General features: G+C 41.7%; 24 protein-coding genes and 1 long non-coding RNA gene across 31 annotated transcripts in view; 9 read left to right on the top strand and 16 right to left on the bottom strand.

Moving 5' to 3' along the window:
- cfap74 (cilia and flagella associated protein 74) overlaps positions 1–40,986 on the top strand; it is a gene marked incomplete at its 3' end in the record, with an annotated part of 58,817 nt that extends 17,831 nt beyond the window's left edge. The window contains exons 13-37 of the mRNA XM_080443915.1: positions 552–618; positions 1,151–1,240; positions 1,513–1,698; positions 1,865–1,988; positions 5,189–5,283; positions 7,211–7,333; positions 7,456–7,577; positions 12,943–13,071; positions 18,912–18,999; positions 22,273–22,446; positions 23,536–23,669; positions 23,810–24,086; positions 25,281–25,424; positions 25,799–25,962; positions 34,427–34,555; positions 35,970–36,079; positions 36,191–36,246; positions 37,012–37,131; positions 37,450–37,611; positions 38,302–38,434; positions 38,997–39,151; positions 39,293–39,425; positions 40,045–40,178; positions 40,422–40,556; positions 40,861–40,986. Of these exons, the coding sequence (XP_080300041.1) occupies positions 552–618; positions 1,151–1,240; positions 1,513–1,698; positions 1,865–1,988; positions 5,189–5,283; positions 7,211–7,333; positions 7,456–7,577; positions 12,943–13,071; positions 18,912–18,999; positions 22,273–22,446; positions 23,536–23,669; positions 23,810–24,086; positions 25,281–25,424; positions 25,799–25,962; positions 34,427–34,555; positions 35,970–36,079; positions 36,191–36,246; positions 37,012–37,131; positions 37,450–37,611; positions 38,302–38,434; positions 38,997–39,151; positions 39,293–39,425; positions 40,045–40,178; positions 40,422–40,556; positions 40,861–40,986 (3,310 nt within the window). The remainder of the gene's footprint in view (positions 1–551; positions 619–1,150; positions 1,241–1,512; positions 1,699–1,864; positions 1,989–5,188; positions 5,284–7,210; positions 7,334–7,455; positions 7,578–12,942; positions 13,072–18,911; positions 19,000–22,272; positions 22,447–23,535; positions 23,670–23,809; positions 24,087–25,280; positions 25,425–25,798; positions 25,963–34,426; positions 34,556–35,969; positions 36,080–36,190; positions 36,247–37,011; positions 37,132–37,449; positions 37,612–38,301; positions 38,435–38,996; positions 39,152–39,292; positions 39,426–40,044; positions 40,179–40,421; positions 40,557–40,860) is intronic.
- Positions 40,987–43,895: 2,909 nt separating this feature from the next.
- LOC308096494 (uncharacterized protein) lies at positions 43,896–49,630 on the bottom strand (the record flags this gene model as incomplete). The annotated part of the gene is made up of 5 exons (XM_080443914.1): positions 43,896–45,165; positions 45,343–45,469; positions 45,621–45,820; positions 47,392–47,724; positions 49,295–49,630. 5 exons carry the CDS (start codon positions 49,628–49,630, stop codon positions 44,743–44,745), a joined length of 1,419 nt encoding a protein of 472 aa, XP_080300040.1. The 3' UTR covers positions 43,896–44,742.
- Positions 49,631–54,894: 5,264 nt separating this feature from the next.
- On the bottom strand, positions 54,895–56,373 carry LOC308096493 (UTP--glucose-1-phosphate uridylyltransferase-like; the record flags this gene model as incomplete). The annotated part of the gene is made up of 1 exon (XM_080443913.1): positions 54,895–56,373. One exon carries the CDS (start codon positions 56,371–56,373, stop codon positions 54,895–54,897), a length of 1,479 nt encoding a protein of 492 aa, XP_080300039.1.
- A 1,711-nt stretch (positions 56,374–58,084) lies between these two features.
- Positions 58,085–59,704, top strand: ugt5e1 (UDP glucuronosyltransferase 5 family, polypeptide E1; the record flags this gene model as incomplete). The annotated part of the gene is made up of 1 exon (XM_080443912.1): positions 58,085–59,704. One exon carries the CDS (start codon positions 58,085–58,087, stop codon positions 59,702–59,704), a length of 1,620 nt encoding a protein of 539 aa, XP_080300038.1.
- Positions 59,705–59,806: 102 nt separating this feature from the next.
- Positions 59,807–70,548, bottom strand: dedd (death effector domain containing). Its single transcript, XM_080445680.1, has 5 exons — positions 70,379–70,548; positions 68,093–68,748; positions 65,312–65,416; positions 65,084–65,218; positions 59,807–64,622 (listed from the first exon to the last, which is right to left on the bottom strand). Exons 2-5 carry the CDS (start codon positions 68,670–68,672, stop codon positions 64,216–64,218), a joined length of 1,227 nt encoding a protein of 408 aa, XP_080301806.1. The 5' UTR covers positions 68,673–68,748; positions 70,379–70,548; the 3' UTR covers positions 59,807–64,215.
- Positions 70,549–73,586: 3,038 nt separating this feature from the next.
- LOC308097563 (phospholipase A and acyltransferase 2-like) lies at positions 73,587–76,378 on the bottom strand. The gene is made up of 4 exons (XM_080445403.1): positions 76,289–76,378; positions 75,607–75,727; positions 74,573–74,871; positions 73,587–74,043 (listed from the first exon to the last, which is right to left on the bottom strand). The coding sequence occupies exons 1-4, from the start codon at positions 76,304–76,306 to the stop codon at positions 73,945–73,947; spliced, it is 537 nt and encodes a 178-aa protein (XP_080301529.1). The 5' UTR covers positions 76,307–76,378; the 3' UTR covers positions 73,587–73,944.
- Positions 76,379–77,355: 977 nt separating this feature from the next.
- bgna (biglycan a) lies at positions 77,356–84,527 on the bottom strand. The gene is made up of 8 exons (XM_080445399.1): positions 84,323–84,527; positions 81,726–82,014; positions 80,382–80,494; positions 79,548–79,761; positions 79,171–79,281; positions 78,631–78,724; positions 78,193–78,331; positions 77,356–77,981 (listed from the first exon to the last, which is right to left on the bottom strand). The coding sequence occupies exons 2-8, from the start codon at positions 81,979–81,981 to the stop codon at positions 77,781–77,783; spliced, it is 1,128 nt and encodes a 375-aa protein (XP_080301525.1). The 5' UTR covers positions 81,982–82,014; positions 84,323–84,527; the 3' UTR covers positions 77,356–77,780.
- Positions 84,528–88,998: 4,471 nt separating this feature from the next.
- Positions 88,999–101,934, bottom strand: LOC308097554 (extracellular matrix protein 2). 2 transcript variants are annotated; one of them, XM_080445390.1, is made up of 10 exons: positions 101,630–101,934; positions 101,121–101,237; positions 98,243–98,391; positions 97,402–97,882; positions 96,276–96,391; positions 94,181–94,316; positions 93,594–93,751; positions 92,819–92,958; positions 91,634–91,960; positions 88,999–89,183 (listed from the first exon to the last, which is right to left on the bottom strand). In XM_080445390.1, the coding sequence occupies exons 1-10, from the start codon at positions 101,775–101,777 to the stop codon at positions 89,003–89,005; spliced, it is 1,953 nt and encodes a 650-aa protein (XP_080301516.1). In that variant the 5' UTR covers positions 101,778–101,934; the 3' UTR covers positions 88,999–89,002. The 2 variants fall into 2 exon arrangements, with proteins under 2 accessions (XP_080301516.1, XP_080301517.1); XM_080445391.1 differs by lacking the exon at positions 101,121–101,237.
- Positions 101,935–106,034: 4,100 nt separating this feature from the next.
- Positions 106,035–111,009, top strand: LOC308097564 (troponin C, slow skeletal and cardiac muscles-like). The gene is made up of 6 exons (XM_080445404.1): positions 106,035–106,131; positions 108,019–108,049; positions 108,263–108,409; positions 109,287–109,401; positions 109,673–109,809; positions 110,375–111,009. The coding sequence occupies exons 1-6, from the start codon at positions 106,108–106,110 to the stop codon at positions 110,404–110,406; spliced, it is 486 nt and encodes a 161-aa protein (XP_080301530.1). The 5' UTR covers positions 106,035–106,107; the 3' UTR covers positions 110,407–111,009.
- Positions 111,010–119,045: 8,036 nt separating this feature from the next.
- Positions 119,046–123,011, bottom strand: LOC308096491 (kelch domain-containing protein 3-like; the record flags this gene model as incomplete). The annotated part of the gene is made up of 3 exons (XM_080443911.1): positions 119,046–119,053; positions 120,439–120,519; positions 122,138–123,011. 3 exons carry the CDS (start codon positions 123,009–123,011, stop codon positions 119,046–119,048), a joined length of 963 nt encoding a protein of 320 aa, XP_080300037.1.
- A 1,385-nt stretch (positions 123,012–124,396) lies between these two features.
- tpk2 (thiamin pyrophosphokinase 2) lies at positions 124,397–128,064 on the top strand. Its single transcript, XM_080445400.1, has 8 exons — positions 124,397–124,634; positions 125,505–125,746; positions 125,892–125,955; positions 126,396–126,526; positions 126,870–126,988; positions 127,175–127,307; positions 127,685–127,781; positions 127,877–128,064. The coding sequence occupies exons 1-8, from the start codon at positions 124,565–124,567 to the stop codon at positions 127,921–127,923; spliced, it is 903 nt and encodes a 300-aa protein (XP_080301526.1). The 5' UTR covers positions 124,397–124,564; the 3' UTR covers positions 127,924–128,064.
- Positions 128,065–128,406: 342 nt separating this feature from the next.
- rhoaa (ras homolog gene family, member Aa) lies at positions 128,407–135,543 on the bottom strand. Its single transcript, XM_080445401.1, has 5 exons — positions 135,483–135,543; positions 133,332–133,487; positions 130,896–131,016; positions 130,654–130,784; positions 128,407–129,630 (listed from the first exon to the last, which is right to left on the bottom strand). Exons 2-5 carry the CDS (start codon positions 133,485–133,487, stop codon positions 129,457–129,459), a joined length of 582 nt encoding a protein of 193 aa, XP_080301527.1. The 5' UTR covers positions 135,483–135,543; the 3' UTR covers positions 128,407–129,456.
- Positions 135,544–141,759: 6,216 nt separating this feature from the next.
- LOC308096490 (cationic amino acid transporter 3-like) lies at positions 141,760–143,646 on the bottom strand (the record flags this gene model as incomplete). The annotated part of the gene is made up of 1 exon (XM_080443910.1): positions 141,760–143,646. One exon carries the CDS (start codon positions 143,644–143,646, stop codon positions 141,760–141,762), a length of 1,887 nt encoding a protein of 628 aa, XP_080300036.1.
- Positions 143,647–146,712: 3,066 nt separating this feature from the next.
- Positions 146,713–148,874, bottom strand: LOC308097566. The gene is made up of 2 exons (XR_013934226.1): positions 148,377–148,874; positions 146,713–148,036 (listed from the first exon to the last, which is right to left on the bottom strand). It is a non-coding gene; the product is annotated as an uncharacterized lncRNA (long non-coding RNA).
- Positions 148,875–150,471: 1,597 nt separating this feature from the next.
- On the bottom strand, positions 150,472–154,286 carry ndufb11 (NADH:ubiquinone oxidoreductase subunit B11). The gene is made up of 3 exons (XM_080445402.1): positions 153,978–154,286; positions 152,756–152,886; positions 150,472–150,675 (listed from the first exon to the last, which is right to left on the bottom strand). Exons 1-3 carry the CDS (start codon positions 154,269–154,271, stop codon positions 150,546–150,548), a joined length of 555 nt encoding a protein of 184 aa, XP_080301528.1. The 5' UTR covers positions 154,272–154,286; the 3' UTR covers positions 150,472–150,545.
- A 4,483-nt stretch (positions 154,287–158,769) lies between these two features.
- On the top strand, positions 158,770–163,085 carry LOC308096489 (spastin-like; the record flags this gene model as incomplete). The annotated part of the gene is made up of 2 exons (XM_080443909.1): positions 158,770–159,810; positions 163,074–163,085. 2 exons carry the CDS (start codon positions 158,770–158,772, stop codon positions 163,083–163,085), a joined length of 1,053 nt encoding a protein of 350 aa, XP_080300035.1.
- Positions 161,785–173,024, bottom strand: tbc1d25 (TBC1 domain family, member 25). 2 transcript variants are annotated; one of them, XM_080445388.1, is made up of 7 exons: positions 172,833–173,024; positions 171,501–171,610; positions 170,256–170,410; positions 169,966–170,162; positions 169,190–169,378; positions 167,151–167,426; positions 161,785–166,338 (listed from the first exon to the last, which is right to left on the bottom strand). In XM_080445388.1, exons 1-7 carry the CDS (start codon positions 172,875–172,877, stop codon positions 164,611–164,613), a joined length of 2,700 nt encoding a protein of 899 aa, XP_080301514.1. In that variant the 5' UTR covers positions 172,878–173,024; the 3' UTR covers positions 161,785–164,610. The 2 variants fall into 2 exon arrangements, with proteins under 2 accessions (XP_080301514.1, XP_080301515.1); XM_080445389.1 differs by having other exon boundaries at positions 170,035–170,162.
- Positions 173,025–175,278: 2,254 nt separating this feature from the next.
- On the bottom strand, positions 175,279–187,641 carry nt5dc2 (5'-nucleotidase domain containing 2). 2 transcript variants are annotated; one of them, XM_080445394.1, is made up of 15 exons: positions 187,309–187,641; positions 185,488–185,502; positions 185,318–185,376; positions 185,154–185,228; positions 184,943–184,998; positions 184,655–184,748; positions 182,908–183,036; positions 181,860–181,920; positions 181,329–181,431; positions 180,962–181,063; positions 180,394–180,475; positions 179,631–179,717; positions 178,668–178,808; positions 178,345–178,409; positions 175,279–177,305 (listed from the first exon to the last, which is right to left on the bottom strand). In XM_080445394.1, exons 1-15 carry the CDS (start codon positions 187,580–187,582, stop codon positions 177,044–177,046), a joined length of 1,605 nt encoding a protein of 534 aa, XP_080301520.1. In that variant the 5' UTR covers positions 187,583–187,641; the 3' UTR covers positions 175,279–177,043. The 2 variants fall into 2 exon arrangements, with proteins under 2 accessions (XP_080301520.1, XP_080301519.1); XM_080445393.1 differs by having other exon boundaries at positions 185,318–185,502.
- A 2,456-nt stretch (positions 187,642–190,097) lies between these two features.
- On the bottom strand, positions 190,098–207,128 carry ccdc22 (CCC complex scaffolding subunit CCDC22). The gene is made up of 16 exons (XM_080445392.1): positions 206,696–207,128; positions 205,787–205,964; positions 200,279–200,411; positions 197,824–197,930; positions 196,906–196,990; positions 196,415–196,584; positions 195,775–195,981; positions 194,307–194,498; positions 193,717–193,836; positions 193,411–193,527; positions 193,018–193,119; positions 192,597–192,704; positions 192,121–192,216; positions 191,801–191,860; positions 191,624–191,698; positions 190,098–191,451 (listed from the first exon to the last, which is right to left on the bottom strand). The coding sequence occupies exons 1-16, from the start codon at positions 206,743–206,745 to the stop codon at positions 191,338–191,340; spliced, it is 1,914 nt and encodes a 637-aa protein (XP_080301518.1). The 5' UTR covers positions 206,746–207,128; the 3' UTR covers positions 190,098–191,337.
- Positions 207,129–213,602: 6,474 nt separating this feature from the next.
- On the top strand, positions 213,603–237,680 carry slc38a5b (solute carrier family 38 member 5b). 3 transcript variants are annotated; one of them, XM_080445396.1, is made up of 17 exons: positions 213,603–213,698; positions 213,794–213,981; positions 218,803–218,993; positions 219,353–219,422; positions 220,274–220,389; positions 222,376–222,449; positions 223,228–223,320; positions 226,638–226,719; positions 228,105–228,187; positions 230,416–230,474; positions 230,697–230,813; positions 231,107–231,186; positions 231,364–231,464; positions 231,989–232,113; positions 233,060–233,204; positions 234,701–234,804; positions 235,707–237,680. In XM_080445396.1, exons 3-17 carry the CDS (start codon positions 218,932–218,934, stop codon positions 235,809–235,811), a joined length of 1,416 nt encoding a protein of 471 aa, XP_080301522.1. In that variant the 5' UTR covers positions 213,603–213,698; positions 213,794–213,981; positions 218,803–218,931; the 3' UTR covers positions 235,812–237,680. The 3 variants fall into 3 exon arrangements, with proteins under 3 accessions (XP_080301522.1, XP_080301523.1, XP_080301521.1); XM_080445397.1 differs by having other exon boundaries at positions 213,674–213,981; XM_080445395.1 differs by lacking the exons at positions 213,603–213,698; positions 213,794–213,981 and adding an exon at positions 216,110–216,254.
- Positions 237,681–238,868: 1,188 nt separating this feature from the next.
- On the bottom strand, positions 238,869–239,705 carry LOC308097807 (inositol monophosphatase 1-like; the record flags this gene model as incomplete). Its single annotated transcript, XM_080445875.1, has 1 exon — positions 238,869–239,705. One exon carries the CDS (start codon positions 239,703–239,705, stop codon positions 238,869–238,871), a length of 837 nt encoding a protein of 278 aa, XP_080302001.1.
- A 2,116-nt stretch (positions 239,706–241,821) lies between these two features.
- Positions 241,822–251,892, top strand: wasb (WASP actin nucleation promoting factor b). The gene is made up of 12 exons (XM_080444305.1): positions 241,822–242,039; positions 243,803–243,943; positions 244,310–244,396; positions 245,771–245,867; positions 246,146–246,166; positions 246,306–246,341; positions 247,073–247,274; positions 247,731–247,773; positions 248,139–248,292; positions 248,783–249,228; positions 250,614–250,716; positions 251,269–251,892. Exons 1-12 carry the CDS (start codon positions 241,935–241,937, stop codon positions 251,319–251,321), a joined length of 1,488 nt encoding a protein of 495 aa, XP_080300431.1. The 5' UTR covers positions 241,822–241,934; the 3' UTR covers positions 251,322–251,892.
- Positions 251,893–253,734: 1,842 nt separating this feature from the next.
- On the top strand, positions 253,735–262,803 carry tpx2 (TPX2 microtubule nucleation factor). 2 transcript variants are annotated; one of them, XM_080444668.1, is made up of 17 exons: positions 253,735–253,824; positions 254,138–254,294; positions 255,428–255,544; positions 255,857–256,007; positions 256,384–256,440; positions 256,972–257,100; positions 257,184–257,293; positions 257,378–257,529; positions 257,662–257,833; positions 258,098–258,236; positions 258,372–258,591; positions 258,945–259,037; positions 259,222–259,395; positions 260,177–260,320; positions 260,521–260,632; positions 261,448–261,632; positions 262,238–262,803. In XM_080444668.1, exons 2-17 carry the CDS (start codon positions 254,186–254,188, stop codon positions 262,346–262,348), a joined length of 2,175 nt encoding a protein of 724 aa, XP_080300794.1. In that variant the 5' UTR covers positions 253,735–253,824; positions 254,138–254,185; the 3' UTR covers positions 262,349–262,803. The 2 variants fall into 2 exon arrangements, with proteins under 2 accessions (XP_080300794.1, XP_080300793.1); XM_080444667.1 differs by having other exon boundaries at positions 256,960–257,100.
- Positions 262,804–264,857: 2,054 nt separating this feature from the next.
- On the top strand, positions 264,858–275,860 carry mylk2 (myosin light chain kinase 2; the record flags this gene model as incomplete). The annotated part of the gene is made up of 14 exons (XM_080443908.1): positions 264,858–265,119; positions 267,153–267,295; positions 268,656–268,850; positions 269,258–269,472; positions 270,158–270,360; positions 270,817–270,922; positions 271,441–271,534; positions 271,813–271,922; positions 272,344–272,485; positions 272,889–272,959; positions 273,332–273,460; positions 274,141–274,293; positions 275,323–275,455; positions 275,756–275,860. 14 exons carry the CDS (start codon positions 264,858–264,860, stop codon positions 275,834–275,836), a joined length of 2,037 nt encoding a protein of 678 aa, XP_080300034.1. The 3' UTR covers positions 275,837–275,860.
- Positions 275,861–278,132: 2,272 nt separating this feature from the next.
- On the bottom strand, positions 278,133–286,249 carry LOC308097769 (zinc finger protein PLAGL2-like). Its single transcript, XM_080445792.1, has 2 exons — positions 286,112–286,249; positions 278,133–283,561 (listed from the first exon to the last, which is right to left on the bottom strand). The coding sequence occupies exon 2, from the start codon at positions 283,045–283,047 to the stop codon at positions 281,731–281,733; it is 1,317 nt and encodes a 438-aa protein (XP_080301918.1). The 5' UTR covers positions 283,048–283,561; positions 286,112–286,249; the 3' UTR covers positions 278,133–281,730.
- Positions 286,250–286,526: the final 277 nt, after the last annotated feature.

The following is a 286,526-nucleotide window of genomic DNA, read 5'->3' as shown; positions in this document are numbered from 1 at the left end:
TTTACGTAGGCTTTACGTAGACTTCGTCCAGGAGGTGTTCACGTGCATGCTGTCTCGCGAATGTAGTTTTAGCACACACGTAACGAGAACCTACGACGATGGTATCTCCTGAAGCCAGTTTAGATGGCACGTTGGGCACACACAGCTGCTACTAACGAAGATAGGGCGTGGCGGGGTTGCTACTGCGCAGGTGCGTGGAGGCTCTTACGCAGCTTCTAGGCTACGCAGGAGCTCAAATTCGTTTGGGAAACCTGGCCATTGTTCTCCATTGTCTTGCCTGTTATAGTTGTGGTGTGTATTAAGCATCCACTGAGGTTAGAATGATTTTTAAAACTATATATTTATAGTGCTTGATGTGAACGCCCAAATTGAGCATCAGGTTGACCATTCACCCGGTTTGTCCTAGTTGTGCTGGAGAATCTCTCTTTGTTCCATGTTGCATACAGCACATGTGAATGTGTTGTAACTTGTGTGTGTTGCTTGGAACTGATTGTGTTTTCTTCATTATTCATCATTATTTGTTTTCTCAATTTCTCTCCTTTGCATTTCAGCTTTGAGCCCCCTGGCTCTGTGCCGGCTGGAATGTCCTGCGACATGCACGCAGTTTTCCAGCCCACGGTTTGTCACACCAACCATTTCTTTTTTAGATGCTGTTTACTGGATCTTCTCATGTCTGCTACTTTTGAAAAAAATTACAACATTTTCGAAAATCTTCGCCTACAGTACATGCCCAAAATAGGGACAAAGTGGTTAACAGATTTCTGCAGGTGGAAATGAAGGAAGCTGTCTTGCTAACCCAACACAGTGACCATTTTGCTCTTTTACCATAATTAACACAACATTTTAGCCTCGCTAGCGGCAGCATTTTGGAGAGTGGCACATATGCGCTGACCTCATTTACATGACAGGTATTAGCAAACTGGGTTAAGCACAAGAAACAGCTGCATGCACTATTCTTTTTTGCACCAAATAATGTGTGCCTTACTTTCTTAGTAGATCCAGGCCAATATACAGTACCATGTCCATTATCTAAACAAATACCAGCATCATTTGATCCATACCGATTCAAAACATTTTGATAGTAAATTCCACGTCAGCGTAACACATCAACCCTTAACTATCCCATTGTTCCATCATTTGATCCCCACAGATCAATGCAGATCTGGAGGGAGAGGTCCACTTTGTGTCAGCCACCGGCCCCTTCTCTGTGGCCATCAGATGCACTACAAAGAAATGTGATGTGAGTATTGATGCAGCTTTGATTAGGGAGTGCAGCAGAGAGGAATAACTTCAGCTGAAGAGAGGCTGCCGGACTCAGCAGCATCTGTGAAGCCTACAGTAATTCATAGCACAGAACTGTGTATTTCACAACACAACACTGGGAACACTTTGACCCACTTCGATCGTGTTCCTGTGTGCTGTTAAACCCATTTCATTGAAACAGTGACGTACATACAATGCATAAATACTTTCCTAAACTGCCCACTACTACCCCCCCCGCCTCCCCCCCAGCTGGAGATTGATAACCACCTCATAGACTTTGGGATGCACGTGGTCGGCCAGACTATTTCACGGACCATCACCTTGACCAACAGGGGAGCCCTGGGTACTCTGTTCAGCCTGGACTCCTCTGCACGTCTCGGGGGAGAAAGTAGCGGGGCAGAGGCTCCGACCCAGTCGTCTATCAGCATAAAGCAGGTCAGTGAGGCTGAGGCTCTGTCCCAGTTGTCTATCAGCAGCAGCAGGTCAGTGAGCAGGTCCTACAGAACAGGTTGTTCTGTAGGACCCGAGGGCAGTTGTTAGAACAAAAATGCAAAAAATGCAGTATCAGTGTATTTGAATACCATATGTGTTGGACTTACAGGAGACGTGTAGTCAAAACCTGTCATCTGACAACCAGCAGAGCCCTTCATCCAAAAGCGCCAGAGAACTGCATTCAAAACAAAACAGTCAGGAACTCTCCATGGCCTCCATTCAGGAGCAGTCAGGTATAGCACGCACGCATGCATGCATGCACTCTCTCTCACACACACACACACACACACACACACACACACACACACACACACACACACACACACACACACACACACACACACACACACACACACACACACACACACACACACTCACACACACAGGTTCACTACTGCTGGTGTTAGTGGAGGCATCTCTCTTCTTGTTCATTGTAATGAGATTTATTTTTTTATTTTGGCAGCATCTGCTTTGCTTGTAATTTAGATGTAAAATTTATCCATGCAGTCAGAGTGAAATTAATTGCTATTTCCTTTCCGGTTGCTCGCTCACAGAGCATAGAAGCAACAGATAAAGATGATCGACAATATTTGAACTTGTGTCATGCGTGGATGGGTAACTACAATCCAAGCTTAACAGCATTTTAATGCCTGAAAGTCGTGTGGCATTTCACTCACCAAAAATGACTTATTTCCAAGAATTGAAAAGTGTGGAGATGGCATCCTGTTAATTAGACAGACTTCATCAGTCCACTCAGCACTTTCCACTGATGCCTAGATAAGTATTTTTGCCTCCGCTCTGTTGTTTTTGGGCCCTGTAGCAATGACTGTGCTCCACTGTCTTGTTCTTTGTCTGTAGAGGGTTCATCGTTTACTACTTGGCGTCACTGAAATTAAATTAGTCATACTGTACTACTGTACAATATAATGTTGGAAGGAATAGCTCTGCTACACATACTGTATACAGTAGCAACAGTTAAACACCACGCAAATCACACTGTACTGGCTCCAAAGCTGAACTGACAAGTGTTGTGGTCAAGAACCGACTGTAGAAAGAGAATAGAAACATGTAATATACAGTAGGTAATTTGTTCAACAAATACACTCCATTGTAATGCAACACACAGTGCAAACATTCAACCAACAATCAACTTCATTTTATTTATCACATCACAAGTTTACAAAAGTAAATTCGGTGAAATAATTATTTGTACAAGCTACACAAATTGCAGTTACTATACATAATTCTAAGAATAGAGGGGGGGGGGAACATATCAAAAGAAACCTTATTAAATATGACAAAGTGTGTACTAAAATTTTTTTTTATAACAAAGTGTGTACTCAAAAAACTAAAAGCATGAGTACCTCAGTCTCTTGGACAAGTATGACATCACATAGCAGCAGATATCAAATATGTATGAAATGTGTGGGAATGGTTGTATTCACAGTTATATACTGTATACAGAAAGTGATAGTGCCAGTGTAATGGGAGCGTGTAAGACTGACATGGTGACAGGGCTCAGCGCCTGTTCAACAGCCTGCATGACAGCCTGGCTGTGGAAATTTCAACCTTAGTCTATTTGTTCAGCATTTGATACTTAGGTATCGCCTTGCCTGCCTGACAGTAGCAGCGTGAACAGATTGTGGCTGGGCTGGTGATTGTCGTTGATGATCCGCTTAGCCTTGGCTACACGCCGTTTGGCATATATGTCCTGGAGGGAGGGAAGCTCACCTCCGACGGTGTGCTGGGCTGTCTGCGACTCTGCGCCGCTCTTGTAGAGCGCTCTGCGGTGGAGGGTGGTATAGTTTCCATACCAGCCGGCGATGCAGCTTGTCAGGATGCTCTTGATGGTGCTGCTCTCAGGAGCTCATGGCGAATGTCTTCAGTACAGACATTGTTCAGCCTTAAGGCCCTTACACACCGGGGGCGAATTTTTCATGCGAATAATACGTTTTTTTTAAAAACCTTATAAAGTCAATGCAAGCTTACATGGAGCGAAAAAGCGAAGCGAAAAAGCGTCTTTTAATTATTCGGAACAAGTCCGAATTTTGCGTATATTCGCATATTCGCCGGTGTGTAATGACCTTAATTCACCCCATGCCTGGCGTGTGTGGCAAATGGGCTCCTCAGAGATGTGTAGAACCAAGGAAGCTGAAGTCACTGACTCTCCACTGCAATCTTAGTGTTTTGTCTATTATTTGCGAGTCCACTTGCACTCACGTTCCACTAGTGGTCCCCGGCCCATAGGTTGGGAATCGCTGGTTTATGGTAGGGATAATCAGCCGTGTTGAGAAAAGTTCAAGTTGATAGTTATTATTTTCTTGGAGCGGGTGGTTTTACACTCAATGCCGATGATACTTTCTGCTTTGAAGACAGTATCCTGCAGATTTTTACCTGTGCACTGTGCAGTGATCCAGGCTTCTGTTCCAGACTGCAATTAACCCATTCAATCCGGGAACTCATATGTGTCATTTTAGATTTGTAGCTATAACCATTATTTTATACTTTGGGCTATTAAAAAATAGCAGATCTACAAGCTCGTACCGTGGCACGAGTGCCGCGCTACAAGCTTGTAGAGCTGCAATTTGTGAAAATGTGTGCAAATCTTTGAATATATTTTTGATTTTTAAAGCGAACATTTTAAATAAAATCTTTGCTTCTGGGGATTCTACAAATGTCTTCTAAATATTTTTTTTTTTTTTACCGTATGTTGCTATAATATAAGTGGTTCTCAAACTTTTTCATGTCAAGGACCACGCAAAATGATGTTAAAATTGTATATATATACATTCAAAGATTAGCACAAGTTTTCACGATTTTTTCCAAAAATAGCAGATCTACAACTCTTGAGCTTGTATATCTGCTATTTTTGAATAGCCAAAGGAATCTAAAATGACACAGATGTGTTCCCGGATTGAATCGGTTAAGGATGGAGGTGTACTGGTGGATCAGCCAGTTACCACCATGTAATTAAAATGCCCTCAGTTGGATTCCTGGCTCTGCACCCATATTGCATCTGATTCCTCGTCCATTCCCTGCCTTTCCTGTCAGAATAAAACAATGCTCTATGCACAATACGTATTTATGAACATGATGAAAGTGTTGTTACCTAGTAATACATACTGTAGTGTCCCTATTCTGTGGTGAATATTTGACAAAAATTGCACGTCTGCAAGCTCTCAATGCATGTTGACGAGCCGATGTGAGCTTGTACATTGTCTATTACATTTAGTGTAGCGTAGCCTGGAATATAGCCCTGGGGAGGGGGACTCCTGTCAACAAACTATAGGGTTTTACAGTAAGTGGTTAATCAGAAGCAAAGCCTCTATTGAACTCACAATGACACACCACTGTTGTGTGTGTGTGTGTGTGTGTGTGTGTGTGTGTGTGTGTGTGTGTGTGTGCGTGTGCGTGTGTGCGTGTGTGCGCCTAGCTGTGACTGAGGCTCCGGATCCAGAAGCACCTGCTGATGTTTCCATAGAGCAGATGGAAGCTGTGTCAGACACCAGTGACATCACCATAGGACAGGTACACCGAGCGAATCAGTCAACTTGTCAACTAACTGGGGCTCACCGTCCCATTTGCTTTTATTTATTTCTTTGCAGTCTTCCTGTTAATCTTCTTTTACTGACAAGTTACTACTGTATGTGTGAACTGTGCACAAATCACAATCTGGATGGCATCGTCCCTGCAGTGCTTTGAGGGCATGTGTGGTGATAGTCTACACATCATCTGCTTTGGCTATGGAATGGAAATAGCTTCTTTATAAATCCTTTATCTATAAGTACAAAGATATTCACAAGAGCAATGTAACTATAAAAGAGATTCACTGAAATAAATATTTATTTACATGCTACAATGTACACATTGTGCAGACCGTTCACACTGCGTTCGTTTATGGACAGTTTTGTTCTGTGATGATTTAACGGTGTCGAGGGGAGTGTGATTTTATAACCACACTTAAAAATAATTATACATTTAATCAAAAACCAATCAAAGATTTAAACGTGTTGCAATGGAATGCGTAGTGACCTTGTAGATCTGGTATTTTTGCAGAATGTTCACCTTTTATGCCATGCTATAATAGGGATGCAAGCGTTCATATGGTTAAGTATATTAGCCTACTTAAAGGAAATTGACAACATTGTCATATTTAGAGTAGCACACAAGTATTTGTCTACAAATAGAGATACTGTATATACAATGCAACATGTTTTGTATGTTGCATTGTACCTATACACAGTGAAATCCTCAGTGTTCATTTATCCATTTGTAACTGAGAGTGTACAAATTGTGTGTACACTCATCAGAGTTAAATGAACACTGAGGATTTGACTCTGTACTGAGAGGGAACAATGTAGGACTAAACGTTCCAATTTCCTTAGAACAGAGAAACAAACATTAGCGGCATGTCTAGAATGTGCTGTTCTCTTTCTGCAGCACACATGTCTCACACTAGTTCTGCTCTGGTTTGATCACTTATGTCATGTCTGCCCGACGGCCCGTGTGAGGTTCTGGAGACGTTCTGGGCTCATTACGCCTCTGTGGAGGGTAATGGTGCGTCACCTCTCCCTCTGCGATTCCTGTGTGTGTGTGTGTGTGTGTGTGTGTGTGCGTGCGTGCTGGCGCACTGATGGCTCCTATGTCGATTGTCATTTTGACTGATTCTTTCATGAAGGCTGGCCTGTTAAACGGTGGATTACCAGACGAGTCTTAATGGCCCTGAAATATGTAGTGTGCATGAAAAGACATCTTATGTTGATCGTTGATATTTTCCACCTCATTCCTGTGTAGTGCAGGAGATGTACAACTATTGCTTATAGGTTGCTTAGAATTTTAAGTGTCATTGGGCCTATCACTGGCCTGGTGTCACATCCCAAAACGTTTGAAATATTAATGAAAACGAACGCATTCTCACTCCCAATTCGTCATGTTTCGACGCTTGCTCAGGTATTTTTGTATCTGATGCTGATGCAGAGGAGGCCCTTTCATGTACCATGTTGACGATGACGGATCATAACCGATTCCCACCCCAATCGCATGCCGCTAGGTTGGCAGAAGCAGGCTTCGCACCGAGTGAGGCTTTTGCCTTACTTGGGCGCACCTCATGGGGCTTTCGCCTCACTCGGTGCACCTCATGGGGCTCAAGCCCGCTTCTGATGGTGTGCCTGCCTTCTTTTCAAAGTGTTTTAATTGTCTTTTTAACTTGTTTTAAATTAATTCCATCATCAGTCACATGACAGCACAGACTACCCTGCACATTGGACCTGACCAAGCGTCTATACAGTAGGTGACGAGTTGGGAGTGAGAATGTGTTGCGAATGCAGCTTCCAAGCTTCCAATATAAAACAGATGATATTTTAACTAGTTTAGTAGTAGTAAATATATTTTAAAAAGTGAAATATTTGAATTTACATAGTAACTTCACTGTTGCTGTGTTTCATTGGATACACAGGTGCGAGAGGGGAACATTGGACCCTTTGACAGTGTTAAGCTAGAGGTTGTGTTCACACCGACTATTCCAGGGGAGGCCAAGCTGGACTTCCACATCAACTTCTCTGACCCGACCAGTAAACCAGTAAGATTTCATGAATGCCCCACACCAAGCCCATCATAGACGCTGGATATGGCTTCAGTAACATCATAATATCAGTACCATTTTCATTTGAAATCTCAGTCACGTGAGTCTTCCATTCACAGATACCTATCAGGTTGAGAGGCCTGGCTCTCAGTGTGCCTGTATGGGTGGTTAAGCCCTGCATCGACCTGAAGATCTGCATGTATGACCGACTCTACCAAGACAGCATCATGGTGCAAAGCAGGTGAGTCCCATGATAGCCAGAGAATAGCAATACTGTTGGCCCGAACGGTTGGCGTAACTGTCTGGGCACCTAGGCTGGTAATCCAACCTGACAGTGTGTCGCGGGGTCGACACAGGATCCCGATGACCTTTTCTGCGTGTCACCCCGCCATCTCTCTCCCCATTTCCTGTCAGTCTACTGTTCCTATCAATACAGGCAGAAAAAGAAACAAAAAAAATAGCAACACTGCTTTATTTGCAGAGTACAGCAAAATGAACACCCACTCTCCCCAAAATAAAAAAATAATAATTGTTGATTAATGTCTTTTTGAAGCTTGCCCATGACAATCCTGGTAGTTTCTCCAAAACATTTAGTTTTACTGGTCTTCGATGCTGGTCTGCGACTAGGGTGCCATGTCATTAGACTGACGGCCCAAAGTACCAATGGTCTGACGTTGCGCATTATAACCAACCCTATCCTAACTCTAACCCTATCCTCACCCTAACCTAAAACAATTCTGACTTCTGGGACGTCGGAAAATAATGGGCTGCCCCCTCGACAAGCACTAACTGAAAACAGGCCTGACACAGGGCACGCAGCTCAGACAAGGTGGGACGTCACACACCGAATGCCAATATGAGCCTCACTAAATGAATGAGAAAGTATGCAGTTAGGGAGTGAAACAAAACAAGCCCTCCCCCGTAACCAAACACCACCATGCATTCTGTCAGTGACTGGCTTGGTCATGGTGTGTTTTGTGTGCTTACTCTTGGATGACAAAATTCTGGAAGATGAAACATTTGCATAATTCATAGGATATATGGAATAATGAGGCCAAAGACCACACCATGGGACATGTGGACAGGGACTTTGGGGACTTCTGTTCATGGCCGCTAAGCAGCTCTGATTACCAGATAGTGTGTTGGCTTTTAACCTTTAGAAATAATTATGCCAGTATGTAACATTACAAAGCCCGACAAAGCATTTATATTAAATACAAATGTCAGTTTCCTGTTAATTTTACTATTTGAAGATCCCGATCTGTGGATCCAGTCCATATCTTCGTCCTAATTCAAATAGTAATGTTATTAAGATTAAGATTAAATATGTTATTATCCTATTGCGTAATCAGGGTTGTTAGTGAAGTGTACAGGTCAAACCATCATCTGTGTTTTTTCAAACATGGAATATAAGCTACGGTATCTAACAATTGAAACGAGTCAACTAAAGTCAATTTAGAATAAATGGGGCTTGAGGTGGCTGCACAACAGAGAATTGGAATTGGATGGATAGTATACTGTCCATTCTTTTTGCCATGCTTGGCAATATAATTGAGATGCTAGTTGGCATCGAGGAATGGACTGCTGACAGTGACACACTGTACCAAACCCATCTGCTAAACGTGACACTGACCCTCCCTCACGTGCTGCCAAAAAGAAGACACTTTCACAGAAAAACAGCTCATGGAAATTGCTTCAATGTGACAGAGACGGCTTACTCCTGAGCGATAAAGAGCAGCATATTGAAACGTATTCTGTCAAATGTGTAATGTATATAAATAAAAAAAGAGATGTACAGTAGGCTATTAGGTGGCAACTAAATTCCGGAATGTAGGAGGGTCACAGGGTACCAACCGGTAAGCCAGGTCCACAGAACCCTGCAATCCTCTTTGCGTCATACGGGATTGGACAAAAGCAAATCCTTTTTGATTATGAATGTGATACATTATGATGCACACGGGGGGTTAAGAACGCACTGTGCTTCATCGTCCAGTGAGCCTTTGTGTCACGTCACAGAGGGGGGAGGGGGGATTTGTGACAGCCGCCATCTGGTGCACCAGCACACCAGTGCATTTGACAATGTGACTATGACAGTGTCAGTGTGTGAACGGCAGCTTATTTTAGACACCAAAAACTAGCAGCGCTCGCATTGGCGAACTACACTAATGTGTCATTCCGCTGTCAGGGGATTCAAAAGTATAGAAGCCGCCATCAACACCCAGCCATTCACGTCTGCTTGTGAGCCTTAAATATAAGCTAAGTGGGCCGATTCATTGTACTTTATTCCAACACCGTTCTCAAAGTTGCAGGGGTTGCAGTGGCCCAGGAGGAAGAACGGCCGTCATGGAATTGGAACATTTCTGGTTCAATCCCCGGCCCCACTGAACCCTTATAAGTGCTCCCGATGAGCACGTCGGTCCCTTGCATGTTTTTTTTCCTCTGCCGCCAGTGAGTGAAGGGGTGAATATAATGGATAAAGGTGCTATATAAATGCCATTATAGATGTACCATTTATTCCCTCGCCGTTGTCAAAGTTTATAAACCTCCTCAACTGGCAATTGCTGGAAATTGAGCATTCCCGTGAACACTGACGCCATGCCAACAAAATCAACCCGCATCTTCCCTCGCACACAACCTCCTGTCCTGAATATCCCCCGCCGTAGCATGAACTCAGCCCTGAGGAACAAGGCTGAGTTCACGAAGGCCTTGGTTTCAAATAAGCTCTTGCTTTTGCCAACTGCGAAGAAAATGTGCGCATTTCCCTAATTGACTGTTGAAGTTTATTGTATTGTAAAAACTATAGTAAATTGAGTGCTTGGCTTCCCATGCAAACTTGAAATACACACAAACTAAGGAAAGTGAAGCCTGATTTATACTTTGTCTTACATCGGTGTCGTGCACCGAAAATAGCCGATCTACAAGGTCACAACGCATCATGATGCATCGTGAGCTTGTAGATCTGCTATTTTCTGCATGCGACACAGTCGAATGACGTCTTTCGATTGGTTCAGTGTTGCAATCTGAAGCCGTTTCTCAGCTGTGGCATGATTTCACCAACTTTTTGCACTAAATCATAATGGTGATTATATTAACGATAATGAGTGTCAGCATACTGTATACCTGGGCAAAGATCTCTGTGTGAACCGTTAATTACAATGGCCTTTTATTATAACCCAACCAGTGTGTAGCACAGTATAAAACTCATAAAATCTTTATATGCTTTGCATGATCGCCGCTTGAAGAAGAAAAAAACAAAAAAGATGAGATCAGCAGAGCGACCCCTCTAATTAGCATGTCTAATTCTTAATGGGTTTATGAATATTCCTCGGAGAGCTGTTTGAAGGTTAATGTTTGGCCAAAATATAGATAGTGATTTAACGCCCCCCACCTCCCCGATTGTCCCTGAGAAGTCCTTGCCATGGGGAACTGAAACCATCTGGTTGACCCTGCTATTCAAAGTGGGTCACTTCATTTAAGTGGTGAATTGAGAAACAAAGGGACCTCACGCTTTTTCGCACTGTCAGACAATTTGGCTGACGGCAACGGCTCGCTCATCATTCACCTTTGTAGTCACCAGTGACCCAGAGAAATACACAGCAAGATCCCGAGAGTTCGATTAACACTCTGGATTTTACTGTTTGGGATCTAGCACACACAATTTTGTTTTCTTTTCGTGTGTGTGTGTGTGTGTGCGTGTGCATGCATACGTCTGCCAATTCCCAAGGTGAAGTGCCATTTATATCACCTGCTCTAACTGAGGCTTCTCGCTAAAGGCTGAAACCATCTGTTGGAACTCCCAGAAACTGGGTCACCTACATGATGAGAACCTGGTGTGAGAGGCAATTCGTGCGAGGCAATTCATGTTCGTGTCACTCATACGCAAAATCAGCAGACTCTGTCCCTGATGAACGTCTAACTGTAAGAGGGGAGTGAGATGGTGCGGTGGGGGGTCCCTAGATTAAGACCTTTGGGTTACCGCAACTTGCTGATTTCTCTTGCCAGAGCATATAATTAACACACACACCTGATTGCTACCGTTGTCTTGTCACGGCACCTTTGCCGCCAGGGGACTGTCGTGCTGTTTTTGTCAAAACCCCTGGTAATTTTTCAAATGATGGATTACAGCACTGCGTTAAGGGCTGTCACACTCTCACCAGAATGATAAAACTATAACATTTGGCCTCACTATAATGATAAGGAAGGAAGTAAGCATCCACATCCGATGAACGATAATTCATAATGTTCATGTTGAACGTGATTTGTTGAACATGAGGGCTGTCAATTCTGATGGATGTTGATTGGCTGTGAGTGTTTCTATCATTCATCAAATCACTCTGAAAGTGATCCCAACGATATTGTTCGCCACGGTTGTCTTAACACATTCACTGCCAGGGGTTTTCTAAAACGGGCTGTAGCTTCTGCCAGCATTTTTAAGCCTTCTGACTAATCTTTCAAGAACCACAGAATATTTATCTCCAGTATGATCGATCCCCTGATGGTTGCTAATCACGTAGGGTTTCACTGTGCTTCCGTGAAAAAAGAAATGTCATCGCGACCTCCCGTTTGCTTGTTATAAGCCATTGAAAATAGCATGTTTCGCCAAAAATACATAAAACACAGGAGCCGAGATACAGAATATTTCCCAAATACTTTTACCAGGAAGTGAATGGAGCAGTAAATCTTTGGATTTTTTTTTAATGACGGAGATCTCCGCCAATGGCGGTGAACGGGTGGATTTGAAATGACGGAGATCTCCGTCAGTGGCGACTACACAGTCTCTTGTGAGTTGGCACGGAGCTAATGAAACCCCACATTCTATACAAGGGCTATTATGGCACAGAGCTGTAGAATACAACTCTTGTAGACGTATTTATGATTCTGACGTTTTCAATCTACGAGAGTTGTAGGGTTCACCCCCCATGGACACAGGGACTTTCAGCACTATACCCCGTAGACACTCAAAACATGTACAAATTGAAAATAAAGGTGCTTACCCCCACGCCCCAAATGTTAACTCTCGCTACGGGGTAGTAGTTTAATGTAATAATCCATATCTTTCAATAAAGAAGTGTTTTAACGCAATTTTTTCACCCTTGTTTACTTCCTGTTTACATTGAGTGTAATTCCGTGTTTCACCAGATGGGCGCGTCACTACCGCCCATTGGGAACTTCCGACAGAATCGGCCACAGACGGCGGCATTAAAACACTTCTTTATTGAAAGATATGGATTATTACATTAAACTACTACCCCGTAGCGAGAGTTAACATTTGGGGCGTGGGGGTAAGCACCTTTATTTTCAATTTGTACATGTTTGGAGTGACTACGGGGTATAGTGCTGAAAGTCCCTGTGTCCATGGGGGGTGAACCCTACAACTCTCGTAGATTGAAAACGTCAGAATCATAAATACGTCTACGAGAGTTGTGTTCTACAGCTAGCACAGAGCTATTGAAACCACGTGTTCTGTATGACAGGGATAGCACAGGGCCGATGAAACCACGCGTTCTGTACGACAGGGCTAACGTGGCACAGAGCTAATGAAACCACACATTTATAATACGACAACGTGGCACAGAGTTAATGTAACCACGTGTTCTGTATGACAGGGCTAACGTGGCACTGACGCTGACATTTGACGTGTGTCCAGAAATGCGGAAACACATGGAGATCCTGCCGAAGACAGGCTTCATCCAGGCCAAATCCAGCTTCAACGCTCAACTCAAGTTCCTGCCCAGGTAAGGAAAAGGACACACACACACACACACACACACACACACACACACACACACACACACACACACACACACACACACACACACACACACACACACACACACACACACACACACACACACACACACACACACACACACACAGAGGACATAATGATAATGGAATCACCGGAGCATATAATCTCATTTTACACCGTAAGCTTGTTATGATTCTATAAACCTTTTATAAAAGTACAAAATGTTGCTCTCTAAAGGGGGCTGATTGCACATATCGCGTGAGCCTTAGCAGTCTGCCAGCATTTAGAGTAGGGATGGCACAATATGAAAATTGTGGGATGATATGATAACCAATAATCAATACAAATATCTGCTGGGGAAAAAAGGAGAAAAAAAATGATTATTTGTGACTACTGTCAACCTCAGTGTCTGGATGATGAGAATGAGCACACATTATTTTTATTATTATACAAGTCATTTGAAACTTTATCCAAAAAAGGAGATGACCGACATTATAGTTGACTGACGTCATAGACTGGCCACATGACATCCGAGGTCCCCATGGAAGACGCGCCCGTATTATTAGGAGTGTCTTATTATTGGACAATGAGGATAGCAATGTTTTGACACAGGAATCAAATGCTATCAATTTGGATTACCTGTGATTTTTTTTGTATTGGCCGATAAGTGATAGGGCAAACTTTGGCAATCATCAGATGATACAAACACTAAGCCAAAATATCGGTACCATCTCTAATACAGTATATTGGGGAGATGTTCTTTTTTCTCTTTTTGTAAATAATAATAATAATGAATTGCATTTATATGGCGCTTTTCTAAGTACTCAAACTTACTCAAAGCGCTTTACAATGGTTCATTCATTCATACAGGGGGGGGGCATTGGGAGGTGGAGCGGCGAACATTCGACGCCAGCGTCCCCACTTTTCCCACATTCACACACCAATGGTGGCAAGCTAGCGCCAACCGAATCATTGGAGGCAATGTAGGGTTCAGTGTCTTGCCCAAGGACACTTCGACATGTGGACAGGAGGAGTTGGGATTCGAACCGCCGACCCACGGATCAATGGACGACCTGCTCTACCTCCTGAGCCACAAAAAAGGCCTCAAAGCTCTTTGCAACGGTATCAAATTAGTAGTAGTATAGAATTGAACTCGACAGCCATTTGCAAAACACAGCCTACCGAATCCCTACCCCAGTAGCCCGGCGCGGTGTGAAGGCTTAGTTTAATGGTGCCTAATGACTTTAAAGGACGCGGTCATTCTTCCTACGAGGATGCATGCATGCTCTATTTTTAGATGGCGAGGCAGTTCTGAAGCGGGATTTGAATGCCGAGGGAACGGACGCAAAATATCGGTACCATCTCTAATACAGTATATTGGGGAGATGTTCTTTTTTCTCTTTTTGTAAAGGCCTCAAAGCTCTTTGCAACGGTATCAAATTAGTAGTAGTATAGAATTGAACTCGACAGCCATTTGCAAAACACAGCCTACAGAATCCCTACCCCAGTAGCCCGGCGCGGTGTGAAGGCTTAGTTTAATGGTGCCTAATGACTTTAAAGGACGCGGTCATTCTTCCTACGAGGATGCATGCATGCTCTATTTTTAGATGGCGAGGCAGTTTTGAAGCGGGATTTGAATGCCGAGGGAATGGACGCAGGACCTGCAGGGCAACAATGAGAGGCGGGAGATATTGTACTGTATGTGTAAAAAAAAAGTGTGTGGGCGTTTGTTTCTGAGTACAGCAGATGGGCGTATCATAGAAATTTGTGGACAATACACCGTAAAATCATCAGTGTTAATTTATCTGTAACTCCGAGAGTTACCAACAGATAACCACATTTTACAAAATTTGTTCACACTCGGGGTAAAAAAAAGGGTACTGTAGCTCAATTAAGAGTTTTGTTATTTTCTTTTACAGTGCATGACAAAAGTTAACAGCCAGCGTTCAGCCTTAATAATCTGCCTGAGTGAATCAGCGGGGGTTTTAAGGGGAGGATTAGAACAGAACATTACCATTGCTGTTGCTGCTGCTGAGATGGTGCAGCGTGCTGCCTCCAAGCCTTCCTCGTCTCACACACTTACTGTTTTTCTCCATCTCTCCTGCCACTGTACTCTCTCTCGTCTCTCACTTATTTTTTTGCCCTCTCACCTTCGTGTTATCTGCTCCATTTTGGTTTTTAGTTTTTTTTTTCTCTCCATTTCTACTTCAGTTTCCACACATCAACCGACTCTCTACTACTCTGCAAACCCTCTGTGCAGATCCCTTTTTCATTTACTGTCTTTACCACGCATCTCGAACGCCCCATCATCCCGCCACCCGACCATTTGCTTATGGAGTGTATGTTGGCCCTGGCATCGTGTGCTTACATAACCTGGGACACAAAGCCCAGTTTCCACGACTGTTCTTTAAAACACTCTAAGCTCCCCCAAAGAGCATCCTCTGCTCAGGAAATCCATTCTGCAATGAATGAGGTGTGGAAAAATACAAGATGAGTATCAGCATGATGTAAGTATTCACACAAAGCAACACGCGCACATCAGCACAGTGACATGGTGCTGTGTTCCTTGAGGTACTATCTTCTTGTCACAGTGATGGATCTTTGTGTTTCTGTCCGTTACGTTTTCAGAGGGTATTCTTTTCCCCTGTTTTGTGTTCGGGCTGTTGTGGTATGTCATTCAAACTGCCAGTGCCAGCTCTTCCTTGGCAAAGTAAGTCGAGAAACTAGGAAATGGATTCCAGAATCCTCTGTACCATCATCACTGTGCTCTCACTCTCTCGCCCTCATCTCATTTCACAGTCACATACTGTACATTAAATCTGGCTCCCAAAATGACTCATAGCCTCTGTTATGGCAGGTGCTCATTTCCTGCCTCCACTTCCCCCAGGCTTAAAGAAGCACGTGTCTCAGTCCCTACTGTAACTCACATGGAGGGACCACCATTGCCCACAACATTTACCGTTTATTTTATGTCTTTATGCCCGCCCTTCTCCAATTTACACACAGGATGTAGGAACTATCGGTATACTTTTGTATACTGTGTATGAGAATGCTACGCCCACCAAAGTCCTTATGGTGGTGCCGGCCAACGGCAGAATAAACTAAATAGTGGTCTTCAAGAGACAAGAAGGTGGCCGCACACACTTGTAGCCAAAGTGCCAATATTCTATTATAGGACGCAGAGTAAACAAACCACTATACTTTTGTATACCCATGGTATTGTCCTGTCTGCTTTGTAATCCATATTAGGTGGTTCACTCTCAGGGTAAATGGCTCTTTTCACATTATCAGGGCCAGTGGTTCATACCAGGATCTCCTCTTTGACCATACAGACATACATACATGACCCTATTCAACCTAAGCCAATAAGTAGGTGAAGCAAAATATCCCATGTCGTGACAGTTCACTATAATATTAAAGGCCAGAGCAACGTCGGGTTTATTTGCCAGGGAATTGGATCCTTCCAGCTAACGAACGGTTTTAGGTGTAATCTGTGGAAACGCGGTCCTGCCAGTCATCTCTGGCTGGTAAAAGGGAGATTACATGGGTGATTTACCACAGATTCACTACAGATTACATTGAACAACACTTCCGGTATTCTGACTATGAAGTACACAGCTGAAATGACTATTGGCAAATGTAATGTAAGTTAAACTTTCACTGAATTGTGAGCAAACTATAAACAGTTTTTCCCGAATTTGTTTTGTTAGTGTTGTTGTTCGGTTATTTGTGGTGGTTATTTTTTTCTTTCTTTCTTTCTTTCTTTTTCTTTACCCACTCATTTCCTATGATGAGAAATCCTTAAGCCTCTTAATCCGTTTTGTAATCCTTTTCATAATGACTGTTTTAATGTGCATGTGAAAGCCAAGCAGGGGTCCAGCACTGAAGTGGAAAAGATCTTTACAATATACAATTGCACCTTTTATCACGTTAAAGAAAAACACAAGCAGGTGGTTTTGTAAACTCAAGTGGGCGGTTTGTGCTAAAAAAGTTCACTTCCCGAACATTGTTCTCATTCTCTGTTTAAGATGGTTTCATCTCCTTCCGTAAGGTGATCTTCACATTACTGCTTCTCGGACTTACTTAAGATTTTGGATTTTGCCCTTTCCTACTCAGTTAAATGAAGCACCACCTAAAGCCTGATTTATACTTTAGTTTAAGGCGTAATGTGTCATTCTGGGTCTTCCACACAATATAATACATGCTAATCCTTTTGAGATGTTGCGCTACGCATTTTCAACAACTGTGTTCCGCTGCTTTTTTAAAGTAATCTCAGAATTGTCATTCAAAAATACTTTTGGATGAGACTGTGGATAATCTGGCCACAGAGAAGAAGAGTGCAGCACAAGGCAATCTTTGCAGGGTGCCAGCAGACTTGAAACCTCATCCATCTGCAGATTTCTCCCCGGCATATGGGCCTGGTGACGTCTCACCAGGCTTTTCCACTCTGCCATGCCAAGCTAATTCAAGAGTGACTCTCCAGCAGCGATTCTATTAGCAGGCAAAAACAAGAGTGCTTCTTTAAATACACCCTGTGCGCGCATTGGTCAAGCTAGTCCACAACATGGGGGGATCACCTCCACTGCATTGTGTAAAATGCAGATATTGAATTTCATAAATGCATTTGATGTGACCTTTTCACACTTTTAACGTTTAATCGTTTAACGATTAGTCGCCTTACAACAGAAGTGCTGGTTGACATCTCCGTCTGTGCAGCGATGGGGGGGGGGGGGGGGGGGGGGGGTTCTTGGAATCTGACAAAGATTTGCTGTGAGGAAGCCTCAGTCCTAGAGCTTTATTGTCATTTTGAAAGAAAAAACAACAATCCTGTGATGCGGAAAACCCTCTTTACTTGCCTTGAAACCCCTCTTTAAGTGCCAACCACTGACATTCACATCATTAGCTCTTGTGCCTTCAAGCAGCATTAACGGTGTATGAGAAAGAGAAGAAAAGTTGATAGGAGAAAGAGCGAGGAAAAGCAAGAAATGGAAAAGAGGGAAAAGTCAAACTGTGAGGGAGGGGTGTGTTGAGGGAGGAAGGGAAAAGGATAGAGAGAGAGTGAGAGGAGTGGGCTTGATCTGAGCTCAGTTTCCACTCTGAGCTTGAGCTGACATCTGACCACAGTTTTTTTTTATTCATGCTAATCAAGTCTTAGTTTGTGTGAAAATATCCATAAATATATCTGTCCTCACGAGAGCAGTTCTCCACACGATGAGTATTGACGGGCTACTGTTTTACATAAGCTCGTGCTTGACTGCTGGGCCTCTTTGAATTGTAGGCTACTTACGTCTCTCGTCGCCATGGCTACAGCCTACAGGAGTGCGGAGGCACACTCTTCTTTAGCTCTCACTTGCCTTCCCTGGCGATCCGATCCCACAGCCGTGGGTTAAAATGAAATAATGGGTGTTTGGATTTCTACGTCTTTATCTCTCTCTCTCTGAGTAGCTTGACAGTTGCTTGTGTCTTTTATCTGTGAAATGTGATTTATTGAAACAATTGGCAGGTCTCAGAACCACCCTCCTCACCTTCCCAGGGTGAGCTGAACTTGCCCACAGAATCTAAATAACTCTGAGGCAGCTACTACACTCTAACTACACTCTTATTATACTTAGTTGTGCTCTGGTGTCGCACACTGAAAATAGATCTACAAGCTCACAACTTGAGCTTGTATTGATCTGTTATTTTCGGTGCACCACATGGCACGTCACCAAGTATAAATGAAGTCATTATTAAGTGTGTAGAAAGAATACAAAGATGAACTGATACACCTCTGATGTGAAACGACTAGTTTGTATTCTAATGCCCAACTTTCTGGTTCCTTTGTAGATGCTCCTTGACTGAGGACGCGAAGGTGCTTTTTGACGTAGATACGGGGGTCTTGGAGGTCCCAGTGACTGTGCACGTAGCAGACCAGGTTTGTATTGGACTGACTGCCATATATGTTTTTTCCCAGTCTTATCTGGTGATATAGCAGCTTGTGTCCTACTTTGTCCCTATCAGAAGCCTAGGCACTGAAGGTTGTAACCTATTTTACTTGTGACAAGCTAAAATTATCTCTAAACCCCCGAAGGCCCAGTTATTCCATGGACGCTAATGAGCCAAGCATAAAGGTTATGAGGCATTGTTCCGCTGAAAATGTCTCCAGAATCTATTACACATATTACACATAACATATTCTTGTTAGATAGTAATAACGTTACCCTCCCAAACACGCATCATGTCGTTTGTGATTTAGTCACATAATATATAGCTGTAGCTATAGATTAGACGTGGAACTCATGAGGAGACTTTTCTTGTCTCTGGTGATTACATCTCAACGAACATGAAGTCACATAGCCCCAGCCCACAATCCAGCCTGTATATTTCAGCCTGTATAGACAGCGGCTCAAGTGAGAGATAAAGTGGTTGCATCCGGGACTGAATTCCTTCACACTCATCAGCTGCAGGCTTGGTTTAAATACAGGAGCCAGCTGCCTGGACCTCGGTGCAGTATGTATGCCAGTCCTCTTTTCCAGTTCTGGCTGGCAGTCACGCTCACTATGCCAAGCCATCTCCTCTCCCCTCAACCACCCCCCCCCCCCCTCCCCTCCCCTCCCACCCCCCCCTCTCTGTAGCTCCACCAGGGCAGTGGAGAGGAGGAGGATTTGGAGGAGGTAAGGGCTCTGACCACGTGCCAAATACTGGACCAGGATGCTCCTGTGGTGCCCTAAAGCTGTTGCCCCCCCAGCCCCCAGGCCCTGAGCTCCTGGCATGTGACCATGCCCGCTCACACACGGTCACACACGCCCACAAACACGCTTGACTAAAGCCATAATTTATGCTCCGCCACACGACGGTGTCGCATGCAGAAAGTAGCGGACCTGCAAGCCCACAATGCATCGTATCTGCGATGCGTTGTGAGCTTGTAGGTCAGCTATTTTCAACGCGCGACACCGTCGTGCAACTTAAGTATGAATCGGGCCTAAAAGTGAGCGGCTCTCTGCATGTATCCTTGACTCTCACAAACGCTGTCGTATGGCCGCCAGACCCCACGCCGGCCAGGAAAACAGTGCTGCAGAGAGCGGGACAGATAAACAAGGTCATGTGCTGCTAGACGCGGCTCAAGAGGATGTTATCGGAACAGGAACAGGATGGAATGCTACTTCATCTAAAGATAACTTTGTTTTCCACAGTGAAGTGCATAAAACGGAATGCATACTGTACTATTATCTCATAAAACGTAACTTTCAACCTGGCCTCCCTATTTTGGGCATTTTGGGCACTATACACGAAACATTTCAAAACTTCCCAGAAAATACCAGACCTATAAGCTCACAATGCATACTATCACGATGCGTTGTGTAGATTGGCTATTTTCGCACAACACCATTGCACGATAAAGCTTAAGGACCGTACGAGTGTTTTTTGCATGTTTTAGCCTGATGACTACAAACATACGAAGTGTGTAAGAAAAGTAACAGAACTGTGGCAGCCACGCTCATGACTCACTGCTAATTGAGTAACCACTGATGTCACTGTGTTGCGCAACATCTCACCACTATTCTGCTATAATATTGTTCACTTCTCTCACTCTGTGCTTCTGTTCCAGGCTGTTGTGTAATTACACTGCTGTTACCCTGCGTCACGCAACTGGAGGTGGCACAAACATGGAGCAAAGAATCTGGTTAATTTGGATTAGAGTTAGGGTTTGGGCTACGGTTACCCTAACCCTAACCCTTCCAGTACGACTGTCTCTCCACAGAGCCCGCCTGCTGCACCAAACCTGGTCATGGAGGCGATTGAGGACCTGCTGGTAGAAGTGCTGGTTGACTGCACTTGACACCCTGAGGAACAAACTCATGATAGACCACTCCCTTCTGGTCAAAGAATGCGGTCAGCATGACCTTGATCCTTGATTTGGACATGTGCGTCTTGTTGTCTGGGTGAAGTTGTGGTCTTCCACTGCAGGCTCTGTCTCTTGGTTTCCGTGTCGTAATGGAAGTGTTAGGGTTAGGGTTAACCCTAGCTCTAACCCAACTTAACCATGAATTTCAAATTGATTCTTTGCTCCATGTTTGTGCCACCCCCAGTTGCGTGACGAAGGGTAACAGCAGTGGAATTATACAACAGCCTGGAACAGAAGCACAGAGTGAGAGAAGTGACCAATATTACAGCAGAATAGTGGTGAGATGCTGCGCAACACAGTGACATAAGTGGTTACTCAATTAGAATTGAGTCATGAGCGTGGCTGCCACAGTCCTGTTACTTTTCTTACACACCTCGTAGATTCTGTTCATGTGTTAGCAATGTGCACGTTACTTAATTTGTACATAACTTGTACCATATGACTGTGCCATAAAGTGTACTGTGTTGGATTACCTATGTCAAGCATGTTTGAGGTTCCTGGAATTTGCTTTTCATGAAGAAAATGTCATCATTTCATCTAAAACAAAACTGTAGTTCAGTTTGCTTTTGAAAATGTACAATGTACAGTATGTGATTTGTAGTCAGTGGTTACACATGCAAAGCCACAAATAATCGTAAATCGTAAAATGTCTACTTAATTACAGCCGGTATGATTATTTGTATTATCTTGGTGTTTTGAATTGTTGTGTTGTGTGTGGAAACCTCATGTACAAAACTTACTTTTCAGGATTCAAATTCAAAAACATATAGCAGTTGAAAAAAACATAAAAAGTAAAAGATATGGAGATAAGAGTTTCTGCCCAACAAACGATAATTAAGATTTCTTCAAGAGAATGCAATAACTTTAAATTCCTATATCTGATTCCAGAACGACAGTATTGTTTATCAAATAACAGAACAAGCCATCTTTTTTTGTTGTTTCATGGACAGGCTGGTATGAACCTTTTTTGTGTGATTATGTGGGAGGAAAATCGACAAAATGAAGGTCAAATAGGAGTATTGTCACAAAGCTAGCCAAAGTCCATTTTTCGATTTTGACACAGCATGCATCGCATCTAGCAAGCATGCTGTTCACAGTTAAATCCTCACTGTTGATAATTCAGTGTGTAGCTCTGAGTGTACAAATGTAACCAAAATGACCCACAGGTCAATTTGGTTCCATTTGTATCCTCTCAGGGTTAGATATAGCACAGAGGATTTAATAACTAAATGCATGAAATGTATTCTAGTCCTTGAGGTGAGAAAGACATGAAGGTGTGTTTTCATCTCTATGATCCTATAGGTGCGGCCTGTTGTGTTTACAGTCCACGCAGTCATCACCTCCTCTGACCTCCAGTTTGACCGTACCGAGGTGGATTTTGGATGCTGCTCCATTTACCAGTCAGTCCGCACGAGCGTCCGTATCACAAACCTCTCCCTGCTACCTCAAGATTTTGGCTTCTTGGGGATTCCAGAGGTATTGAATGTGTTTAAGGAAAGTACACAGTAAAACCATCTGTGTTCATTTAACTCTGACAGTGTACAAACATTTTGTACACACTCTGAGTACTAAATGGATTAATGAACACTGAGGATTGTATTGTGTAACTGGATGGATAACAAAAAGCTGGATATTAGAGGTACAAATTCAACGGGGGTACCGCAATATCATTTTGTCGGCCAGTGTGTGTCATAGGTTAAGTTCAGTAAGCAAAATTTGCATCCATAATGCTGAAATGAAATTCAAATGGATGTTTCCTGATACTTAAACATATGGTCTGTGCAACCATGACGCCCACACACTCCATATTTGATCATTTCTTCAGCAGTGCTCTGAAACAGTGGTTCTCAAATGGAGGTACATGTACCCCTAGGGGTACACAAAGGTACTACAGTAAATCTGAATCTGAATTAACTTTATCACAGGTTTACAGGTGTAAATAAGTGGATGAAATTCGTTTTTGTGCAAGCTCCATGTTTTCAGGAAGAGAAAAAGAAGAGGTAGGGACAGGGAAAGCAAGGAGAATCGAACACTAAATAGAATGTCAGGGATAGGCAAAAATCTAAGGAAATGGAAGGATTTATTTCACTGTTATGTTTAATGATAAAACATCGCCAAACTTTGTGTGAACCTGCTGATCTGTAATGTGTTAATTGAAATCAAATCTAAATCTTTACTAGCACAACTGTTATTGAATAGAAATCAACCTTGCAGTTTTCTAAGCAAAATGACGCAGTCGGAGTCGGTTAATGTGGGTATTTGGATTCAGATATCAGGGAAAGGGTGTACTGGAAGCCAGAAACATTTAGGAATCACTGCTCTGAAAGCAACCCATCGGGCATCTGACAAAATACATTCCTTCTCATGGGGCACTTTTGGCAGTGAGACAATCCCATCTTTATTGCACTTCACCCATGCTCTTCTCCTCTGAGACGGACCATTTCATTCGCTGCTTTGCACCTTAATAGCCTTGTCTCAACCTGTACTCTAATCTGTCCCTGTTGAGATCTTCTATTTATAACCAGCCAACAGAATGAGGTGTTTTGTTGTTGTCCCACACTCTAGTTTATTGAGGTTCAGCCCAACGATGGCTTTGGCACTCTGCTTCCACAAGAGACCGTAGAGATGGATCTGATTTTCAGTGCCAGGAAGGCTGAGGACTACCGCTTTCAGCTCAACTGCAAATCTGGAATTAACAGGTAATCTTATGTCCGCCTCCCTTTGGTGAGATAAGTGGAGGACATTAACACTTTATTGATTACAGACAAGCATATAACCTGCAGGTAAATTTGCAACATTATGCTTTCGCCTACAAATCTAACTGTGTCTGTGTCACCAGAGATTTCCCCATATCGTGCAGAGGAATGGGCTTGAATCCACCGCTGGCACTGTCCCATTCCCTGGTTGAGTTCAGAGCCACAGCGCTGGGTGACCGCTCCACTGCTGTTCTCTATGTGATCAACTCCACCACCGGACACGGCGACTTGGGCCAGATGCTGCCTCGGGTAGACAGAGAGGCCTTCGCTTCCGTAGGGACCAGGTTGTTCGCCTTCTCCCTGCCTGAGGGTTCTCCGATCACCATCTCTCCTTCTTCCGGACACGTGCTGCCAGGAGAGGTACTGGAACAGCTGTCATTATGACTGATCCCTGTGGGGATCAGTCATCCCCACAAAAATGGGGACCAGGTTTTGCCCACACTGTAAAATACTGGATCCTTAAGGGTCCATTTCAGAGAAGACAATAGCAACAACTGTTGCTAACCAATTAATTTGAGTAATTTAAATTTAGTTATTAATTAATAACTTGATTTACATCATGGTTTCATCATAATTTACATCATGGAAGACATAAATAATCTCTGCATCTTGACTGTACTTCCCCCTCTAGTGTGACACAACAGAGTCTAGTCTCACTACCAATGATGCAGCAGTGATTGTGATTACAGTTTCCATTTTGATATGCATAAATACTATTGATACTATGAGTAATCATTGATAGTTCCATTACATCATTACATTAACATTAAAACTGACATGTGTGTAATCTGCATTCACATGGATTACATGGAGTTTACACAGAGTCAGGTTTCTTTTCTCAAAGAAGAAGGTGTTGATGACATCTTCACATCAGACAACCAAAAAAAAGAGTTTGAATATTCTGTCATATGTTGGGGTGTTCATTAGTTATTAACGTGTTCATTAGTTATTAACATGATCACAAATCTGGAAATCCAAAAAAAGCGTATCAAATCAATTTAAATGAATCTGTATTAATGATCACGCAATACATACACTGATTATGACATTATTCTAACATGATATGCAGTTGGATTATAGCTTAAATTGAATTAAGATTAGATCATTACTGTCCATGTTAAATTTAGCCAGTAATAAAAACCATCCATTACAGCTGATCTAAGAGCAGCAGCGTAGTGTGGTGATGCTCTCTGCTGGACACCTGATAAAAGTGAACCATAGTCTACTGATGCTTGGGCTTACTATTCAGATCAGCCCATATGTCAAGGCAAGCCCTATGTTTAGCCCTATGCTGTATTCATTTACTTTTTGTGCCCAAGGCACAGCAATGGGGAAATCAAAATCTTAAGTCGTTGTTTGTAGATCGGGTATTTTCACAATATTTGAAAAGTCCTGCAGTTTCCTTCTTCTTTTTTTTTACTGTCATTCCAAAAATATAGATGCCAGGTTGAAAGAACAATATCCTCAATATCAGGTTATAAATGGTTGGCCATATTATTATAGTGTCCTGTTCTCTGAAAGTGTTATGTGATCCACATTTGTCCCCCTGTGCAGAGATGTCTTGTCCAGGTGACTTTTAGACCCACACTGTCAGAGAGCCAGATCAGAGACGAGGCGGCGCGTCTCCTTTGTCAGTCGCTCCGTCAGCAGGAGTTGGAGATGACCCGCACCGAGTCAGGAGTAGCCGCTGAACAGGAGGTATGGGGCAGTACAATGATACATTGTGGCCAAAGCCTAGCTGCAGCCTCTGCCTCAGAAGTTTGATCCTCTTTTCATCGGTGAAGCATCTAACTACTTAAGGCCTGTATACTTCGGCGTATGATGAATAGCAAAATAGCCAATCTACAAGCTCTCACTTGTGACATTGTAGATCTACAATTTTCGCCAGTATTGAAAAAAATAAAAGAAAAAGAAAATAGGGACACCAGGGTTAATGTAGTTAACCCGAAAGCCTAATGTATTCCTCCTCATACAACCTTGTTGCTCGGCGAAAGAGAACTGATCATTATATTCAACTGTCATATTTGTAGTGAATATGACCTATTAAAGTTTGTTTGTTTGTGTGTTGTCAGATTAAACAAGAACTCCTAGGGGAGGCCAGTAAAGGAAAGAAGGTGCATGTGTCACGGCCACAACCCAAACAGGCTGTGAACCCAAAGAACAGCAAGGATTCTATCAGCAGCCCCAAGACTGACACGCCTTTCAAATTCCCCACTCCTGCTGACATACAGCCTGGGTAAGATGCTGTTTCTGTAGCAGTTTTTACCTTTACCTTTTAAAAAAAAGTGTGTAGATTTTTTTTACCTTTTATTTAGACAGGAAGTCAGATAAAAAAAATCTAGGTTTAGGGAAGAAATATGAAGAAATGAAAAATCTACGAAAGTTGGCGCTTCGATACCAGGCAGGAACAATTTGGATGGGGAATTAAATGAGCAACATCACTCTTTCCCTCAATACTCACCTTTGGTGTGCACTTGAGCAAGACGCTCAGTAGCCAACAATATAAGACTAAGTATTAGTGATGAGCGGGCCGACCCGTAACCCGCGTGTCAAACCCGCGGCGCGGGTGGTCGAGTCAGGATTTCAGAGGCAATTATGCGGGCTGCGGGTGAGCGGGTCAGCCGCTCTCACACGCAAAAAAACAACAACAACATGCTTGTTTATTTAGCCCATGACAATGTTGTGCTACTGTAGACATTTAAAGCGACTTTGGGTACTTAAAAGAGCGCTATATAAATCTGAGCTATTATGATGATGATTATCTTTTTTTTCCCACCGCGGGTCGCGGGGCGGGTTGAGCCATAGATTTATATATGGGTTCGCAGGGCGGGTTGAGGCGGGTTGGGTTCCGTGGCAGGGCGGGGCGGGGCGGGTCATGAAAAAACCCGACCCGCACATCACTACTAAGTATAGTTGTACTGGGCAGCTCCCAGTTGTGAATGTGTAACTGTGTGTGAAGCTGGACAAAGATCATTTGTGCACTGGAAACCTAACCCTGGATAAGTAAAGGATAAAAATAATAAACAAATAATTTAATTTAATTTAATAGTAGCTAAAAGGCACCATAGATGAAAGCTATGCTAAAAAACTATATCTTAAGACTTCTTTTGAAAATGTCAGTATTTAGAATCCCGTAGGCTAGGACTGAAATAGGCTACAATACTGAATCAAGTGGAGGACGACATTAATCTCCTTGAGAGATACGAGAGTATCTACTGTACATAGCATAGACGGTAAAAGATAATATGGACGAAGGGACTGGGTGATGGGTGACTTACACCCATTGCTTTTATATTGGTTTGCTGTTTATGGTGTCCTAGTTTCTTTGAAGCACTAAATTGTTCTTGCACTTGTAAGTCGCTCATGGAAAGATTGTCCACTAAATGCCTAGATTGTAAATAACTAAAAGCTTCCTCTCCATGCCTTCTAGTTCTAGCCTTTGACCGGCACCAGAAGATCCAAGGAAACTAGTAGACACGTACTATATATCTAAGAAGCATATCAGATAGAATTGGCCTGTATCACTGCCGTTTATTGATTGAAAAATTCTGCTTCTTAGGTGTAATGTAATACCAAATTCTGCCGTCAAATTACATAATTATCTAATTTCATCTAGGAAAATGAACGCAGGGAAAATAAATTGCTTGAGACAAGCTTATAATGCAATCATTCTCATTCTTCTAGGAGGAATAGTTCAGAAGTTCACATCGCGTATCAGCTTTGTTTATGGTTATGTCTGAGTCAGAGTGACGTGGCCGTGGTCCTGCCTATATATGGGCGTATCGGGTTTGTTTATGGTTATGTCTGAGTCAGAGTGACGTGGCCATGTTCCACCCGCTGGGGCCCTCCCATTAGCCAATTTTAATATAGATTAGCATGGCTATTTATAACTAAACATTGGTTAATAAATATTTCAATGCCAAAATATCCAAAAGGATTTACATGAGTGCACTGTATTATCATTATCGTTATCTTAGAGCAATATTGCTTTCCTCAGCCTCCCTAAAAGCATTTCCGTGTTGAGAAGTAGAACTAGGCTAAAGTCAATTAGTTTCTTGGTAGAAGTTGATGGTGAGGAGATATGAACCATCGTGCACTTTGCTCCCGATGCTAAAGTGAATTCATCAATATTTCCATTTCTTTGGATTTGCACTGATTATGCAATGCATAGTATTTTCTCCTGGGCATTGCCAAGTAGAGCAACTTTGCATGTAATATTTAACACACACACACACACACACTTTATATCGTCACTGTAGGGCAAAAACCTTACATCTCCATGTTTCATCTTTTTATGTTTTTTTCCAGAAATGAATACCCTATTTTATACTTTGTCGTATGACAGTGTCGCGCAAAGCTGCGATAATAGCTGATCTGCAAGCTCACAACACATTGAACCACAGTGCATTGTTAGATCTACTGTATATTTGCTATTTTTTGTAAATTTCTGAAAATGTTCAAAAATTCTCACCTATAATCGCATGCCCAAAATAGGACACCGGGTTGAAAGTGGTTAAGTCTGTATGTGTTCACTTTTATAGCCAACCTAGTTTTCTGCTTTGTGCAGAGTTAAACAACGGTTACTAAGCCCAAATGAAAGGGCAGAGAGAGGAGTGAGTCTAAGGCATTACTCGTACCAAATGTCTTTTAAGGTGATTTATTTTACTAATAACACATACAATACATTTAGGTAAATAGGTAATAAAACCTGGTAAGAGAGAAAACAAGCACAGAACATTCACAGTATTAAGATATGACTTCATCCCATTATGAACACATCAAACATACAATCATTTACAATGCTTTACTTACTATTGACTTTCCACTCTCTTCCAGATGATCAATGGGTCACTCAAGAACCCATATTCGAGGGACAACCCATGGCCAGTTACTTATTGAATCTGAAGTCTGTTCCTAGACAGGCTCCTTTATAAACTTCTCACACAGTGCCCTCCTTCAGGGAGGTTCAAGCAACCGGAAGTTCTGTTTACCCACAAAGCCTTGCGATTGCCTGCTGCTTCCTGTCACAGCAAAGCAGACTGGCACCTTTGCTATCTGTCCAGTCAACCATTTGGCTTTGTTCTCACACAAAGCTTTTGTCTCTTATCTAGGGCCCTACCCCCGCCTAAGAATGGTAGGTTCCTTTGAGCAGCAGGGTGTCGTCTCGGTGCAGACACTCTACTGCTGCCTATTCTGTCACACTAGGCCCAACTTACATAGAACATTTTGGTATATCCTAAAGAATGATAAAAGCACATTACTATGAACAATAATAATTCACTTTTCTCTAGCCCTATGGCTTGGATAATTGAACACCTGCCACCTGAGATAACTGAACCATGTTCAGTTCTCTCACAACCAACCTCTACTAACACCTTTCTCGGTGAGCTTCTTTGGCTTCTTAACTTTCTCAATTTGTAATTTCAAACTTTTTTAATAATCCAAATTGATTTTGGAAACCTTTCCTCCTCCCACTGTTTCCCTAGTAAGTCAATGTCCTATTTAGGGCATGTTGCCATGGCAATTGACATAGTAACTTGGTTAAAGGGTTTAAAAGATTTTAAAATGGCTGATCTACAATCTTACCTTTAAGAAACTTCACTCTGCATTTAAACTTCTAGCCCACATCCCAAAATGCTTTTTATACAATCAACAAATTAGCAATTCAAAAAGGCCTGATTACTCAGATCATGAGTTAACATCAGTTAAGAATAATTTTGTTGCATGGAAGAACCTTCCAAATTATTGTTGCATTTTGACTTAGTGGCATATTGTCGGCAGTAAATTAATACATTTCATTATGCAAGTTATTTCTTCTGGTAATATCGTAAACACTACAAATGATACATTCATTTACACAATATCTCTCGAAATTCCTAAGTAAACAGTCGCTCAAATAAGACATTTCGATTTTTTTTAGACACCACGTTGGCATCTTTTTCGCTTATTGTCCGCACTGCGTACCACTGTCCACAGCTAATAACTGGATAGACCTGTTAGTCAAGCCTATTGCAAAGGCCTAAACCCTTGTCTAGCCAGTCACAGCTGCCATGCCGCTTTCTCATGGACCTTTCCATCTGCACTGCTCCCTTACTCTGAGGGTGGCAGTGCAAATGTCAGTTCGTTCGCCAGCGTCACTTTGCTGGCACCACCAGCCACCAGTGGAACTGCTTTTTTAGCAACATCCAACTGGGGGCTCTTCTCGGCCGCTGCCAAGAAAGAGCGTGGGGCTTTGCTCCACCTGGTGGCCCTCTTCCCCTCCTTCGAGGGTGGAGAAGGGATTGTTAGTGTATCTTTAATCTTCACCTTTTTTCTTCTAGTTATTCCAGCCCCACCAGGACGAAGCATTCTCTTTGCCTGGATCCTGGCGGTAAGAACTGAAATGACCTGACGTAGCACTCCGCCCCTCTCTTTACGAGCGGGCGCACGGATGCCAGTATTTACCCACTCAGACTTCTTTCTGAGGGGTTCTGGGGGAGCTGGTTTGGCGCCCAGTCCCCGTTTTCGGACAGACCCGACTGGTCTGCCTTCGGCGGCTCCCTTCTTGAACGCCACCGGTCCGCTGGTAGCTGGTCCCCTGCCACCTTTCTTAGACGGGCGCTTGGAGCAAACGCCACCCTTGACAGGCCTGACTGGTCTGCTTTGGGCCATCTGCCTGCCACCTTTCGTAGACGGGCGCTTGGAGCGAAAGCCACCCTTGCCAGGCGACTCGGATCCCTTCTTCTCCGTGTTGAGTGGGCTGGCGGCGACGTCCGTCGCAGCAGCGGCGTCTACTGACGCCCTCGCCGGCTTCTCTCCTGGTTCAGCGACCTCCAGTGACTGGCTCCCCTCTGCGTCGAGTGGATTGGTGAAGACTTTCACCGCCGTGGCGACGTCCATTGAAGCTGCCTCCCTGGCGGTCTGCTCATCTGCGACGTTGGCTCCCTCTGGTCGATCCCCCTCGGCTTCCTCCGCAGGCGTCTCGTCCCCAGGTCCAGCTCCATCGATCACCAGTGGCACCTTTGCAGCTGCTCTCACGATCGCAGCGTGGAATGGGGTCTCCCCTGCAGCTTCTCTCGCTTCTCTCGCGATCTCCAGTGGCACCTCCCCCGCCGCCGATGGCTCCTCTCCGCCGGCCGTCACGACCTCCTCGGCGCCTTCCCTGCGTGTCGTGATGAGGAGATATCCCTCCGCCGCGTTGTCCATCGAAGCTGCTCTCTCGATCTCCAGTGACTGGTTCTCCGCAGTTACTTCCTCAGGATTGACCTCCTTCTCCGCGTGGTCCCTCGGAGCAGCGTGGAAAGGGGTCTCTGCCTCCCTCGGAGCGTGGAAAGGGGTCCCTGCCTCCCTCGGAGCAGCGTGGAAAGGGGTCTCTGCGTTGTCCCTTGTAGTAATGATGCCATCTGGTTTCACTCTGAGGACTGCTGGCCCAGCTGATCCATCTGTAGGTGTGACATTCCTACCCCCCTCTGCAGCGTGGTCTGCTTCCTGCTTTATGACCGAATCTGCTGCCTTATCTGTGGAGATAGTCATTTGCCCTTCCCCCACAGCAGGGGAATGTGGATCACCCACTCCGGGCTGTGTGAAGCGGCACCCAGATTCATCCTGGGGTGCCCTCTCTGTCTCAACCCAGACCCCCACTCCAGTCTGTGTGAAGCGGGACCCATACTCATCCTGGAGTGTCCTCTCTGCCTCAACCCAGACCAGCCGACAGGTCTCCCTTATCTTGCTAATCTCAGATTTGTCGGCACGACGGGCACTTCGCTCAGAATCAAAAGTAATCTGGGTAATTTCAATTGCTTCTACTTGGAGCCAACTGTACGCGTGACCTATCTCTCCTGTCGGTAGATCCCGAAAGATATTGGATATAGACTGTGCTTTTTCCATAAAGACTGTCAGAGCTGCCTTACACTTTGGGAGCTCCTTTGAGCCATATTCATCAGGAGCTCGCCCCTTGCTCAGAAAGTCTGCCTCTACTGCTCTTACCTCAAATTCTGACTGTGCTGCTCTCAACCTTACCCTCAAATCAGCTAAATCTGCCATTTCCCCTGTTTGGGTATAAGGTCTCTTAGTTACTCTTAATTCAATGGGCTGTGACAGCAATCGTATTTTTAGCAATTAGTAGTATTGTTCAGCCTTTAGCTATATAACAACAATAATTAATTAACACTGTCTTTAACCTGTAATAGCACCCACCCTATTAGCATTCTATGCAAGAAGCCTTTTAATGGTCTACTTACATTAGTTAATTTTGTTAATTAATACTGGATAGGATATATTTTGCTCTACCAAAGTACATTCTAGTATTTAACCCACAATGATTACCATTGATCCCCTGTTCTTGTACACTAATCATCTAGTTACTCACAGTATCAGTCTATCATAAAGTCTGGTTAAACATTGAATTACTGGTAGCCAATTCCCCACCCCCTCCCAGTGGCTGTTAGCTTAGCACTATGCTAGACAATGGAAAAGTTAGCTGGTAGCAACCCCCACCCCCTCTGGTACGCTAATCAAACTCTTAGCGGTAGCCTGGCTACAAAACCTGTGGTTAGCTTCTAGCTTCTCCCTCAGCTCCTTATCCTTAGCTCAGACAATAGAATCTGTTAGCACGCAGCATCCTCAAATCTACAGTCTTTTCTCCACAGTTTTCGCAAACTGTAGGGCTTTGTTCATAGCACCTGGTTGAGTCTCTCCCCGGTAGGCTTCTCGTAGGCCTGTACAGTATTCAATGCCTCGGTCCTTGCGTCACGCTGTAGGCCGCCGGCTCTGTGTCCTCTTCGCCTCCAAGGAGGTTCGACCCTTCTCCAGGCTGTGTTAGTTGAGACTCTTTGTCCCTACACCGACACCTTTGGTGCTGATAAAACCTATATTAAACCTGTCCCATAACCAGGCTAATAAGTATTTTATTTTGTTACGACTCACTTCTCATCTTAAAGAGACAGTGCGTCTTTACTCCTAAGGCTATAGGAGATTTTTATGCTATGTTATCTCACTAGATAGCACACATTAAATCCAGCCTCTAATGGTTTTCACCATCAGACTATTGGCAGGATCATACAATTATGTGATCCGCTTACAGGACTGACCTAATACCTTTCTAGAATCACATAGGCTCCAAGGGTTCATAATTGTTTAATTACTCTGTAACACTCAATTACTATGTAATTTTACTTTAATTACTGCGTAACACTTAAACTCGAAAGAAATCTAGTAGTTTAATGACTAGGTAATTAATACTTAAACTCTGAAGGCCTTATTAAAAACCAGCATAGTTTAATAAATGCGTAATTAAACGCTTTAAACTCAGTAAAGCCTCCCACAGAGGCATTAATAGTTTAATAACTCTGTAATAAGCGGAGTTCAAACACAGTGTCATTCGCTTATTAACTCTAAGATGCCCCCCACGAGGACACTACAGCCTTATTACCGTGTAACAAGCAGAGTTCCAATTACTAAACTCAGATAAGTTTCCCTGAGACTATCAATAGTTTATTACTGTGTTATACCACGTATAACACGGTTAATCAATTTAAACTCATAGATGTCTCTCTTAAGAGACACTACAGTTTAATCACTTAAACTCTAGCTAATCTCCTCCGGAGATTACGATAGTTTAATTACTGCGTAATTTAACGCTTAAACCCTAAAGAAATCCCCTCCGGGGATTACAATAGTTTTATTACTGTTCCCTGAGACTATCAATAGTTTTATTACTGTTCACTTTTATAGCCAACCTAGTTTTCTGCTTTGTGCAGAGTTAAACAACGGTTACTAAGCCCAAATGAAAGGGCAGAGAGAGGAGTGAGTCTAAGGCATTACTCGTACCAAATGTCTTTTAAGGTGATTTATTTTACTAATAACACATACAATACATTTAGGTAAATAGGTAATAAAACCTGGTAAGAGAGAAAACAAGCACAGAACATTCACAGTATTAAGATATGACTTCATCCCATTATGAACACATCAAACATACAATCATTTACAATGCTTTACTTACTATTGACTTTCCACTCTCTTCCAGATGATCAATGGGTCACTCAAGAACCCATATTCGAGGGACAACCCATGGCCAGTTACTTATTGAATCTGAAGTCTGTTCCTAGACAGGCTCCTTTATAAACTTCTCACACAGTGCCCTCCTTCAGGGAGGTTCAAGCAACCGGAAGTTCTGTTTACCCACAAAGCCTTGCGATTGCCTGCTGCTTCCTGTCACAGCAAAGCAGACTGGCACCTTTGCTATCTGTCCAGTCAACCATTTGGCTTTGTTCTCACACAAAGCTTTTGTCTCTTATCTAGGGCCCTACCCCCGCCTAAGAATGGTAGGTTCCTTTGAGCAGCAGGGTGTCGTCTCGGTGCAGACACTCTACTGCTGCCTATTCTGTCACACTAGGCCCAACTTACATAGAACATTTTGGTATATCCTAAAGAATGATAAAAGCACATTACTATGAACAATAATAATTCACTTTTCTCTAGCCCTATGGCTTGGATAATTGAACAGTATGTGGGTTATTTAAATATTTAACCAATGAAAAAAAAAGAAGTATATTGCAGATACTGTATATAGAGTGAGAGTGCACACAGTAAAAATCATTCATGTTATCTAACTCTGTGTGTACACATGTAACCAAATAAACCCGTAATGACACTGAGAATTTGACTGTGTAGAGTGCATTTGTTGATTTGTTTTGTTGTGTTAACCCCTCCGCTTCTAGGTCAGAGGGCTATGAACTGGGCCGAGCCTCTGTGCTTCACTCGTTTGCATCCTGCTACAGCAGTCACACCGTACCCTGCTTTGTGTCAGACCCTCCAGCCAACCACCCGCAAGCTGAGCCAACATGGAGGTTGGTATCTCGTCAGCTTCCACACATCTCCTGTGCTCTAATCCCCCATAACATCAGATTCACACAGTCACGAGTCACCCTCTGAAATATGTTTGAAGAAACCGATCGCAATCACAAAGACAAACAATGTGTTTTAACGGTGAATTCACACCAGCAGCTGCGAGAGAATGTCTGTAGTGTGAACAATCGTCAAATACAATAAATTGTCTGTGTCCGGGGTATGAGTGCCAACCTCCTAAGTAAGTGAGTTATGCTCTAGCGAGAGCTCTGTGTTCCGAACAGATCAAAGCCAGCAGCTGTGCCCAGGTGGGGAGCTCAGAGGTAGTACAGTACAGTGCTAATGCTTGTCTCTGGCAGATTGTTTGTAAAGGATTTATGCATTTTAGGCATGAAATGGACCATGCATGTAGTTGCTCAATTTTTATGCATTTCACACATACGTATGATAACTCTATTAACAATATTCGCTACTTCCATACAGTAGTCAGTTTCTGTGGTGTTAAATGCATACACCTTCAGAGCACAGAACACTTCTGATTGGCTTGCCACTCTGTCTCGCCACACAGCGACAGCATCGAAGTTTGACACTTTGCTATTTGATGGCTCCACCCTCTGGTGCGGTGGGGAGAGCATCTGTCTCATCTCCATAGTAGACAATGTACTGAACCTTTCTCAGAACGCGTTAGCAAAAGTCCGCTGCTGGTGTGAATTCAGCGTAACCCTGGCGTCCCAATTAAAAAGAAATTTGAAAAACCTTCAAAATAATTTAAAAATGTTTTGTGGTTAACACTGCCTGTCACTGATTGATAGCGTAAGAAGGACATACATGTAAAAAAAATAAAAATAATAATGAACAAAGTCTTATCCCAGTACCAAGGTCAGTATCATAGTCAGTATCATGTCAGTATCATGGACAGTACCATGGTCAGTATCATGTGTATCATGTCAGTATAATAGTATCAGTGTCATGGTCAGTATTATGTCCGTATCATGTATCATGTATCATGAGCACTGTGAGATATGTTGTATCAATATAGTTTTGGTACATTAATCTCACTCTGTTTTCATCAGTACCCTACTTAATTTATACTCTTGTCATATGACAAAATATAAATCATAATCAAAACACTGTTGTGTAGAGTAACAGAGACATGGAATAAATAACAAGCAATATTGCGGAAAGCTAACACAGAGAACACTGACACTGCAAACTGGAATATGCTCACATATACACTGAACTATAAGGACAGGGATTATGCAAATACACTGTTATGACAAGACACAGGTGAACACAATCGCAATTCATGGGGAAATTGAAAGTGAGACAAGGGTGACATCTGGTGGCCAAAAAGTGGTATCTCTCACTACTGCTGTTTCATTGCTTGACATCCATGTATTTGTGTTGTTGTTTCAGTCCACTGAATACACTGTACCTGGAGCTGCGTTGTGCTGCCATACAACCCCACATAGTGGTGATATCAAATAATGGACAGTCCACTGTAAACTTCAATCAAGTAGCAGTGGGTCAGTCATTTAAAGTCTATTTCATCATATGACATGTGTTACGGTGTTCAAAAGTACACAATTTTCTCTGTGTGTACTCTTTGCATTTTTTTAATACATTTATTTTCTTAGGACAGAAAGTGATCAAGAAGTTTACAGTTAAGAATATTTCCAAGGAATGTTTGGATGTATCCTTTTTTCAGGTAAATCCTGCCCAGAGTAGAGCCTGTCACTGAAGTAGCTATTACTGACTAAAGGGGGAAAAACGGTGCCGTACAAGGGTCCGATTTGGGGAAATTCATGCCCCTGATTTCTTATACTTTCACTTTTACAGCTCATGGGGATACATTTTATCCCTGCCTCTGGTCAGACTAAATGAATACATGCATTTCATTTTGGGATATGTAGCTACAACAGCCCACTCGACGTTATGGCCAATAACTCTTGAACCGTAGCTCGTACAATACATTTCTTTCCCCTGGATTCCTTTGGTTCTCACTCTCCATATAGGTCACGGACACTTTTTCCACCATTTTGTAACAAAAGAATTGCGCAACTAGCCGATCAGATCAGTTTAGCTATTTGTTGTGTGAGAAGTATACTGTTGTAGGGCTTAAAGGGATACTTCACTTTCGGGCCGGGGACACATTTAAAAAAAATATTAAAAATAAATGAAAAAAGTTATGGAAAATTCATGGCCCCCTCACGACACGCAGTGTCCTACTAATGTGTGAGGGGGCCATGAATTTTCCATAACTTTTTTCATTTATTTTTAATATTTTTTTTAAATGTGTCCCCGGCCCGAAAGTGAAGTATCCCTTTAAGTGGTTAAGAAAATGCCCCATCCCACTTTGTGTTGTTGTTTTTCAAATCGAACCATGGTTACTGCATTAGTTGTAATGATTTAGTTTTCATCTATGTATGCTTTTCCTTGACCACTGACCTTTGCCCAGCTGAGGTCATCAGTGCTGGACCTGAGTGGTCCATTCTCGCTGCTCAACTCTCTTAGACGTTTTGGTCCTGGAGAGGTTCATACCCTATTATTGGCCTTCACTCCCAACCAGGGCAAGAAGGTGAGATGGAATGAGATTCATTCATTCATTATACACACAACACAAAAACACACTATATGGCCCGTTTGATTGGCGGCGGTAGATGAGTGGGTTGAGGCACAGTCTGGTGATCAGAAGGTCACCGGTTCGACCCACGGCTCACCCATCTGCGTGTTTAAGTGTCCCTGAGCAAGACACTTAATCCGTAACAGCTCCCTACCGAGCACTCTTCAAAAGCCAACTGAGCAAGCCAAGCCTGTTGGGTGAATGTTGGGTGAATGCAGAAAAGTGATTTCCCCTCTCTCCCCATTTGTGATTCCCATGCCTCCTCTCTCCCAGTATCGTGAGACTCTGGCCGTACACGTTCACTGTCCCAGGACGACGCTGGATGTGACTCTGTGTGGGGAGGGGGTGCAGTCTAACGTTACCTGCTCCCCTGCTGGAGACCTCCTTGACTTGGGCTACGTGTTGGAGCAGGAGAGTATCTCGCGTGCTCTCAAGGTCAGTCTGTGACTATTTTGGGCACATTGTTGTAGACGAAGATTCTCAAAAGTAGCTTAGGCCTATATGCTTAATTTATATTCATCTTATGCCGGTGTTGCGTGGCGAAAATAACAGATCTACAAGCTGACAATGCATTGCGCAGTGATGTGCTGTGAGCCTGTAGATCTATTGGCTGGGGTGACATAACAGCAGAATAAGTAAATGTTACTTCACTGATTATGGACTGCTTATAGTTATAGCCTAATAGAATTAGGCTGGCTTTATACAGTGAAATTACTTTCACGCCAATGTACTTGAAACCAAGTTGTACTAGCGTTGCATAGTGTAAAGCCACACACTTTCAGCCACAACAGTTGTAAATACAGCATCTCAACTTTGTGAAATTTGTTTCAATTTAGGCATTTAAGCATTTAGCAGATGCTCTTATCCAGAGCAACTTTAGAAAGTGCAAGATCAGAGTAAATGGCATGAACCCTAGTCATCCAACAACAGAGTAAGTGGACAAATAGAAAATAATGCCAAGAAAGTGATCCAAGCCTCCAAAGTAATTAGGATAGCAAATAAGCATCAAGATTGTAGCTTGTAGATCTGCTATTTTCGGTGCATGACACCAGCATGCAACCAAGTATGACTCAAACCTTAGTGGCAGGTATCCAATATCCATCCTGTTCTCTCCTTCTCGTCCAGCTGCAGAACAGCTCGTGTGTGGCAGTGGGTTTCAGAGTACTGCTGGCCAGCCTGGCTGCGTCCAGGCCTCAGAGTGGAGCTGACTGCTCGCCATTACTGCTCAGCAGTTACCCACACACACAGACCACTGTGGGTAAGGCCTGACCTCAACAAGGCGCTTAAGTAGCGCACCAGAAATAGCCTATCTACAAGCACAAATGTCACGGCGTGTTGTGAGCTTATAGATCGGCTGTTTTTGGTGCGTAACACCGGTGTGCAACTTAAGTTCCTTACACTCCAGGGCCGTTGTCTTTGTGTGACTAATGCGCACAGAAATATCGTTATTTTGTCATGAATACATCCACACAGAACGCAAATATTAAATGAGCGATAAAGCAATGCAAATGTTTATTTGGAACCAGGTTGATTTTCACCGCGAATAAATGCATCAACCTGTATGGATCATCAACTATAATAGTTTGATGTGACATTTTTGCTGATGCATTTTTAGATTGTTGTTATTATTATTACCCTTATTATTACATTTATTATTATTATTATTATTATTATTATTGTTATTATTCATAATTGTGTACCCGTCCCTTAAGTATACATTGTGTATATTCTCAGAGTTAAATTGACACCAGACACCAGGGGGATTGTCACCATGTCAAGTTTGTTCATGAGGGTTATTGTTCCATGTTGACCTGTACCAGGAACCCAGAACCACAGTGGGCTCAGTGTGTTCAGTGTGAGTCCCATGAAAGGCTCCGTAGCTCCAGGAAAGAGCCAGGAAATCATTGTCACCTTCCAGCCTGACCACCCATCTATCCACTACTCTGACAGACTCACCGTGGAGCTCAGCAACAAGGTCACTTGAACACATACATTAAGCACTTTCACTATTTTGGGCACGTCATTATAGGCACACATTGTTCAAAGTCCACAATGTGTTGTTTGTGTGCCAATACACACAGAGCCAGACTGACCCTCAGCCATTCTCCTCCTACAGAGTACAGTGTGTGTGATGGATCTGAAGGGTGCTGCCTGCTCCCACACCATGTATGTGTGTGGAGGAGACCCGCTGGCAGTGAACATTGAATCTCTGCTGCCCCTAATAGGAGACAGAAGGACTGAGTTCACAGGTAGTCACTGCTGGCAACTCCCAACCTTCTCTTTCTCTTGCTCGCTTTCTCTACCTTTTCTGTCTTTCTGTGGCTTGGTAGATGGTCTGCACAAATAGATTTTCTCTCTTTTTATTTGTGTTTTCATTCATAGTCCATGCTCAGATTCATCACGACTTACGACGATTTAACGGGAAGTGATAAAAGAGTACAATGTTCATTGTGGCGATGTGCATTGAATTGTGAGATCAGCTGGAACTGAGATCTGAAGTGGGAATGTGGGAAACAGAATATCTATTATATCTATATATCTATTAACATCCAATATTATTCTACTGTATTACAGAAGAAGCTAGTACCCTATCCTAAACCTACTTCTCTATCTGGGAAAATCTTTCATTTTATTATCACATCATAGCTTTGATATCTTTTGAGCATTCAATATTTCCAGCTGAAATACAATGCTGTGACGTGTTGAGCTTGTAGATTGGCTATTTTCGGAATGTGACACAATGGACATCCAAGCAATCAGGCGTTACATTGAGAACACTGATGCATTCGAGCCGCTTTCTTTCTTTAAAATCACAAGTGTGGTGGCAGTAACTGCATCTTTCTCTCCTCTCCATGTGTGGTGTGCTAGACTCGGAGAGGTCAGAGAAGCCCATCGTACCTGTGCTCCTGACCCTGAGGGGGGTTTACAGTGACGGGTCCATGAGACCCGCTGTCAGAGAACTGGAGGTGGGCTGCATCCGCTCCACACATCCTGTTAAAAAGGTACAGTAAAGGATCAACAGATACAAAACAATCCAGTTATTTTGAGTAGACAGTTCACTCCTGAGTCAGGCAGAACTAATGTCGGTCGGGCTGAAACCATTCATACAAAGCTCATAATGCCTTTTAAAGATGTGTTTTCAACTCGATACCGCTGTGCAACATTTAACCATTTGTTTTAGTTGAACAGTTATCACACGAATGTCAGTAGTCTACTTTAGTTGATGGCCATGTCTGTTGCCGTAGAATGGAGAGTTTCTTTGGGACAACTTGTTGAACTTGCAGCAGCAAGGCTTCACCGTGGAGCCCAGCAGAGGCACCGTGGAGCCCGGCCAAAGACGTACCATCACTGTCACATGGACGCCCCGTTGTGGCCATAAGGTAGGGAGTAAATCATTGTAAATTAGATACTTTTCAAACCTCCATAGTATGTCTGAAGTGAGAGAGCACTGCTTAGTAAATTCTAAACAGTAGGAAAATAGCATACTGTGTAGTATGTAGTACGTTAGTGTGTGGTTTCGGACGCAACCAATGCATGTGGGATATTTATAACCACAGAGTCCACTGTTGAAAACTACAAAATGACCTGAAGTTAGTATGCATCTCACATACTATTTAGTAGCTACTACACCATGTACAAATTGACAGATTGTGTGTGTGCACGTGTGTGTGTGTGTATTTTCAGCCCAATGAGGTGGCCCAGGTATGTGCACCTCTCACTCTGAGGGGGGATGAGACCGAGGTTTTCAACGTCACCTTGCTGGCTCTGCCCTGCATGGCTCCTACAGAACACCAGTCAGTGAAGGACTAACACAAATAGATTACATACAAAATTATGTGATTTTGTACTTATTTGTTACATTTGTATTCTGATTCTTACCATGTATAGGTAGCTACACAATGAGAACTTCATTATGTCATGTGAGACTGTCATTAAATTAAATTGTTTGGCTGGCTCGTCTTGTTTCTTGTTTAACATTGTTCATGTTTAACATTGTTCATCTAAGACTCAAAATTGTGTTTGCTGAAGTAGTTCCAATTTTCAATACTTTTACTCCACTACATCTCAGAGGCAAATATTGTACTTTTATGCCACTACAATTATTTGAAAACTTTAGTTACTAGTTACATTGCAGATTTTGATTACAAAACATACATTAACCACTTCAGCCTTATTTTCAGAAGATTTTATATATTTGAAAACATTTTCATGCCAATATATTTGTGCTTTTACTCCAGTAAATGTTGAGTAGGCTACAGGACTTTTACCTGAGTATTTCTACATTGTGGTATTGATACTAAAATGTGAGTACAAGTAGCCTATACATGATTTTGTACGAGCCAAACACACTATTAAACCATTCTACTGCTATGGTCTTTTACAACTGTGCACACAAGTGTCCGGGGGCCTATTACACGAAAGGAGAATTAAATAAGCCTGGATTTAAGTCAAATCCAGGTTTGACAAAGTCTGGTCCGTACAGCCTGGTTTATTCCGTTCCATGAACGCCAAGCCAGGCTGAAAAGGAGCGACTTTGTCGAGCTAGACCTTTTCAAGCCAGGCTGTGTCGAGCCAGGATGATAAAGCCAGGCTTCACGTCGTACATGTATATAAAAGACCATGAAAGTCGATAGCAGAATCCTTGAACTTGACCAATCATGGAGCCCAAAACCAGAGCAGCGTTCTTCTGTGGCTGAACAGCAGCACTGCAGCAGCTCATGGAACAGTGGTGTTCCCAGGAATTACATTTAGGGCAGGCCAGATTCGGGGGGGTACTCGGGGAAAAATCTCGGGGGAATGCCATTCTGGGGTGGGGTATGGGTTTGGGGGGGGAGGGTTGTTTTTTGTCTTTTTGTTTTCTATTGTCTTTTTTCTTGTCTTGCTGTATAAAATGTAAAATGGATGGATGTACATTGTACTCTGTCAATAAACAAATCTTTAAAAAAAAAAATCTCAGGGGAAACAAGTTAACAACAACAATACACACACTGACTACAAAACTGAAAAACGTTAATAAAAACAATATGCAAGTATAATCAATCAATTCTTCAGCGGTGGTCTCTTCATGTTGTAGTTTAGTAATGAATGGCTCAAGCTGCTCTCAGAGCCCCTTTTATGCCAGGTGAGTACAGGTGATGACCCAGACCCCCACCCCTGGCACTCCTGGTACCCCATGAAGACAAAGGCATACATTTGCATCACTATATAGGCGAGGGTCGCTCTGCTGAATGGATACGGTGGTGATTAGCTGCCTGCCCGCTCGAACATTTTTAATTCAAATCTTTGCTTCTGGGGGTCCCTGTTACAAAACATTTTCAGATGGCGGTCCGCGGCCAAATGTATATAAATTTAGGGGTTCTTGGCATGAAAAAGGTTGAAAACCACTGTTCTAAATGGCAGTGGTTCACAAACTTTTTAGCTCAAGAGTCCCAGGCTCCCGGGGAGACATCAAATTTCTCTTTTGGGTCTGACTCAAGACCCAAAAGAGAAGCCTGAGTCTTGACTCAAGACTCTTTTGGGTCTTGAGTCTTGGGAATCAAGACCCAAAAGAGAAATTTGATGTCTCCCCGGGAGCCGGGACCCAAGCCTCAAGACTCTTGAGCTAAAAATAAATTTGTCGTCTCCCCGGAATCATACGAGGAAGTAAAATGTATAATAAGCAAGAAAGGAAACACGGCCGCAATAAATGGATCCAGGGAGAAAACGTGGCAAAGTATTGCCGACAAATGAAATGCACAAGTCGTCCAAAAATATATACAATTTATATACAAGTCCATAAATATATAATTCAGTTAGGCTTAAACATGAGTGTATAGTGAATATTGGAATTATCGCCTACTAATCTACAATGCGATAGCCTATTATATGCGCCATGCGCATATAATATATGTCTGAGTCTATGCTCAGGAATGTGTCAAGAACAAAAAAATCTCCATGAATTCAAGGCTTCATGGAGTGTGTAATTGATAGAAAATAAGTATTTTTTGGGTGAACTATTCTTTTCAGGGACACTTTGACACATTGCTGAGGCCTGGGATCGAACCTGGGATTTATGGCTTGTCAGGCAGGCTCTCTAACCATTCAGCTATGGCCACATCATCAACAGAGAATCTAAGGCAGTTCTACTCTGTAACATTAAGGGGTTTCCAGTAACGGGGAAACCAGCAAAATGAGGAATAATATAATAAAAGACTGTCTTGCTAATAAAGCGTCATGTCTCTCATTTTTTGGGCGGTGAAACCGCCCCTATAAGTGAGGTTTGGAAAAATGTACAAATATCCTGCGCTGTGAAACCGCCCCTATAAGTGAGGTTTGGAAATTTGTACAATTATCCTGCACCGTGATTGGCCAATCACAATCTATTCAGGACTGTGATTGGCCAGTGTCACATGACACATGTGCATAGCCCTATATAAGAAACCATAACTTGAAAAAAAACAATACATTTTTTTTTTCAAGTTATGGTTTCGTCCATCATAAAGAGTGTTTCAATAAATGTATTTATCTTTTGTACATGATTGGTTGACTCCATTCAGTATTGTGATTAGCTAGCAAGACACCGCCCACTTCACACAGGGTGTGATTTTTACAATGTATTTGATATTACCTGTATTTATATATACAGTACAAACATGTGTTGAATTAACTGTGGAAAAACTTGAAGAATAAGGCACTGGATTAAGTAAGCTTTGCTGTTAGCCTGGTCTCTAACAGGCTAACTTCACAGCTAAATTTCCATGGTAACTAAGGTAGGATTGCGTAACATTTCTTTCGTGAAATCGAGTCATGGATAAACTTATCCAGGGTGCTCTGGCTAAAATAATCTGGCAAGATAATTCAGTTTTCATGAAACCGATTCATTGCTAATACTGGCTAAATTAAGCCAGGATAGGTATTAAATCCAGGCTTAACCCCTAATTCTGCTTTCGTGAAATAGGCCCCCGGTGCTAGACAAACAGCAGATCAACTCTTTGAACAGTGAGTCCAATAGATTTAATCACATAAACCCTAGCATCCCTATTCTGGCCTGGGCAGGTCATTAGAGGTAAACATTTGGTAACAATACTGTAGGCAAACATTCGGTGGAAATAGATCTACAAGCTCATGTCGCCATGGCTATTTCTGGCAGAGATTTGGTGCAGAAGGAAATATGAGGGGGGGGAATACAAACCCTTGGGGACACCAGTCAACAAAGTATGTTTAAGTGGTTTAATTTCACTATTGTTTCACTAGCTAGAAGTTAACCCAATGAGAGAATGTATAAGAATGACTATTAGATCATAGGTTTCAATCTCTGCACTGTTTCCCCACCTATATCTAATCTAACAACGAAAATCTTCTCTTATGGGGGTCCCTAGCACAAACTCTTTTTGAATGGGGGTCTGCGGCCCAATACGTATCAATTTGGAGGTTGTTGACATGAAAACCACTGATGTAGGGAGTGAGAGGGATTGTCCATGATGGCCAGGAGTTTGGTCCTCATACAGAACCAGCTTTCTTAATAAGCCTGTTCAGCCTCCTGGTATCACCTTCCTTGATGCTGATGCTTGATGCTCAGAAACACACTTACAAAAGTTCCATCATTGCCTTTCGAATATCTTGTGTACTATGCAGCAAAATATCTCCCTGGTAAACATCACGGTCTGGCTTGTGTGTTGGTTCATTAAGCTCTGTGTTCCATTCAGGTAAGAAGACATCATTGTTTAGTTCACACACATTGTGCAGGATACAACAAGCTGTAACAATATCAGGCATGAGTTCAACATCTACATCATTGCGCTTGAGCAGACATCTCCAACGACCTTTGAGACGGCAGAAGGCGTTTTCAGCCACCAGACAAGCTGAGCTTAAACGCTTGTTGAAGTTGCACTGTTCCTGGTTCAGGTTGTGATGATTGGTGAAGCCTTTCATCAGCCACTTCTTCAATGGATAGGCAGAGTCTCCAATGAGGTGTACAGGAATTTCTACTCCATTCACCATCGAAGATGTCTGTGGAGACATGGCAACATTGCTTGCTTGAGTAGGGTTACTCTGGAGAGTGGCCTTGCTTTACCAGAAAGCGTAATTTTCAGACTTTTTGCTGTCAGATAGTTTTCAGGTAAAAGGCTGTCACAGGAGAGACTACCTGTAGGGTTATATAAATGTTATTACAAATAAATGTCAAACCTCTCGGGGGAACAGATAACCCTCTTGGTCTTCAGCCATTCTATACAAGGGGGAGTTGGCCAACACTCGAGCATCATGTGTGCGGTCAGGACAGCTTATAGGCCAGCTTATACATATATCTGTGAAGCTAAGAAAAATGAAAATTGTAGTAATTTAAAAAATATATATATAAAGCGCATTTCAGACATAAAATAAATGCAGCTAAAATTAATAACACATCTCCAATTTGGCAAAATAACCACTCACACATTTTTACAATCGTGCCCGTTACAACTTACCAGAACTTGTGATCCACCACAGCCTGCAGCACAATGTGGTCATCCTTGGGACCGATGATAGGAATGTGGGTTGTATCAATGGCACCAGCACACATAGGATAACCACGGTCAGAAAACCCACTAAGTGTCTCCTGAAGACGCTCTCCTTTCGGTAGGCACATGAAACGTTCAGCCAGGGTGGTCTTCAAAGCTGTGGTCACCTGGCATAGGGTGCACAGAAAAATCCTCAGTGTTAATTTATCCACTGACAATAACCTGACATCTGCAGGTATCAGCTTCTTAAATTTAAAAGGACCACTTAACCCAGTTCACCCATTTTTATCTTCATATAATTGGTCCTCACTAATGCTCATTATAATATCATACAATTTTTGTCTACTCAAAGAAACAAAGTTACAACCATATCAAATATTGCCATTATGCAAGTTTAATGAGTAAAATTATATAGTGGGTTAATCAATATTTTCGGTCCCCCCCAAAAGCACCTACAGTAAGTCTATGGCCTCGACCTGAGCCCTATCCTACCTAACACAAAGGTCTAAATGTGTCAGTGGAATAGTAAGGAGCCCAACCACTGCAGATGTAGGCTACTATTTATTGCATTAACATACCATGCAGAATGATTAAAAATAACGCATTTATTAATACAAGTTCCGGATTGCAGCTTTATTAACAGTATATGCCAATGGTTCTCACTTAATACAAGTTCCGGATTGCAGCTTTATTAACTCTTTGACTGCGGACGACGCGATAACGCGTCAAGTGCTACTTTGTCCAGTTGGCCGTCGACGCGCTCGACGCGCTGGACGCGCGTTCATTGTTTAATCTCTGATTGCGCTATGCTGCTTAATATTCAATGTTATTCTCGAGTTCCACTTACTTCACGGACATCTGCATCCGGTTCCATGACCTGGATTCCGTTTCCGGTTTTTGATTCTTTTCCCCAGTCATTTTCGTCCAAAATAGGTAAATAAACGGGTTTTCACACGGTATAACGGACAAACGGAACGGTTCTCTTCTATAATCTATGGTCTGGGTGACGATCAGTCATCGCCGTCGTATATCACAACGTAATTTTCGCTGATCAAAACAATGGGGGGGACGTCACATCCGTTTTCATGTTTTTCCTTGTCTAATCTATGAAGAAGGGTGAGAGAGACCCAACGACATGGATCAAGCTGTCATGTGCTGCGCTCTAGTGGCGGAATTGTGCTGGGTCTTTACATTATGTGTCCTTAAATTATTTTCATGAGAAAAATTCAAAATATAAAAATAAAAAAACACGAAAATTGCTGGCACTGGGGGAGTACTTTATGAAAATACTCTGGCAGTCAAAGAGTTAACAGTATATGCCAATGGTTCTCAAAGTGAGGACCGGGTCCTTGGGGGATTCCTGGGGGTCCCCAGCAAAAGTAGTTAATACAGCATCACAATCATTTTAACCACTTATTCCTGTTTTTTTCCTATGTTGGCTATTAAAAAATAGCAGATGTACAAGCTCACGGCACGTCACTTCGTACCACGCTGTGAGCTTATACATCTGCTATTTTTAAAAATCTGAAAAATATCAAATGTTTGGAAAGTTTTGAATAATTTGGATTTTTTTAAACATAAATCTTCTCTTTTGGGGCTCCCTGGTACAAAAATATTTTGAGATGGGGGGTCGGCCAAATACATGTCAATTTGGGGGTCCTTGACATGAAAAAGTTTGAGAACCAGTGGTATATGCCATACTATACGAGTATACAGATTGTGTGGTTTTCAAAGTTACCTGGCGCACTAACTTGCACACTGTCGATGTTCCCACCCCGAACAGAGAGCTGATGCGCCGGTACTCACTCGGCGTGGCGTACCACCACACCACTATAGCCAACCTCCGTCGGGGCTCGATGGGCTTCCTCCAGTGGGTGGTCTTCTTCTGGAGGCTCCCCTCAACGAGCTGGAGCACGTACTCGAACGTGCTGCGCGACATTCTGAAGTGCTCCCTCCACTGTTCCCCGTCGAAGTCGTTGAGAACGCCGGACCAGAACTTCTGTCCGTGTGGCCTCTCCACCTTCCATTGGATTCTCTCCAGGCTTCTCGGCCGGAGGAGACAATACACCACCTTCAGTGTTGCCAGGTTTTGCAAGAGACACAAGCAAACGGGTCTATGAAAACAAGCCCAAAAGAAGAGACTAGGCAACATGAGCTCTACTACAAACCAATTATTCTGCCTACACATAGGTCCTGTCCTAGTATGAGCGAATAGAAGGGAATCAACGTCACGTGATTCCCTTGTTTGAACCGGCAAAAACTGTGTGTCTCAAAGAATATGCAGCGGCTATTTGAAAATAGCCGATCTACAAGCTCACAACGCGTCGCATAGATCTGCTATTTTCAAAAAAATCTTGAAGAAAATGTGGAATAATTTTGAAACATTTTAACACCACAAATCTTGTAGTATGTGGGTCCAGGGTCCCTGACATAAAATATTTTCAGATGGGGGTTTGAAAATCCAAAATAAGCAACAACACTTAAGAAACATCCCAAAAAAGCCGCAACCAACAACATTTACAAGCAACTTTACAGAAAAACAAGCCCAAGGTCGCTTATAATAAGCGGACATGGCAACACTGTTCTCGGCTGTTGGTATTGATTGATTGATTGATGTACTTTATTTAGTAAGACATGAGAAACAGTACATGGAAGTACAATTCACAATACAAGGTCTACTAAATTGGATAACTCGTAAAGCACTAAGCTTGTTTAAAATGAGTTCCCACGCACACAAATCATGATGACATATAAGAGACAGACAGATATACACTACTATACAGAACGTCATACAATTAGTTTACAGGTTACTGGTATGAGACATAAGAAATATGTACAAAAGAAAAAGAGAAGAGGGGGGGGGGGGGGGGATTAGGTTAAGACTTTGACATGGGCCAGTTTGGAATTGCAGCCTCCTGAAGGTGTTTCTTTAGTGCAGTTTTGAAAGCGAGTAGGGTTTTACACTCCTTTACTCCTTTTGGTAGGGCCGCATTCCACATTTTTGTTGCATAGCATGAGAAAGTCTAAGAGTTCATTCCCTTTGTTGTGCCAAATCTGGGTTTAACTGGTATTGTGATTGTGGACTTCATTTACGTTTTTGAAGTATTTTGAGAGGTACAGGGGGATCCCAATGAATAAAAAATATATATATACACTTTCGCTATTTACCAAAACAAAGACGGTTTTATGGAGTTGAAAGCCTACTCTACTAGTGGGACACTTTGAACCCCCCACCTCACGTCTAAAATACACTTTTTGTCCAGAAAATTAAATATTTCACCGAAATCTGGTCAATAGAAAAATTCCATTAACCAGATCTTTAGAGGGCGCAGTGGAGTAACCAAAACATGTTTTCCTTCCAGTGAAATATTTTATTTTCTGGCCAAAAAGTGTGTTTTAGACGTGAGGCTCAGAGTGTTTCCACTAAGTAGAGTAGGCTTTCAACTCCATAAAACCGTCTTTGTTTTGGTGAGAAGCGAAAGTGTATGTTTTATTTCTACTACAGACGAGAGACTGCGCAGCCTGCGCTGCCGCGGGTATAAGGGGAAAGGATAGAAAGTCCCTTAGCGTTCAGGAGAACTCTTGTCTCCTAACGCCATGGTCCATGGACCAGAGCTAGGCTGGAGGAGACAATACACCACCTTCCTCCGCATGTGACGCCTCCATCTGCGACTCCTGTCCGCCTCGTACTTCTCTCTGGAGGTCTTCAGGTCCTCCTCCAAACTCCTCCTGATGTCTCTCAGGCGTTGTTTTGAATCAAATAAATGCCGAAAATTTACTTCAGCCGAAATTATGTTGTGCAGCGTTAACATAATGAACCCAGGGCCATTTCTTCTAGTCTCAACAGACGAGAGACTGTGGTCTACTGGCGCAGCCATGTTGCCGTTGCCCGGAGCTGTGTTCCGTGAGCAGAAATAACAGCTGTGTTCCGTGAGCACGGAAGCTGAAAGGCGCACTGCAGTGACATTTCCGGTCATTTTATTTTGAAGGTTCAGTCTGAAACGTCGGCTCAACCGACTCTAAACCAATCAGAAGGTCCCATCCCTTCAGGCTATGGGACGTTGGATCTCAATCACTTCAGCCGTGCGCAACACGGCTAGTGTTTGTTTACAAGTGAGAGAGAGACGGCCAGTGAAGCACGTTTGCTACTACCTGGCTTATTTCTAACCTATAATGTTTTCAGATACATATTTTAGTGTGCAGATGAAGTTTAAAATGAGTAATACACTCATCTTCAATGAGATTCAAAACGGAGTATCTCTGTAATTAAAATCAGCTGTGTTTGAAGAACAACGTGCAGCTATGGGAATCAAACAGGTGCATGTAATCAAGATTCATTTATATTCATGAAGGCTGCGTTATGTCATCACGCAGCACGTTTTCGTTTACAGGAAGTAATTAAGATTGGCTTTTTAGGGACTTTAGATTTAAAAATACACAAAAATTGGTTTTTTTCATTTGTTTTGGCATCTATTGTTAATTATGCCCATATGATGACCACGGATATGCTCTAAAAGTGTGAAAAACATATTTTTCATTTCACTACACCTTGAAGCTTTATCAGAAATAAGACTTCCGGTTGACGATCTCTTCAGAATAAGAATACCCTGGCCTCTAGAGTAAAAAGAGGCCATTGAGAAACGATTCATTTGCACATTAAAACTATAAATTAAGCATTTAAACGAAGACAACACAGATTGAGTTTATTTGTAATAAAAACAGTTTTTAACTGTTTTAATAACATAAAAAATGTATCTAAATGGATAAATGCTGTTCACTGGAGACAGTGCATAGCCTTTACAAGCCTTTGTTGCCCGGCTTGTTTACAAACAACCATCCTGTAGAGGCAAAGATTGAGGGCCAGAGCTGCCATATTTTAAAAATAAACTAATTAAGGAATAATAAATTAAATAATAAAGAAATTAATGTAGAAATAAAGGCGCAGGTTAATTTGAAGAAAATGTTTTATTTATTTATTTCCAAATGTATTTATTCCCCTGTTTATTTATTTATCTATTTCCTCACCTTCTTCTTCTTTTGGGTGTTTGTGTATTTTTTGGGCGGTGAAACCGCCCCTATAAGTGAGGTTTGGATATTTGTACAACAAATCCTGCGCTGTGATTGGCCAAAAATGTACCCCGCCTAACCCTGCACCGTGATTGGCCAATCACAATCTATTCAGGACTGTGATTGGCCAGTGTCACATGACACATGTGCATAGCCCTATATAAGAAACCATAACTTTAAAAAAACATAAATTAGTTTTTTTTAAGTTATGGTTTCTTCCATCATAAAGAGTGTTTCATACATGTATTTATTTTTTGTACATGATTGGTTGACTCCATTCAGTATTGTGATTAGCTAGCAAGACACCGCCCACTTCACACAGGGTGTGATTTTTTCTTTTTTCCTGGTTTTATGTGCTGGGCTGGGGAGGGGGGACATTGACAGTCAAGGACTGTTTACATCACATGTAAACAGTCTGACAACGTAAAAAAATATCAAAAGCTCAATAAGCTGGTGATGTCCTTGTCAATAGGCCTACATGTAGCCAGCATAAGAGATGTGTAAAAAGTATTATAGTCAGTTGAGTCTTTTTTCACCATATTCTTTATGTGAGGTGTATATATATGTCACAGGGTGAATGGAGAACCAGGTAGATTGAAGACAGAGCGCTCGTTTTTAGGCACGGGGCTTCGGAGCGAGGCAGGGCTTTTCGAGATAGGGTTTATTAGCGAGGCTCGCGAGGAGGAGGAGAAGGAGGACGCGGCGCTGCGAGGCGGGGGTTTATTACGCGAGGCTCGCGAGGAGTTTCCTCCTCCTCGCGAAATAAAAAGTCCTCCTTCTCCTCCGAGGAGGAGGAGGAGGAGAACGCGGAGAGGCGGGGCTTTGATGTGCCGACGCGGACCTGTCTTTTGTTGTTGTCTTTTCCCCCCCACATAGCAACCAGGAAGCTACGCTAGGGGAACGCTGAACATGCGTGCACACGCACACGCTTGTCCACGACGGAGGCGCGCAGACTTAGTGGAGCTTGAGGCCGAGGAAGCGCGCCCTCGCGCCTCCAGGCGCGAGTGCCCGCGCTGACCGGCCGATGCTCTACTAGTCGACTCAGTGCCGTTTGAGTTGTAAACCGATAGGGACAGAATAGTTACTTTCATGGATCACTGTGTGTGTGTGTGTGTGTGTGTGTGTGTGTGTGTGTGTGTGTGTGTGTGTGTGTGTGTCAGGGAGAAAGTAAAACAAAAGCCAGAACACAATAAAAGTATCTTAACAGTCCTGCTTTCAATAAACCAAAAAAAGCATGAGCGCGTGCGCGTGTGCTTGTGTGTGTGTGTGTGTGTGACTGTGTGTGTGTGGTCGCAGCCATATATGTTTGTGCACAAGCCTGGCTTGTGGCTCCCTCTAGTGTTGCTTCTACAGAATTGCTGGGTGGGTGGTAAAAACGAACGCGCCTTCTTCAATCTACCTGGTTCTCCATTCACCCTGTAACATATACACCAAGAGAAAACGGTACAGGCAGGGCAGGATTAACCCTTTGTGGCACCTGGGGCTACGACCACATTTGGTGCCCCCCGGGCCCCCTCCCGTGCGCTTCAACAGTGAGGTGATGAAATGACTGCTTCATCAGCGAGGTGAGGGGTGTTGCCGTGGCATTTCACCAACAGTTACTTGCAATAGTAAAGTTTCTCTTTTTGGCCAGGCATTTGGTGCCTGAGACTGATTTCTCAGTACTCACTGTGTGTGGCTTTTATCACTCTGGGTTTGATTGCTAATACTGTACCTGACCGTAGCGGCTCGCATGCAGTTTAAGACCCTGGTGCTAGCCTATAGGGCAGTGAAAGGAACAGCTCCTTCTTACCTCCAGACTATGGTCAAGGCTTACACCCCTGCCCGACCACTTCGGTCTGCCGCCTCGGGACGACTGATTGCCTCGTCGCTCAGGGGTCCTTCTGGCCGATCTACACGGTCACAGCTTTTTTCTGTTCTGGCCCCACAGTGGTGGAATGAACTGCAGAGTCACCGCCCATCTTTCGCCGCAGGCTGAAAACCCACCTCTTCAGGAAACATACCCTTCCTCTTTGCCTTGCCTACTTGTTGTCAATTAGTTGTACGAGCTCTTGTCTTATTGGATCTTGTTTATTCGATACACTTATTTGTTTTAGCTCTTGCTCATTTGATTTTCCTATTTGTCTCATCTGTTTAAGAAAGTAGGTAGCTGATATATTGCACTTTTACCTTAGCGCTAGGTATACTCTTATTTGCTTGTTTTAGAAGAGAACGCACTTAATACTTCTGGTAGTTTCCTTGCCTACCTATGTTGAATGCACTTATTGTAAGCCGCTTTGGATAAAAGTGTCTGCTAAATGACTGTAATATAATGTAATGTAATGTAATGGAGGAGAAGAGAGAGGAAGGGGATGTAAGGAAGAGGAGAGGGGAAGGGGAGGTGGAGAGGGAGAGACACTTTTGCCTTTTAACTTTATAGGGTGACTGACCAATTTATTTTATGTGGGATTGAAAGGACATATCTTGGTCAAACGTAACTCCCAGATTCTTTACAGTGGCCCTGGAGGCCAAGGTAATGCCATCCAGGGTAAGATTCTCATCGGCTAATTTGTCTAAGGTGCTTAGGGCCAAGTACAATAACTTCAGTTTTGTCCGAGTTGAGGAGTAGGTAATTCGTGTTCTCTCCTCCACGTCATCAGTGCCCATACCCTAGGTGGGGTTGGCGAAAGGGCCTTTCTGTGTGGAGTTTGCATGTTCTCCCCGTGTCCCCTAGGGTAGGTACCCTCACAAAAAACATGCAGTAATCCTGGTCTCTATACTGCCTCCCCTGGTCAGCCCGGGCGCCTGACCCAGGGGAAAGGAACTGGTTGGAATAACGTGTTCCTTCCACGCGTTACGTCCTAGTAAACTCCCCCCTGTCAGGTGATAAGAAGCGGCCTGCTCACTCCTCATGCATTGAAGGAAGCATGAGCTCAGTTCAGGGCTCTCCCCAGGCTGGCAGGGGGAGAGTAGCGGCCAGGATTACAAGTTTAGGCAATTGGCACTGGGTGAAAAATGGGTTACAAAATCGTGCGATAAAAATTTTGGAAAACTAAAAAAGGCATGCTTGAAGTTTAGTTGATCCGTTTCATCTGGCTTCATATAATTGTATATCATCCGCATAGCACTGGAAACGTATCAGTGTTTCCTAACGATTTTACCCAAAGGAAGCATATATATTGTAAATAGTATTGGTCCTAGAACAGAGCTTTGTGGGACTCCATATCTAACCTTTTCACGTATTGAGGATGTATCATTAACATTTACAAACTGAAATCTGTCATACAGATAAGACTCAAACCAGTTCAGCGCGGCACCCTTAATGCCAACCAAGTGCTCTAGTCTCTGCAACAAAATATGGTGGTCAATAGTATCAAATGCAGCACTAACGTCCAACAAAACCATACAGAGAGGAGGTTGTTATCTGATGCAGTCAAGAGGTCATTTGTAACTTTCACCAATTCACCAATAATAAAAACAAAACCATCTCCTACCAACCATCTGGAAGGTCTGCAAGTATGACGTGTTTTCAAAACCTCACCCATGTGATTGGCTGCTGTGATTTGGCTGAGAGTGAGACACAGCTGTGAACTGTTTACTGTACATATTAGTTTTTCTGTTTTCAAACTGTTTTTATGATGTTTTGCATATATTGTATATCTGTCTGTCATTAGATGTCTCTATGAATTGAGTAGAAAGGACCCCAAGGGAAACAAGCCATAGGCTTTCTTGGGTTTTAAATCATTTTAGCTGACCTTGTATTGAACTGTACTTTCCTGTGATTTTTTTGCAAACTGCTAATAAAGTATAAAATTGTTCATTTTGCTTCACATGATAACCTATTTCGTTCACCACACAGCTTGCCAACACGGACGGTGCAACGTGTGGATGAGACCAAATAAATCACAAGGGGTGACTGTACGTTAGTGGCACGTTAACCTACAGTCACCCCTTAAAAAAGAAGCTGTCTGGTAATCAGAAGATCGCTGGTTCACCTCTGTGTTGAAGTGTGTCTCTGAGCAAGACACTTAACTGCTACCCCTTGAGTGAGTGCTCATTGGAACCATCTGAGTAGCCATCAGCTGGGTGAAGCTGAAACTGAATTTCCCTCATATGTCATAAGGTAGGCCTATAAAGAAAACACGACTGGGATGAAGGAGTCTTGGTCACATGATGTATGACAATGAAGGTTGGCTTAGTGGTCCAGGATGCAGAGGTTGCCAGACACAATTTTATTTTCCAGCATGGAGCCAGGAGGAATATTGATCTGGGCCCCTTGGTTGGCAATGATGATTACTGTTCCCTTCAGTGAAACATGTTTGCCGAAGGTGATGTCTCCAGACACTGTAAGGTGGTCGAGCTCCAGCATGTCAGGGATGCTCTGAAACCTCCTCAGGTACTCCTGCACCTTTTTAAAGGAGTCTCCCAGTTTGATGTGGGGTGTGGTGGGGATCTCTCTGTTGCTGTTCATGATGAGAGAGCCCGCCTCCAGGCTGTACAGGTTGGACATGACCAATAGCAGGTCAGAGGTGGTTTTGACGGGCAGGAAGCGGCTGCGTGGCACATTGATGCCCATGGCGTTGTTGAAGCACTTGATGGCCGCACCCACGGCGGTCTCAAGCTGGATCACGTTCAGACCACTGTACAGCGTCTTGGGGTTAACTATGATCTCCATGTCTATGGCATTCTGTTCCTGCAGCCTCTTGATGGCATTTAGAGAGATCCACAGATTGTTGGTGTTGAAGACTTTAAACTTGGTGATGGACTTGAACTCATCAATGTGAGCCTCTGGCACCTGGGAAATTTCCAACAGCCGCAGTTTACCTTCATACTGGACCAGGGTTCCACCTTTAATGTCAGCTTTAGTTCTGTCTGTCACTTCCATGATGAAATCGCAGCGATTGCCATTGGACTGGCTGACCAGGTGGTGCAGGATGTGGAGGTCCACGGAGGCTCCCAGGTTGTCGATGTTGGACACAAAGATGTACTCCTTTCCCAGGGCTATGAGTTGGTCCAGCAGGCCAGAGTTGTACAAACTGGCGAAGACATCTCCGTGGCCAGGCGGGTACCACACATCTGTGTCCTGATCGGTCATGCCCATGGCCACTGGCAGAAGGGACTCCTTGTTGATGCGTGGGTACCTGCTCTGGGTGAAGGTGTGTATCTTTACACGGTGATGAGCATACTTAGGCAGAATCTTCTTTGTGTCCTCGTCCGTGTTGAAAGAGTTCATGAGAACAAGAGGAACATCCGTGTTGTACGTCTTGTTCAAATGCTCCATCTGTTGCACAGTGAGGTCCAGGAAGGTGTTCATGTTGCGGACGGTGATGAGGCTCTTTGGGCCTGTGCACCCCATGCTGGTCCCCAGACCTCCATTAAGTTTCAACACCACAAGCTTGTTGAGACTGTCAACCACACTGCTGTTCGGGAGGCCAGGAGCAGCTATTTTATCATAAGGCTGGATTAAATCTTCTGCGGGTTGCTGTATCTTGTGCCATTCGACGGATGGTCCCTTCACCTGAAGAAACCTGAGGAACAGCTTCTTGAAACCTTCAAGGTCTTTCCTGCACAGCTCCCTCTCGGCGGCCGTTGATATCGTGTCCAGTAGCTTCTCCAGTTCTCCGTGCATGGAGCTCTCCAGCTGTTGCCGCATCACGTCCTGGAACTGAGACATCATACTGTATTACTGTTGATGCTGTCGGAAGTAATAGAGATGGGTGGCCTGACCAGGTTTACTAATCAAGAATCCCAGAGTTACCAAAATGTGTTATGTGTAAACTACTCAAAACTCGGATTTCTAGTTACTTACTTCTAGTTACAAACTGCAATAGATTTAATAGATTGTAACATATAATAAATTAATAATAGGAACCTTCTTCCAGTACCAGCTTTTATGTTGGTGATGTCACAGTTAGTTCCAACCTGGATGATGTCAGTCTTGTGACATCAGGCATGTCCATATTTCGGCATAATCCAGGCACTCTGATGTAACTGTTGCCTAATAATGTTGATTTGCATTGCTACAGTGTGTGTGTATGTATATATGTATACGTGCATATATGTATATATATATGTATATATATGTGTATATGTATATGTGTATATATTTATAATATTTATACATATTATACAATGGCACAATGCAACGCTTGTAGATGTGCTATTTCTGGCATGCGACACCATCATACCACGAAGTATAAATCAGGCTTAATGTTCTTTCTGGGGCAGGCAAGGGATTATAGAACATGTGTTTCTTTGTTGTCGAGTCCTGAGGTGATTTCCGAGATACTGGTATGTGGCAAAGTTCACACAAGCTGACATACCTTTGTGCCAAAGTGCACAGTGTTCCTGTGTGCACAGTAAAGGGGGACGTATCTCAGATACCATACCATTCCATTCAAGGGGATTACTTTGTGGTACCTTCCCCAAAAGAAATTCAGGCTAACGGGGTAAGTTGCACCTTCTTGTGTGTGTGTGTGTGTGTGTGTGTGTGTGTGTGTGTGTGTGTGTGTGTGTGTTTGACTTTGTCCTTGAATGAAAAATAGAGTAGATCCTGCCTTAGAGACTAGATTTAAAGGGCAAGACCACTTTGGTAGAGGTTTGGGTTTGGGTTGTGTTTGGTTTGATGTAACTCCAAAGGTGGACAAGAAATCAAAAATAATTGCTCCATTGATTATAAATTGATAATTCAAAATATGCTCCTCATTGACTTACATTGTACAGTGAAACAGCTCTCAAAGTCACACTTTTAGCCCGTAAACGAACACAAACAAAGCTGATTCGGACAATATAGAACATCAACAAACCCAGTACTGTTTTTGTTTTTAATAAAAATGTCAACTTCCTGTTGATTTTACTATTTGAAGATCCGGATCCGGATCCACGGATCCATCCCGGGTTTTCTTCTTAATAAAAATAGCTAAATCAACAGGAAGTAAAAAAATGTATTAAAAAAACAAACAGTACTGGGTTTGGTGATGTTCTATATTGTCTGAATCAACTTTGTTTGAGTTTGTTTATGTGCTAAAAGAGTGACTTTGAGAGCTGTTTCACTGTACAATGTAAGTCAATGAGGAGTATATTTTGAATGATCAATTTCTAATCAATGGAGCAATTATTTTTGATTTCTTGTCCACCTTTGGAGTTACATCATCACAAGGTAGCTACACAACCCAAACCTCTACCAAAGTGGTCTTGCCCTTTAAATAGCAGCACATTATATAAACAGACTGTCACAGCAGACATTATTCATTTAAACTAACATATTTAAAAAGATAACCTGTTACTTTCAGAACTTTGGATATTGGTATATTTTTGAAAATAAATTACACCAACAAGAATGCTCATATACTGTATTCCTATTTCCTCAGCATACCAAACACAGTATGCATTTGCAGGCAGCGATTCCCCGGTTTCCCAGACCTTTAACTTTGCTTCTCCTGACTGGCATCCTGTTAACTATACCTGTGAAAAGCCAGGCCGGCAAGATACTGGTGTACCCTGTAGATGGCAGTCATTGGCTCAACATGGACATTCTCTTGAGAGAGCTGCATGAGAGAGGCCATAATATAACAATTATTCGCTCCTCTTCCAGTTGGTATATTAAGGAGAAAGCTAGCCACTACACCTCTGTGACAGTGCCTGTACCAGTGGGAAGCAACTTTGAGGACCCTAAACACATGTCATCCTATATGAGGAAAAACCTGGAGCTTTGGACTAGAGACAGATCCATATCCTCCTTCATTGCCCTGAATCAGGAATTAATGGATTTATTGGAGGAGTGCCATCGCGCTAATGCTGAGATGGCTCGTCTAGTGATGGACAACAAGCAGCTGGTGGACCAACTGAGAGCCTCCCACTTTGATTTGATGTTGACAGACCCAGGGTTTGCAGGAGGTGTCATAGTGGGGAAATATTTAGGTCTTCCAACAGTGCTTAATGTTCGATGGATAAGCAGCGGAGAAGGACATTTTGCCATAGCTCCCTCACCTTTGTCGTATGTGCCAACTCTTGGGTCCCTGGTCTCAGATAAGATGAGCTTTGCCAATAAATTGAAAAATGTCTTGCATTATGGTATCGGCCTTTACATTGATCATGTTGTCACTAGGCCACTCTACCAAGGCGTGTGTGATGACTTCCTTGATCCAAACATCAATATCTACTCTCTCTTTCAAGGGGCTGACCTGTGGCTTATGAGAGTTGACTTTGTGTTCGAGTTCCCACGCCCAACCATGCCTAATGTGATTTACATAGGGGGGTTTCAATGTAAGCCATCAAAGCCTTTGCCAGGAGAGTTGGAGGCTTTTGTCCAAAGCTCTGGAGAACATGGGGTAGTAGTGATGTCTCTTGGGACTCTTCTGGAGAGCCTCCTCCCTGAGATTTCAGAGGTGGTAGCTATGGCATTTTCCCATCTGCCGCAGAAGGTAGTGTGGAGGCACCTAGGAGAGAAGCCTTCAACATTGGGCAATAACACGCTGATTGTGGATTGGCTGCCGCAGAATGATCTACTGGGCCACCCAAAAACCAAAGCATTTGTCACACACGGTGGTACCAATGGGATTTACGAGGCCATATATCACGGGGTTCCAATGCTAGGCCTCCCTCTCATTCTTGACCAGTTTGACAACATGGTGCGTTTGGAGGCCAGGGGTGTGGCTAAAGTCCTGGATGTGACATTGCTGCAAGTAGACACCTTGACAGAAGCTCTCACAGACCTCCTGGATGATAAAAGGCCATACAGGAAGAAAATGCTGAAAATGTCACAGCTTCATCGTGATCAGCCCCTCAAACCAATGGAAAGAGCAATCTTTGGGGTGGAATTTGTTATAAGGCACAAGGGAGCAGCACACTTGCGAACAGAGTCATACAAGATGCCCTGGTATGTGTACCACAGTCTGGATGTACTGGCATTCCTCCTAAGTGTTGCAGTCTTTTTCCTGCTTGTAGTCTACAGCATTTGCAAAGTTCTGTATAAGGTGTGCAGGAGAAAAGAAAAGCCACATTAACATTGGGAAAAGTAGAAATGTCAGGAATCGCTTTTGCTGTTAATACGAACTATGAAAGATATCAATATTGGCACAGCATGTGCCACAAAAGTTTGATTATACAACATTTTATTGATTTTTGAACAAATTAAGTTGATTTGTACAGACATAAATGTACCAGTCAAATGTAACCATGTAAATATTCACATAATACCACAATCTCTTTCTTGGTCGACACAAATAAAATTGAAAGGTAAAAACATTTGACGTAAGGCCAAAATGGGCAAAAAAAAGTGTTGCATTTCCTGCTTCTCATCATTGTGTAATTAATGGTGGCTATCTGACTGAACAGTAAAGGTTAATTTTGAGAGCTCCAATTAAAATTGCTCCATTACAATTGCAGTATGGCATTTGTCTTTCTATTACATAATGAGATTACAGTACTTCCATGTGCCTCGACGCTCCACTAAATACATTTATTCAACACTGGTCAACTAAGCTTGATGTAACCACTGAGACCGCATTCGATATTAAATGTGTTTCAGTGGTGTGAATCATTCGTTTCTGTTTGCTATCACTGGAACAAATATTGTGAATTAGTGTGATCTGAAAATTGGAAATTATTTTCTTAAAGGAGTAGTTCACCCAAACAATTACTTGTTTTCTATCAATTACACACCCCATGAAGCATTGAATTCGTGGAGATTTTTTTGTTTTTGGCGCATTCCTAAGCCAATAATTTGATGACCGGCGGTCTCTCCAGCAGTCTCCTTTTGAGTCTCCTACCGGATACAGTAGCATCTTTCCGCCGGTAATCAAATTATTGGCTTAGGAATGCAACAAAAACAAAAAAATCTCCATGAATTCAATGCTTCATGGGGTGTGTCATTGATAGAAAACAAGTCATGTTTTGGGTGAACTACTCCTTTAAGCCTTACACCGTCAAACATCTAGATAAATTTCATAGACTAACTTGAACAAACCCATCCACTCAATTTATTAACAGTCAATTGTCTGCTTTGTGCAAGAAATAGTTTTGAGGAGATAAAGACATTTGCTAGCCTATTAAAGTTATCTACAAACAGTTACAGACCTTTGAGTTTGAGTCTTACGTTTTTGGAGATCATAACAGGTTACATGCAGTTAAGTAATAAAGACAGCTGCATAAAACAATGAACATAACATACAACAACCTATATAATAGATACTAGCTTGCAACCTTTGTGAAATTCCACTAGGGAAAAGTATAAATCTAGGCCTACCTTTTCTCATTTCACAGTATTAGAGGCCTTTCAGTCATAACTTATTTTTTCTGGCATTTACCCATGGATTGGAGAGCTAAGGTTAGAGGTTCTTTGCCAGGAAAACATTTAGTAAAAATTGATACTAAACTTTGAACAACATACATCAAGCAAAATGCTGTTCGAACCACCATTTTCCCAATTGATGAAAAAAACCTATACACGGTTACAATATATCCATTTCACGTCAGAGGCATTATCTGATTGCAGAACATTTGGCAAAAACCGGTCATCCATAATTAAGGACAGAGCAGTGCTTCACAATCCAAAACAAGAAAAATTAACTATTTAAGAAAGGAATATGAAGTCATGAGTTGCATCGACGGCATATGTTGATGACCAAGTACAAATTGATGACCGACAGATTTTTATTAACTTACTCATATAAGCCTATACAAGAGTATAAGCCCGAGTATTGAATACACTTTTATTGATACAGACATAAGTCTGTGGCCCATGTCACACCAACATTTCACTGACTGTACATACTTGTATGAGTGAGTGACAAATAAAACCTCTTCGAATCTCTTTTGAAATTCATTGCACAGACTTTAATTATTAAGTGTAACTTAAATATAATTTGTCATTTAGTTATCTTCAGTGTCACTAATTAACAATGTTTTGATAATAAACAACTGTCACTAATACCAGTTGCCAACAAAAGCCATATTGGACATTGGGCATGGGCATGCGGCATACTGGTATCGGTGCAGCATTAATCAGATAAGATGCCAACTCTTGATTAAAATTAAAATAAAATCCAAAAGAGATATGGACGTTTCGTAGATCATGTAACTGTATTCGTTCTAATATCAGACCATATACTGCCACTCATTTGTATCTGTAGCTTCTGTGGTCGGTGAGTGGAAAATTTTAATAAAAAAATGCACCCCTCTCCATTCACTTCCATTTGTCGCATGAAAGGATATCACAAAAGGAGTCCATGGTAAAAATGGCTGTGAACATTTACATCATCATAATAACAAACACTGCTTTATTACTATTAACCCATTAAAACCGGGAAAGCATCCGTGTCATTTTAGATCTTTGCATTGGCTATTCAAAAATAGCAGATAATATACAAGCTCACAGCGCGTCACTTAGTGCCGTGCTGAGAGCTTGTACATCTATTTTTGAAAAATCTTGTGTGAGAACTACTGATTCATGTAAAAAAGAATCAACACTCAAAATCTTATTTTTTGATCTGATCCTTTCCTTTTCCGTTTCAACCTGATACATATTTCAGCTGGAGGTATAGCTTTGAGACTCGGTTTGCAAAACAAACGGTCTTGAAAGGAGAGGGGGTAAAGAAAATAAGCTAGTGGCAAATTGAGTTGTGGTATATGGGACTTATATAAGTTAATGCAAAATGTCCATGTCACTTTTAAGATCCACGCTAAAATATTAAGTGCATCACATAGCCTACTGCTCCCCAATGATTCCTGTGGTGTTCAGAGAAGCCTAATGGCAAAGAATGTGATGCAGTCCTAAGTGACATAGGCAACACACTATAACAGCCTCCTTGCTATGCATCCTTATCTTATGAATATAGCAAAACATAAAATGAAGTGATTATCAGCAATATTGTCAAGAGTATTCAGTCACAAGCATTCGTTGAATCGAATGGTGCCTTCAGGCCACCATAGCATATCGACATCAAAGAAATTATATTTAAAATCTGAATAATTGAGCATTATAGCGTCACTTGAAACACTGCAACGGTGGTATTCTGTCTTAATCAAGTGTCTGTATCACAGAACTGAATTGGAAGTTATTGACCAAATTAACGGTATGGCAAGCAGTAAAATGTGGAGAGTCCTTGTACACGTCCACAATATACAGTTGGTCCAAAATAAATCGAACAGCTGATGTTTCGAATTGACAACCATGTAACTTCCCCCCTCCCATCTTGTAAATTGTGTAAATGTAGTTCAAACTCGGTCCCTGAATATCTATGTTTAGCCAAGTTCTTTGCCCAAACACCTAGGCAGTCGCTGTGGCATTTTTCTCCCATTTTAAGACAAAGCTTTACAGGTGCAGTGAGTCTAACATTTGGTTAACTGCTAAGTGAGTAGCTACATATTATTTCCAATTAAAAAAAATATCGAATTGTGCCGAGTAAAGGGGAAGTAAAGTGTACTATATGTTGACAAAACTGCAACCAAGTAAAATTTGATCAAGACTTCAGTAATCAACACCATTCCATGTTGCATTGAAAAGACGTGAAATACGTCAGAATGATCAAGAAAGCATTAATGACCAGAGACTGCACATTCAAAAATATAAACTTATATCATAATTATCACGACTGTTCATAATATGACATCTTCAGCCACTTGTGAGCACATTGTTGGGAATGACCAAGAAAGGGAGTTCCAGAATGAACACGCATGAGCTAAACATGAAGGATGTGAAGGAGGGGTGGATTCTACAGGCAAGGAAACCTCATATACAAAATCTTGGCCAAATAGCCTACTAGTTTTCCAGAATTAGGAAAACAAATTGTGAGTCAACTATGGGCTGCACCTTTCTACAACATCCAATAATAGATCAGTAATATAGCAATAGGGTTAGTCCAATCAAGCCTTACTAAACCAAATGCAATGAAAATAATGCACACACACACACACAAAACAAAAAAACAATCAGCGGAACTGAGGCTATCACTCGTTCTGAGATTGACCGACTTGTTTCTTTCTTTTTTCTTGGTGTAGGCATTTGTCTCACATATTTCCATTCCTGAACGGTGAGGGACAACAAATCAAAGTCACTTTTTGTGATTATTAGCGTTCAACGAAGGGGAGTTGACAAGTATGTATCAATGAGCTATGTGATACCAAAGACAATGGTAAACCTTTTTTTATGTTCAATGCACAAGTTACAATATTAGCATTGTCCCCCTGCTCTCCCCTTGTAAGAAATAAAAAGCTTAACATTCAAAACACTGTTAACCTGTATGTGGTGCCTTCCTCTTCTTGCGCACACACAAAAAAGAGGTCACTCCCTTCAGAAGTTACGGGGAGGGGGGGGGTGGTGGCTGACAAGATTCTCTCAGACTTCAATTTTCATGGAATCAAGTGAATACCGTGAAGCACTCCAGCTCCCTTAACAGCTATGGGACAGCTTTGAGGCATCTCAGAAAACATGAGCACATCTTAGTTCTACACCTAGTGGGACAGGGACAAAGCCGTCCCCTTCCCCGTCCCCTCTGCCACTTTCTGGAATGAGTGTCTAGGATGCGGTCTCTTTACCGCCTCCAGCTGAGCTGCCTCCGCCTGTTACCAGGTTGCGGAGTAGCTTGCGGCGCCCAGCCTGGTAATCCTCCTCGTCCACATTGACGAGCAGTTTGATGGCCTCGTGGCCCACAGCCTGCTTTAGGGAGTCTGTAATGAAGACCCCCTTGAGGGCCTCTAGCAGTGAGCCGTTGATGTAGTCCCTCCAAAAGGCATCCAGGTACGTGAGCTCAGAGAATTTGATATCGCAGATGATGGAGCCCAAGTCTCGGGACTTGAGGATGGTATTGGCTTGATTGAAGCGTTCAAATTGCCGCTCCACAGCTTCCTGTTTGTTGGAGAACACGTTGCCCTGGAGCGCCGACTCATGCTGGCAGTATTCAGCACGCACCCGGAGACGGATATCTAGGTAAAGGCATACAGAGGATACAAGGGAGATGGGTCAAACATAGTAGCAGTGAATACTTAAACCCCATTTATTTATTTTTATGACAGTGTGGCACAAGTATCTAAAATAGCTGCAGTCATGAAAAATGTGCCTCATCACTTTTGGAAGTGGCCAACTCTGGTACAAGAAGTTTGGGCCCAAAACATGAACGGCATGGGCTCGACTCACAGGCTTGCATGTGCAAGCCTATGAGTCCTACATCACGAACTACCTCCATGTGGAGGTAGTTTGTGATTTAAGATGTGGGCCTATAATGCCATCAAACCCATTGGCCCAAACTCGGAAGGAGGGGAGTATGTGCTGGGTGAGCAACTTTCATTGAAATGAGTGGGTGTGGATTTTCTGTGCCTCCTCCAGATATAATATATTATGTATATATTAAATTGAGATATAAGGTGCCAGGTTTTGACTGTCTTACCGCAGGTTTGCTTCTCTCTGCAGTCCGCGGTGCTGTGGCTCCTCTTCCTTTTACGGCTGAGAGCAGGGGGGGCAGGCTTTGTTTGGACCCCCACCTGGGACCCACTAGGGGAACAGCAAATCACCGGCTGAGGGCCTGATGATGTCACACAAGAGGATAGAACGTCATTGATATAATTCAAACAGACTTCTCTTTCCAATACAGAGAGTAATGCATATGTGCACACACCTGTCCTTCTGTGGGGTGGTGCCTCCCTGCTCTGGGCTGCTCCTCTTGGGGACACATAGCGCACTGATGTCTCCTCTAAGTACTTGTCAACAGGGTCTGGGCACACTGAGAAAAAACAGCAGAGTTGAACACTTTCAATCCTGAAGGGAGGGCCGGCCGGCCAGCCGGCGGGCGGACCTCTGACGTCACGCTCATGTCACCATGACTCAGCCATAACCATATAAGGAGTTCCCAGTGCAGCTACGCCCAAATATGGAGTGTGTTATCTAAACTCAATGTGTCATCATGGCATGAGGCGCAAACAAATCAGTCAGCTCCATATATGGGCGCAAAAGGGGGCATGCCCATATATGGTAGGTGTGAAGGCCACGTAGCGGATCTCTAGGTGAAAACTGCCGTATTGAGCGTATTGAGCTTGTAGATCAGCTATTTTCCCCACACGACACCAGCATATGACAAAGTATGAATTATGAAATAGAGCATACGTGGTTAAGGGCGGTCTACACTAAGCACTATAACCATAGCTAAAAATAGATTGTTTAAAACAATTGTTCTTACTCAAGCAGATGGCAGAGCCCACACCACAACTGTAACGACAACATTGGTGAACGATATAGTTATAGTGCTTGGTGTGGACGGCCCTCTAGGCTATGTCAAGGCAAGGACACAAATTCAATTGAGCTTCATCCATCACACTAGACTTCTATTTTAGACTTAAGCATAGGCCTTTGTGGATTTGGCTGTGCATTGGCTTTGGCTCCGACAACAAACCAATAAGCACTTACAGACAAAAGGCATGACAGGATCACAATAGAAAACAATACGTGTGGAAAGTAAGATTGCTTAAATCCAAATGCTACTTAACTATGAGCTTGGTGTCAGTTGTCAGAGAAGTAGGATACTAACTAGTTTATGTGCAGAAAAACTGCATTTGCATAGAAGGAATATGGCTGGGTGTCCATCTTTGTAATTTTGTATGCAAGGAATTATCTTATTAGCAGGGGGGGGGGTTATGAGACTTTGAAATGCATATTTTGAAAAGCCAGAAAAAAATGTATTTACTAGTTTATCACTAGGTTACTTCAAAGGCCAGGCAAGACCAATCAATTACAGACACAGTAGAGACTTCTTGCTGATCAGATGTTTTCAAGAGTAAGTAACATTTTCATTACATCAAAAAATGATCTTGGCCAGACAAATGATGTCCACCAGTTGAAGCAATTGGTAATTGGCACCCCACACAGTTGAATTCTAAAACATTTTTGGAGATCTCTCCCTCTCTTTCTCTCTCATGCACCAGCTGCCCAATCGTCCACTGTCTGCCACACAAGATGTTAAAAAGTGGTTATAACAGAGAACAGTAATTAATTGCTTGCCAGTAGCCTATATGGATATGGTCATCAAGACTGCATAATATAATATTCTAATTCACCCCTCATTAGTTTTTTTTAGTTTTTTAAACTATTTTTGATTTGAAAAACAGGTGTACAGCAGATACTTGCCCCACAGCACACAGCAATTCTCCTCATTTGTTTATTTAACATATTATGTTAAATAAACAAATCGTCAATTGCACCGGATTGTCAACACAAAAGAAACACTTACCAATGGAGGGCTTGTGATTAGCTTTGTAACATGAGCTACAGTAGGCGATAACTAGCAAGCTGGTTTTGTCTAATAACTCAGTTAATATAGCTAGCAGTTAACCTACCATCTGATGGTAGCTATCTGAAAATCTGGGTTGGAGAACCAGTTTAGTTCAAGTCTGAAGCTAGTCCAATGACCTCCAAAACCAGTTCATTTGCCAGGTAAAAAGATAAAAAATAGTAACAATATTGCTGGAACAAGTGCAGCATCAAAGAAAAACATATGACTCAGATACGACTAATGCCATAGATCAGTGGTTCTCAAACTTTTTCAAGTCAAGGACCCCCAAATTGATATGTATTTGGCCACGGACCCCCATCTGAAAGATGAGAAGATTTATGTAAAACAAAATTATAAAACAGAACAGTATTATTCAAAATGTTAAGATTTTTTTTTCATTCAAAAATAGCAGATGTACAAACTCACAGTGAGCTTGTATATCTGCTATTTTTGAATTGTCAACGTATAAATGGATAAAGTGGTTAAATGATTGTAACGCTGTATTAACATGTTTCGCTGGGGACCCCCTGGAACCACCCCCCCAAGGACCCCTGGGGGTCCCCGGACCCCACTTTGAGAACCACTGCCATAGATGACTGATGTCACAGGCTGGCGACATGAAGTCTGAGATCCACATTGGAGCTATGCTGTTCCCATGTGGATCCCGAGATCCAAATGATTTGATTTTTCGGGTACATGAACCTCACCTCACCTGTACTCACACAATTGGGAAGTGCTTTGAAACCTTAGTGTCAACTAGGGATGAAAATTATCGATTATATCATTATTCACCTTATTGATCGATCGTCGATTAATTTATAAGGGGTGATTTGGAACCTGAATTTACTATTACAAGCACAAACTGCACCTAGGTTGAACCATCGCTGGACATGCTGACCAAATCATTTAGAAGCCGTTCTGGTGTAACCCATTAAACCCGGGAAAGCATCTGTGTCATTTTTTCCGTTGGCTATTCAAGAATAGCAGATATACAAGCTCACAGTGCCACGCTGCGAGCTTGTACATCTGCTATTTTTGAAAAATCTTGAAAGAGTAAGAAACTACTGATTTAGAGGGCATTTGAAGAGTCTGCCTCAAGTCTTAATGGGATGAGCGCACTGCTCATGTACTCACCGGTCTGTCTCCTTCTGAGCGTAACGTAGGGCAACAGATCGTGGCGTGTGATGATCCGCAGCAGCTGCAGCACATGTCTGAAGTTGGTCTCATCACAGCGTCCCTGCCGCTCCAGGGCCAGAAGGAAGTCCCTGCCGCTCCTGATGCCGCCGCGCTCGTACTCGTCAATAACGTCCACAAATAGAAAAGACAGCACCCGGACGTCCCGGTGGGTCAGTTGGGCCCCAACTATGTCAAACATGCGGTGGAGGGAATAGAGCCCGTACGAGTTGTCCACCGCCTCCTCCGGCCAGGGTTCAAAGCGCCCAGACGAAGGTCGCCTAGACGAGGTGGAGTTGGGGCAGGAGGCGGAGGCGTTCCGATTGGTGGCCTCGCCACTGGAGGTGGCCACGACAGAGGAGCCGGGTCCACCCATCAGGGCTCTGTGGGGGGGAGGATGGGCAGCCACCGCACTGCTCTGAGTAGAGTCCAGCTGGTTAGCGTGAATGTGAGGCCGGGCCTGGTGGGCAGAGGAGTTGTGTGAGCCGAGCTGGGGAGGGCTGATGTTTGCATTAGGTAGTGGCGGCTGCTGTGAGGTCATCTCAGGGCCAGGTGGAGATGAAGGCTGCCGGATTCCCCGCAATGTCTGGAGGACGTTCACTACTCCGACGGACTCACTGTGTGCAAATGAGATGTGGGGGAGGTAAAACACAAAACTACCAGCAACCCTAGTAAGGATGTAGAAGAAAGATAACGTGCTCAGTGGAAGTAATACACCAATTTTAAATACAGTATATGCAATACAGTATATAATGCAAATGCTGTGGGTTTTTTCAATTTTGATTTAGCTCATAAACAAAACTCCCCCAAACCCAAGATGAGAGCTGTGCAACAGATTTTGATGACACAGTGGTAGTGCCAAAAATGAATTCAAATCAGGTGGCAAACAATTGAAACCACTGTCTAATGATGACTTCATTCAGGCTACACTGGAGTCGCATATGGCACCGGTGCAGAAAAAGGATAGTCTTTCTGTATTTTAGCAAAATGCCAGACGCCTTAAATCAGGGGTGGGCAATATTTTTGGGTAATTTGTCTGTAGCACACTTTAAACATCTGTTCCATATGACACATACATCAGTGCATGATTTAATGGTTGCTTGCCGTAATGAGAGATTCGTGCTCTTGAACTGTTTAAGTGCAAACATATGGCATTTTTAGTATCAGTCTTGGGTACAAACATCTTGTAATCCAACGGTTTCGTCCAATGTCTAACAGCCATCACTAATGTCAACCTAACCGACGACTGCTGGAAATCAAACTGATCATCAAACTGATTAATCACAATACAAATGTCAGAGAGGACCATTACAGTGACTATACGGCTAGCACTTAGCTCGCTAGCCAAGCGTAGTAGTAGTGGGTTGGCTAACTTAAGCTCTCCATCGCAAGACAGCGTCGCTTGCCGACAAGAACAGCTCTACAGGCTAGCAGTGCGTTGTTAACTAGTAGATCAGTTCTGGTGGGCAAGAAAAACCCTTTAACCCCAAGAAATTAGACACGAGAGGCCGTGATATATTATGGTGATTATTCCACTTACAGCTAACGTCAGCTGGGAGTCCCAACAACTTACCGTTAAGACAACAACTAGCGCCATACAGTGACAGTGTTACTAACCGACCGTTAGTAACCGTTAGCTACACAACCAGGAGGAATATAAGAACTACTCCTCCTTAGCTGACTGTATAACCAACACAGCGGGTGTTACATGAGTAATGTTTGTTTGCTTTAGCAGGTTTAGCCTGCGTTAGCTGAGGCTAGCCGAGGTGGCTAGCAATGTTGCCATATTTTGCGAGAGAAATAAGCAACCAGGTCTATGAAAACAAGCCCAAAAGAAGCGACTAGGCAACGGCTATCTAGCCGATCTACAAGCTCACAACGCGCTTGTAGATCTTCTATTTTCAACAACAACAAAAAAGAGGTACATTTGGAACATTTTAACAACACAAGTCTTGTATGGGGGGTTTCCTGGCACAAAATATTTTCAGATGGGGGTGGTCTGAGGACAATTACATCAATGTGGGGGTCTTTGCCATGAAAATGTCTGCTAACCACTGATCTAAAGGAAACAATCCCAAGTAGGCAACTACACTTTAGAAACAAGCCGAAAAAACAGCAACTAGCAATATTTACAAGCGACTTCAGAGGAAAAACAAGCCCAACGTCGCTTATAGTAAGCGGACATGGCAACACTGGGTGGCTAGCGGCTACATCGAAAACAAGCGAGCTTTCTTTCACCACATTTACCTTCTCGGCTCCTCTTAAAGATCTCCAACGACGTTACGCAGTTCGCCGTGTGTGTTTTTAGACGGTCGGCGTACGCTGCGGGTCCTTCTGGGCCAGGAATGAGGGTTTTTGTTGTGTTATTGCGACTCCTCACACGGACACTGGCAGTGAATTATCATCATGATGCCCATTTTCCTTCTTCAGCTAAAATGAAAGAACTTCCAGGATCACGATGGGAGTCACTTCCGGGTGCATTTGAGCTCAGCTATCACCGACCGACAGGGGGCAGCAGAGAGCAGACCCATCCAACCATAGACATAATCCAACCCGTGGGGCCTAAACTGGGGTCCGAGGCCCCAAGGACAGTGGTGTAATTCGTGTAAAGTAACTAAGAACATGTACTCACGTACTGCACTTAAGTACTATTTTGAGGTATTTGTACTTTACTTGAGTATTTCCAATTTCCAATACTTTGTTTTACTTCTACTCCACTACATCTCAGAGGCAAATATTGTACTTGTACTTTGATTGATTGATTGATTGATTGATTGATTGATTGATTGATTGATTGATTGAAGTACTTTATTTAGTAAGACATGAGTACATGGAAGTACAAATTCACAATACAAGGTCTACTAAACTGGAAGACTCATTAAGCACTGAGCTTGTTTAAGATGAGATCCCCATGCACACAAATCATGATGACATATAAGAGACAGACAGATATACACACTACTATACAGAACGTCATACAATCAGCTTACAGGTTACTGGTATGAAGAGTGAAAAATATGTACTAGAGATTTTGATGAATAGCATGAGAATTAGTTAATTCCCTTTGTTGAGCCAAATCTGGGTTGAACATGATTCGTGGAGCTGCCTCTGGTGTTATGATCGTGGACTTCCTTAACGTTTTGGAAGTATTTTGACAAATACAGGGGGATCCCAATGTTGTGGTGTATCTTGAAGACCAGGCCCATAGCAAGTTGCTGTACTCTGTCCTCAACCCTAAGCCATCCAATCCTAGCAAAATGAGCAGGGGTTAGATGGGTTTTGTGATTGAGGCCAAGAAGTAGCCTTCCTAGTTTGTTTTGGGATGTTTGGAGCCTTGTTTTTAAGGCCTTGGAGGTGTTGTGATACCATGTGGAGCATGCATAATCGTAATAACCTTGTATGAGGGCCCCTGCAAGAATCCTCAGAGTATTCTTCCTGACTAGACGTCCAATCCTATACAAAAAGCGTATTCTTTGGTTGACCTTTTTGATCACTCTTTCGGCATTTTTGTTACCGGAGAGGTTTGCCTCCAAGATGGAACCCAGGTAGGTAATTTCCTCCTTTCTTGTGATAGCATCATCACCCACTTTGATCGTGAAACTCTCAGCTTTGCTAAGGTTAGAACTGGACCAAAGAGGATGGATTCAGTTTTACCAAGGTGTAATGATAGTTTGTTGTCGGAGAGCCAGATGCAGATCTTGTTGAGTTCAGAGCTGAGAGTTTTCTCAACCTGCAGCCTGTCCCTGTCCGAGACCAGCAGAGCCGAGTCATCTGCGAACAGGAACAGTTTGCTGTCGCAAGCTGAAGACATATCGTTCACATATATCAGGAACAGTAAAGGTCCTAGTATACTTCCTTGCGGAACACCACAAGTCACTGGGGGTGGAGGGGACTGGGTGCCGTTTACTTCCACCACTTGCTCCCTCCCTTCCAGGTAGGATCTCATCCAGCTCACCGACGTATCATCAAAACCTATTGCTTTAAGCTTATCGATCATAATTGGGTAATTAACGGTGTCAAAGGCCTTCTGGAGGTCCAGCATGACCATGCCGCAATATTTGCCATTGTCGACATCTTGTTTGATAGAGTCGTTCAAATAGAGAAGGCATGTGTCAGTGGAGTGGTTTGTTCGGAAACCAGATTGGAATTTGTAAATTAGATTTTTCTCGGCAAGATACTTATCGACCTGTTCGTAGACTATTTTTTCCATGACTTTCGAGATGGAGCTAAGAATAGAAATAGGGCGGTAGTTGCCAGGGTCTAATTGGTTTCCTTTTTTGTACAGAGGGGTCACCCTTGCTTTTTTGAAGTCGTTAGGGACCCGTCCCTGTATGATGGAGAGGTTTATTATGTGAGTAATGATTGGAGCAATGGAGGCGGCTGAGTCTTTTAGAAATTTGGAGGGGATATTGTCGAGGCCTGTGGCTCTGTGTTGTTGTAGTGCGCTCAATTTTTTAAACACCTCATCTGTTGTCACAGGGGAGAGTTTAAAATCATCTTTGCGTACACCTTGTTTTTCGTGAAATGAGTCAACATACTCTTTACCGTAGCTCCCAGAGTGAGGGGGTAGTTTTCAACCAGTTCTGAGGCTATTGTCGTAAAGAATATGTTGAGGATTTTACTCACTTCCCGATTTGTTGTAGTGAGAGTCTCCTTCACCTTGAGGTTTATGTTTGAAAACCTGGTTTTATTTTTTTTGCTGCAGCCTAGTTGGTTATTAAATAGCTTCCAAAGCTCTCGTGGTTTGTACTCCACTGCAATTATTTGAAAAAATGTAGTTACTAGTTACTTTGTAGATTTTGATTACTATTACAAAACATACATTAACTACTTCAGCCCATTTACATTTTGGCCATTTGAAAATCTACAAGCTCACAATGCGTCGCGATGTGAGCTTGTAGATCTGCAATTTTCAAGAGAAACTTGAAATGGGACATTCTGCATGAGTCATTTTACTTTCGGTACTTTAATTACATTTTGATGCCAATACTTTTATACTTTTACTCAAGTACATTTTGAATTCCGGACTTTACTTGCAGTATTGAAACCTTTACTTAAGTAAAACATTTGAGTACTTTTTCCACCACTGCCCAAGGGTCAATGAAGGGGTTCCAGGGGGTCCCCAGCAATATTGGTTAATATATAATCAAAATCAGTTTGACCACTTTAGCCCTATTTTATACTTTGGCTATTCAAAAATAGCAGATCTACAAGCACACAACGTGTCGCATCGCGATGCGTTTTTTATTTTATTTTTTTATCTGGAATAATTTTTAACATTCTAAACAACACAAATCTTCTCTTTTGGGGGGTCCCTTCCCCAAAATTATCCGTGCAACATCAATAACAAAAAGTTAATTTTATTCATCTGTGAAAGGAAAAATCTGTGGCACCAAATTAGTTATTTTGAGGAATAAATCAAAACACTTTATCAAAGAGTTTACTGATAGGCTATCTTTCAGATTTATTAATAGCATACAAAAATCAGAGATAGTCTTTTCTGAAACAGTGCAAAATCTTGGACAAGAAATTCGTGGACTATTGTAAATCATCATTGGACGGAACAATGAAAGGGCCCTTAGGTGTGTGTGTGTGCGCGTGTGTACGTGCGTGCGTGCGTGCGTGTGAGAGTGTACTTGTATGCGAGGAAAAGGCTGCATGGGAGTCTAAAGAAAGTGTGGGTGTTAAGGATATTATACAAAGAATAAAGTGTGTGTGAGAATCCGTGGACACACTCAGATTTTGTCCGACAACAGTGATCATCAGTGTCAGAGCAACTTTCCTCTGGAAATTGGAAATAAGTTAAAGCAGGCTTATTTGAATAAGTCCTGAGATATCCTTTTGGAGGCAACGGTGTCCTCAAACAATTCTGTTGCCTCCTCACACTCTTTATTCTTGGGTCTTCCAGGAATCTAGAAGAAATAGCAGAATGAAAAACAGAAGATTCACAAAATAGAATCAATTTTTATGTTCCATAGTTCTTTGATTGTTGTGATCTTGATTCTAAACATATAGCTATTTATTTATTTGTTTGTTTGTTTGTTTGTTTGTTTGTTTGTTTGTTTGTTTGTTTGCTTGCTTGCTTGTTTAAACTGTTAAACAGCCTTTTTATTCTATTAAGAGTCCTTACACTCTGCAGCAGAGGAATTATAGAATAGTATCATTATTATTGCTGTTGCTGTTGTTGTTGTTGTTGTTGTTGTTGTTGTTGTTGTTGTTGTTGTTGCTGTTATTATTACAAGTAGTAGCAGTAGTATAAATCATGGGTGTTCCAAACATAAAGTAGCCTGATGGCTGGTGGGACATACATATTATTATAGGTATAAGAATGTTAATACTAGAATGTAATGATCCTAAGGTTTACTATATTGTCAAATATTAATAATTCTGATACCATTTCTTTTTAAATGTAATAATAAAACTTCAAAGCAAATGTGTTACCTGGTTGCAGACAGCCTTTCCATATCGTACAAATGTGGCAAAGTGTTCGCAGTTGAAGGAGAACATATCATATGGGAACTCCACATCAAGAAGGCCATCGAGGCGATTCTGCATAGCTTCCTTTGAGGATGGCTGGAATTCATGGCGATTGTTACTGATCAACACCTGAGCTCCAGTGGGCACAGTCACCACAGACAGTGGCATCCTGCGTATCATGGTTTGCCCAAGAAGAAGGTCCCCACACACTGGGAAAGCTGATTGCAGGTACTCGCGCACATTGGACATCAACCTGCTCTCATCTAAAAGGAGCAGGAGAAATTAGGAAAAGAAAAAGAACATTTGACAAATTTGAACTTAAACTTACTCAAAGGTTTGTGTTTTGATTTTCAGTTTGCCAAAATAAAATCAAGAAACTAATCAAGAAACTTTGACTACCGGAGTCAAAGAGTCTCCTACTGAGTCTCCTATTGACCGATGACCCGGTCATCAAAGTATTGGCTTAGGAATGTGACAAAAACAAAAAAATCTCCATCAATTCAAGGCTTCATGGGGTGTGTAATTGATAGAAAATAAGTCATTTTTTGGGTGAACTACTCCTTTAAGTTTATTGATTAGTTTCTTGATTTTATTTATTTAGGTTTTCTTGTATTAACTTTTCTTTGATTATTATTATAAATTATGTATATCCCCTAATAGACGTATTGCAAATAAGAGCTGGACGATGTTGACATACATAGGTAAAGTAGGTATTATATCCTCTAAATGCAATTTAAAATGAAAAATGATAATCAGCCACTTAAGCCCAACAGTATTGTCTACTTCAATGTTGGATGAATAGCCAATAATAAATATAGGCGAAAATAGCCGGTCTACAAGCTTTACAATGCATCAAATTGTTTGTGATGCTACTGTATGTGTGCTTGTAGATCTGCTAAACTTGGGGGAAATACTCGCCTATAATGACAAGCTCAAAGTAGCGATGTTAGGTTAAAAGTGGTTAATGTAAACCTAGACATTCAATTAAATTTCCCCACCTGCTACAGCGAAATGGATTACATGTCCATCTTCTTCATATACTCCCCAGTGTGAATATCCAATAGGGTATTCAAATTGGATCAAGTCTCCAAACTTGGCAGCGGACACGATTTCACCAACCTGTGTTCATTAAAGAATATTATGTAAACAACAGAAAAACAACCCTTTGCAGTGATCTCCACCCACCTTTCTAGTTTTAAAGCAGGTTTGGCAGCATTGCATTGTGCATTGAGGTAAATGCACAATATAGTTTCCTGCTTTATATTCTCTCTCCTATGTTTTAGCAATGGTATAAATTGTATTTAATCACTGTTATTGTCCTAATATAGTCTTTTTTCAATCCTGCACACTATTCAATCTTGTGGAAGGAAGGAATCCATCTACCGTAGTTGACATAAATCTGACAGTGTCATTGACTGCGCATTCATTTGTTTAATTGTAATAATTATGAACATGCAGTATAAAATACAGAGGGAATTTTGAATAGATGTCCCTCCTTTCTTACAGGTTTACAATATCAGTGGATAGCAAGAAACTCACTATGTATTTACACCTGCTGTCATCATGAGTTATAACATCAGATATCAGGTAAACACACAAAAAAACATACTCATATACATTTTCACATTTTTCCTGTGCAATTCAAACCATAATTCAATGTATGACTTTCTCATTTCTTACCTGTTCTTGGTACTCCATTATAGGCTCCTGACGAGTTTCTCTCAGTGAAAGACTGACTGAATATCTCTTCAAGTAACCCGCCCTACTGGGTATGTGTCATTCAAATCTAGTTTGAAAAAAATGGTGCTTTGTAAATTCCCTGTGGCAAGAGTGAAGACATCGGATTGGCCATCATGCTGAGAGGCTGGTCCTTGTATGTAAAATGTGTAATCAGAGTTGGGCAAGTTACCCAGGAAGTGTAATAAGTTACTCTTTACTTATTACTCCTTTAAAACGTAATTATATTACTTGACTCATGGTATCAACAGTAATTAGTTACATTACTTGTTATATTACTTTATTTTCGCTACCCACCATTCTGAACAAAATGATGTGTAATACAACCTGTTGAGCCAGCTCTTTTCTTTTGTCACAGTTTGGGCCTGTCCTCTGCTTGCCCCCTCCCCCCCCCTGTGTTCCTTGTTTGTGAGACTGTTTCCACCTGCGTGCCCAGCTGTGTGCTGTTTTGGCCTAATGACTTCATCATTTAGAGTGTCTTTACTCCCTTCATTTGCTTGGTGCCAAGAGTATAATCTTCTGCTACGACACGAGTGGTCCTATGTATATTCTTTGCTTGCATTTCTCCCTGTGTCCGGTTCAATGGTCTCTGTTAATTCCCTCTATTGAGGTTTACCTGAGGTTTAACTTTTGTTTATTCGGAAAGTAAAGTATTATTTCTGCAACTCCTGTCCTGTTTCCATCTCCTGCAATTGGGTCCTCTCTGTGTTCCCCAGTCCGCACTGTGACACTTTTAGAACTGAATCCTCTTTATTGGAACAATAATTAACCTTACAGGATCACCAATCAGCCAAAATGCACACAATGCAGCCTCTCAAACCTGATGGGATACAGTCTCTCTCTCTCTCTCTCTCTCTCTCTCTCTCTCTCTCTACTGGAGAAAAGTAATAAACTTACACTATACCATTAAATAATAAGTTACCACAAGCAGTGCCCAACACTGCTTGTTATAGTAATTAGGCCTACATCAAAGATGTTTCATACAAGAATGACCATGGCAACACATCAACAACTTTCAACAAAGTTTATAAAGCATTGTGAGTACATAATATTTTGTATCAACAAGGTCTGTGCTATTATCAACTTTATGGGGGAAAAGGTGGGAAAGTAAAAATATATATTGCATAAATTGTATCAGTCAGTTGTGGTCAGTCATGAAAACAACTTTATTCATATGACTCATTACCTTCAAATGACTTCTCTATGTGGATGTGTCCTTTCCATGCACGAGAAGTTGCAGTTACAGTAATAACCAAACTTCAAACAATCATAATGGGTTCTATTGACAGCCTTAAGTTGCCACACAGCTTGCTCTGGTCTCATCCAATGCATGTAAACTCCTAATCTTTCTCATAAAGTTTTCTGGACATCCTGCCTAATATATTTACTTCTGGGTGGCTTGCATTTCCCCTCAGTCCATTACCCACTTAAGGCACTATTTCTTCTGGTTATTACCAAACTGTATGGCCATTCTGTCACTGACGCAGCGGAACGTAGTGGGCTGCACCTCCCAGTACTTGACTGGATTGTCAAACAGGCTGATGCCATTGTAGAACGTCCTCTTCATTCCAAAGCCCTGAGGGCAGAAGGCATTCGGGTCCACCTTGCTGATGTTGTTGGAGTGCAGGTATACCACCTTGTGGAGGAAACAAGCACAGGGGATTGGATTACATTTCAATTGGAGATTGGATGCTGCATTCATTTAAAGGGGTTTTATGTGGTTTGGTTTGGTTTAGTTTAGTTTGTTAAAATAAGTGAGCGGCCTGCTCTAGGATTTAGCTGTGTGAGAAACACTGTCTTTGTGTAGATGTTCAAGCCACTCCTGGACACCACCAGTCTTCTACTACCTGCAGGTACTTCATCTCAGGCAGACCGGCGGGCACATTGGTCAGCAGGTTGTTGTCCAGGTGAAGCTCACGTAGGTTGTGCACATAGTGCAGACTGTTCTGCTCGATGTGGCGGATCCGATTGTAGCCGAGGCCCAACCTAGTACCAGGAAACATGTGCACTTAAACATGTGAAGTTGCAAACATGGCGTAAATGCCAGCACAAATGTCATAATGATGGAACATTTTTGATAAGATCCTGCATTTTGTCAATGGAAGAATCTGTTTTTCTGCAAATTAAACATATAATTCCTATATACTTTGATGTACAGTATGACAAATAGCGATTCTTTGAATTGTTTTGCCCATAATGATATGCCCAAAATAGAGACCCCAGGTGGTCTAAAAACACTAAAGTATTTTACTATCTGCTATCTTTGAAATTAACTCTGTACCTACCTGTACAACTCCCCATATTGTACCAGGTTTCCCACCTCAATAGCCTGAATTTGATTTTGATCCAGGTGCAGTTCATGGAGCGTATGAGGGAGGTCTGATATGTGGGGGGGGGGGAAAGCAGTTATATAGATTATTAATCGCACTGGTGACACTCACACTGCCCTGTTAGGCTCTGTGAATATCTGTAGTCCTAGTTTCCCGAAGGTGGCATACCTGTTACCTGATTGTTCCCCTTGACCCCCACCCCTTCTTCCCTTTCTCTTATGGAAATAACAAAAACTATGGAGCTTGCACAAAAACTAATTTCACCCACTGTTTTATACCTGTAAACCTGTGCTTTGACAATAAAGTTGATTGTGATTCTAATTCAGATTCTCCTTCATATGTGTTTTCAGTTCAAATCTGCTGCCAAGCCAATCAAACGAAGCTATGAGAAAATGAACCATAACAGGAAACGGGTATGCCACCAGGATAGGCCTACTGGCAGTTATGCACAGAGCCTATATATATGCTTTTACTGCTTTTGTATCAGACTTTTACCGTTTGGAATGCCTGTGAGTTTAGCCTCTGAAATGCGCAGGAAGTTCAGTCGAAGTCCATCAAATGCACCTGGCTCCAAGCCACTGTTCTTGATAGGATTACGGCCCAACTCTACATTGAACAGTGACGAAAAAGGAACACAACTTTAACATACAACACAAAAGTGTCTTATTTTGATGGCTTTACCATGATAAAACAAATGAATCAATAAAAAAAAAAAGAAAAGAGAGAGTGGCCACCCACACCAATAACGATAATTATAACAATAAATATGACGTTTAAAAAAAGAAATCTAACTCAAGTGGATGGCGGAGTTCTCACCATAGCTATAACGACAACGACAGTGGTGAATTATAGAAACAATGATATCCACACACCGATAACGTTCATGTTGTCCAGACCCAAGAATGTCCCAGATGCTATTTTCTTAATTTGGTTGTCATGGATACGGAGCTCCACCAGGGAAGGAGGCAGGTTCTTGGGGATGGCGGTCAGCTGGTTATGGGAAAAGTATAGCTTCTGCATGCGTCTGAGGGGTAGGAAGGCCCGAGGGTGGACCCTGGAGATCTGGTTGTTGACCAAGACCAGAGCCTGCGTGTCAGGACAGATACGATGCAAAAAACACATGTGTTAGTGCAGTAGTTCCCAAACTGGGGTTCGGGACCTCCAGGGGGGTCCCCAAATTATTTTGGGCGGTCCCCAGATGCTTAACTTAATGTGCAACATTGTTTTCTCACTCAACAGTAAACAAACCAACATACAGTCTAAGTGTATACAGCGTATCTGCACATTTCTAAAGTTACAATTTAATCACTTGTATAAAGACCTTTTTAATACCAAAGTATTGTCAAAAATTACGTATGAGGCAATCATTGTGAAAATAGCCCATCTACAAGCTCACAACACCTCGCTGAGCTTGTAGTTCGGCTAATTTCACAATATTTATGTGGGAAGGAGTCAAACTAAATGTTATGCCTACAATTCCAAGTGCTTGTCAAGGCAGGGGTCCCCAGTTCAAATATGATTATTTTTACATTACTGTATGTGTTAATTAACACATAAATGTTTACTATTACTATTTGGGGCATTATTTTAAAATCCTCAGTGTTCATTTAACTCGATACAGAAATGGAACGAAATGCATCCGTAATGGACCATTAAATGGTTCCATTTGTACACTCTCATGTGATGAAGCTCAGTTTGATGCTTACATAGAGGTTGGTAAGTCCCTTGAAATCATTCTCTCTGATCTCAGTAATGTGGTTGCCTTGCAGGTCCAGTAGTCTGGTGTCAGGGGGGATGTCATATGGCACATAATGTAAACCTGTGCAAAACAAACATAGATGTACAATTAAAATGTAGGCATTTAGCAGATGCTGTTATCAAAGTGACTTACAGTGAAATCAAAGTGAACGGCATGGACCCTAGACAAAATGTCAGGGTAAATAGTCACACACAAGTAGGCTACAGTGCAAAGAGAACAATGTAGTGCTTTAAATAAACTATACCATGTCACACCTATAGCCTCTGTCTAAACAACATGCGAAATAACATTAACGTCAAGCAAAACTAATTTAAATAACAAAAACATGAAAAAGTAACCAAGAAAGACCTGCACAACTGCAGTATCTATCAACATTTTAAGTCAATAGGCAACTGCTATCAATTCAAATCAAACTGAATTATAGCACATTTTGTTCAGGAATATCATAATAAGTATTACGGAAACCGCAATATAGTTGCTTATCAGGCTTTTACACTTTCTGACAGATCTGGACATTACAAATGTAACATTTTACAAAGAGCTCCCCGCAGTCTGAAAGGTTTATGAGTCAACTGGCTACTTTTATCAACAGACTGTAATTAGCTAACCGTTAGGTAATGCTGTGTGGCTACGGGCTGTGAGAGCATGCTACACTTTGTGTTGTTGTTTGGTAGTATGTAATTTGCTACAAAAAGACTGCATCCACGTTGCACTGCCACTGGCACAGGGTGGAAGGAGACAGTGGGATATTGTACTGTAGCTGGGCAGAAACTACTGCACTTTCACCGATACCTTCTGTATATAAACAGGTGGTACACGTACAGTATACAAACGAGTGGAGTTAGTACAGGTGATGCTGTTTCTGCTTAATTTAAGCCAAATGTAATTAGGCGATACAATTTACCTTCATGTAAAATAATCTCCAGCTCATTTACATTTGAACAATTCTAAATGATTAAAGCAACATTGTTGTGTTTCAAATCACACCATTTAAAAAACTTTGTCTTTTCAAAAAGAAATGTCACTTGAATTTCCAAATTCCCTGAGCCATTTGTAACCCCTTTGAACCTGGCATTACTATTTTGGGTATGTCATTACAGGTTAACATTTTCAAATGTAAAAGAATTTAATACAATAATTTTCATTTAAATTCTATTATTATTTTTTATTATTGTTATTGCTACTTTTTTTTACATGATGCTATTTTTAAAATGGGTCTTAAGTGGTTAGACGAACACTGAGAATTTTACAGTGCTCCGTTTTTCATGAATCACCATCTACGTTCACTCACCCAGGTCAGAGCATTGCACTATCTTGAGGTGGCACTGACATCCGAATGGGCACCTTGGGTGTTCTGAAGGGTGGGACTCCTCGAAGGCTGAGCCGTCCTCCTCATCGTTCATCATCATCATCATCATCAGGCCTTCTACATCAAAACTTTTGCCCAGATCGGGGAGGCCCCGCTGTTGGAAGGGCTGAACAACAGAGCGGGCACATAGTGGTGTCACACACACCAGCAGGAGGAGCACAATGGTGATGGGACGCATGTTTCCTGCGTCTGTTGCTCAGGATGTCTCGCCCTGTGTGAAAGATAAATGGGAGTTTTACTTCATGGATTGCATATTCCAGTGGTTGTCAAACATGATTCATCTGTGTTTTTCTGGAGACTCCCGTCCAGGACAGGCTTCAGACACGCCACGCGCCTCCTGCAGGAGACTTGGCTCAGATCTGAACCCATTTCATTTGGCGTTAGGGACCTGTTGCGACCGCATGCCCTTGCTGACGTCAACCCAGAGTAAGGTTCGAACCCACATATGAAAGGCCTATGCTCTAGTCTAACCGCTACACTAGGGTGTAGTGTACAGTTAACCACTTGAGGCCTTTATATTTCCAAAAAATGTGGAGACTAGCGAAAACAGCCGATCTACAAGCTCACAACGCATTCCATCCCTACACGTTGTGAGCTTGTAGATCTGCTACTCTCACAATTTTAGAACATTTAAAAAAATGTTTCTGTCACAGAGTAACTGCGTGGCTCCAGATATCTTTTTGCTTCATCAGCACTGTGCAAAAAACAGTACAGTAACAATACCTGCACCAACACATATGATCTATCTTCATTGCATGGCCTTTTCTCACTTTAAACCCTAGTCGTCTTATACCCCCCCAACAATTAAGTGGTTTTGGTTGAAAGGCTGTGAAATGATGGAGCGGGGAGGAGATGTGGTCTTCAGGCTGAGCACCATGACATCTGCAGAATGCTCTGAAAAGCGCTGTCCATTCAGAGCAGAGGTGCAGCTGTACTGTACAAATTGTCCTTTTGCTTCAGTTTGAAAGACTTTACATTAAAGAGCAAATCTCACTACTATGCCCCACACATTTGGAACTGTCTAAAATCAGTTAAAGAATTGGATAATTTAATCTCACTTGATCACTTTAAACAGTTTGTGAAAAACACTCTTGTCTATACTTACATCCTTTCTCCAATGTCTGTTATCTTTATGTCTGTTATATATGTTTGCTGCAATCAGGGTGTCATTGGAAAAGAGAGCTGGCTCTCAATTGACCTTCCTGAATAAATGAAGGTGAAATGAAATGAAAAATGAATCAGAATACACCTTGTGTCTTAGACCACAGAGCTCTGAAAACAGTGCTGCACTAGACAGTTAACGTGTATTGTTAGCACAGAGCCCATTTAACTCTGAAAGTGTACAAATGGAGGGGGGACACCTAAAGTTGTGAAACCTTCTCTTTAAACAAAATAACAAATGACAGCATAGCACCAGCTCAACTTTGTTGAGCTGGTGCTATGCTGGCTCCCTGTGTGTGCCACGTGTTGTGAGTGCCTTTCTGCTTCCCCCCTCTCTGCTCTGTCTCCGGGGAGCCCACGCCCACACCCTTTACCACAGCAAGGCTTATAGGAAGCCACAGAACTGGCCGCTCTCATAGAAGAGTTTTATATAGAACAATTCCAAGTCCAACTTGGTCAATCTTTTCCAAAACAGTCAGCCCTGGGTCAAGTCTCTGGAAGTACCCAGGTTTCTGATCTGAGACCCTCCCCTGTTGAGTTTATCAGGGCACTGGGCAAACAGATCTTATTATTTGCATTCCTCCTATTGTTAGCGTGTTGATGGATGCCACCGTGCCTGATCTCCTACCAGAATGAATTGCCACCATGCTTGATCTTCTACCAGACTGACTAAAGTGCCACTATGCCTGATCTCCTACTAGAATAAATTGCCACCATGCTTGATCTCCTACCACACCGAATAAAGTGTCGCTATGCTTGATCTCCTACCAGACCGAATAAAGTGCCACCATGTCTGATCTCCTACAGACTGAATAACGTGGCTGAGGTTGGTGAGAAATATATTGCAGTCCGTCAAATGCCACTTAATTTCTGTGCTGGACAACTGAAGACAGGACTGCAGGACCTCCTGCCTTGCCCACCCACCCTCTCTCTGCACCCGCTCTCTTACACACGCACGCACGCATGCACACGCACACACACACACACACACACACACACACACACACACACACACACACACACACACACACACGCACACGCACACGCACACGCACACGCACACGCACACGCACACACACACACACACACACACACACACAGAAGTTAATTAACACATTCATTTTGCAATGATTTTTTAACCTCGTTTTTCATTATGGAATGATTGCAATTTTTTGTTGACATTTAAAAAATGTAATGATAACAAACAAAGGAGCACAGGTACAAGCACATTGGGAACATACGTTGTCCATGTACCAATGCCAAGCTCTGAAACCATGCATATTCTGTCTATATAGCATCTATGAAATACTAACCACCAATGCACATGAGTCAATAAGCAAAGCTGCTAAAATACATACCGTTACTGAGGCAAGTAAGTCCCACAGAGTGTTGATAGATGAAGTTAAAAATTACACATACAGGTCAGGTTGTACCAAAGACCTGCTTCACTTTTTCATCTTAATGCTATAGGTGAATACAACAAGCCTGTCTGCCAGCAGAGAGGGAGCTCTGCTTAGTACCTGCCACAAAGACTATAGAACCAGAGTCACACAGAGAAAGAGACCAAAGGAAGAGACGGTGTGAGAGAGAGAGAGAGAGAGAGACAGAGAGAGAGAGAGAGAGAGAGAGAGAGAGAGAGAGAGAAAGGGAGGGAGATTATTTTAAGTCATGACCAAAACTTGGCCTGGTCCCCTTGTCTCTGTGGTTTGGGTGACAGGGCGAGAGTATATGGAGGCAGGACGAGGGAAGAGAGAGAAGATGAGAGAGTGAGAGAAAGAGAGAGAGAGAGAGAGAGAGAGAGAGAGAGAGGGAGGGAGAGAGAGAGAGAGAGGGGAGGGAGATGCCAATGGTGACAATGGTGAAAATATTTTAGGATATCTAAAAAAAAAACATTTTTCAAAACCATTTACACTATTGTTCATTTTCAGACCCAATAATCATCATCCATAGGAAAATAATAGCTTAAAAGTATGGTCTTTTAATTACATATGGAGATTGTCTTAAGTTAAACAGCAGAGGTTATTTTGCATGTACCTACATATGCATGACATTTAAAAAAGGTTAAGAACACAGTAATAAACATCAGAATATTTACTTGGATATAAATTATTAAAAAATTACAACTATAACGACTGTGAACTTTCTAACTTCCAACCCAACCTGTTCTATATCCTAAAATAAGACAGTAAAACGCTTTGTTGTCTCCGCCAGGCCGAAAGGCATGGCGAGAGAGTATGTTTTCCACCCCGTCCGTCCGTCCGTCCGTCCGTGTGTGTGTCCGTCCGTCCGTCCGTCCGTCTGTGACCAGCTAATCTCAGGCACCGTTGGCTTGATTGCAGCGAAACTGTGCACACACACTCCCTGGATGCCAATTCAGAACCTCTGCCCCAAATTTTCTCATGGGCCTTTTATAGCGCCACCAGGAGGCCGATTTGTGCAAAACATATTTTTTGACAGTACTCCTACAGATTTTGTCCAAAAATCACGCAAATCGGTACACTGTATCTCTATAGTCATTAAACGAAGCGGGTGTTTCAGATTTTTCATATTCCATCCTGATTGGCTAAAAATTTCTTCCAAAGTTTGCAGGAGTGCTCTGTTTTGAACAAAATGCCTCAAATCATGAACACAGCATGCAATTTCCCTGAAATTTTGCACGCACGTTCCCATTAGGCAGAGGAAGAAATACCATTTGAGAATTTTCAAATCAGCCTCATGGTGGCGCTATAACAGGCTGATTCGTGTTTTTACCTATAACTAGTCTGTACCGATCTGTGTAAAACTTTGTATGCACACTCCCTAGAGGTCAAGGAAAAACCTTTGCCCTGCATTTTTTACATTTGCATTTTATAGCGCCACCAGGAGGCCGACTTATGTTAAACACATTATTTTATACTACTCCTTCCAATTTTATCCAAATTTCACGCGAATCGGTACACATGATCTCTATAGTAGATCTATATAATAGATCTCTATATGTGATCAAGACGGATGTGTTTGATTTTTCATATTCCATCCTGATTGGCTAAGATTGACATGTAAAGTTTGCATTATTGGCTTGTTTTGAACAAAATTCCGCAAATCATGAACGCACCGTCCAATTGCGGTCAAACTTTGCATGCACATTCATACTATGCTGAGGAACAAATGCCACCCTTTTAACATTGGTCTGTTATAGCGCCACCAGCAGGTCTAATTTAGCAAAACAAATGTTTTTAACAAAATGCCTCAAATCATGAATGCAGTCAGTGTCGGATTGTCGTGCAAGGCCTAAGAAGAAATGGCACCCTTTTCACATTGGCCTATTATAGCGCCACCAGGAGTACTTATAGTTGGTCATCAGTTGTTAGCTTAGCTACAGTATAATGTCCAGTAGTTATTATGGTGAGAAAGAAATAACTACTGTATACTGGGAGCAATTATCTTGTGGGCTCCCATCTACCCAGACCTCTAGAACAGTGGTTCTAGAACATAAATTTTCAAAGATATTTGGAACCCCCGCAAGGAACCCTAAGAGACCCTGGACCCCACTTGGAGAACCCCACTGCACTAGAATCATTTGCCACTTTCAACCTGGTGGCCTTATTTTAGACATGTTTTCACTAATGTTCACAATTTCTCAAACATTCTCACAAATAGTGAAGATCTGCAAGCTCATAAGGCATCATAATGCAACGTGTTGTGAGCTTACAGATCGGCTATTTGTCATCACACAACAAAGTATAAAATGGGGCTTAAGTGGTTAACGCTACACTAAAATGGTTGATGTCAGCTATAGATAACCAACCAACGGCTGACCGGATGTGACCAAAGGTTTTGGCCTGTCTTCTTGCAACATAAGGCTTTAGATGAAACCACATATAGTATAAAACAACTTTAAACCACACCAGATCACGCATCACAACCCTTTACGGCTTGAAAACATGAATTAGACCTTAAAGGCCATGCATGCAGGGACAGTTCCATATGAGAGACACATTTGTATTTATAATCAGAAGTCTGGAGCAAGTAGACACCTAAACCATTTTACTGTTGGTTAATGCAGGTTTTGTAACGTTCTTTTTCAAGGTCAGATTTAGAACATTCTCTCCATTCAACTGAAGATGTCCAGTAAAATAAATAGTTGACCCTGACTGAGACCACAATGGGATATGGATTATTGCATCCTCTGTGCCGTGGGCATGTACACAAGCTCAACACCACAAGGGACCACACCTGCAGTTTGACTGACGCATTTATACACTCCTGAAAATGACTCATATAAACGGTCAGTCCCACCTTACTGTTTCTTCCTCTATACTGTTTAGCCTTCCTCTTGTGCGCCACACACCACAATCGCTGAAAACAAATGCCTAATTTGGAAATTGGAGGTTTTATTCAAGGCTTTGAGGCAGAGTTTGAGCAGACCATCTATTTCTCTGGTTTCTCCGTGGTTTCATGTGATTGTTGTAACTGGGTAGAGTAGAAACAAAAGAGCTGGACAACTTCAGACACAGAGGCAGCAGCCAGCGAACCTGGAGTTTCTCAACCCATGAATATGCATTCTGACAGCTCTGATGAAATTAGTCTGTGTAGGGGAGAGGGACGAAATCATGATGTGTTTTTGTAGACCATCCTTGCCATGTGTTCCAACCGCAGATATCCAATGGAATCGTTGCATTGTGTTCGGATGAAGAAAAGAAAAATACGTTGTTCGGCAAACAGAGGCTTATGATATTCACACGTTTTGTTCAACAAGATCAACTCCACAAATCAACACCCTTTTGAGTTTTTCTTTTAATCTCACACGCAATTTATAAAAGTAAAAAAAAGTTGTTCTTCAACAGGTGTTGTCATACAACAAAACATGAAATTTAGGCTCATGTTAAAAACCCTATAAGAAAAAATGCAATGGAAGTCTGGAGAGGGAAACCGTTTAAACTCACTTCCGGGTTTTAGGACTATACAAATATCACTATATGCATAATATACTACACAGTCAAATCCTGTTTGTGTATACAGTAAATGGAACCAAAAGTACCCTTATGGGTTTGTAACTCCAAGTGTGTATGAACGGAACCAAATGGACCCATGTGGGTCCATTTGGTTCCATTTATACACTCAGGGTAAAACATATGGTAACAGTTGCGATGAAACCCATGTCTATAATACAATATCAGCCGTGTATAATGCATAAGTATGCTTATAATGCATTATAGACAGTTTCCCTGCGTCATAAGGTAAAAGACAGAAGCATCACTGTTACATTTTGAAATATCAACACAAAAATTGCAATCGGTACATTATGAAAAACAAGGTAAGTTCACTGGTTCTTAAAGTGGCTTCCAATGACCCCCAGGGTCCTTGAGGGGGTTCCAGGGGATCCCCAGCTAAATGATTGATAGTTAGGAACCAAATGGAACCCTTCTGTTACTCTAACAGTAGCCCCGATCTCCAGGCTTTTATTGTTTAGTTTTGCTAAAAAATAAAAGCCTGGAGGAGCGCGTCGGTGTACCCGGTATAGGAAGTGTTTCATTCCCCCAACCAACCAGAGTGCAGTGGGCGTCGCTCGTAATGTTGTGTTAACGGGGCCGGGGTTGACGGACAGATCGGTGAACCAATGGGATCAGGCGCAATCTCTCCGCGCCTCTATACACCCGCCACGAAAACAGGAGCGCTAGTGCAGCCTAGTCTAACAGTGGTCAAACATTTCATCAAATGGGGGTCCATGGCCTAACATGCATGTTGTCTCTGTCGGGTGGAAACCCCATATGTCCAAAACTGTTACTTTTCAGGATTCAAATTCAAAAATAGAAAAAGTAGCACATGGACAAGCTCAAAACGCGTCGCTTCGTGCCGCGTTTCGAGCTTGTAGATCTGCTACTTTTGATGCTTACTGTATGTGTGACGCTGTAGTATGATCAAGTAGGGCGTTAATTTACGAAAAAACACAAAAAGTTAGAATATGGAGATAAGAGGTTTCTGCCCGATAACAGCGATAATAAAACTGGGGGTCCCTGAAAAGAAAAAGGTTTGAGAACCATGTGCAGTGTGTCAGTTCACTCGTCATAGTCGTCGTGGTTCTGGGGTCGCAGCAGAACACTGTGGTAGTTCCTGATGCAGGAGAAGGCTGTGGGAGGGATGAGGCGGCGCTGGATCAGGTTGTACTGCAGGTGAACTGAGATCAGCGGCGAGTCTTCCGTGGCGTGCGTGTCGCACAGGGCGTTCATTGGGACATAGCTGTGGACAGGAAGGACGGACGTTTGTTTAAAAGAAAAGTAGCAGTTTACGCTCCAACAATAGCCCAGACATTTATTTGCCTTGATGACCAAAAGGCCCACGAGGGTGGAGGTGTAGCCTACTTGAGGGAGTTCAGTGCCTAGTGAAGCAATTTCTCTGTAATAGACTCTAGAAGAACATCATCATTTAGAAAATTTAAAAAAGACTCTTTTGTTAATGAACAATCAACATTCATGAAATGCATAAAGTAGTTATTTCCTGGCTGGGACTGTAAGAATAAAGACCAAGGCCTTCCTCCCCTCCCCTCCCCTTCAACCTTTTGAATCGGCCCTAAACATCCCTCTTAATACATTCAATTGTACTTTTAGACCACACCCCATCTATTTGTTGTTTTGGTCTTTGACCAAACTGACACTGGGAGTCAACCCAGGGCAAAGCCAGGAAAGCCAAGAAGCGCACCACCTACACTGTGTCTGCGGCGCAACAGCTAACAACACTGTAGAGCTCAAGACCCTGATGCTAGATAGGAGAGAGTGGAGGGCAGCGATGCCCTCTCGCATCGCATCGCATCACATCGGTCTTTGACTTACAGTACAAGAACCCAGCACACAGCACTTATCAACCAATGAACATCCCTTGCATTCCAATCTACTTTCCTCAAGCAGAGCCAGACTAACCTAGCCTGACACTCAGCCTGAATTTTCATTTCTTTTCACTCCATTATTCAGTCTGAAAGCCCTCTCATTGCAGCCTATTTCTAGGATGGGGGCGTGACCAAAGTGGGACTCTTTGGCAATTGGTTCATACTGGATTATCCCGATCCCGATTCGTCGTATAGATTTTCAACCGAGAAACACCCGCCTTCGACAGCGTCACCAGACCCTGAATGCGAGGCAAACGATTCAGGGGGTGGAGCCAGGCTAAGACTAACCGGCAAGGAGTCAAACGTATGTTGTGCATCCATCTTGGAATGGTTTCTTTTTTGGTGACCTTATTTTTGGCACTGACATCTTTATACTTTATACTTTGTTTGTCTTGTCTTTTTGCAGCAGTCGCTGTCAGCAAGCCCACACACTTCATGTTTGGCAAAGTTTTACGCTGTTGGCTCTGCAGGTGTCTAGCTTTCTGTCTCCGTCTGTATTTCCGGAGCTAATCTCGCAAACAGCTGGACTAATCAGTGCCAACTTTATTGTGCACACTGGCAGTAGGCCACAGAAGTTCTTCGCATATTTTATACCTTTTGAAATATTAAATTTTAATTTCATAGTAAAGGGAATGGTATCAGTCCAAAACCTTTACCTTTGAGTCATAGAAATTTAGAAATGCGAAATTTGGAAGGAAAATATATTGTGCAATAATTAAATTATGAATTCAAATCCTTCATGGAAAGTAGTGGCTTCAGAAATATCCGAAGCTGTAAAAAAGTAGACATTTTCGGAGGGTCAGATGAGCTACAGTATATTGCTCCTACGTCTGTGTTGCAGAGAAAACAACAGAGAACAACAGTAATTACATGTTTGATGAGGTAGCAATTTGAGATTTGGATGCCTAGTGATGGTTACTTAGGTTGTGATGAAGATGAGTATCTCGCTGACTCGGGAGAACTGTACACACAGGCAAGTTCTATAGAATACTTTTAGATTGTCTTTTTCTTTGTTACCCTTAGCTGTACAGCATGCACACGTACACATGCAAGCATGCATGAGCATACACACACGCACACGCACACACACACACACACACACACACACACACACACACACACACACACACACACACACACACACATCATCATCACACACAGGCACGCATGCATGAAGACAAAGCAAGACTGCGAAACAGAGAGATGGATTATAACGGACAGAGTCAAAGAAAGATGAGGGAGGGAGGGAGGGAGTCAAAAGAAAAGAGGCGGGAGTCAAAAGAAAGAAGAATGAGAAAAGAAAAAAAGGATGAAAGAAAGTAACAAAGTAAGGAAGAAAGGAAGGACGGAAGGAAGGAAGGAAAAAGGAAAGGAGAATAAAATAATGGACAAAATAATGGAAGAAAGAAAGAAAGAAAGAAAGAAAGAAAGAAAGAAAGAAAGAAAGAAAGAAAGAAAGAAAGAAAGAAATAGGGAGGGGGCTCCAAAGTGAGCAACGTGAGAGCATTTACCTGTGTGAGAGAAGGGATAAAGGAAAAAAGCTGAGCTGAGAAGGCATTGGTGAGGTTGTGGGTGCATGGAGATGTATGGGTGTTACCTGAGGAGGTTGTGGGTGCATGGAGATGTATGGGTGTTACCTGAGGAGGTTGTGGGTGCATGGAGATGTATGGGTGTTACCTGAGGAGGTTGTGGGTGCATGGAGATGTATGGGTGTTACCTGAGGAGGTTGTGGGTGCATGGAGATGTATGGGTGTTACCTGAGGAGGTTGTGGGTGCACAGAGACATACAGTATGGGTGCTACTGTACCTGATGAGGTTGTGATTGAGCCGGAGGTGCTGCAGGTTCTTCAACTGAAGCAGGCCTCGAGGGATGGACCGCAGCTGGTTGTGGTCTAGCAGCAGCTCGGACAGCGAGGCCGACAGGCCCATGAAGGACACGCCATCGATGCCGTCATCCCGGAGCCTGTTGTGGGACAAATGGAGCGAGTCCAGGCCCGGGTGCAAGTGAGCGAACACATAGCCAGGGATGCGCTCGATCTGGTTGTGGTGGAGGGTGAGCTGTCGCACGCCAGAGGGGAGGAAAGAGGGCACGTGCACCAGTTTGTTGTGGGACAGGTCCAGAGATTCCAGTTTCCTGAAAATGTGACACAGTGATCAATTATAACAGGGAATAACAGGAAATACAAGCATTGTGAAGAGAAAGGCAACATGTTTGGGGCCAAAAGCAGCAGTATTGTATTGAGAAAAATGTACTTATGTGTCTTCACAAAAGTTGGTGTTTATGTCCCTTGAAGATATTGGTTCCAGGAAGAAAGCCAAGGACTCCCAATGCTCTCTCTCTGTCTCTCTCTCTGTCTCTCTCTCTGTCTCTCTCTCTGTATCTCTCTCTCTCTCTCTCTCTCTCTCTCTCTCTCTCTCTCTCTCTCTCTCTCTCTCACGCACGCACGCACACTCGCACGCACGCACGCACACTCGCACGCACGCACGCACGCACGCACGCACGCACGCACGCACGCACGCACGCACGCACGTTCACTCACGCACGCACGCACGTTCACTCACACGTTTACTCACTTGTTCACTCACTCACTCACTCACTCACTCACTCACTCACTCTTTGAAACCGGGAAACTCTGATTAGTACAACCCATAGTAAATATGGAGTGCTATTTTAAAACTCTCCTCATGGAGGCAGTAAAGTTTCATAATGGTTCATACTATACTATATTAAACTCATTAAAAGCCTTGATTTATTTAGCTTATTTAATTGAAAACCTGGTTTTTGTTCCCCTATATATCATTGAGATAAAAGTCTAAATAAGTTTAACAGATCTATTTTCTACAGTCAGTGAAGACGTAATTGAACCTTTTGCACCATATCTGTCCTTTGTATTCCAGAGAAGGGTTGTACTGCCAAAAAGATTAACACAGTAAAATCTCTTAAGGTCCATTTGGGTCCATTTAAGTAAACTCTCAGAGTTGTAAGACTTACAACAGGTGAATCCAAGCTCGTGGGGCGATGCGGTCTTCACGGATGCGGTTGTGACTGAGGTCCAGGACCCTCAGGTTGAGGGTCTTGTTGAGGATGCCAGCATGGACCACCTCGATTTTGTTGTCCGAAAGGTGGAGAGCCTACAAAAACGAGACACATTTATATACAGTTAAACACAACTATACACAGTTACACAGAATTACACAAAGTCATACACAGTTATGTATACAGTTACACAATAAACAATTATACAGCGCTATATAAAGTCATAAACACAACAGTAAAATCCGCAGAAAGTGTTAATTCAACTCCTTCTGAGTTACAATGCATGAATTAACACGAGAGGATTTTACCGTGTAGCCTACAATACATTTTACTGTAGGGTCAGGGTGTGTTTTTTTATGTACAATGAGAGCTGTAAGCTGAAACACGAGTATGAAATAAATGGCTATAATATGCAGAAATAATTGACTTGGTATAGTCACTTGGTAGAATTGTCAGTGGTAAGTGCAATACGGTCACTACAGTAAGCAATGTAAACAAACAACAGGGGCTATACAAATCCTGAACCCATTTACTCTCTTCTTTTTTTATTAACCATGAATATGAACTCTATTCTGGGCCGGTTTTAAAGTATATGCAGTTTAAGAGGTTAATCTGCAATTGCTAAACAACTGTGAGCAATTTTCAACAAGAAAACACCATCAGGGGCGTCATGTCTTTTCTATAGTCTCTAATCTTAACAACATGGCATGGTTAGCTTCTACAAACAGACCTGCAGAGAGGTAGGCAGACCAGAGGGGACAGCACGGAACTTATTGTCCTCCAGGCGAAGGTACATGAGCTTCCTCAAGGGGCGGAAGGTCAACGGAGAGACGTTTCCATCGTGGAAGTGGTTGTCCTCCAGTTCCAGGGTCAGAAGTTTAGACAACCCTAAACAGACCGTTCCAAAAAGTGCAGTCATTTAAGTAGGATTTTCCTGTGCCTCGATTGATCTCATGCAATGTCCCACATCATAAATGTCCCTGTTTCCTCGCTAATAACACTCACCTCAAATAACACACCTCTGTGTTAGACTGTAGGGCAAGAAACAAATGTGACCTATACAGATGAACTGGGTTACATCATCTTGCATCCTATCTCTTGGAGGTTCTCTATTCGTTTTGCCTTTGTACTGCGATGTCAGGCCCCATAAACAGTCAACTATTTCCCTATTGTTTGTCCAGGATCCTGCCACAGCATCTTGTGACCCACTAGTTGACATGGTCAACCGAGCAATCCTCAAACACACATTCTGTATGCTTGGATAAAGCTTCTCTTGTTAGTTGTTAATTGCCCAAGAGAATGTAGGAGGTGTCCCACCTTTGAAACTGCTGGGTGTAAGGCCGCTGAGTTTGTTGTCGTTAATCTTCAGCTCCACCAGAGAAGCTGGGAGAAACATTGGCACCTTGGTCAGATTGTTGCCGTCCAGAATCAACCTCCTGAGTTTGGTCAGATTCTGCAACAAACAAACCAAATCAGTGATCAACTTTTTTTTTGAATCAAGGACCCCAGTTTGATATGCACTAACAGACCCCCATTCAACACATTGTTTAATCTATGAGAACCCAATCTACAGTATAAAATCCTCAGTGATCATTTAACTCTGAGAGTACCCCATAAGGGTCCATTTGCGTCCTCTTTCCTAACAATAAATCAATTAGCTGGAGAACCCCTCAATGACCCCTGGTGGACCATTGAATTCACGCTGAGAATCATTGGTCTACACATGTAGGCCTACTGCACATTACCCCCCCCCCCCCAACTTCCTGTATTGACATTCATTGTTGGACACAAAACAATACACTCTAAATTATTGCCGCAACATACATCCATGTTATCATCATGGGAAAATGTGAACATTTCGATGAACTGAACGACTCTAAAGGGATGTGTGCAACATGGATATGAGGTATTAAATCACCACTGCCAGCTCCCAGATGATTCTTGGCTGTAGCCACCATTGCACCCCAGTGAGAACAGGTAGTAAAAGTCCAAACATGCTGTCTTCATTTTATATGTGGGTTTGTCTGTTGACTGTGACTGTCCTCTCCCATTCACAGCAACAATTTGGTGTAATCCAGTGTGAGCGGGCCAGACTGGACCAGGGGGCTTAACTCTACAGTATATAAATAACAACATAGATACTCAGCTACAAGACAGATGTGCTTAAAGTAAACACAAACTCCCTCCAATGTCTGTTGGGTTCTCCACATAATTTTGTTATACACAGTGTTGGGCAATAGCTATAATAGCTAAGCTACTATAGCTTAAGTACCTTTCCCAGTAGCTTGTGGATAGCGTCACTATTTTCAGAATGAAGTAACTTTCAAGTAGTTAACCACTACTTGCAAGCATATTCTTGGACTAAAATTCAGCAAAAATAGCTGAAGCTTGTAGATCGGCTATTTTCGGCAAAGATAGTGTACTGTACAGCGAAAACAGGAGGGTGCCTAGAGCCCGTGGGAATCGGGTCAACTAAGTAGGTTTTATTAAGTGCTTTGTTTTTACCATGTAAGGTGGGTAGCTTGACAAAAGCTCCAGCACTGCATTTTCAGTGGCACATCAATATAAATTTAAATGACACAACAGATGAGTTTTGAGTGAGAGATGAGTTTGTCCATCGAGAATTCTCTGTCTCATCCATTTGTTGCTTTTACACTGTATGTGTTATTCAATCACTCAGTGTCATAACATGTCCTCAACCACATACCAGCCACATTAGGTACAAATTAGCTTCAATAGCTACTTATTTTAAAAGACAGCTTTTAGTCTAGCTCAGTACATTTTTACGAAGAGTAAGTAGTAACTAAATGTTTTAAGTATCTTGCCCAACACTGGTAAAACAGCACTGTACCAAAACATCAGCATAATACATTTTGTGCAAACGTGCCATGAGAATGGTCAATAAAGTCATGTAACATGGGGCTGCTATGTGGGGGAGTGTGTTTAGGGATGGGGTTGACAACACACAAGAGTTTTAACTTTACACAGCCAGGCACCCTGGCTAGGCGTTGACACTACATACAGACAGTTTGTCTTCAGCAATACCAGGTTTTGACAACGGGTATAATGAGGGATCTCAGGCCCACTTAGCTGGAGGTGGTCTCGTGGCTTTAAGTGTAAATTACAGCTCCTTGACCGATTGTGGGAGAGATCTGGATGGTTAAAATAAGAACACCGTGGGGCACGCAGTGAGAGCTGACTGGATAGTGCATCAACCACATAATCGCAACGTCCCTTGTTTCACTTTCGACTGGAAACCTGTGTCACATCATGTCAACCCAATGCTCTGTCCTCATGTCTAAATGAAGCAATAGCATCTAAAACAACCCTTCAAAGATTTGTAAAACATTTGTTATACTTTTTTTTCAATTAAATGAACACTGAGGTTTTCACAGAGTATGATATGACAGACCTGGAAAAGCATTGGGCTGATGGAGTCGTCGGTCAGCTTGTTCTTGCTGAGGTCCAGCCACTCTAGGTTGGGGAGGCCTGCCAGAGCCCTCGCAGGAATCTTACTGATTCGGTTGTCTGACAGGACAAGAAGAAGGGATAGACAAGAGATCAAACAAGTCAGCCAGGTACGCCATGGGAAACCCTTCAGGAATCTCATCCTGCACAGTCAAATTCTAGTGCAGCGATAGAGACAAGTACACTTGCAAATATAACTGGCTTGAACAGCAAGGTACAAATAATCACAATATCACGAATACAATCCAAAATGCAGAAAATACAAACAGACAATACAACCCTATACACACATCCTCAAAAAACAAAAGACAAAAAAACGAAATGAAAATATAACCAAAACAACCAAAAAACATAGAGGTCAGTGTGTGAAGTTAGATTAAAGAATAAAATGTTATTTTAACCAATGTGTATGGTAAAGTACGTTAATACGGGACCGTACCTATGTTCCCCGGGTCCTATGTTCCCCGCTTTCCTAGGGAGAGCGGGGAATATAGGACCTAACCTAAACATAACCCTAACCCTAACCTTAGTGGGGAACATAGAACCCGGGGAACATAGGTATGACCCCCGTTAATACAATATAACATCGGCAGTGGTTGGAGGTGGTCTCCCTACTCTTCCATTGAGACATTTTAGACCCTGCTGTCGGGTAGGATGTTTGGGTAGATGGTTGGTTTCCTAAACGAGACCCAGCTTCGAATATCAGGCAGGACATGAAAGTTACAGATTGCCGCTTTAATTGCCTGTCTCAATATACTGTCAAATTCTCAGTGTTAAAAGGGTGTGAAACCCTGGTCTGAATTTGTGGTACGTTTTCCGGTTCAAAGTAAAAACTTGGCAGGCATGACATGGCGCCCATGAGTAATTTTGTTAGCTGCAGCAGCGTTGCTTACTAGCCTGCCATGTTTTTTACTCTTCTTTAGTTTTGAACCTGCACAGGGGGGGGGGGGGGGCTACAAAATTGGCCTATGGTCTCATGCAGCTTTAATACAAATCTGTTCACACAACAATGGATAAATGAGCACTATCAGTAAGTCTGTCTCTTTGTCACATGTCCTGAGTTTGCTCACCTGCCAGGTACAGGGTTCTGACACCCTGGTCTTTGATGATGGGCATGTGTGTCATGCCAGTGCCGCCACAGGCTATCAGTGAGTCTGACAGCAGGCACCCAGCGGGCAGTGACTCCATGAAGCTCGGCGTCTGAGGGAAGGTGACCACCGGGCGCCCTGGTGCCACAGGTACCGGTATTGGTGTCCTGGCCATCGTTACCCCGGGTTTGGGTATGGGCCTCAGGGTGGGCCGGTCCGTCACTTGCACCCGAGGCGGCGGTCCGACGACGTCATCATCAAAGTCATCGTCATCATCAAAGTCATCTTCGTGCGATTCAGGAAAGATGAATGTGGGGGTCCTCGCAGCTGGCAGAGCAGGTGCCCTCAACGGCATCTTGACCACCACAGGCACCGCCACCCTCTTCACTGCCGCCCTGTCACGTTGCGAGTCTTGTTTCTTCTTCTTGGCTGCCATTGGTTTGTCCCTCACAGAGAGTGGCAACTGAGAAACACACAAGGCACTTTAAGCCTAATTTATTGCGCACTGGTAGATCTACAAGCTCACAACGCGTTGCAATGCAACAGGTTGTGAGTTTGATCTGTTATTTTCGGCATGCGACACCACTATACCCTGTCCCTGACACAAACACAATATATATTGTATATATATATTGTATTTCAGTTGTTCTGCCACTCAAAATGATCTGGTGTCTTTGTCTTTGTTTTTTAGCAAATACAAAATGTCTTAATAAAAGAAAAGAAATAGCTATATTGTTATTATTTTGAATAATAATAACATTATCATTATTATCATTATTATTACACATTTGTATTATTGTTTACTGAGATCTGATCCACTCACAGGCGCTGCTGGTATCTTTTTGACCTCTTGCACTCTTGTACCACCATTACTCTGGAGACCACTCCTCTGCTCAGGGGTCTCAGCTTTATCAACCTTGCTATCATCCAGCCTCTTAGCCTTTGGAGCCCTGGACTGCTGGTTATTTGATCCTGTGGAGAGAGAAAAGCGCCATTAAAACAAATGCGTAAGGAATGTGTAGAGGGCTTCTGGACCACAAATAAAGGCATCAACCTGTATGGGGCGGCCGTAGCTTAGCCTTTAGTGGGTACTACTGGGTAGAGAGGCCGTCTGGTAATCAGAAGGTCACATAGACGCCCCGTGCCGGCCCTGGTCTATGTGTCAAAGTGTCCCTGAGCAAGACACTTACTTAAATCTTAACTGCTCCCCCCAAGCACTCATCATAACCATCTGAGCAGCCATCAGCTGGGTGACGCTTAAAAAACTGAATCCCCCTGCAGGATTGATAAGGTAATCAAAATAAAGATGAGGCATTAATGACTATCATGAATAGTTTTGATGCAAATATTTTCATAATTATTTGTTTGTCGTGCCGCTGGTGTGTAAAGGCCTTAAATCTTTCATAATAATCATGGATATAATTTGCTCAAGAATACATGTATTTGTTTGAATGCTAAAAAGAGGAGAGAGATGTGTTGTGGGTGTTGTATAAGTGTTGAGAATAGATGTATAAGTAAGACGCATGTAAGGAAAGTGAGTATGAAGGTTGGTAGGTAATCTCATAAGAGGTATGCAAGAACAATTGCAAAGGTGAGAAGGATGATAGCAAGCATGGTCTTAAAGGTAGGGTAAGTGATTTGCTTTGGTTAAAATAGGCGTTAAATAGCTCTATATTCTGATAGCACTCCTTGCTATAGAGTGTCCATGATGTCTCTCCAGCCCTTTATTGAACAGAAAATGCATTTTCAGGTAAGGATACCAATTTCATACAATCCGGATAGAGAACTCAGTCAGGATACAATTAAACAACTGAAATTGGGAAAACATAAATGAGCAGACAAAATTGGAACTGGAACATTATGAAAATGAAGCTGATAAATGGGTACTATCTCCTACCTGAAAATGTATTTTCTGTTTATTAAAGAGCTGGAGAGACTGGGAGACCCCAGTGACTGAACAAACACTCTATAGAAATGATTACTATCAGAATATGGTACTTAAAAAAAACAAAAACCAAACAATAAGTTAAAGCTTTGCAAGATTATGCTGAACGTTCACAGCAGTGAGCTTCAGGGATTTGGTACAACCAGTGGTGCGAGTACCATAACAGTTACCTCTCACTTCCACTAGGGGCTGCCAACGTAGGAGTAGGTGAAAATTCTCCAATGCAGCTGTAAGGATGATCTTAAGACAATCAGATTCAGAATGTTTTTTATCTTTTACGGAGTGGCTCTGTAAGATGCAAGCTGTGTGGGTTTGTGAATGTGTGTGTGTGTGTGTGTGTGTGTGTGTGTGTGTGTGTGTGTGTGTGTGTGTGTGTGTGTGTGTGTGTGTGTGTGTGTGTGTGTGTGTGTGTGTGTGTGTGTGTGTCTGTGTGTGTGTGTGTGTGTGTGTGTGTGTGTGTGTGTGTGTGTGTGTGTGTGTGTGTGTGTGTGTGTGTGTGTCCTCATGAAGGTCTAACGACCTTTGTCCTATGCACCTGTCATTAACCTTTGAGGTGTGCATCAGCCATCTTTTAATGGTTTCTATTTTAGGCCTGCCCTACAATAAGTTTTCTGACCTCTTTGAATCCCGCCCCTTACAAATACCCCATATAACAATAAAAAACTAAAACAAAACATGAAACAAAACTAGCAAATCCACTTGAAAAACGAATTAAAAATAAACTGAAAAATAAAAATGAAATAAAAATGAAAACATTTTCAAACTATAATAATCTGTGTGTGTGTGTGTGTGTGTGTGTGTGTGTGTGTGTGTGTGTGTGTGTGTGTGTGTGTGTGTATGTGTATGTGTGTGTGTGTGTGTGTGTGTGTGTGTGTGTGTGTGTGTGTGTGTGTGTGTGTGTGTGTGTGTGTGTGTGTGTGTGCGTGTGCGTGCGTGCGTGCGTGTGTGCGTGCGTGTATCCGGGGCTAACCTTGCAAACTGCGGGGCCAATCAGTGCCAAATTCCATGTGGACGCTGCCAGCAGGCCAAGGGAAATAACTCCCCATATTGTGAATATTATTTTCATTTTCAATTTAGAATGGAAGTCAATGGCGGATCAGATTAAAACCTTGTCCAAACATCGAGTCATACAGTACATACATGTAGATGACTAATGTCACAGAGCACACCACATGAAGTCTGAGATTCACATGGAAGCCAACGCTATAATCTTGTTTATTTTATTCATATATAGAGAAAGAAGCTTGCGGGCCGAGAAGGGGAAGGACATTGCAACACAGGTCTCTGACTGGAATCAAACCAGGGACTTGGCAATGATGTAGTCGACATACTATCCGGTTATCTACAAGGCACCCCATTTAAAAGCCCTTCAGGAATCTCATACTGCACAGCAGGGATCTGTAGTGTTAATTTAACCGCCTGGCTCAATAGTATCTTTCAGTTCATCAGGCAACATAATCTTTGTCATAAGCCAAGAGGAACATGATAAGAAGGTTGTTGACATGAGGAGATAGTCATGTTGTTGCGCTAAGGCTTTAAGGCTGAACGTATCAGTGCTACAAAGTGTCTAATGGACTAGCACTTAAGCGGGCAGTGTTGAAGGATAAGCACTTTGGTAAGTGGGAATAGTTTGAGGTTATGCGCGTAAAAAGGAGTTGGGCGGAATTAAGGTTAGGTGCTAATTATGTAAGGATAAGCACTGTCTGTAGAGGACAGAGGAGAGAGGCGAGGTGGGTTTTATTTCTGTGGACCTTACCGCCACAGGGTACAGCCTGACAGCTGACAATCCCTCTCCTGCACTGGCACAGAGAGCAGGGCTGAGTGGACCACATAGCTCCATCAAACAGAGACATACCATTCACTCGGCATTGACCTGGATAACAGACACGGGTAAACATATACGTACACTGTAAAGTCCTCAGTCTTAATAACACTGAGATTGTAAATTGGAACCAATTGTACACTGACTCTCAGAGTTCCATTTGCACACTCCCAGTCCCAGTGTTACATTAAACACTGAGGGTTTTACTGTGTACATGCATACCTCATACACTGTAATGAAACCTGATACACTGTAATGAAACCTGACTCAAATGAGACAAAGCCTCACTCCAGTCTCACAGTAGCCTAAGCACCAAGAAGGAAAGCTCAGCACTGAGGTGATAATAAAAGTTCAGAAAAGGTCCCACTACAACAGACCTACACCAATACACCGAACAGGCAATATTAGACATTGCGCTTCCCCCCCAAGCAATCGTGACTTACCAGGAATAAAGGAGTCATAGGGTTCAGGTTTGTCCGTGGCATGCCTCAGCTTCGACCCTGCTGGCTTCTCTCCTCGTCGGACGGCCCTGCCGTAAGCGAGCGAGCTCACCGCACAGACACACAGGCACAGTAGGCCGAGTCGGCTCATCTTGATTAGGATTCCTGTTCGATTCCCGTCTCTTGGTCAAACTGTGCAGAGGAAGAGCCTTACAAGCAAGTGTGAGGAATCCAGATTCTTGGACCACCCTCTTATAGGCGCTCCTAGACCACCAAGAAAAGAAAAAAACACAGGTGAACGGAGGATACATGTGTAGGAGCTGAGAGAGGAAGCAGGGGAGTTGGGAGAAGGGATTTTTTTTGGGGGGCGGCTGGGACAAAGGCCCTCATTCATACACCTTAGAGTAACCACCTCTTCACCCCCCCAGCCCTCCCCACTCACTCATACACACCCTCGTCTCTCTCGTCACCGGCTCTGTACAAACAACCCGCAAAAAGGAGCTTCAGTGGATAAGAATGCTTATTGGAGGTCATATAAGTGACATCAAGTCACTCTGTGTGACCTCTCTCTTTGTCTCTTCCTTTGAATCTGAAATACCCAAGCAGACGGTTTATCTGCGGCCTACTGGCTGTCAGCCAGCTGTGGTGGACTGTAGCTGTTCAAGTGAAGGGAGGGAAAACACCGGGTCACCAACACCAACTCTGCTCGCATAAAGGGCTGCTTTGTGCCCAAGCCTGACCATTGGGATGGCGACCACACGCCTGAGAAATTCTTTAAGTGTTTTGAAACACTGCTTAAGCGAATACACACCCACCCCTACACACACACACACACACACACACACGCACACGCACACGCACACGCACACGCACACGCACACGCACACGCACACGCACACGCACACGCACACGCACACACACACACACACACACGTCTTACCACTTCCATGTTGACATGAAGAAAGCCAAATGTTTTGTCATTCATACAGTGTGTGTGCTAAATGGTTTTCTTATTCTGTCACACAGTACACAAAGGTATGTCATTTCAACACAAAACGTCATTCCGGAGGTGGGAGTGGACTGGTTTTTAGCACCCACCAATTTTATCCTCACGGCCAGTTTTCTTTCTTTTTCTTTCCAATACTAATTTTACAGCTTATTTATCCACGTAATGCCACTGTGATCCCCACATCCTGTTTGTGAGAATTAAAAAGATGGCCCGAACTGCTCAGACAAACCAAATATTGCACAACACACCTACGACCTTCCCGTCCTCACAGCAGACGTCCTGTGGTCCTGCTGTGGTCACAGTGGAGCAGAACAGAACTTGCAGCCATTAAATTATTATTAGGCCTATCCATTACTGGTAACATTTAAAACCACTTAATCTTGACCTGAGTTAACTCTGTACTAGTTTCCCTTCTCTACTGTACATCAAATCTCTTCACCGAAAATAGAAAATCGACAAACTCAGCTTGTGGATGTGCTATTTTCGGCTAATGTGTAAGGAGCTTCTTTAGACATGAGTCACAAAATCAGTCTTTGAGAATGTTCAGAACCACTGCAGTGCTATTTTGCTGTGCACAGCATATGGAGCAGCGTGAGTACACAAGAGCTGTCCTCATCTTACCCTTTGCAGTTAAACATAAAGTAAGCGCCTCTACGTGGACCTTCATCCAATTCACAGCTGATTACAACCACAATAAAATCACAAATTTATTGTCCAGTTGGCACGGACAGCTGGCGTAGCGGTCCGGGCACCTAGGCTACAATGTAGCCTGACAGCACATCGCGGGTTCAAGTCCCGATCCCGACGGCCTTTGCTGCGTGTTACTCCCCATCTCTCTCCCCATTTCCTGTCAGCGTACTGTCCTATCAATAATAAAGGCATAAAAGCTCAAAAATAAATATTTTTAAAAATGATTTATTGTCCAGTTTTAGACTAAACAGAACAATGAATGATAATATCAGGCACATCACGTTTTTCCCAGGCACACACAAAACCCTTGCTTTTCTTGGCTAGACACAAAATGTATACCAAAATATATATTGATCTATGAATTAACCACTTTCAACCTATTGGAAAGCCCCTATTTTGGGAATGTCAATATAGACATACATTTGCAAAAACCTTAAAGGATCTACACCATGAATTAAAAAAAAATATTTGATATTTAATATCATATGGTGTATGTCCCTCAAACCTTTTTCAAAAGGTTTGAGCCTAAATCATCACTCAGATATACTCATCCCAAGTCAATTGTCTCTGGCTTATACAGCACTTTCAGCTGCAATACCAAAACGTCCTCTTGGGCAGGGGGGGGCTACTGAGCAATTCTGTCTGTTTTATTATTACAAATTATTAAAAAATTATTTAAAAAAGAAAAAAAAAATGGAAAAAAATCTGCATAAAAAGAAGCATCTAAGAAAAATACAAAATCGAAAAAAAAACACTTTGAACATTTTTTAACAATTCCACCAAGTGTTTGAGGTGCCTGTTTCACCCACTTCCGGGGGGCGGAGCCAAAATCCGAGCCCGAAATATTTGTTCGTAGACCCCCACTTAGGGGGGGTAGAAAAAGTTTCGGAGCGATTCGGGCACTTTTCATTTAACATTGGGTTTGCCATCAAAAATGTTTGTGACATCATGAACATTTCCATTCTGAGATCGCCTGTTCAGACACGCCCATTCTGGAAATCCATGAAATGAGAAGGAATGACTGAATTTAAAAAAAAAACATTTTTCTGGGTACAAGAGACACTGGGGACCCCAAAAAATACAAAAAAACAAGAAAAAATTGATTTTCATGGTGTAGACCCTTTAAAAACTTTTCAATAATTGTATTGTTTAGTAGGCTACTATATTGACCGCCTAATTAGGCCTACTATATATGTATTGCCTATTATGCACTTTTAACTTTTTTACTCTTCTTATTTTGTGCTGTTGTAACACCCTGAATTAATTCCCCCCTTGGGGGATTAATGAAGTGTTAAAGAAGCTAAAAATTAAGCTAACAACATGTGGCATCGCGAAACCGACTCTTGTTTGCCTGAACGGTTCCATGACAGACTACAGGTAACTTCAATTTATATCTCACTCTGGGCCTTTTGCCAATAGATTGGCACCTTACTTGTCCATCCATTCCATGCCAGCCAGGTCCAAAACCAGAGCTCTGACCTATGAACTGCGGCCGACGCTACAGCTGCTAGATAATGTCAGGTGCTGTCTGATGTCCTGGCAGAGTGCTGGCTTTACAGAGGAAAGATTTATCACCCGCTCCTAAAGTACCCCCCCCCCCACCCACACCCAAACCCACTCCACTATTTCCAGTCAAGGGCATTTAAAATAGCTTTTACTGTATCTGTATGTTTATTGTCGTAAAGACAATTCTGCTGTGGGACTGAATGAAGTCCACTTGCTTCCACATTGAATATGAAAATGATATAAGTCAGAAAACTAAACGTAATAGTATATCAATTACGATCAATTCGGAGGCTATCATCTACTGTACAGTCGAACACTATGCTTCAAGGAAGCTCACGTATTTACGGTGAAATGGATATGGGTGACATGATGAATCTACTACTTCAATGATGCCATTGACGTAGTTCTATTTGCAGAGTTTGACCCGGCATCACAAGTTTGGCCATATCATTATAGGCAGGGGGAAAAAATCGAAATCTTTTTTTAATATAAAAATAATAATAATAATTTCCAGAAATGTTTTATTTAAATATCTTGTGGCTAAGGGGTTAAACACACCACAATGTAGACTTGACATTGTACCAGCTTTCCAATGAGGCAGGCATTTCATAGAGGAGGTCATGTCCTGGTTGTAGTGATATCAAAGGTCACTGCTTTTGCCTGACATCTCCGATAACAATGTGCATGTATATAATGATGTATCGAGATACCACTCTCCCTAAGAGAGGAAGATTCAGGTGAATTACAACAAACACAGAACTGTTACAGAAAAATCTGTTTTTTCCCAAATCAGACCAAAAGTCAGAGAAAAAATCTAATTCCGTGCTTCTGGTGGAGGAAATGGCTGCTGAGCTTTTATCCTGACATTTGAATGCCAACCCATGTCTAATGGTCAGATGAGATGAAAACTGAGACTGGTGTGGACTCCAGCTCCTGGTGGCTCTCCCAGTCACTCTGGAGGCTTGGGCTAAGGGACAATGTCACCAATTTAGGTGCGGCTGCCAAAGCGTCCCTATTGTTGGACCCTTGATCTTCCTCTATTTATAGATCCCCCTCTCTCTTATGAGAACAGTGGGATGACGTGGTCAGGCATTTCATTTTAGTGCCACACTCCCCCAACAATGATTTCTTTTTAGCGTCACACACCCCCCACACACCCCTCCCAACAATAAAGTCAGTGGCAGGTATTTGGTACACGTCTTTGTGCCTGAGTCTGTCTGAGGTTCGTGGGGGCAACCGTGTGTGTGTGTACTAGACAGAGAGAAGACCAGCTGCCATGGATGATGTGTATAAAGCAGCGGTGAGTAAAAATATGATCTAGTTTAATGTTCTGTGAAAGGTATGATATGCTGCGCTACTTCTTGACTGGCTTCAGGATAAAGCTCTTCATACATTCTTTGTTTTAGAGAATGGACTTGTGGTTCTAAGAAGCATAAAAGTTTGTTTTTTAACATACATTATGTGTTCTTGCTTTGCACAGTAAATGCTTACTTTTAAATTAACTCAGAGGAGTATACAAATGGAACCAGATGTACCTGCAAGGGTCCTTTTGGTTCCATTGTACACTTTTCAAACTTAACACTGGGATTTTACTGTGTGGTTACCTCCGTCACATAGAGTAGCATATAGGCCTAGTTATGGGCTGCAGCGAAGAATGGCATCGGGTGATCTTTCCACTGGCAAATGCGTATCTGTTGGTCTAACGGAGACAGAAGGAACATGTGAAAATAACAAGCCATCCAGACGGACGTGTTAACTTTAACACTGGTCCTACAATGCCTCGGACGGAACTCCTCTTATGCATACTGTAAAAGTATACATGTGTTAGGGTGCTAGCCAAAGGACAGGACACAATACCTGGAAAACCAAGGAGAAACCGATGTTACTGTCCAGAGCTGAGGGAGCAATAGAAAGACATTAAGGACCCTCCTAGGTGTTGATCTAATTCTGACAATGTGAAACTTTACGTTACGGCTCCATTTTTACACTCTCAGAGATATATCATGTGAAGTTTTTTAGATCACTTTTTGGTGAATGATCTAGGAAGAAGTGACAGTAGCTCTAGTAAACACTGATATGCTACAACTGCGGCTGCCTCTTCCAAGCATCTTCATGACCACGGTTGGCCATGCAGCTAGTCACCCGCCGTAGCTTTGATTAGTCCCAAATGAATGCCGAAATGCTGCATGCGTGGGGAGTCAGCAACTGTCATATCATATGTTGAGAGCATGTGTCATTTAACACTAGCTTTTTATAGAGTTTGCAAACTTGCTTGCTATCAATCCTTGCTGGCTAGAAGAGAATAGCGTTGTTGTTTGAGGAAAAACACATTGGAAAAACGGGTTGAAGTGCTTGAGTATCTTATTATGCTAATAGCATTGTTCAAGATTGTTGTTCCTTTCAAAAGCCACTATTAAAGGGTAATGGAGGAAAATTCGGATTAAGAAAAAGAAACCAGCAAATAAGGTTACCGTACATGTTTTTGTTTTGTTTTTCTAGGTTTTTTGCACCACTCAAAAAATCCCTATTTGGCTTTTCAGTCACTGTGTGTGTGTACTTTCTAATTTGATTGGACAGAAATGATCTCCTCATAAACCGTATTTATACACGTGTAGTGGTGTACAAGCATTCTGAACCATGGATCTGAGCAGTACCATCCCCTGTCTCTCAAATGATGTGCTCCATGGACTGTTGAGGATTTCTGGCATTTCCCTGCCTGACAACAATAGAACAAAGGACAGAAAGAGAGGAAGAAGAAGGGAGACAGCTGTCAGCTCAAGCAAATGGCCAGCAGTAATGCTGGTGCCAGAACCCCCCCACTTCTCCCATCCAACCCCCTGCAACCTCCCAACCCCTCCCATCTTACTCTGCCACACGACAAGAATAGTAGGTGAAGAAAGCAGCCTGACATTTCAGTCATACTGTGACAACGGCTGAACAGGGCTGGGAAGTGGTTTGGTGGACATGACAGGTCATGGTCAATAGAGTTCAAGGAGAGGGAGTGAGGGCTGGGAGGACGCTGCCAGACAGACAGACAGACAGACAGACAGACAGACTGGCTGGCTGGCTGGCTGGCTGGCTGGCTGGCTGGCTGGCTGGCTGGCTGGCTGACAGACAGGCCATGTGCATGTGGTGCAGTGAGGAAGTGCAGTTTCAGGAATGAACTAACTCTTTCTGTTATCTTTAGGTTGAGAACTTAACCGAAGAACAGAAAGGAGGTGAGGAGCCCATCAAAAACAAATTGATTTATAAGTGATTTATCATAATTTAATATATTAAGAACTGTTACCATTTAGCATTAGGTAAACATATTGGGATAGTTAGTAGCTCATTTTGTTGTTTCATTTTATTTACTGAGGTATAGGGAACTCATGAACTCTCCTCTTATTAATTCAAGGGGAAACATGGTTCTACCCATTCTCTCTCTGCAGAGTTCAAGGCCGCGTTTGACATCTTCATCCAGGATGCGGAGGACGAAGCAATCAGCACCAAGGAGTTGGGGAAGGTGATGAGAATGCTGGGGCAAAACCCCACCCCTGAAGAGTTGCAGGAGATGATCGATGAGGTGGATGAAGACGGTACATCACTGTGCTATTCACAAAATGTTCCCATAGAAATGTATACAGGACCAATCAAAAAATGCTATTTCATTTTAGTAAACAAACTTAGGGGTTAGCAGTGGGGGGGATTGGGAATTGGCACAAAAAGTTAATTCGAAAACGTACCTTCTCAGTAGGCTGCCCCAAAGACATTATTAAATTTTGTGTCAAAAAGTTCAATGTCACAAGCAAGGTCAAGGTCGAAATTACATAATCGGGCATTTCTCAGGAATGGTGAGACAGAACAAGTTTTTTTTTTTATTGTGTGTCTTTTATTTCGTTTTATATACTCTGTATATTTTATTTTGTATTTGTTTCGCTGTTATTATGAAGCACGGCAAAGGCTGCTCAGCAAGGTGTAAGCCAAAACCAAATGATTCAAAGCATATTCATCACCAGTACAAGTGCATACCTACAGCCATGATCATTATAAAGCTTATTTATAAACTTTACGTTATCAGTGTGAAACATTTAGCACCACCTGTCAAATATGAACAAATTGGCTCTTGGTTCACCTACATAATAAAATGCATATAGTGTAACCTTAACCACTTGAACCCTAGCATCCCCATTCTGGGCATTTCATAAGGTGAACATTCTGCAAAAGCGTTGTGAGCTTGTAGATCAGAGAGATTTGGAAAAAGGAAGGGGCCAAGGATCGAGTCCTGGGGGACCCAGGTCAATGAAGTATATAGGGTTTAAGTAGCCTGGTAAACCCTCCCTCCGGAAATCTCATTTCCAATGGAAATGAGATTTCCGGAGGGAGGGTTTACCAGGCTAGGGTTTAAGTGGTTAACACTGAAGATTCTACTGTGTATGACATTGGTCATGAGAACTGTCATGTTTATGTTTGTAGGCAGCGGAACAGTAGACTTTGATGAGTTCCTAGTGATGATGGTGCGCTGCATGAAAGAGGAGAGCAAAGGAAAATCAGAGGAAGAGTTGGCGGAATTGTTCCGCATGTTTGACAAGTAAGATTCTTATTGCACTCTAGACCAGTGGTTCTCCGATGGGTGGGCTGCATGCATAGAGCTAGTTATATTATATAAAATATTTTTCTCTCTCTCTCTCTATATATATATATATATATATATATATATATATATATATATATATATATATATATAATATATATATATATGTTACATATTAACAAATGTTATGTTATTCATTAAAATAAGTTCTAGATTGCAGCTTCAAGCAGCCAATCCCCATGAGTGTGACTCATTTGTGTTTGCTAAGGAATGGTGATGGCTACATTGACCTTGACGAGATGAAGGCCATGCTGGAGTCCACCGGAGAGGCCATCACTGAGGACGATATCGAGGAACTAATGAAGGACGGAGACAAGAACAGTGACGGCAAAATTGACTATGATGGTACGAGCAAGGGGCCCAATGACACAACACACAGAGCTTTGTAAAGTAGGACAGCTGATCATCTACAATCTTCTCCTCGCTGGAACATTGGGAATTTGATGTTCACAAGTCCATTAGCAGCAGTATTACTTTGTAGGTTAAGCATTGGTAGTCAAATGAGCCACATACACAGACTGCTATTCACAGAACAGTATTAGTGTAGTCATGTCTGCATATGATTCAGATATATTCAACAAGCCCATCGTCTGAGGACATACACAACACCACTCCTATGTATAGAAGTTAATTAACCACTTTCAACATGGCATCCCTATTTTGGTCAAAAACTTTCAAGAACACAATGATTTGGATTGGCCCAATCTACAAGCTTGGCTTTTTATTCACTATTTTTGCATGTCACTGTCGACAAAGTGTAAAATAGAGCTTAAGTTGTTAAACTACTTTGCTTCCTTTAGCATCATGAAAGATGGTGAGGCTTCACACATCAACTCAGCCTACATACAATTACCATCTAAGGAACGCTGTTGTGACTGACCTGACCTTGCTCGTTTCCCTTTTCCAACAGAGTTCTTGGAGTTCATGAAGGGTGTTGAATAAAGGAGACCCTGGGGACCTGGATGGCTCCTACAGCAACAGCTGAACATCTATTTGCTGGAAAACCACCTTATGTCATTCCCTCAACGAGAAGAAAAATAAATAAATCAAACAGCCCCACCTCCTGTTTAGATTTATAGTTGCTCATGCACACACACACACACACACAAACACACACACACACACAAGTGCAATGTGTGAATTGACTCGATAATGTATTGACTCAATGTTGGGATGAAATCTGATTTGTTTTCAAACACACGTGCACGCATGCGCGCACGCACACACACACACGCACACGCACGCACACACACACACACACACACACACACACACACACACACACACACACACACACACAGACACACACACACACACACACACACACACACACACACACACACACACACACACACACACACACACACACTATCTATCTATCTGTGCTCATATAACAAGACTGTTCAGTCAATTCTATTCTCAAGACACCTTCTTAAGGTGTGACTGCTGAGTCAATTAATGGACTGCAAATTTCTTAAGGTCTGATTATGATAGTTGAAGAAACATGTCACATTTTGAAAAAACACTGTATATTTTCAATAAATAAAGATTTTCGATATGATATTTTGTGGTTCTTTCTGAATTGATAGAAACAATTGTGAAGTGATGTTAATTTAACCATCAGTTAACAATAGTACTTCCATAAAGGAATTATGAAGGAATTCTGTAAATGCATGAACACAAACTGAATGTATTCTACAAACAAATTCTGACAAAACAATCTTATATTTTTCACCTGAAGGCTGCAAGATCTCCTTGAAATAACAGAATTATTTATATCCTTCCATTTCTTCAACAATTCATTGATATTTTTAGTTATTTTTGAATGTCTGCAATATTGACCGCCAAGAGACATTCTTGTGGCAGCCATTTGAGTTTCTTGAAGGCAATTCATGCAGAAGGAAATGAGAAACAAATGGGGTAGCATGCAAGCCTACTTCATTGCTGTTGTTGCTTGATGTCATTTGCACCCACAACAACAATGGAGGAATTCTGTTCCTCCACCAGGTGTTTATGTCTTTGACAACAGCAGAGCACTTGGGTAGTGGAACATTAGGCCTTCGATAGCTGCTATGTGACGGACAATGGATGATCCGACCTGTGCCCGGGGCCCCGGGGTGGAAGAGGCCCGGACTTAGCTCTGATGGGCCACAGTTGTTCCTCCCTCAGCATGCGCTTGAGCACCAAGATGGAACAGACCAGTGTTGCCAGATTTTGCAAGAGAAACAAGCGGCCAGGTCTACGAAAACAAGCCCAAAAGAAGCAACTATGCCGCATGATCACACTCACAGGGGGGTCCCCAGCAAAATGAGTTAATATAGCATCAAAATTATAGCATCATATTTTTTTACCACTTGAACCCTATACATTGGCTATTTGAAAATAGCCGGTCTACAAGCTTGTAGATATTTTCAAAAAACCTTGAATGAAATTTGAGATATTTGGAATACTTTTGAATTTAAATTTTAAATACACAACTCTTGTATGGGGGTCCCTAGCACAAAATATTTTCAGATGGGGGTCCGTGTCCAAATACACAGTATTAATTTGGGGGTCCTTTTTGAGAACCTCTGATTTAAAGGAAGCAAGCCCAAATAAGCAGCTACACTTTAGAAACAAGCCCAAAAACACCCTCAACTACCAATATTTACAAGCAACTTTATAGAAAAACAAGCCCAGAGTTGCTTAATATAAGCTTACTTGGCAACGCTGGAACAGGCTCGTCCCCAGCGACAAAGGACCTGGACCAGGCCAAGGTGCTGTTGTCATCCGAGACCAGGGCTGAGGAGCAAACAGAGCACGAGATGGGCTTTACCTGTGTGGTAGCTATGGTGGAGAGTTGGAGGAAAAGTTTTCTTCCGCAGATCCTCTCGCAGGCAGCAGACATCACTGGCAGACTGGTTAGTTGTCAGCTGCGAGTAGGACGGCTGGCAGGTTGTCACACATCATTGGTAGTGCCCACGGTTAGCCTAGCCCCCATGAAAAACAAACCTAGGCTAGGATAGCTTATAGCACGATGATCAAAAGGGGGTAAAACGAGTCAAATTCACATATATTTTTACATACCTATTCACATTTCACATACCTATGGTCACGAAGTGTGGGTCATGACTGAAAGAATAAGATTGCGGATACAAGCGGCCGAAATGTGCTTTCTCAGACAGGTAGCCGGCCTCTCCCTTAGAGATAGGGTGAGAAGTTCAGTCATCCGAGAGAGACTCTGAGTAGAACCGCTGCTCCTTCACTTGGAAAGGAGCCAGCTTAGGTGGTTCGGGCATACGGATGCCTCCTGAGTATCTCCCTAGGGAGGTCTTCGCTGCATGTCCCACAGGGAGGATACCTGGTAGACCAAGGACCAGATGGGGGGAAGAAGTGGCTAATGTTGCTCGGGAAAGGGAAGTCTGGAGCTTTCTGCTGGAACAGTTGCCCCCACGACCCGATTCCGGAAAAGCGACTGAAGATGGATGGATGGATAGATGGAAATTCACATATTAATAAACACAATAAAAGCCACGTTAAATCTGTTAAAAACATGTAGCATAGCTGCAGTTGCTCAGCCACAGTATAAGGAACTCCATATGTCAAACATGGTTGCTGCAGATGTGATAGAATTCATGGCTAAGGAGACACCAGAGCTTATTTGGGCACATCTATAACTGGTTGTCTACGTCCTTGAGGTGGGAGAGTTACTTGCTTCAACAGGATTGATCTCATGCAGCACGCTTACTGTCACACTATTGTAGCCTATTTCCCGTGTCCTGTACAAACTACGATGAAAGTAAGGTTAAGTGTGAGAGCTTCTGAAACGTAGCCTATTTGCTCGGCAAAAAAAAAAGTAAAAAAATACAAAGGTCTCCACCTTTGTAGTAATTTTCCTCTCCCACCCAGGTCTTCTCCTTTACAAACATGTTTCCTGAAGTCCTCTTCCATAACTGCCGATTCCTTCACACAAAGCTCTTTGTTTCTACATTAATTCCTGATGGAGATCAAAGATTCTATTCTTAGAGATCTTAGACATCTCCTTTTCAGCCCATGTCTGCCCTAGCACTGTTCAGTTGGTTGTAGAGTTCTCTTTTACTGTATGATACTGCTTAGTTCTTGGTGGGTATCACTGAGCACATTACTCTGCTTTCTTTGCAATCTGGTTCCAATCTTCGGTTCCATTGCCTGGAACTTGTTCTCTGCCATTTTTTCTGTTGCTGTTGGAACTCATGGCTGCCAGTTCCCACCTGATGTCGTGTGGGAGTTCCCACTGCTCCAGACCGTACTGAATAACTGCTAGCTTGCATAATGTCTTCAGACTAGGACTTAAGTCTAAGATGTACAGGTCATCACGTGTGTATCCTGATGTGCCGTGACAGAACTGTCACTCTTGGTTCAATAAACCCTAAAGTCCAGTTTATAGACGACATACACAGAAATTACCTTTTACATGCGCAAGGCATCTTTATTGACAAACAAGGGAGATTCCCTCTATACTATGTGAATAAAAGAACAGCAAATTAATTATTTTAAAACAATACGACCTGATATATCACGAAGGCAATTCGCTCCACATCTAAGTCTGCATGCAAACAAGCGTTCGGTTGAGCGCCTGGAGAATTCTGAAGTTCTTATCTATTACATTCAGTATATCAACGCTGTGGCTATCAAGGCCTGTCTTCTGACTGCACTCTATAAAGTAAAGGTTGACGGCCCAAGGTTCCACAATGGACCATCAACCCCTCCTTGGGTACGAATTTAGTACCCACAACAACACAAGATCAAAATCTACACAGTACTTTATAGAAATTATCCACTAGCATAACATATTGCATGTTTTAAAAAAATCAGGTCCCATTTTTTTCTTTTTGAGTCATGTGAGCCGAGGAAAACCCTTTTCTTTGAAGGGGAAACTCTGAACTAGGCTGGGGCAGTCCCAAACCTACCATCTGGACATGAGCTCTTATTGGGGACAATCACATCATTTGTCATTAGATTTCAATAAGTGTATTGCTAAACTTAGGGTCCCTCAGTGGGGCATTCCCACTGAGTTTTCCTTTACAAGCAACTATTCTAACATGTGTATTATTATTATTTTTTATAAAAAAAATAAATAAAAAAACTTGTAATATGTGTGCATTTTTGGTTTCTTCTCCAATTCCTCTGGTTGAGGTGGTCACTTTTCCGAGCCCGGAGGAGGAGGTTCCGACAGAGCCCAAGACTAGGCCCCCCCCCCCCCAACCCATCCAGTGCCATTAACAAATGTACTTGGCACTGAATGAGCTAAGAGACGGAGGTCCCACTCCCGAGCCCCCGGGTCCGTACCCTCCTGGGGCCTGAGACCGGAGCCCCCCGTATTATACACAGGGGCCCCAACCCCCAAGCGCCAGTCAGATCCGTACCCTCCTTGAGGTCGAAAGTCGGGGCGTAGATATTGTGCAGGGGTGTTCTTCGTCAAGTTCAGCATGGGGGCCCAGGTGGCAATATAATGTTTCTGTGGTGTGTATTGGGATCACTCTGTCACTGCTCTCTTATCACTTGCCATTTGCGAAGGGCAAGACAGCCTATAAATACTGTGCCTAAAGCTGCCAGGGAGATCGCTACGATCAGATTATGTCCCCCAACATTACTATCAAAATCAAAATCAAAATTAATATGTATTCTGGGGTCGTTCAGTGGCCTTGGGCAGCATAGATGTACCCCATGAAACAATGGTATGTTCCTGTCTGGCTGAGAGTGATATTGGTACTACTCAAATTAAATGTGTAGTGTCCCTCCTTTATCTAAAAAAAAAATTTGGGTGGGGGTTTGATGGTGAGTCTTTGATCTCTATCATATTATTTCCCTCCTTGACCTGACACCCGGCAGGGCACACAGCATAGGAATGTGCAGAGGCCAGGGTGCCACCCTCCTTTACCTTTTTTGACATACACAACAACACATACCATACACAAAATGTAATTGGAAACACAACAAAACAACTTTCCTGTGCTTTATGCACAGGTCAATTGACATTATTCTCGGGCTGTACAAGATTGTACAATTCTCTTCTGCAACCCATGACCTGTTTCAGAGAACACTTAAGGTTAACGACAGCATACCCAACCTTAATCACACCTTGGTCAATCAGTGGTCACATGGTAAATGAAATAAACGTTAGGTCAATGATGAGCAAGATGCTTGGATACATTTTACACCGCATGGTTGCTGATGTAAAGTATGACCTCTTTTGAAACCAAAACCCGGCATGTTCTCATAATGTAAACCAAACGCACTGACCATTAACATAAGAGGGAGATATTCTGAGCACCACACACAAACACCTCACTTCGCTGTATGTGAATCAAATCAAGCCAGAGCACAAAAGGAGCCAACACGCACACAGCATGTTTCCGTTCAGTTAACTAATTTGACATTGGCCTGTATAATTTAGTTTAATTTGAATATATATATAGTTTGATTGTGGCATTCTATTTAACACTACACATTACAACAGTTTCACTTCAATTTGGTTGTTTTCTCTGATTAAGCTATTATAGTTATTTTAGTCTATGATGTCACTATACATCAGATGTAATATTATATTACTACTGGTGAAATATTATTATGTGATCTTTTGAAACTTTAATCTATGCGAGTCAAAATCAGGTTTACTCTATAATATATTAGTGCAACTAATTGTTTGTTTGTTAAAGCAGAAATACATTTGTTTTAAATTCATCTAATATATATATTTTTTTTTATTGTGTCCTACCCAGAGCGATAGAAAATGTATTTGTTTACACATGTCGAGGCCCCAACAACAACGATTAGCAGTAAGTCAACCTTGCTTCAGATATTCCCACTTCTTGCTTAGAAAGTGTGTCCTTCTCCATGGCATAGTAGTTCCAGTGTCTGTAACAGATAAAAGTTTGTCAAAAGTCACGCAAGCTTTCCCAAGGCTTGCTCTCTGGATGCCATAGGTGTCATCGGAAGTGAGTCTCGTGAACACTGCAGTTTGCAATGTTGGTGCCCCTCTGCCTCAGCATGTCGATCAGACAGAATTATAGGGCCTTCCACTGCATGTTTCCAGTTCATAGAAAGAAATGACCGTCCGCCAACCAGTGTTGCAGTCCTCGAATGTGAAACCAACCCATTTCTAAAGTCTGAGATAGTTGTAATAAAAAAATATAGATATACTAATGTAACAATACATAGAAGCGTTTGGGCTTTCTGTCCACTGTTACATTCTTAAAATCATTATAATAATAATTATTATTATTATTACTTATTTTAAATATAACCTATTTATTATACACTTACACTCTACTTACTTCTCCACACGGTCAAATTGGCTTTTTTCTTTATTATTATTATATATATATATTTTTTACTGATATTCAGTTCAGAGTCAACAATCACTTAGAAGAACATCACCTTAGTGCACTTGCATGTTGTTTCTGGTCTGGTCACTTCTAAGAAAGTAAACTGTTGGTTTTTGGGATTATACAAATCATAGGTATACTGCATATTGCAGACTGTGCATAAAATTTAACGAAAATAGCAGATCTACAAATTGATACAATTATTACGGATAACGCTTAGTTTGGTCACAGTACATTATTTCTGCATATAAGATCTGATCAGTTCACAGGGTCCCCCCTTTTTTTCTATAGTGCTGCGCCAGGCTCTCTCTCTCTCTCTCTCTCTCTCTCTCTGAGGGGAGTGACTCACTTACTGTATGGAAGCTATTGTTTTTTTCTGTTTTTTTTCCTGCAGAATTCTCTGAAGAAACTAATTTATTTGAACATCATATTTCTCTCCTCGCTTTTTTTCCTCTTTTTCCATCTTCCAAAATACCTGACTCCAATCTTTTAATCTAAGGGCTACCACTTAGTTATCTGTGTCCTTAATTTCTGGGATTACGAATCATAGTTATAGCGTATTTCAGACTGTTCATAACTCTAACAACAATAGCAGATTCTACTAGCACAATGAGTCACTATTGAGCTAGCCTAAACAGCCACGGTTTCCAGTAATCATACTGGAGTAAATGTACAATGTCGGCTTCTGAAATGTACACTTAAGTAGAAGTAAAAGTATTGAAAACTGGAACCACTCTAGTGAGATACAAAATGGGACCCTCAAAATGTACTCAAGTAGAGCACTTGAGTAAATATACTTCGTGACCTTGGCTTCCACCACTGAACCCCGTGCAGGCGGTTATCTTCCTTGTTTAAATTCCTAAGCAGGACAAAATCTCTAAACAAAATGCTTACGGAGCAGATTACACTATCCACTGACATGTACTTGGGTCAAAGTACCCAAAACAAAGATGGTGTCCGAGCACACGTTTCCTTTGAAAATGGCAGATCCACAAGCTCGGAGTGCTAGCAATGGGATAGCCTGTGAGCTTGTAGATCGGCAACTTCCAACTTGCTGAGCTGTATGTAGGGCTGGGGTGGTATTGTTAATGCAATGGTTATCAGTATCTGCATGGTGAACAGCAAGCAAAGTTTTCAAAGTGTCTTACCAGAGCGGAAGCACACTATTTGCCTCTGATGTGAGGTGGAGTTAAAGTTAAAATACAGACAGCTGCGAGGGCCTCTTAAAGTAACAATACCTCAAGACTGTACTTAAGCACGATATTGGACCTCAGGAAGAATTGCCTCCACTAAGGTGGAGACTAGTGGATGCTCCTTAATAAACAAAACAAACAAACAAACAAACAAACAAACAAACAAACGGTCGCAGTGTATATTTTTTTCAAGACTCCACTTTAAGTCTAAACCTTCACTCGGTCGCAGTGTATATATTTTTTCAAGACTCCACTTTAAGTCTAAACCTTCACTCGGTCGCAGTGTATATTTTTTTCAAGACTCCACTTTAAGTCTAAACCTTCACTCGGTCGCAGTGTATATTTTTTTCAAGACTCCACTTTAAGTCTAAACCTTCACTCGGTCGCAGTGTATATTTTTTTCAAGACTCCACTTTAAGTCTAAACCTTCACTCGGTCGCAGTGTATATTTTTTTCAAGACTCCACTTTAAGTCTAAACCTTCACTCGGTCGCAGTGTATATTTTTTTCAAGACTCCACTTTAAGTCTAAACCTTCACTCGGTCGCAGTGTATATTTTTTTCAAGACTCCACTTTAAGTCTAAACCTTCACTCGGTCGCAGTGTATATTTTTTTCAAGACTCCACTTTAAGTCTAAACCTTCACTCGGTCGCAGTGTATATTTTTTTCAAGACTCCACTTTAAGTCTAAACCTTCACTCGGTCGCAGTGTATATTTTTTTCAAGACTCCACTTTAAGTCTAAACCTTCACTCGGTCGCAGTGTATATTTTTTTTAAGACTCCACTTTAAGTCTAAACCTTCACTCGGTACATACAAGACAAAACAAACAAACAAACAAATACAAACAACGACATATGACGAGACAACTTAGGCTGCACGCTATCTTCTCTCATGTACCCGGCGTGGTTTGCGGTTTAGAGATCCTAGTAAAGGCCACTTAGTGTATTGTCTCAGTAAACTGTTGGATCATAGAATACAGAGAGACAGTGTAGTGTCTCAGTAAACCATAGGATCATAAAGTACACCGAGACAGTGTGGTTTATCAGTAAACTATAGGACCACAGAACACAGAGAAACAGTGTAGTGTCTCAGTAAACTATAGGACCACAGAATACAGAGAAACAGTGTAGTGTCTCAGTAAACTATAGGACCACAGAATACAGAGAAACAGTGTAGTGTCTCAGTAAACTATAGGACCATTATGACAATTGTAAGGATATTTCATGCAGGCACACAGACAAACCCCCTACATCTAGTGTAAAACTAATATTAGATAAATTCACCCGCACCGAAAACCAAAGCGTGAAAAAGTGGTATTTCGAGGTACAACAAAAATAAATCCATATATTTATATATATAGCCATGCATTGCTCGAACACCCAAGTTGGATCGTGGGTTATTCTAGAGGCCTTGACATGAATATATATATAAATAAAGACAAATAACTGATAGTAACAGCTGATAGTTAAACATCCGTGTAAAAAAACGTCGGGGTGTCTCCGGTGGTCTCATAAACATATACAGAGACAGTTGCTGGGAGGATCAACTCGGTCCACCCAGCCACGCTAACAGGACATCATGGGGTATAGGAAGTACAGAGCCTAAGTATTAAACACAAAGGTCATTCAATCTGCTGTTCAGTGGTGACTTCACATGTATGCAATCATATTTACACATTGTCTTTAATAATTGACCTAAATTTGGTATAATACAATTCACATATAGCACCGTGTGTACCCTTCCTGGGGCCCCAAGGAATTGTAGCACATAGTGTATGACGGCCCAAGGTTCCACAATGGACCATCAATCCTCCAAAGAGGATATGATCTCCCACTCTGCAACAGCACATACTAGACTGCCATGAATACGGGCCTTTCCCCTTGGGCTCAATCTTCTTCCAGGAGAAGGTCTCTGGATTGAATTTCCACAGATCATTTAATTTCCGTAAGTAAGAAAAAGGAAGAAAGTTGTAGCCACCAAATATGTACAGCTCTCCATTGTAGGCAAAGGCTGAATGACACATGCGTCCTTCTGGAAGTAGCTGTTCAGAAGGCTTGCACAACCAGCAGTTGGTGTCTGTGTCAAACACTTGAACCCTATACATTGGCTATTTGAAAATAGACGGTCTACAAGCTTGTAGATATTTTCAAAAAACCTTGAATGAAATTTGAGATATTTGGAATACTTTTGAATTTAAATTTTAAATACACAACTCTTGTATGGGGGTCCCTAGCACAAAATATTTTCAGATGGGGGTCCGTGTCCAAATACACAGTATTAATTTGGGGGTCCTTTTTGAGAACCTCTGATTTAAAGGAAGCAAGCCCAAATAAGCAGCTACACTTTAGAAACAAGCCCAAAAACACCCTCAACTACCAATATTTACAAGCAACTTTATAGAAAAACAAGCCCAGAGTTGCTTAATATAAGCTTACTTGGAAACGCTGGAACAGGCTCGTCCCCAGCGACAAAGGACCTGGACCAGGCCAAGGTGCTGTTGTCATCCGAGACCAGGGCTGAGGAGCAAACAGAGCACGAGATGGGCTTTACCTGTGTGGTAGCTATGGTGGAGAGTTGGAGGAAAAGTTTTCTTCCGCAGATCCTCTCGCAGGCAGCAGACATCACTGGCAGACTGGTTAGTTGTCAGCTGCGAGTAGGACGGCTGGCAGGTTGTCACACATCATTGGTAGTGCCCACGGTTAGCCTAGCCCCCATGAAAAACAAACCTAGGCTAGGATAGCTTATAGCACGATGATCAAAAGGGGGTAAAACGAGTCAAATTCACATATATTTTTACATACCTATTCACATTTCACATACCTATGGTCACGAAGTGTGGGTCATGACTGAAAGAATAAGATTGCGGATACAAGCGGCCGAAATGTGCTTTCTCAGACAGGTAGCCGGCCTCTCCCTTAGAGATAGGGTGAGAAGTTCAGTCATCCGAGAGAGACTCTGAGTAGAACCGCTGCTCCTTCACTTGGAAAGGAGCCAGCTTAGGTGGTTCGGGCATACGGATGCCTCCTGAGTATCTCCCTAGGGAGGTCTTCGCTGCATGTCCCACAGGGAGGATACCTGGTAGACCAAGGACCAGATGGGGGGAAGAAGTGGCTAATGTTGCTCGGGAAAGGGAAGTCTGGAGCTTTCTGCTGGAACAGTTGCCCCCACGACCCGATTCCGGAAAAGCGACTGAAGATGGATGGATGGATAGATGGAAATTCACATATTAATAAACACAATAAAAGCCACGTTAAATCTGTTAAAAACATGTAGCATAGCTGCAGTTGCTCAGCCACAGTATAAGGAACTCCATATGTCAAACATGGTTGCTGCAGATGTGATAGAATTCATGGCTAAGGAGACACCAGAGCTTATTTGGGAACGAATATAGCATCTATAACTGGTTGTCTACGTCCTTGGGGTGGGAGAGTTACTTGCTTCAACAGGATTGATCTCACGCAGCACGCTTACTGTCACACTATTGTAGCCTATTTCCCGTGTCCTGTACAAACTACGATGAAAGTAAGGGGTGTTAAGTGTGAGAGCTTCTGAAACGTAGCCTATTTGCTCGGCAAAAAAAAAAGTAAAAAAATACAAAGGTCTCCACCTTTGTAGTAATTTTCCTCTCCCACCCAGGTCTTCTCCTTTACAAACATGTTTCCTGAAGTCCTCTTCCATAACTGCCGATTCCTTCACACAAAGCTCTTTGTTTCTACATTAATTCCTGATGGAGATCAAAGATTCTATTCTTAGAGACCTTAGACATCTCCTTTTCAGCCCATGTCTGCCCTAGCACTGTTCAGTTGGTAGTAGAGTTCTATTTTACTGTATGATACTGCTTAGTTCTTGGTGGGTATCACTGAGCACATTACTCTGCTTTCTTTGCAATCTGGTTCCAATCTTCGGTTCCATTGCCTGGAACTTGTTCTCTGCCATTTTTTCTGTTGCTGTTGGAACTCATGGCTGCCAGTTCCCACCTGATGTCGTGTGGGAGTTCCCACTGCTCAAGACCGTACTGAATAACTGCTAGCTTGCATAATGTCTTCAGACTAGGACTTAAGTCTAAGATGTACAGGTCATCACGTGTGTATCCTCCAAAGAGGATATGATCTCCCACTCTGCAACAGCACATACTAGACTGCCATGAATACGGGCCTTTCCCCTTGGGCTCAATCTTCTTCCAGGAGAAGGTCTCTGGATTGAATTTCCACAGATCATTTAATTTCCGTAAGTAAGAAAAAGGAAGAAAGTTGTAGCCACCAAATATGTACAGCTCTCCATTGTAGGCAAAGGCTGAATGACACATGCGTCCTTCTGGAAGTAGCTGTTCAGAAGGCTTGCACAACCAGCAGTTGGTCTCTGTGTCAAACACTCTGATGTTGTAGTAGTCCTCGTCCCGGTCACCTCTGCCCCCAAATACAAACATCTTTGCCCCAATGATGGTGGCAGAGTGACGTGATGAAACAGGTGTTGGAGAACCTCTGGTGTTAATTAAACACCAGACCATTGTTGCTGTGTCCAAAGTGTGGATGTCATTAGTGTATCCAGTAAGCTCATTGGATCCTCCAAAGATATACATGACCTTCCCCAAGACACATGCTGAGTGGTCACGCCTCGCCCCAGGAACAGTCCCAGAAATCTTGGGCTTGAACCATCTGTGGGTGTTGACATCAAATGCATAAAGCACGTTGCAGTACTCCTCTATGGAAGTTTCCCCTCCCCAGATGTAAATGATATCTTCTATCAGCATAGCTGTGTGACCCAAGCGCATGGCTGGAACCTCAAGGGGACGATCTGCGTTTCTAGTTATCACTGGGGGCAACTTCATCCAGCGCAAAGACAATGTGTTGAAGACATGCACCTCAATCTGACCCATGTTGAACATATACAGGGAGTTCTCCCATGGACAGTAGTACCCTCCAAAGGAGTACTCCTTGTTCCCCACTGCCACAGCAACAAGATCGGCTCTCTTTGGTCCTCCTTTCAGATGCACTATCCAGCGAAACATTTCACAGACCAGACCAAAGAATGGTCATATTACGCGTGTGCTACAACTTATATTGGTACAGCAGCACAAACGTCACACGATGCATAGCCATTCCGCGAAGCCGATGGGTTGGGTTTAGCCTCGTATCCCCCTCCCCCGGAAACCGCATCGCCTTTCCGGGGGGGGGGGGGGTTGGCCAATCAGGGAAGCCGATTCCTGCTAATTTCTCAAACTGAGATAGTGGAGAATCTTCTTTTTGGGCGGTGAAACCGCCCCTATATGTGAGGTTTGGATATTTGCACACCAAATCCTGCGCTGTGATTGGCCACAAATGTACCCCCCTAACCCTGCACCGTGATTGGCCAATCACAGTCTATTCAGGACTGTGATTGGCTAGGGAAACATGACACACGTGCATAGCCCTATAAATAGGACCATAACTTTAAAAAAAACATAAATGTGTTTTTTTAAAGTTATGGTTTCTTCCATCACTTCTTCCATCACTTCTTCCATCACTTCTTCCATCACTGTGATGACCACTGTGACCACAACGCCCACTTCACACTGGGTGTGATTTTTGGGCGGTGAAACCGCCCCTATAAGTGAGATTTGGAAAAATGTACAAATATCTTGGGCAGTGAAACCGCCCCTAAAAGTGAGGTTTGGAAATTTGTACAATTATCCTGCACCGTGATTGGCCAATCACAATCTATTCAGGATTGTGATTGGCCAGTGTCACATGACACATGTGCATAGCCCTATATAAGAAACCATAACTTGAAAAAAACAATAAGTTTGTTTTTTTCAAGTTATGGTTTCGTCCATCATAAAGAGTGTTTCAATAAATGTATTTATCTTTTGTACATGATTGGTTGACTCCATTCAGTATTGTGATTAGCTAGCAAGACACCGCCCACTTCACACAGGGTGTGATTTTTTAAATTAAAGAATGAATCAATTAAATGTATGTATGTATGTATGTATGTATGTATGTACGTACGTACGTACGCACGCACGCACGCACGCACGCACGCACGTACGTACGTATGTATGCATGCATGCATAAATGCATGCATGCAATCATGCATGTATGTATGTATGTATGTATGTATGTATGTATGTATGTATGTATGTATGTATGTATGTATGTATGTATGTATGTATGTATGTATGTATGTATGTATGTATGTATCATTTATTTATTCAATTGTTAACTTATTCAAAGTGGTAAGCATGGTTTATTTCGACCTGGTCTATTTACTGCTCAGGGCTCAGATCCGGTTGAGAGCCCGCCTACTGTATCCGGTAATTTGCATAAACATGCAGCACGTGCACACGGTCTTTTCCCGGATACTGGGTTCCTGTCAGTGTCTACCGCTTTGCTGGTACGCATGCGCACTTCCGTGGTGAAAAATGGAGTAGCCACTACAGTACGAAAATATGGTACACACTTCGTTTTTGATATAGAAAAATATGCCAGAGGATCAGAGCATTTATTAATATTTAGCTCGTCCCAACCACAGTTTGAACTCGAGTAAATCTGATAGACCAGATTTTCCTTCACTTTTGGGCAAATGGCAAACACTACCTGGTCTGACAAAATGCTGCATCTACTTCGCCGAATGAATAACTTTTATTCACCAGGTAACAACATACACAAGACAGCTTGAATGTTAACTATTGGATCATGTGCCCCGTGAGAGCAGGGAATGTTGATTTCATCATAGGATTCATTAGCTTGAATTTAAACACGATTAATTGTGACTGACAGTGACTCATTTTATTTTATTGTTATCCACAGTGTCGTCGAGGAAGCTTGAAAGTACAACGTTCATATTGCAATGCCTATGTAGCCCTAGAATGGCTGATATTCCACTGGAATTTCAGCCATTCTAGGGCTACCGAATGCTGCTATCAGCTAGGGCTGGGCAATACTGCACTGTATATCGATATTATATTCATATTGTGAAATAAGATTAGTCTGATATGGTATAGTTGTCTTTTCCTGGTTAAGTCAAGTCAATTTTATTTAACCAAAGGCCGACCAAAGTTGCTGTACAGCATGAAAATTGACAAGACATCAAGGTTAAAACAAACAAAAAAGCCTCAAATATATAGTCATAACAGGAAGACAAATAGCTGAGGAAACGAAAAATGTGGGAACACATGAAAAAGTGGTTAAGACGAGATTACAGTAAAGTTATGTGATCTGAACATACCTGACTGTTATAGCTGCCTTTTATTTTTACCTTTACACACTTAGTTATTATATAGGCATTACTGATTATTTTTTATCACAAATATTTTGTGAAATCACCAATAGTAATCCCAGCAATATGGTCACAATATAGATATTGAGGTATTTGGTAAAAAGAAAAAAACATATATATATTATATATAGTGATGTATGATTTTGTAAATATTGTACACCGACACAGCCCCACTATCAGCTGTATGTATGTGACAATAAACACCGTGAACCATGCAATCTAATGTGGTTGCCCTTTCCCACAGGCTCAAGCCGTGCAAGTTGCTTTAGATTCGAGGTGGCTGGAGAACAAGTTGGCTGGATCCCACCCAAAGTTGCTTCCATTTTGGCTCGTTTTCCGGAAGTTTTCAATCCACCACACAGCGGTGCCATTTCACTGTGCCATACTCTAGACTCTTATGGGAGCAGGTCTGAGGCCATCGACACGGTCCTTCAAACCCTTAGGCAAGACAGCACTCTGACAGTTCTGAAGGGATGGCGAGATGAGGTGAGGACCCCTGAACAAGCATAAATGACCTTTTCAGCGATGTGTCATGCTTCACACCCACACACGCCTGTTTCTCACTATACCGCCATGGCTTCTAGACAGTATTTCCATACATGCACACATGTGTAACATTATCTTCTTTCAGAAATATCAGGTAATGGCAAAGTTCTGCGACGCTCCTCTGATGTGCATGGAAAGATCAGCCACAAGTAGGTTTTGGTACAAAGTCAGTGACAGTATCGACATGCACTCAACATACAGCATATTAAGCTTTATTTAAAAATGTATTTTAGATCGAGAGACAGGAAGCTGGGCGCAGATAGGGGGAATGACATCCAACACAGGTCTGTGATTGGAATTGAACAGGGATGTTGCAATTACGTGGTCGACATTCTATTCCATCAGCTACTGGCACGCCCTCCTTTGGTCACCAGAAGCTTTGCATAAGCCAACAGCAATGGCAATGCAAGTGCCGCCTGGTGGATCTGTCAGTGAGTGTTGGCACTCCTTAGGCATAAAACTGACTGTGATGTCTGGGCTTGGGTTCCAATTCCCTTCCTGTTACATGTCATTGCCTCTGCTTGTCTGCTTCCTGTCATTCTCCACTGTTGACTGGTCACTAACAAAGCAGAAATCACCTCTTATGCAGGTCTTTTCGGAGTGAAGCGTTACGGAGTCCACATAAACGGGTACTGTCGGGATGAAAGCGGGGAGGTGAGGATGTGGTTGGCGAGGCGCTCTCCCACTAAGCAGACCTACCCGGGGCTACTGGACAACTTGGTGAGTGTGCATTGTGCTTTACTCAGCCTACAATAGACTACACCTAACATAATAGCTGCACTCTGATGCATGAAAAACACTATCAAGCGATGATAAACTGGACATTTAAACTCAGCCATAGTCGGTACTATTCTGGGCATGTCATAATAGGCGTTCATTCGGAGGAAATAGATTTACAAGCTCACATCACATTGCAGTGTGTGTTGACTTATAGATTGGCTATTTTAGGCAAAGAGATTTGGTCTATAGGGAAAAAAAGGAGGACCATGTATTGCAAAGTATAGCAAAAGCATGCAGTGGAGGTCCATAAAATCTTACATCGATATACTGCTTATTGTTTAAGGCGGCAGGTGGTCTGGCTGCAGGTATCAGCATCAAACACACCCTTGTCAAAGAATGCGAGGAGGAAGCATGTATACCTGCATACATCGCTGAGAAGGCCCGCCCTGTGAGCACTGTAAGGTAAATTGATTCCTGCCACAGCCAAGTAGCAACATGATTTCAAAGCATTACAAAAATGGTTTAATGGCTAAACTAAGCACAAGTTATTTGCATCCTCCTTCTTTTAGATTGGCTATTTATGGTGAATGTTCCCCCCAGAATAGGGGTGCTGGGGTTCAAGTGGTTAATCAAACACCTATTTTACAGCTATACCTATGAAGATGAGGAGGGCGTGTTCCCAGAGAGCCAGTTTGTCTTTGACTTAGAACTTCCTCCTGACTTCAAGCCCAGGATAGGGGACGGGGAAGTGCAAGATTTTTACCTCTTACCCATACATGAGGTTAGTGGGTCTTTTTCTAACATTCTGAGTTTATATAAGAAACCTCTCAAAAAGTCTCTATTACATTATTTCGTTCAGCTGTGTTGCCTACAATACACCATTAAATGCCCAATCATTGATTTTTTTAAAAACATAATTGAGGGTTGTGTTCACCAAGAGCTTGATTTGTGACATTACCAGTGATACAAACCTATTACAGCCAAAAACAGTTAGTAAAAAAAAATGTATCAGCCTATAATGTTAGTTCTACCAAGAGCCAAGTCTGGTTGGAAGATGTTCATCACACCACCAGACATCTAATAGCCTTGCTTTCATAATGCTTTGTATCTCTCATGTACAAAGTTGTTTATGTGATGATTGCAAGTTCTCATTTTCAGGTAAAAGAACTGTTGGTCACCGATGACTTTAAACCCAACTGTGCCATGGTCGTCTTAGATTTCCTTATCAGACACTCATTTGTTGAGCCAGACACAGGTATGTTCAACACTCGTGTGTGTGTGTGTGTGCGTGTGCGTGTGATGAAGCAGAGCACTTGTTGAAATAACTTTCTCTCATGCCTTTCATTTCAGAGCCATTTTACCAGGAATTCATAGAAGGACTCCATCAAACACTATAGTCCCTAAAATGACGTTGGGAAACGTCCACACTACATCTGAAACTATGGTCTATGCTGTGTAATACCGTATGGTCCGTCACTCACTTCTCTCCCAGTGAATCAGAAATACAGTACATGACTTGTAAACATGCAGACTGAAATTTGAGTATTAAAAAAGGAGCAAGTGAGCAATAATACATTTGGTCATTCCCTATAACAATTTATTTCCTTTAGAGTACATTGAAAAGAGAACTGAAGAAACATGAGGGTGAATTTGTATACAAAACACATTCTGCCTCATACCCAAGCTCTTTCAGGAGTTGCTTGCATTTTGCAGATGATAATTTGACATTATTTTCTTTTCAAGAGTTTATTTTCAAGCATTGAACTTTTTGTCTGTTTTATGTTGATTTAGCAAAATATGCACAACTAATACAGAATACTAAGCCAGTAGAATGTCACAAAAAGTTAAAACATACAGTACAAGAGAAAAAAGGGGGGGGGGGGGTTTGAGATGTGATGAATGGAGTGGTGGGAATGCGTCAACAATAAAAATAAAATAAAAAAATCACTCCCAATAACAGCCTGGCATGCAGGCAAAAAAACTATTCTGAAAGGGGAATATGCCAATTTGTAAAAGTATTAATACCCAACCGTATACAAAACCATATCCCCTCTCAAACCCTGACAGTGTGTCTGACAGGCCACATCAAGTGAATATCATTATACTGACTAGAAAGCCCAAACTAATGATCAACCAAATGCTTAAGTAAAATTAATACAATACATGAACAAGCTTATATAAAACACTAAAAAAAAATCTGTTAGTCTTGTCATCCAAGTATGCATTTAATATGTATTTATAGTCAAAGGCAAATAAAAACATTTAGCTATTTAAATAAATCAAAATTGCTTGTATCAAATGAACTATAATGTTGGACCATTGTTTCATAAAAGAGCTGGTCCACATGAAGATAGGTTAGTCTATCTATCCATAGGCAACACGAAGAAAAGAAAAACACCTACGGAATGGCTGCACAGAGAAGACAAGCACAGACAGACACACTGCAAGCCATGGAGGTCACTGACAGAGTTCGGCAAGCACGCATCATTTTGGATGCAATGATGCCACATATCTCTTTCCAAACTTGTCTCTACCAGAGCAATAATGCTGAGGTTTAGAACCATAGAGAATATCAATCTTTGTCATATTCTCTTCAGAGAACAGGCAGGCCTAGTTAAGGGCACCACCACACTTTGAAAAGCTTAAGTGAGAGATGTATTTTTACTCTTAACCTTCTCTTAGTTGAGGACCTAATTGGAAATCTTAACTGCACAAATTTCATCACTTGACAGCTGACAGCAATCATCTTGGCCCTAAATGTGTATACTCCCTTTTATCATATTTGACCTCCAATCTCTATTTATTTTGGCCTGGTTTTCTATGTTTTTTATCCCATGTGAAATCTTTCCACCCTGCTGTGAAGGGGCGTATGATTTGCTTGGCCTGGTTCAATTTTCCCGTCCCTCCCACTCCCGTCTCTCCCAAGCTCTCTATAGCAAAACACAGGCGTTCTTCTTGTTTCGTTTCTTGGCCTGCAGCGCCGCCCTAGTAGCCATCTCAAATACTTCCCTCACGCCATCTTTCGTCTTGGCTGAACACTCCAAATAACCGAAGGCATTGATGCGGTTGGCCATGTCCCGTCCCTCTTCTGGCTTCACTGGTTCCTGTTTTAGCAGATCAAGTAACAAATGCAAACAGACAATAAAGCCTTTATTACTGTGTACATGAAATGGTATAGGCCATTAAGGCCAACAACTTAATATGCAATAAGCTACATATAAGTATTGAAATGGAAGAATGAGGATAAAACATCAAGTGGAGAAGTGGACATTCAAATAAGTATAAATTCCTTTTTCCTTTCCTTTTAACAGGTCGTTCATGAAAGTCCTTGCGGTCTTGTTTCCAATGAGAACCTGTGAGCAATTGGGGTTAAGAGTCTTGCTCAGGGACAAATTTCATATCATCGGCACATATGCTGGGATAGCCTGGAACCGAACCTGGGGCAACCAGGGCCAGCTGGTTCCCTAGGCGGGCTCACTAACCACTCAGCTATGGCCGACCCAAGTAATGGAGGGATTGTCAGAGGATGTCCTCCTGTAATTAAAAAAACTCCATGGTAAATTGTCATGGACATAGCGTGATTAGGATTGCTTAAATATGGCAAGCCATCCATTTAGAAACTTTTTGTTACCTGCTCCTTAAAACAAACATTTGGCAAGTGAAAGGTCACACGAGTGACAAGATGAATGAGTTTTGCCTTAGAAATGAACAAACGTTTCGGCTATCCAGCCGTTGTCAGTGTATAACTCTGACAATTATTGCCCACCCAACCATTCACCATTGCATAAGGTTAACTAACCACGGGCAACCACAAATGGCCAGGTGATAATTTGTTTATAACATACCCATAGAACAGGAGAAAATACCATTTGATGAACACAATAACCGTGGTGGCCATGTTGGACATGTTGAGTTTCTTCCACAGTGACACTTAACTGCACAGTGGCACTTTAACTTGCACTGATTGGCCACCTACTGTCGTATCAGCCCCTGGGGTCATCACTTATCAACCCAATGGGATTTTCAGATATCACCCTCTAAGTCTTTTTATTGCTCCCCTCGCCCTGGGCAAATAAGGATAGGACATGGCTGGACACCAAACCACGTACTGTATATAGGATACAGACCTGTTTCATCTTTGCTAGTTCGCGACGTGTGTGCTCATCATTTCGCAGGTCCTTCTTGTTTCCCACGAGAATGATAGGCACGTTGGGACAGAAGTGCTTGACCTCGGGAGTCCACTTCTCTGGGATATTCTCTGTGTTGAAACACAAGGTATAAGGTCAGGCTCTCTAGACATAAAAAAGGATGGAGAAAAAAAGACCAAAACATGGGACAGAAAGAAGGATCTCTACGATCGAGGTCTCACCTAAACTGTCTGGGCTGTCGATGGAGAAGCACATGAGGATGACGTCCGTGTCTGGATAGGAGAGAGGCCGTAGTCTGTCATAGTCCTCCTGACCGGCTGTGTCCCACAGAGCCAGCTCAACCTACGAACAGATCACTCGTTTAATACAGTAGTGACTCCTCTGACAGACACTGAATGCGTCTAGATTGCAGTATGGCTTCAACAAATTGTATCTCATGTTTAGACTTTGGGGCATCCCCTCTGTAAATTTCAGAGTGGATGCAATTCTAAGTAAACAAGATCACTAACCAAATCATAGATTATTTTTCTCTGCTGGGCATACACATATTATACAATTGGTGGGAGATAGTCAAACCCACTAGGTATCCATCCTTGCTGGTTTACCACAGACTATATAACAAGAAGAAAGGCCTTGAAGTAATCAAGTTACAAAAAGTGTTGCAATGCGCTATGAGCTTGGCTATTTTCGAGGAAGATGTTTAGTGATATGGAGGGGAAACGGGAGGGGTCCCAGTATAGATCTCCTGTGGTTAACCAGGAAGGTGTACTTTTTATTTACACTGATGGTCTGGCATCTCATGAAGCTGACTTATTCTCTGATCCGTCTGTCCTCTGTTATCAAAGGTACAGTTTTACAGTAGTTGCTAAGGTGTGTATATATGCCCAGCAACAGAGCAGGCTCTGGCACAGGCGCTGCTTTGCTTCGGTGCACATTCATTGAACTATCACTGAAGAAAAGCAGGCACACTGCAACAAACAGAAGCCTGCAGATAGTACTGAAATTAGAGGTTGTGTACTGTAAGTGATATTCTTTGGTTAAAATTAAAAGTGCTAAATAGCTCTATATTCTGAAATAAAGATTGCTATAGAGTTTGTTCAGTAACAGGGTCTACCCATATCTCCAGCTCTTCAGGATATCAATTTTATCCAATCATGAGAGATAACTCATACAGGTTAAACAAGTGAAATTGGAAGTGATGGAGAAAAAAAATGAGCAGGCAAAATTGGAACTGGAACACTATAAAATTGAAGCTGATAAATTGGTACTCTCCTGACTGGATGAAATTGGCAACCCACCTGAAAATGTATTTGCTTGAGAGACGGGGGAGACCCATTATGAACAAACACTCTATATTGATGATTCCTCTGGGAATATAGAGCTTCACCTTCAACTCTTTTTTTTTTAACCACAAAATATCACTTACAGCACCTTAAAGACAATCTTAATAAATCTCAAGGTTTAAGGGCCGTTAACACCACACACTATAACAATAACTATATTGTTCACCATTGTCGTTGTTATAGATGTGGTGTGGACTATGCCATTCACTTGAGTTACAACGATTTTTTTAATAGTAACTATATCTTTATAGCTATAGTACTTGGTGTGAACTAACTAATGCACTAATTAATGGGCTGCTCTCTTGGGGGTGGGAGGGAACGTGTGTATGCCCTTTGCAAGAGTTTTCCATTGTTTTCACTGGCCACACCGTCCTTCCCTTTAACTGGGTGGAAGTGGCGTGTGCACACTTGTAGCCAGTCTGTTTACATTATGTAGTTAGCGAGCTAGCCTGCTAACGTGTGCAATTTGTGAACAGGTGATGAAAAAAATCTGTCCACACATCTTGCCGACTCGCAGACAGCGTGCTCGGTGCGGGCACTCGCTCGCCTATCGGATCGCTCAGGCGCGCCTCACGAGCCTCAATGTCTTGCTGTCAGTGCGCCTGCCTTGTTGTCAAAGAAAACTCACAGCAATGGGGGTGTGTGGATACATTTCTTTTTTTCTGGTGCAAAAGACAAACATGCGGGAGGTACTGAAACAGTTGCTAATCAAGAACATTAATCTAACTAGATGGATTAAAAAGTTACAGTCTTGCGTGCGTACAGTCTACCGACGAATACCGTTAGAAAATAAACAAATGAAAAGGGCAGCTTATCAGGCAATAAAGCACTTTTGCTGCCAAGGAGGGCATGTGAAAACGGTCTCTGTCATTGCCATTCCAGCAAGTTATGCTAATTGTTTTGCAGGTAAAATACTGGCACTGTAGTGAAAACACAGCTTAATTTCGGGCGGGGACCCCTATTTGTAACTATACCTTTCAGGACGGTAACCCCTTTTGCGGTTCTTGTTGCTATGTACAGTATATAGCAGAATACATTTGTTGTAATTTTTTAATAAATGTTTGAAGTTTTTCAGAAAACTTAAGTCAGGATTTACAAGGTTTTTAGAATCGACCTCAGGTCTAAATGGGTTAACACTAGAGTTTAGATGGTCAAAATGGACTTTGGATTATTGTGTTTATAAGACAATGACCCTCAAGATGAATTCAGATTAAGAATACAAAATTGAAATAGACAGCATCTCAAATGTAAATCAGAGGTTGTTAAGCTTGGAGGTTTACATTTGATAATTGCAAAGGATGTTCACTAGCTTACCTGTTTACTATCCACCTCGATGTCTGCCACATAATTTTCAAACACTGTGGGCACATAGACCTCAGGGAACTGGTCCTTGCTGAACACTATGAGAAGACATGTCTTCCCGCAAGCACCATCACCAACGATCACAAGTTTCTTACGGATTGCAGCCATCTGAAAGCAAATATCTCAGAGTTAAGACAGTAATGCATCACACAATCAATCAAGAGCTCTCAGGTCTGTACTGGACTGACCATGATAGACAATTAGCCAGTGTAGGGAGTGTATGTTTAGTCTATCAAAAAGACTGTGAGACGAAGAATAGTTTTACATCACTCAAGCGTAGACACACAATGCACATTCCAAATAGTTAAGCAGATCTGTCAAGAGTTCAGTTTTTGGACGAATGTTTCTGGTTTTCCTCAGTATAATTATTAGCACAAAAATGTAAACTACAGACTCGTCCCATGTGTTGTTACCCTTGGTCTCAAATCATTATCACAAGTCAGGTACAAATATGTAACAGTTGTGGGAAATATGACTTCTAATTCTAATGATCGAATAGTGAGTGGGCACTAAAAGCCTGAAACTGTCAAAACAGCACTGACTATGCACTATGCAGTGATATACAGCAAATGATAGCCATATGATACAACCCCACTTAGAAAACAATTTGAATATGACATTACAGATCAGAATGGGATTGAACAGCCTTGGGGTGGCTTCTAGTGTAATTATGAGTATTCTGTTCTCCCAGAACCTCATTTACCTTAATCCACAGGTGACAAACACATTACAGTCACTTAAAGCCTGGAGTCACACATTCTTGAAGAAAGTTACTAGCTATCAAGGCTGTCAGGTTATCTATAGCCAATATGACTTAATGACATGATGTATCAGGGCTTACATGATGCAGTGGGATACTACTGGTCAGTGTCAGCTGACAATCCATCATCATGACTGAAGTGACATGTTTACAGGCCATTTCCTTTAACAACCATGGCTAATCAACGTTTGAAACTTATTTCCAATGTATAATTGGGGCCTGGCTGCAAATCCAATGGCATTTTAATTTACTAATACAAACTGCCTTTTAAAAACGAATTTCAGGAATATGGGACTGGGAGTCTTGCGGTCAGAATCTCTACTGAAGGATGCCAACATCTGTCACTTTTAGGACCCACAACTTCAACAAAGGAAACTATACATGACTAGTAACACTAAATAGTTGTTGTTATACAACTAATTTATGCTTTCGATCTGAATAGATTTCATATGATAAGATTCCCATGGCTTTCTTCTAATCAACGTCAACTGCAGTCAAGCTCGCTGCTTTAGCCTGAAAATATAGCTAGGAGGCTTCGCCTGCTACTGCTGTCATGTTTATTTGGAAGCCTAAAAATGATATGATCCATCGAGACGAGCTCAGATGTCAGTTTTGTGGACTGACATGTGTGTGATTACATGTGTGTGATTACAACACCAGCCGAACACTTGACCTGCCCAACTGTTCATTAATATGACAACATCATGTCAACTTTGATGTTGAGGCTACACCTGCCAACATCATCTGATGTTAGCAGTATTGCCAGATTCTGCGAGAAATAAGCAACCACTAAACAGGTCTCTGAAAACAAGCCCAAAAGAAGGGACTATAGGCCACATGAGCACTTTAACTCCATATGCATTGGCTATTTGAAAATAGCCGATCTACAAGCTCACAACGCGCAGCTTGTAGATCTGCTATTTTCAAAAACAAATCTTGAAATAAATTGTGGAATATTTTTGAAACATTCTGACACAAACAGGCAACATATTCATTTGGGGGTTCATGACATGAAAATATTTGAGGACCACTAGTTTAAATAATAATTACAACATTTGGAAACAAGGCCAAATAAGCAACAAGCACAAAAAAACGCAACCACTAATACAAGCAACTTCACAGAAAAACAAGCGGACATGGCAACACTGTTAGCGAGCTAACTTAGCTAGCCTCTTTGCTTAGTTTACGGGGGTCAGCGGCCCGCTTATAAAGTCGGCCACACTGTCAACTTTAAGAGCTTAATTCACTGTGTGTCTTTATTGGGTGACTTAACGCATAAACCACAGAGCAAAAGGGCACCGACCACGACGAGAGAGAGGTGGTATAAGAATGTTTTCGTTTACCGTTTTCGTGTGAGATGAGAAGATGCCTCCTCGCCTTCCTTTTTCTTTTCCTGCCCGACCCTTTAAGCCCCGCCCCTTACAGTGTGCCACGCCGATAACGTCCGCCCATGCCCATGACTTCTGGCCAATGGGACGCGGGGGAAATATGAGCGACGGCTGATCTGGCCAATGAGCGGAGCGAGTGAATCACCCTATCCACACAGTTCTATTTTATACCGGTGTTGGCAAGAAAAACGGAAGTAAAGCCTGGTTTGCGTGCTTCGTCGTACGACGGTGTCGCGCGACTAAAATAACAGATCCCACCGTCATATGGTGCAGGATGTAAACTGCAAACTGACTTGGTACAAGTGGTGGAAAAAGTACTCACATTTGTTACTTAAGTAAAAGTATCAATACTGCAATGTAGAAATACTCTGTTACAAGAAGAAGTCTGGTATTAAAAATTTACTTGAGTAAAAGTATACAAGTATTGGCATCAAAATATACTTAAATTACCTAAAGTAAAAGTGCTCATTATGCAGAATGACAAGTTTTAAAATGGCACAAGAAAAAAGAAATAACAGTCAGAACCCTCAACGGTCCATAATAAGCTAGCCTATGGTTGAAGACAAGTTTAACTCCCCTTATTTGTTCCTTTCGCTATAAACTTTTCCATGATACAACCGAGAAGAAAACTAGCATCCCACAGCCCCACACTACTTGACCAGGTTGTTTACAGTACACTTGACTACAGTATACACCTGGTTGGCAGGCACGTCCCAATCTAAATATCTAAATACTGGTAAGAAAGGTGCTCAGTAGAGCACAACTGTCCACCAGGAGGCGCCATGGATGTATATTAACATATCCATTCTATTTTACAAACATTCATCATGACTCTTAAATTATTATGCACATTAGCCACTTTTTATGCACTTTATTCAACTTCTATGCTCCAATTCTCTATCTATCTCTTAACTGCATTGATGGAGGCCTACAATTAAGAATTTCACCCAGTTTCCTTTGTACATCGTTGTGTTAATTCAGTTGTTTGTGTTAACTCAATCTTTTTCATGTCAAGGGCCTCCAAATTAATGTATATATTTGGCCCCGGACCCCAATCAGAACTTTTACGTTAAGTAGCCTACTGTAAGTATATTTTGATGCCAATACTTTTGTTTACAGATCTGTTTTCCTACCTTGTTAATATTGATTATTTTGGTTATTGATTGTTTGTTTCCTTTGTATATTCCCATATAGCCTTAAATCATCATTTCCATCATCACCATCGTGTCCATAGCCTGTATGCCATTGCCATCACCAATAAATGAGAACTGTTAAACATCCTATCCATCTGATCCTGGTCCTAATACTCTTATCGGTATTCTGGTGTCCGAGTGTTAGCCACTAACCAGCTAACGTAGCCTACAAATTCAACAAACGCAATAAAACATTCCATAGGTTAACTGAAATAGTTAGTTATGTAATAAGATAATATATCATGTTTTACACATCCCTGTGATAAATTGTATTACTGTTGTGTATTCTGGATGTTGTCTATCAGTAACTCACTCCCATCTGAGATGACCGGGGATGTGCGTAATATAAGTCAGTGGTTCTCAAACATTTTCATGTCAAGGACCCCTAAATTGATACTATGTATTAGGCCGCAGACCCCATTTGAACATATTTTGTGCCAGTGACCCCCATAAGACAAGGTTTGTGTTGTTAAAAATTCTCAATATTGTCACAATTCCTTAAGATTTTTTTTTAATTTTAGAAGCTTGCTATTCTTTGAAACTATACACAAGTTTTAGGTAGTTATCTGGTTTTACTTCTCGCACCGTCGACACAGACATCTTCAAAGGGGAGTAGTATGCACATCCAAATCAACGCCGGTGCAGGACAAAGTACACAGATCAGAAGAAAATAAAGAAAAGTCAGCACAACCAGCTTGATGCTCTGAATAATTTAATAATGATTAAAAACAGTCCATTGTATTTCACCCTCGCCCATGGTCATTGTGGGGTCACTGGGGGAGAAAGGGTACTATGTCAAAGTTCTCATGTAGACTAAGACATATCATGGCGGTTTGCAGCCATCAGGTGTCCCCAAAAAAATCACTGCAGTTGATTCAGAACGCTGCAGAACGATTCCTTACTAATACCAAGAAATACCTGTGTGTCAAATAATTGATTTCAAAATGCTACTTTTGGTCTATAAAGCTTTGAATGGTTTAGGGCCAAATCTTGTGCGATATCATGAACCGTCCATCTCTAAGGTCATCTGGGAAAGGTCTGCTTTCTGTCCCTAAAACAAAAATAAACGTGGGGAAGCAGCATTTAGTTTTTAACTCTGCTGCCACTCTTATTTCTTTTAAAACTTAAGACCTTTCTGTTTGCCGCTGCCTTTGGTGGGTTACTTTTCTTTTTCTTTCTCTTCTGCACAGTAATTGTATCTGTTATTGTTTTACTTTTGTTTTATGTATCCTAATTGTATAATTGTGTTTCCTTGAAATAGCCCTGTGCACATATCATATTTAAAGTTAGACCATCAAATGAATTTATCACAAATGTGTCAACTGCTCTTCACAATGTTAATATCTCCTCTTAGAAATAGAGAAGCACTTGGACTTGGACTACATTTTGAACCTACCTGCCCCATCATGGGTTCTGTGAGTCATGGCATTGAAAGTGGACATCCATTGGTCTCTGACACCCTTTAGCCATCCAGCAGACAGACGTGGCTCAGTCTGCAGGTTGAGAGCATCCAGGAGGTCCTTCCTCATGGACGGCAATGAATCCTGGCACGTGCAGATGACCAGCATCAATGATAGCACTGCATTAAGTGACTGCCAATCGCGTAGATCTACGCGAACCTATTTAAAGCCGCCACGAGCCAGTCACGTAGATCTATTTTTTATTATTTGACCCAAAGACCAAGGAGATATGATTTTTCGAAGATCTAGACTCCTATCCACTTCCTTGTTAACTTAAAACTTAAAGATTATGTATCTCGGCTCCTGAGTACTTTTTTTTTTCAATGAAAAATCTCTGGCAGTGGGCAAACGCGGCCAGAAATAATTTTGGCAGTCAATGGTAATAGATTATTAAAAATCATCCATGGTTCCATGGTTATTAGAAATCTAAAGAATATTGGGGGGAAAAAAGTTTGAAAGAAGTGAAGTTTAATTTGTTGTAGTGTCTTGTTGCTGAACCATACCATGCCACTTTGCTGATGTGTGAAAATGGTGACTGGTCGGTGAATACATGAATATTCATGGTTACTATATCAGTGCCCTTATCTGCAGAACGAGCAGTGAGTCTTATTTTCTAGTTAGAGCGTATTTCATGTACAAAAGCTTAGCAAGAAGTTGATCGTGAAGAGCTGTACATGACTTCAAAATAAAAGTCATTTTGTGGACTAATAATAATACATATGACAATAATAATACAAATAACAAATAAAGTGACATCATAAAATGTGACAGATAGATACACAAGTTCCAAAAAACTCCAATCAGCAGTGCAGACTGTTGAAGAGTGATTGATTATGCTGTTAATTCCTGTGTGCACAGCATGTGTCCTACTGTATAGTCACCATACTAGGTCACTATGATCCTGTGTCACAGCCGGACTCAAAAATGTACCCAGAGACTGTCCATTAAAAAGGCTGCAACAAGCATTTATCAACATTGAACTCATAACATGCTATAGTCTTTCTAATACTTAATAACAACACCCCCACCCCCAGTATGATATTTCATTCTTCAATTCTTCACAGCAAGTCTATAGAGATTGGTCTGAGCAGTATACTGTAGGCCTACGTCCATTCTGAAACGGAGATTACATGATAAACCAGTCACAGAATATAACGCGACTCATAGACCAAAGACTTATACTACTATAACTCAAAATCTCAGAGATGTGTGTATGATACTAACCTGTTGAATCTGGACAACAATACCGCTACTTTCAATACAATTGTGTGGTGGATGGCGAGCAAAGAATGCATGGCCAAAAAAAAGAAGCTTGTGGCCATATTCTACTTTGTAACACAATATGCAAAATGTAATTAGTTACTACATAAGAGTTTACTGAAATCCTCAAACACAGATTGTTCATCTGTGTTTGAGGATTTCAGTAAACTCTTATGTAGTAACTAATTACATTTTAGAGCATTTTAGAACAATCAATCTCTAAAACAACCTGATGTTTCTGCAAGGGATGACTTGCAAACATTTGGCTCATACTAAATCTCCACACTCAGTTTCCCAAAACGTATAAATTCCGAACTGAATTAAATTATATTGAATTTTGTATTTGTATGAGCCCATCAAAGCAAGTGACAGATTTAAGAGGTTTTCATTTGTCACTCACTCATACAAGCATGACAGTGCAGTGAAATGCTCTGCAGACTGAGCTAACAATATATATTACACCCCAATGGGTGCTCCTCAAGCACCCATGGGGGTCCCTGGACCCTGCTGTAGTTCACAAAGTACACTTTACAAATACAAAATGTTGGCATGACATAAAAGACACTCATCGCCAATGCTGATACCTAAGAGTGTGTATTTCAAGGACAGGAGAACAGGAAACTAACACCAACAGCAACAATGAGGATTGCAAATTATGGAAAACATAAAATCTCACAACATAGGGTTGCCACCTTATATGTGGAAAAATAAGGGAGGATAAGGATGACAGATTTGCTGGCCTTTCTATTTCCTGTGTTTACATTATTTTGTTCATATTGTTCATTATGGCTTGCAGATGTGCTATTTAAATAAAAAAAGAAAAAAGAAAGCCTAATGACAAATACCCAAAATAGGGAAGCCAGTGGTTATTTATATTTATTTGCATGCACATGCACATGCACATGCACATGCACATGCACATGCACATGCACATGCACATGCACATGCACATGCACATGCACATGCACATGCACATGCACATGCACATGCACATGCACACACTTTTCATTGTGGGATTTATGCATGGCCAAATATAAAGTCTTAAGTCATTGAGTGTCAGAAATCTCCCACAAGCTCTCCCTGTACTAACAGTAATGAGTCAACATGGCACCTGTTCTTGGTCAAAGACACTTGTATGCACAGATGAAGGTCTGTAAAGGACATAATATGCACTTCTGCAGTCAATCACAAGTTGCATTTGAACATCTCTGAAATGTTTAACCACATGAACCCTTGCAGACCTATTCTGAGGCCAACAGTCTGCAAGGACACATTGTGAGCTTTTGTCACATCCTTGATCCAATATTCCAATAATTGATTAATTGAAGTAAATAGGAAGGCAAAGAAAAACTATATGAAAAAAAAAATCACATCCAAAACAACTCTCTCAGGGTAATCACAGTGCTCTTGTTAAGCTTGGCCTCCTATTTACTTACAATTCATCAAATACTGGAATATTGGATCAGAAATGCGACATAAACAAAAAAGGTCTCCATGAATTCAAGGCTTCATGGGGTGAGTAATTGATAAGAAAAAAGTCCTTTTAGCGATCAGCATGTGCTGCTGCCACATTTCCACAGTGCCTAGAGAGCCTCCTAGTGTCGCCAACAGCTGCAACATCTTAACTTTCCTGGCCTGGCATTGGCCGGTCTCAGCGGTCTGATAGCGTGGATTCACTCACATATAGTATGTCGGTCTGGCAAGTGCCAGGCTAACCTGGCCTGCCATCGGTCGGCGTGGATACAGGCTGCTGCAGGCTGTAAATGTAGCATGCATGGATCTGTGTAGTCGGTCTGGCTAGTGCCAGGCTAACCCTAACCCCCTAATTGGCATCGTCTCTAACTGCCCCAAGAGACAGTGGGGGCAGTAGCATGCCACTTGGACACAGGCCGGGGTCTGATCAACCTCGGTCGGGTCGCCTGGAGGAGGGTGTCTGTTGCAAGACCCGAAACACCCAGTGACTCCAGGTAACAACAGTGATGATGTGTCCAAGTGCATCATTTGATGTTTTATTGACCGACTCTTTGCAAGATCAACACTGCTTTTTCATTTAGAATATATTTGCTAATAAAAAAAAACGTCTAAAACAAACATGGCCTGAGTTGTTCGCATCTCGAGCCAATGTCAAATCATAAACTATATAAAAACTAAAAGGTTGGTGCATTTGGTGAAACAAACTGAAACTGTGGATAGGTTGTACTGTCCCTCTACTTCCAACGTCTATGAGTATCACAGTATTCATTGGTAGTCACTTCTGGGCAGGCAAGGCGTTCATTATAAGCAGTTTATAAATCTCCAGATGCTAAAAGGGGGTTAAGGCTAAACACAGACAGGGAGACCCTCCACCATGTCACTGTCATCAGAGGCTCCCTCGTGGATGGGGCCCATGCTCCGGAGTGTTGGCTTGTACTTGCACACAGGTGAGCTGGCTGACTCGCTGCTGTTTCTGATACCATACAAGAAGTAGATGGCAAAGCCGATGGCCATCCAGACAGCGAAGAGGAACCACGTGCCAACGTCTAGCTGCATCATGAGGTAGATGTTGACAAACACACTGAACAGAGGCAGCCAGGGAAGCAGAGGAACCTTAAAGATGAGAACCTCATTGCTCTCAGGTTGTCTCCAGATGATGATGACACAGATGCCACAGAGCAGTGCCAGGACCACGCACGCTGTCACCACGGCAGGATCCGCGGCCAGCAGCTCTGGTTGTTTACAGGTCAGCACCACGCACAGGATGGTGATCAGCACCGAGATAATGGTTGTGGTGGCATAGACAATGTTGCCAGAGGTCTGTGTCGATGTCTTCCCGCTGGGGAAGAACAGTAGCTTGAGGATGAAGCTCTCATGGAGGGGCCTGTCCTCTAACTCTGTCTGGCAGGAGGAATTCAGATTTCTTGGCTGGTACCTGAGGATGAGCACACAGATGGCCACCACGGTGTAGGCCAATAGAGTCCCAAGGGACATGAGGTCCACCAGAGCCGCCACTTCAAACAGGAAGGCCATCAAGGCAGCAACAATGCCGGAGATCACAGTAGCCAGGAGAGGGGTCTTAGTTTGGGCATTAATCCTGGACAGAACTCGGAACAGCAGCCCATCCTCTGCCATGGCATAGATCACCCTGGGCATGGGGAACATGGAGCCCAGCAGGCTGGTGGAGAGGGCGCAGAGAGAGCCCACGGCCACAACATATCTAGCCGGGGCCCAGCCCACGTGGCTGAACGCCTCAGGTAGGGGGCTTTGAGTGTCGAGTTGGTAGTAAGGCATCATGAGGGTGAGTGCTGCCGACACACCAAAGTAGGCAAAGAAACAGATGAGTAGGGATGCTATGATGCCTATGGGGATGGAACGCTTGGGGTCCTTGGATTCTTCACTTGCTATGGCGATGCTGTCGAAACCTACGCAGGCGTAGAAGCAGGTTGCGGCGCCGGACAGAATGGCGCTCAGGCCGAATGGAGCGAATCCGCCTTTGCCAAAGTTTTCTTCAATAACAGTTATGTCCACTGTGCGGTTGGTGGAGTTCATGTAGCTAATGAAGTCCTCCTCTGTGAGATTCCAATTGGCCATGTTCCCCTTGATGAAGCCAGAGATGATAATGAATCCCAGAATTACAAGGTTGATGCCCGTAAAGATTTTGGTAACCAGCACCGACTCGCTCACACCGAACATCAGCAGGCCAGTGAGCAGCAGCACCAGCAAGAGGGCAAAGGGGTCAGGGTACTCCGCAAAGATGCTGCCAGGAACCTTCATCTCCATGGTGGCTCTGAAGAAGCCGGAGATTTTTTGCCCCACCAGGTTGTCAAAGGTGGAGCTCCATACCCTAGCCACGCTGGCCGTGCCAATCACATGCGACAGGATGAGGTTCCAGCCTGTGATGAACGCCCAGATCTCTCCAACCGCCACATAGCTGTAGAGGTACGCCGAGCCTGTCTTGGGCACACGGGTACCAAACTCAGCATAGCACAGCCCCGACAACATGGAGGAGAGAATGGCGATGAGGAAGCAGAGGACAATGGCGGGCCCCGCCTTCTCACGGGCCACCTCTCCAGCCAGCACGTACACACCAGCTCCCAGTGTGGAGCCCACACCCAAGGCGATGAGGTCCAGGGTGGATAGGCAGCGGGCAAAGCGTGTTTCCTCATCGGAGCAGTCAAGCACCCGCCGACGCAACAACGCTTTGCCCAAGATGGCCAGCTTGTGAGCCATGTTATATCGTTATGTGTGGGAGAAATGTATTTGCCGTGTCCCTTTTGTTGAGCATGCAACCGCACTGCTCAAACACATTCAAACACATGACTAGTTATAATTACTTATATATTCAGTATCGATGATGTCATCTTATACATGATGCCGTCATCAATACTGAATATATAGCTATTTGACTAACCTCTTTCAGGGCCAAGCAGTCTGTTTTCCTTTTTTATTGAATACTTTATTAGTCGGGCATGTAAACAGTACAGTACAGTAAGACATTAAGGCTAAAGGGATAACACAAAAAAAGTCCTGGGGACTTTTTCCATTGTGGTCCTATGTATTCAATTAATCAACATAGCATATAAATGCACACAATAACACATGTCATCAACAAATACAAAAAAAGTACAAAGTACTATATGTACAAAGGAGAAAAGGGAGAAACGGCGACAGTGAATGACACCTCCCTTTGATGGGAATTTACATTTACCTCCCCTTGTGGTCTCCTGATGTATTTTCAGGCCAATTTTGAAAGAATGATTCACATCTTTTAATGGATGGTGTCAGGGCATTCCACATTTTGGTGGCAGAGTAGTAGAATGAGAACTTTCCCATGTTTCTTCTAGATTTGGGTAGTACCAGATCATGGTCGCTCATAGTGTTGTGGCTGTGGGTGTCACTCACTTTGGAGAAGTAGTTAGTTAGGTATGAGGGTATTGAGGGCACTGACCCTTTGACTATCTTAAATACCAATCCCATTGATATTTCGGTGGGTCATGGGCTTAAGGCCAAGAAGTAGTCATATCAGTTTGTTTTGGGAGGTCTGAAGCTTAGTTTTTAGTGACATTGAGTGATTGAGTTGTTGAAGAACCAAGAGGTGCAAGCATAATCAAAATGGCATTGGGGGCTCCAGCTAGTCTCGAGAGCACTTTTGTTGACAAAAGAGGAAATCCAGCCCAAAATTATTGTTCTTTGATTGACTTTCTTGTTCACTTTTGATGCAATTTTTTTCACCTGTCAGTTTGTTGACAAGAATACAGCCCAAATAGGTAACCTCTTCTTTGCTTGAGATTACTATATCGTCAACTCTGACCTTGAAATCATTTGCATACTACGGGTATGTTTGGACCCAAAAAGAATGGATTATGTTTTACCAAGGTGTAATGACGTTAAGTTTGTTATCGGAAAGCCAAGTGCTTTCCGATACCAGGAGTGCTGAGTCATCAGTGAACAAGAACAAATTGCAGTTACAGGCTGCTTTCATGTCATTTACCCGAGCTGAAACCTTGACCAAATTGGAGTCATGGATCCTATCTAACCCTCCTCAGGAAACAATCTTGTAATATCCACATATAAATGAACAAAACCACTTAAACCCTTAAACCTTAAGCTATACATCAATGACCAGAGTCCCCCAGGGGGGACCCTGGTCCTTTTGCCCCCTTTTGCCCTCAACACCTATTATCTTTGCTCGAAATAGCCACTCTACAGTGATCTATTTCTGCTGAATGTTACGCCCAGAAAAGGGATGCTAGGGTTTAAAACAAAATGTAATTGCAAACATGAGCAACATTAAATGTTGCTCATGTTTCATATCATATGTTTTAAGCCTACAATATATCAAGTCAAAATATATAGCCAAAAGCCAATAGACAATCAATAAGAACCTTTTTGTGTACGTTTTCTTCCCGCAGTGCAATCAAGAATAAAGAAGAGTTAACCACTTAATCCCTATTTTATACTTTGTCATACAACAGGGTCGTGTTACATTTTGTGAAAATCTTTGAAAATGTTCACCTATGACATGCTCAAAATAGGGACGTCAGGATGAAAGTGGAAGGCTATATATCCAGGATGGAGGGAAGCTCATGTCACCTGATGCTCTGGGCTGACCGTATCACACTCTCTAGAACTTGTGACATAAGACAAGAGTAAAAAGAAATATCACCCCTGATTTCACTTGGGTTAAATAACTTAATGTATATGTTATCATAGTCTTATATCAATAACAGTAAAGCCACAGATTTAGAAATACACGTTTTTCACCCAAAAGCATCAATTTGTTTACGTTTTCCAATTTCATGTGAGTCCCTTTTGGGCTTCTATATACAATGGCAGTACCACACATGCAACACTAAATGTTCAAAATGCACTGATACTGTTGATTTTATGTTTTTGCACATCAAACACTTTGTAATGACAAATGAATGTAACTCCCTAACTTGATATTTCTGGCCTCTCTTTGAAGTGAAGAGTGGGGAATACTGCTGCTAAAAATAGTGTTTATTACTCAGTCTATACACCAGACTCTTATCTATGGAGAACTCATTACACCTCAATTGTCATATATTTTATAAGTTGCAGTATTGAAGATGTGTTTGGCCAATATCAGACTATATTGTTGATACCTCCCTATTTCCAATGTTATGTTTTGGATTATGAATGCCTTTCTTCATCATGAGGTAGGGCACACAAATCCAGTGAAAATAGCCAATCTACTAGTTCAAAATGTGAGATTTTATAAAGGCTCATTTCAATATTACAATAGTAAAGCCACAGCTTTACACATGCAAGGTTATCAGCCTACAACATTATGTTTATTTATAGTACGTTTTCATTTGCCTCACCTTTCGCCTCTTATTAGGTAGTAAATATGAAAAAAACGTTTCTCCTGTACCACAATATTTTTGAAGATTGCAATATTACTAGTTGACGAATAAAACAATGTTTTTCTTGATTCAAGTTGACCATGTATTTGAATTATAATATGAGCATATTGTGACACAGTTTGCAATAGATAAATAAGATTGCATTACAAGCTCATGCCCAACAAACATAGCAGGGATAATTGATATAGATGTGATGGTTATTCAATGTTTAAAAATAATATTATAATCAAATTGAGTATCAAAACTAATGAAAATAAATTGATATCAAATGAAAATATTCTTTGATATAACACTGACATTTTGATTATTTACATAATAAGCCAAACGCTTGAGCTTATATGGCAACTCTTATTGTCATATGGAAAATATATAATATTCATGTGATTTGTTTTTAAATAATACATTAAAATGTTTTAAACAGTGAAGGAATTTATTAATTATGCAATTACAACACAAGTTATTTGTATTTACTTGGAGTTATAAAACTGAGTGAAAATGTGAAAAAAGATAATTATAAAAAATTAGACCATAGTTTCCAATGCAAAAATGGCAACCCTATACCTAATATCATACAAAGTGAACGACTGAACAGAAATGAACAAAAACATCATCCAACAGACAAAACAATACTGAAGTTTTGATAAAATGCTTTGAATTAACTTTTTAGTTATTCAAACATTCAACATTCAAACATCCCCGTAACTTGCGCTAAGGAACAAAGTTTTTTTTTTAAATGCCAAAGACGTGTAACACATCCAAACCGTGTTTTCGGTGTTTACACTAGATGGTGCTCATGGCTAACATATGATACACCATTTCAGTCTCAGTCATACAGAGACCTAGGAGATCACGTGATCGCAAGATCTCCTCCACCATTCCCTTCCTGGTTAACGTATTTGGGAAAACGACTATCTCACCTCCTGTGTTTTCCTCTGCATTTTTGGCGCGACATGCTATGTTCAACGGCCAATAACTAGCGAACGGGTCGAAATGGGGAAAAAAAGCACAGCAGCACAGAGAAAACCTCTGTGTTTAGCAACGATCGGGGGATCGATCGTACTGGAGATTAATATTCTGTGACTACTCGAAAAGGTAAGAAAATCAACATTGCTGGCACTATGGACAATTATTTATGCATTTACTTGGCACTGAATGAGTTATGAGCAAATTATAAACCCATGTTTACCAACTGTGCCTGTAACACAGTAGTCCCACAGTAGGTTGTCTTAATACCATATGATTATCAACATTAATCATTAGTGCAACAAGACAACATTTTCTTGGTATTTGGAATAGAGGCAGGCAGGTAATATTTGGGTCGTCTCCAGTTTAAGACTGGGTGCCTTCTGACCTTTGACATACATGGGTCAATACCCACTTTAATACAGAAATCCCACATAAGAGCCATCATTAATTAACCTGACGCTGCCAGATCCAAGAAGCTTGCGTGGCAGAGTCAGGTTAATCATTAATGCCAGCTTAGCTTCTTTTACACAGAACCAAACAAATAAGACCAGTCTTTTTAGAGAACATATGTCTACATCAGTCAAAATCCAAGAGAGATATCTCCTGCTTCCTCAAAAAATCCACGATAAAGTCAAGACGCTGAAGGGTAGACACTTCGTATTTTGGAAACCAGACAGGATGGCAAAACAACTCTGTTGTTTTTCCCACGTGTTCCTCCTCTCAGCGCCCACTCACGGACAACTCGGTAGGAGGCTAGTCTGCACTGCCTGTTGAAGAAGAACCAATAGTTTTAGAAATTGAAAGCAACAATGTAAAACGGACAATGTCTTTGCTGTGTTTACTGTCTACTATAGCTTGGTAGATGATGTAGCTGAGGTGTAATATTTGGAGGACTTTCTATAGTTTAATTAGAATAAAAATACTATAAGTAAAAACAAAAAAAATGTTATATTCCTTGTTGATGCAGTTTGTATTTTCCAGAATGCCAACGTTGATGAACACAAATCATGTAATGGTGAACAAAAGCATAGATCCGTTGCTCACTTACGTATATATTTGTATTAGGTAAATAATAGTAATTATAACAGTATGATGTAGGCTACTTACATGACGGAAAGGCGCCCATCCTCTCCTTCAGCCTTTGGTCGTTTCTGCCAATTTATTGTTGAGCGATGAAATATTTCCAGCACTGCTCTGTTGAGTAGAGAGGCTAAACCTGCTTCTGTGATACAGCCACGCGGTAAAGCTGCGTCTTCTTCCTCTGGTTCGTCGTCACCTCCATTGTCTGGCCTCCACGTCCACTCTGGCCAGTCTTTGCAGCATTTACATTCCATTTCTAATGGCTTTAGATCGCATTGTCCACATGTACACCAAAATAAACTTTCAGTTCTCCGCGGTGTTTCTCCACCGTCTGCAGCATTTGCTGCCTGGTCTATCCGTGCCTCCTCCATTAGACGCAGCTCTTCATCGGTATATTCTGGCTCAAACATGTACGGCTCGTCACCATAATCATTGTCAGACATATATTCGAAATCATCAATTCCGGCCATTGTTGAAACTGTATTTCTGCTAATAAAAGTGTGCTACTCGGTTGAAAAGGCTTGGATGAATGAGAAAGAAAAAAGCGCCCCTGGAATGTAAACAGGAAGGGGAGGGGAGCCGCTCTAGCTGAAAGTCTCGTGAGACGCGAGATTAAAAAAGTAAAAGTATCAATACTGCAATATAGAAATACTCTTTTACAAGTAAAAGTCCGAAATTCAAAATGTACTTGAGTAAAAGTACAGAAATATTGGCATCAAAATGTACTTAAAGTACCAAAAGTAAAAGTACTAATGCAGAATGTCCCATTTCAAGTTTTTAAATGTATAAAAATCTTTTGAAAATAGCCGATCTACAAGCTCACAATGCGTCGCGAGCTTGTAGATCGGCTATTTTCAAATGGCCAAAATATATATACGTCTGAAGTAGTTAATGTGTGTTTTGTAATAATAATCAAAATCTAGTAACTAAAGTTTTCAAATGATTGTAGTGGAGTAAAAGTACAATATTTGCCTCTGAGATGTAGTGGAGTAGAAGTAAAACTATTGGAAATACTCAAGTACTAATACCTCAAAATTGTACTTAAGTACAGTACTTGAGTACATGTACTTAGTTACTTTCCACCACTGACTATTAGGAGACGGTTAGTGAAAAAATAAAGAAAGTTTGGAGCTACAAAAATTGCCGAATTAGCGACATGCTACAGGCTCCCGTTCTAGCTGTGGGAGGGGTCGGCAGAATGGAAAACAGGGGCATCTATGAAAAAGGTCAACTGCATCAGGTATGTTGGTGCATGATTATAGGCAGATTCAGGCCACATGTGTTTTCCTCTGCATTTGATGCTCATTTTTCCATTATTAGTCTTTCCTCTCAATTTTCAATGAGCATTTCTTGCTTAGTTTCTCCATCCACTAAAGGGTACATTTAGAAATAATTCGTCTTAAACTCATAATTTAGTTAAAGCAAAAGCTGTAACAGTTTTCAAATACGGAAGGATCATGTATTCCCCGAAATCAAGAACAGAACTTTGAGATCTCCATAAGTGGTACATTTTGAAGAGCCCTCTGTATACCCGAAAACCTCAATAAGATATGTAAGAGGGGTTCAGTTCCCTTTAGGAATTCCCAAGTAAACACAAAACATGGATTATGAATAACATAGTTTGCAAAATACAATTAAAGATGATACTAGAATAATGTTATGTTAGGGTTAGGTGACAAATTCAAATACGACAAATACGACAACTCAAATACGACACTTTACTAAATACCTCAACATTGATAATTCTCATGATATTGTGGGGTGTGACTATTGGCGCTTTGACATTTTTACACTATGAGATTTTTGACAAACAATCGTCAGTAATGCCTAATAACTATGTGGGTAAGGGTAAATAATAGAACAGTAGTACAACAGTACACCCCTGGACATGACACTACTATGTCACAAGGACCACCATATCAACCCTTGATGCTGGGTGCCAAGCAGGGAGGCATTGGGTACCATTTTTATAGTCTTTGGTATTGACTCAGAAAGGGATTAAACCCCCGACCTTCCAATGTCAGGCGGACACTCTAACCACTGAGCTGGTATGATTTATAAATTGGTTTGTTTTACATGTCCCGCCGTTATAAAAAGTTATTGTTCACAAAGCTCACACATGTCCAACAGGTACATATTTATTACACAATAATAATCAAATACAATTTACAGTTAATGTCGATCTTATTGTACATCCTACTCCTCTCCAGCTCCAGGCAGCACAATCTTGCTTGGGTCATAGTAGTTCTCATCCATTACAGCAAGACCCTCCGCTTCTCTTTGCTTGATCAGTAGCTCAGCTTCCCTTCTCGCCCACTGCCGCATGCTGGGTTAAGACAAGAGAAACAAACACGATCACACTGTAATTCATCCTTCTACAACGATGTCAAGATCAATCTGCAATATTCCCTCCTCTGCAAAGTTGTCCTGCGATTTTCAGTCTCATATTCACCGTTTAAAGTCTGTACATGTCATCATCCTTCGAGGACAAGTGAATACCAAAAATACAAACAATATACCTTATATGGAGGTGCAGGCTTCCTCTGCTTTGTCAATAACAGCATTCCCAAACCCTATAAAATAGTTTCCAATGCAAAAATGGCAACACTATAGCTAATATCATACAAAGTTAACGACTGAACAGAAATGAACAAAAATAATCATCCAACAGACAAAACAATACTGAAGTTTTGATAAAATGCTTTGAATTAACTTTTTAGTTATTCAAACATTCAACATTCAAGTAACTTGCGCCAAGGAACAAAGTAAAAAATAAAAAACGTGCCAAAGACGTGTAACACATCCAAACCGTGTTTTCGGTGTTTACACTAGATGGTGCTCATGGCTAACATATGATACACCATTTCAGTCTCAGTCATACAGAGACCTAGGAGATCACGTGATCGTAAGATCTCCTCCACCATTCCCTTCCTGGTTAACGTATTTGGGAAAACGACTGTATCTCGCCTCCTGTGTTTTCCTCTGCATTTTTGGCGAGACATGCTATGTTCAACGGCCAATAACTAGCGAAAGGAGGGTCGAAATGGGAAAAAAAAGCACAGCAGCACAGAGAAAACCTCTGTGTTTAGCAACGATCGGGGGATTGATCGTACTGGAGATTAATATTCTGTGACTACTTGAAAAGGTAAGAAAAACAACATTGCTGGCACTATTGACAATTATTTATGTATTTACTTGGCACTGAATGAGTTAAGAGCAAATTATAAACTCTGCATCCCTATTTGAGGATTAAACCCATGTTTACCAACTGTGCCTGTAACACAGTAGTCCCACAGTAGGTTGTCTTAATACCATATGATTATCAACATTAATCATTAGTGCAACAAGACAACATTTTCTTGGTATTTGGAATAGAGGCAGGCAGGTAATATTTGGGTCGTCTCCAGTTTAAGACTGGGTGCCTTCTGACCTTTGACATACATGGGTCAATACCCACTTTAATACAGAAATCCCACATAGCCATCATTAATGCCAGCTTACTAGCTTAGCTTCTTTTTTTTTTACACAGAACCAAACAAAGACGCCTGTATGTGATTTTCATCACTGCAGTATCAGCATCTAGTATTATGCTATAGCTGCTGATTAATAATTATACTCAACTACACATTTATTTCACAAAATACAGATCAGTTCCAGAAGCGCCAGTATTTAACCATTTTCCTTCACAGAGCAACATAAAGGCTGTTTTCCAAATAAGAAAGTTAACTTGTATAACCACTCAGCTGTAGTCAAAAAGATAATTCTAAAATTACAAAACTTTCTTTATCATAATAAATATATTCTCCCTTTCTCTCACTAATTTTCTCTCTCTCCCACGTACATACACTGTACAACTAGAGATCATGGCAGCTGTCAATAGGCTTTACAGCCAACACGTAAGATAGCCTATGCATTTATTTTAAAAAAACAAGTGAATTTTGTGTATTGCTATTAATTTAATTTAGGGTCAGCTAATTGATTGAAGTCTCTTGTTGCCGCTGTAAGGTTAGGACTGAATCTCCTGTCCCCTATTTTCTCATGAAATAAAGGCGTTGTATTTTTCCGATGAATATACAGTCAGGTCAGGTTGTGAAAATAGATGCGTTGAAGCTGTGTTTTTGTGTGAGTAGGAGGAGAAACTGAAAGAGAGAGACGTCCTGCCCTGTTGACTGTGCCTTTTACACAGACGGCTCTGTGACTACCTCCGCTGCCAGCTCTAAGGCGGTACTATGTGTCCATACCGTTACATTCCCACCTTGAACAGGCTGTGTAAAAGGTACAAATGGTTCACTTTGCAATTGTTAGGCTATAACTACTATTACAAAGTCTGAACCATGAAGTATAAGACAAAAACGAAATCATGGACGGTGACATGTACATGAACATTTTTTAACTAATAAACTCACCCATGATCTGGTAGGTAGTGGATAAATGTTCCACCAATAACAAGAGCCATGGAGATGCCAAAGAAGAAGCCTATCTTCATGTTCCATTCATCAACCACAGGATCGGTTGAGAACCCATGGAAATCTGGATTCTGACGGGGGGGAAAAAAACATTTAAATGTATAGAAATACGCACATTGCAAGTCACAGTATAACTAATAACAGTAAACATAGGAAGTGTTTAAACTCAAGCATTCCCACAAAGGTTGCTCATCTGAGGACGACTAGCAGAGAATATCCAAGCCCTTTCCCAGTCCTCAAGTCAATTTCCTTTTTGTGTGCATGTATGGTAGACTGGATTGGCACATAAACTAATGGAGATAGTTCAATTAGAAGAAATGCACCTGGTGCATTGCTCTGAGTATTAAAAGCATAATGTCAGACAAATGTGTGCACACTGACTACACCCAGTGAAATCCTCAGTGTTCATTTATCCATAAGTGATATTCTTCTGTTATTTTTGTTTGTTTGTTAAAAGATTAAAGTACTATATTCTCTGACAGTAATCATTGCTACATCGCTCACAGGGGTCTCTACAGCTCTTTAGTAAACAGAATATACGTACATTTTCAGGTAGGTTACAAATTTTAAGCCAATCAGGAGAGAGTACTGAAAATACATTTTCTGTTTAATAAAGAGCTGGAGAGATAGAGTCCTTTTACTGAACAAACACCCTATAACAATGAGAATATAGAGCGTATATAATTTTAACCAAAGTAAATCACTTACCCTACCTTTAAATGAGTGTACAAATGTAACCAAATGGTCCCATTTGTATTTTGTACACTTTCAGAGTTAAATTAAGGGCCTACACACCAATGTGGCATTAATTTGATAGGCTGCATTCTCAGTTTAAATCAATGTAGCCCAGTGGTTCTCAAAGTGTGTTTCGGGGACCCCCCTGTAGTAAAAAACTAATTTCACAATTAGAAATGCAGCCTAATGTACCACATACGTTTATTTGGGTGTTCTTGAAATGAAAATGTTTGAGAACCACAGCTGACTAGCCAATGTAGTAACCATGTCTTCTTCCATCACTAGCTATATGTTATCAATGTTTACCTTGTTTACCTAACTAATCATGCTGGCAAGTGGAAACCCTAGAAATGCGATGCAGCCTGGACCATAGAGTTAGGTCTGGACAGTTGACAGTCTGTCAACAGAGCGGGTGAACTGAACTCACCTTCACGTACGGGCTGACCTCGCTGTGTCCGTGACTTTCCCCGGCATGCGACGGCTGTAAATCGGACACGGTGGCAGAGCCAGCGGCTCCGGACGGCTGCGACTGCGACACATACCGAGCCCCGCACGCTGCACCGGGCCGGAGACGGGCGAGACCGGGCCCCAAACGAGCTAAACGGGGCAACATCTTGACCGTTTTGCTCTGCTCAGTGGTGCTCACTGTGACGATGTCACGACCCGGAACAGGAAGCACTTCAGGTTTATTTAGAATGCACGTCGACGGCAGTGTTGCCATATTTTGTGAGAGAAATAAGCAGGTCTAGGAAAACAAGCCCAAAAGAAGCAACCATAGGGGAGTAGGCCACATCATGAGCACTTAAAACTTCGGCTTGTAGAGCTTGTAGAGCTGCTATTTTCAAAAACTCCTGAAATAAAATGTGGAATATTTGGAATATTTAAACATTCTAACAACACAAATGCTCCCCCTGGCACACAACATTTATGAAAATATTTGAGAACCACTGGTTTGAAAAATGTATATATTTTTTTGGAAACAAGCCCAAATAAGCAAGTGCACGTTAGAAACCAGCCCAAAAAAACGCAATCCGCAACTACCAATTTTTACAAGGAACTTTCAGAAAAAGAAGCCCAAAGTTGCTTATAATAAGCCGACATGGCAACGCTGGTCGACGGTCGTCACAAGTTTACAAGAGAAGAGCGCCGCCTGCTGGTTGTAGAACGAAACGAACCAAAGAACACTGTAAACGTCATCAAAACTCTTTTACGTACTAACTATATATTTTAACCTCCTATATTCATCCACGAAAGTCCCATCTTTAATTTAGATATAAGGCATGAACGCAGGAGAAAATATAACTATTATAAATAATAGCTATGCAAGTCTACATTTCAAAATATGTCTGTATTAATAATGATGAATGATGATATGTACCACTGTTTAATTTATTAGGTGTTCCCACAGAAAATAACCGAGTACTTTTGAAAACAAGTGAAAAAGTAGCTTACTCCCTGTTATTTTCAGTGAACACACGTAGAGGACACGTAGGCCGTAGGGGGGCGCTCAACACCACAGAATGAGTCAGACTACTAGAACATGTAGAGTTAAAAAAAATAAGGCTAGAACCCATACCGATTCCGTGTTAAATAGTTTCTAGAGTTGACATAGGCCTACTTCATTCATTGTGCTGCAACAGTTGCTCAACTATAAACATCTGCACATAAAATAAATCACTATACAACATCCGATACGTTGATAGTATACAAAGACTGCCTGATGCTCCACTGCCGAAATAGCTCAGTTGGGAGAGCGTTAGACTGAAGATCTAAAGGTCCCTGGTTCGATCCCGGGTTTCGGCAATTTTGTTCAGAGTACATTTTTACCGAGCAGTAAATGACATAGGCTTGCTTAAGCAAAAGCCATACTCGATCAAATACATATATGATAGCGATCAAAGGCTATAATGAGACATATTAATACTCACCCTGTAATATATCTGGGTGGTCTTCCGCTCCCAGAGGTTCAAGAGATCTAGTGTTATGGTCCGTTTTGTGCATATGTTACAGGGAAAATGGCATTCCAGGGAAATTGAAAGGGGTACGCTTGTTTTCATGCCCCTCATGCAATTCTGTAGAATCAACGCTAGAGGGCAATGCAAGCCAGACATGAGCCCCACACCACACACGCACGCATGCACAAACCAGCACGCACACACGCATGCGCACACGCGCGCGTGTACACACATACACACACACACACACACACACACACACACACACACACACACTCTCCAGGGGGCGGGCCTGGCGGGCTATGTTAGTGCAGTGAGTGGCACTTGGGGCAAACGCAGTCCCCACACAACATCATTTACGATTCTGTGCCTATCGGTACATAACTCGGACGGCGCTTAAGTCGACTAGCAGACCATCGGCAGGTCGTCGCGGGCACTCGCGCCTGGAGGCGCTCGGGCGCGACTCCTCTGCCTCAAGGTCTGCTAAGTCGGAGCGCCTTCCGTCATGGTCCAAAACTATACTTTATCAGCGAAAAAAAAGTAGTCCGCGGTTGTTTGAAAAAGTAATGTCCCAAGCTGGAGTCAAACCCCGGCTCCCAGTGGTAGTGGGTGGGGAGTCCAATGATTATCGAAGTGCGCCACTGAGGCTTGTACTAGTGGTGCAAGTAACAAAGTAGATTTACTCAAGTACAATTTTGAGGTATTCGTACTTTACTTGAGTATTTCTCTCATATTATCCATTTTATTTTCAGCGTTTCCCTAGCGTAGCTTCCTGGTTAGTATGTTGTTGTTGTGGTCGTCGTCCTCGCATCAAAGCCCCGCCTCGCAGCACCACCCCGTGCCTATAAAACAAGCGCTCCCCTGTCAATTTCCCTGGAATGCCATTTTCCCTGTGACACATATACTACTCGAGGAGTTTTTTTTGGTTATAACTGCGTTATTACAAAACATTACTCAACGTTACATTAGTAGTAAGTAGGCTAATATGGTCATTTGGTGCTTGCATGGCCAATGTTCAGTATTATTTATTTCACTGCTGGCCTGTCAAAATTGTGCCAATAATAATAATATAATATTATTATTATTATTATTAACATTATGTTGTTGTTGTGTCCCTAGTAGTTTTTGGGGTAGGCTAGCCTATATTATTTTTGTAGCCTACATTGCTCAATCATGAATTCTTCCACTATGCAGTGCATTTAACCCAGTCTATTTAGAAACTTTATTGTCACATCATAGGTTTGAAATTCGTTTTTGTGCAAGCTCCATCGTTTTTGTTATTTGAGAAAGGGAAGAAGGGGGGCGAGGGGGAAGAGTGATCAATAAAAAACAAACAAATTATCTACATAACATATAGGCCTACCTGAGGTAAGGTGTAGACAGGATTTAGCTATTTTAACAGCACCCTGGGAGCAGAAGGGATTCAGTTGTCTTTCCCCAAGGACACTTGTTCGACATCAAAGCCCGGGGAGCCGGGGATCAAACCAGTTCCCAAGCGAGCACACTACCTCCCGACTATTATAATACAGTGGTTCCAAACGTTTTAACTCGAGACCCAAAAAAGAAATTTGATGTCTACCCGGGACCCAAACTAGTGAAAATAGCCGATCTACAAGCTCACAATGCGTTGCAATGCAAGGCGTTGTGTGAGCTGTTTTCACTAGTACTTCAGACATTTCTTTAGGGACTTTATTTGTTTCTTTACTTATTTTTTTGTAGGAAAACTAAAAATAAAGGGAATTTACCCGCAACCCATAAAATGGGTCCCGACCCACTGCCTAAAAGGTCTGTTAATAGGATAAGGTCTGCCGTCATCCAGATTCGAACCGGGATGCTGCTGCCACAACGTAGACTACTACTACATGGGGTCTTTCTTTCTTCAAGGTGTTTCATAGCTGAGAGAGAGATGAAGCAGGGACCCCCCACTACATTGTTTACAATTGTGTTGCAGATTAAACTTTTTCATAGATTTCATAGATAGCTTAATTGACATTAAACCACTTAAACCTTCAATTATTAGTAGCCTACTTGATTCGCTCCTCTCCCCCCACACCAAACCTCTTTGCCGAAAATAGCAGAGGCGTTGTGAGCTTGTAGATCTGCTATTTTCGGCTAATGTTCCCCTCAGAATAGGGATTCTGGTGGTTCAAGTGGTTAATGTAAAAATAAACATCCTGTCACACAAAGATTGGGCGGACCTCCTATTAGCTCTGACTCTTCTGAGGACCCCCTAGGGGTCCCGGACCCCCTGTTGAAGTAACTATACGATCATGGCGAGCTAACCATGGCTGCTCAGGTAATTTCATAGCTGACTCAGAATGCACTTACTATTTCTGACAGCTGACGTCACAGTAGTAGCCTAGGCTACCGCTATGCTGCTGGTACCGCTCTGCACGGCTTCGCTCATTGGTTGGTTGAAACGCGTGACACCTTTTGGCCATCTACTGTATGGAGATCCCCTGCTGCATGCATGCGTGTCTGTATCTTTTATGCCGTAAACTCGGTACTTTGCATAGCAACGATTACCGTTTGTGTACAAACCAGAGCTGTGTATTGGCGTGTGACGTGTCTGTATCTTTTATGCCCCAAACTCGGTCCTTTGCATAGCAACGATTACCGTTTGTGTACAAACCAGAGCTGTGTATTGGCGTGTGACGTGTCTATCTTTTATGCCCCAAACTCGGTCCTTTGCATAGCAACGATTACCGTTTGTATACAAACCAGAGCTGTGTATTGACATCACACGGTGTCACAGTGACACCATGACCATGTGACGTCAGAGTCAGACCACAGCTCTGGCCAGCCTTTATAAGGACAGAAATTGAAATACTTTTTCATGTGGTTACTGACGTTACTGCAATGCCTACCATGTTGTTCAAGATACAACATCATTTTGAAACAGTGAGACAGTGTTTTGTACATTTTGTTTATTTTGTATTCAGCCCTTGGATTATTGCAAACGTGGATGGGAGTATTCAACGTTGCAGCCCTGGGGAAAAGACAGTGCACTCAGCTCCCACTGACTCGGCTGTGTGTTTCAATGCAAGAGAAGTTATAATAAGCCATCACAAGAACGCGTTCAAATGCATATCTCTGGCATTACGAATCGATGAAGATAATACGGGTGTGAAGGAAGAGGCTCGTCAGTGGTACAAGAAAGGCATTGCAGAGCTTGACAGAGGTATTGCAGTTGAAGTCACAGGACAGGGAGAGCTGTATGATCAGGCAAAGAGCCTTCAGGTTAAAATGGTGACTAGACTCACCATGGTAAAAGAAAGACTTGCAGTCTTGGAAGCTACAGTGAAATCTAAGAGGAGAAAATATCCTCAGAATGGAAAATCAGCTATAAACCAGCCCAAAAAGATGGACATGAAAAACCTTAAGAATGTGGACAGCACACTGGCCAAATTGATTCTTAATGAAATTGTTGACAGTGGCACAACTGTGCGCTTTGAAGATGTTGCTGGGCAGGAACTGGCCAAGCAAGCGCTCCAGGAAATTGTCATCTTTCCTTCATTAAGACCAGAGCTGTTTACTGGCCTGAGAAGTCCAGCCCGCGGATTGCTCTTATTTGGTCCTCCAGGAAATGGAAAGACAATGTTGGCTAAAGCGGTTGCAGCGGAGTCGAATGCTACATTCTTCAACATCAGTGCCTCCAGTTTGACCTCTAAATATGTGGGAGAGAGTGAGAAGCTTGTCCGAGCATTGTTCGCCGTTGCCAGGGCATTACAGCCTTCGATCATCTTTATTGATGAAATCGATAGCCTGCTTTGTGCAAGAAGTGAAGGAGAACATGATACCAGTCGTCGATTAAAAACAGAGTTCCTGGTTCAGTTTGATGGTGTGCAGTCAGGAGGAGATGAGAGAGTGTTGGTAATGGGAGCCACCAACAGGCCTCAGGAGCTTGACGAAGCAGTACTCAGGCGCTTTGCAAAGAGAGTCTATGTGACTTTACCAAATGAGAAGACAAGATTCAAGCTCCTCAGAAATCTTTTGGGAAAGCATGGGAATCCAATTAACCAAACAGAGATGGCCCATATAGCACAAGTGACTGTGGGCTACTCAGGAAGTGATCTCACTTCATTAGCCAAAGATGCTTCACTTGGGCCAATTAGGGAACTGGGACCAACACAAGTCCGGACCATGGCTGCTAGTATGGTGCGCGACATCCAGCGTAAAGACTTTGAGGATTCATTGAAACGTATAAAACCCACCGTCCAGCCACAGACTCTTAACCTGTATGCACGATGGAACAAAGACTTTGGCGACACAGCTTTTAGCTCAGAAACATGTTGTGTCACCAAAGTCTTTGTTCCAATTGTTCCAAAATGTAAAAGCTGTGTCACCAAAGTCTTTGTACACATTGATCGAATGATCCAAAAGTTGAAAAGTATTTTATTGAAAATGTGCTTCTGCCTTGGTCTTAAAAGACTAATTGATATATAGCTGCCTGCAGCAGAGCAATGGGATGGCACAGGGAAGGGCATTTTGAAGAGGAAGGAAGGAGGGAGGGAAGGAAAAAAGACAAAGGAGGGTTAATCAGCAGAACTGTTTTGTTTTGTCTTTTGTACTTAGGTTTATGTTTTGTATTGATAGTTATTAATTATAGATCACCATTTTACCTGCTCAGGGACTACAGATGAAAATTTGCTCTTTGATGTGAAAACTGAAATGTTGATTAATGTGCATTGTCTGTGGTAAATAAATAAATAAAAAAATTTTTTACATTAAACCCTGAAGTCATATCTCACACAGCACAATGCCCGAGTAGGACTTGAACATGTTTATTCTGCATCACCCAGGGCTCAAACTCCCAACCTTTAGACACCAAGGGCAAAAGTCAATAAAAGTAGTTTTGGAAACGGCTGTGAAGAATTGTGTAGAATGCTGAGGGATTGTGGGTATTGTAGTTTGACTATGTATGTTGCCTTTAACAGCAGATTTCAAACTAATCCTATACTAAAATTGGCTTAAGGGAGGGGGGTGGGTGGGCGGATCTCTGACATGTCACCATGACTTAACCATAACCATATAAGGAGTTCGCAATGCAGCTACGTCATGACATCAGACGCAAACAAATCATTCAGCTCCATATATGGGTACAAAAGGGGCATGCCCATATATGGGCGTATACTGATGACATCAGGAATCTCCATACGTATATGGGCATAAAAGGGACAAGGACTGACAGAAACAGAGATCTCATATATATGGGCATAATCTCCATATATGGGCATAAAAGGGACAAGGACTGACAGATATAGAGATCTCCATATATGGGCATCATAGTCAGTCGGCTCTGCGGTGCAACGTAGGAATTATAGATGTGAGGGCTGCATAGCGGCCCAAACCTCTAGTTTAAAATAAGTCAGTTCACCTCATGGAACTAGGGTATAGGAATTTTCAGTCATGTTTTATGACAGGAAATATGATTCTTTTGATTCCATAGTGCCCCCCAGAGGGGGGTGAGAGAAGACAAGCGGGATTACTGCAGTGTTGCTTCAAAAATATACAAGCCTCACTTGTGAATTGTTATATTTTTAAGTTGAATAAACTTATTTAAAGTCTTCCATTTAGAGCCGAGTGTTGGCTTAGAAACATAAAGTTAAAGTCGTATAATCACATTATTATAGTCTTGGAAATATTCACATTCTTCAGAACACCTGAGGACAGAAAACAGAGGTGAGCATTTAGAGTTTCTTGTGATGATAGGTACATATATTGATCCAAATGGGTCAATCAATAAGTTTGAGCACTTCACTCGACACATTCCTTCTGCAAGCCAGTTGCATGGAACAGAAATTTATTTGTGTACAATACACAATCAATGATACATTAGTGTATGATTAAAAAGTGTATCTTCTGTGCACATATATAATTTTATGAGAAGTATGTTTTGAGTTTGTACAAATGCACATATTGCTTGCTTTTAGTGCAGCAAGTTTCATCAATTGATTCTAAATGTTTAAATAGACTTATTACAGTACATACTATTATACAAAACAATGAGACAAAACAAACTGTAATAATCACAATAATCACAAGGCCATCTCAATGAAAGTCAATTCAGTCCTTGCTTTAAAGAGTAGCCCGTTCAGTAGGCCTATGTGTCCAGCATTGTGGCAATGGGAGTTCTGACATGATCACTTTTGCTGCCTATCTCCAGCATTTTGAATTCCAGGCTGAATCAAATGTATTCAGATGTATTTAAACACTTAAGCCCTATATATGTCATATGACGCATCGCGGAAATAGCCGTTCTACAAGCTTTACAACGCGTCTCATCTTGACGCAAACTTGTAGATCACCTATTTGAGCAATTTTTTATAAATTCTGCCTATGACATGCCTAAAATATGGACAAAAGGTTGAAAGTGGTTAACACAGACAGGGAGGGTCCATATATTATAAATGAACAAAAATAACTGAAAGAATAATTGTGCAATCTAACAAAAGGCAAGAAAATTATGTTGAGCAGCTACTGTACATTCCAGTATATCATCACCAAATAACAATGGATCTGCTATCTTGTTCAATACATCAATAAATTAAACTAATTTGATCCTACAATAGCACTTTAGAATATAATGGTAAAAGGACAAAGCATGGGCATAAAATACATAAATCAAGGCTACTTGTTCACAACTGGTGATGAGGCACTTATCTGCCAAAGGTTGGACATACTAGGCTGATATTTTTATTTTCATGGCACATACTATACTTTTTTGAGTTTTTACAGTAAAGAAAGAGTGATGGAGAATGTCTAAACATTCACATGTTTGTCGTAAATTCATTTTGTGGGTGCCTGGTCCAGATATCTGTAGAAGTGTACACTAACCATTGCACTGCAAAGTTAATATCAAGACTGTGCATTTGTGACACCTCTACTTATGAGAATCACGTTAGCTTCAGTAACATTGTTTCAACATACTGTTGCCTCAGTACTTAAAGCATACACATCTTAAGTTTCTTTGGAAAAAACACTTGGATTGCACATTAAACCGTAACAGAATGGAACAGAACAACTGTCTTTGGGAAGTAGTAGTCCTTGACTGAATAAAAGGGATATACTTACTTTACATACTTTACAATTAATACTGAGGTTATTTAGGGTGTGCAACAGCCCAGGTGATCATGTTATACAGACCAATAATCTGGACAATCTAGTCAAAAGGAGTCATGATCATAGTCAAGCATTCAAATATATTCATAATGTAACTTAGTTAAAAGATAGAAAAGTCCTGGGATGTATTTCAAGAAGCAGAATATCATATATTTCAACAAAAGTATACTAAATTATTTTGCCTCTTAGACTCAACAAATCTTAGAATTCTGAAATCAGGTGACAAGGTCAAATACTAATTGATTCAAAAGAAAATTCAAACAAGTCTAGTCTACTCACCTGTTTGAATTGATAAAAGATTAGTACATACTGTACTTCTTTAAATACTCCCAACACTTTATCTATGATAAAGGTAGATACAGATATGGGTCATCAGGTACTTAGGTGAGTTCTGCTCACCTGCAAGCATCACCATCTGTTTATACCACTTTCATGTCTGTTCACAGCCAAAGATGTGAATGTGAACATACTGTAGCCAATGTCAGGAGAAGCTAACATGAAGCTAACAAAATAGATGTTACGGTTTGGCTTGGCTCAAATTTTTTTTTAAACTATGTGGTCTGGATAAGAATATATGGGCTGCAGCGTATGTACTGTATGTACTACCATGTTGTTCCTGATCTCCCCTATGCAGATACACCACCGGTTTGGAAAGGCTGCGTTTATAAACTGACTAAACAAAACTTAACAGACTTTTGTGACTCAACCAAAACAAATGACTTGTAAACCAAGTAAATGACAGGGCAACATAGGCTAAGTGCACTATATGGTTAGCCATTTGTCCTCATTCAAAAGGGACACTTGCAAAAAAAACAACAACCAAATTGTCAGTAAGAGAAGTCTCATATCAGGAGTGACTGGTGGCTCAGCCAGTTAGTGCACAGACTCACACGAGCCACAAGTACCCAAGTTCAAATCCGACCCCCAGTGTTGACTTGCATGTCTCTCCTGCCCTTGGTATCTAAGAAATAAAGCATACAAATGCTGGGGGGGGATGGTGTATTAAAAAAAAGTCCCATATTGCAGAGTTTATGTGTTTTCCAAGGTTTTACATGGGAAAACCTGTAGAAAAAGCCAAGAAAAATTTCTCTCTCAAAACTGTTTTTTAAATGTTGCTGTGTGTTTCCGGCTGTAAAAGTTTGATCATGTTAGACATTCAATCCTCTTGAGTATAAGTTCCTCAGAGGGAATGTCTCTATTGTCTAGTTCTTGAGGCGCAAGTCCTTCAGTTTACATTTCCCTCAAGTCCATCCATTAAGTCTTTTCTTCAGCAGAAGAAATAACAAATATTTTTGTATGAGCATACCTGTTAGGATGATAATGCCTAAATTGTTATAATATTGGAAAGTCAAAAAAGACCAAAAAGGTAAGAGTATATTCGATAGCTTGGAAGAAAACGAATAAATAACCAAGATCATTACAGTAAAAAGAAATACATTACTTGGAGCATACATAAACCGGAGAAAAAGCAATAGTTTTATCCCCATCAAAGTGGGACACCATCAACAAAGGACAGGCATCTCCAGTAGGCCACTAAATGGTGATTTATACTTGGTTCAACTTGCACGACACGGCATGCAACCAAGTATAAATCAAGGGTAATAGTCAGTTTATTGGGTTCAATGTTAGATGTCATTCGATATAGTTTTTTAAAGCCGATTCCGATATTTTGGAGAGCAGGGAGGCCGATTTTCTGTCTCTCTCAAAGATTCTGATATCCATAATGAATGTAGTGTAAGTACCCAAAAAGGCATCTGATTTCACTGTCAGCGCAGGTGTTTCATTCTCGGCAGGCAATTTTTCTAATTACACTGGAATAATTAACATCTTTATCAACAATGTGCATAATTATATATTTAGAAACACATTTGAAAAAGAAAAATTGTGTGGGAAAAACAACTAATAAAAAAACTGCCATATTGGTGTCCTTAGCCGCCAATCTCGATACGGTACATAATGCAAATATCAGGCCACGTGAAGGAATCAGGAAGAGGGTGAAAAGGCTACTTGGGATGTTGGGGATGGAATTGTGGTAGCAAGGTTGTAAGTGGAATTTGGAGATGAAGGCTGAGGGGATGATAAAGGGGTGAAAAGGGGTCTGCCAGAGGGGGTCGGAGAGGGGGAAAGTGGAGCAGCAGTCGCTGTGGTCGGGGAGTCAGAGCTGACCTCGTCCCCTTCCTCGGAGTCCCACACTTCACTATGCAAGTAGTCAGCGAACAACGCCTTGGCTCGCTGAAGCACCCGGCCAAGGTTGTGTCGGCGGACAAGGCGGTCAAAGTGCATCGCTAGCTCATTGTAATCCAAACTGTTTTTGATGATGTGGTCTCGATGCTCTAGCAGGATGGACAGGCACAGGAACAGCATGAAAGGATTCCCTTTTCCAAACTCTTGAGGTGGAGGCAGAGAGCACGGTTTAATGCTGGCGCTCTCTGACTTTGTAGAGTTGGTTATATTGACAGGGGTGCTGGGGGATTTGTTGCAGGGAGAGGGGAGGTTATTGGAAACAAAGGACAAAATGGGTGACGACAGCAAAGATCTACTCTGAGAGTAGGACGTTGACGGAGAAGCGGCAGAGGTTTTTAAAGTGGGGTTGGTGGGAGAGTTGGCTCCGGTATTGCGGAGCACAGGGCCAAAGGGGGCGAGTCCTCTCGGGGCGGTCTCTGGTGAGGCAGCTACTCCATTGGTTACAGTTGGACATGGGTACTTTGCTGAAGGAGAGTCTGGCGAGTCGCCTGGCCAGCTGGAGGGTGAAGCCGAAAAGGTAGGGGATGGAGACGAACTAGTTTTCCAGTTGGTTAAGCCCCCGGGGAACAGGGAAGCTGGGGATACCCTTTGTCCGTTAGATGAGTTTCTCCCCTCAGTCTCGGGAGAGGAAATAATGTGGTTGTGTATGAGAGGCACTCGCTCACCGGGATCCTCCTCACTGTCCATTGTGGACCGGCGGCTTGGGGCGGCTGACTCAGGCTGCGAGGTTACAAACTCCAGGGCTTCCTCGGGTGGGTCAGCATCCTCCATATCAAAGCTATCATCATTCCGGGCGCTGTAGTATTTAAAATCCCCATAACTAGCTTGCTTCTCCAAAGGAGTGACCAGTGAGACTGCCTTTTCCTTTACCACACAGGATATGTTACAATCTCCATCACCTTTCCTGACAAATCCTGCGTCTGGCCTCATGTTTTCTTCAATGCCAGCCTTCCTGCCTCCATCCAGTTCCTCCCTGGAAGGCCTTAGCATGCGCCGTCTGTGTTGCCTTTCTTTTTGCTCATCCTCGTCTTCGTCCCTGAGACACCCCTCCACCATTGAGTCCTTCCCTCTGTATGGCGTGGGTGTATCATCCGTCTCCAATGGAGGCCCCAGGAGTTCCACCTCCGTCTCAGGAGGATCAGGGGGCAGAGAGCTCCAAGTTACCTCCAGCATCCTGAGAGCATCGTCGAAGGCGAACTCCCGCTTGAGCTCTAGGAGCAGCCAGCGGTAGCAGAAGAAGAGGTCATCGGCTCCACGAGAGACCAGGTAGGCGTAGAATTCAGGGTCCGAATACTGCAAGAGCAGCTTCAGGTGCTGGAACTTAACAGACATGAGTTGCCCGTCAGGGCGGAAGTTCCCCTCCAGGCGTTTCATGATGCCACAGAAGCAAATGAACGCATGAGCCTCGTTGTCCATGACGGCAAGTATTGGGGAGGCAAGGTCACTCATTCCCTGACAGTATGATATCTGAAAAACAAGTGCAAAACTATTTTCAATTTCAACAGAGGCAAAGACACAAAGTCTACATTTTACGAGCATCAACAAAACCTTACCGATAGCTGAAATTATGGGATTTTATGATTCCTAGATCCACTACCTGCTGAGCAGGCGATCAACCTGTACGAGACGCTAGTGCAACGACAATGTGAAATCTAATATGAACACCTGATCCTGGCTGACCAGCGACACACTGAGTGGCACAGTACCCAGCAACGTTTGCATGCAGAGGTACTGCCTGCCTCCCTGCCTGAATGACCTGAATCTGCCACCTGCCGTGGGGGAATAAACCCAGAATTAATATGGAAACTAGTCCATACCCGGTGATGTGCAGTCAAAAGTATTTGCAGACTTGGGGTTACACACAGTAGCCTATATGCTTAGTTAAACTTTGAGAGTTTTTTGCGGTCTTGCATGTTAAGAATGGCATTGATTGATCACAACTGGTGAGACAGACAGTCTGGGGCTATGGGAGAGAGAGTTGTTAACACATTCACTGCCAGATACTATGCATCCATTTCTTTTAGCTTCTGCCAGGGTTTTTTCAATTTTTCTAACCTTTTTAAGTAGTCACAGAATATTTATCTCCAGTATGATCGATCCCCTGATGGTTGCTAATCACAGAGGGTTTCACTGTGCTTCCGTGAAAGAAAGAAAAAAATCATTGCGACCTCCCGTTCGCTTGTTATACGCCGTTCAAAATAGCATGTCTCGCCAAAAATACCGTTCCGCGGACCCCCAAGTGGTATGTAAAATGAAACAAATGAAATTGCTTTACACACCTGTGGGTGTGTGATTGCAAACGTTGTGAGTATGTCTGTGAGGGCAGTGAGGTGAGGGCTATCCTCCGAGCCGGCATAGTATGGATGGGCACGGTCTGTCCTCAGGACATCCTTCAGAACGTTCCCCCGGATAAATTCAAGGTCCTCAGGGCTGACCCTCGCAGCCCACTCCCCCTTCAGCTGGTAATACTCTCTGGTCTTCCTCTTCATGTAGTCCATCCTCTCCTGCCCGCTCAGTCCGTCAGGGTACACGTTGAGAAGATACCGCCACACAACCTGGTGTGACAAAATGAGATTCATGTTACATAATTGCCATGTTGTGACAAGAGAGTGGTAAAAATATAAATTTCAATGATATGAAACAACAAATAATTTCAGGAATTCTTGCAGTTAAGTCTATTTTGGGGAAATAAACTGAACCAAACTGTTGGTACACAATGTTGTATGTAAGTACTTAAAATGTCTGTGTAGAAAGAAGAAAAAAGCGGCAGGCCACACCTGATCCATTTCCCATACCGTTGGTTAATGATTACCATTTATAGTGAAAAAGTTGCAATAATCTCACATTCTGAGTCCAAGAAGTCTGAAGCAAATCTGCTCAGGGGCAGTGATGAGATAATTTAATCGTCATGCATTTTTTAATACGGTTAACTTTGTCATTTAAAGGGGAATTCCGTTTTATTACCTGGGCCCCTCTCTGCTTGTTGCATCTGTATTCCTCCATGTAGGCTAATCTCTGGCTCAAATAATTAGGAACGGCCATTGTATTCAAATGCTATTTCCTCATCTATACTCAGGTGGATATTTTGACATGAGTCTGGAAATTAATTTGTTCCTCAGTGTAGGCTAAACAACAAACTCCTCTGCTCATAATCCCCAGCCCCTTCCAGCAACTCAACTACCATGATATGTCAGAGCGAGGGATACTCTCGGGAGATATAAGAATATAATAAGCCTGTAATTGATAGTGTCTGGAAAAATAACCCAGTCTGTACATGCTAGCAAGGAATCAGCTGCAAACTCCTCGGAGCACAGGTCTCCGACCAGGTAGGTAATTGTGGGCCAGCAATGTTCGGAATTCGCCAATCAGGATGGAGTATGAAAAATCAGACAGAACCGTCTTGATCACTTTACTATAGAGATCTTGTGTACCGATTTGCATGATGTTTGGATAAAATATGAAGGCTTAATATCAGAAAAATAGTTTTACATAAGTCGGTATTGGTGGCGCTATAAAAAGCCAATGTGAAAAATGCAGGGCAAAAGTTTTTCCTTGGCCTCTAGGGAGTGCGCATACAAAGTTTAACATAGATTGGTGTATTTATAGGTAAAAACACAAATTGGCCTGTTATAGCGCCACCATGAGGCTGATTTGAACATTTTCAAGTGGCATTTCTTCCTCTGCCTAGTGGGAATGTGAGTGCAAAATTTCATGGAAATTGCACGGCGTGTTCATGATTTGAGGCATTTTGTTCAAAACGGAGCATTCCTGCAAACTTTGGAACCCAATTTTAGCCAATCAGGATGGAATATGAAAAATCTGAAAGACCCGTTTCGTTTAATGACTATAGAGATACTGTGTACCGATTTGTGGGATTTTTGGACAAAATCTGTAGGAGCTAGTACTTTAAAAATATATTTTTTTACAAATCGGCCTCCTGGTGGCGCTATAAAAGGCACATGTGAAAACTTTGGGGCAGAGGTACTGAATTGGCATTCAGACAACTCAGACTGCCTCTTCCATGGGCAGAGAGGGAGAGAGCGTAAGATTGCACTAGGCATAAGGCATAGTGCAGTCGGCTCTCAAAGGCATTCATTTCATAGGCTAATAAAATATTTTTACTTCAAAGAATGACACTTGTCTGTTTTTTCTTTAAAATATTCTAAATATATATTTAATACCGTGACGTACTGCATACCGCGGTATTTTGTTTGATACCGTACTGTAAAATGTCATACCGTTACATGCCTAATATGAACATAACACAGTAGAACTTGGGTGGGTATAATGGAACAGGCAAAGAACACAGGTCAACTACCTTTCGTAGAGAAGACTCCACACCACCATGGTAGATTCGTAACCTTAATTCCTCAGGCCGTGTCAGCTGGCCCTGTCCATTAAGGTAACTGTGGAACTCAGCGTCGGTCAGGGGTGGCTTGAAAGGCTTGATCTCCTCCCCATAAGACCAACTCAAGGCCTGTTGGACTTTGGACAAGGTCCGGCCCATCTAGACACAGAGAGTAAAAGACTATGAGTGCGTAGTGAGTCACTGTGAGTGCATAGTAGAGCCTGACCAGAATTTTGGGTCCTAGGCAACCAATAATCAAATAATCACAAATCACTTTTTGACATTTAAAAAAATTAAATTAAGTACATACTGTATTTTAGATTTAAACATATGAAAAGAACATTTAACTTTAATTATACAATGACAAGCAAATATAATATACACAAAAACGTAACTTTTTTTATTTAACCACTTAAGCCCTATTGTTGCAAAAATATTCAAAAAAGAGCTCACAACACTTGGCTTGTAGATCTGCTAATTTTGAACATTTTTGAAAACTTTGCAAAATGTTCACCTATAATCACATGCCCAAAATAGGGTTGAAAGTGGTTAAAAATCAGGACCAACGTATTGTATTGGCAGTTATGCAGGCGATGTGTCCTGATTTTTATCCTGGCGGTCCTATTTTGGGCATGTGATTATAGGTGAAAATTTTTTCAATAAAAAAAGTCAAATATTGGCCGATATGTCGGTGAAACCGATATATCGGTCAGGCTCTAGTGCAGAGGACAAGCTGAGCAAAGGACCTGACTCAAGGCTGCAGTGAGCGGCTGGTAAAAGAGCTGGCTGACTGGATGAGGAAGGTCATCAGTAACCTGGGACAACAAGGACTGGGTGAAGGGGAGGGCAACCGATGTCAAGGACTTAGTCTTCTCCCCAGGAAGCTGCTCCGAGCCAATCACGTCTTTGGGGCTGATGATGTCCCAGTCTTCCATAACGGGACCTGGAAATGGACAAAATAGTCACAGATACAGTAGGTTAGAGACTCTAGATGTGACCTTCCGCTTTGGATATTAGACAATATTTGTCCTCTTACTATCTTCTGAAGGTTTGATGTCCATCTTAAGCTGTAGATAGGGTTTGGCTGCACTGACAAATGCAGTGTCTAAATCCCAGTCAGACAGGAGGGAAAGATATACTTCCAAGCCGCCCCGATCACGGCACAAGTAACTGATCCCAAAATGTTGCTTCCTAAGCAGAAAACAATAAAGGAAAATGGTTGCAAAGGCTGGTTACTAGCCAGGCTGCGCCTGACGGGCTTCTCACATTCAGCATTTGATACTCAGCCTTGAGCAGTGAACGCTCAGCAAGTAGCACATGACTACAGAAATACACACACTGACTTCACCAGTCCTCCACCTTGGTAACTGGTACAGTGGGCACCTTTTTTTCCAAAGACTGGCCACCTCAGGAGCCAAATAAGCCAAATAAGGGACCATCGGTTGTTTGGACTTTAGATCTGAAATATAAAGGGTGCACTAAGGCGCTATCTATAAGCTCAAAAAGCGTCGTAACGCGACCGCCATACTTAAGAGATTAGGTTAAATGGCCTTACACTCGCTCATTTGAGACACAGCACAGGTTGCAATTTTCTTTTTCACATACTATGTATTATTCCACACAACAAAAACACATTCTATATCACATCATTTCATAAATTCTGCAAACATTGCAATATTCAATTCAGTGACATTGAGGTGCCCAGAGGTCTCAAGGTGCCCACTGTACCAGTATCCCTCCACCTTAACAGGAGCCAACTTGCTTTAAGTGGAAGACTAGATAACTCAATGTCTGTTCTCATATGGTTCTGGTGAGCGTACTGTGGTTTTACTCTGTCAGATCAGTGGTTCTCAACCTGTGGGATGATTATTTTTTTTTGGGGGGGGCCAGGTGACAGTGAAGTGACAATTTAAGGACTTTTAAGAAAGACCTTAGAAAAAGAAAGAAAAAAGACCATAACTGCATCAAAAGTAATCAACAAACTATACTATAAAACTGGTTAAACATTGGCCAAATTGTCAAATAATATAAAAGGCAGAAATTGTGAAATTGCTCAAAAGTCCCCAGTTAAAATTTTATTATTTTGGGGGGTCACGTAAAGGCCTGAAAAGGTTGAGAGCCACTGTGGTAAATAACCATACTGAAACATACATTTACATGAACAATTAAAAGGGGTACACAGAGTTTTAAAAAAAACTAACTTAGGGATTCATTCCACTTATCAGCTGATTAATATGTGCAGCAGCAGCAGCACTACAGGCAAGCCATCCATCTCTCTTACCCATTTAAGTCAAAGGCTCGGATGAGTATGTGTTGTAGCACCTCAAGTGATGTTATCTGTGGATCCACAGCAAATGTACGATACTCTGCAGGAAGCACCCCGTCACATTTCTGAGAAGTGTTGAGAAATAATCCTTAAACCATTCACAATTAAACTGATGCCATATTATACTACAGATATGTTACTATAACACTTGTTAGTCATCATCACATCTGCATGGCAGTGCATAACACAAACATAGCAAAGTCATAACTTCAACAACCCTTTCATTAACACTGGAGCTGTTGACCCATGACATTGCAATTAAATGGTATCAAATGGCAAATAAATGGGTTATGAACAAGCCGCATAGTAAACATTTTACTCAAGTAATTTCTAACTAGAGTAGCTGGAGCCCAGTGGTGGAAAAAGTACTCAAATTCTTTACTTAAGTAAAAGTATCAATACTACAATGTAGAACCACACCTGTATTCGAAATCTACTTGTAAAAGTACAAACATCTAAATGTACTTAAAGTAACAAAAGTAGAAAGTACTCATTATGCAGAATGTCCCATTTCACAAGTTCAAAAAAAAGATTTATACAAATCTTTTGAAAATAGCAGATCTACAAGCTCACAATGCATCGCATCGCTATGCATTGTGAGCTTGTAGATCGGCTATTTTCGAATGGCCAAAAGTAACAAGGCTGTTATGGGTAATGTTTGTTTTGTACAACTTTTCTACAAAGTAACTAGTAACTAAAGTCTTCAAATAATTGTAGTGGAGCAAAAGTATAATATTTGCCTCTGAGATGTAGTGGAGTAGAAGCAAAAGCACAGAAAATTGGAAATACTACAGTAAAGTAAAAAAAATACCTCAAAAATTGTACTCAAGTACTACTTGAGTAAATGTACTTAGTTACATGACACCACTGCTGGAGCCAACCAGATGTTGTCCACAGGGTTACGGATGATTTGGTGAGCTCACAACAACATTGAATGTAATACATTTGGGCTCGTGTTTAACGTTACACTGAGATGAACACAAAACAACAGCATCTCCCAAAGGATGTCCAGCCACAGACACCAACCACACACTGAGAAGATGACGTCCACTGTAGCGGTTGATGATGTTAACAGGCGCCATGTAGGTTAGCTACCAAAATAACTAATAAAAAAGGTGCGATCCGTTTGAATTGAGCTCAGACGAATATACCGTCAATTCAGAAGTTGTTTCGTGACCCGGGTGTCAAAATAACAACATGATGTTTATTAGACAGCCTTCCTTCCAACACATCACTACTGTGCGCGGCCATCACTGTGTAACACACAAGCAGTGCTCCTTTTCTTACCTTGACATTCACTCGCACCACCCCCCTCTCCTCCTCGCCAGCCATTTATGGACGCTTGAAAACACGATCGTTGTGTGTCAATATTCTTCCACCTTATGTACAGACATTTTGATCATTAAAAGGAAGAGATGTACTAGCAGCTGATGTTTTTCTTGTGTTGCTGTAGCTCTCTTCTCGCCCAGCAGCAGGGAGTTCCTTTCATTTCACTTGTTTCCTGTGAGTATGAGGCGTTTCTGCCTTCACAATAAAAGCTCGCCTTCAACTTTTATATATAGATACCCGGTTCAGCGGATCTACGCATGCGCAACGGAGAGATTGGCCAGGTTCCGCATCCATGAAGGCCAGATGTGATGCGATGCGAGAGTGCGGTCTGGCCAACACCAACTAGGGACTCCTGGATCACTGCCCTCCACACTCTCTCCTATCTAACACCCAGGCCCAAGCTTCCTGTTGTGCTGTGAGGGTTCATGGCCCAGCCCCATACAGCAGTACTGACTCCACTGTAGCTACGAACAGCTGCCTCTTGAGGTCTTCTCCCATGTCTGATTTCCACACTCTCCCCATCCCATGATGCAAGGCATTCCAGGAAAGTGCCCTCTGGACCTTTAAGTCCTGTTTTGTTGAAGCAGTCCAGGCCCCGAGATATTTGAAGTCCTTGACTGGCTCGAGCACCACAGTGGCAATGGTTTTGTCCTCTGTGTTAACTGTCAGTGCCTTGTTTTCTTGGCATTGAGCTTGAGGCAGATCTTCCTGCACTCCATTTCTACTGCCAGTAGTAGTTCCCTTCCTTTCTCTGCTGTATCCGAGGTTAGGGCAATGTCATATTTGTAGTCGAGGTCAGTAATCATGATGGTATGTACTAGGTACTTGCCTTGACTTCCTCGGGACCAGAGTGAACCCCAGTGCCTCCTCTCTGCCATTGATTGCGAGTCTCAGTGCATGGTCCATTACAATGAACAGGAAGGGGGCCAGAGTGTCACCCTGTAGGACTCCCGCTAGGATCTCAAATTCTTTGGTATCACTGTCGCAGGTTTGAACCTTGGCTCGAGTCTGGCTGTAGCTTGCCTCTATCATCTGAACCATCTTCTCAGGAGGGCCAGAACCAAGTTGTGTACTGTCCGTTGACCACTTGATTCCAAGAATTTCCGGTTTGCGTGTATGCAATGTGTCTAACTTTATGATTGGAGGTTTCCAATCAATGTTCCAACGAGATTTATTTATAACTGCTCTCCTGCAGCCGGACAGGTGCGGGGAAACAAGTGGATGAGTCCAGCACCAAACTAGATCAGTGTTTCCCAACCTGGGGTCAGGGCCCCCCTCGGGGGGCGCCAAAGATCCCAGGGGGGGACGTGGCCTTGTCTGGTTGAAGGTAGTCCAAAAGTTTATGCATGTTGCACAAAATAATAACTTGCATTTTTGGGTCATTACATTGTCAAAAATAGATATTTGTCAAAAAGTAGGAAAGAAAGGCTCACATGCTGTGTAGATCTGCTATTTTTGCTATTTGTCTAAAAGAAGTATGTATATGGTGCTTAAGTGGTTAACTTATTTGAAAAACAGTGTGGCTGTGTGTGCGTGCGTGCGTGTGAGGGGTCTAAGCATGCGTTTTATTTGTGGAAAAAGTTGGGAACCACTAACTAGATGAATAAAGACTACTGTAATCAGATGATGCACCTCAAGAATGATCACTCGTGACTCCACACGACACATTTTCCTGACGGCATTCTCACCCTTTTAGAAATATCCGCAAAAAGTTTCTTTGTGGCAATTGCAGAGCCTCAATATAGGACCATCCATGTCCATGAATAGCCTACAAGCTGACAGGTTATTCCCTCTATGCAGCTGTCATTGTAGGACTGCAGATCTCTGACATTGTGGAATACCTGCAGAAACTCAGCAAAACATCTGTACCTGAGGCCATTTTCTCTGAGGTAATAAAGGAATGGTGGCAGAGGAAGTAGGCCATGCTTGAGTAAATAACTAGGTTGGAATGAACCCCACTGCCCACACGCTGCCAGTCTCATGCACACAGACTTGATGCTAAATCAAAACTAATTGGGGAATTTATGGAAGAAACCATAATATTGACAAAAGAGATAACAAGAAAGAAAAGGAAGTCTTGGATTACACACACACACACACACACACAGTAAATATGGGTTTAAATAGCTTTTTCACGAAATGTAATTAACATTAAGCAGTAGAGATATGTTAATTGTCCTTTTATGTTCACTACCCCGGCCCATTCGTGTGTGTGTACAGTATAAGCCATGTCCTTTGTTAGTGGGTTTGTCATGCCCATGTTGTTGCTGATTTCCTGCTGTTTCCATGTTGTCAGTATCCTCATCATCCTCTCTTAAGGAAGTTAGGCTACAGGTGACTCACGTACATTAATAAAGTATGAGCATTGAGGTAATACATTTTCACACATTTAGTAATTGTAATATACAATGTATAAATTCTTACTTTATTTGTTAAAAACATATAATTCAAGTTACAAAAAAAACAAACATGTATGGGCTTATTTAGTAACCACACCCCAAAAAAGGGGAAATACTGTACAAATAAGTAAAACATTTACATAATGCTAACAACTATGTAAACTCAACTATTGATTAATGCTAAACATATCATCTCGACAGTACACAAAATGATGTCAAGAAGAAATTCTATTAAAAAAAGCCTTATTGGTATACAATTTCTCCTTAACACTTAAAGTTGTAACGGTCTATTGCAGCATACAGCATGCATAGGCTACAAGACCCTGAACGTTCCATTGTGCGTAACATCATGCGCTCATCTTCTCTGAAAAGTAGGCTACATCATTCCATTCAGCACCTTACAGTCACCTCTACTGGGTCAAAGACAGACCATTTACCGGACGGTTGGTGTAACCGTCTGGACACCTAGGCTGTTAATCCAGTCGGACAGCGTGTCGTGGGTTCGACTCCCGTTCCCGACGGTCTTTGCTGCATGTCACTCCCCATCTCTCTCCCAATTTCCTGACAGCCTACTGTCCTATCAATAAAGCCATTAAAGCCAAAAAAAAAATCTTTAGAAAAAGACAGACCATCCAGTTTCTAGTAGGTCGTCACTCTCGGCATTCATCAACAGCTATGTGTCCTGTTGTAAGCAAAGTGTCTTTCACCTCCCTAATTATAAGTTGTGGATAACATTATCAGCAAAATAGCTAAAGTAAATGTAAAACGGTGAATAGAGCTATTAAAGTATTGCACCTAGGCTGGCTGATATGACACACACCGACAGCAGGGGGTGTAATTTTGTTTCCTTAGCTAAGTCCAAGACAAAAAAAAAGAAAGACTAAAGGCTATCTCCGGTTTACTTTCTGTATCTTCGTGAAGTAGGTGGCCGTCTTTTTTAGGAGACCGGGTTGGAGCAGGTTGGAGTCTTATTTCCAATGGAAGAGTGAATGTGAACACAGCTTCTGAACGATATTTAGCCCCATGGTCACTGGACTAAATATTGGACCCAATCGTCACAAGCCACTCAATCTTCCCAATATATTCATGCTAAAATGGCTTTTTTCAGAGAGTCAAATCAGGAGAAAATCTACTTTATTTTCGACCTTTCTCTGTCCCAACAAAACACGAGAGATCGGAGTTCGCGAGATCAGACGGCACCCCCTTCAGGAGACCATTTGTGGGATTTGTGTACCATTTCGCCTCTAGTGGCTCCACTTGGGATGGCGTATTTTTAATAATTGAATATCTTTGGCTAACTGTGGGCCGGGCCATTAACAGAGCCCTTTGAGATTGTCACTGTGCATAACTGTAGTCCAAGGTTTCCTGAAGGTGGAACAAATATGACCCTTTCATGTGCATTTCTGGTTCAAATCTGCTACCGATCCAATCAAAGCTGTAGGAAAATGAACCGGGTATTATAACATGATTAAGTCTGATTTATACTTTGTTGTACAATGGTGTCACGTGGTGAAAATAGCCAATCTACAAGCTCACAAAGTGTCGTATCGCGATGCTTTGAGCTTGTACTTCAGCTATGGCATTTTCAAAACATTTTGAACATTTTCACCATAATGACAAAATGGGGACACCCGGTTGAAAGTGGTTAAGGTCTATATGGACAATACTGAGTTTACCTACAGACATCTGCAAGAGATCTATCTAAGAAAGCCTGGTCCAGTTACTCAGTCAATGTCAGATGTTAAAGGAGACATGGAAAAAGCACCGAGTTCAGCGTATCTGTGCCATTTCCTCCAAGAAGGGCGTCTTCATGCAGCCTGTGCAGAGCTGGTCCATCCACAACGGGGCTTCATGCTGCAGGGGTGTGCGGCGCGGGTAGAAGGTGAAGGAGAGGTCATAGTTCATCAGGCAGCTGATGGAGGCCATGTAGACGTCAGAGTAGCGACACAGATGACGTGAAAAGTAGGTGGGGTTGTGGCAGGTTCGAAAGATGCTGCCAAATTGAGGGTTGAACAGGTTTTTGGTCACAGCTCTGTCAACCGAAGCAAAACAAAATTAGAGGTAAATTCCCCTCTTCAAGTCATAATCAAATTCATAAATCACTTTATTCAATAAATGCACAGGTAATGGGACATAAAACAGTAATACACTACATAGTGATAAAGTGTATGAGAACCGCTAGGAATGTGTCTCGTGCACACACACACACAAAAACAAGAGAGTTAACAGCAGTGGGATTATAGCCAATTCAATAGATTGTGCAAACAGTGCTAGACATTATTGTTGGGTGAGGGTATGCACTCATAGCAATCTGATGGAGTGTTTGTCTTTCTTTTTGGCTGTTATCTGGGCCAGTTTCAGGAAACCGCAGGCCTGCACTCCATGTGCTGTAAAAGTGTTTATCTGCAATACTTTGATTATCCAATATCCACCAACTGTCCTTGGTCAGTTGCTGCACTTCACATGGTCCAGTTAATGTCTTTTTTCATGCTCTGTACATTTTGTGTATTGTGAGCATTAAGTGCTTTCCTGGTATATACTTTTGGGAAAGCAAGTGATGTACTGTACTAGCTGTGCAGGGTCAACATTGTAACATTCTTTTCTTGCTCTCTTTACCCTGACATTAAAGGGACAAACACTTAAGGTGTTGATATGCATTTCTGTTCATTATTGATGATTATCATCGTCTACTTTATAGAGACAACAATATTTACAAAACAACCCAAATTTTAGGAAAGTTCCTGTGTGTAATTTGGACAGTCGCTGACGTTTCCACAATTCCTGTGATGCATTTCGCAAGCAAGTAATGGCCCGGCACGCCTTTATGTCAAGCTGATTCATAATATTCTGAAAGATCACCATTTTCCCACGGCCACCGAGGGTAGTGGCAAAAAAAACAAAACAGGAAGTAAGGGGTTTTCATATTCACACATTTTCCCTGTGAGATCATTGGGCAGATTATTTATGTTTTCACTGAGCAGAGTATTCATTTTTTTCGACACCATAATTGTGACTCGAGTCCAAATCATGAGACTCAAAGTCCACAACTCTGCCCTACGGTATGAACTTACCGAAGCTCTTCCCTTTCTTTCAACCATTCCTCCATAACTTTCTTTGCTTCTGGATCATGATGAACCTGCACAAGAAAGAAAAAAAGAGTAAATTTAGAATTAAATCTACTTGCCACATTAAATTACATTTGGCAAGAGTGAAGGAGTGAAGGGTTGCACTCAGAGTGACAAGATAAGTCTGTTTTTATTTGTCCATATGCCTAATGAATTAACAAATGCTTCGGCTATCCAGCCCTCGTCATGACACACACATTAAAATGTATATTTCTTAGACATTTAACCTGTATGTAAGCAGTAAGGCTGATTGAACTCTGTGGATGTACCTGCATGCGTTCCACTAGTCCTGTAAGTGCCTGAAGCCAGGTCAGACTGAATGAATACTGTTGTGTGTTCACAACCCTCGTCTCCTCCTCCAGCTCTGGTACAATGGCCGCAGTCCTCCACCCGTGACGAAGCATCAAGTCCTACAAAACAACGAGAGTTGTGCAATGTAGTCAGCTGGCAACCATGTATCAGGTTAGATAGCTAGCCAGGAAATTGCTATAACCACATAATGTCCCATGGTCTCCATGTCACAAAAGGTTGTGACATGGAGACCAAATTAAATAAATTATTAAGCAAATGTAGCCAATGAGTAAATGCTGACAACACTGTCACTGCTATCTCAATACTGATCACTTAGATATGTATAAATACACCAACTAGAAAGGTGCACTCCATGGAGCGCAGATCTCCGCCAGCCTTTTGAAACAAGCTTGTAAATTAATTGTGTCTTTTAGTAGGCTACAGAGGTAGGTGGACATCCCCTGGCATGTGCAGCTGTAACGCACCTTCACTATGTCGCTTTTGTTTATCTCTATATATTAGATATTAGCTCTGGACGCACACACATTCATGGACAATGGTGAGAACATAATCTCTGGCCCCGCCCACAGCGGGCGGAGATATTATATTAAAAATAATACAATCAGTAATGAACATCTAAGCAGAACACCTCAAACTGTAAAGTGTTCTGTAACGTCATTGTGTTGAATTGCATTAATACATTTCCCTTTTCTTGATAATTGTGAGTGATTACGCCGAGTGCAGCTGTCCAGTTTAGTGTGTTATAAACCCTGTTCTAAAACGGTTAGTCCCAGTCCTTGATTGGCTGGTTTCCGTTTAGTGGACGTGCTAAAAGAGACTATAATCCTTAGATCAATTTATATCAATCACAGGTTTTGTTTCTACAGTGATCCAGCATATGTAGCTGACACTGACACCAAATGGACAAAACGTTTACTCACTGCCAAGTCACTGTACAGATGATCCCCAAAATAGAGCACCCTGGACCCTCTCCATCCCGTTAGTCTGAGGAAGTCAAAAAGATTCCCCTACAAAAGAGTAAAACCACATTTCAAAACAGCATGTTATAATTCTGGATCAATAAATAGTATGGTAGTTGCAAATTTAACACATCTAGAGCTAGATTTTTGTGCATGACTTTTACATTGGACCTGTTTACAGGGATATGACCCTGCATAGCCAAGAACATAGTCACTGATATAGGTAGAGCAGTGGTTCTCAACCTTTTTACCAGATGGTCTGACACCTGGAAATATTTGGCTTTCCAAATACCAAAATGTTGACCCAAGGTAAAATACAATAGCATCATGGTAAAGGTATTTGCATTTATAGTAGCATTTTAATAGTATTATATGTTTTTTTTTAATGTATTTGATTAAATTATAGGAGATTCCCTTTTGCACCACTAGAGGGGGCCTCGTGTACCACTTAGTGGCACGTACCATAGTTTGAGAACCAGTGTGGTAGAGCATTGCAACATGAGTCCCACCACCAACAGGTCTAAAATGTCCAGTGGATTTAGTTCAGCTACTTAGATCCTTAATAATAATAACTCACACACTCATTCCAACAGGGAATCAGAGCGAAAGAAAAACTCCACCCTGGTCTGTAGTGTAAGCACAACCAATAGGAAACATTACTTTCCTTCCATACAATCTTTCATAGACACTAATGCAAAAGGGACTATTATCTCCATATCATTACCTGCTTGTAAATCTGACCCTTATCCAAGCTCTTGATCTTGTCCCATTGGAGGTCACCATTGGAATCCAAGCGTCTAAAAGGTCTGATACAACATTTACAATGAAAATACTAGTAACATGTCGACCCTAGAACAAGTGGTCTCATCACGAGAACAATAATGATCAAATACAAGTTGATTTGTCCCAACTACTTTCCAAAAGCTCTTCACACGATGCTTTCTGTAACATGAAAGTCTGTTGCATAGATTACAACAGAAAAACATGTCAATAAACCCTATAGCAAAATGGTAAATAGTAAAATATGCTTAATTTGTATACTTTCAAAGTTTTTATAATAATCAGGATGGCAACTTGGTCCTTTCAACACACTTAATTATGTATTCTGGAGATTTACCTACTTCCTTATGAAACACAAACATGAAGGACAACCAAAGCACATCAAATAATGTTATCAAGTAGCCTTGATTACGGCTGCTTCATAACTGCTTGACAAACAATTAAAGTAAGAGTTCTGATAATCCAGTCTAAATGCTAATTTCTAAAAACATTACGATGGTCATGGAACTTACTTGACGGAGTCGTTGAAAAAATTGGGCTTGTCAGCTTGGACAATAACAACGTCAAAGAAGTCTCTCCACTCTTTACCTACCATGTACGTCATCCCTTTGTCTCTATAAGAGGAGCAAGACATCATGAAGCATTAGTTTTTCATTGCATTGGAAGGCTGCCATCTATTGTCTATCTGCTACCCTCAATTTACAATTTACAGTTTTATTTTGTATTTTTTGGTTACTTTAGCAATCAGCATTTCTTCATAGTTCACAAACAGAGTTTAGTTTCTTTGACTAGTTTGAACCGAGCTGAAGGAAACTTAGTTTGTATGCATAGATTTAATAAAAAAGCTGTATTTTTGTATTGATGAGGAAGGTCACTCACACAAAGCTGAAAGGGCTGTTGGTGATTAGGAAGACCTTCTTCCCACTACTGGCCAAGCGGTCCAGCACGGCATGTGTCTCATCTCCATGCGTTATATATTTCTCTGTAAAAGACAGAAGAGAACAGAGAAGCATCTCAGACCAGAGCCTGCATGGTCAGAACCTCCTTCAACTAGCAATATGTAAACACTCCAAATCTGGTGACATGGAGGAAATTCCCTTTGTTCCGTGGAGATTATCGAGAGACTCATTGTTAGAAACCAGAACCGTGAGTAAGAGTCACAAAATCCTTACATAACTCCAATCCATTTCCTCCAAGCAATATGTACTACGCTACAGCCTATTTAGTACAAACCATGAATCACACTTCACTACCTGAAAATAAATAAATGAACCTCACATTTCATTTGAAAGGTATTTCCTGAACTTTTAAAGGATTAAAAGACCTCTTTCCAATATAGACTTTTTTACATTATATTTCCTAAAGAGATACAGTTAAATATCAAAAATGTTAACATGAGCTTATTCTTACCCAAATCCTGCATAACCCACTTGTACATGTAGCCTTGGATATGTACCATCGCAATCGCGTCCTGTGATCAATAGGATAACATTGATAAATTCAACAATGTATGCTTCCAAATTTATTATAAAGCTAAAAATAAAATGTGAAAACTTGTTTAAAAGTTAAAGAATTCAAGTAGAGAGAAGCATGGATTCAAACTGTAGTCATTTCTTGTATAGCTCAGAGGTTCCCAAACTTTTCCATGTCAAGGACCCCAGAAATAGTCATAGATCTACAAGCTCACAACTCATCGCAACACATTGTGAGCTTGTAGATCGGCTATTTTCAAATATTGTTTGAAACGTTTTGAAAATGAGTGAAACATTTAGACAATAATGACATGCCCACAATAGGGCCTTCAGGTTCAAAGTGGTTTAACTGGCCCAATAATAGTATGAATTAAATTTGAGTAAACAGCTCCCACTTTGAAAACCTCTGCCGTAAAAGGCTGGTCACAAATAGTAGGAAACAATAAAATGAGAAACTACATCTGAGCCAGTCTTGCAGTATTTATTTTAGAGTGCCGCTCTTTCCACTTAGGTGGTTTTTTGATTTGAGTTGTATACATAGCTGAGCACCCACTGCCTAAACTAAGAAGGCATCCAGAGGAAGCGCATCGTTTTTTCTTTCTTAGTAGGAAACAAAATGTCATTCACTGCAATTAACAACGTCCGGCAGAGTAACAGTGAGTTGTGTTTTGTTCTTGATTAAAAGCTAATGTGCAAGCCTTGGCAAGCATGAACAGCCACGATCCATTTATCTTTCTTTCAGTTTGCCAGTTCCTGTCAAAGGGGTATCAAGAGACCACAGAGGAAAGGGTCAGGCTGAAAGAGGAATAAACTACTGTTGGCATTCCACACAAGCCTGTTTTTCAAGGAAGTCAGCTTGTAAACAATAATCTCTTGGTTCCCAACTTTTTGCATGGAATAAAATCGTGTTCCCCCAACTCTAATCCAGCCTAGTCACTGCGTTACTGCTAAATAATATTTACACTCTGATGGTAAATAAGACTTACTGAAACATCTTTGTAGAGATGGACAGGGTCATATTCAATGTTGTTGGATATAAAGTATTCGTTGGCAGCTGCAAGTAGAGTCATCTCCGGAATTGAGAACACATCCATGAACTGCTTAATCATGGGTCCCTATGGTAGAAACAAAACGTCACAAATGGGATTGAAGGTATTTGAAAAAGGGTTCAACAAAGTAATTGTTCCAAGTCAACATCATAGGAAGAATCCAGGTGCTACCTGATGATAAATCTACAATGACACCATTAGACTCTCAGACATTATTGCAAATCTATGGCTCATATATGATTTAAACACTAAAGTAAAAGTTGAGTGAAACTGCTGCACTTTCCCTGGCTGCGGCCTCTTCAACCTGGCAGTGAATAAAATGCCTCAAGGGGTTTTGTAATCCGATAAAGGTAAAAAGCATGCAAATCAGTGTAAATGAACCAAAGACACATTGAAGATACCACAATCCCCGGCACTGGGGTTACTTAGTGACACATTTGGCCACATTGATGAAACCTAGATCCAAATCCAGTCCTCCTAAAAGAATCAGGCTATGTGAACAGAAACAAACACTGAGAATTAAAAAAAAGACTTAGATTCTAACTTAAAAAAAGCTTGGGATGCTTAATATCACAGTAATAATCATCAGATCTTAGTCTCATGATAGCCAGTATGTTAACCATACCTTAGCGTCCCTCTTCTGGGCATGTCTTAACAGTACATCCATTGTATCACGGAAGGAAATGATGAGTCATGCAATCACTGTTTGACGCAGTTGGCTTGGGCAATGTATATCTGTCATAGTTTGGTATATCCATAGTTATATGTGTAATGATGACTGTGGTGCCAATGTGCAACAGCAATGAGGGACAGCATGTACTGTACTGAGGTGGACTATGACCGCACCCATCCTTTCTTCAAAACACTACATGTGACAGATTGCGCAAATTAAATGTTCGACCAATCTCACACAATGTTCTATCGGACATTGGGGATCTACTGTATGTACACGGACGGCAAAACATTTTAGTGATAAGAACGATAATTCTGATTCCCATCACTTTCTGCCCCTCTGTTTGCGTTCGCTCAGGAGCAGCAACACAACCTTCTCCAGAGGACAAACAACCAGCAGCATGAACGTTCTTATTGTGGGAGTTGAGGATGGAATAAAGAACAACATTGTTTATAAAGACCTGCTCCGTCTATAGTCATTCAAACACGTTTGTAATAACTTTGTATTGATAATTAAATAACATTCTGCATTCATGATCAATTCTCTAACGACTTCCACTTTTAAGAAATAAAACTGCTGACTACATCTTTACAATATATATGATCAATACAATATAGATGATTACACTCAAATGTGATGGGGGAGGGGTACAGCCTGGAGAGCTTTCACGTACAAAGTTTTTTTCTAGTTTGGTCAACTGTCCAATGTTTCCCTTGTCTTGTCGAGGGACAATAAAACCAGAGGCCATTAAAGCAGCAACAAAGGGGTTAAATTAATGAAAAATAACAAACACAATTATTAACAATAATTGGGATTGCATTAAGGAAAATAATACATTGCAATACTACATAACTTCAGTAGCATAACTTGGTTCTTAAAACCCTCACAATTCTTAATATCATATCCCATGAACATGCACACGTTCAACCATTTCTGATTATTTTCTGCATCTAGTTTTGAGTAACATTTATCCTGACAGACGAAATGCTTCTGAATGAGAGGAAGTGGTACCTTGCCATAGAAGCCGCTGACTTGTTGCAAGGGCACGTGTTGCGTTCCGCCGTAGAGTTGCAGCACTTCCTCATCAGGGACAGGCTTCAGTCCTCTGGGAAAATAATAGCATATTGTGGAAATGATTTTCTCTTGAATCTATGGATGGATGTATCCATCCATCCATCTAGTCACTAGACTAGATGCAAAATATTTGAATGCACTTGATACTAGTGCAATCAAATATGTTGCATGATACACTATTGAATAAATACTTAAGATTATCCAAATGAACGGTCGGTCACACACCTGTATACAGTGCCCAGTTGGATATAATGGAATGCATCTATTTTCAGCAACAAACCCTACAAGACATAATCCAATAATATCGTCATTGTTTATTTCAAAATGATAATTATAATGATTTGATTCATATAGCACTTTTCAAAACAGTTTACAAAGTGACGTGCGTACAGCAGTAGAGGATTTCGTACAGGTGTATTAATGTACTCTGACTTGCCTTTTCAATGTCATAATGAAGGCCACGTGCAGCAAAGTTTGGGATGTAGTCATAATTGCTGATTCCTTCAGGATACTGTTTGAATACATGTGGTTCACATTAATGATGGTGCCACAACAGAAAGGACTTAATTAACATATTTTGGATTACAATTGTTTGCAAACCTTGTAGTGTTTAATAAGGAATTCTCTAGCTTTGTTGTAGATCATTGTATCCAGTGTGTCTGAATACAGGGCCAGTGTGTAATCATAATCAAAACCATAGATGTCCACTTTCCCCAAGTCCACCTCATTGTTGGCATAGATGTTAGAAGGATTGAGCACTTTGCACAGACCTGGTGGAAGGAGATCTGTGGGGATCGTTTGGACCAGTTGGTAAAGAAAACACATCATTTTAGTTAATGCTGCAATATAACCATAACCACTTGAACCTTGCATTGTCAAAGGTATTTAGCAAAACAGTTAATTTCATCATTTGATATGTGATATGCTGCATGTATTGAATTTATACCCCTTAACATGTTTGAGTGAAGCACAGGATTTAGCTCTTTTTCTAGCCCTAGAATGTCTGTGATCTTACATTTCATGTATTCCAAATACACAGCCATAGATCGGTTCTATCCCGCCCGGTTAGCAGACTGATCTGGGCGGCATAAAACTTCACAGGGCTGCGTGTGTACTCACCCAATAAATAATTTCTGCGACTAGGAGTCCGATATTGTCCTCTAGTTTCATATCCATTCGAAAGTTCTGGCAGAAAATGTGTGTTTAGTAAAACATCTCCACGAGATTCGCACGGACAACATTCTCTGTCAGCGACGGGGCTGGACCTGAAATGACTGCTGAACTGAACATATATGAAAACTTCCCTTGGCAACAGTCTGTGTTTGGGAAGCACAAATGTATGGGGCACACAATTGTCAGGTGCGTTGTGATTGATGTGGGGTAATTAATCACAACACTTGTCAAAGCATAATTTGTGCTTATTTGGAATACATGAAATGTATGTAAGATCACAGACATTCTATGGCTCTTTTTCCATATTTAATGTGAGTGTAATTTTCAATAACCATATTAACAGCACAACCTAAATAACATGAAATTCTCTAAATAAATGTATGGTATTTGCCCTTATGTAAAGTGGAATATTACTGATACACAAAAGTGACTTAGTTAAGTTGTATAAACAAAATAAATCCCTCCAAAGTCTTTGAATATACAGGACAGGTATGTCATGCAGATGTCTGGCAGAGATCTTCATCATTAGCCCCCCTGCTCCCCTTTGAGGGGTTGCATGACACCCCTGTCCCTACTCCCTATGTGATGCATTGTGAGCTTGTAGATCAGTTATTTTTGGCGAAGATATTTGGTGCAGAAATGCAACTACTAGACTAGACTAGTAAGGGTTTTAAGTGATTGATTGGTTTAATTATTGTGGCACAAATGAACATGTACCTAGCCCCATTTGGAACCTCTTCCTCCGCTGTATAGCTCCGAGATGAGGTTCCACTGCGTCGGTTGACGGCAAAGTGCGACACCGGCGAATATTGGCCAATATTGTTGATTCTTACTCTTTTCCGCACATTATATCCAAAAGGTAAAGGTCAACCCCCTGCTCTCAGATGTTTTACATTTTAGCGGTTAAGAACATTTTACCGACGGGTTGAAACAAGGGTTTAAATTGCTTTTTTAGTCAGCCTGTGCCATGTTTTCCCAATACAACCTTAACGGGAGCAGTACTGCGCATGCGGACTGGCCACAGGCCGACTAAAAGAAACGATTTAAACACTTGTTTCTTTCAACCTGTCGGTAACATTTTCTTTACCGCTAAAATGTAAAACATCTGAGAGCAGGGGGAATACCTTTACTTTTTGGATACAATGTGCTGAAAAGAGTAAGCATCAACAATATTGGCCACCGTTCGCCAGTGTCGCACTCTGCCGGCACCCTACGCTGTGGAACCTCATCTCGGAGCTCCAGCGGAGCCTAGTCTTCTCTAGAGACAAAATCAAAGTGTTTACAATTACAAATACGCCAAAACAAAGGTAACTTTTTAAGTATTTCAAACACAATGAAATGAAATTCAGTGTTGGAATTAAACCATGTAGAAAAACGCCCCTCACAAAACAAACAAACAGAAACAATCTGACACCTACCGTGCACAAGTCGTTTCAGTTCATTGTACTTTGCCCACAACATAGTTTGTGTGTCAACCTTGGGAACAGAGTAAGATAAGTTTGCTCGCCCATGTCTGGGTGTCAGGGGAGGTTTAACGCTGGATGAACTGTCTTTTGTCCCATGCTTTTGTCCATGTTCCAGAGCTGTTCCCGTGGACTCATGAGCTCCTCTTGACGCCACGCTCATACCGAGGGCCCGGCTGCTGCTCTGCCATACCGTCTGGCCAAATGTCCCCAATGTCCTGCACGACATGTCCCCAAAAAAACAAACTAATGTTTGAACAGATCTCCCTGCCAGTCTCAGTCTGCCTCGTACCGTAAGTACTAGGCTACCAAAAGTAACCAAACCCTGCCAGTCTGCCACTAACTTACTGGAAGCAGATGTGGGCGGAGGCTACAGCCGCAGCTGAGAGGTTGTTTAACCAATGGCATTATGGCATAAAGTCAATTCCACTGATAGTGCATTTTAATTGGTTACAGCATGTGTTTACAGGCCACTGTTTGACCAATAAGGATTGTAGGCTCGAGCGTGCGCTGCGTGCGTGCACTTGTCTTGGGCTCGTGCGGTGAGCTGTGGATTTTTTAACTAAGGGGGCTATATTTTATGACGTCACGTGCGCGCGCACGTGCACGCGCGCGCGCAGGCATGTGCACATAGCAACATGCCTGCATATCCAACATAGCAACATTATTTTCCTTTTTTTTATATAAAAGACCTTTACATATATTCACCCACACATAAGTACTTAAAATAATCAATCAACTTGTCTTTACTTGAATAACTTTTTTTTAAAGACTTACATTGCTTTTAAGTAGTAAAGTAAAAAATAAAAAAAATACCCTTTTGCTACTCACCAAAACAAAGACGGTTTTATGGAGTTGAAAGCCTACTTTACTAAATGGGAACATGTGAGTCCCCACCTCACGTCTAAAATACACTTTTTGGCCAGAAAAGAAAATATTTCACCGGAATTAAAACCTGTTTTTCGTTACTCCACAGTGCCCTCTACAGATCTGGTCAATGGAATTTTCCTATTAGACCAGATTCTTCCTTCCGGTGAAATATTTTCTTTTCTGGCCAAAAAGTGTATTTTAGACGTGAGGTGGGGGCTCACAGTGTTCCCACTTAGTAGAATAGGCTTTCAACTCCATTAAACCGTCTTTGTTTTGGTGAGTACCAAAAGTGTATTTTTTATTTTTTACTACAGACGAGAGGCTGCGCTACCGCGGTGCGAGGGGAAGAATCGAAAGTACCATAGCGTTAAGGAGAACTCCTTCTAACGCTATGGACCAGAGCTAGACAGGGATAACTTTGTGAGTGTCTGGCAGGCTACTAGCTCTTGTCCTCTGCTAAGCGATTAACCCTTTCACACTCCATGGCTTTAATGTTATGCAAAGCAGCCAGGTTGAGGCCATTGTTAAAGGTGTTAAAGACGGCTCGCCCCCATAGAGGTATAATATAGCTCGCCCCTGACGGTGCGTTGTTGTGTTAATGATTGACGGCTCGCGGGCGGCTGACGGTGAGTGCTCGCGCGTGCATGTGGAGCTCGTGCGAGCCCCCAGCCTGGGAACTAAGGGGTCGACGACCCCCCGTAGCACCCCCTTCAGCTCAACCCTGCTCGTGCCCATGCATGCCAGTCTATGATGCCACTGCTCCATCCATTGCTCTAGTCTCGATACTCTCGTACAAGCTTTTCAGCTTTTGGGGCCAACAAACAACACGGGCTGTTCGTTTTACTTTGAGGCTTTTTCTTTTACTTTTGAGAATTCAAATCCGCTGTTCATACAGGAACATTTCATTTGCTTCAAGTTGTTTTTCAGCAGTGAGCAGTGATGAGCTGTGGATTTTTTAACTAGGGGGGCTATATTTTCTGACGTCATGTGCACGCGCACGTGCACGCATGTGCACATAGCCAATCAGCTCAGTGCTAGTTGAAATACTGTATTCAACATGTGATTTTTAATGTAATTATATCTTATTATTTAGTTGCATTGTTAATTTGTTGTTTTTATTTTTGTTTCAATTAATTAATTATTTTATTTTCCTTTTAGTTTTATATAAAAGCCCTTTACATAGACTCACCCACACATAAGTACTTAAAATAATCAGACAACTTGTCTTTGTCTTGTCTCAGAGAACTGGGTCCTCTTCTAAGCGATCCCCTTCACACTCTGCAGTGCAGAGACTGTTGTCTCTCATTGTGAGAGGAATGTACACATTCAATTCAAGTCCATGGCTTTTTTCAAGTAGCCTAATGTTATGCAAAGCAGCCAGGTAGACGCTATTGAGAACGGCTCGCCGCTGACGGCGCGAACCTTGAGAGGCTATTGTTTAAACTTTAAGGTGTTAAGACCGCAGCTGACGGTGCGTGCTCGCGCGTGCATGTGGAGCTCCCAGCCCCCCAGCACTAAGGGGTCGCCATAGCACCCCCTACAGCTCATCCCTGGCAGTGAGGGAGAAGATACGCTCGAATAAAATGAATTGGCACGTATTTCTACAACGTAGGCTACTTTTGCTAGTTTGTCTGCCATACTTTGGCTTCAGTGGAAGAGAAAAAAGAACGTTTTGGCATCGTTTTATATGCTTCAAGTTTAAAACTTAAATATATATAATTAAGAAAAACATGTAAAAGATTAATACAAATGGAATAAAAGGCAGTGAAACCCACAGATCACAGGTTTAAACTTAAATGTTTCTGAGGAAAACAGCTTCTGTGAATACATCTTAATCAAGTAATAACAAAACACAAACTCTTCTGCAATGGCAACCTTTATGGAATTAACAAATAGTTTTTACAAAGGTCAGTTGATGGACATAAAGCACATTATCTGCAGATTCAGTATCATTCTTCTCATAATTCATTTGTTCATCTATTCTAGACCACATAAGACAGTTGGAAGTCAAAGCAGGGCTCCAATGACAAAATAATACTGAGCCATGGACAGAGACTTTAAGCAGCATTTGATTTCAAGGCATGAGTATAAACTACACAAGTAATGTCCATACAGATTCCATTTCAGCACAACACGTGGCACATTCCTCAGCCCCAGTATGATCAGTGGTTGTATGACACCACTGTATTGGTCAGTGAAACCTTTCACCAGCAACTGTAAAGCATGATTTATACTTCGTTGTAAGAATACGATGGAGCATAAATCAGGCTTAAGACTAATGCAGTGCACTGGAGAGTACAATGGAATTGCTGATTCCCAACAAAGTTACACAATGTATCTGTGGTAATAGAGACAAAGTAGGTCCCATACAGAAAATAAATTAATTCATTATTAATTAAAGTGTGGTAATGTAAGAGTATTTTAGTGCCAATGTAATAATTAGGATCTCAAATGTTGTAACATCTTTGAGAGGTACCTCACAGACTCCTATGACTCATTATAAACAAACAACACTGTGATTGGGCAAAATAGAACTTAATTGGTCTACATTCAAACGCATTTATTCAATTGATCCAATCACAAACGAGATGAAAAGGGAACCACAAGAAATTAGATTTAATTTCCTACTGACTTTTGAAAATCAGGAGGAATAATTGCAGTATTACAAGTCCAAAATGTGCACGTTGATCATCAAGTCTTGTGGATGAAAAGGATTTGATTACAATCAATATGAACTACTAAAAACCGTTGAATAGAAAAATGTCTAAGAGCATCAATTTTTATCCAATGTTTTTTTTTTTTGTTTAACCTGTAACTGGACAAACGCATGAGCAGGTACCAGCCATTTGTAAATGCATCAAAATGTCATCTTCATCCAACATGGGGGTTTGTTCATTAAAAATGTCAAGTCGATTTCGGTAGAAAAAAAATCAACTTTTCTTCTTAAATATGCGGCCAAGTTCTCCAATGGCAGTAGAGGGAGGTGGCGATAGACAGCAAATGTTTAAATGTGCAGATGGAGGTCTGCTCCGTTGAATCCACACAGGGCAGGCAGTCTACGGCTCAGGGCTATTGCTCTGTTTGGCATCCATCACCTCACTCAGGTAAAGGTGTTCAACCCTCTCTAATTTTGGCAGCCAGTGCAGAGTTCTCCTGTCGAATGGCCTTGTAGTCCTCCAGGATCTTCTCCAGGTTAGCCACAGTTTTATTACTATTCTCTGTCTCAATCTGTGGAAAGCATTCCATTGCATTAATTTAATTTCAGGTGCTGGTGAAGAAACGGTGTACAAATATACTAAAGCCTGATTTATACTTTGTATGTATGTTTAAGTAAGTAAGCAAGCAAGAGCTACTGATCTTTCTGCAACAACAACGCAGGATAGAGGAAAGGAAAGTGTACCTGCTCTTCTAGATCTCGGATCTCCCTCATGATCGTGCCTGTATCCTCAATTGTTTGGATCAGCTGAGTGCAATTCTATAAGGGGATGAATAATAGATAAGCAACACAGACTTTTAGATGCAACGTTTGCCATTATGTTAACCATAATGATCGATGTAACAACATGCATGACCTTACTTCGTGCAAGGCTGCCAGGTACTTGTATGATTTGCGGACGGATTCATCTTTCTTGGCATCCTATAAATCAGGAAACGCAACATTAATATGTGGTTTACTGCGGACACAATGAAAGCAATGACCAACTGTAGCAGACTTAAAATTGAAAAATTGAGCTTAGACATACTTTCATCGAGCCATTGAAAGCTATTTTTGTCCAAGTCCTTAAAATGATTTAATGAAAAATTCTTTGAAATATCAAAGAACACAAATCAAAAACCTTACTATTCAGAGAGACTGTAAAAGCACGTCAGAAGTCTTTATATTCCTGGGTCTACTACCTTGAAGACCAGCTCATCAGTCACAGCAAAGGTCCTGTCCAGTTTTCCTGTCAGGTTGTTGATCTCCTTCTGCAGTTGCTTGGTATCTGACAAGATCTACATGCAAGGAAAGCAAAAGCAGTCTCAGATACCACACTTAATATATATATAATAATATATATTTTTTAAAGCGAACATTTGTAACTCAAATCTTTGCTTCTGGGGGTCCCTGGAACAAAATATTTTACAAATTACGCTAAAAAATATATATATTCAAAGTTTTGCACAAATCTTCACGATTTTTCAAAAATAGCAGATCTACAAGCTCATAGCACGGCACTCGGTGCTGCGCTATGAGCCTGTATATCTGCTATTTTTGAATAGCCAAATAAATCTAAAACGACAGAGATGCGTTCCCGGATTTAATGGGTTAAGAGAACATTGACTACAAGTATTTCTGAACATCACGCTTTTCTGTAATTCACGTGTCAAAATACCTTTGTAATTTCCTCCTTTTGTTTCTTGATGTTGCCAACAATCTCAAGAATCCTCAGTGTGTACGCTGAGCGCGAGACGTCTTTAGGAAGATTCTCGATCTCTGTGATCTGATGGTTAAGAAACACACCACAATATCGGGGATTAAGCACACTTTAAGCAATGTGCTGGCAAACATGTCAGAATGATTCACCTCCCTGGCCAGCAAGGTAAGTCTTACACTTAATTTCTACTCCATCGTAGTGTCGGTCTGTCTCTTGCGAACCTGAGCCGATCTACAAGCTCACAACATGTCGCGATGAGACGTGTTGTGAGTTTGAAGATCTGCTCTTGTCGGCAGTGACACTGTCACAAGACGGTGTCACCACCTGACCAGTGCCTTAAGTCCCTTCTTTTGAAATTAGACTCAATTCAGTTAAGTACCAGTTGCTTGTACAATGCCTCCTTCTTCTTTGCTTCTTCAGCAGACTGACGAATTTTGTCGTGAAGATCCTTGATTTCAGACAGCTTTCTGGACGATTCCATCTGGCGGAAGAAGCAAGGTCATGGACACAATTATTTTGTGTACTCAAAGTCACAAGTGAACTCACAGACTCATCGGTGCTGTCAATTCATTTCACTTTAACATGAGTGCACAGTAAACCGAAACAAAATGCACACAATTGTGCAATAAAGAACTGTATGAACAGTTTAACAAGACAATGTTTATGTATCTCTATTCAAGAAATTAGGAACAAGGATTACTTGTAATGCATCAACAAAATGTAATTTTAATAATGCAGTTTGACCACGTATGAACTGATTGAAAGGACTTACATCCCGATTGCTGCACAGTTCCTTGAGTCTGCGATGCTCATCTATAAGTGGAGCGCGGTGTTTCTCCCACTGCGATGCCAAGTTCACCACTCGCTTAGCACTTGCCTCTACAAGGCCCTAGTAGTGGACACACACACACACACACACACACACACACACACACACACACACACACACACACACACACATTTTACATTGAACATTATTTCATCAAAATTAAAACTATAATTAAAGAATACCTCCCAAAGAAAGTTGAAAGGATACCTCCCAAAGAAAGTTGATCCTTGCAGATTAGAGTGTTCCTACCTGAAGCTTTGCCAAGTTGTTCTCAGCGTCTGGCAGTAGGTCAATAGTCTGCTTCTTCACACGCACACTCTCCTCCTTCTCCTCGTTCCCCAGGTCTCTCTGCTTCAACTCATCAGATACCTGCACCCAGACGTCAAAGCTGAATGGAAAGTAGAATCACTACTGCCTCTACCCACTTAGCTCTTTTCACGAAGGTATTTTGCTTTCCAGTTATGGCAAGATATCAGAGTATTGTCCTCAGAATTAATACTACAGTATATCTAAAATATTACAATTTGAGTGGTTAACTAATATATTTAAAAAAATATATATATACTTGTTCATATTCACGTCAACTATGAGACATAGAAAGGTACTTGTCCATTTGAAGTGTCATACATTTATCAGTAGGAAAAACAAAACAAATTAAGGCCAGCATGTTCTTAAAGCTTGGGGCACATATAAAAAGGAAGCCACTTTTTTTATACCCTAGGGTTACAGACCCTTAAGGGTCCATTTTGACCCCTGTTGGCCCCGGACCAGACGTTGAGAAACAGTGTACTAACTGATCACCCAAGTGACAGCTGTGTAGACAGTGGTGAGTGTGTCACCTGTGTGACGGTGACGGTCATCTGCTTCATGTCTCCAGCTAGCTGGCCGATGTGGAGCGATAGCTGCTGGAGCTGATCCTGCAGCGACGTCAGCTCCTCCTGCTGGCGCTCCTGGACGTCTTCCTCTGACTGGTGCCCGCTGGACAGAGAACTGGCTGCTGCAGCCATCTGTTGGACTGCCTTCTCAGGCTCCTGCAGAGGACACACAAACACACACAGCATTTTAAACCATTAAGACCTGGAACGCATCTGTGTCATTTTAAGATTTGAGCAACAAAGATTTATTTTACACTTTGGCTATTCAAAAAATAGCAGATCTACAAGCTCATAGCGCGGCACCGAGTGCCGCGCTACGAGCTTGTAGATCTGCTATTTTTGAAAAATCGCGAAAATGTCTGCAAATTGAATATATATATAATTTTAAAGCGAAATTTTTTTAACTCAAATCTTTGCTTCTGGGGGGGTCCCTGGAACAAAACATTTTGAGATGGGGGTCGGTGGCAAAATACAAAATACAAATACATTTTGGGGGGTCCTTGGCCTGAAAAAGTTTGAGCACCATGGATATAGAAACGTACGTTTTTCAGAAAACTGTTGCGATAGAAGACATCGGCCTCAGGTCTTAAAGGGTTAAACGTCTTCCTTCATCGGTTGGCTACTTTAACAACTTTCAACCTGGCGTCCCTATTTTAGGTATATCAAAAATAAATACGAAATCCACAATCAAAAGCCGATCTACAACCTCACAACGCATCAGGTTGGAAGTGCCAACTGGCTAAACAACTATGGTCCAGTGGTGGCACTGGCTCAGGAGCAGTGGTGTTTTGGTCCCTGCACGGGACACCACGGCTTGCGGCCGGTATTTTTTCACGAGCACACGCAGGTACGACACGGTATGGTGCACACTAGAAAGTGCCCCCCCCTAAAGTACCGTACCGCTTTACACCACTGCTCAGGAGGTTCCCGGTTCGATCCCAAGCTCCTCCGGGGTTTGTGTCAAAAAGTATCCTTGAGCAAGACCCTTAACTCCTAGTCTCACATAGCCAGACGATACAGTACATCTGGGGAAGTCTAAATTCATTTAGATTTCATTCATCGATGTCGGAGAAAACAGAAAACCAGACTTAAGTCCCAACCTCTCCCGATGAGCAGGTTGTGCCTTGCCTCTGAGCTCAGTGTGTGAATGTGTGTGTGAATGTGTGAATGTAAAACACACTGTAAAAAGCGCCATGGATAAAGGCACTACAGTATATAAATGTACCATTTACCATTCTATGTTCATGAGGAAAAATATCTACACTGTAGATGTTTAACTGTTTATTAACTTTGGTCATACTGAATGTATTTAAAAACATAACAACAATTGTTCTCACACAAAAATCACAACCAGTCAGCATGATCACAAAAACTACCGTTTCAGGTTTTGCATTCTGCAGATAAATGTGTATATGAGAGTAGGATTATTCACCTGAGTGAAGTTAAACTTCTGAGTGTGTGTGAAGTGGCTTCCCTTGCCCAGAATGCCATCACTAGGGGCGGAGCCTCTAAAAGACTGTAGCAGCTCCGATAGGTCGGAGCTGGAGCGCGGGGCGCCGTCAGGCTGAGGCTGGGCCGCAGTGCGCAGCTGCTCCTGGATACGCTTGTGCAGACGGGCGCGTTTCCTGGATCGGTATTCCTGTCGGACAAAATGCAGCAGATTAGTGACACTATATAATCAATACATAGGTTCAAGGTTCGATTTTGAGAAGAAAAAAAATCGGCTACTATTTTCTCTATTTCTGAAATAAAAAAATCGAGAAGAGGCATCTCCCAAGCATGAGTGGGTATCTGGAGTGATCTGTTTTTAAATATATGTTGTATATATTTATTATCTGCTGTCTTTTTTATATTCTGTGCCATTTCCTTTTATAAGGACCCATGGGTCTGAAATAAAGATTATATAATTGCACTTGGCAGTATACTTGAAATTAATCAAGTTGCCAGAGCTCTGCAAACAAACATCGAATCTATTAGTTTACATTCCATGGCAAAAAGGGCACATGCAAATGACCATTTACCATAAAATAACATAATATACTGTATGTATGTAATTATGTATGCGAGTGTACCTCCGGCGTGAGGCGAGAGAGGAGGCCCTGACTGTTCCACTCGCTCTCCCACTCCTGAGAGGCACTCAGCTCAACTGCATGCTGCTCTAGCAGGGAGGCTGCCACAGAGGCATGATGGGAAGGCTGAGCGGTAACAGGAGGAAGTAGGTTCCTATGGTAATCCTTTACCTCTGCAATCAAGACACAGAAAAGAATGCACGGATGACATTTCATTTTCTTTGACTGATGTATTTTCCACAATTTACGCTAAACTGTGTGTGCTTTCTTTTTTTCAAAGTATTTTATCACCCGAATCATTACATGAGAACCCTGCTCGGGCTGGGGAAGTTTATTTATTACCGTTAGTGTTACTACTGTTAATCTAAATCAACTCATTCATTGTCCTTATTCAATATGAAGGGGATCCTCCACGACATCACATAAACACCCCAGAAGGATTTAAACTCAGTCACATAAGTTCTAAACAAACATCTGTGCAGTAGGAGGCAAACCTTTTAAGTGCGTCTTCCCTGGATCTTCAGTGCTGTATGGTAAACTTAGGGGTTGAGCATGGAAGCTGTAAGATGGCCCTGAGTTCTACAGGGGAAAAAATATGATCATTCTCAGTAGTCATGCACCACGGTAATTTCCACTCCACAGAGGCGGAAAAACAACCATCTATAACTGTGGAGAACTGACACATCCAGTTTGAGGGCGGTAAGTTAATAATCACCAGCAGCACAATTAATAGTTGTGCAGGTTTGCCACACAGCAGTGAAATTGATACAGCTGCCGCTAACAGGCTAATACTTGGGCCTAATGACATAAAACACCACGTCATTTATTTGCATTGTATTTTGCCATTTTATTATTGACCTGTGCACCATATGCAGTCTACAAATGAAGGAGAAGATGAGTTAATTATGGTTGTCATTAGTCACACAATTGCACATTGTCAGCAGAATACAGAAAATAAATATATCCAAGGCACTGCCTTTGTGAACCAAAGAGCACCTTCCAACAAATGTTTTTATCATCACTAGTAAGAACACTGTAACCCCTTTTTCTGTTTTCATTCTTAGCTGAATATTGTAGACACACCCACATCAGGAATGCCACATTCACATTTTCCAATACTCTGGAGTCTTTAGTGCACCACCCTCAAACTAAAGCTTGTATATTGTTTAATTTGTCTTGACACAATGAAAAGGACGTTTATGCTACCATCTAGTGTAAAGGGGGTGAAATTACATGACACCCTTGGTCTCTCCAGACTAGAGTAGACTATCATATATGAGCCTATGTGAGAGGTGTCCATACACACTGGGCATGTGTGGAGACACGGATATAAACAAGGCTTAGAGGCAGATGACTTAAACACTGGAAGTCACATTTATCAGGTTATTTTATTCTACTGAGGGATGTTTTACCTGTGTTTTACAGAGGAGGGGCAGTCTGCAGTTGGGTGGAAGCCAGGGCAGTGCTAGCTGGGCTTTGATCTGAGCTGCGATGGCTCGCTGGAGGACCACTGATTTACCTGGAGGAGGACAGCAGAAGAAAAGATCTGATGAAGTGGACAGTAGATGCTTTTCTAAAAACACGTAACAGGTTGGGGTTGGTCATAAGAAGTAATGCAGCAGTCACACATGAGGACACATTTGTCTTCTCTGGTCAATGGTCATTTTTCAGCATTATGGCGTCCCCTTTGGGTGAAAATGGAGTCTCCTTTGACTTATTTTTACCGAGCTACAGTTCACCAGTTTGTATTAAAGTTGAGGATGAAACAAGGATATCGTACCTAAATGTAGTGCTCAATCCATCCGTGATTGAGTGTCTTAATAGAAATAGTGACCTAGGAATTGTACGACTCAACCTGCCTGCAGACCTGCGTAGCACACTGACACACTTTTGCAGCAGTTCACTTTAAACATGGGGGAGGCAGTGGCTCAGGTGGTAGAGCAGCTGCCTGGGAACTGGAAGGTTCCCAGTTCAATCCCAAGCTCCACCTGGCTAAGTGTGTACAGTAAGTGTCATTTAAAATGCATGCTCCCTGCACCGCCAATAGAACCCTCCCTTGCTAAGTGCATCAAGCAATCCCTAAACCAAATATGACCCTTTTGGCTTTCCATACTGCCTTGTCATGGTCCAAGCGCATGTCACCGGCACGCGCAGCCTCAAGTTTCCTGTTTACAACAGAAGGCAGTGATAACGCGGATAACAGACGAGACGGGTCGAAACAAAAATAAAAATGTCTGGAGGAAAGAACTTGTCCCTCGAAAGGGATCAACATCCGTTGTTTTGGAAATATTTCAGATATAGTACAAGTGACGTTAGCCAAGATCAAATGATTTACCGAATTGTGAGTACCGAATACATCACAAGCCGCAGTATGATGAATATATGAGGGCTACAAAGGTTGCTAATAATGTGAATCGTCCAACATCCATAGCAGTGAGCCTGTACAGTGCGTCGCCTTAATCCAGCTCACAAAGACAAGCTGAAATCACTGTGCAATCGCATTCCATTTGGCCAAGGATATGTGTCCAATAAACAGTGTCTAACCAAGAGTTTTATTCATAGTTTAGGACCGTGGTTCTCGAACCTTTTTCATGTCAAGGACCCCCAAGTTGATACGTATTTGGCCACCAACCCCCATTTGAAAACAGTGTGCTAGAAACTCCAGAAGAGAATATTTGTGTCAACAACAAAAAAATTAAGCATTAAAATTAGCATATCTACAACCTCACAACAAAGCGATGTGTTGTGAGTTTGTGGATCAGCTATTTTTGAATAGCAATGTATGGTTAAAGTGGTTAAACTGATTGTGAAGCTTTATTAACTAAATTAGCTGGGGATCCCCTGGAATCCCTTCAAGGACCCCTGGGGGTCCCGAGGCTGCACTTTGAGAACCACTGGCTTAGGAGATGGAAGAGGAAAAGATAACATTTGAATAATTGTATTTTGTTACGCAAAGATTTGTAAATTAGCAGGAAAGCAGTGAAAGCAATGTTATGCATTTGGTAAAGTGATGAATAATCGAGATCTCAATATTGATCAAAATAATCTGTATTATTATGGCCAATCGTGCAGCCCTAGCTAGTTGACATTTGTGTTTGACGTTATGTTGTCAGGCCGTATTATTAGAATATGCCTCCTGGCAGAGATCTACGCTCTGCTCAGTGTGTAGAGTTTACTACCGCACAAGCAAACTCATAAGGCAGCACCAGGTTTTTGCATTCTTGATTGACCTGAATTTACTGTCTGATGCCCTTGGCTGCGCCATGGGAAAAACTGTTGAATGAACAGATGAATGACGAATGAATGGATAAGATAACAGTGCTTCTCAACCTTTTACCTTTTAACTGATTCACTGCCAATCACGTAGATCTACGCGAACCTATTTAAAGCCGCCACGTGCCAATCGCGTAGATCTACGTGAAGTGAAAAAAAAAAAAAAAAAGGAGATATGATTGTTCAAAGATCTAGACTCCTATCCACTTCCTTGTTAACTTAAAACTTAAAAATGCTGTATTTCGGCTCCTGAGTACTTTATTTTTTTCAATGAAATGAAATGAAAAAAAAAATATGAAAATGCCTCTGGCAGTTAATGGGTTAATGACCCCCAGTTTGATATGCACTAGGCCACAGCCCCCCATTGATACCATTTTTACTATCTCTGGGACCCCAACCTACACTGTAAAATCCTCAGGGTTCATTTAACTCTAAGAGTGTATGGAACCAAATGGACCCAATGGGTTCATTTGGTTCCATACACTCTTAAGAGTTACTCTCAAGAGTTACAGATGCGTAAGGGTCCATTTGGACCTATGGTGGTCCCCGGAGCCGACGTTGAGAACCAGTGAGATAACGGACAGGTTGGAGTACCTGCTGGTTGGTCCGAGGACTCGGCACTCGCTCTGGGCAGCTTCTCCACCAGGAACATCAAAAGGGAGCGGATCTCTGGCTCGTTGCTGTACAGAAAGGTCTGGTAGCCTATCTCTCCTTTGTAGCCAAGGTCCTATGAAACATCAAACGATAGCATTAAAATTCAAGGAGCATCAGACTGCTAAGAGCTGTTCCAAATGCCTTTACGAACGAAATTCGAACCCATACATGACCTGGTTCTGGTTGGGGGCGAGTTTTCTTAAGCTTTGATATTATAATGACCAGTGGATGATGTCAATATGACCTTGTTTCACTATTTGGCTGCTTTCTGTTGAATAAAGACGTGTATAGCAATAGCACATGCGCTTGCCGCTTCTGGGACATGTCTGGTGGTATCTGGCATCGCAAGAAATGTCTAGAGTGACTGCAATCAGCTACAGCTGTTGCACTTGCTGGAAACCTTTTTTTCCTTCTTTTTTTTTATTGAATACTTTATTAGTCAAAAAATTTAACAGCACGGAGGTACAGTAAAACAATTTGGCTAAAATGATAACACAAAAAGGTCCTGGGGACTTGTTTCCATTGTGGTCCTAAATGGATCTCATACGGGTGGAGAAAGCTGTCAATCAGAGTGGGCCTGAATGGGCTCTGGGTGGGCCTGGACTCATCCAGGGCAGGCCCACCCGTAGATCCGCTCCTGGTCTGGACTGCAAAGCCCCGTCAATTAAGAGAGGAGAGGCTAACCCATCGTAAGACATCAGTTGACCTTTAACCCAGTAACACCAAAGTGGAATGTGTGTCAAATCCTTCAAATCAATTTAGATTTCAAATTGTCAAGACTCATGCAAAAAAAACCTAATTATCATGTAGGATTTAAATTTAACATTTGTTTTAGGTTAAACTAGTTCAAAAGGCATGTAATTGCATGAATCTTCATGTGACCAACATATGACAACAGACAGCAGTATCACTCTCTGGTTTGTCAGCTGTCACTACAAACCATGCTCCTCAAAAAAAGAAATCTCCTGAGCCATTGCTTAGGAGTTAGAGCGGTTCTCTGGGAGTCAGAAGTCAGAATACTTCAATTACTGTATGTCAAAGCTTTAGTTTATTTTGTCTAAACTGAATGAAGATCTTTCTCGTCATTCCACATTCAGTTGCAGTTCCTTGTTAATAAAGACTACACGCTTCTTGACATTCCTTGATTAAGGATGCACTGGGTTGGTAGTACTTATTAACTTTGCCTTCTGTCATGTGATTTCTTGGTTTACCAGAACCTCAAAGGATAGCCTAATATGATTTGCAACATAGGACAAAGAGGACAGAAGAAGATAGAAGCTGCTGTTGCTCAGAGTCATCATATATGTATGCAATATAAGTGGCACCTGCTGAATTCTCTGGTCTGAATCTTAAAATACTCTTTTAGTTATTTCGAATTTAGGATTTGTAACAATATATTCTGTACAAAATGAAGTGAAATCCTGCGTTAATGTATCCATTTGTAGCTCGAAGAGTGTGCAAATGTAACCACATTTATTTACGGTATTTTGCAGCAAGTGGGCTTCACCCTGAGAACATGTAATAAATCACCCTACACCAGGCGGATTGCCCAAAGGAGTCGCTGAAGCAGCGTGGAAGAGGCATCTGATTCTATGTAAACAACAATACTTTTTTTCTCATTCCCAAGCATCAGAGACTGAAGACCATCAAACTGTGCAGGAGAGACGACTGTCAGACAATGTTCCACCAAGCGATGGATATGCTGGGTGGTTGTCTTGCTACGACTAGACTGTATTGAAGGAGTATAATAAAGATAAGCTAGGAAACAACCTTAACTGTAAGGACAACAGAGAGCTATGATGTGGCATTCAATTAATAACCAATTACAAAACGAATCAGATACTAGATACTGATCCCAATATGGCTAATGAGTTGAACACAATTTATAGCAAGTTTGATGCTAAATCACAGTAAATCAGACCAACAGCCTTGATCAGTTAGTGAATCAGAGCCTGCTACTGCATCGTTCTTAATGAGGGGGCACAAAGTTAGAAACCTGCTCTGCAGGCAAGACAGTATGAAGGCTGCAGGCTCTGGTATGATCTGCTATCCTGAAATGTTGTGCTCCGATTTTTCACTGATATTTGTAATTGGTCCCCTGCAGAGCAGAAGGTCCCCACATGTTTTAAGCCAGCTGTGATTGTGCCTAAACCCAATCAAAGTTGTCTGAATATCATGAAAATCTTTCAACGCCGGGTATGACACGACACCATCTCTCCAGTATTGTCCTAGAGCCTCATCAGTTTGCAGAGTGTTGATTGATGATGCAGTATAATTGTGCCTGCACTCTATCTTTCTACACCTAGAGGCCTCTGACACCTATGCAAGGGTTCTGTTTGTCAATTACAGTTCATCTTTTAATACTATTCTACCATCCAGGCTGCATTAAAAACTCCTTCAAATGCGAGTTGAACAGTCCCTGTATCGATGGCTCCTTGACTTTGTGCTGGAGAGTCTAAACCCAGCAATACATTCTGTAACTCCTTAACCATTAGCACTGGAGCCACAGTGGTGTGCACGGTGTACTTATTGTACAGAAATGACTGTATTTCTAACTCAGTCTGTTAGGATGTTTACATTACTTTGCTGATGACACCACTGTAGTTGGTTTGACCTCTGATTATTGAACAGTTTACAGGAGTGAGATTCTAATCCTAGTGTGGATGTTTCCAAAAACAGGAATTAGTAATGGACGTTCACAGGAGCTGTGCACTGGGGACCACCTGCCCTTGGTCATCAACAACAGTGAAATTCAATAAATGAAGCATAGCGTTAGTTCATGCAGGACACGGAAGTCTTGCACGCCTCAGCTGTAATCAGCTGTCAGTCAGCTGATGTGAACATCAGCTTTCTATTCCCCATTCACAGCGCTGCACTGGTCATTACATCACACATTCATACTCCAATCACAGCTCACGCATTAGCAAAGAGGTTCCTTTAAATACGGTTTCGTATTCACTAGGTCTCTCCTGGTCTTGCTGACTGATTCATTTCTGCTAGCTACCTCCTCCACCCCGGCCTCCACCTTTTTAGAGTCTGGCATAGGCTCAAATACTAGGCTCAAAGACTATCATTTATATCTGCCAATTCAAACTAATATGTCAATGTATTGCTTATTGTTTGATATTGTATCCCTATGGGGGTTTTGCTTAGCATTCCCTGATTTTGCTTAGCATGCTGCTTTGACAGAATTCAGGGAATATCTCCAAAAGCGGAGCCTTTAACGCTAAGCTTAACTGTATTCCACTTGTGGCAATAAATGGTTAAATCTACTTTGGCGTGAGTGTTCCTGACTGAATTGGACAGCTACAACTCCTGGGAGTGACAATCTCCTCTATCTTGAAATGTGGTGACACACACAAGTTGACACAACCACTACTTTTCACAAGAAGACTAGGGGTGGTATGGGGTAGTGTTGTGGAGCAAACAGTGGGGTAATCCTCAGCACACAATCATTGTGGTTTGGAAATGTGTCAGCTGAGGACAGGAAACCAGGAGGACAAAGTGGTGGATCCATTATTGGATGACGTGATATCCCACCCCTAGCAAGGACCTTTAAGGCTAGATTATAGACCAAGGGCCTTCAAAAGGACCCCTCTCACCCGACAACCTTTTTAATTTCCATCCCACAAAAGCCTAAGAAGTATTAAGGCTGTGTGTCCAAAAGCGTTTTCCCGGATGAAAACCCAAGGCGGTGAAGGAGCTCTCAGCTCTCCTAAAACGCTTCCAAATGCCCAGAGTGAAAATATTTTTAACTCTGGGCACCCAGATAAAAACACCAGATGTCAATGTGCAGCACAGGATAGACACTCAGCACCTCATCACACTGCTGGTGTTTCCAGCATAGCAAGTTCCAGAATAGTACAGTACATGCATACATACTGCAGGCCAGACACTTTAAGAAATTTAAGCACTTTATCTACGACATTGCCGCCACTTCAACCACAGAGCTCGTGTTTTATATGGCTTTGGTGTTCCTGTGTGTTGGTTTTTATTTATTTATGAATTATCGTATGGGTTGGCTATTCCTCCAGTTTTATATTTTGTTTAATATGTTATATTGTATGAGTGAATGGTTTTACTACTTCTGTCTTTGTGAGCTCACTAAGGCAAATCCCAATAAACACATTGTACCTTGAACCTTCATAGCAGCCTTCTACAAAGCAACTCAAGTCAAGTGACTAGTTTTCAGAGTTCGAAAAAGGACAAAGATTGGCACAATGATTGAATTGGGAGAAAACATAATTATGCTGAGAATGTGGTTCTCTTCTTCTGTAATTTTATGGTAATTACTTTGGACTCCAAAGGCGAGTGGGGGGCAACAGCCTAGTTAATTAAAGGGATATTTCACTTTCAAACTAATTTTGGGTCATATCGTCTACTCAGGCTTTTGGGAGCATCCCAGACAGTTTTTAAGTTGCTTGATTCAGTATTTAGATATTTGATATTCATTTTATCAGACACGCCCCCTTACAAACCCATTGTAACTTCAAACTCCATTTTAACCATGATAGATTCATCGAAAATACCCGTAATTGGTTCTGGTGACTGATAGTGTCCTTCTACTACGTGAGGAGTAGAAGGACATTTTTTGGAAAATGAAAAAAACTAAATACAACAAAATAATTCAATTAAATAAATGAAAAAAGTAATCGAAAAAGCAATTTGCCAACTTATATTGAGCATTGGGAGGACCAAGATATGGTTGAAAATGAGGAAAGTGCTCCTTTAAGTGAATCGCTTAGTTAAACCAACATTGATGATTTATAAAGGTACTGTAACTACTAAGCTTATGTCTATTCTGAGATAAACCTATTTAAAAACAGCCACTGTCCTCTTGCGCTGCCTTGCTGGCAATTGGAAACAGCATTTAGAAACATATCAACAATTAACCTATAAACAGCGTCACAAGAACGATGTCAGTTTAAGAGATTTGCTGATTTTTTTTACTACAAGGAACTAAAAGCAAAAGTCATGAAGAGGGTGTGAACTGTGAAGCTTGAATAGAATGTCGCTGTTGGGATATTTGCTACATGTGCATATACGGAGAAAGTGCCTGTTATTAACCCATTTAAAGCGGGAACCCCTATTTGTAACTATACGTTTCAAGACAGGAACCCCTTTTGGGGTTGTTGTTGCTATGTACAGTATATAGCAACATAAAAAAAAATGTTATTTAAAAAAAACTTAGGTCAGGATTGATAAGGCGTTTTTAGTATCGCCCCATGTCTAAATGGTTTGATACGGCAATCAGAGAGCAATTAGACGTCACGTGACTGAAAAACTGTGTGGGGCAGGATTACTGTATGTGTGTATATATATATATATATATATATATATATATATATATATATATATATATATATATATATATATATATATATATATATACACACACACATATACACACACACACACCTTTTTGATAAGAGATTTCATCTCTCTTACCTGACAGGCCTGTGCCAGGCTCATGCCGACTCGGAAGCGGGCAGACATGCCGGGGGGCAGGGACGGGGATATCCCACTGCCCAGGGCTGGATCGATGACTCGCACACATCTCACCACTGCCTCCACAATCAGCTCACTGGTGAAGTGCTTGACACTTTGAATGTCATCATTCACCTCCCTGCACAGCAGATGTAAACATGAGCTGGGTGATGCAAAGTTTCTGAACCATTTTCAAAAACAGCATCAAAATGTGTTGTAGATCTGCAATCTTTGCTATTCTTGAATTGTAAAAAATAAAACATAGAAAAATACATATAATAATCTCCAATGACATGCCCGAAATAGGTACGCCAGATTTAAAGTCTTGTGACAATCAAGTGTCTCACTCTAAAAGTACAGTCATTCATCTCAAGGGTCATCTGATGTGCTGGCTGTCAATTCACATATATCCCAGAAAAGATCAGTCTCCCCGAAAGAGTCTTTAAACCTGTCAACCTGCCCTGCCTAGAAAAGCTCATTACATGACAAACTGCTTAGTACAGACCGTCTTCAACTGGGGGTCCGGGTGAAGAAATCTATGAAAAAGTTTAATCTGCAACACAATTCTATACAGTAATCTAGTGGGTCCCTGCTTCATATCTCTCTCTCTCTCTCTCAGCAGAGGGGTCCTTGGCCTGAAAAACGTTGAAGACCCCTGCTATAAATGACAGTCATTCATCTCAAGAAGGGTCATCTGATGTGCTGGCTGTCAGGCTGTCAGTTCACCTTACTATCCCAGAAAAGAGTCTTTAAACTTGACAACCTACCCTGCATGCCTAGAAAAGCTCACGACATGACAAATTGCTTAGGATATACTACTAGCCATGGTTCACATAACATGTCATGTTTCAGGGCTAAGGATATACTTACGTGCCGGTCTGTCTGAGGGAGTGAATCAAAATCTTATCAACTTCCTCCATTACTGATGTTTACCAGGACTGGCAGCTCTCACAAAACAGCCCCCGTCGTCACGACGCAACAAACAGGCTTATGACGGTGTATCTAATGCCGACAGGGTTGCTAATAATTACTTAATATTTACATCAGGGTTGTTCATTGGATTCAACTATGCTAACGCAGCTAACTACTAGCTTGCCTGCTAGCTAGGAAACCACAGTCAGCTTAGCTGCTAACTCGGGTCCATTTCATGTCTTATTAAGTGCTTTTAGACGTCTCTCAGCTACCAACAATAGTAACCTTTCGTCGCACTGAACGCGTCTTTTCTAAAAGCCTTATTAAACTGACGCTGACCAACGTTAGCTGCAACATTCGTACGTTTCTGACATTTCTGCATTTTGTTGGGAGCAGACAGGAAGTCATATGCAGCGTTACCAGGTATTGTGAGAGAAACAAGCAAGCAGGTCTATGAAAACCCAAAGGAGCTAAGCGAGCCCTTTAAACATATTACTGGCTATTTTGAAAATAGCCAATCTACAAGCTCACAACGTGTCGCGATACGATGCGTTGTGAGCTTGTAGATCTGCTATTTAAAAAAAAAAATCTTACAGAAAATTTGAAAAAAATTTAATATTTGTTTGAAACATTCAACAACACAAATATAATGTTGTAGGGGGGCATACCATATTTTCAGATGGGGTCTGCAGACAAATACATATTAATTTGGGGGGGTCCTTGACATGAAAAAGATTGAGAACCACTGGTTTAAACAACATTAGGAAACAAGCCCAAATAAAGCAACTACACTTTAGAAACAAGCCCAAAAAACTGCAACCCACAACTACCAATATTTACAAGCAACTTTACAGAAAAACAAGCCCAACGTCGCTTATAATAAGCGGACATGGCAACACTGAAGTCATATGGGAGGAGTGCCGCTGTGTTTCATAGGAGGTGGAGTTTTTGCCGCTAAAACGTCGGAGAAAAACAAAGGATCGAGAACGCCAATTCCCAGCATGCATTGCTTGAGGCAGTCGCATGATCGACAAGAGGTTTTGGCACGTGCATTTCAGAATTTGTGTGGTTGTTATATCAGACCTGACCTACAGTGACAATCTATGTCAGTGGCTCTCAATCCTTTTAATTTCAAGGACCCCCATAACTCTGAGAGTGTACAAATGGACCCGTAAGGGCATTTGTACACTCTCAGAGTTACAGACCCTGTAAGGGTCCATTTAGAAACCTCTCAAGGAACCCTGAGGGTCTGTGGACCCCACTTGGAGAACCACTGGTCAATGTAACAGACGCAGTAGGGGAGAACAGAACTCCCTCACAACAGAAAACACATTTGGACAGTAGGACTAGCCGACTAGGTAGGACTTCTACTGTACATAGGCCACCAACATGTTTGTTTATGTGTGGAATTTGGCTAATTGCCTAATGGGTGATCGCTGGTCAGCGGCACAAACACTGCATCTGGAATGAGAATGGTCACACCAGGGGCCATGTTAGGGGCCCCCAGGCCCATAGACACAATGCTGCACCAATCTGCACCAAACTTGGCACAAACATTTCTCAGGGGTCTACCATGACAATAGTCACACCAGGGGCCACGTTAAGGGCCCCTGGGTGCCACAGGTGCACCATTGCTCCAATCCGCACCAAATTTGAGACAAATACTATTCAGGGGTCTGCCTTGACAATAGTCACACCAGGGGCCAGGTTAGGTGTAGCTAATTCGATTAGTCGAATACAATTTGGTGAATAAAAATTTGTGCCAAGGTTTTTGTGTATGCTGCCAGTAGGCCAAAGTCTAACTCTGCATTTGTATTTTTTTTTCTCCCACATTCGCAGTCGGATCAGGCTGAAAGCTGAAACCTTGCTCAAATATGGAGTCATACGATAGATACATCATCGGTGACTAAGGTCATGGACTGACCACACCTCCTTCACACCACAAATCTGCCACCATTGGTCTTTCTGGTAGGCTGTGTTTCAGACCGTGTTTGTTTTGATGTTTGTGACAGGAACAACGTTGTCAGTGACGATGACCTTCCCCTCACCAGCTCTTTTCCACATGAAGTTACAGTAGCTCTACTCCAAGTCTCTCCCGTGTGACTGAACATCCAACCGCCTGAGAAAACTCATTTCGGCTGCTTGTATGCAAGATTCTGTTCTGTCAGTCATCATGACCCAGCCTTCTGGCTCAGCTCTCCATTTCACCACCATTGCCACCCTGTTGGTTAACAAACTTCCCCCACATTCAGGTCTATGGTTCTGATCAAATCCAAGCTCACTATGAAAATCTAGGGGTTCAAAAGGACACATTCTCATTCATCCTGTAAAAACTGATGATGTGCTAAAAAAAACTCATCACCCTTCAGCCAACCAAGGCCACTGGCCATGACAACATCCCCACCAGATTCCTCAGATACGCAACCGTCTCTATTGCTCCCATCGTAGCCCACATTACAAATGTATCCATGAGTCAGTGTCACGTCCCATAAGAATTCAAGATGGCGAGAGTTATCCCTCTGTATAAAAAAGAAAACAAATTAGAACCTGGCAACTACCATTTCCATCCTTTGTTCCATCTCAAAGGTTTTATTTTAGAGAGATTAATTCACAAACAGATCAACAGCTACCTCATCGAGCGTAAACTGCTGTTTGAATTCCAAACCATTCAGGTTTCAGTACATCCCACTCCACTGACACATGCCTACTGTGTTTGACCGACTACATCAAACGCGATGTAGACTCCGGCAAATTCTGTGGCACGGTCATGCTTGACCTCCAAAAGGCGTTTGACACTGTAAAATAAATCATTCAATTCTACTGAATAAGCTGAAGTTGATTGGTTTTGATAGCACATCTGTAAACTGGATGAAATCCTACCTTGACTGAAGAGAACAAGTGGTTGACATCAATGGAACCATCTCCTCGTACCCCCCAGTGAACTGCAGGGTTCCCCAAGGAAGCATACTAGGGCCGTTACTGTTCCTTCTATACATTAACGACATGAATGCAGCCTGTAACTCTCGTGGTCTCGGGCAAGAACAAAATGCAGGTTGAGGAAGCTCTCAGTTCCGAACTCAGCAAAATACATACTTGGCTTTCCGAAAACAAAATGTCATTACACCTTGGTAAAACAGAATCCATTCTTTTTGGGTCCAAACATTCCCTCAGTAAGGTAAATAAATGCAAATTATTTCAAGGTCAGAGTTGATGATATAATAATCTCAAGCTAAGAAGAGGTTACCTATTTGGGCTGTATTCTTGACAACAAACTGACAAGTGAAGGTATGGCATAAAAAAAAGGTGATCAAAAAAGTAAATCAAAGAACAAGATTTTGGGGCAGAATTTCCTCTTTTGTCAACAAAAGTGCCCTCAGGACCCTTGCCGGAGCCCTCATTCAATGCCACTTTGACTACGGCCTGGGGCCCATGACCCACCTATTTCCAACACATTTTGCTAGTCTAGGATTAGACAGGGTTAAGCAATTAAAAATGGGATTGGCTTTCAATGCCCTCAATACCCTCATATCTGACTAACTGCCTCAAAAAAAAGTGAGCGACACCCACAGCCACATACTAGAGGGAGTGACAACAACAACCTCGTACCACCCACCTATAGTACAAACATGGGTAAATTATCTTTCTTACAGCACTGCCACCAAAGTGTGGATTGCCCTGACACCATCCCTTAAAAAATGTGGATCACTGGTTCCTTCAAAACAGGCCTGAAAATCCATCTTCCAGGAGGCCAAAAGGGGAGGTAAACTCACCTCTCCCATAGAAAGATGATGGTATACACTGCCCCCCCCCCCTTTTCTACTCTGTACATAAATAGTGTTTTATATTTGTTGATGATATTGTATTTTGGTGTTATTTTTGGTTGACGAATTGAATACATAGGTCCTAGGACCACAATGGAAACACGTCCCCAGGACTTTTTGTGTTATCTTTTTAGCCCAAATGTGTGGCTGTACCTCGTGCTGTTTGCATTTATGTCTAATAAAGTATTCAATCAATCAATATCCTTTCGTCACAACAGTGCAGAAGAGCGAACGCAGCGTTTCTCCTGCCGGCTGCTCCAATTCTCCAGCTGATCGCCTGCTCTGTCCTCCCCTCACTCATGAACAAGACCCAGAGATACTTGAATTCCTTCAATTGGGGTAAGGTGTCATTCTCTCGTGAGAACCGTGGCCTCAGATTTGGAGATGCTGATCCTCATCCCAGCTGTTTCACACTCGGCTACGAACTGATCCACTTCGCTTGCACTCCTCCTTTAAATGACAGGGATAGGATATGGGAGCTCTGAAACGATGAGGCAAAATCATGAAGGGACTTCAGGAAGTCCCCTGGGAACCTCTGAGGTTCTGACTCAAAGTCAGACCCAAAGTACTGGTCCATTGAAAAGGCAATTTTGGGAGTCCACAAATTAACATCCAAATAGTTAGTTGGTTAAAAGTATTGTATCATAAAATCCCCTTTGGAACCTGAATTTAGGTGGCGAGGAAAAATGGAAAAAATTAAAACTCACAAATTTAGCCATGTCTGGGGCCTAGCATCCAGCGTGGCTAAACTTAAAACAGAGTAGGCTGCTATATTAAGCCGAGGATGCTAGAGCCCCCATTAGCTGACCTGCATAATGATATTATAATCTTCACTGCACATGAACAGCATTTTATCCAAGGTGACAAAATGCATTATTGATAAAAAATTATGCATTAATAATCTTGTCTACAGATCCACTGAATCCTGGCAGTATGCCGACAATTTCATATGATATCTAAATGAAGAAACCAAACACTTTGTATGCTGTATGTGATATATGCCTCCGTCTGGTATGGTCCCTGAGTTGATTTGAGGAAACACTATCAAGGTTGGTCTTGGGCTAAAGGCAAAGAAAACCAAGGTTATCACCTACGACTTTATCTTCTATAAAGTTGGAGGATTTGATTACAACATCCTCCGGGATCATCCACCTCTAATGACAACAGGAGGCACTGTGCTGAAAGAAGTCAATAACGTCAAATACTCATGGGTCAACTCATCAGAGCAACACCTTAACCCATAAGACCTGAGGCCGATTCGATATATGTCTATATATGTCTTCTAAATCCTAACAGTTTTCTGAAAAACGTATGTCGCTATAATCAGTGGTTCTCAAACCATTTCATGTCAAGGACCCCCAAAATTATATGTATTTTGCCACAGACCCCCATCTTAAAATATTCTTGTTCCATTTACCCCCAGAAGCAAAGATTTGAGAAAAGCAAATCTACTAGCTCATAGCGTGGCACGAAGTGACGTGCTATGAGCTTGTATATCTGCTATTTTTGAATAGCCAACCAACGTACTATATATATATACTACTGTATATATATAGCTAAAATCTAAAATGACACAGATTGTTTATTGCTGTTTATTGAATGGATCCTTGGTCTTCCTGGGGCCCATATAAGATGCATACAAATATAAAAACATGAAAAATACATAATTACAATACATTATGCAAAAATGAAATACAACATAAGATTAAGATTCCGGTCATGTGGTCTGCTGCAACAAGTGTGTCTTTAAAGCTATCTTGAATGATAATTTATTTTGTGTGAGATGAATGTGAGATGGTAACGAGTTCCAGAATGATTTAGATCTATAAATAGCTGTGAATGCAGGACCCTGAAGTCTGCCCTGCATCAGTCCCTGCATGTGGATGGGTGCTACACCAGAATGCTATGTCAACCAGAACCAGCATTTTAACAACCATCTGTATGGGTGGTTACCAAGGGTGAGTGAGAAGATAACATCCAGGAGAATGGGGCTGGCAGAGTCACTGCCACAGACGCTGGGAGCTCACAGCCAGCAAACTGGTGCTGTGGCAGCCAACACATGGTATCGATCACGAAGACTTCCCACGCAAATTTATGTGGACGTACAGTACTAAAAAAGACGCGTGGGCGGATGACAACCTAGATAATGACCATGGCACTACCCACCAGGACAGGTACTGCATATCTTAAAGTCTGAATGATGTGTTATCTTTTTATTCTGAATGTATTCAGTTCATGACCATTTGTGGCAAATTGTGGTGAACTCAATGCAAGGTTTCTCAAATATTAGGCGCTTTGTGCAAACAGGCTTTGGCCAAGGTACACAAGGTTAATTACATCATATACTTTTTCATCCATTGCCTTTCATGGTCATGGAACCAAATGCTAAAATCTACAAATCTCTCTCATGTTCTCATATTCTATGTATGTGTGTGTACAGTATACGCACTGTACAAATTGTATACACCACCAGACCAGACGTCTACTGTATGTGTGTGCGTGTGTGTGTGTGTGTGTGTGTGTGTGTGTGTGTGTGTGTGTCTCTCCGTGCGCGCGCGTGTGTGTGTGTGTGTGTGTCCGTCCGTGCGTGCGTGTCCGTGCATGCGTGCATATATGTGCATGTGCAAGTGCTACAGTATATACTGTACTTTGCTCCTTTTTTTACCTAGTCCCACTACAGATACTACTTATGGTTCCTGTATGTTCACCATAGTAAAATATGTGCCATCTGTTGCTTCAACTGCTAAATCAGCTGCAGTGGTTTGACTGCTGGGGATCAGGTTCATGTATTTACCACACGTGCTGCCATACGTGCTTCACGTGGGGGCCTGTTGCAAGTCATACCAGCACACCAGACTGTTATGTAACCTAAGGTTGATCACCTCACCATAATTCATTTCCACTGCTACTGCGACTGTACGTGTGTGTGTGTGTGTGTGTGTGTGTGTGTGCGTGCGTGTGTGCGTGCGTGTGTGTGTGTGTGTGTGTGTGTGTGTGTGTGTGCGTGCGTGCGTGCGTGTGTGCGTGCGTGCGTGCGTGTGTGTTGGGGGCGGTGGGGGCGGGGGGTGCTAGAGAAGAAAGACTGAACATGGAAACAATTCAACAGGCCCAATGCGCCTAAAAAGGCCAATAAGGTCCCAGTAAGTCCCCAGCGTCGCAATCCATCAGCAGAACATTGTGAGAAAGCCACTAAGGGTCCTACTTTCTTTGCTTTTTTCTTATTCTGTTTTGACAGAGTGAGGAGTGACTCTACATGTGACATCATGAGAAACTTGAGACCATCATTTGGAGCAGCCCTCCCTCTTCAGTGCCTTCTCCCCACATGTGCTCCCCTCTAGTTCTGGACCTAAAGCAACACCTCAACATTATTATAGGATTTGCAAGGCCTTTGTTTTTGGAGGACAAGAGTGCCTGCCGTTGAAGGTAGGTGAATCCATTGCTTCGTTGTGGCTGGAGATACAATATTGCGCTGCCACGTGGTTTTCCAACAGGAGGACGTCATGTCAGGAGGGGAAAAATACAGAGACTAGTTCTGTTTTTGGCACCATCTGAGCTCTATCAGTCAATACCCGCTCAGAAAATCCAACCTTCTTCTTAGAAATTGAATTTGGTTAGTGGTCTGTTCTAGTTTCAGAGCTGTATAACACATCTGTTCCTCGTGGAATCTTGTTTTATTCACTGTAGATTTAGTTGCAATCTTTTTCTGCCTTGTTTTGGGGAATTTGGAAGACTAATTTGAGTTGTTGTTTAATGGTTAGGTGGTCATGTGATAATGATAACTCCCATCATTATTTATATGGTCAAGGAGAGACCATTTAAAGTAGATACAATATTTCAAAGTTCTACATAATGTAAACTGGGTTATATGTTGTAACGTATTCCCTAGAAATAAATCTTCTGTGATTTCTCATTTGAAAGCTTCCCTAAACAAATGCAATGTGTCACTAAGAAAACTATGGAACAAAAACTCAAAGAAAGCAAAAAATGACGGTTGAAAATGGCATGCTTATCTCAAGTTCTTGTTGTAGGTCTGCACAGATGCCACAGTAATCTTCCACATGATAACACTGAAAATCACTCAATCAATTTCATTACGTTGAAGTGACAGCATTACATAAGTTGTAACTCTATATGTCCTATGCTTGTAAAATGGGTCAGGGGGGTTTTCCAGAAAAGGGCCTCTTTTTCCCTGTTTTTCCTTCCAGAAACACACTATAGTGTAAGTGTTCCTTCTTCCTCTACTCAGCCACTGGGTAGAGGAATTCAGCTCACTTGTATATATGAATTCAACTGGTGTCAGTACAGATTAATAATTTTATAAATTAGTAGACTAGGCACCTTTTATTACTTCAGACATATTTGAGAAGAGTTGAAGTGGTCATTTCAGGTTGTTAGATGGCAATCTGTTTTGAATGCAACTTAGACTGCGACTAATGGAGTGGTACTTTCCACTTTGAGTTGTTGTGGGCCGGAGAATAGCAGCGCGTTTAACTTGCCATTCAAACAATGGATTTTACACCAGGGCTTCCTTCTGCACTGGTGGCGGATTTCCTAGCTGGCCATATTGGGTTGCAGCCCACAGTGTCTGGAAGAGCACTCAGCACAGTGCAGGGATATCATGAAGTGTGGCTTGACGTGTACACTGTTGCCCTGATGTGTGACTGTCTAATAAGTTACATTCAGCGGTTCACTCCCCATGCAGGCTCTTACTGCAAGTTTAGGCTTGTTCCCAGATACCTATGGATAACAGAGGCCCTGTTATAAATGTGAACATTACAACCACACACCACATGCATGCACGCACGCGTGCTCTATGCGCACGCATGCACACACACACACACACACACACACACACACCCCCACACACACACACACACACACACACACACACACACACACACACACACACACACACACACACACACACACACACACACACACACACCACCACCACCACCGCACAAGCATACCAGATCAACTTCTATATGTAAATAAGCTCACTGGAGTAACAGATGGTTGAGGTTCATTAAGGCAAATATACTCTAAGTTGTCAATAACAAAGGAAAATTTCAAGAAAATATTTCTAGGATTGCGTTGTTTTATGGGTAATCTCCACCCATACTGTATGTCTCTGCGATTAGGTAACAACAAATGGCAAGAATCATTTGAGAAATACGGTTTCAGCCAAATCTGTTGCAAATGCTTAGTGATGTGACCTCTGTGTATTTGGAATACAGGTTTCAGTGGTAGTAAACACTTACACAGCCATTTAGCAAAGACAAAACCATATGAGAGAGAGAAAGGAATGTTCCCAAATAGGTGGGGCAAGCAAATGAGAGACCTATTATTGACTGCAAAGACCAGTCGGAACTGTTGAGAGTCTGTAAAGTCAGTCATGTCCCAGAGAAAGTGTCAACAGATTATAGGAATTTAAATAGTTAAATTGCCTCATAAATGGAAAAACTCCCTCTTTCCCCCACAGACCCTCCCTCCCTTCCCCGTTTGCTTATGTTCACTCACTTGTCTCTCTTTGCCAGAGCGTTCCTGCTCCGTGTGCTATGACCAGCCAATAATACAGTAATTGACCAATGATAATATCTAATTAATTGTGAGATAGTATAGAGTAGTGCTTGGATGATGGTGATCTGAGAACAAAAACATCTACCAAAGACTTGCCAAGTGTTTTTCCAGGAACGGTAAGTTTCTCAAAAGGACGTGATGTACCTCCATCACATAGGCAGGTTTTAATGTGCAGAATTAGGTCTTCATAGAATGTGAATCATTAATGATCAGGTTTATACAGGTTTACGCTCCTCTGAAAGTACAATTGAACTGAAATATACCGTAAACCTGAACCTTTACACGGCAAACACGTAAGGGTCAGTTTTTACTCTTGCGGAGTTAAATTAACACTGAGGATTGTACTGTGTAGTGGGTATGTTAGGATTGACTTGTGTGCACTGCACAGTAGATATTTCACAGTAAACATTGAATGTTTTGTTTTGTTATATTTTCCCACGATTGCTTTCCAGCATGATTTTCTCAAATGGTCCTGGCCGTTTCCCAAAAAGTTTAAAATAACTTGAAGCTTTCCAAAGGCTTGTCTTTTATCCAAAAGTGGAACCAAAGAGTTGTTAAATTCCACACTGGGAAAAAAAGCAAATCCACAAATTTGACTCTCTTAAAGTGATTGACAGCAGTATTGACTCAAGCACAAGAAGCATGTGACAGCTAAATGTGAAGTTTGGGAAGGTAACGTTTTTCAAACTAAGTTCTATTGCATCTGTCAACTTGGTGTTAAATCTACATGAAGTTCTTAGAAAAGGAAGCCAAAATCACTGAGTTGCAGAAATGTTTATAGTAGGTACTTGCAAAATATCTAAATGTATCTGTTTTATATTCCACAAACTGAGTATTGAATATTCAGTGAAACTCATCAATAATTAGGGTGCCAGATAGGGATATGAACACCCATAATATGTTGTGATCTTTGATGACCCGAGTCACATGAAACAACCAAATTAAATTGAGCCTTTTCCTTGATGCAATGGACTTTGTATGTTTAATTTGTCACTTTTCTTTTTGGGAGACATTTCCACTTCATTGAACAGAAGCAGGAGAGAAGGTTGAGAGAAATTAGGTGACATGCAACAAAGTCATTATATTGGGTCTTTGTCAGGCAGTACAATTATTGGTGATCCTGATCTGTCGTTTTCTATTGAAAATGTTTCAAAGTGGTTTGTGAAGAACCTAAACCGACATATAGTATAAACTCTCTGTATAAGATGCATGCAACAGTGATAATATTTACATCCTTGTCTGCATGATTGCGTGACAGAAAACTTTACATAAGCATTTAGTTTAAAGTCAGACCAAAGGTGGGGCAGCAAATGACGAATTTGCTGTCCAGTGACGTCCATGTAATGGTAGCTGTACAAAACGTTTGAGGAGACAGTTCAATGCTGTTTGTCTTGAGAGGTCAGCCGTAGTGCCAGCCAACTCTTATCAAGCCTATACTGTTGTCACTGTGCGCTACAAGGCTGAGAGAGCCAACAACTGCTGGGAGTTGCATGCAGCTGGTGAGCCTTGGCTATGCTCCAAGTTGTGAGCTGTAGAGCCACGTATCCGATCCCAGGGGTTGGAGAAAAATATTCTGGCCCACCAGTACAAAAATAATTCCAACATCTCACATCACTGGCATTCTAAAACCACTGAGCGCGAGTGTCACTGGGTTCAGCTTTCAATGATTGAAAGTGTTGTGGTTGTAGGCCTACAGTGTAAAAGATAAATACTGTAGGCTATATATGCTTCCTTTATGCACACTAATGTTTAAGATTATTGGACATATAACCTCAGTCCATGCCGTTTTTCATCACTGTAAGTAACTAATTAGTATTAGTGATCATAAGATAATTCAAAAGTAAGTATTCTTAGTGACTGACAAATAGTGGGCCATTTAGGTGTTGCTAAACCACTGCGTGTTGAATAACACAGCATGGGTAATGGGTATGTAAGTGAACAATATGTTTATGTCAAACATTTTGTGAATAACACAGCATGGGTAATGGGTATCACAGCATGGGTAATGGGTATGTAAGTGAACAATATGTTTATGTCAAACTTTTTGCTTAGACAAACAATTTGATGTTATTTTATATTACTTTCGTGTCTCTGCTTCTCTGCCTCTAGCCTGGTGAGCTCTAAAATGACAATATTCTTTGTTTTAATGGTCATTCATTTGGTTGTGAGAGGGAGGTAGGAGCTCACCTTTTCTTGGCCTTTCTGTTATGCTTAACAGAAATGCTATAGACAAGTCCTGTGTGTGTGTGTGTGTGTGTGTGTGTGTGTGTGTGTGTGTGTGTGTGTGTGTGTGTGTGTGTGTGTGTGTGTGTGTGTGTGTGTGTGTGTGTGTGTGTGTGTGTGTGTGTGTGTGTGTGTGTGTGTGTGTGTGTGTGCGCTCTCTCGCGCACGCGCGTGTGCGTGTCTGTGTCTGTGTCTGTGTCTGTGTCTGTGTCTGTGTGTATGTGTGTGTGTGTGTGTGTGTGTGTGTGTGTGTGTGTGTGTGTGTGTGTGTGTGTGTGTGTGTGTGTGTGTGTGTGTGTGTGTGTGTGTGTGTGTGTGTGTGTGTAACCCCATAGCAACACAGCCCAACATAAACAACCCTAAAATTCATTTCACTCACAACATGCCATTTTCATTCACCTCAGACTCTTTCTCTTAATCCCTTGTGTTTCTTCTTTTCAGATTTGATTCCCTACATAAAATTTGAAACTTTTAAGATTTCCTTCAATCCGTGAAGAGAGGAGCACAGTAACTTCCCACGCCTGTTTATCACCTCAATAACACGTCTTTGTCAAGCTGTCAAGCTGAAGTATGGAACTGCAGAAGCTCTCCAATGGGAACCACCACCACGACTTTGCCCCTTTGGAAGAAGGGTAAGTTGTAAAGACATTTACATCCAAATAAGCACAATTAATTCCACAATTTAGTGCTATGAGTGTATTCAGAATATTCTATTTATTGATTGATTTGGTCTTACCTGCTTTTCTTGTCTCACACTCTAATAATTAATATATAATAATCTGATAATAATTAGATTTTATTTTGATGAAAAGAACAGCTTTATAGAAAAATATTTCTTTGAAGAACTTATCAGATAAATACTGTTACGACTGTTGCCATCTTTCTTAAGACATTTTTATATATTATATATTTTAATGTTACGTTGCATTCAGTTTGCTTAGTCAGATATTATAACCATTGAACTGCACTGCTTCTGCCATTCCTCTCACAGTGTAGCACCAGAAGAAGAAACATTCTTACCGCACAAGAGTGATGGAACGAAAAAAGCACAGTTCACAGATGTGAGCATGAACCTGACATTCATTATTATCTTATTATTACTTATGCACAAATCTGACAGGCGATAACTGTATATGATGGCCTTGGGACAAGCTAATTTTGCTTTACTTAATGTCCTCAGGTTTGGGTAATAATGCTGCTGTAATAATGCTGTTAATCATTTACCATTAGCTACACTGAGGTTGGGCTTTGGCTGTTAAAAAAGCTACTCTACGTGTGTGTATCCCATGGGTTACATGGGTTTGGACAGAAAATGTCAGGGTTTTCGTCAAGCAGCCGCAAAGTTTCAGGCCCTGCTTATCATCGAAGTGAAGACGCACAACTTCACACCATATTAAAGTATAGCATGGGAAACCAAAATGACTTTAATTGACACACAAACAATTCGGGACTATATAGTGGCTGTATGCCAATGAGGACAAAGTGCATCATTGACAGACCAACCAAAACATCATCTATTCACAGTTTTGGCATACTGTATAAACATAGAGCATTTTTCTATTAAAGGCTTTATTTTTAGCTCTGGTATTTGTTACATTTTTCCAAAGTCTATTTCAAGTCTGCTTGAAACAGTTGGTTTTCATACCGTACTGAAATGAATGAAATCCAGTGGCCTCCTCAAAAAAATCAAACAGTCGGCAGTAATGTCAATATTCCATGAGCCATAGTCACTGGGCTAAACATACCAAACTGCCGGTATGGCCCTTTAAGTATTATATGACTTTCAACAAAATAATATCAGGCAAATATTGCCTTGATTTGTGAATGTGTTACTCAGCCACGCACTACTGTACATGTTTCTGAGGCTTTTTTAAAAAGGTGACATTCCTGTTTTTTTTTGTGTTTGTGTCAGTTTGAAGGTAAAACCTCCTTCGGGATGTCTGCCTTTAACCTCAGCAACGCCATCATGGGCAGTGGAATCCTGGGGTTGTCATACGCCATGTCAAACACGGGCATCGTCTTTTTCCTGTGAGTACCACTGTGCACACACACACACACGTGTAGAGTCTGACAGATTTTGGTCCTAAACCACCGATTACCGATATTTTGACAGATGTTTTGTATCAACAACAAAAAAAGTTTTCTAATACATTTTAAAAACTTTCATTTGATTAAAGCTTACATTTCAGAACATTAAACTTATATGCAAACAAAACACAAATACATTTTTATAGAACCACTTAAGCCCTATTCAAAAATCTTAAAAAATTGCAGATCTAACGCATTGCAACTCATCGTGAGCTTGTAGATCAGAAGATTTTGAAAACAGAAATGATATGTCAAAAATAGGGACGCCAGGTTAAAAGTGGTTCAAAATCGGGACACATCGGCTGCATAATTGCCGGTAGTGCTGTTTGTCAAAAAAGTCAAATAATAGCCTATATATCGGCCAAGCCGATATATCGGTCTGGCTCAACACGTGTGCACCTACGTTTACAGAGAGACGAGCAAACATAGGAGACAGACTGCAAGATAAACATGCTCTGTACCTCAGCACAGGACAACTGACAAACGAGTGCATTCACATTCGTCAAGTTAAAAATTACACACAACTTGGTCGCAGACGTTTTTGGAGGGTTTGTTTGTTTGGTATCTGTGGTCAAAATATTGCAGGTCATGTTTGTTTTTAACCCCTAGTTATGATTTCGTATATCAGGGGCCTACATCGCAGTCATGCCAAGCTGAATTGTATTTTATTCCTAACAGGAATATACATTTAGTACATTTTCATACAAAAACCCATACAAATAAACAATTATGAATTAAATCGAATTTGTGAACCAGGAACCACCATCCTAACAAAAAATCTAACTCTCATCTAATTTTCTGTCCCCAACCTTGCCCTTTATTTAATCCTCAGGTATCTCAGTGTGGGGGAAAACCACACCGAGATACATAGTTTCAAAAGATAATTTTAAAAAAAACACTCGATTGCTTTTACTGTACATTCTGCCTGACAGCTCATCCAGAACTTCACAAGGGGATGTGTTTCATACATTTGCCTCTTCTTGACAGAGGCCATGACCTGATCCACTTCTGTAGTAGTTAAGCTTGAAGTTCTTTCTGGAATTGAAGCACAAGCCTCCTCAAATGGCAACTGATAATGATAATGTCTCTAATTCCCCTGTCCTCATATAAAACAAATACCAACAGTTGTGGTCTAAGCTTCTCCAAAATAAAATACAATGAAATAATATGGGGGGGGGGGGGGGAGAAAGAAAGGATGCATGGTCAGGGACCACATACAATACCTTCACGGACCACCAGTGGTCCACGGACCACCAGCTGAAAACCCCCTGATTTAAAACAAAACTGCATGAAGCAAAATTTGTTTTGGCACACACCAGGGTCTAGGAGTTACAGTTCATGTACACAGCAGCGGGTGGGAGAGATGTCTAGTGGTGGGAATCTCAATGGTGGGAATCCTAGACACATGGGTTTCTTCCAAAAACGGATTTCAAGCTGTAAATACAGAGCAAAGTGTCTGGACGCTAAAGAGGCCTTGTGTGTGTTTAAATCCACTGCTGGCGTGCTGGCGCATGGTGTAGCCACCAGTTTCACTTAACACATTAGAAGGTTAAGCTTGTCAAATATAATATGTCAGTTGCTGTTAATAAACACGGTGGTACAGGTTTGTTTTATGAATTACAACACCAGTCATGATGCCTGCAATGTGAACATTAGCAAACCTGCTTTTGTGATTTCTGCAATCCACATTAATAATATTCACATAAAAAGATTATAATAGAATGATAGAATGCAATAGAGAGCCAAACACACCATTTGATTTAAACTCCAGTCGAGGTTTTATCTTTGGCTGCAGGCATAGAAGAATAAAAAGAAACCTCAGGAATGAGGAATAGCAAATGAAAGTGACTTAATTGAGGGTTGTGTCAAAAACTATTTTAAAAATAATTTTCAGTGAAAGTGTGTGCGTTGCTTTGTGTTCCACAGGATTCTGTTGACATGTATTGCCCTCCTGTCAAGCTACTCTATTCACCTACTCCTACGCAGTGCTGGAGTTGTGGGTAAGGCTTTTGCAAAATCTCAAAGGTGAAAAGGTTCACCTTTGTTCACCATACACATACACAGCAAAATGTGTTCATTTAAAATATGGCAAAAGTTCATTTTACATTGAGTTAATTTAACCACTTTAAACCTTGCGTCCCCTATTTTGGGCATGTCATTATAGAGTAGAATTCTTAAACTTAAGATATATGTATCGTGCTTGATTTTGGATTGGCTATTTTTACACATACACCGTATATAAGGGTAGGGTTTAGAGGAGAACGTCACCCATTTTCAACCAATGGGTGAATGAAATGCACATTGTAAAGCGCCTTGGATGAAGGTGCTATAAAAATGCACCATTTACCATTTATCTTCATGTGCTTGATCCCCACTAATGCTCATTGTAAGATGGCACCAATTCAGTCTACTCACCCTGCATCTCATTGGTGGGCTATGGACAGTTCAGAAACATGCATACCAAGCATCATCATCATCATCATCATCATCATCATCATCATCATCGATGATAATAGAAACTACAGCCTTTCTCTTCCTGGAAAGCATGCTACCGATGATGTAATTGGTAGGCAGGTTTCTGAACTGTCCACAGACCTCAGACACAGAGTGAGTAGACAGAAGTCGTGCCATCTTATAATGACGACCAGTTAAATGAAGATAAATTGAAAATGGGTGGAGTGGTTCTTTAAGTGGTTATAACTCCAGATCTTACCGTGTAGATATGCATAAGTCCAGTGCCATTGAGCTAACGTTCTGCTTTCTTACTGTTGTGCACAGGTATCCGAGCCTATGAGCAGTTGGGGCTTCGTGCTTTTGGACACCCAGGAAAAATAGTTGCTGCTGTCGTTATTACTCTTCATAACATCGGTGGTAGGTTCCTTGTTCTTAATTATCTTATCTCTGCCGTCGGGCAGAAACAAGCTAACTCTAAACTGTTCATTTTTCAGGAAATGAAAAAACAAAACAAAAAGAGGAGTTAGGAGGTTTTGTTCATCATTGATACGAACAGCTTGAATGGACCTCCAAGCTCACAATGAGGTTGGAAGTCAAAAGGGGGTGGAGCCTGGAGTCAGCAAAACCAGCTAACTCCACCTCCCTTTGGTGGACTTTGCTGCTGGTTTAGCAGAACGTTTGAGGATCCAATGGAGTTAGCTGGTTTTGTCAGAAGCACTTTTTAATGCTTTTCATTGGTTCATATTTTTTTTTTATCAACACACAGACGTAAAGGGTGTTCAATAGCACTGATTTATGGAAAGAAATGCATCAATCATGATTTGATTGACAAGCTACATGACCATTATAGCATTCATTCCCCGCCCCCGCTCTTGATTGACAAGCTACCCAACCAGTATTGGTCTGGTTGCATTCTGCAGGATATGGCGCGATATAGAAAGATGCCGGATTTGAAATTCCTGAACAATCGGCTTCATTTACGGTCCGTAGAAACCAATGGCGTAGCTTTGTCCATTCTTTTTTACAGTCTATGGTTTCTGCCCGACAGCAACGATATATAAGATCACTCATACTACAGCTACACTCCTGCAAGGCCATTTGAAATGCCTTATTTTATTACTAGTCAGTACAATAGTTACGAAGGTGGATGCACAACTGTTTTAAACAAGACAGGATCTAATTACGGTGTGGCGTTTATGTGGATCTCGGACTTCATGTGGCCAATGACGTTAGTCAGTGATCTATGACAGTATCTGTTACTATGATTGCAAATGTGGGTAAGGTTTCGGCCCAATCTGACTCACATGCGTGTCCATTATTATAAACTGAAAGTAAAAGGTAGGGTAAGTGATTTTCTTTGGTTAAAATAAGTGTTAAATAGCTCTATATTCTGATAGTACTCATTGCTATAGAGTGTTTGTTCAGTAAAAGGAGTCTCCTTGTCTCTCCAGCTCTTTATAAAACATGAAAATGCATTTTTGTTTCAGTTTCAGTTTCATTTCCAATTTTATCCAATCAGGATAGAGAACTCAATCAGGATATAGATTAAACAAGTGAAAAAGGCTAAATTGGAACTGGAACACTATAAAAATGAAGCTTAAAAATGGGTACTTTCTCCTAATTGGCTGAGAGTTTGACACCTACCGGAAAATGTATTTTCTGTTTGGAGAGACGGGGAGACTCCTGTTACTGAACAAACACTCTATAGCAATGATTACTATCAGAATATAGTGCTTTAACCTTTTAAAAAAATACTTTTTGTTTTAACCCAAAAATATCACTTACCCTACCTTTAAATACAAAATACATAAAGAATATGTATACATACAGCACACACACAAAATGCTTGGAGGTACATCCTTGGCCTACTGGCAGCGTGCACACGAAATTGGGTTCTGATTGGTTGAGTGTTTTGCCAGATTAGACCCAGATAAACAAAGAAACACACAGATCCTCTTCTAGAGAGCTCTGCCTCCCATAGAGCCACCCTGTAAAAAAATATATGAAATGCTAATTCTCATCACACTGATGATTCAGGATGATTCTTAGTTTAAGAGTTTTATCCCTGCTGCTATTTAATGTGATTTTATACCTGCTGCTCTGTATAAAGTTAATTCTGATTCTGATTCTTGAGCTAGGTTCAGAGATAGGGATACCAAACGTGCGTTATTTGATAATGAGTTATCAGTTATATTAGTACTATATAGTGCAGTGAAAGAGACTAAAGATTGAAATGTTTTGCTTGATTTAAATGTAGGTGAAAGTTCAGTCACTTTCAGACAAGACAAGTCTGTGATCACTCATTCAATCTACGTGGTCACATGGCACTGGTGAGAAGAGTGTCTGAGTGTCTGAGTGTCTGAGGTTCAAGTCGGAGGTTCAAGTCAGGCTAATGGCAAAGAGCTAAACAAAACATGTCTGCCAACAGCCAGTGTTTCAGAAGAATGGACTGTAATTTCCTTTTGGTACAAGTTAGCAATTAGTGTGCAAGACATACTGAGACCTATACATTTCCCTGTTGAACTCAGGGAGGAACAAATTATATGTTTTCGTTAAACTCTATGAGATGATGATTTACTGCCGGTTTGAAAATTGGTTGTTTACACTAATTTAGCCAATAATGTCCTCCATACTGCCTCTTTATTTGCACTGTGCTTCACACTGTTCACAATTACACTTGTTAATACTTGGAAACTATCCAGTTTAACCAGTCTTGTCGCTGTTGACCGCTGTGTTGCTCAACTGGAGCTGTTGGGTATTAGATACATTTACCAACACACACTTATGTAAATATCAGCCCATGTACTATTCTACTCTACAAATATGTAGAAATGTTAGAAGAAAGAGGGCTTGAGTGAAACAGAGCGAAGATGCAATTTTAGTTGATCACTTAAACCCTCTGTTCTTAGTGAAACGGACCTGACTTGGAACTGTACTGTCTGCTTTTGTTCCCTTCAACACAGAATATCTTGCGGTCTGAGCTTGTAGATCGGCTATTTCTACCGAATGTTCCCCCCAGAATAGGGGGCTTTGGGGTTCAAGTGGTTAATTAAGGTGCCCATCGTTCATGAACCCTACATTTAGCCTTTGTGACTTTAACATAAATGCTCACACACTGGAAGGCTGTACAGTATAATCCTGAATGTTAATTTAACTCAAGAGAGTTTAACTGTAACCAAATGGACCCATGGTTGCATTTGTACAATGTCTGAGTTAAATTAACACTCTGGATTTTACAGTGTGAGCCTGCTGGCTTGAAGTGGTCCACTCAGCAGTTCAGAGACCAGAAGCATCAGAAAGGTCCAGGAGTCTAGTGTTTGACCGTGACCCACTTTGTGCTGAGTTGCTGAGTCACTTTGGCTGCCTCTAACTTTTAGGATATTCCCTCAATTAATGTGCATTTACAACTGAGCCATCCTAGAGATAGACAGAGATACAGTATATTCTTTCAATGTAAACTTGGCAGTAAGCCACTGGAGATGTTTGGATGGTGGTCATTGCATTGTAAGAATTTAGACGACAAACTAAAATTGTGTTATGAACTGACTTAATAATTATGGTACCATGAACAAAAATGATATATTCATTTAACCATCCATATTCTGTCCTTGAGAATGCACTTGTTGAATGTAATAGTATGTGAAGAAATGACACAAAATTAACACTGTTACAAAGTTCACTGGATTGTTATACTTTATTTTTCCTGAACTGAGATATGTTTCTCTCCTTCGCAGCTATGTCCAGTTACCTCTTCATTGTGAAATATGAGTTACCATTGGTCATCCAAGCCTTTCTTGGCCAGACATCAAGTTCGACGTAAGTACTGGTGGCTGGCTTCTGGTGGCCACACACACGGCCTACAACACAGACAGAGAGACTGCATGCGCACGCATGTCCATATTCACGGGATAAAAGCCCACATAATGTGAAATGTTTTTGTGAATGTGAAGCAGCCAGAACAAAGATGTTACACGTGTTTCCTCATGAATACGAGAGCTTCTCTTACTACAAAGAAAGAGCAACATCTGAGCAACATTTCAGTCCCCGCCAGTGGGGAGGGATTGTGTTCCAAGCTAGGAATTATCAAAAATAGGCTGAGGACATTGATGCATGAAAACAGACTGAACTACCTGAAGCTTAATTTATATCTACTGTGCTTGCTAAAAATAACTGATCAATCCATCGCATTGATAGCTTGTAGATCAGTTATTTTCAGCAAGCGATGCTGTCATTCAAGGCTTAACTGTCCATTGATTATGACCTGTAACATTGCCCTCCATGATCATTAAACCAATAATAGTTGTTTAAATATTAATCTTCCCTATCCTGGAAGATACTTGATCATGCTGTGAACCAGTGGCGTAAAGTAACTAAGTACATTTACTCAAGTTTACTTTACTGGAGTATTTCCTATTTTCAGTACTTTTACTTCTACTTCACTACATCTCACAGGCAAACATTGTACTTTTTACTCCACTACAAATATTTGAAAACTTTAGTTACTAGTTACTTTGTAGATTTAGATTATTATTACAAAACATATATTAACCACTTCAGTCCTTTAAACTTTGGCTATTTGAAAATAGCTCACAACGTGACGCGAATTTGATTACCGGACCTTTACTTTTAACAGAGTGTTTCTACTGCAGTATTGATACTTTTACTCAAGAACAACATTTTTGTACTTTTCCCACCACTGGCAATAACATAATTTCTGCCAACCAATGCTGCTACAACAATCAGTTGCATTTGTAGACTCTTTATGTAGCTCTTTGTCCTCCATTGCTCAAACGATGCTGCTATTACAGGACGACAGCTTTATGCTCCAAAATTACAACACCTCATCTAAAAATAAATGATCCAACACATAGTAGAGATTTTTATGAACACAATCCTTCCATGACATACACAGTCAGCTTACCCGCTTTCAGGCAGAAACCTTGTGTACAGTATGTCCAACACTGTGACCTCACTTTTACTTTAAAATATTCTATAAGCTCACATTGCAAACTAACTATAGCCTTAGAATAGCACAATAATGTGAAGAATACTAGCATTATTCATTCTAACATTCTAACTGTGTGTGTGTGTGTGTGTGTGTGTGTGTGTGTGTGTGTGTGTGTGTGTGTGTGTGTGTGTGTGTGTGCGTGTGCGTGTGTGTGTGCGTGTGTGTGTTTCATTGTCTGGTGTCCTGTGCATAGGGAATGGTTCATGAATGGAAATTACCTCATCGTCATTGTCAGCGTGTGCATCATCCTCCCCCTAGCGCTGATGAAACACCTGGGTATGTCAATGTCCTCTGTTCCACTTTGAGTCACCACTAGTCTTATTATTGATCATTTTCTGCACTCTTTGGGCCATATCTTACACCCGGCACTAAATTGGCTCATCTTTGTGACCTTTGTGCCGTGTTGGTCTTAAAATGAGGTGGTCTGGCACATTGTTGGCAGATTGCTATCTAGGTACAGAGAGGAAAGTCAAGAGGCGATTGTGCAATAGGCCAGCCCATGAGCTGGTCTTAAATCTAGTGCAGTGACAACACAGATATTTCCATTCTATTTAGAGAGCGCATTATTCCAATTATAGCCTATGCATGCCTACATAGGCAGGTTCACAATGCATGCACACTCCTTGCAATCAAAACAAATTCAAAACGATTTCAAAACAACAATGTTAAACAATGTAGATGACATTGCAGAGAGACTCAGCATTGTGGTTGAAAAGATTGTGAATAATCTGGGCCATATTATGCATAATATGCATCGGCCGAGTGCCTGTTGCCACCAGCTAATTTGCCGTGCTGGTAGGTAGCCTACCAAAAGCGCCTTGCTTTGCTCCCAGAAAACATGCTGTTTAACAAAAAAAAATTGAGCTGGACACACCTCCAATGCATTCACATGCACCCTGTGCCATACATCATCTAAATAGGGCCCTTTGAAATCGCCCACTCCTGAACTAAAGCTGGGTGAGTGATCTTTGTTGCACTTTAAGCTTCAAGTTGCGCTTAAAGTATGCCTGCAGTTCTGCACTTTGAAATGCTAAGTTTTAATTATACTGAAATTAAAACTTAATTGACAAAAACGGTTTATAAATTAGAACATCTATTTATTACACTGTACATAATGATCATCTCAAGATATTACAAATCAGTTGTACAGCAAACGGACTGGACAGGATAAGGGCCCGTACACACTGCAGGAGATTGGGTCCGAGATTGCTGTCGCCGACATTTTTTGGCGCTCGCCGACAAAACCTCCCGATCTGACGCAGATCGGCCTTTGATCTGCGAGATAATGCTCGCTGTGTGTGAAAGGCACCGCGAGACGATATGGCCGCGATTATCCGCTCTGCGACGGCTTTCCGACCGTTTTCAGATAACTACCATGTTAGATATTCAGCTCTGTCTGGGACAGGACATCAGACAATATCATACACTATGAACGGGGCTGCGACCACCTTGCGAGGAGATGCACGCTACAGCCAATGAGAGCACATTACAGCCACCGGCACCGTGGCTAGGGGGGGCGTCGCTGGATCTGACCACAACAAACAGTCCCTACCGCAATATTACCGTCCAGTCCTGTACATTATAAAACAAAATGAGAGAGTGAGCGAGCCTGGTGGGCTGTTTATTTTAAAGGAATTGTACAGAGAGAGAGAGAGAGAGAGAGAGAGAGACAGAGACAGAGACAGAGACAGAGAGCGACCTATGTGTGTGTGTGTGTGTGTGTGTGTGTGTGTGTGTGTCTGTCTTTGAGTGCAGCAGCATGCGTGTGACACAGCGTTGCCAGATGTTGCGAGAGAAATAAGCAACCATGTCTATGAAAACAAGCCCAAGAAACGGCCACTTGAGCACTTTAAACCTATTTACAAATACATTGGATATTTTAAAATAGCCGATCTACAAGCTCACAACGCTTCGCAGCTATTTTCAAAGAAAAATCTTGTGGAATATTTTCAAAATCCACACAAATCTTGTATGGGGGTATAAAGACGCTTATAATAAGTGGACATGGCAACCCTGTCACTGACTGCTTCAGCGCAATTGACGTGCGAGAGAGAGAGAGAGAGAGAGAAAGAGCGAGAGAGGGGGGAGAGGGAGAGGGAGAGAGGCATATCACGGGATACGTCGATTAAAATGAATTGGAATAAACTCAAATGTATGTATTGGGTCTGACTCTGGAGATAGCATCCTAGTGAACTATCTTACAGTGTGTCAGCCCTTGTCGGGGATCAATCCTGTTGTGAAGACCACAACGATATTATGACAGCCGATTTCAAGAAATAAACTCCTGCAGTGTGTAATGCTTAACGATCAGATAACCCCCCGAGCACTTTAAGGTCCTGCAATGTGTACCTGCCTTAAATATATGAATATAAAACCATTTGCTGCAGAATAATCATGACATCAAAATGTGATGATTCATTGGTCCTTATTCAGTCCTTTTATATGTAGGCTACACATCTCTTAGGTGAGTTATGGTCTGAGGACTGTCTATTTGCAATCTGCAGGGTACCTGGGCTACACCAGTGGCTTCTCCCTCATGTGCATGGTCTTCTTCCTATCTTCGGTGAGTCCGTATGGTTTCTGCTCACCTGTTCTTTGGGTTAAATTAATGACAAGGCATGAGCAACAATATAGTGAAACCACATACAGTATCTGCAAAAAGTTCACCAGAGTTAACTCACACCTGTCATCTTCTTGTAACTTGACCTGATGGCTCTAACGTCTCTTTTTTCACTCTCTCCACACGTTTCCCACTTTATCTCCATTCTTCTGTTACCCACCAAAGGTCATCTACAAGAGGTTCAAGATCACTTGTCCCCTTGAGTACTTTGCCAACTTCTCCATTAACAGCACCGTCCCGGATGACATGTGCGAGGCCAAATTGTTCACCATCAACCAAGAGGTGACATCCCGACTTAAGAACCACAGCCACAAAATGATCATGTAAAGTCTGAATTGTTCATTTAGGGTCACGTCAGGCTAGTGTGCACTGTGTCTCACCACAAATGGTCAGGAGCTATTTACAGTAGGGCCTCCGGTCATTTAATATGCTAAAGACATAGCTTCATGCATCGTGTTACACAGGAGCAAACCACTTCACCATACTGAAGAGGGTTCTGTGTTCCCTCAAAGCATTACTTGAACCCGTGCACGTGCACCAGTGGCTAAATTTAGTTCCCTTCTACTTGGTTGCAGACGGCGTACACCATCCCCATCTTGGCGTTCGCATTTGTGTGTCACCCGGAAGTGCTTCCCATCTACACTGAACTGCGCAAGTAAATGGCAGACTAATGTAATACTGTTGGCAAAGGAGATGGAATAGTTCTATCTCTTTTGAACTGATTTGCAGTTTAAATGTCCTTTTGTTCACTGTGAATCTAGCATTGTTCACTACATATCACTGTTAAATCAACACCAAATAACACTGTTTACTTTTTCCCCCTCAACTAAAGTCCGACCAAGAGGAGGATGCAGGCAATTGGCAACGTCTCCATTCTCGCCATGTTCATCATGTACCTCCTCACTGGCATCTTTGGCTACCTGACCTTCTATGGTAACAGCATGCCATTAATAAACATCAACTTTAAAATATAAAAGTATTTGACGTTACATGAAATTATGTTACAGCATAATAGTGTGCGTGTGTTTGTTTGATTGATTGATCCATATCTTTATTGATCATGAAAGAAACGATATGTCACATGTAATACATCTGACCCACCATAATCAAAAGGGAAAAAAGCTTACAGTTTGTTTCCATTGCGGTTCTTAGAATGAGGTGTGGATGATGTAATGTAGTATGTGGTGCTGGTGAGTGCATGAATGCATGGGGGGGGGGGGGGGTCAGGGGGATACATAGAATACACCATCTACAATATCGATACAAAAATCATTAAAAAAAATACATAGATCTTCAAAAAAAAAATCACTAAAACAAACAGCAGAATATTTGAATGTATTTTTTCCTAAACATGTTTTGAACCTGCAAGGCACCAAGTCGGTGGGACTCCCTCTGGTGGCTTGACTGTGAACATCACTGACCTTGGCGTGTGCGTGTGCGTGTGCGTGTGTGTGCAGGATACACCGAAGCAGAGCTCCTGCACACCTACAGTAAAGTGGACCCCCTGGACACTCTGATTCTGTGTGTGCGTTTGGCTGTACTGGTGGCGGTCACCCTGACTGTGCCTGTTGTCCTGTTTCCTGTAAGAATCTTCTCTGCACGGTTCACCTTAAAGCAGCACTCCACAACTTTGTGTTAGTGAATTAAATGTTATTTCGACCAATCTGCATGGTAGAGTATTTTAATTTTGGGACACCGAGAAGTTTTTTTTTAAAACCTGAAGAATCTTTATGTTTTTGAAACAAAACAAGCCACACATCACCAAATATGTCCCAAAGGATCTGCTGGAATTTAGCAAGTTAAAAATCCCTTTATTTCTTCTTTGTCCTCCTTTTTTTCTCTCAAATTATTCATTATGCCAATTCCCTGATTCCACACACACCGGTATAGCCTTGTCACTGCTGACCCCTACTGGTCGGTCTTCAGACCAATTGGTTGTGGGGATAGTATTGAAACCATTTCTCCTCCAATACAAATGGAATTGCCTGCCACTTTCTTTTACCTGCCAGTGAGGAGCTTTGCCCGGGAGGATGTACTGTAGCACATGCGGCCCTATTCCTCATAGTTCAGGGCCTCTGTTGACCCCACCCAGCTTCCCTCCTACCAACCTGGCCAGTTGTGTTTGTTTGACCTGACCATGCATGATGCACTGCAGAGGATTCAAGCCCCTAGTCTCCACAGTGGTGGGCAGGAACTTTACCCCTGCACCACCAGAGCTCCCCTAAAAAAAATATATATAAACAGGACCTATTTTGGTGTGCGAATTTTCTTTTCTTCAACTTCACTATTTTTTATCCAGCACCCTTCCAATTTGGTTTTGAGATGTGCATGTCTTTAAAAAGAAAATCTTATCTATTCTATATATTTGAGACTTTGTAGCTCTGTGTACTTAACTTTGGTTGATAATTAATTTCCTTATTCCTGGCTGTTATAATGACCCGATCCTCTCAAAATAATTGTATTGATGTCCCATACCAGCATTGATATCAGCATGTCCCTAAAGCTACATGTATGTCCATTTATCCCAGATTCGACGTGCACTCCTCCAACTCCTGTTCCCAGAGAAGCCCTTCCACTGGGTCCGTCACATTGCCATTGCCGTGTGTCTGCTGTTCGCTGTCAACGTGCTTGTCATCCTCGTTCCCAACATTCGTGACATCTTTGGCATCATTGGTGAGAAACCCCATGCTATAAGGTTGCACAGCAAAAGGAAATGATAAGATACAACTTACTTTAGCCTAACCACTTAAGACCTATATAATATAGGTCTTATAGGTATAGCAGCATATTATGTGACTCAAAACAATACTATTTGGCCTTCTGCTAAAAACGCATGACAGATTGGTCATATTGTATGGTTGCAAGGATATCATTTGTTGAGGAAGGGCTGTTTTGGGGGGTTAAAGAGCCATACCTGTGGTTTGGTATATTTAGCCCAGTGTCTACAACTCATGGTATAATTGACCAGGCTTGGATTTGCTGGGGGTGGGGGGATCCATTCCTCTGCTTTTTAATTCATTAATGTACATGCATTTCCTTTTGGGAAATGAAGACTGTGTGATTTGTTTGACATTTATGTTTGATAATATAACAATTTAACAATTTAATAAAAAATGTATGTTAAAAAAGTTATGAAAGCAATTTCGTTGCCGCTGTCGCAAAATTGTTTACTCAGGGTAGGAAAATGTCGGTTCTCTACTGCTCTATATGTAACGTGTCTTGAGACTGTTGTTATTTCTGTGATTTGGCACTTTAATCAAATTGAATTAACCATGTTAATCCTACCGTCCCTATTTTGTGCAGATTTTCTAACATTTTCAAATTATTTTCAAAATTCGAAAATAGCAGATCTACAGTACCTTACAGACATACAGACCTTGCAGATCTGGCTTAAGTGGTTAAGAAAATGTCAACCGCTCTGTTTGTTTTACAAATTGAACCCTGTACTTTACATTGTTGACGACCATTTCCCAAAGCGCTGCAAATTGAACCCTGTACTTGACATTGTTGACTATTTTCCAAAGCCACTGTGGGTTTGTTTGATGTTTGATGAGGAGGGAGAAGCCACTGGATTCCATTCATTTCCGTTTTTCTTTGTTGTTTTTTCTCCAAAGTTAGTTACATTATCATTTCATTTTAATGCATTTTTAAGTGCGGACTGAGCTCAATAGCTTAGCTGAAAAAAGTCCCCGGTCCCACGTCCATGACTTATTAATCACTAGCCTGGGATCAGTACGATTTTCGGGTTTCTGATCCGGTCGGAGCGGAAATAACTTTACGTCATCAGGCGGCTTCCTCAATGAGATAGAAAGACAATCAAACACAGGTTAACGTTTTTTTTAACCAATCAAGCTTGTACAGGGTCATGTGAGGGGACTGGCCAGGGGCGTGGCTATCTCTCAGTCCTGCCATCTTACCCAGTGGCCCCTGATTGGTGCATGGATTCCAAGCCACTGTGGACAAATCATGTTGCATCTGCTCCTCTATATTAGTCATAAGTCAGTCACCCTACTATCGGGAGGTTGAGACTGATAATTACTTCGGAGTTAATGTAAACAAACTGGTAAATGGTCTTTGTTTATGTGCGATGAGGTATAGATGCTGTGAATAGACCCATGTCGCATGATAGCAGTATGGCCCTTTAACATCTGACTCCTCTGTGTGTTCAGGTGCCACCACTGCTCCTAGTCTGATCTTCATCCTCCCAAGTCTCTTCTACATCCGCATTGTTCCTGTTGAACAGGAGCCTATGAGCTCAAGACCAAAGATCCAGGTAAGATAAATCTGTCCCTGATACTATACTCTACTGTATATCAGTGGTTCCCACTGGGTTTCACTCAAGATCAATATTTTGCCCTCTCTGTGAAGTCATCAGTAGAAAATGACACAAGTCTAATAGCGGCGTGGCCCCCTTGTGGACTTCATGAGACCTATGACAATGACATTTTGATTCCATATTTGGACATGGTTTCAGCCCGATCTGACCTCCATTGACTTCCACTATAACATTTTAATTTGAAATATTTCAGAAAATAAACATACATCATTGGTCTACAGGCAGCTAGAAATATTCCACTGAGCGGTTTGTGAGATTAGCCCCGGACAGACTAATTCACACACAGACCCCTCTTCTAGATGGCTTTGATCCTACAGAGCCACTCTGTGATAACCACGTGTTACCATATCAGATGAGACAACACCATTCTAATACATCTATATTATAATTGGCTTATGTGTGGACGGAGGGTGGGTGGACGTCACATCCGGATTTGATTGGCTAAGCTTTGTGTGACGTAGTGCTTGGTACTAGATTTTCAGGCCGAAGGCCACGTAGCAGCCTGAACATCGAGTATACACTCTATATATGCATGGAGTGTGTGTGTGTGTGTGTGTGTGTGCGTGTGTGCGTGTGTGCCTGTGTGCCTGTGTGCGTGTGTGTGCGTGTGTGTGTGTGTCTGTGTCTGTGTCTGTGTGTCTGTCTTGCGCATAACGGGCACCATCCAACCAATCGACTTCAAATTTGAGTGTGTGTATTGCAGAGGACCCGAGGGTGTGTTGTGCAAAGTGTGAATTAGGTTGGACCAGCAATTGTCCAGAACAGATAATCTAAAAGAAATCTCTGTATCTGTCTGTCTAATAATCTTGTTTGACAGCTCTTCTTCTCTGGATTTATAGGCTGCCGTTTTCTGTGCTCTGGGCTTCGTCTTCATGTCTATGAGCCTGACCTTCATCGGGATTGACTGGATGAGCGGGGAGAAACGAAGTATGGGCGGCCATTAAACCGTGTCAATTGACAGTTGGGGTCCCAAAGCTGAATAGAAAGACCACACAGCTGTGGCCCTCCTTGGCCCCACGCCCCGCCACATACCCCCCCCTTGGAATGGGGAGCAAGATCCAACTTACGTTGAAAGGCTAGATCCACAATGTCTAGGGGCTTTGCTAAGAGCGTTTCCCCCTCCAAATCAGGTCAAAAGGACATGCTACCCTTCCATGGAGGCAGGCCAGAAGTCTAGGAGGAATCCAGTGATGTCCATCCGACCAGGATGACACACTTCACACAGATTACTCACAGTTTGTACCGTAATTATACCTGAGGAGTCAAGGGACATGCTGTCCATGGAAGGCCCAGAACCACTAAAATGACTGCCAATAAATTAATGGAGGTTGAATGAGGGTTATGAGGTATACAGCAAAATCAAAGGAGCAGAGTGGGCAATTGTTCCGATGCAAAGAAATTGGATCGTTCACATTTCAAATCTCTATCTAAAAACAAATTTGCTCGATGGTGATGATCTTAATTTGCTTGGGTGAATTTGTTTCTATAAATGCTTTCTAAACAACAGTATTCACAAATTCACTATATTTTATATTCCTGCTGCCCAGAGAGTTGTATTTGGTTTACGTAATTAACATTTGTGAAAATTAAGCAGTCTCTTATCATTGGCACTTGAGCACCAAAACAAAGCATGAATGAGATGGATTTTCCTTCTCACTCATTTAATCGTGTTTTATTTATATTCTATCATATTGCTTGACGCAAGCCAATAATCTTGTTTTACTGGCTGTAATGGAGTAGTACATCTGTTTCGGAAAGCAGCTAAATTAAACATGCTTTGCTTCGTTTAGCATTATATCCGTTTTTTGTTTTTTTTGTCTTTTAATGCCAAACTGACAAATAGCCATTTCTCTTAGCGATTGCTAGGGTGGATTTGACAAACTGGAAAAATGAGGCTGCCTAAAGCCAAAGCATTGCAATAAGTGTATACAACTGTGAACCAACATTACATTTTGTGTTATGTAATTCATTCATGTGTTCCTTTTTGACATCACCTGTTGATGTTTTGTAATATAGATCAAAATAAATGGTTTCATAGCTTTTTAAATACATGCAATTGCCATGTACAAACCTACATCATGTCTATTTAATCAGTACCTGTTATACGGGTGGAGGTAATGTAAGAACTAGCATACGGTAACGGTATACAGTATTGAAAGCATAAGACATGTCAGGGGCCATGTATCGTTTTGAATTAAAGGGATATTTCACTTTCAAACATGTTTGGGGTCAACATCTACTCGAACTTTTGTGAGCACCCCAAACGTTTTTCATTTATTTTATTTTATTATTTTATTTAATTGAAACATTTTCATTCTCCAAAACAATTATAAAAAATACATCAAAAGATTAATTGAAAAAACACGGCCTCCTCACACATTAGAAGGCCAATATCAATCACTAGAACCAAAGACCGTCCTTGGTGTTTTCAATGAATCTAACATGGTTAAAATGGAGTTTGAAGTTACAATGGGTTTGTATAAGAAGGGGGTGTGTCTGATAAAATGAATAACAAATATCTAAATACTGAATCAAGCAACTTAAAAACTCTCTGGGGTGCTCTCAAAAGCTCTTAAAATAACCCCAACATGTTTGAAAGTGAAATATCCCTTAATAGTCCATATTAGTTGGGCTGAAGTCTCTTGAACAGAACTATGCATCAGGGGAACATAATAATGAAGGGGTGATACCCACTCCAATTATATGTTGCTAAGAACTATATGTATGTGTATTTGGCAAGATGCCATTGTTATGTCATTGTCATTGCCAAGATGTTCCATTTTCAATAAAGAAATGGTTGCCAGTATTTCAAAGATGATTATTCATTCTCTTTTGTGTTCATTTCCAATATCTTAACATGTTGATGATGGAATTCAGCCATTGGTCACACACTTTGGTCCCAAACAATGTATCTCGAAAGGTGCACCTTCATGCTCCCCAGAGGAAGAACCCTACTGCTTTCGGACACCCTATGGCGTTTCCTCTGCCTCCCTTTGGCCCAAATATTCACTTGCACTCAAAATCTAATGGGCAGATTGCCATTTACATTGATGTGGAAACTAAAATGTTGATTGATTTATCTTTAAATAAATAAATAAATAGATTCCCCCCAAAACACCAGGATGATAAAAAAACAGCCAAACAAAAAGCACCCTGGTTCACCTGAGTGTATATCATCACATAAATAAGGTTATAGACAGTCCTTCCCGCAGCTAGTCCCACTCTCTCTCCTGCCTTTCCTGTCTTTGTTTAAACTTTAAACTTTAAAGTGTCGAATTGAAATAAAGACTGTTCTGAAAACAATTCTTTGAGCCCAACCTTGTCCACATCGTTTCTGACAAATATTTAGGCGTCTGAGTATCTAGCTGCACCTGTGCCTCCCCATTCTTGCCTTGCAGAAGGATCCTCCTCCTGATGACTGTCACACATGATATTGTCACACTCTGTCCTCTCCATCATCATCATCATCATCATCATCATCATCATCATCATCATCATCATCATCATCATCATCATCATCATCATCATCATCGACATCAGTCGATGTTCCATGTGAACTATTCTAAATAGTTAGTGGAATATTGCATATGGAAAAGTGCTTAACAGAACAATGTGTACATTGTAGCAAAAACAGAAGCTTTTCTTATATTAGTGTTAATGGTGCATTCCTTCATGTGCAAAATATTACTATTCTGATTCCAAGTTTTACCTCTATATAATGCAATAGATTAAAATGTATATGCATGCAAATAGTCAAATAATCTATTTATTTATTTATTTGTCATGTATGCTTTTCTGCCTTTATTGATTGTCATTGCAGAGAGACAGGAAGTGACATGCAACGAATGGTCCAGCGGCCGGCTGGCCCAGGAGGAATCACACCAGGGACTCGTGTCAGTGCTGCCACAACCACTTGGCTACCAGGCACCCCCTATGACATGATTTAAGAAAATGCTGTAGGTTCTTATGACAAAGACTGAAACCTGACCATTTTGTGTGTGCTAGCCCTCAGTGTCATCTCGTTCACAGGGGAACTCAGTTATCTCGTTGGCAAGGCGTTCTGCTACTGCATGGCTGCTGGCGATAATCATCCTGCCAGACATGAGATCAAAAGGTCCTCCTGAAATGTCAATGATTACACCCCCTGCTTCAGTGACGATGGCCGCCCCTCCCGCCATGTCCCAGCAGTGGATACCTATGTGGTAATAGGCGTCGGCTGCCCCAAATGCCACAATACACATCATCACCGCTGCGCTTCCCGGTGTTCGAATCCCATGCACAGGGATATTGAGAACGGCCTTCATGTTGTCCATCATTATTCTGAAGTGCTCAGGATCCTCCTTGAAGGACATTTCTGTCAGCACCAGGGACTGGGTGATATCTTCTTGCCCAGACACCTTGATAGGTACTCCGTTACAGAATGCTCCCTTCCCTTTCCTGGCTGTGTACAGCTTGTCCTCAATAGTGCTGTAGACGATCCCAAACTCAATCACTTTCTTCACGGTGAAGCCAATTGAGACAGACACAAAAGGGAACCTGTGGACAAAGTTAGTGGTACCATCAAGAGGGTCTATAATCCAGGTAGGGTTGTCTGTTAAGATACTGGGGGCGCCTGCTGCAACCGACTCCTCCGCTATGAAGCTGTGAGTGGGGTACTTCTCCTTGATAGAGGAAATAATGAGTTCCTCCACCTTCTGGTCTGTCTCAGTCACCAGGTCAACAGGAGAGCTCTTCTGCATAATGGCAATATCCTTCTGCACTGCCTCACGGATCATGTTCCCAGCCTGTTTGGCAACCTCCACACAGTAGTCCATGCACTCTTGCCAAGGATCAGCCATACTGATATACGGTAGCTAGGTAGCTTCTGTATCACTGACAGAACTTTATATTTCTTTACACACAGACTTGCACACTGACGTTATGGTCCTGTAATGTGATATTAACAGTAATTATAGCACTAGACTAGACTAAATTCATCAACATGTTTCCTGGCGTCACCTCTACGTCACAAAGGGTAAGGGCATGTAGAACCTATACATCTAAGGTGCTGAACCAACAGAACAGAGACAGTTTAGAACATTAGTTCTACCTATCTGTCTCAAAAACAAGCTCTCTATAATGTATTTCTCTGTCTGATGTCATGATGACACGGTTTGTTTGGGTCTGATGTCTTGCTGCATTCACACAACATATTTGTCTGTAGCTGCAGTGGGAACTTTAAATATTGTTATATCTGAGTCATAGTGAACTCTATTATGTTTATGTCTGAGTCACAGTGACAGGCGGCACGCCAGTCAATTTTAATATCGGATAGAATAATGTTTATTTGATCTTTTCAGTTGCATTCATTGGTAAGTAAATCCCTATAGTTAGCATAACGTTGCATGTCATTTCGATTGCTCATCATGCACGGTTATTTTCACCTCTTCAAATGCTTTATTCTCCGATTTTGTCCACTGAGATGTGAGAGTATAGCCACACACCTTCCGTTTCACCTGCCTCTTTCCAGGCCTCATGTATCCTGACCGCACCTCTAGCACAGATATATGCCTCTCCAGGCATGATCTACAGCAGTGGTTCTCAAAGTGGGGTCCGGGGAACCCCAGGCCAGGGGTCCTTAAAGGGGTTCCAGGGGGTCCCCAGCAAAATGTGTTAATATAGCATTAAAAATCACACCCAGTGTGAAGTGGGCGGTGTGGTCATCACAGTGGTCATCATAGTGATGGAAGCTCACTTCCAAAAAAATAATTTTTGGAAGTGCATAATCCTATTTATAGGTTATTAATGTCATCATGTGTCTCGCTAGCCAATCACAGTGCTGAATAGAGTCAGCCAATAGAGTCAGCCAATCACAGTACAGCTAGGGGTCTACTAATGAGCCAATCACAGTGCAGGAAACTAATACTAATGAGGTGTCCCAACCCCACGTATAGGGGCGGCTACACCGCCCCTATACCCCTATACCACTTTGAACCTTTTAAAGCTCGAGCTTGTAGATTGCAGCTATTTTCAAATAATCTTGAAAAAACACATTGAGTTTAGACAACAAACTCCATATTTGGGCGTAGCAGCATTGGGAACTCTTTATATGGTTATGGCTGAGTCATGGTGACATGAGCGTGACGTCAGAGGTCCACCTGCTTGCCGGCCCTCCCTTAAAGGTGAAGATCTCCCGGACTCTCCGCCGGTCATCAAATTATTGGCTTAGGAATGTGACAAAAAGAATCTACTCTTTGATCTACTGCTGATATACTCCTTTAAGCCAATTTTCAGGATAATACACTTTAATGCACTGTGATGCTAACTGTTAACTTTTTATTTTATGTTCTGTGTTTATGTTTTTAGTGGTACCGGTTTCAAGGGAATGTTTTGATATTTATTGTCTCCGCCAGAGGTGGAGAGTATGTTTTCGTTCCCGTCCCGCTGTGTGTCCCCCCCCCCCCTAGCCAAGCTAACATTGGTCAAGCTTCACGTGACACGTGACAATATGTTGTCACCAATGCTTTTGATTGGCTAGCGAGACGCATGACGAAATAAAATCCTATAAATAGGTGTGTCACTTCAAAAAAACATTTATGTTTTTTGAAGTGAGGTAACATTGGTCAAGCTAACGGGATCAAGCTAACATTGGTCAAGTGACACGTGACAATATGTAATATAAATAGCTAAGACAGGATTAATCAGGAACAGTACAGGCGGAGACCTGTGCTCCGAGGAGCACATTCTCTAGTTTGTATCCTTTTTTTGTTGCACAGCTATGGACTGGGAGGAACAGCATTTCATTCATTCAAATGAATGCAACAAGGATATAAGAACACTGCAATAAAATCTTGAATCTTGGCAGCACTTCACATGCAGCACTTCACATCCGTTTCTATATTGCTATATAGAGCACAAGAGTCAGCCTTTGTGGTTGTTCACTTCCTGCTCCCATGCACCTAGTTTACACTTACATCACACTCTGTAAAATAAGGAAGTCCCCATGCAGCCAACAGTCTTCCAGTGATCCTCTCTCTCTGAGCGTTAAACATTTGCCAGACCCATGAAGTAAACCTGGATAGAAGAAAATGAGCCGATCACCAAAGTCCAAGTCTCAAGAGAACAACCTGAGCATCCTGCTGAGCGCGCAGGAGAACCAGGCTCTGGTGGAGCTTCTGGGCCGGAGATGCTTGGTAAGTAGGCTAGTAGTTAGAGTAGTTGGCTGACTGGACTGGAACAATATAAGAGGCCTGATTCGCACTGATTTCTAGCCAGCCAAGGTTTGGATTAATAGGAAATACAGAGTGATGTATTTCTTTCTTGTACTTTCCAAGTACATCAAACAAGAATATGATGATGATAGGTAAATGGAAGGACATCAGCAGGTATGTTTAAAGCTTTCAAAGACTCATTTTGTGATCAGCTGCAGTTCCATTCATAAATTATGTAAAAACGAGAAATATAATTCAACACAATGTAATATTTATTGGTCACCATGTGATGTTTTATTGGGTCAGGCTCTGGACATAATTCATTGTCGATAACAAATTGATCTTGATGCAATATCACAAGGGGAAATAGCTGGCTTTAAACTTGTTAAGCAAAAGCTCAATGCATGTGGTCTCGTGAGCACACACAATCTATTAACGACACATTAAGGAAGGTATTGTTACAATATAACTTTACCCATGCTACTTACTTACTACTACACAAAAGTGCTTCACAGTAAAAGAAAAAAAGATCTGATAATGGCAAAATATATAATGGAAGAAAAATAACAAGTCAACTAAACAGATTAAATGAACAACAAAAAGACTAAAACGTGATCTACTGTGACAGCAGATTTCGAATGAGATAAAGTCATACCACAGACAGGTCATTTTTTAGAGAGCTTAGGGGCCCACAATGAAAACCTTTAGAAACTATTGTTAGTTCTGAACCAATGACTAATTTTGGAAAATTCTGTTTTACAGTATTTCCTACTTGTGATGACTAAACATAGATGCAAACATACTGCTACAACCTCGCTGAGCCTAGACCATCTATTATTTTAAAAAATCAAACATACTGTACCACACACACCAAAAAAATAGTATTCTAACTTGCAGTATAAATGCCTTTAATTGTATACATCTCTAAGGAGATTCAAACATTTGGCCATAATAGAAATGTTCATATTTTCTATGCATATGTTGCTCAAGAAGCAAGTGTGAATTTGCAAGAGTTGAGCAAACAAAACATCAACATCGTGTACATCATGGTATCTACAGTAAAATAATCTAGAGTCGAATAGAGAAAAAGGAGCTAACCAGTGAGTTCAGCAGCCTTTTCATTATAACGCAGATCATGATTTCCTTTTTTTTCTTCTCGTTTTAATTATCTGTATACCTAAAAATGAAACCGGAAACTTGGCCCCACAGGGTAACTTCCCTTGCAAACAGAGTGTAAAATCACATCTGCAGCTCAAATTGCATGTAGATTATGCTATGTAATATGCTACTGTACCTATAGTTACTCAGATATTGGTGGATGATGCTGATAGAACATTTAATTACCTGTGTGTCCTCTTTAACTTAGTCAGCAGGATAATGTGAAGTGTGTGTCAGGTGTTAAAGAGGTATAGCCTGATTTATATGTAATTGTGTGCCCATGTTGTGCACCGAAAATAGCAGATCTACAAGCTCGCACATGTGTTGCACTGCTTGTACTGTAAATCAGCTATTTTCGGTGAGCGACACAATGCACAACCAAGTATAACTCATGTAGGGTTGCAGCTATTGATTATAGTGTTAGCTATTATTCTATATACATTTTTCAATTAATCGAATAATCGGATAATACATTTTTAATCAGTTATTTTATTTTATCATTTATTATTTTGTATAATCGATTAAATCGATTCGTTCGATTAACTGTTGCACCCCTAAACTCAGGCTTCATCATTTGCTTTGTCCAGACCCTGGCTACAGCAGTGGTGCAGCTAGTGATGGCCCTGCCTCACAGTCCTGCACAGTGGAGTCTCCAACACACGGGGGTTGCGTGCTTCATCAAGGACAACCCACAACGCTCCTACTTCATACGTGTCTTCAACATTAAGGTTCTGCTCTTGCTCTTTTGTGTAACGGTGATTTTCTCACATGATTTTACCTTTAAGTGGTCTCACTGTCGGGGGCAGTCCATATTTCATCTTTTTAGTTTTTTTCGTAATTGAATACCCTATTTCGTTACTGAACAATGTAGAGCAAAAGTTGTGAAGAAAAAAAATATTTTGGTTTTGGACATACAAGTTTTCCACCCGACGATATACAAAATATACTATAACACTACACTATACTGGAGTTATTCCATCCTGCTCGTGTATTCTGCTCCCAAAACGGAATAATGTGAATTATTGTAGACTAAGAAGACTTTTGACAGGTGTGTGGTGTTATCTGTGTGAGCTCATACTGTCTTGTCTATCTAGGAAGAAAAACAAATATGGGAACAGGAGTTGTACAACCAAATGATATATCACAGTCCTCAAGACCACTTTCACACCTTCTCAGCTGATGTGAGTATGCAAGTCCAATCAAGTCCTAAAAATGTGGATACTATATCAGCTCTTATCCATGTTATGGTTCCTTAGCACAGAATCATGCACACGTCCTGTTTTGGAAACTCACACCCACCCCTACCTGCAGTGTTTTAAACCCAACTGTTATCTAACAGAAACTCATTTAATTCAAAACCCAGCCCGACCAGCCCTTTACAGTCTTGAGCCAAGTGACATTTCGCTTAACATTTCGCCTATAATCTGCATGCCTCTCCAGGCATGATCTACAGCAGTGGTTCTCAAAGTGGGGTCCGAAGTTATCAGGTTATCAATGACAGGTTATCAATGATAACCTGTCATTGATGCAAACTTTCCACTGTCATAAATATATTCCCAACTTCTGTATTAATGCTTATTAATGATTAATTAGTGCTTTTTACACCACTCACTCTGAGTCTGGGTAAACATTATGTTTAAACATTAACTATATTTTACTGCAATAGGATAAACTGTCAGCAGATGAGGTTGTCCGCTTCTCGACATAATTTAAGGCTACTCCATTTTCTAAAAGATTTCGGTAGCTACTAGCCTGTATAAATAGGCTAGTGTCTCATGCAGCTTATACTGTAGTATGCACAAACTAGGATGTACTTTACACAAACAAGTGTTGCCATTTAGACTCACAGCCCACCCATGGCCTATAAATGTCCGACCGCCCTCGTACCTGCAAATTACATGGTAGAATATTTTTCACCCATTACATCAAAACTTGCGGGTCACCTGTTGTTTACCCATGGGTAACGAATCCGTGCAAGAGTCTTAATAATTTCCCAGCTTACATTATTTTTACTGACAGCAACAAAGAGAATAGCACTAGCAGGGGGAAAAGGATTTCAAGGTGATGGACTGGGTTCAGTTGCATAATACAGTATTTACAAGCAGGCTGTGCTATGGTGAATTTATAGTGGGGAATGACAGATGATTACTGCAGACCATCATATAGTAATGGGTGATGACTTTCGCAAAGAAGCCATCGAGATCCACAGTGGGTCTGGTCTTGATCGACCAACCAGATGCGCCAGCGGAGGTGATCAGTGGCACTTTTTAGTGACTATCTCACGTTCTGATACAAAATGGGCCAAACAATCTGAGCCAAATTACTGTAGCAACAGCTACACAACAGCTGTTGTGGTGCTGTTGTGATCACAGCAGTTGTGATGCCTCCAAGAATGCCCATCTCAACACAGTACATCTTTATTGCCCCTAGATTCTAAAATGAAGCAGTTAATCATAATTATATGTGTATGTTAGAAACATGGCAGCACCACAGAGATGTAACAGAATACCTCCTTGACCGGAACACTGAATGAGATGATAATGTACCCTCCCTAGGAATGCCAGGTGGGCCTGAACTTTGCCAGTGAAATAGAAGCTGAAACATTCAGAGCCACAGTGATAGAAAAGATCAACCCCAGAGCCAACCATCAAGGTTAGTCATATAGAAATACACACAATGAACACATAACAACAGTTTAGCACAGCATGATAACCGCATTAACCATGACATCATAAGCAAAGCCTTTCAAAAATGTCAAACATTTATTTAATTTTTTTTTTCTAAAAGCTTACAATGCATTGCGATGTGATGTGTCGTGAGCTTGTAGATGTGCTATTTTTTGCTCTTTTATTTTTTACAACAAATTATATGTCTTAAGTGGTTACATGAAAACAGCTTTGCTCATTCTAGTTCTGATTTCTCCTCTCCAGAAAAGAAACCTCTGAGCAATGGTAAGCAAATGCCAAAATGAGAGTAACTTGTAAAATGGTGTATGTACAGATATTGGCAGGTGGGACTTTGAATAAAATGGCATTTAAACATTGAATGAACAGAAATGGTAGCTAGATTAGTTTGTTTTCTATTTTCCAGGCAATAGAGGTGTACCTCCTCCGTTACCATCACACAGTGAGTGCTATAACTTATCATAAACGAGGACTAAAGACATGCACATTTTAACCGTATTACACAGCAATAATCTCAACCTGAACTTAGAGCATGTCCTTTCAACATGATATCTGCTTGAAGAATCCTCATTACAGAGCCATATCAGCTCGATTAGTGAACATGAACAAACATCGCTCAAATCTACATACAATACATCTTTTATCGTTATTTTATATTATATTGCATTATATATTATATTATATTATATAATATTACGTTATAATATATTACATTACATTACACTTTACAGAACATTATGTTATGTTATGTTGTGTTGTGTTGTGTTGTGTTGTGTTGTGTTGTGTTGTGTTGTGTTGTGTTGTGTTGTGTTGTGTTGTGTTGTGTTGTGTTGTGTTGTGTTGTGTTGTGTTGTGTTGTGTTGTGTTGTGTTGTGTTGTGTTGTGTTGTGTTGTGTTGTGTTGTGTTGTGTTATGTTATGTTATGTTATGTTATGTTAGTTATGTTATGTTATGTTATGTTATGTTATGTTATGTTATGTTATGTTATGTTATGTTATGTTATGTTGTGTTGTGTTATGTTATGTTATCTCAGATTACGGCATTGTCCTTGTATTGGTTCAACTCTGAAGACAGTTTACCTCCAGACTTGTGTTTTCAACTTTGATTAACTATTTAAGTAGCAGCACCTTGGAAATACATTTAAAAAATGACACCAGAAAATGTGCTCTCCAGACCCAGGAAATGGAATGCATTCTGGAAGTATGGTGGACATTCCAAACCCTGACATCCTAGCCTCACGATACCGCTCCCCAGGTGTGCCAACCCCTGCCCCTGCTTCTTTAAACTTCTCTAAGGCCAAAGACAAGGGTAAGAAGGGTAATAAAAAGGGTCCAAGGCTCACCAAGGCTGACATCGGAGCACCGAGCGATTTCAAGTTAGTATCAAAACCACTGCTGACAAGTAAAATTATCAGTGTTAATTTGACTCTGAGAGTGTGTACAAATCACGGGACCAATTTGGTTCCATTTGTTCACTGAGTTACAAGTGGATAACTTTTAAACTGAGAAATTTACTGTACACTTAAGTAATATTATGCTCCATGTCCATTTGGTTTTGACAAATGCTCAGAGAAGATGTGTCTACGCTACGCCAGCGGTCCGGGCCTAGAAAACATGATTACATTAGAAATCATGGTCAAAATGAGCTTTTTCTGAAACCTTTTTGTCACCAGTTATAAAAATAAATAGTTCAAATCCATACAGCAAAGTCTGGTGTGTTAAATGAATACTCCCTATTTTATTGTGCAACATAAATGTAAACCAAATGAGCTAGACATTACAACAGAGAAACCTTTCATAAAACAATTAATTCCATTTACCTCATCTTGCAGACATGTGACTCATGTTGGATGGGATCCTAACACTGGATTTGATGTAAGTTGATATTGTTAGAAAGCATGGTTGTAAAAGTAAATCTCTGTATTATGATGATTGACTTTGCCTTAAAAATACATATATACATATATATGTAGGCAAATTAACATTTTATTCCATACTGTCTTCTCAATAATTCATGCTATTATGAATTGGTATCCAACACATTGATAATGGACAACTGTATTGTATCTGTAATTGTGTGTGTAGTTTTGACTAGTTTTGATTTCTGTAATTCCATTATCCCGTTCCTCCACACTTCATGTGTTAACACAAGACTATTAATTTAACTTTGAGAGTGTAAAAACTGACCTGTAATGGTTCAATAAATTATCAGGATCTTACTGTGTGTTTCTCCATTGTAGACCGCTAATCTGGACCCAGCTCTGAAGAAGCTCTTCCACTGTGCTGGAATCAGTGAGGACCAACTGACAGATGCAGAGACCTCTAAGTTCATCTATGACTTCATTGAACAGTCAGGAGGACTGGAGGCCATAAAGGAACAAATGCAAACACAAGGTTCAACTTCACACCCTTACTGCAAATACAGACATTTACAATGATAAATATGCAAAAATGCAGCTACTGCCACTTTTGGTCAGCACAACCTGCACCCAAGTTGAATACTAAGTTTGACATACTATTTTCTAATGAAAACACCTCCATTTCCTGACTGTGGATTTAGGCCCTGGGCTTTCTAAATCACTTACTCATTCTTCTATTGACCTGTTAGGGGAAAGCCTGAGTATGCAGTCCCTGGTTCAAGTATAGAATGCCATGCCCATGCCTGCCATGACTGGTTGGTTGGCATTCTGGTTAACTGGCTGGCTAGATGGTGACATTAGATGAGATGAGATGAGATAAGATGCTATGAGTAGAAAGAAAGTAATACAGTAATACAGAATAACATTTGAATGGTGATAACAACATAACAAAATGGGTAATCGACATATGAAGAACATTAAAGACATAATCCTGAGTTAACATTGCGCCTATATTTCTCCTGCAGATAGTGCACCCCGCGCGGCTCGAGCGAGTCACGGTCCCCTTCCCCCTGTTCCTGGTGGCGCTCCCTCTCCTGTGAATCCCGGTCCTCCAAGACCTCCTCCCCCATCTGCACTGGGAACTCCCCCCAGGGCGCCGCCCTCCCGCGGGTCTCCCGGCCGCAGCCACCTTCCGCCTCCGCCGCCGTCAGGGAGTCGTGGTCCTCCACCGCCGCCTCCTCCCCCTCCTCCGGCAGCTCCCCACGCCCTGAGGCCCCCTACGTCCCCCGCGTCTGGAGGTGGCGGCCCTCCCCCTCCTCCTCCACCCCCACCACCACCACCACCACCACCACCATCCACATCAAAGCCAGCACTGGGAGTAGAGAGAGTAGACAGTGGAGCCGCTGCCGCCCCTGGGGCCAGTCGAGGGGCCTTGCTGGACCAGATTCGCTTCGGGAAACAGTTAAAGAATGTAAGATGTTCCTGTTTTATTGACATTGAGTCAATTCCTGCATTTCATACGTATGCTGCTATGTTGCAGTTCTGACAAAAGGGGTCATATCTGACACCAAACCATTCTGTTTAGTGTTGATTACATATCATCAGTTGATTACACATCAGATACACCCCAGAACCCAATCTGGGGACCCCCAGGAGGGTTCCTTCAGTGAGGGTTCCGGCGGTCCTCCAGCCAAATTAACCTCCGTCACCATAATTCAATTCACTTGAAAATACTCCTGTACAAATACATTATGACAATATGTTTCAATATCACCTCTAAGACATTTAGACAATTTAATTTAAAACAAAACATCATTTCATATTTACTCTTTTTGTGTCGATAGAGATGATGCAATATAACATTGTTCCAAAATAGAGTATGAAACTGATGCACAGATAGTTTTATCAATTTTCAACTCTTACACCTAGTAGGGCTTTACATTTAAAATGTAATTAAAATATGCAGCTTTTATTATCGAGATATCAGGATCTATAGGTCTGAATAATTTGAAATGGTGGTCCATATCGTGATGAAAGTAATTTTGCGTGTCTGTGAAATGAAATTGTTTGAAAACCTCAGACGCAAAACATTTGCATCAACCTAGAATTGCAAAATTCTGATCAATGTAAATGCAAAAGAATGACAGTGACATCTAGAGGCTGTTTGGGCTCAGAGCAAAAGGGAGAAGGGAGAGAGTAGTGCCTGATTTTGTGGCCCAACAGCCACAGCCCTGAAACAAAGTACACAGTCCAGAGTGGTCATTTAACTCTGATATTGTCAAAATTGAGCCATCAAGTTCTAAAATTCAACTAATCACTTGTGAATGAATACATCTGTACGTGGTTGTGTAGTCCGTAGTGTACTGGATTTAATTTGTAAAATCCTATGGCCTTATTTCCATGTGACATTTTGAAACATTTTAATCATATTCCTGTACATCATTTTAATCATATTCCTGTTCCCACTCTGTTATAGACTGCTTGTCTGTGTCAGTGGGAAAATACAGTATGGTGGAAAGGGACATTAAAGAGAGGGTATCGTGGAAGAAGTGATGTAGGACTCTCTGTTGGCAGACGATTAGTTACATTACCGTAGACTTCTGGTTATAGACGTGCGTCGTATTTAGTTTAGTATTTAGATTCTTTAGCCTAGACGTGTATCTGAAATACATCTGAGCCCATAGTCACTCTGAGAAAAAACATCACTGAACATTATTTTGGAAAAATAAGTGTGTGTGTGTGTGTGCGTGCGAGTGTGTGTGTGTGTGTGTGTGTGTGTGTGTGTGTGTGTGTGTGTGTGTGTGTGTGTGTGTGTGTGTGTGTGTGTGTGTGTGTGTGTGTGTGTGTGTCTGTCAGGTCACTGAGGATGACGCTACACCACAGACCGAGTCCAGTGAGGGGATTGTGAACGCTCTTATGCTGGTGATGCAGAAGAGGAGTAAAGTCATTCACTCCTCAGGTAAAATAGTATAGTAGCCCCGTAAAATCCTGAGACTTGAAGGAGCACTTTACCCATTTTCAACATTATCTTCATATAATTGGTCCTTGGACAATTTCCGTCTACTCACTCTGTGTCTCATTGGTGGGCTGTCGACAGTTCAGATAGTTCAACGATGGGGATTCCACGCTGGAGAAACTACAGCTTAATCTTGCTGGAAAGTTAGCATGCTGAAATATAAGCCATTGGTCTTGCATTAATAAAAACTAAAGTTTGAAATCTTGTTTGAAATAACCAAACCTGCCTACCAATGATGTCATTGGTAGACAGGTTTCTGAGAACTGTCCACAGAAATGGCCAATTTATAATGAGCATTTTTGAGGACTTGAAGAAAGATTGAAAATGGGTTAAGTGGTCCTTTAATTCAACTCTGAAATAATGTAATGTAACCAGATCTATTTGGTTAAATTTGTACACTCTCTGAGTTACAAATGGATACATTAACACTGATATTTTTACTGTGTAGCACAGAGCTTCCTATGGAGGATTACTTCTCAATCTCATTTTCTTTAGGTGATGAAGAAGATGATGCAGTCGATGAGGAAGATGACGATGAGTGGGACTGAATTCCCTCAACTATTCCGTGTATATACCATGGCAACAATGATATGACAGGATTCAGGCTGTTTTGTAAAATGATGCATACAGTAATACAGTTTGCATGTGTTGGAGTGGGGACAATATAAACTTGGAAAGCAGAGAAATGTAATATAAGTGTTTTCAACAACACCCTCTATTCCGGTCACAGTGCTGATAGATTAGCAGGTGAAATGGGAAATAGATTAATAAAGACTGTGGAACTATTTAACCACTTAAATCATTCTTTGACCAGAGTCCCCCAGGGGTCTATACTAGGCCCCCTCCTTTTTCCTTAGGGACGCTTGAATTGATTGAAATACTTTATTTAGAAAGACATGGAAAAAGTACATGGAAGTACAGTTCACAATACAAGGTCCACTAAACTGGATCGCCCATAAAAGCACAATGGCTTATTTAAAATGAGATCCCCATGCACCCATGCAAATCATGATGACATTTAAGAAGAAAACAGACAGATATACACTACTATGCAGAACGTTATGCAATCAGCTTACAGGTTACTGGTATGAAAAAGAAGAAATATGTACAATAAACAGGAGGAGGAGGGAGGGGGGGGGGGTTAGGTTAAGACTTTGACAGGGGCCAGTTAGGAATTGCAGCCTCCTGTTTAGGCCAGTTTTGAAAGTGAGTTGGGTTTTACACTCGGGTTTTACTCCTTTTGGTAGGGCATCCCACATTTTTGTTGCATAGCATGAGAACGAGTTCAGTCCCTTGTTTGTGCCAAATCTGTGTTGGACAACAGAGACCCCCAGGGGTCATTGAGGGCATATTCCAGGGGGTGTCCCCAGCTAAATGTATGATAGTTAGAAACCACACTGAGTAACTCCGAGTTATGGGGCCTGCGGTCCAGTGGTGGAAGAAGTACTGACATTTTTTTTACTTAAGTAAAAGTATCAATACCACAATGTAGATATACTCTGATACAAGTAGAAGTCCCGTATTCAAAACGTACTTGAGTAAAAGTCCAAAAGTATCGGCATCAAAATATACTTAAAAGTACCAAAAGTAGAAGTGCTCATTCTGCTGAATGTCCCATTTCACAAGTTCAAAATGTATTTAAAACAAGACCAGGAGACCTGGTTCTGCCAGACCCAGACTTCACATGACGTGTCAGCCTGTGTCTATGCCCATGTATGGACGAAAGGGGGACAGACTTTTATGGCTGGGGCCTAAGGACAAAGTGACCAAAACCTGTTTTTTGCCCATGTATGGAGAAAACAGGTACAAAACATGCCCATGTATGGACGAAAGGGGGACAGACTTTTATGGCTGGGGCCTAAGGACAAAGTGACCATACCCATGTATGGAGAAAACAGGTACAAAGCCTCATGTAAGCCAGACCCCCTGGGTCCGGCAAAAAATGAAAATAGAAGATCTACAAGCTCATAATGCATAGCAATGCGATGAATTGTGAGCTTGCCGAAATATATATAGGGCTGAAGTGGCTAGCGTGTTTTATAATAATGATCAAAATCTACAAAGTAACTAGTGACTTATCAAATAATTGTTGTGAAGTAAAAGTACAGTAGGCTATTGGTCTCTGAAATGTAGTGGAGTAGAAGTAAAAGTATAGAAAATTGGAAATACTCCAGTAAAGTAAAAGCACCTAAAAATTGTACTTAAATACAGTACTTGAGTATATGTACTCAGTTACTTTACACCACTGCTGCGACCCAACGCAAACCAATCTGGGGGTCCTTGAAATTTAAAACTTTGATAACTAGTAATCGTGCAGCGTCCTCTGGTGGATATCTTCTGCATCCCATGAGACAACAACATTGTTATCAGGGGTGTGCCTGGAGAGGAATGTCAACTTGTCAAGTGAAAATGTTTTGAATTGTACAAAAATACAAAGTGTCGTTTCATGTTCGGTGCTGAAAGTCCTAATATTTACAACAATAAATAAAGCTTTAATTTCAAAGGTTGCACCTCATAATACTTGGTTCGATATATTCCTCATATTCGAGTATTGAAGTGTGTGTGTGTGTGTGTGTGTGTGTGTGTGTGTGTGTGTGTGTGTGAGAGTGAGTGTCAATACCGTAAACTTTACGGTAATTATTGTTCATTAAAAAAAACATTTTAAGGACGAATGTAAAACAAATTGTGTAAAATATCAATATATGAATAATATTAGTGCTTATGGCTAATGTGTTGTGTTTTCCTAAACTGTGTTAACGTGACAGGAAGTTCATTCTCCCTCGCACGACGGTGTCGCGCGCAGAAAATAGAAGATCTACAAGCTCACAACAGCGTTGTGAGCTTGTAGGTCTGCTATTGTCGGAAGCGTGAGTCGGGCTTCACGTGACTCGTGTAAACCAATGAATGACGAGCAGGTCAGCCATTGGCTGGTTCAAACAAAAAGGACCATATTTGAACAGTACGTTGGGATTCTCCTGCAGACAAGTAACCACTAATCAGGCACTCTCTACGCCTTACTGAGAAACAACCCGATTTAACAAAGATTCAACGGTAAGATCATTTAATAACTATAACTGCTTTACTTTTGATTATTCGTCATATTAAGTGACTGTTTGTTCGCGTGTAGCGAGGTACGTTGTGAATTTTGAATTGATAACAAACAAACGTTGGCCGTTTGTGGAGCGCTTTTTTTTTACAACAACTTGCATGGCCAACGGTTGTGGTGTTGATGTAAGAATTAAGAAGACACGTAACACAATAGTGTTGTGTATTACTTTTTACTATTATTGTACGAATTAAGACACGTAACACAAGTTTTCACATGCTGTCTAACCCACGACCGTCGTGATTATCACACATTTAGGAGGTTTGAGGTTGGTTTTCTGCTCCGCCGTGCTCTGTAAACAACACGATGGCCAGTGAGGAACAGACCGGCAGCTATGAGTTCGATGCTCCGTCTCATGTGATGGACTTCAACCACCCTGGCCTGGACGAGGTGGACGACGCGGACCACTGGTTCGGTGAGTTAAACCACGGTACTTTGCATCGTTGGAAACGGTCGTTTTTAAAGCCATAATCCGTAGTACGATGGTGTCGTTTATAATACGAACTGATCGACATTACAAGCTAAGCAATGCAATAAGAGCGGTTATTTTTGTAAATTACTTTCATATGGCTTGATATGCTACTACACCAACTAAACCTTTTTAATGCCATCGGAAATAAGTCCTTGTTTACTACAGGAGGCTGTGACCACCGCCATTTTGTTACTGCCGCCTGCTAGCAGTGTTGCCATGTCAGCGTATTATAAGCGACTTTGGGCTTTTTCTGCAAAGTTGCTTGTAAAAATTGGTGGTCGTGGGTTTTTCGCCTTGTTTCTAAAGTGTATCTGCTTATTTAGGCTTGTTTCCAAATGTGTATTTAAGCCAGTGGTTCTCAAATATTTTCATGTGTGCCACAGGGAGCGTGTGTTGGAACGTTTCAACAATATTACAAATATTCCACATTTTATTGCAAGATTTTTTGAAAATGGCAGGCCTACAAGCTCACAATGCCACACGTTGTCAGCTTGTTAATCTGCTATTTTGAAATAGTGCTCATGTGGCCTAGCTGCTTGTTTTCCTAGACCTGGTTGCTTATTTCTCTCGCAAAATATGGCAACCCTGCCTGCTAGCCACCCATCAGCTGTAAGTCTTCTCACTAACTGCTGAACCCCTGTTACTGATTTTGTTGTTAAAGTTACAGCAGTTTAAAACGTGTCAGGCTGCTACAACTGGGTGTACAAATTAATCATCATGGTCCATTGTTTGATTCCATTCGTCCATTTTGGGTAGCATCATAAATATTTTTGATGATGCCCTCAAGGACCCCTGGGGGTCCCTGGGCCCCACTTGATCACCATTGCTTTATAGCACACCATGATGTCGTACACTACACATTTGCAGCTAATCAAATGATTTAGGTGTCAATGTCCAAACATTAACAAATGGGTGTTTAGATGTGCTACTAGTCCGTTTTCTTACTAGCCTGCCATGTTTCTTAATCTGCTGTAGTTCAACCTGTACTGGAAAGCAAACTCCAAATATGCATATGGTTTCATGTCCCTTTTTTTTTTAATCTGTTAATTAACTACTGATTGCATCATTATCAACAGATGAACAGGCTAGTAATCTGGCCACAACTCCTAACAGAAGCTTTCCCTTTGGAACCCCGAGGGCAGACCTGCCACGGGCAGTTGTGGCCCCTCAAGTCAAGGAACCATGTGATTCAGGTTAGTTTTATTTTCATCACCACTATAGTTGGCATTTAAGTGTCAATCTGATGAACAGGCCTTTCTTTCACAGATGGTGTAATCCTATATGGCCCTAAAGGTCTTCAGCCAGCAGGGTGCACTTGTATTGGGCTAATGGTAGACCACAATTGGGCTCTAAGGAAAATAAATCTACTTGGATTTAGACCCCTTTTTCGGCTATTTTCCTCATAAGGTCTCCCGTAATTGGTGGCAATGCATCTGTAATGGCTCTGTAATTGTGAATTATAATTAACCTGGGCTCTTAAATATGTAATATATCAATGATTCTAGCACCCAGTGGGTCCTCTTCACCACCCCCCAACATCGTCACATCCTGGGGTAACCAAGCGCCCACTCGTCTGGCTGCAGGTAACCATGCTCCCAGTCGCATGGCTGTTCAGCAGCAGAGCACCTCTGCTCAACCCCCTGTCCAAGCACGCAGGTATGTCTTGTGACTTTTCACACAAGGGTTAAGGGTATTTACATTCTCTTTAGTTGATGCTGTTGGTTTAAATCTGCTACTATTCTGGGGTATCAACTTGCATATTGATATTCAGTTAAATGGCACAAAACTATCTATATTCATTTAAATGCTATGCTCAACCATGTAAGGAATAGGGACTCCCTCTTTCCTTGGTGTTACACCTTGATGGCGCTTAAACCCTAACATTTAACTTCACTAAACTATGCCTAACCTCACAGAAATTATGCCTAAACTTAACCTCATAACCCTGTCCGCCTGGGCGAAACACCTAGGACAAGACATCCTCCCGTAAGGAATACTCTTGGTGATTAATCCATTTCTGGTTTCTCTGAAGGGTTTCAAAGCGTAAGCAGGATGAGACGAAAATTGTTCCAGACAAGAAACTAAGAAGGTGAGACCTAGCCCTTAATTCGGTGTAGGCCTCTGGGATATCAAATTTCACACAGTGCAGTCAAAGTTATAATTTCCTCGACATTCCAGGGTGGAGGCTACAGTCACTGTGCGTCCATTACGGGCACGTATAAGGTTAATATAGAACATATACCCTCGGGACAGGTGTCTTTGCTCACATTTGGTAAATTTTCTTAATGACTAATTACACAACTAGTGGGCGTCATGGCTAAGGACTGAAAACGGCGGCAAATTCTAACTGCAAATTGCGTGATGGGATGTATGCTTGTAAATGTTAACGTATTCAATACGCCACCAGTGGGTTACATGCTTGTAATCACATTTTTTTAAATAGAAGTTTTTGGTAATGAATCAGCTGTGCAGACTTTTTTAACTGTTCATCATGGCACAGAAGCATAATGAAAGCTCACTCACTTGTGGTATTTATTGTATGGTGCTGAAAAACACAACCCGTGGCAACTGGGTGCTTAATTATTTTTTAATTTTTTAAATCTACTAGCCAATCTGCTAGCGAGCCAGCCAGGCGGTCCGGTCCTACTCCTCGTAGAGGGAAACGTCCAGTCAGGCGATCAAGTACTAGCAGGAAATCTGGGCCTGCCCGGAGGATGCCGGCAGCAGCACCTGCCAATAAGGGTGTACAGTGAGTAAACACATTTTGACAACATGTTGTTGGAAATTCTGTGGGAAACCCTGTTTGAATGCAATATATTTTCTTCCACTTAGGCCAAATAGCTCTGAGGCGCAGGAGTTGGAGCACATCAGACGGCTACAGCTGGAAGTGGCTGAGCATCGGAAGAAAAATGAGGCTAGCTACAAGGCAGCGTTGAGTGGCAGTGAGTGACTGTTTTGGAATTAAATGCATGTCAAAAGATTCAAGGTTGTGACTTTGCTCCTCTTAAATAATTTTCTGATTTCAGGTCATCTGCCAAAAAGGATGGCCCTCTCCACGACTGTACCCAAAGAGTTTCACTTCGGTACAGACCGCAGGGTTAAAACAGAGACCACATCTAATGAATCCCAAAAGGAAGTCGATTTTGTTTCACAGCTCCGCAAACACCCATCTTCTCCGGTGAGGGACTTCTTGCACTGCGTCTGTCAGCATTTAGCAATAACCTGGCTAAAATAGCCTGGCTGCATATGAATAAAATGCTCTGATGTTGGGAAGGCTGTTTCATAATAACACAGTAATTTGTAATTTCAGGCAAAAGCCTCTAAAGGTACCACCGTGCCCAAACCATTCAACCTCTCACAAGGCAACAAGAGGAGGGGGGAGGAGCCTGCTCCATATGTGTCCATAGCTCAGCAGGTTGAACAGTTCCACACACGCACTCCCGATCGCTACCATCTGCGGAGCCGTCAGAGAGCTGAAAGGGGTAAGCGTGCATTGGGGATTCTATCATAATCTAGTTGACTATATTATCATGCATCAGAACTACTAGTTGCACATGAACTATGCACAGCCACCGTACTCTTCCAATGTAACCAATTGCACAGTACTTTTTTTAACCATCTGCACCATTTTGATATTCTAGCCCAGTAAACATAATTGCCACCGTAAATAATTTTATGTATGGTAGGAGCTTTAACCATGTTGCCAGTCCTATTCCAACTAACGGGGTGCTGCACTGTTCATGAAGGGCCATCTCCAATGAAGGCAGAACAACCAAAGACGACTCAGCCCCACACCCCACGTCTGATGACCCGCCAGAGGAACCGCCCTACTACGGTCAAGAGCTTCGCTGACATGGAGGCAGAGGAGATTGATAAACTCAATAAGTAGGTTTACATGACACTGCAATGACGGGTCAATGTCTCATGACGGGGGCTCTGCTGACCATTGTGTATATTTTCAATATGTTGGGACTACAAGTACGGTAGTTGCACTCCTAAAACACCACTTGTCTCTTCAAGGTTTAAGTTCAAGGCTCTAGAGCTGAACAGAAAGATTCTGGAGAGTGCTCTGAACCCCAAGAAGCCAGCTGTGAAAGAGTCCACAAAACCTGAGGGCTTCAATTTGCAGATTGAGAAGAGGATCCATGAGAGGCAAGCCACTAAGAAGGCTGAGGAGCCTGAGGAGGAGTATGTCTTCCATGCCCAGCCCCTACCCACAAAAATCCTGGAGGAGGTGGTGGTAAGTTTTAGTGCAACCATTTTGAGTCTGCAGAAGACTGCATAAGCTTTTCAACATTCAATTGCCTAAAATAATAGTATAGTTTAAAGCGATGTTTCTCAAAATTGGGTCCAGGGACCCTTGGGGTACCTTCTCTTTTTTTTTAGGGGATTCCAAACTGGTCCAATTTGGGTCAATTTGTACACTTTTAGAATTATATGACATCGTTTGAGAACCACTGGTGTCTACAGGTGCTTAGCCCATGAATCTGAATGTTTGTGTGGTGCAGAACATATTTAGTGTTTAAGGTTGGCATGAAGACAAAACATTAGACCACAAAAATAGCCTTCTGACTTATTAATTTCCCTCAACAGGGAGTGCCCCTGAAAAAAGTTCTGTGCCCCACTGTCCCAGAATCCCCAGCTTTTGCCCTCAAGAAAAGGGTGCGACTTGAGCGCAAAGTGGAGGTAAGGTTCCTCTACTTCTATATATATATTTTACATATTTAAGCTTCTTGAAATGTCCTGGCCTTGCAGCCCCCTTTACTAGATTGTAACATTTGGGTTTATAAAATGATCCCAAAAATGTACATATTAGTAAGCACACCCCTGATGGGAAGCTTAGACGTTTAATGAGTTTTTTTTCTTTCAGGTGAAAGCTCCATCCCCTGTCAAGGCCCATCCAATGCCTCACTTCGGTTTGCCCTTCTATCCTCGTCTCCCTGACAAGAGTGAGGTGGAAGTTTGCCCTTTCTCTTTTGAGGAAAGGGAGAAGGGGAGGAGGGAAATGAAGGAAAAAAGACTAGAAGACCTGAGAAATGAAGAGGTAGGGAGAACACACCTCAGTTAAAGGGGTACTTTCAGGAATCTCATCACTCTGAAAAAAAACCTGACAACACTCTGTATTGCCCTCTGTGTCGGGAGCTGAAGTTAAGTTGCCACCAGTGTAAAATGATTGTTTTACACAGGCTGATGGTGCTGGGACATGTTACACAAACATGTTCCATGTCTCCTCGCCATTGGTGACCGTAACAAAATACATTACTTGAATACTGTACATTATGTTTGTATTATTTTGACTTTTACTCCACTACGTTTCTAAGACATTGTACTTTTGACTTGTATGTCTAAGAAGATTTGGAATTACCACTTAAGCCCTATTTCAAATGCAGTGAAAATGGCAGATCTACAAGCTCACAAAGTATTGTATATAGCTATGCATCATTGTGAGCTTGTAGATCTGCCGTTTTCACTATTGATATATTTTAAACATTTCTATAAAATCTTTTTGAAAATGTTTAACGGCAATACATTGATATTAAAAAGAAAATGTACTATGTAGTTATTTTTTTTAAAGCATGTACTTTGCATAAAAGCAAGTACTTCAACTCAAGCACAAATTTTACTGCAACTTTGACTTGTAGTTAAGTAATAATTGATCAGGAACATCTACACCCCGACTCAACTACTGTTTGAGCACTTTGTCCACTACGGCTCTTCAATAGAAAATCGTCCGAGTTCTCCTAATCAGGCCGTGTTGGCCAATGTTCTGTTGATTAAGCTTTAACTGAACTTGATACAGTTTCTTTGGCCTTTAAAACTCTCAGGTGCAGCCGTTCAAAGCCCAACCCCTGCCAGATTTTGAGGTGCACCTTCCCAAAAAGAAGGTGCTTGAGCCTACGAAGCCAGAGCCTTTCAAGCTGCAGATCGACGAACGAGGAAACAGATCGCACGATCGTTGGGAACAGATGGTGCGCTATCACCTTTTTATTTTATGTGGCACAAGATTTGATGACTCATTGGTTTAGTTACTACAAGTATACTAGATGGGTGAACATGCTGCACAAGTCATAATTCACTTAAGCCCTATCCTCTACTTTTTTTCTTTTACTATAATGATATGCCCAATATGGGGTTCCTAGGGTGGTTAACCATTGTGCTGCTTCTGTAGGTGAAGGAGGAGCAGAAACAGCAAGCAGAAGCAGCTGTCTTCAAAGCACAGCCTTGCAAAGTTGTCCACAAACAGCCCTTCCAGCCCAAGAAAGAAAGCCACTCGGTCCTTGGTGAGTAGAACCAATTAAGACCCTGGAACCTCAATACACAGAAGAAAGAACCGTTTTTAATCTCCTAAAAGGCAAGACACAATCCTCGTCCTACTTATATATCACTCTAGTCTTACAGGGGGTGTAAGTGATATTGTCTTAATAGCTGTATTTTGATGGCAATCGGTAAGCGTGGTCTCCAGCTCTTTAACAAAAGGAAGATCAAATGTTAGGCCGGGATACCAATTTCATCCAGTCAGAACGTGGGCCAGGATACCAATCAGGAGCAAGTATTCAAAATTGGAAGTGATGCAACTAAGTGAGCAGACAAAATTGGAACTGGAACAATAAAAGTGAAGTTATAACCGATATATGTGGGCTTCCTTCTTCCTGATTGCATAAAACTGATATCTGATGTGAATATATTTTCTGTTTAAAGCTGGAGAGATGAGAAGACTGCTGTTGAGCAATCACTTGCACCCCCTAACATATGAAATTCTAAGTACCGGTATTTGTAAAAGGCCAGTGTAGTGTCTATTGCTAATCAAAAGTGTCTGCTTTAATCCATCACACCTACCAGATATTTTTGCTAAATGCAGATGGGCAAATGCGTTTCTGTAATAGCAAAAATACTGAATGGCCTCTTAACATAACATGAGGTTTGATAACATATTCAGTAATGTCTACCCAGTACAATGACTAAAACAGGAATTCCTGCAGAAGTCTTGATACTGAGCTGTCCTGGACTTTTAACACACTATTATTTAGGCACATTTTTCTTCTCACACTTTCTGTATTGTCCGTTTCATCATCAACAACCTGTCGCTACAAACTAGGCATGAACACTTCCACAGTTCCAGAGGCTTTTGAGCTTGCCACAGAGCGCCGCGCCCGGGAGCGGCAGGAGTTTGAGAGGGAGCAGAGCGAGAAGGAGACCCTCAGGGCCTGCATGGAAGAGACGCAGCGCCAAGAGCTAGAAGCGCGAGAGAAGGACGAAGTTGCAAGGATGCGTCAGGGCCAGGTGATGACATGCTTTTCAGAATGTATATCATTGCTGTCGGGTGGGAACCTTGCATGTCCAGCCTTAATAATTCGGCAAATGGGGGGGGGGGGGGCAAGAACCTGTGTTCAAAGCGGCTCAAATCTAGTTTAGTCATAAGCTCGTGTTAATACTTCATTGTTTTAATAAATATTGAACCAATGCAGACACACTTTGACTTTGCATTGGTTCAATAGTTATAAACCCACAGACACTTAACCAATTTGACAACATTTTCCAAAATGGCAAAAATTGCCTATTTACAAGGTCAAAACATGACCCACGCTTGTTGGTCTATTTTCGATACTTAATAAAGAGAAAGAAATTGGGCTTTTTGCCAAAAGTACAGTGGAGAGACGCAGGAAACGGGAAGAGAGTCATGCAGCATATCCGCCACCGGACCCGAGACGCGCTGTCGGGCATCAAAGCCGAAGTGGTACACGTCTTACCACTTGGCCATCTGTGTGGTGCACCACAATATTTAGATGCAAGTTTTCTGCCCCACAGCAACAATATGTAACGATGGCCACTGCAAAAAAAAGCTTTGGCGCTCTTAAGTAAAAAACATTCTCCTCCTTTCTTCTCAGGTTCATAAAGCTCATCCAGTGAGACACTACAAACCAGTGGAGCTGAAGAAGTCGGACCTTCCTTGCACTGTGCCTCAGTCCCCAAAATTTTCTGACCGTTTCCGTTTATGAGCTCATTGATTTGAATGTATGCCGTGTTCACACTGGTAGATGCAAAGATGCAGGCTACCATCTTTCAATGGAAGCCAGTGAAAGATGCAGGCTACCATCTTTCAATGGAAGCCAGTGAAAGATGCAGGCTACCATCTTTCAATGGAAGCCAGTGACATGAAGATGCAAAGATTCATCTGATTTTTGTAGCTGCTACAAAAACAGTTACAAGCTACAAAAAGTAGCATAATATTTGTAGCTTTGCTTCTGCCAGTGTGAATGCAGCGTTGTGATTTGGATGCATTTTATTTTCTGTATCTGCCAGTGTGAACGCAGCGTTATGTGATTTGGATGCATTTTATTTTCTGTTTTAACAGATCTGCCAGATATTAACGTTGGACACTTATTTTTTTTTGGGTTGTCGGGCATGTCATGTTTAAACGTATTCTTTTGTAATAAACGTTTTACTAACTACCGGTACTTGTCGTTTTCTTTGGTGCCAAGTTACAATAATCTTGGCATGTTCATGCAACCTTTATTTAACATTCTCAGAGAGATCATTGAGGGAGACCCTCATTTACAATGATGCTGAAATTACGCACATATAAATAACATTAGAGCAACAATAAAAAACGATAACGTTGAGACACAGTTATAACAATTGCATGTTAACAGCAATCAGTTAAAACGGTTGCATACAGGTAATACGCGGTTATTATATAAATTCCTAAAATGGCCAATAGATACTAGGGTATTCAATTTAAGGTCTTGTTGCAAGAGGTTCCAAGACTCACGTGCACCAAGCTGAACGCAGTCTTTCCCAGTTCCAAACTGGCAAAAGGAACCAGAAGGACTAGCCAATCGCTGGAGTCAGTTAGAATGTGATTAGGTTTCAGACGTAGCATGGATGAGATATGAGGTGGTAATTTTCCAACCAGGGCTTTATAAATAAAAAGATGCCAATTAATGACTATTGCGTTTTCTCAGTCAGAGAAGACCAGCCCACCTTATCATACAAGGCACAGTGATGGGTGTTGTAGCTATCACCACTTCACCATTAATAAATCTCAGGGCTGAGTGGCATGTACTGTCTAAGTTAAAGTAGTCCTTGACCCTTTTCGACCTTATCGTATAATTGGCCTGGTCACTGGTCATAAGATAGCACTAACTCTCTCTGTGTCTCAGAGATGGGATATGGACAGAACTGCCTACCAATTACCTCATCGATGGGGATTCCAAGCTAATAGAAACTACAGCCTTGTTTTACTGGAGATGGCAGGCACGCTGAAATCACGTAGAAGCCATTGCATCATTAAAGTTGGAAATTACAACTGCCTAGTGCCTACTGATGTCTCTGGTAGGCAGGCTTCCAAGCTGTCCAGAGTCTGGAAATGTCATCTTATGATCTTTAGTGAGGACCATTATATGAAGATGTGGTTGGTTGAAAATGTAGTACATTTTCAAAGTGACTTTGTTTTAACCATGTTGGACATTGTAGCCTAGAGGTAAGGTTGTAGTGTGTTCCACTTGGCCAAGGGATGCCATGCAGGGATTTACTGCTTTAAAATGCTACAAAACATCCGAATTAGTTGCAACACCTACTAAAACTAGGAGGGATATACATTTTTATAAAATGTATCTAGAATCTAGATCATATCAACAGTCATGGTTTCTTGGAAAACAAACATGTAAGGTGCATATTTATGGACATTCCTACAGGGAAAGAAGCAAAACCCATAGCAAAATTGGATGTCACCCAAGACACCTTGTGTAGATTTAACCCATATCTTTTCATAATACAGTATGGATTTTGGGTTCCGTGACAACCTATATTTGATAAAACTAGGCTATACTATAGCGTAAAACTTACTGTAGAGGTTTTCTATACGAGCAAATCCTTTTCCCTCTGTTTTTCTATAACTAATGTACGCAGTTCAGCTAACATTGTATTTGAATCTGATTATTGTAACCTGTGCAATTTTACTCCATTCATCAACATGACAACTTATTTGCTTGCTTATTGTGTGCTCTCCTCTGACGTCTGTCCACTGTGCCTGGCATACCTTGCTTATCTGGTACTATTCTCTACCCTTCCCAAGTCACTGCTGTTCCACTGTACCCCTTGTCTGGCTATTTCTGGATCTGGGGCTGGAAGCCAACAGAGATAACTGGTCCAAACCAGTGCACTGGACTTTCCAAAGTCTACTGCCTGCCCTGTAACAATTGCATATGGGTTTTGCCTCTCACTCTCATCTGCACTTTTAGGCACAGCATTTGAATTCTACAGGTATGGAAACATTGGACCCGCAACTTTAAAGAATGGTGGCGAAGATCGTTTGGTAAAGGAGATCACGCATAAAGTGTGTCAGAGGCTTGGAGCACACTGTCTTCTTCAATCTCCAACGGTCTGAGTTTGGCATAGAATCAGCTCTTCATCACAATTGTCAAGAATCTTTTTTTGCCAAACTGCTAAGCCTCTCTCTGCAGGGCAGGCCCTGTTTTTTGGGAGTCGCTCTAGGAGCCATCTACCATGGGTTCGCTGCAGGGCCAGGTATCTGCCGCTCTGACTGGCCTGGGGACATTAGAAGCCAAAGTAGACAGCCTGGCTCATAAACTGGAGCTGGTCCTGGGAAGAGGAGGACATGGTGGCTGTCCCTCGTGCTTTACCTGCAGTACGCACGTCCTTCAGCAGGAGGCGACAGAGAGGCAGCTGGCAGCCCAGTCCAGGCTGCTGGAGAAGATGGACATGAGGATGGTTGAAATGCAGACAGTCCTGGAGAGGATGGAGAAAGGTTGGTGCGGTGGTGGGAAAAGTACTCAAATGTATTACCTAAGTAAAATTATCAATACTGTAATGTAGAAATGTTACAAGTAAAAGTCCGGAATTCAAAATGTACTTGAGTAAAAGTACAACGGTATTCGTATCAAAATGTACTTAAAGCACCAAAAGTAGAACATTTATATGAAGTGTATACACATCTTTTGAAAATAGCAGATCTACAAGCTCACAATGCTCGCATCACGACACATTGTGAGCTTGTAGAGAATACAGTACTTGAGTAAATGTACTTAGTTACTTTACATCACTGGGTTGGTGGAACGATAGAACTCCCTGTGCCAGTATAATAATGTGTCAGTGGCAAAGTAGAGGTTGTTCATCTGTACTATAGATCCATGCTTTAAATTATGATCGGTCTGCATTAAATCAAGCCCCAACACCTCCCTTGTGTTTTAGCTCATTCCCCAAATAATTTAAGTATCTTTGAGCTGCCAGGTCCCCTATGTGCTTCTACTGTTTATGTTCTCTAGTGTATTGCAATGCAGACATGTTTATGTGAATGCTGAGGTAACCTTTTGCATTGGATGGGTCGTCTCTATCTAAATCATCCTTGTTTCATTGTTTTGAAACAGTAAAACTAGTTTGAAAACCTTAATTTTCTCCACTTCTTAAAGAGCAGTTGTGGAACAATGTCCAACATTGGTTGTCCTTTCCTTCCACTGATGTATTTTAGTAAGGGGAAGTGCATACCTGAGAGAGGGAAGTGCATACCTGAGAACATCTCAACATAAACTGGTATTACATTATTAGATGGAATGACAGTTTCACAGCTTACATATCAATTCATTATGCTGTTTCTTGTGAAGGTGGTCTTGAAGGAAAGCATGTTTACACAAATCAACAAACAAGTCAACACATGAATGTGGTCCCTCAATCACAACTACAAAAAGCTGCCACTCCAAAGACTGCATCATTACCGGCAAAGACCCCACTCATCACTGTCAAGGTAATCTGTCCTTTTTTTCATCCTGTTATTTGCCTTTCTCCTCTGAGATGAGAAAAGGCTGGGAACGAGGCTAGTTATTTAGTCTACAATTAAAATGCATGCCTTATGACAAATAACCAAAAATCATAATGTAATACTAATTATTCCCCTTAACAGAGTTCTGAAGTATTGTATTATCTCCTAGAGTCCAGATGGTTGCTCGCAGCCAGAAAGCAGTAAACAACAATACATCAAATCCCCACCTCCTGCCATTTCTCTCCAGAAAGGTACAGCTAATTTCTATTACAGATACATGTACAGTATCACTGTTATTCCATCCTCCACCTGTTCACTGAGTGTTTCCTTTTAGAAAGCAACAAACCAGCTTTTTGGATTAATCTCTTATGTTTACTTAAAATTATACAGGTCTCATTATTGTGTGGTGATTGTTGTCACATATGTTATGCTTACTTTATGGTAAACTAAATGGGAGGCTTTTTACACAGGCTGACAACATGGATTCATTACAATTACATTACATTACAGTCATTTAGCAGACACTTTTATCCAAAGCGACTTACAAAAAGTTTAAATAAGTTTACTTTTTTTTTTTATATTGAAAAGTTTTTAAAAAACATGACATTGTAATAGAACATTTCTAAGGTAAAACAACAAAAACCTGACAGTAAGTGCACGGTGGTTAGATGAATGAAAAAGCTTACAGTATTCCCAGGCGATCTCACGTGCTAGTATTAACCAGGCTCAACCCTGCTTGGCTTCCGAGATTGGATGTGATCCGTCGGGCGTGTTCAGGGTGGTATGGCCATAAGCAACACTGGCAGCAAACGGCAGGCCCTACAGACAACCGTGGCTGGAGGAGACATTGAAAATATTTTTTATTTTGTATAAAATACGTTTTTATAGGACTGACGATTCATGCAATTGGGGAGGTATAGCAGTGCCTTGACCACTCCGCTTCTTACAGATCAGTTGAGAAAAATGACAGTTTCACAGCTTACAGATCAAATTAACTTCAATTCATTATGCTGTTTCTTATGAAGGTGGTCTTGAAGGAAAGCATGTTTACACAAATACACAAACAAGTCAACACATGAATGTGGTTCTTCAATCACAACCACAAGAAGCTGCCACTCCAAAGACTGCATCATCATTACCTGCAAAGACCCCACTCATCACCGTGAAGGTACTCTTTGCTATTGTTTCTAAAAATCAGTATACGTGGGCTTTTTGTCCCTTGTCTCCACCAAAATATACTGGACATTTGAGTCTTTTTTATAAGCACTAGGTTTAATCCTGTTATTTACAATTTAAATGTAGCCAGATGGTTTCTCCCAGCCAGAAAGCAGTAAACAACAATACATCAAATCCCCACCTCCAGCCATTTCTCCCCTGAAAGGTACAGCTCATTTCTATTACAAATACATGTATCACTGTTATTCAGCCTCTACCTTTTCACTGAATGTTTCCTTTTAGAAAGCAAGTAGCAACAAACCTGTCTTTCCTGCTTACTAAATTGGGGGCTTTTGAACAGGTTGACATTTTGGATTAAGCTTATTTTCAACCAAAAAAAAAATCGATATTGATGAAATGGTTTTAAAAGCATTTCTGAGGAAAAAACAACACAAAACTGTAATGAAGTCCGTGGTGGTTAGATGAATGAAAAAGCTTACAGCAACTGGTATTCCCATCCAAGTACTTGTGAGGCACGACCCTGCTTAGATTCCGAAATCGGATGTGATTGGGCTTGTTAAGGAGGAGGTATGGTCGTAAGCAACAGTGACAGCAGCCAGTATCCTATAGGTCCTATACAGTACATGACAATGGTTGGAGGATAAGCTTTTCAACATTCTAAGTTTTTTAACGCTAAGCACTTCAAGATGCCTTCTGAAAGATCTGACTTTATAGTGCTGTACCCGTCAGTACTTCACAGTAAAATCCTCTATGTTAATTTGTCAATTTTTTACTTGGGTGTACAACTGTAACAGGTCCATTTGCTTACATTTGTACACTATCAGAGTTAGTAAGTAAGTGTTTGTTGACCAATCTAATACCTAGTATAACGGACAGATGGTCTGCTTGTCTTTTCAGTCGGTTGTGGGGAAGAGCAGAGAGACCCAAAAGGGTTCACAATAGGGCAAAAGCCCATTGTTGGAGGGACACCAGTGGATCATCCGCACCCAGCGGCTGATTCATCAGCACAAAAGACCAAGAGCACAATGGTGGCTGGAAAGGTTTGTCTGCCTTTTACAATGATATCAAAACAGGAAAAATTAAGCATGCTTTTTACTCTGAAAATACTTCACCTTCAGTCTTAATGAACGTTGCACCTCTTATCATAGACTCGTTAGTGATCAAATATTATTATTTTTGTTATTTACTTATTGTAAGGTTCAGTGGATAAGAGTTTGCTAAATGCCCAACATGGAAATGTGAATGCTGAAATGCAGAACATTATGGATCACTTTAGTACCATTACATATTGTGAGCATTAGTATACAGTATGTAGACATTTTATCATATCATATTACTGACCCCAACACTAGGATATGAACAGACAGCAGGCTGTCCACAATGCTCCCAAGAAAGGTCAAGTGATGATACCTGGAGTGCAGGTGATTGGTGGAAATTCCCAAGAGGTGAAAGGTCAGCCAATGGCTATGCCCAGCCGACAGTGTGTGGGAGGAACAGATGTGACGCAAGCCACACCAGACACAATGAGCACATCAGTCATTAGAAAGGTATTTCACCTTAATGTATTCAAACAAACCTAACGCCAAGGGATGTCACTCGGCCACCACTACAGAGACAAGGGTTTGATGGTGGACAAAGTACTTTACCTCAGTACTTGAGTCAAAGTATAGATACCAAGAGTCAAATATCACTCAACTACAAGTGAAAGTTGCTCAGTAAAAAAAAATCCCACAAAAGTAATAATAATAAATAATAATAATCCAAAAATACATTTTCCCAAAAAATTAAGAAATGTTAATGAAATAATAATGAAAATAGCAGATCGACAAAGACATTGGCTGTATTCAATCCCAACCCAGCTCAGGGTACTCATGGGTTCAGAGGTCCTCGCCACTCAACAATAAATGGAAGGACATGACCTTACTTTTGATGTTTTTCAAATGTCTGTTTTCAGAGCGACTTGCACGGTGAGCCACAGGTTCATAAGCAGCGGACTCCCAAGCAAGCCTGCGGCCAGCTGAGCCAGAGCACGACTGGCCCAACCAAAACAGCGAAGACAGTGACCTTATTACAGGTGCCACAAAAGCCATGCGGACCGGCTGTCATAGTAATGATGGAGAGTCCGTCCTCCCTCAGACATGTGTCCAGCTGTCCAGAGTCTCTTCAGAGGTCCACACACACACACACACACACACACACACACACACACACACACACACACACACACACACACACACACACACACACACACACACACACACACAGATTATTGAGCATTTTGACTTACATATAACTAACCTGTTTTACTTCAAGAATCGCAAACTACACCACTGTAACCAAACTTTTCAGAACTTAAATGTGGCTTTATACCGACAATAATAACATTAATAATAACAATAACAATAACAGTAATATTATATTAGTTACCTAAAGCCATATACTGTAGGTATTAACATGGTGTGGTATGACCTGATATGTTGGTCCATTATGAATTGTCATTTGCTATCTCCATATTCTTTCCGTGTAAAAGTTAATTCCCTACTGAGTCACACTGGGGTGTCACACAGAAGTATCAAATAATATACGTATACAAGCTGTAGATCGGCTATTTTATCTACTTTGTGTGTGTGTGTGTGTGTGTGTGTGTGTGTGTGTGTGTGTGTGTGTGTGTGTGTGTGTGTGTGTGTGTGTGTGTGTGTGTGTGTAGGTTTTATAGATATTGAACTAATGAAAATTAACTGCATTGGATCCATTGGAACACAGGTTATTTTTTCCATGTTCTGAAAAGTAACAATTTTGGACATACAGTACAAGGTCTCCACCCGACAGCAATGATATGTGTGTGGTGTTGTAGGCTCGAGGGAGCAGGACCCCAGGCTCCAGTACAGATGGTAGTCCCTACCACGCACCCTGCTCAGGGGAACAGCCATGCTGTGGCTAGGGGGTCAATCCCCAGCCGTAGTCCAGACTGTGGCATTCAGATCCATGTTATCCCTGCTACATCATCAGACACAGCCAGAACCATCTCATCTCCACAAATCTGCCACAAGATCATAGGTACACAGTCAAATTATCAGTGTTAATTTAACTCGGACATGAACACAGACCATTTTAATGACCGTTAATGGCTTTATTTTTTTCGTTTATTTGATCGTTTTTCTCCTGTCATTGAAACGTTCCCATACGTACCTGAATAATTTAGTCAATGATGGCTAAACACCATTGCCTGGTTAAATCATCAATATTTGAATTTAGTTCTCAAGCAAGTTTCATTTCTTTGCAAGTTGATTTTTGTGAAAGGAATGGAATCGAATGGAACAAATGTCTTCCTAGAAAATTAAACAAACCACTGTGTGCTTTGGAAAATGGTCACGTATCCCGTAGTCAATGGGCTGAACACACCCCAGACCACCAGTATGGTTCCTCAAATGTAGTTCTGTAAAACCTTTTTTCACTGTAACAGTTCTTAAGGACCTTACAACAACTTGACTTGACTCTACCCTGCCCTCCCAGATGATGTCCCTCCCCAGCCAGCTCCGTTCCTCCATCGCTTTGTCTCTCTGAGCTCTAGTCCAGCATCAGACCTCTTCATCATTCACACCCGAGAGGTCCTGGGAGGGTGAGAGATGTTCAAAAAGTGTCTGTCTCTGGCACCACTGTGGTAGAGTCACACCAATGTGACACGTACTTACTTGAACCTGTCACTCCCTATTCTCTCTCTCTCTCTCTCTCTCTCTCTCTCTCTCTCTCTCTCTCTCTCTCTCTCTCTCTCTCTCTCTCTCTCTCTCTCTCTCTCTCTCTCTCTCTCTCTCTCTCTCTCTCTCTCTCTCTCTCTCTCTCTCTCTCTCTCTCTCTCTCTCTCTCTCTCTCTCTCTCTCTCTCTCTCTCTCTCTCTCTCACACACACTCTCTCTGTTAATATCTCCATCATAACTAAACTTTAGGTTCACATATTTTCCAGTATATTTGCAATTTGCTGATCATACAGACCAATCATACAACTCCACCATTCAGGCAACACCTTGGTGGCTCATGTAGTTAGTATGTATACCAGTATACCAGGAGGGACACACTGTCACAGAGTTATCTTATACTGTACATCACAGTGAGTGTGATATATTGCATGTGTTTTCACCAGCGGACGCTTTGGAAAGGTTCATCGGTGCACGGAAAGGTCATCTGGACTGAGGCTGGCTGCTAAGGTCATTAACACCCGCAACGCCAAAGAAAAGGTAGAACCTGGCATGCGATAGACAGACATACCATAGACATACCATAGACATACCATAGACAGACCATAGACAGATTGATTTACCATAGACAGATTGATATACCATAGATAGATATATTATTGATGGATAAACACTTTTCAAAATCCTTAATGTACAAATCGATCGTTTTACAGTGTTGATAGATAGATTGATAGTTTAGTGACAGTGAAAATGTCATACCTCCAATGAAAAGAGTTGTTGAGAACTTGAGAGTGTGCGTGCATGTCTCTGTCTGACAGGAGATGGCCTTGACTGAGGTGCAGGTGATGAACCAGCTGAGTCATGCCAACATCCTCCAGCTGTATGAGGCCTTTGAGAGCAGGAACCAAGTGGTTCTTATCCTGGAATGGTAGGACTCCTTCCTTCATTCCTATTCTACTATATTCTGCCTCACTGTGTCCAGCAAATCACTTCTCTGCTCCTCTCAACACCACTGCACAGTAAAGTCAATTGAATAACATTTCAAACAGAGTCAGTTTGAGTTCTGCATGTGAAGTGTGATAATCTATTGCAAGGGGGAAAGTACATGTTGGCTAGTCTTTTTTTTCCGAAGGGTCCAGTTTTTACCAATTTAGACCTACCCCAGTCGTCCCTATTTTCGGCATGTATTTAAAGGCAAAACAAATTGCCGTGCAACACAACAAAGTATGAATCAGGCGTATAAGTTGTTAAGTGGTTAGGTTTAGGATTAGAAGTGTTGCAATGACAGTTATATCTTGATCAGGCATGTGTGTGTGACATGTGTACTGTATGTCTCTGGCATGTGTCAGTGTGGAGGGAGGCGAGCTATTTGACAGGATCGTGGATGAGAGCACCCCGCTGACAGAGGTGGATGCCATGGTGTTTGTGAAGCAGATCTGTGAAGGTCTCCACTACATGCATCAGATGTATGTCCTTCACTTGGATCTCAAGGTCAGGCAGCCACACGTGATAGTTAGGGAACTTTAGACATGTTTGAGTCATTGAAATAAATGTAATGGAATAAATGGAAGGGATATTTCCATTCACAGCAATGCTGTGCTTCCCTGTCAAACCTGGAAAAGGAAGTAATAAATCCACAGGGATTGATCCAAATCAGCATTTGTTCAATATAGTCAGAATATATAATCAAATTATTGTGATCAACACATAGTAATACCTGTGTAATAGATGATAGCATTTCTTTATACATATGCTGTCTCTCTATTTCTTCTATTTCTATGGGTCTTCTATGATGTCTTCTTTACTTAATATCAGTGACTTGTCATATCAGATTAAAGTTTATATTGAGTCAGATTTCTTTCCAATTGGGTTTGTGTTGTTCCATGATTTCTAGCCAGAAAACATCTTGTGTGTGAACCACACTGGTCATCAGGTGAAGATTATTGACTTTGGACTGGCCAGAAGGTAAGACTAGATGCATGAGCTCCAAATCGTGATGACATGTGCACACGCATGCACAGACAAAAAGTAGTCTGGCCCTCATAAAGTTGCATTTTGATCAATCCAGCCCATGACCCAAAATGAGTTTGACACCGCATGGTGTGCAGTATTGAGCTGTGCTGAAACGCTGAATCAATGCCAAAAATTTGGCATTGATTATTTGTTCCATCTAAGGTGCTGTGATATTAACACCTTGATATTGGTTATTTTAAAATTGGGCATTTTAAGCTTATTCTACAGTTGCACTCATATGGATACAGTAGGTGTTCAAGTGTCTAAAAGTCAAATGGCGAAATGTCTGAATCTTGGGCACATTTGACCTGTTTTGATTGTCAGATACAAACCACGGGAGAAGCTGCGAGTCAACTTTGGAACACCAGAGTTTCTGGCCCCTGAGGTGGTGAACTTCGACTTTGTCTCCTTTCCCACAGACATGTGGACCCTTGGGGTGGTCACATACATGCTGTAAGTCCTCTCTAAGTTGTGACCCTATTTCACAGTGGCAAAGTTCTTAAATGTGTTTAACCAATCACATCAATGTACAGCTGCGATGAGAATAAAGAGACTGTATGATAAACTTAGTTTATTCCACAACACAAGTGAGGAGCAAGGAATATGATATAAACTAGAAAAGTGTACTCCTCAGAGTGTGGATCTCCGCCAGGCCAGATTGCCTACCCAGGGCTGTGTCAGTCGTGGTGGGGTGCCGTCCCTCAGGACATGAGGAAGCTGCGGGCGAAATAGTGTTTGTATGACAGACTATTCACGTTTGTGGTGACCCCTATGGGCAGAAGTGAAAGCGGCTTGGGAGGTACGCTCTGTAGAGTCCCTTCAGCATGCGATTCTGATGGTACGACCTACACTTCAAGAGTTACAGCATAGGCCAAAACGTGACACAGCCTGTCATAATGTGTTCCTTAGCCTACTGAGAGTGTATACGTGCAAAGTTTCACACAGATCGGTTCATCGGTGCCTGAGATAAGCTGCTCACAGACAAATGGACAGGGGCGAAAACATATTCCTCAGCCATTCCGGCCTGGCGGAGATAATAGATATAAACCGTAACTTTAATATCTCTTAACAGGCAATGAGATGTGTAAAACAATAATAGTGTGTTGGTGTTATTGCCCTTGTTGCTTATACAGTGTGAGTGGGATGTCACCTTTCCTGGGTGACGATGACAGCCAGACACTGAGTAACGTGCTGGCTGTCAACTGGTATTTTGACGAGGAGGCCTTTGAACACGTGTCAGCAGAAGCCAAGGACTTCATCGCCAATTTACTGATCAGAGAGAAGGGGTAAGGTGCTGCTTTCTAATTCTGCTGAACCCGGTGTCCTCTTGCATTGGCTTAAAAAGCAACATCCACCGTCCCTCATCTGAGAAATGATCCGTTTTTATTCTGCGCTAAGTGATCGTTAGGGGTTAGAGGGTGTGCACAGTAAAATCCTGAGTGTTTATTTTACCACTTAAACCCTATACTTAGTTGACCATATTCCCATGAGAGTTGAATACGTACAGTACAACTCTACTTAGTTGTACGTATTCCCATGGGCTACACTAAATATCTTTGCTGAAAATAGCCTGTGTAAATGTAAATCTGCTATTTTTTACAAATATTCACCTCATGATATGGACTAAAGCTGCAATCCAGAACTTTTTAGTGAATAATACCTTATTTGACCAATCTGTATGGTAGCTTGAGTATGTTATACAATATAACTAACACATCTGCAGTGGTTGTAGGTGGTTTCCTTTTTCTATTAAGAAATGTAGATGCTGGGGTCAGGTAGGACCACTACTGGTTGACAAGTAGTACTGCCTGAATCTCAAAGTGCAATACCTCCCCTGCTCAACTGGCCTTTCTGTCCGAGGGCAGTGGTCGAAGTTTAGTCTCTTGTGCAGGGGACTGGGGTTCAAATCTTGGGTTGGACATAAATCTTCCGGATAGTAACTTTAACTGGCAGGTCTAACTAATTCACTTTTTGCAATGAGAATTTCATATAGCCTGGGCCCAATTCATTGCTAATCTACATAGTTTGCGGTATAAAGACAGGGTGGGGAAAAAGTATTGCTCTCGTATTAAACATATACACAAACAGTATATGAATAACATGATGTTGTCTCATACTATCAATCCTAGATCAGAATTCTGACATTATCAACCTTAACCTTAACCAGTCAGGATTTTTCTGTGTGCACTGTACAGACTCTCTTCATTCAAGTCTTTCTCCTGACCTGTGGTGTGTTTCAGCCCCTCATTTCTGTCTCTAACAAAGCATGGATTCCTTAAAATAAGGTTTTCCATCTAATCCACTGTTTTATTCAGAGGCCGATTGAGTGCAGCTCAGTGTCTCAAGCATCCTTGGCTCAACAACATCTCGGAGAAGGCAAAACACAATAATATAGTGCTCAAATCCCAGGTCCTGCTCAAGAAATACATGGCCAAGAGGCTATGGAAGGTCAGTTTACACAACAGCGTTCTTACACACATTAGTTGATGTTAATTGATGGATTAATTGACACCAATACTTTTAACACAAAATTATATAAATTATGTTGTATTGTTAATTATCCTGATGCATTTCGATACATCATAATGAACATGTGGCTTATTTTAGTAATTACAGAAAGTTTTTTTCCCCAGTACAATCTGGTGTGTACAATAGATCTAACTATAAGTTCCAGATTTAGACTATTTTTCATAGTTAGATTTCAAAAATAACACTTGTGTGTGTTTGTTGCGTGTTTTATTTTGGCAGAAAAACTACATCGCCATAACAGCAGCGAACAGACTGAAGAAGATTGGCAGCTCAGGCTCTCTCACCTCTATGGGAGTCTAACCACTAAAATCGCTCTATCCGTAGTACAGAAAATAGTAGATCTACAAGCTCACAACACGGGGTGATGCGATGAGCTTGTAGCTCGGCTATTTTCGGTGAGTATAGAGTAAGCTTGTGCTGGATTCAAACACATTTAGCATACATTCAGCCTGCACCCCACAAACAACAACCTTGAAACTGTTTGTAGAGCTAAAAATATGCAACTACTATGCAATAAGTAAGGCAGCATTTTCATGAATCAGATATTGCATTCACTTAATTGCTAAGGTTCCTTTGTCATGTGTGCATGATTTATTATTTTATATGTAGCTACATTGTACATTGTAGTTGGATTTGTGTCCATATGAATGTGTTTCCCTAAACTGTTGACTCAACTAGCAACTTGATATGTTGGAGTGTATCTATTCTACACAAACCAAAACTCCACTATGGTAACTTTGGGTACATTTTTACTTTTGATAGTGCATCTCTCACACTTACAGGTACAATGACTGTAATTACATGTGGGATAACTATGTTAAGCAAAAGCTAGATTATATATAGTGGTTCTTAAACATTTTCATGTCATGGACTGACAAATTGATATGGACCCCATTTGAAAAGATTGTTTGATTAGTACGGAATTCTACAACTGTCTTGACACTGTAGGTAGGGAGATAACAGTGGAGAGTGAAGCCTATGATCTGAATAATCTTTCCTATACATTCTCTCATTGGGTTAATTTCTAGCCGGTTGGTACCCCCTGCAACCCCTCAAGGACCCCAAGGGGGCCCCTGGACCCCATTGAGAACCACTGCTCTATATAATACAGTAACAGCCACACCTCCCAGATGTTTTGAACCTCCTTGTGCTGACCACCATGTACTTGTTCTAAAAGAGTGTTTTTTGGGGCTTATTCTGCCCCCAAGTGGAGGTAATGATAATGTATGTCTTTAAATTGTTACGTATACTTACATTGTAAGATGTAAAGTAGCTTTGTCAAACATCTCTGCTTTGGACACATGTAAGATTTTCACAGAAGTCACATGCAACTTCTTCAACGCACAAAGGTGGATGAAGGCAACCCCATAAGTAATATTACAACAAGAATATGATGATGATTGTTAAAGAGCAATTTTCCTTCTAATCTGCGTATGAGGCTCCCGAGTCCCTGGAGCATAACTATTCAAATAAATTCCAACTTTATGTTAAATTAAAGGCTGTCCTGTCTTTCCGTGCACAATGATCTCTACCCATAGTACCATTTTGACATGTCCAAAATAATGGGAATGCCTGGGTTAAAGTCATTACATCAAAATGGTGCAAATAATTAACGTATGAAAGTTTGAGACAACAGGATATTAACCAATTTGTGCATGTGCCAAGTGAACATGTTGTTTTCCTCCCCTATCAAAGTAGACTTTATAGGACTTCATAATAATTGGTGGTGGGGTAGGGACAGGCTGCATTTTCTTTGAAGCCCAATATGTTTGTGAGGGAATTTCCAACTAATAAACTGCAAATGGAAATCTACCAAATCATGGCAAATCAAGATGCATTGCTATTTATTTATATTTATTTATCGGAAACAATCTATAATTCTGTGCTTGAACTATGGAAGGCCTATCCTGCTTATGGCTGAGTTGGCGGTGGGTGGGAGGTTTGGTAATGTTTTTTTTAGTAGACTCCATTCTGCAGGATTGTGGCCCCTCACATCCTATCAGAATGAATGTCTAATTCCAGGCAAACACCTGAAATATTTTCACTTTGATATGTGGTTTACTGTATGTAAGATACACGACAAAATTCTAACATGTGTCAAATGTTTAATTTGAGCTGTTGTTGGTCTGAATGAGCTCATTCCCTCAATTCTGAATTCAAAGGGTGTTATTTTCTCTCAAGTTATTTAATTACAATAAATGGAAACTCTTGGGTTATCACTTAGTTGGCAGCATTGGCTCCCAATTTACTTAGTCAAATCCGTTTGATAGCAAATTATAGTTTCTTTCAAGAGCAATGGACAATAGTTTATATAGGTATCCGAAATAATGAACACTATCTTAATGGTTTCAGCCGTTTATGAGCTAAACCAGAGGAATGCTACATACGCAAATATAATTTGTTGAAATGTAATGTCAACCATCTGCACTGCAGCATGTAAAATTATATTAGTTGATAAATGTTCAAACGATATTTTCCATTGCTCATAAGACAGAAATCTTTAAGTAGCACTGTAACAAAAACACAAAGACAAATAGAAATCTAAAGAATGATTTATTGCTTTATTTTCTGACAATTAGAAAATATAAGAGCTGTTTATTCTTTCTTTTCATCTTTCTCTCTAGTCTATTGGGTGATAATACAAACACCTAAAGCAAAATTGCTCTAATCGAACAAAGTTAAAAGTGGTCATACCTGCATTTCAGTGGTTCTCAGAGCCAACTTGAATGCAGGTGATGCAACCAATTGTAACAAATTATCATTCGGTAAGATGGTGGGTACATTAATTAGCCTGGCATCCTATCTGCGCTGCCTTGATAATGTTTTACTATGTGTTCAATCTGGATTCCACGGCTGGTATCGCAACATCGCTTGTTTATCAGACAGCCAATGTTCGGCTTTAATATTGATCGATTATCAGGGATTGATGCTCACAGCAATGTCCCTGGTGTTCATTAGAGACAAGTGTTGATATAAGAGCTATTTATTATGGGTCTAAACTCAGATTTCTTTAAGCCACTTTGGCTATCAGAAGCGATAAATTGACGCTGATGGTGACAATTATTGTACACGCTATATATTTAGCCCTTCACTAAAATCACAAATTGGGCAGAATTTGTGTTGCTTACCACAAGTGACACTGTCGTGTGAGTATAGATAAAGCTTAAAGGACAACTTTGTTTTTTTTACAACCAAGGTTTATATTTTAGCTTGTAATTAAAGTAAATAAAAGATGAGTGTTCTTTTTTTTTCATTTACTGCTTTCTACAGTTTTAGCAATTTTTGCGATATTTTTTACAGTGGGCGGGGGCATTCTGTCCGGTGGCTAAATATGCCTTTTTTACACAATAAAAAAGGTCCTGTGGTCTTTGATGGCCAGATGTGAGTTATTGGGGGCTAGAAGAGCTACTGTAAATAATAATAAAGAAAACGCCGGGTTATTGTGTAAAAAATACATATTTAGCCACCGGACAGAATGCCCCCGCCCACTGTAAAAAAGATTGCGAAATTTGCTAAAACTATAGAAAGCAGTAAAAAAAAAAAATTTAAACTCATCTTTTATTTACTTTAATTACAATCTAAAACATAAACCTTGGTTGTAAAAAAACAAAGTTGTCCTGGCTTACTTCAGATTCCATATCCAGATTTAAATGTATGAAACATTCCAGATTGAACAAGTCAAAGTAAAACAATGAGATTACAACAAACGCAAAAAAATATGGTTCTCCAGGGAACACAGTATGTTACTTGTGCTAGAAATCATTTTGCTCTAAGCTAACCTCAATATAAAACTATGAAGCTACAAAGTGTGCGTTTGTTCACTGACAAAAATAGAACTATAGACATGTTCTCTGTAGTCAAGTGGAGAGTAACCTGTCGCTCTTCTCTGAGGTAGTCAACAAGTAGAAAAAATCATCATCAAAGGCATGGGTAAACTAGATGTGTCAAAGATACACGGCTATAATGTATACACCATAGTTGAAAACTCAATACATTATCGCATCCAAGTCTAAACCACTCAACTTACATGTTAAAACAATGATGATTTTGTTTTGCAGGAGAAAATTATGAGAGGTAGCAAAGTTTGAATGAATTATGTCGCTGTCTGTCACTAGATAAAAATAGAGTTTAGATTCATAAAACCTACCATTATAGTTTCAATCTAATGGCACAAATAACCAAAAATAACTAGAAGCAAATACACATAAAATATAACAGTTCTGCATGTTTGTTGAGGTACATAACATTTCAAGAGATCAGAGTCATCCTTTTTCTTTTTTCCATAAATGTCATAAGTGCTTAAACCCAGTCGAGATTAGACACTCTTAGAGAGGCACAACAGTAGCATTTTAAGACAATGGTGCAACACATCAAGGATTGGAACAATGCTAGTGAGGTAAAGTCCTTTGTAATACAGCAAACGTTAAGGCAGAAGAGTGAAACCAACCCTTTCAGTAACAATCCCTCTAAATATCTTCTCTCCAAGATAACTTCAACAGCCAAAGAGATGGTCACGTTTCATTGTGGTGATATAAAATCTGATATGCCACTATGCGAGTCGAGTTGAAGGGACGACCTGTTTGTTGAAGCAGGTGCCAGGCAAAACGTTTTTTTTTGCTAATGGAGAGATGTGATTCCAGTCTGAGGAGCACATTTGGTACACTGTTGAGTAACTTTATTCATCCTATGTTTCAGTGAGTGACACAAGCACATCTGGCTCGAATCTCAACAGACATTCCCTAAAACGCTTCCCACCTTCGACTTTGCCTCGTCTTGTCTTTTGCAGAAAGAAAAGTGAAGAATGCCAAAGGCAAAGTCAAAAAGAGAGGCACAGTGCTCGGTCAACATTACATTAGAAACTATAAAATCAAACAAGAGCCTAAAACGTGCGGGAATGGATGTTAAATGGAACAGTGAAATGGTTGTAGAGCTCAAAGCTTGCTCAGTGTCCAGTGACACTGTGTTCAATCCCGAATCTCCAATGCTTTTTAGCAGCAATACAGGTCAAACTATTGTGCATTACATTTGAGATCCATCACTTGCTCAGCTGAATGGTTAGCATGGTTGGGAAGTGATGGATTACATGGTTTACAATAACATTACTGTGCTTAATTAGAATATGTAAATACGTTTTACAATTAACGTTACTCAAACAGCAATCAGATAGCAAAAGTAACAAACACAAAATAGCTTGAATCGCTATTTGTAGGCATTTCATTGCGAGACTATTGACTTAATATAATCAATTTCTCATCACCTGAAGGGGTGAAGAAGGTTGTAGACAATTGATTCATAACTGGCTCATATATAGTTTAGATAATTGGTTCATCTATCCATCTGCTGGTGCAATTGGAAAATCAATCACTTATGTAACCTGGGGTAGTTACTGGCAGTTGTAGGTCTTGGGATTACATTTACAGCAATTACTGCCAGTAAATTAGAATAAGGCATTTAAAAGCATATTCTTTGCATTTTGAGGCAAAATTGTCACAGATTATTCCACTGAATTTCATTACGAATAAAATTTTTGTAGCCCTGCTCATCTCTAAAGCATTTCAATTACCTGCGAATCCAACTTCAGTACGCCAAATTATCAGTGAATTTCTATAACATCTGCTGCAGTATGAAAGCATTCTCTTACTCATGAGTGAAAGAATTTGTTGATTGTTTTGAATAATGTAGGTTTTTTCATAAAGAACTATCCTCAAACTGTAAAATTCACTGGGGTTGTGCTGCACCTGTGTCCACTCTCTTTTGTATTAAGTGCAACCACTGTTTGTAACAGGTTTTTACCCGAAAGAAGTACTCAATTTTGGTTGCATTGAGATCATCTAAATTTTCTTCCCTCTTTCAAGCTTCCTTAAAAAAAAAAAAAAAAAAAAACAATGAGGTAATACTGATGAGGTGATTTGTTGTGTTCAACAAAAGATATCCAAGATTAGCATAATTAGCATCAACAAGCTAAATTAGCATATTTCTTTTTTTTTGTTGTTGTTGCTTTTTTCTTCTTCTTTTAAACCAGGAGGCTCATGCGGAGATATCATTCCCATTTTTACCCTTTTCAAAAAAACAATGCGCGAGCACATGGGAGGCCAGCATTTGTCCATTACCAGAGCTGCCCTTCCCATGCCAGATTAAGTTTCCATGGTGACAACTTTTGCGGTGTCCCCTAAGGACAGGGGAGCAGGGCTGCTTCACTGTTGAAAGGCCTGGTAGTAGCGAGGTAGGGAGCTGGAAGTGCTCATTGTAGGACTACTGTACCCCTGAGGTAGCTGGTTGTGGTTGTGGGCTCCGGGGCCCTGGGGTACGTGAGCCTGGGGAGGCTGAAGGAGGGCGAAGGGCCCCGGGGCCTGGGAGGACAGGCCAACGGAAGAGGATGGGGAGGAAGTGGCTGAGTTGGAGGTAGACGGATAGCCCATCACCAGCCCTCCCATCCCCATGTGGGCACTGTAGGGCGGCAGGCCAAAGGGCAGGAAGCCCAGTAGCGGGCCCAGGTCCATGTTAGCAGCGCAGGAGAGCTCAGCGGCTGAGAGGGCGGGGCTCCTGGATAGCAGGTGGGGGTCCCCGGCTCCCGGCAGTCCGGAAGTTTCCGGCAGAGCCTCCCTCTGGGGAGGCGAGGCGGCGGAGGAGGCGCAGGAGGTGGCGGCGCTCAGGTGGGGGGGCAGGCCGCTCTGCAGGTCCAGGAGGAAGCTCTCCACATCGGCACGGGGGTATGAGGTAGATCCGTGTTGGTACCTGGGCATGTTGCCGTACGCCGGCTGCTGTTGCTGCTGCTGCTGCGCCGCTGGCGACTGCAGGTGGTGGTGGTGGGGATGGGGGGAGGGGGCCGGCATGTGACGAGCCACGCCCATGGTCGTGGACAAGGAGCCCTGCATGAGGCCGTGGTGGTGGCCTATTCCGGGGATGGGGTTGGCCATGGGGTAGGAGTTGTACATGTCCATCGAGAAGGCCTCGGGGGGCTCCTTGGAGGCCGAGCCCAGGTCGCAGGTCACAGGACTCGGCTCCTCCTTCACAATACATGGGGTCGCCGGGGCAGGGGTGGCCGCCGGCGTGCCGGCGCCAGCGGGCGTTAGCCCCGTCTCCTGGGCGTGGCTCTTCTTCAGGTGGCGTGTCAGGTGGTCTCTGCGGCCAAAGCGCTGCGCGCAACGTGGGCACAGGAAGTCCCGGCGGCCCGTGTGCACCACGGCGTGGCGCCGCACATCCTTGCGGGTATAGAAGCGTCGGTCGCAGCGTTCACACGAGTACTTCCTCTCCCGCACTGGTGCACCGGCGTTTGCGTTGCCCTCCGGCGGCGGGGGCCTGTCGTTGTGGCTGCCCAGGTGCTCCAGCAGAGACGCCGCTCCCTCCGGACACGGCAGGCCGGGCGCGGGGCTGTGTGCCGCCACCAGGTGCCGCCTGTAGCCCAGCTGGGTGCTGTACTGCTTTCCGCACTCCTGACACTGGAAGAGCTGCCTGCCGGCCTGCTGGCTCTCCTGCAGCTGGCTCTTCAGATGGTCCTGCTGTTGGAACATCTTCTAGCAGATGGGACAGCGCTGGCTGTTCTTATGCACAGGGACTCTGGCCCGGAGCCTGACCAGACACAGACAAGACTCATGGGGTTATTCCAAGGAGCTGAGCATCAGACTGAAGACCTCTGGTTGCCTTGTTCATTCAGAGTGGTGTGATGAATGTTAAGTGCTGTTTGTTGGGTGTCCGATGGTCTCTTACGGTGATGACTGGCGGTCTGTCCTGCCTTGGTAGGGCGAGCTTGTGTCCGACGCTTGGTTTCTGTGGCAACAGCTGCCATAGCAACCCCAAAAGGGCTAGGGTGATGAGGAGTCAGACACACTCAGCAGCTTTGGAAGCTCTGACTGTTTCTGTGCGTGTGCGTGTGCGTGTGCGTGTGCGTGTGTGTGTGTGTGGTGTGTGTTTCCTGAAAAGAGCTCTTGTTTAGGCCCAGAAGTTTATTGCAGCGCTCAGCCAGCCAAAAACGCCAGAATTGCAGCAGCAGCTAAATTGCAGAGGCTCTCTGGCATTTTTACAGTCCTGTAAACACAATAAAGAAGAACAAAATGTAATTTTTGTTATGTTATCATTATGAAACACAAAATCTACAGTGGGAGCCATGAGTAAAGATGAGAAAGTCTTCTCCTAAGATGAACAATTATTACATTACAACAAATGTTATCTTGGAATTGATTTACCCTTCCTTTTTTCTCCTAATTTAGTTGTTATGCCAATTCCCATATTTCCCCACATACACGTAGTCCTCCTACAGTTGGGAGGGTGTACACACGCATGTGTCTCCTCCGATACAAATGAAGTTGCAAACTGCTTCTTTTCACCTGACAGTCACCAGGAGGATGCAGAGGAACATGCTATACGACCTAGTTCCACTCCCTGTTGAACAGGCACACTGACCAACCTCAGGGACTTTAACCCTGTGCAACCTGGATGCTGCAAGTCAAGTCTACTTAAGCCAGGTTTTAAAACTCTGGGATTAAATGTATTAAGTATACTCAATATCACTGATAACGTACTGTAGTCAATGTAGTGCATGTTTGCTAGTAGTATTCTTGCGGTTGGACAACTACATGCACGTGTGCTTCTACATTGAATCTGTACATTATCACCTGTGAGAGACATAAGAGATCTTTTCACAATAGATTTCCCTTTTGATTCAAACCATCTCTGTAAGACCCAATCCGGATGTCCAAAACCCCAACACTCTTTCGTCTTGCATCATGTATGTTAATTTGAAACATAAACTCGGCTTTCAAGTGATGCTGTGCGTGTAAGTAGCGTGAGCCGTGACAAACAGAGTTATCGTCTGCCCGTGAAGCGGTACAAGAACTGTATATCTGCTGTTTGAAATTCTATGTTATGGTAAAACTTCAAATGACCACAGGATTTATGGATTTATGGCTTTAAATAAACTGCCTATTTCTGTTTTACCCAGAAAAGACACGATTAATTGGAAGCTGTGGAATATGTGTATTTTCAATTATCGTTTTCAGGGAGGCTAAATAACTGGGTGGTTAATGAACTGAATTACAATCTACATGAGATAACATTATTATACATTAATAAATGTTCTTACGCTACACTGGACTGGTTAATAAATCTAGATGTATTATCAGTGATTCAAACTCATGTGAACAGGATTCTGTTAGGGGTATAAATAATAGGTGAATAATAATCATCAAACAAATAGAAATTGTGATGTATTATATGTTGCAAAATGGATATCAAATATAAGTAGCAAGCAGATAAGCACATTTAACTTAGGTAGCAAGATGTCAAAAGTTTTACCAGAAACCAAGTAACATGAATAATGACTGAGCAAGCTCAGGGCCGTGTGAAGGACAGCTATAATTGATGAACTTGCATTTCCTTGAGTGTTGCAGGGAATCCAGCAACAAAACTACTAAGTGGGAATAGCTGTGATATAATTCTCTACATAATGAATACAATATTTTGAAGATTTAAGAACTATTCAGTAGGTTAAGTACTGTAAGTGTCCCTTTTACAATTCAAATGTATTTCAACACCCCACAAGTGACAGTAAAACGCATGAAATCAAGCTATTGAATACAAACTACAAACTAGATTATTTCCTATACAGGGTCTATATTTAGGCTGCATAATGCACGGTACTTTCACAAAGCACTAAAAGATAATAAGGGAGATATGGTAAAGAGTTATGGATAGAAGCGTGCCTGTCTCATCTAGCTATAATAAGGTATTGAATTATCTTTCCATAAATTCTGTATTCTGGTGACTGTAGTCGCCCCAAATTTCCTCACTAATACTACCATATACGTTATGTAGTATTATTACTATACAATAATAGATCTTCTCACCTGCATCATTCCATGCTCTATGACTTATATGACGAAATGCTATCACTGCCATCTTGTGGGTTGCAGCATCTTAGCTCAAATATGAAGCATCGATGCTCTCGAGGTTTTTTCATTATTTAAAAGGTGCCGTAAGCAACCTAAACATGCAAACCTACGACAAAGTTTGGTCAATATATATTAATTCCGAATATATCAGAGTGGGATCGGATGAGACAGCACGGTTTAAAAATAATAAAAATGCAATAATAATGCTGTAATAACAAGCTAATTACCGTCTGATCGTGTTAATTTCATCGCGTTCTTCTACTTGAATGAAGTGATAATAAAGCCCATAGAAGAAAGTAGGCTAATATATACATGGACACTTGTAGAGTGTGTGTGTGTGAACACACTGAACGTGGTCTAGTCTATTCCACCTGATTATCACCGGCTAAAGTGATGTAAGCTACATAGCCTGCATTCACGAGGTAAAGCTACATTCAAGAGTGTGAACGACTCAAAATGCACTTTTTTCTGTTAACAAATCCGACGACGATGAAGCCACTTCTCACATGATGTTTACAAAGTATCCAGATCGGCTCTGGTTACAAAATGCACAAAAGATAAAAAACGATTCAGCAAGTTTATGTCACCGAGTTTACCACCACAAGTCGGCACGGGTCATTTTTTTTGGGATCAAGTTTAAGCAGTATTGTTTAGTGTCATACGTTCCAAAACGTGGTTAAAAACTTACCTCGAGGCGGTCTACGGTGTTTCTGCTGGTTATTTTCCCTTTGATGTTCACCTCAACATTTTTCCTGATTTTTTAAAGATTTTATGGTGTTCTGGGCCTGGACTCTTCGGCGCGGCGTTGGAGTTGTAGAGCGCATGCATTGTGGGAGTGTGACGTCACGCACACAGCACTTTTTGACAAACTTTGGCACAGAAGGCATGTTACTGGATCAGGTCTCTGTCAGTGGTGGAAGAAGTACTACTCACATTGTTTACTTGAGTAAAAGTATCAATACCACAGAGTAGAAATACTCCGTTACGTTTACTTGAGTAAAAAGTACAAATGTATTGGCATCAACATGTACTTAAAGTATCAAAAGTAAAAGTACTATGCAGAAATGTCCCATTTCAAGGTCTGTAAATATATATAAATCTTT

Source organism: Gymnoscopelus braueri (assembly GCF_963280865.1).
Source record: "Gymnoscopelus braueri genome assembly, chromosome: 12".
Taxonomy (NCBI): Eukaryota; Metazoa; Chordata; class Actinopteri; order Myctophiformes; family Myctophidae; genus Gymnoscopelus; species Gymnoscopelus braueri.
The sequence above is the reverse complement of the archived record's forward strand: the minus strand, read 5'-3'. Positions and strand labels throughout refer to the sequence as shown.

Bases quoted from the DNA above. Each gene is read 5' to 3' on its own strand.
- dedd (XM_080445680.1), bottom strand. From the start codon at position 68,672: ATGACCTCACAGCAGCCGCCACTACCTAATGCAAACATCAGCCCTCCC. The intron at 65,219-65,311 runs GTGTGTGCACAT...TGACATCATCAG, and splicing joins ACCACCCCACAGAAGGACAG to GCCCTCAGCCGGTGATTTGC. The intron at 64,623-65,083 runs GTAAGACAGTCA...GCCTTTACCTAG, and splicing joins CAGAGAGAAGCAAACCTGCG to ATATCCGTCTCCGGGTGCGT.
- LOC308097563 (XM_080445403.1), bottom strand. The intron at 74,872-75,606 runs GTGGGGAAATTT...TGCTCCTTTTAG, and splicing joins AATCCATTTCGCTGTAGCAG to ATGAGAGCAGGTTGATGTCC. The intron at 74,044-74,572 runs GTAACACATTTG...TATTTCTTCTAG, and splicing joins GAAAGGCTGTCTGCAACCAG to ATTCCTGGAAGACCCAAGAA.
- bgna (XM_080445399.1), bottom strand. From the start codon at position 81,981: ATGCGTCCCATCACCATTGTGCTCCTCCTGCTGGTGTGTGTGACACCA. The intron at 78,725-79,170 runs GTAAAAGTCTGA...CCCACATATCAG, and splicing joins ACTCACAGGCATTCCAAACG to ACCTCCCTCATACGCTCCAT. The intron at 78,332-78,630 runs GTAGGTACAGAG...TCCTGGTACTAG, and splicing joins CAATATGGGGAGTTGTACAG to GTTGGGCCTCGGCTACAATC.
- LOC308097554 (XM_080445390.1), bottom strand. From the start codon at position 101,777: ATGAGCCGACTCGGCCTACTGTGCCTGTGTGTCTGTGCGGTGAGCTCG. The intron at 94,317-96,275 runs GTCTGTCATATC...TGTTTGTTGCAG, and splicing joins TCAGCCCAATGCTTTTCCAG to AATCTGACCAAACTCAGGAG. The intron at 92,959-93,593 runs GTCTGTTTGTAG...TCGTTTTTGTAG, and splicing joins GTCTGCCTACCTCTCTGCAG to GCTCTCCACCTTTCGGACAA.
- LOC308097564 (XM_080445404.1), top strand. From the start codon at position 106,108: ATGGATGATGTGTATAAAGCAGCG. The intron at 106,132-108,018 runs GTGAGTAAAAAT...TGTTATCTTTAG, and splicing joins ATGATGTGTATAAAGCAGCG to GTTGAGAACTTAACCGAAGA. The intron at 108,050-108,262 runs GTGAGGAGCCCA...CTCTCTCTGCAG, and splicing joins AACCGAAGAACAGAAAGGAG to AGTTCAAGGCCGCGTTTGAC.
- tpk2 (XM_080445400.1), top strand. From the start codon at position 124,565: ATGGCAAACACTACCTGGTCTGACAAAATGCTGCATCTACTTCGCCGA. The intron at 125,747-125,891 runs GTGAGGACCCCT...ATCTTCTTTCAG, and splicing joins TGAAGGGATGGCGAGATGAG to AAATATCAGGTAATGGCAAA. The intron at 126,989-127,174 runs GTAAATTGATTC...CCTATTTTACAG, and splicing joins CGCCCTGTGAGCACTGTAAG to CTATACCTATGAAGATGAGG.
- rhoaa (XM_080445401.1), bottom strand. From the start codon at position 133,487: ATGGCTGCAATCCGTAAGAAACTTGTGATCGTTGGTGATGGTGCTTGC. The intron at 130,785-130,895 runs GTGAGACCTCGA...GTTTCAACACAG, and splicing joins CGACAGCCCAGACAGTTTAG to AGAATATCCCAGAGAAGTGG. The intron at 129,631-130,653 runs GTCTGTATCCTA...CTGCTAAAACAG, and splicing joins AACTAGCAAAGATGAAACAG to GAACCAGTGAAGCCAGAAGA.
- ndufb11 (XM_080445402.1), bottom strand. From the start codon at position 154,271: ATGGCAACACTGCCGTCGACGTGCATTCTAAATAAACCTGAAGTGCTT. The intron at 152,887-153,977 runs GTGAGTTCAGTT...CCCCCCCGTCAG, and splicing joins AGGTCAGCCCGTACGTGAAG to AATCCAGATTTCCATGGGTT. The intron at 150,676-152,755 runs GTGAGTTTATTA...GTCTTAACCCAG, and splicing joins CACTACCTACCAGATCATGG to CATGCGGCAGTGGGCGAGAA.
- tbc1d25 (XM_080445388.1), bottom strand. From the start codon at position 172,877: ATGGCTGGCGAGGAGGAGAGGGGGGTGGTGCGAGTGAATGTCAAG. The intron at 171,611-172,832 runs GTAAGAAAAGGA...AACACTTCTCAG, and splicing joins TGGTGCGAGTGAATGTCAAG to AAATGTGACGGGGTGCTTCC. The intron at 166,339-167,150 runs GTGTGTAAAGCA...CTTGTTTTTCAG, and splicing joins TTGCAATCACACACCCACAG to ATATCATACTGTCAGGGAAT.
- nt5dc2 (XM_080445393.1), bottom strand. From the start codon at position 187,582: ATGTCGTGCAGGACATTGGGGACATTTGGCCAGACGGTATGGCAGAGC. The intron at 181,921-182,907 runs GTAAGTCTTATT...TATTGATCACAG, and splicing joins ATCTCTACAAAGATGTTTCA to GACGCGATTGCGATGGTACA. The intron at 177,306-178,344 runs GTAAGTTCATAC...TTCGGTTGACAG, and splicing joins AAAGAAAGGGAAGAGCTTCG to AGCTGTGACCAAAAACCTGT.
- ccdc22 (XM_080445392.1), bottom strand. From the start codon at position 206,745: ATGGAGGAAGTTGATAAGATTTTGATTCACTCCCTCAGACAGACCGGC. The intron at 195,982-196,414 runs GTACACTCGCAT...TTTGTCCGACAG, and splicing joins TCTCTCGCCTCACGCCGGAG to GAATACCGATCCAGGAAACG. The intron at 191,452-191,623 runs GTACACTTTCCT...TGCTTTCCACAG, and splicing joins TCCGAGATCTAGAAGAGCAG to ATTGAGACAGAGAATAGTAA.
- slc38a5b (XM_080445396.1), top strand. From the start codon at position 218,932: ATGGAACTGCAGAAGCTCTCCAATGGGAACCACCACCACGACTTTGCC. The intron at 219,423-220,273 runs GTGAGCATGAAC...TGTTTGTGTCAG, and splicing joins AAAAAGCACAGTTCACAGAT to TTTGAAGGTAAAACCTCCTT. The intron at 226,720-228,104 runs GTAAGTACTGGT...TCCTGTGCATAG, and splicing joins GGCCAGACATCAAGTTCGAC to GGAATGGTTCATGAATGGAA.
- wasb (XM_080444305.1), top strand. From the start codon at position 241,935: ATGAGCCGATCACCAAAGTCCAAGTCTCAAGAGAACAACCTGAGCATC. The intron at 245,868-246,145 runs GTTAGTCATATA...TCTCCTCTCCAG, and splicing joins CCCCAGAGCCAACCATCAAG to AAAAGAAACCTCTGAGCAAT. The intron at 248,293-248,782 runs GTTCAACTTCAC...TTTCTCCTGCAG, and splicing joins GGAACAAATGCAAACACAAG to ATAGTGCACCCCGCGCGGCT.
- tpx2 (XM_080444667.1), top strand. From the start codon at position 254,186: ATGGCCAGTGAGGAACAGACCGGCAGCTATGAGTTCGATGCTCCGTCT. The intron at 259,038-259,221 runs GTAAGGTTCCTC...TTTTTCTTTCAG, and splicing joins GACTTGAGCGCAAAGTGGAG to GTGAAAGCTCCATCCCCTGT. The intron at 261,633-262,237 runs GTGATGACATGC...CTTTCTTCTCAG, and splicing joins CAAGGATGCGTCAGGGCCAG to GTTCATAAAGCTCATCCAGT.
- LOC308097769 (XM_080445792.1), bottom strand. From the start codon at position 283,047: ATGTTCCAACAGCAGGACCATCTGAAGAGCCAGCTGCAGGAGAGCCAG.